General features: G+C 47.9%; 17 protein-coding genes, 3 non-coding genes and 1 pseudogene across 37 annotated transcripts; 15 read left to right on the top strand and 6 right to left on the bottom strand.

Moving 5' to 3' along the window:
• Window positions 1-11,416: 11,416 nt before the first annotated feature.
• On the top strand, window positions 11,417-39,178 carry CD4 (CD4 molecule). Its single transcript, XM_063111301.1, has 9 exons — window positions 11,417-11,465; window positions 11,599-11,763; window positions 34,616-34,774; window positions 35,149-35,382; window positions 36,472-36,807; window positions 37,539-37,739; window positions 38,324-38,448; window positions 38,763-38,830; window positions 39,148-39,178. Exons 1-9 carry the CDS (start codon window positions 11,417-11,419, stop codon window positions 39,176-39,178), a joined length of 1,368 nt encoding a protein of 455 aa, XP_062967371.1.
• On the top strand, window positions 22,524-22,597 carry TRNAV-GAC (transfer RNA valine (anticodon GAC)). The gene has a single exon. It is a non-coding gene; the product is annotated as a tRNA-Val (tRNA).
• Window positions 39,179-41,978: 2,800 nt separating the features above from the next.
• GPR162 (G protein-coupled receptor 162) lies at window positions 41,979-47,767 on the top strand. The gene is made up of 5 exons (XM_063108945.1): window positions 41,979-42,062; window positions 43,502-44,799; window positions 45,452-45,641; window positions 46,229-46,386; window positions 47,015-47,767. Exons 2-5 carry the CDS (start codon window positions 43,933-43,935, stop codon window positions 47,564-47,566), a joined length of 1,767 nt encoding a protein of 588 aa, XP_062965015.1. The 5' UTR covers window positions 41,979-42,062; window positions 43,502-43,932; the 3' UTR covers window positions 47,567-47,767.
• A 778-nt stretch (window positions 47,768-48,545) lies between these two features.
• P3H3 (prolyl 3-hydroxylase 3) lies at window positions 48,546-59,646 on the top strand. The gene is made up of 15 exons (XM_063105677.1): window positions 48,546-49,061; window positions 49,888-50,040; window positions 50,396-50,600; window positions 50,678-50,809; window positions 51,288-51,424; window positions 51,965-52,054; window positions 53,147-53,199; window positions 53,319-53,386; window positions 53,500-53,624; window positions 56,510-56,611; window positions 56,956-57,106; window positions 57,364-57,481; window positions 57,583-57,658; window positions 58,859-58,999; window positions 59,159-59,646. The coding sequence occupies exons 1-15, from the start codon at window positions 48,546-48,548 to the stop codon at window positions 59,321-59,323; spliced, it is 2,232 nt and encodes a 743-aa protein (XP_062961747.1). The 3' UTR covers window positions 59,324-59,646.
• Window positions 59,647-61,111: 1,465 nt separating this feature from the next.
• On the top strand, window positions 61,112-65,968 carry GNB3 (G protein subunit beta 3). Of its 2 annotated transcripts, none has more exons than XM_063103423.1 (9): window positions 61,112-61,168; window positions 61,411-61,449; window positions 62,599-62,705; window positions 62,784-62,847; window positions 62,980-63,142; window positions 63,249-63,312; window positions 63,411-63,612; window positions 64,639-64,855; window positions 65,776-65,968. In XM_063103423.1, the coding sequence occupies exons 1-9, from the start codon at window positions 61,112-61,114 to the stop codon at window positions 65,880-65,882; spliced, it is 1,020 nt and encodes a 339-aa protein (XP_062959493.1). In that variant the 3' UTR covers window positions 65,883-65,968. The 2 variants fall into 2 exon arrangements, with proteins under 2 accessions (XP_062959493.1, XP_062959489.1); XM_063103419.1 differs by having other exon boundaries at window positions 63,249-63,315.
• A 1,606-nt stretch (window positions 65,969-67,574) lies between these two features.
• Window positions 67,575-69,627, bottom strand: CDCA3 (cell division cycle associated 3). Its single transcript, XM_063103432.1, has 6 exons — window positions 69,472-69,627; window positions 69,082-69,258; window positions 68,719-68,848; window positions 68,205-68,498; window positions 67,969-68,072; window positions 67,575-67,834 (listed from the first exon to the last, which is right to left on the bottom strand). The coding sequence occupies exons 2-6, from the start codon at window positions 69,199-69,201 to the stop codon at window positions 67,691-67,693; spliced, it is 792 nt and encodes a 263-aa protein (XP_062959502.1). The 5' UTR covers window positions 69,202-69,258; window positions 69,472-69,627; the 3' UTR covers window positions 67,575-67,690.
• Window positions 69,628-70,340: 713 nt separating this feature from the next.
• On the top strand, window positions 70,341-83,482 carry USP5 (ubiquitin specific peptidase 5). 3 transcript variants are annotated; one of them, XM_063095291.1, is made up of 20 exons: window positions 70,341-70,515; window positions 73,375-73,500; window positions 73,722-73,788; window positions 73,981-74,114; window positions 74,269-74,414; window positions 74,671-74,855; window positions 75,281-75,375; window positions 76,089-76,282; window positions 77,040-77,111; window positions 77,422-77,509; window positions 77,635-77,760; window positions 78,406-78,559; window positions 78,889-79,063; window positions 79,648-79,736; window positions 80,323-80,445; window positions 80,963-81,106; window positions 81,181-81,326; window positions 81,547-81,700; window positions 82,128-82,212; window positions 82,826-83,482. In XM_063095291.1, exons 1-20 carry the CDS (start codon window positions 70,405-70,407, stop codon window positions 82,917-82,919), a joined length of 2,508 nt encoding a protein of 835 aa, XP_062951361.1. In that variant the 5' UTR covers window positions 70,341-70,404; the 3' UTR covers window positions 82,920-83,482. The 3 variants fall into 3 exon arrangements, with proteins under 3 accessions (XP_062951361.1, XP_062951350.1, XP_062951369.1); XM_063095280.1 differs by having other exon boundaries at window positions 80,323-80,514; XM_063095299.1 differs by lacking the exon at window positions 70,341-70,515 and adding an exon at window positions 70,991-71,050 and having other exon boundaries at window positions 80,323-80,514.
• Window positions 83,483-84,299: 817 nt separating this feature from the next.
• On the top strand, window positions 84,300-87,894 carry TPI1 (triosephosphate isomerase 1). Its single transcript, XM_063094775.1, has 7 exons — window positions 84,300-84,522; window positions 85,733-85,856; window positions 85,967-86,051; window positions 86,127-86,259; window positions 86,556-86,641; window positions 87,107-87,194; window positions 87,324-87,894. The coding sequence occupies exons 1-7, from the start codon at window positions 84,300-84,302 to the stop codon at window positions 87,440-87,442; spliced, it is 858 nt and encodes a 285-aa protein (XP_062950845.1). The 3' UTR covers window positions 87,443-87,894.
• A 114-nt stretch (window positions 87,895-88,008) lies between these two features.
• On the bottom strand, window positions 88,009-95,604 carry SPSB2 (splA/ryanodine receptor domain and SOCS box containing 2). Of its 4 annotated transcripts, XM_063094758.1 has the most exons (4): window positions 95,503-95,598; window positions 91,111-91,350; window positions 89,355-90,100; window positions 88,009-88,392 (listed from the first exon to the last, which is right to left on the bottom strand). In XM_063094758.1, exons 2-4 carry the CDS (start codon window positions 91,113-91,115, stop codon window positions 88,265-88,267), a joined length of 879 nt encoding a protein of 292 aa, XP_062950828.1. In that variant the 5' UTR covers window positions 91,116-91,350; window positions 95,503-95,598; the 3' UTR covers window positions 88,009-88,264. The 4 variants fall into 4 exon arrangements, with proteins under 4 accessions (XP_062950828.1, XP_062950837.1, XP_062950832.1 ...); XM_063094767.1 differs by lacking the exon at window positions 91,111-91,350 and having other exon boundaries at window positions 95,503-95,604; XM_063094762.1 differs by lacking the exons at window positions 91,111-91,350; window positions 95,503-95,598 and adding an exon at window positions 90,309-90,803.
• A 13,824-nt stretch (window positions 95,605-109,428) lies between these two features.
• LRRC23 (leucine rich repeat containing 23) lies at window positions 109,429-115,543 on the top strand. 6 transcript variants are annotated; one of them, XM_063097908.1, is made up of 8 exons: window positions 109,429-109,487; window positions 110,166-110,340; window positions 110,426-110,535; window positions 110,990-111,243; window positions 111,853-111,983; window positions 112,645-112,781; window positions 114,360-114,666; window positions 115,236-115,543. In XM_063097908.1, the coding sequence occupies exons 2-7, from the start codon at window positions 110,215-110,217 to the stop codon at window positions 114,634-114,636; spliced, it is 1,035 nt and encodes a 344-aa protein (XP_062953978.1). In that variant the 5' UTR covers window positions 109,429-109,487; window positions 110,166-110,214; the 3' UTR covers window positions 114,637-114,666; window positions 115,236-115,543. The 6 variants fall into 6 exon arrangements, with proteins under 6 accessions (XP_062953978.1, XP_062953971.1, XP_062953957.1 ...); XM_063097901.1 differs by having other exon boundaries at window positions 109,473-109,549; XM_063097887.1 differs by lacking the exon at window positions 109,429-109,487 and adding an exon at window positions 109,493-109,549 and having other exon boundaries at window positions 110,171-110,340.
• Window positions 115,544-115,850: 307 nt separating this feature from the next.
• On the top strand, window positions 115,851-123,111 carry ENO2 (enolase 2). 2 transcript variants are annotated; one of them, XM_063096618.1, is made up of 12 exons: window positions 115,851-115,978; window positions 116,953-117,052; window positions 117,533-117,628; window positions 117,784-117,842; window positions 118,127-118,196; window positions 118,669-118,802; window positions 119,020-119,242; window positions 120,093-120,290; window positions 121,070-121,271; window positions 121,535-121,643; window positions 121,776-121,834; window positions 122,144-123,111. In XM_063096618.1, exons 2-12 carry the CDS (start codon window positions 116,968-116,970, stop codon window positions 122,211-122,213), a joined length of 1,305 nt encoding a protein of 434 aa, XP_062952688.1. In that variant the 5' UTR covers window positions 115,851-115,978; window positions 116,953-116,967; the 3' UTR covers window positions 122,214-123,111. The 2 variants fall into 2 exon arrangements, with proteins under 2 accessions (XP_062952688.1, XP_062952698.1); XM_063096628.1 differs by lacking the exons at window positions 115,851-115,978; window positions 116,953-117,052; window positions 117,533-117,628; window positions 117,784-117,842 and adding an exon at window positions 117,862-118,041.
• A 3,938-nt stretch (window positions 123,112-127,049) lies between these two features.
• On the bottom strand, window positions 127,050-127,775 carry LOC134390382 (proline-rich protein 2-like). Its single transcript, XM_063113657.1, has one exon. The coding sequence runs from the start codon at window positions 127,773-127,775 to the stop codon at window positions 127,050-127,052; it is 726 nt and encodes a 241-aa protein (XP_062969727.1).
• On the top strand, window positions 127,414-139,084 carry ATN1 (atrophin 1). Of its 2 annotated transcripts, none has more exons than XM_063093989.1 (10): window positions 127,414-127,564; window positions 131,890-132,083; window positions 132,231-132,368; window positions 132,512-132,625; window positions 133,291-135,254; window positions 135,458-135,680; window positions 136,037-136,733; window positions 137,628-137,771; window positions 138,152-138,332; window positions 138,530-139,084. In XM_063093989.1, exons 2-10 carry the CDS (start codon window positions 132,057-132,059, stop codon window positions 138,561-138,563), a joined length of 3,522 nt encoding a protein of 1,173 aa, XP_062950059.1. In that variant the 5' UTR covers window positions 127,414-127,564; window positions 131,890-132,056; the 3' UTR covers window positions 138,564-139,084. The 2 variants fall into 2 exon arrangements, with proteins under 2 accessions (XP_062950059.1, XP_062950050.1); XM_063093980.1 differs by having other exon boundaries at window positions 133,288-135,254.
• An 846-nt stretch (window positions 139,085-139,930) lies between these two features.
• C1H12orf57 (chromosome 1 C12orf57 homolog) lies at window positions 139,931-141,791 on the top strand. Of its 3 annotated transcripts, none has more exons than XM_063111167.1 (3): window positions 139,931-139,950; window positions 140,637-140,813; window positions 141,561-141,791. In XM_063111167.1, coding segments are annotated over exons 1-3 (330 nt in total). In that variant the 5' UTR covers window positions 139,931-139,949; the 3' UTR covers window positions 141,713-141,791. The 3 variants fall into 3 exon arrangements, with proteins under 3 accessions (XP_062967237.1, XP_062967230.1, XP_062967245.1); XM_063111160.1 differs by lacking the exon at window positions 139,931-139,950 and adding an exon at window positions 139,972-140,339; XM_063111175.1 differs by lacking the exon at window positions 139,931-139,950 and adding an exon at window positions 139,973-140,149.
• On the top strand, window positions 139,956-140,017 carry LOC134365645 (U7 small nuclear RNA). Its single transcript, XR_010022136.1, has one exon. It is a non-coding gene; the product is annotated as a U7 small nuclear RNA (small nuclear RNA).
• A 699-nt stretch (window positions 141,792-142,490) lies between the features above and the next one.
• Window positions 142,491-156,469, top strand: PTPN6 (protein tyrosine phosphatase non-receptor type 6). The gene is made up of 16 exons (XM_063104655.1): window positions 142,491-142,504; window positions 147,141-147,263; window positions 147,501-147,695; window positions 150,263-150,452; window positions 150,572-150,688; window positions 150,792-150,905; window positions 151,004-151,100; window positions 151,458-151,537; window positions 151,714-151,863; window positions 152,978-153,109; window positions 153,243-153,397; window positions 155,131-155,198; window positions 155,291-155,442; window positions 155,540-155,631; window positions 156,025-156,166; window positions 156,349-156,469. Exons 1-15 carry the CDS (start codon window positions 142,491-142,493, stop codon window positions 156,137-156,139), a joined length of 1,794 nt encoding a protein of 597 aa, XP_062960725.1. The 3' UTR covers window positions 156,140-156,166; window positions 156,349-156,469.
• Window positions 156,470-161,880: 5,411 nt separating this feature from the next.
• Window positions 161,881-165,388, bottom strand: PHB2 (prohibitin 2). Its single transcript, XM_063101050.1, has 8 exons — window positions 165,104-165,388; window positions 164,848-164,932; window positions 164,457-164,536; window positions 163,761-163,945; window positions 163,071-163,200; window positions 162,854-162,957; window positions 162,368-162,445; window positions 161,881-161,990 (listed from the first exon to the last, which is right to left on the bottom strand). The coding sequence occupies exons 1-8, from the start codon at window positions 165,228-165,230 to the stop codon at window positions 161,910-161,912; spliced, it is 870 nt and encodes a 289-aa protein (XP_062957120.1). The 5' UTR covers window positions 165,231-165,388; the 3' UTR covers window positions 161,881-161,909.
• Window positions 162,514-162,783, bottom strand: LOC134366002 (small nucleolar RNA U89). The gene has a single exon (XR_010022227.1). It is a non-coding gene; the product is annotated as a small nucleolar RNA U89 (small nucleolar RNA).
• Window positions 165,389-165,549: 161 nt separating the features above from the next.
• On the top strand, window positions 165,550-171,300 carry EMG1 (EMG1 N1-specific pseudouridine methyltransferase). Of its 2 annotated transcripts, XM_063100265.1 has the most exons (6): window positions 165,550-165,787; window positions 169,700-169,801; window positions 169,908-170,049; window positions 170,426-170,484; window positions 170,564-170,713; window positions 171,013-171,300. In XM_063100265.1, exons 1-6 carry the CDS (start codon window positions 165,620-165,622, stop codon window positions 171,124-171,126), a joined length of 735 nt encoding a protein of 244 aa, XP_062956335.1. In that variant the 5' UTR covers window positions 165,550-165,619; the 3' UTR covers window positions 171,127-171,300. The 2 variants fall into 2 exon arrangements, with proteins under 2 accessions (XP_062956335.1, XP_062956344.1); XM_063100274.1 differs by lacking the exon at window positions 170,564-170,713 and having other exon boundaries at window positions 165,551-165,787.
• A 231-nt stretch (window positions 171,301-171,531) lies between these two features.
• On the bottom strand, window positions 171,532-202,732 carry LPCAT3 (lysophosphatidylcholine acyltransferase 3). 2 transcript variants are annotated; one of them, XM_063100252.1, is made up of 14 exons: window positions 202,252-202,333; window positions 198,196-198,277; window positions 177,477-177,584; window positions 176,843-176,949; window positions 176,161-176,254; window positions 175,953-175,990; window positions 175,359-175,537; window positions 174,450-174,558; window positions 173,584-173,670; window positions 173,317-173,480; window positions 172,629-172,776; window positions 172,398-172,556; window positions 172,163-172,293; window positions 171,532-171,938 (listed from the first exon to the last, which is right to left on the bottom strand). In XM_063100252.1, the coding sequence occupies exons 2-13, from the start codon at window positions 198,200-198,202 to the stop codon at window positions 172,177-172,179; spliced, it is 1,317 nt and encodes a 438-aa protein (XP_062956322.1). In that variant the 5' UTR covers window positions 198,203-198,277; window positions 202,252-202,333; the 3' UTR covers window positions 171,532-171,938; window positions 172,163-172,176. The 2 variants fall into 2 exon arrangements, with proteins under 2 accessions (XP_062956322.1, XP_062956313.1); XM_063100243.1 differs by lacking the exon at window positions 198,196-198,277 and having other exon boundaries at window positions 202,252-202,732.
• A 14,838-nt stretch (window positions 202,733-217,570) lies between these two features.
• LOC134364790 (5S ribosomal RNA) lies at window positions 217,571-217,689 on the top strand (annotated as a pseudogene).
• The last annotated feature ends 27,903 nt before the right edge of the window (window positions 217,690-245,592 follow it).

Raw genomic sequence — 245,592 nt, 5'->3', positions numbered from 1 at the left:
CCCTCCTGCAAAGGAGAAGAGCAGGGAGTTTAGGCGTCCCCACTCAGGCCCACCCCAAGAGGAGTTCTCCCTTTGAAGGTTGGGGTGGGGATGGGTTCTACCTGCTCCACTCTGTGGTTGACAGTTTCTCCAAGGGGCTGCAGGTGTCAGCTGGCCAAGCCCATGCTGGGCTCCAAAATGTGCCAGCTCAATGGGCTTCCCATGGGGTGGGGAAGCCCAGGAACCACCCCCTCAGAGTTACAGAAAGTGGTCGTGGAGCTAGAGAGAATGTGGATGGGGTGGAGGTGGGGTCAGCCCTCCTAGACCGCTTCCCAGAGCATAGCCCCGTGACCCCTCCCCACTGCCCACCTCCAAGCCCTGCCCCCAGTCCCCTTTACAGAGGGTGTCAGCGCAACTGCAGATGCTTCTGGTAAGGAGGCCACCACAGGGCTGCACCTGGGGCTTCCAGCTTCCCTTCTCCACGGGCTGCTCCACCCCTTCTCCAGGAACCTGGTCTGTAACTCTGCGAGTAGACTTCAAGGCTAGCTTCCCTCTTTTCCTCCGTCTCTTTTTGTCCCCCCCTGGCCTCCTCCTCCTCCTCCAGCCTGGAGACACAGAATATATGCAGCAAGAGGAGCTCCAGGAGACCTCTGGAAGTCCCCATGCTCCATGCTCACAGTCATGTGACTGGGGCAGATGGCTTCACTTCCGTCTCTTCCTCTGTAAAAGGAGGATAGCAATCCTTACCAGAAAGGCTTGGCATGTGCAAATGTATGTGAAAGTGCTGTGAAAGTGGAAAATCCTTCCATAGATATGAGGATTACGGTGAGGCTAAGCCTCAGAAGCCCCAGAGGAGACCCTCCCACTGCAGTGGGAGAATCCTGTTAGCCATCATTCTGACCTTTCTTAATGCAGAGGACGACAATGTGATGACAGGGACACCTAGGGATTGGGTCCAAGCAGGCAAGTGCAAATCCCATTTCCACCAGTTATGGTTACCAATTCTGTGACATTTAGCAATTTTTAAAAACTCATCTGTATGGCCTGAGAATAATGTCTATGCCTTATCATTTTTGTGAGGATTAAAGAAAACACACTTATAAAGCTCACAGCAATTTTGAATATTCCCTAAATTGTTCACTAAATGTTTGCTCTCTCTTCCTCTTTTCTTTTCCTGTTTGGAAATCCCATAGAGACAGCCAAGTTCTTGGGAATTGGTGACTCCCGAGAGCCTATCTCCACAGGCAGTCACAGGTCACAGATCCACAGAGCTGGATGGCCTGTGAACCATATGGTTCACAGGTGGCAAATTGGTGGGGCCGAAGCTAGAGCCAGCCCTTGGAATGCTTTATTTAACTTACCAAGTAATACAACAAAAGAAAAAATTCTTTGTCAGCATTAAAATTAGGTGATATTATGTAAATGTCTGGTTTTTCCACCTTCTCTTGAAATTTTGGGCAGAACTGGCAAGTCTGCGTCCACCTTCTGGCATGACCGGTACCATCACTTGGCCGGAGCTGTGCAGGCAGCCGCGCTCACTAGACGAGCCAGGCGCTCTCTGGTTGACCTCAATCCCCACCGCACCCTATTGTGCACAGCTAGTCTGCTTTTCTCATTTTCATTACCTAGCAGGCTCCTGTAGCCGTTTTAAGTTTGTGACTCTGGCCCCCTGCTCTAGCCCAATCCTCTTCATTCATTCATTTAAAAAGTGCTCAATAGCCAGAGGCTGGGGGAGGAGGGAATGGAAGTTACTAGTTCTGTGACTTTCAGTTGGTGGCAAAAGTTCCAGAGATGAATGGAAATGACAGTTGCACAACCATGTGAATGTACTTAATCTCACAGAGCTGCACATTTTAAAATGGTTAAAATGGTAAATTTTATGTTATGTATATTTTAGTACAATAAATTTAATACCAATAAAACCTAATATATAAAAAAAGTATTCAACAAGTATTAAGGGTCTACCAGGGCCAAGGGGCTCTGTTAGGATGCTAAGGATATTACACTAAGACAGACAGACATTGGCTGGCTGGTTAGCTCAGCTGGTTGGAGCACAGCCTGACAGCAACAAGGTCACAGGTTCAGATCCCTGTACCTGCCAGGGGCAAAAAGGGACAAAAAAAGAGAGAGAGAGACAGGCATGGTCACGGTTCCAGCCTTGTGAGATAGACATTACACAATGAATAATTTCATTACAATTGGACAAGTCTGTGAAGGGAGAAGCATAGGGTGCTGGAAGACCTATCATCAGGGAAAGCTGTTTCAACTGAGGAACTTGAGTAGCCTTCTCAGCCCATGGGGAGGAAGTCATGTGTGGGAAGATGGTACAGCAACGAGACACAAAGAGCCTGAATCCTGACACTGGGGGACCGAGTGACGCTCCCTCCCCTCTGAACCACCCTTCTCCAGCCTTCTTTCATATGAAATAAACGTAATAAACGTCAGTCTTGGAACCCAGTGCCTACTGATATACACTCCTCCCAGCTGAAATAAGACTCTCTTATGATAAGACCTCCCTGCTTCTCTCTTGAAGTGACTTGTTGTTTAGTGTCTTTGTCAAGAGCTAGAGAGGTGACATACCTGTCTCACTCAACATCGTATCCCCACAAGCAGGCAGAGTGATTTGGGCTGGTCGACACTTACTACTTGTTGACTATACAAATGAATGAATGAGGAGATTTGGACTATAGCAGGAGTCACGAATTGAAGAGCGTGCTTGTAACGTAGATCATGTAAACAATACAATAGGAACAAGAGAAGCAGGCTTGCTCATAAAAGCAAGCATGACAGGGGGTTGTTTGCCTTCTCGTACACGAGGAGGAGAAGGCTTGAGGAAGGAACCCAGATTGTTTCTGCAACATCATTGCAACGTCAACATGGTGGCAAAGGCAAATAACCTCCTGTTATTTTTATGAAAATAGCTTCACGGTGAAGAACCTCTGAAAGGGTCTTTAAGGAGCAAACTATACATAACATAAAATTTACCATTTTAACCACATTTAACACATTATTTTTTTTTTAAGATGACCATAAGGGGATCTTAACCCTTGACTTGGTGTTGTCAGCACCACGCTCTCCCAAGTGAGCTAACCGGCCATTCCTATATGGGATCCGAACCCGTGGCCTTGGTGTTATCAGCACCGCACCCTCCCGAGCGAGCCACGGGCCGGCCCTCACATTTAACACATTTTAACACACGTGCCCTTTAAGCAGCAACTCAGCGGTTGTACCCAGCACTTTCACGTAATCCATTAACCAAAATTGAATCACTTGGCCACATCCCACTGCAAGGGAGGCTGGGAAGTGTATCTTAAATCTGGGTAGCTATGAGCTTAGCTAAAAATTGAGGATTTATTACTAAGAAGAAGGAGAAAACAGATTTGGGGAACAACTAAAGAGATAGCTAAGATCTGAAGAGTGAATAAAGATGATCTAGTCAGTGCTTCTCAAAGTGCAAGTGTGGCTCGTGGACCCCTGGGAGTCCCTGAGACCCTTACAGGGGGTCTTCAAGGTCCAGCTATTTTCACAAAAATAACAGGATGTTATTTGCCTTTGTCACCATGTTGACATTCCTGTGATGTTGCAGAAACGATCTGGGTAAAACTGCTGTCTTAGCACAAATCAAGGCAGTGGCGTCAAACCATACCGTAGTCATTGTATTCTTCACTGCCAGGCACTTGCAGGAAAAAAAAAAAAAAAATTAAAGCCAGTTTCACTTAAGAACGTCCTTGATGAAACAGTAATATTCATTTTATTAAATCTCAACCCTGGAGCACAGTGTATTATGAAATGGGAAGTAGCATAAAGCGCTTCTGCTGCAAATTAAGTACAACAGCTGCCTCACGTAGAAGCGCTTGTATTATTTGTTGGAACTACAAGCTGAACTAGGCAGTTTTTTCAGCATAGGGGAACGGCGTGCTCACATGTGCATCTGTAAATGATCGCTTAGGCTGCCATGTGGAGGACGGCCTGGAGGAAGGCAGAATAGAGAGGCCAGGACACCAGCAAGGAGGCAGGAGCTGTGGTCCAGGCAAAGGATGCTGTTGGCATCTTGGATTGGAATAGTGTGAGTGCTAGCTTATAACAAAATACACAGAACTGAGTATTTCACAAAGAAAATGAAATTTATTGCTTACAGTTTCTGAGGCTGGGAAATCCAAAATCCATCTGGTGGTGGTGACAGTGACCCAAGGGTCTCACATTTGAAGATGGTGGAAGCAGAGAGGGCAGAGAGACAATTGCTCATGCACTGTCCTTTTAAAGCCTTCAGAGCCACACCCATGACCACCATTTGTAATCCATTCACTACCACATGGTTCTACAATTTAATCACCTCTTCAAGGTCCCACCTTTCAGTTACCATAATGGGATTTCCCACTCTCGACAGTTACCGTGGGGATTAAGCTTCAATGCGGTTGGGTGGGGGGCATCCAGTCTACAGCAGTGGTACAGAGTGACCTGGATAGATTTTGGAGCCATTTGGAAGGTAATATCCACAGGAACTGGTAAGTAAATACACGGGAGGGGTTGGGTGAAGAGGAAGTCCGAGATGACACCCAATTTATTTGGCTTGAGTAAGTAGGTGGACGGCAAAGCCCTCGCTGAATGAGAAACTTGGAAAAGTAGGTCTGGAGGGTAGTAGTGGGCAGATGGTAAGTTTAGTTTGGGATGTGCTGTTTGCTGTGTCTGGTGGACATATAATGCGCAGACGGATATCGACATTGGACCTCATGAGGGATATGTGCTAGAGAAAAACATTTGAGGCTTGGGCAGAGACTGAGGCCCGGAGGAACAGAATCTGGTCGGCAGTCACTCTGGGCGTTTCAGGTGTCCTCCTCTCAGCCCAGGCTCTCTCTGGCACAGTAGGCCATCTATAATGCCTCTGGAGCAGGTATCCCTGGAGGCACCCACTGAAAAAATGCCTCCAGGGCCCTGGAGCAAAGCAGCGCTTTGGGGCTTACCACAGCTGCTCTCATGTGCCCGCCCCCACTTCTTTATTCCCTGAAGCCCAGCCAGAGCTGGCAGTATCACTGATGCAAATTTTTTTCTTGCCACACGATAGCTGCAGTGATGCTCTGATCATTAGCCTGGTTCTGCTTAATTTTTTCCCTTGACTTTGGCATTTTCACTTTGACATCATCCCATCGAGCCAGGGGGTGGGGACCCCAGCCCCAGATGGTGACGTTGGGGGCTGGCCCAGACCTGGGGTGTGGAGGAACCTCACTACTGAGCTTCCTGTCTCTCTTCATATGAGCCCGTCTTTGCAGAAGTAACAAAGCCCTCTCCCAACTGGGCTCCTGGTGGCAGAGCTCCAAGCCCCACATAGACACACCTGTGCAAGAAGCAGAGCAGAAAAAAGACACAGGCCCAGAGGTAAGATAGACAGACTCTGCTTCATTCCTTTCCCTGGAGCTGGGAAGGGCAGAGGAAAATGGCGGCAGATGGGCTGGAAGGTGCTGGACTCTCAGTTCTTTGCGCACAGCTCTGGCCACTTTATATTTCTCTCGGAATTGGTCATGAGCAGCAATCTCCTAGTAGAACTGTGAGCTTCATTTGCACTGGGAACTGAAGGAAGTTCCTAGAACCTACACTATGAACTGAACTTCATAGGCCGGCGACAGTACCATGATACTCTCTGCATGTCCACCGTGCTCAGCTCAGTGCCCAGAGCAGTAGGTGCTCCTCAGAGGAGAATTGACTCAAACCGCAAGATCGGAGAGGGGATGGAGACTCGAGACTCCCCCAGGCTGAGAAAGGCAGGGGAAGGCAGCCAGTCATGGCGCAGTGGAGGGGACGAAGACTGGAAGAGGGGGAAAGGGGAGAGAAAGAGAGAAGGAAGGGAGGGGAAAAAAACTAGGAAGAATAAGTACTAAGGTGGGAGGAAAACTATTAAAAAAATGAGAAGAGGAAAAAATGGTGAAAGCAAGAAAAAGAGAAAGAGAAGTGGAATCCAGCCTACAGGCAATTCTCCCAAAATCAATTTTCCTAATGACGCAATTACCAAGAATTCACACCAAAAATCATGCCTGCATTTCATCAGCCACATGATCTATGTAGCCTCTTTTGTATTTATGTGCATTTTTATGTGCATTTTTAAATTTTTGTCTACTTTTGTGCATTTTTAGGATTTTTGAACAATATGTTTAAAGGCACTTCTACTTTAGTTAGTTTTAAAATGATTAACGAAATGGGAAAGCTAAAATTCTCAAGAAGTGTTGAAACTGAGCTCTCACACGTGAAATGCTCTAAAAGTGATAAGTACATATTTTTAGGTGAATATGTCATTAGAAAAATTGATTCTGAGAGAATTGGTTTTAGGTGTGTCAGGATCTGCAGACCCTGCCTGGGCTTGGTAGGGTGTGGGGTGTACACAGGACTCCATATCCCTCAACATCGGACGCTCGACGCGGCTCCGGCCTCCTCCCACCACACCCTCAGTCCTTTCCCATCTCCCAAGACCTCATGGCCTTGAAGCCATGCTGTCCCCGAGGTGTCTTCTGCCGTCCCTTCGTATACTTATTCCGGAATGAGGTCTTCTGGGGGTACTCTCTTGTCCCTCAAAAGAGAAAGGCCCTATTCTCGATAATTCGAAGATTTCACTCTGTGTGGGACAGCTCTTCCTGAATGTCTTGCTCTAGTGGGGCAAATTTTTAGGGGAGGAAGGCTGAGAGCAGAACTTGTGCTGTGTCAGATCCTGTAGGCTGACTCAAAATGGCCTCCCTCAACATCAGATGAAAGAGTTCCTGAGGGCAGGGTCAGAGATACTCTGGACATGGTTTTCCTCCTTCAGTTGGGAGCACTTATATAGAAGAGGTCTATCTCTAAATAAAAACCACTCCAACCCCCCACCAGTTCTAGGCAGAGCCTCGAAGCAGCCTTAGGCCCTGACCCAGGCTGCCACAGTGAGGTGGCGGTGAAGGGAGTTGGGTAGCTGGAGGGTCTTGCACATTTTGGACACTCAATAAATGTTTGCTGAATGAAATAACCTGGTGCTGGGAGGGGGCAGACGGGTGGGTCTGGGTTTGCAAGGCTGGAAGGTTGAGCTCCGCTGTGCACCTTTCGGGGGGTGGGGGAGAGGGAGGGCACAGCTTCCCCCCTCCGTGGGGGCGTTTGAGGCAAAGGAGAGGATGATGGAGGTTGCAGCCACCAAACCACAAGGGTCCCTCAGAGGGGTCATGGTCTCTAGGAAGTTTACACGAAGCCAGTCAGCAGGAGACAGGACGTGTGTGGGGCGCTGGGGGGCACATCCCGTGGCTGGGCTTGAGTGGGCTGACTGGGGGCTATGGGGAGAAGATAAAAGTGCCTGTGGGACCACAGACTGTCGCTGTGGTGGGGCCATGCCCTCTTCCTCTCCCCAGCTCGCTCTTTATCCCATCCCAGGGGGCCCGGGGCTCTGAGAGTGGTGCTGCCATCTCGGTCTCTCTTTGTGTCCCTTCTGGCCCACTGCTCTGTGCATGTGTCTTGCCTCTCAGAATTCCTTCATTTCTTTTCCTCCACCTGCACCTTTGCTGTCCTGCCCTGCGCATTGTGTGTGAGGCTGGACTGTGTGACGTGTGGCTGCTGCTTCAACAAGATGCTCTCGGTCTTTCCCTCCCTCCCTCTTTCTTTCCCTCCCATCCTCCCATCTCCCCTTGGGCCTCTGTGTATTTCCAGGGAAATCTGTCCATTTCTCTTTGTCCACCATGTCCCTCCCACCCTGCAGCCGTCTCTCTGCATCCACCCCCCAGCTCCGGGCCACAATCTGCAGGCTCCCTCCAGGTCAAAGCTTGTGGAAAGACTGCACTCCTGCCAGAGGCCAGGATGCCTGTTTACAGGCCAGAATGAACTGGGGCTTCGTGGCAGCTGGAGAGGGGAAAGATGAAAAAGGAGACAAGACAAGGGCACTTCGAGCGAGTCCGGGGAGAGCCAGAAGTGCCTCCTGGTGTATGAGGCACAGAGGGAGAGAGCCACGGGCTTACGTGTGGGGAAACGCAGATACGGAAATGCAGACAGAGAGGGAGGGAGACAGGCACCAGGACCTGGGGGACCAGGAAGCCCTCCCAGTCTCTCTCAGGGGTAAAGGTACACAGAGTGCTGCTGTTTCAGAGTAGAGCACTTCTGGGGACGCTGAGGATGTGGGAATCAAAGGCCAGATCTCTGGGTGGCGGCGGAAGCCCAGAGCACCGAAGCAAACAGCAGCTGGAAACCCACAGCTCCTCCACGAAGCTGAAGTGTGGGGTGCGATGGGTGTTGCAGGGAGCTGCAGGCAGGGAGGCGGCTCTCGGCACAGGCCCCACGACCACGGAGTGGGGGAGACGAAACGGCCACCATACTGGGGAGGGTCAAGAATGCCCCTCGCCTTCCTCAGGCCTCTTACGGGGTGAGCTGGATTTGGACCCCAGAGAAGGGATCTCCTACATGGGGACTTTGTCCCTCCTTCACCCTCTGCTCAGCATGGACAGTGTCAGTCTGGGACGGCGGACGGCGAGAACCAGTCTTAGTTGTAGGGCTGCCCCCACCCCACTGTCTTCTCACCCAGCCTTGCCCCATGCCGACTTGTAAACAACTTCACCGCCAGTCTCCCTCCTTCCTGTCCCAGAAACCTCCTCCCCCACCTCGTCTCTCTCTGGTTCCCTGGTTTCAACAACATCTATCTGTCTATCATCTCAGCACCTACCAACTGGTAGGCCCTGGGTAATTCTGCTTCCAGGCAGGTGGAGGAACTGGAGGGGGCTTTTCTTAACTTCTTCCAAACCTCATTGGGAGGACCAACCCCCCCCCCACTTCCTCTGACTGCTGCATCCCTGTCACAGATTGTGCATTTGTGCCAAACAGGAAACAGAGTCCACTTCCAGTGGTTCAAGAGACTGTAGAAAGGGGGTTATTCACAGAGGCATGGACAGGGTTAAGGGAGCCACCAAGCATGTGGAGGCTCACAGACCCTAGTAACAGCAGGGAGGGCCCCAAAGAGGCAAAAGAGGTGCTTCTGAAACCCAGTGAGGGGAGCTGAGGATAGGGGCCACCGACAGGAGGCAGAGCTGAGGATGGGGGCCACCGACAGGAGGCCGACCTGTGGATGGGGGCCACCGACAGGAGGCCGACCTGTGGATGGGGGCCACCGACAGGAGGCAGAGCTGAGGATAGGGGCCACCGACAGGAGGCCGAGCTGTGGATAGGGGCCACCGACAGGAGGCCGAGCTGTGGATGGGGCCACCGACAGGAGCTGTGGATAGGGGCCACCGACAGGAGGCCGAGCTGTGGATGGGGCCACCGACAGGAGCTGTGGATAGGGGCCACCGACCGAGCTGTGGATAGGGGCCACCGACAGGAGGCAGGGGAGGTGGGTAGACACGCAGCTAATGACAGAAAATACGCCCGGAGCAGGGAGAGAGTAGGGAATATCCCAGCCTCTCTCCTCAGCCCTCCCATTTCACCTCTTAGGGCAGTGGCCAGCCCCACTGGGCAGCTGGAGGGGAGGAAGCCTGGGGTGCAGTCTGCAGCAGTCAGCCCCGAGTGGGGAACAGGGCAGAGAGGGCGCGGAGGAGACGGCAGGCCCTGCAAGAGTAGGCAGCACTGATGGGGAAGACTTGGCTTCTCCCAGGCCAGGCTTGGGTGTGTGCAATGACCCATTAAATGATGCATTTTAGAAACAGAATTAATATGTTGGGTACAGAAAGAGGAAATCATGGATTCTCCCTCTTGTATTTAATTCAATTTGGTTTAAGTTACCAAACACATCCCAGGCGCCTTCTCTATGCTACAGCTGGTGCCAGGCAGACCTGCAGTGGCTGCACCACTGGACGGACCATCATCCCTGTCCTTGAGGACCTTAAGCGGGTGGGGGAGAGATGGGAACCCAAATCATTGCACTGTGCAGTAGAAGGTGGGATATGCCCAAGAGGGTGTCAACAGGGTGCTGTGGGAGTTCAGAGTGGGCATATGGCTGCAGAGCTGACAGCAAGGGTGCCTCTGGGGGAAAGAAAAACCACGCTTGGGAAGGACAACAGGAAGTCTAGACACAGGGACCAGGTCCACGCTGACCCCTCCACAGGCAGTCACCTCTCTAAGACCTACTTACAGCCTGGACCTGGACTTCAAAGACACTTGAGCCCTGCTCCCACATGCCTTTGAGGTGCTATCTGGGTGGCCTTCCCCTATTCTCTATTCCCTCTGCATCATCTGGTTTCCAGTTACCATATTGAGCTTCCTAAAGCTCATAGACCATGTCACATCTCTGCTCAAAAATCAGTAGTGGCTCCTAGTCACCTCAGGAGCAAAGCCCCAGCTCCCTGGCTTGTCTGCCAAGATTTACAGGTGGGCCACAATGGCCTTCCCCATGATGTCTCCTACGACTCCCCCCGTGAGTCCTCTGCTGCTCCCAACACTCCTGGCACATCCCCCCCACTTTTGCACACTACAGTGGGAGGCCCCCCTCCCTTTCCTTTCCACCTAACTTGAGCCTGATCAGTCCCTGGAGATTTGTGAAAACACAGATTGACTAGACCAACCCCCATTTTCTGATTCAGCAGGTCTGGGGTGGGGCCCGAGAATTTGCATTTCTAACAAGTTCCCGGTGCTGCAGCTGTTGCTGATCTGGGAATCACTTTGTGAATCACTCCTCTAACATAATGCTGTCCGTTCTTGATGGTCCACTCAGAACCTTTTTGCAGCCTCCCTTGTGTCCTCCAGCCTTGACTGTCTCCCAAGACCACAGAAATCACTCTCATCTGAACTCTGAAACAGCATCTTCTTGCCTGGCCTACTCAGAGGCCTCATAGGGCTGGTCTGCTACTAAGCAGGGACATGACCCTCTGCTTTCTCTCTCCCTGAACCCTCACACTGGATCAGGTCCCAAGTCCTGGGAACTGTACCTCAAAACTGTCCTTCAAATCTTTTCCCACATCTCACGGCCACTGTCTAAGTTCAGGCCTCAACTTCTCTCACCAGGATCATTGCAATCCTCCTCTGGTGCTTTGCCTTCTCCAGTTCTGCTTTCACATAGCAGCTGAAGGGACCTATTTTGCAAATCTAATCATCTTCTCTACATGACATGCTCTAGGGGCTCCCTAGTGCCCAGAATCAAGTCCCAGCATCTCAGCATGGCATTCAAGGAACTTCGTGTCCTGGCCTGGCTCTGTGGTCTTAGCCCCTACCAATTTGCCACCTTCTCTGGGAATCCTTTTTTGATCCCACTTGACAAAGAACCACTCCAGGCCTGGGCACAGCATTTTGTGGCAGGTACCACAGAGTGTCCACTGCAGGCCCCATTCCCTGGGCTGGCTGGTCCTGAGAGACAGACTGCACGTCATCCCCGTACCTATATATCATCCCCGCATATTATATATCAGGCCAAATAAACGCCTGCTGACTAATGATTATTATCTCCCTCAGGCCCTGCTACTTCTTCAGGCTTAGGTTCCTAAGGGCTGAGGCCCCTGCCTGTCTCAGCAAGGCCACGATGAACCAGGAAATCTCTTTTAGGCACCTGCTCCTGTTGCTGCAATTGGGTGAGTATTCAGATTTGGGGACCAGGTGCAGATAGCATGGGAAGATGAGTTGGTGGGGAAATGTAAAGGTGGGGGATGGAGCAGAGGGGGACAGAAGAAGCATTGAGGCCTGACCCCCTTCTTTTCCACCTAGTGCCGCTCCCAGCCATCACTCAGGGAAAGGAAGCAATACTGGGCAAAAAAGGGGACATGGTGGAGCTGCCCTGCAAAGCTTCCGAGAAGAGGTACCTACTCTTCAGCTGGAAACACTCTGACCAGATCAAGATTCTGGGAAATCAGGGCTCCTTCTGGATTACAGGTAGGGTCTTCATCCAGGGAGGAAAACACTATGGATCAAACACTGCTGGTATCAGAGACCTGCTCTGAGTAAACTCCGGGATGCCAGAGGGCTCAGGTTGACAGAAACTCAACAGCACTCTTGTCTGGAGTTTCCCTGTGCCAACTGCTGGTGGCCCAAGGAATGGCTTTTGGTGGCATTTTAATATTTTAATATTCATTGATTTATTTTAATGAGCTTTAGAAAAATAACTTTCACGTAAAAACCATGATTTCATGAATATTATTGCTCCAGATCCATGTAGATGATAATTCACTTACTTCCATTAAAAGCAACAGATTTTTTCCCTAGCTTTTAAAGTAAAATCTCCAGATTTAAGATCGCAATATTTCTTAGAAACAGCTTGCAATAAAGGAAAAATTTTTTTCACATAAGGTTTGCCCTCATGCTTTTCTTTAAATAATTCTTCTTTCTTCTGCGTAAGGCCTGTAATATTCAACACATTTTTGGATAGGAACTTCATATGAGTCACAAGTAGAAAAACCTCACCAACATGCATGCATCTCTGTAAATATGTTTTTAATTTTATAAGCTTATCAGATTATCATTGTTTTCATTTCATTGTTTTTTGTTTTGCTTTGTTTTGGTGGCTGGCCAGTAAGGAGATCCAAGCCCTTGACCTTGGTGTCTCATCGCTTTTTTAATATTTTAATTATGAAAAATTCAAATATATGCACAAGTAAAATAATTATACAAGGAACCCACATGTATCCCACCCAGCTTCAACAATGATCAATTTGTGGCCAATTTTGTTTCATCTACATTTTTTTTTTTTTTTTTTTTTTAAAGATGACCAGTAAGGGGATCTTAACCTTCTTGACTTGGCGTTGTCAGCACCACACTCACCCAGTGAGCCACGGGCCGGCCCCTGTTTCATCTACTTTTCTAACCCCTATCATCGTGGTATTTTGTAGCACATACCGGATATTTTATCATTTAATCTATAAATACTTTAATATGTATCTCTGAAATGTAATGAATCTTTTACAAAACATAGCTACAGCTTATCAATATCACCCTTTAAAAATTAAAAATAATTCCTTAAATATAATAAATATCCAGTCAGTTTTCAAATTTACCCACTTGTCTCATAATATTATTTTTATATTTGATTTATTTGAATCAGTATCCAAATGAAAATTCATTCATTGCATTTGGTTGATATGTCCCTTAAATCCCTTCGATTTTATACTTTTACTCTCCTTTTTTTTACCTCTTCCAACTGATTGGTTGAAGAAACTGGGCAATAGTCCTGTTAAGTTTGCATATTCTGAATGGGAGCCAGTTGTATCTCATCCTCGTGGTGTCATTGATGGAGTTTGGATGTGTTGTCCCCTCCAAAACTCATGTGGAAATCTGATCTCCAATGTGGCAGTGTTGGAAGCTGTCTGAGTCATGGGGGTGGATCCCTCATGAAGGGATTAATGCTCTCCCTGGGGGAGGAGGGAATAATGAGTGAGTTCTCGCTCTATTAGTTCCGTGAGAATTTGTTGTTTATAGACCCTGGCACCTCCCTCTCTCTCTCTCTTGCTTCCTCTCACCATGTGATCTGCTTGTACCCGCTGCCAGCTGCTTTTCCACAATGAGTAGAAGCAGCCTGAGGCCCACGCCAGATGCAGCTGTCCTAGAATCGTAAGCCAAATAAACCTCTCTCCTTTATAAATTACCCAGTCTCGGGTACTTCTGTTATAGCAACACAAAACGGACTAAAACAGTCATTTAACATGTTCCCCTGCCCTTTGAATCTCCTACACATTGGTGGTTAGATCTAGAGACCTGATTAAGTTCACGTTTAATTTTTTTGCAAGAATATGTCATAGATGGTGCTTTGTACTTCCAATTTCTTCACATCAGGAGCCATGTAATGTCTATCACGCTTTTTGTATTACTAAGATTAATTGATAGGTTCAAGTGTTCGTTTTAAGTGAAATGTTTTCGGGTTTTTTGTGTTTGTTTTACAGTTACCTTCCTTTTATGGCACATGATACTGGCTTCAGTTCATATTAGTGATATTAAGTTTCCTTTTAAAATAAACATATTTAATTTAAAAATTGAACCCATTTAGAAATGAAGGTTTAGGATGGTTTCAAGATGGCGGCGGCTGCGGCGGCTGGCGCGGAGTAGCTGAGGTGGAAAAGGTGGCCACTGGGCCTCAGGCAGCCGGGAAACTTGTGGACCTTCCTCTGGCCATCTCTTAAGGGAGGACTGCTGCTGCTGGCCGGTCGTGGGGGCTCAACGCCACTTTGCCCCCGGCAGGAGAGGCTGCCTCATTTACAGGCAACAGCTTTGAAGTGTGGAGCAGGAAAAGAACTGATTCTTAGCTGCAAAAGCGAGTCTTGAAACAGGGAACACGGCGCCAGGGCTGCTGTGGATGCAGCCAGGATCCCGGACGCTGGGGCCGCACTGAAGGCGGCCAGCTGCCCTATTCAGGATTCGAGGTTTCAGGCCGGCATTAAAGAAGATTCCTGGGAGCGCCCGAGCGGAGCGGCGCCGCGACTGAACAGCCCGAGGCGGCAGCGCCGAGAACACGGAAGGCAACAAACCAGAGACAGAGCGAGCGCCCGACCTGGCACAGCACTGTGAGTGATCCCTGGCACAGCTCTGTTCGGGGGGTGGATGCCCACGCGGCTCCCGCCTGCACCACCAGGCCACTCACTGCCCCGGTGCTGCCTCCATTTTCCCAGGTGCGGGCAGCTCCGCCCTGCTCGGCCATCACTGAGCCCATTTGCTTGGCCTGGCGCGGGGCTTTCCGGACCCTGCTGGCCGGCCTCCTCTCCCACTCCCTCCGCGGTTCTCTGGCGGGGCTGGGGGTGTGGGGCGTCCCGACCAGTGTTGGGAGGGCTAGGAAGTACGGGCGGGCCGACTGTCACTCCACCACACCCTGGACTCCGGCCCCGGTAAACTTCCTGTTACTGGGAGGCAGATACCATCTCTGCGACCACCAGTTTGGAAAAAAGCCTAACGCATTTCTGGTTGGGAATAGTGTGGTAGGAGAGTTCCCAGGTCCGCTTGAACCGGCCGTAGACCAGGCTGCAGGTGGGCACTAGACTCGGTTTATACCGGGGGGATACAAAGGTGAACAAGACCCGAGAAAGATCTACACAGTGCTACAAAGGCACCCAGAGAGACCGGTCGTCTGTGCCTAGCAGAAACCTGGTAGACTTCGTGGACGAGGCGGTGCTGAGCAGGGTCTTGAAGGCCCAGCTGATAGATGAGGGGTGCAGAAGACACGCCCCAGCCCAGCACAGTGTGCACAGAGGGGGGAGACGTGCGGCCAGGGAGGCGGAAACTCGACAGAAACCACACACCCGGTGGGGTGCCACTGCACGATCTGACAGCCTAGGCCAGAGCACACGGAACGGGGAGAAATCCTGTACAGAAAGTGAAAGCTCAACAGAGATCACACACCCTGTGGTACGTGATCCACCAGCCCAGCAGAGTACAAGCTGACCAGAAAGGTGGATCCCCGGAGAAGCCCAAGACCCGAGGCAACCACACACACAAGACACTAGAGGCCAACTGAGCAGTCACGGCGGGAGCCATACCAAATTGGCAACCACAGCAACATCCTAGTTAGTCATTAGTCTCAAACCGGTGGGCTGTGAAACCCCCTGCCACAATGAATAAACACCAAAAAAAAGACACCAGAAATACAAAAAATCAAGAAAGTACACCACCAAAAGTTAATAAATCTCATACTCTAGATCCTATAGAACAAGAAGCCCTTGAAATAACTGACAAGGAATTTCGAGTGATAATTCTAAGGAAACTGAATGAGATACAAGAAAACTCAGCTAGACATCATGATGAAATGAGGAAAAGTATACAGGATCTGAAAGAGGAAATATACAAGGAAATCAATGTCCTGAAAAAAAATGTAGCAGAACTTGCTGAACTGAAGAAGTTATTCAGCGAAATAAAAAACACAACGGAGAGTTTAACCAGCAGGCTTGTCGAAGTTGAAGAGAGAACTTCTGAACTTAAAGATGGGCTGTTTGAAATAACACAAGCGGACAAAAAGAAAGAAAAAAGAATCAAGGACATGGAAGAAAATCTGAGAGAGATATCAGACAACCTCAAGCGCTCAAATATCCGAGTCATGGGTATTCCAGAAGGGGAGGAAAAAGGAGATGGCATTGAAAACATATTCAACAAAATAGTGGCAGAAAACTTCCCAGGTATAGGAAAATCACAGATCTTCAGATCCAGGAAGCTCAACGATCTCCAAACGTATTCAACCCAAAAAGGCCTTCTCCAAGACATGTCATAGTCAAATTGGCAAAACTCAGAGACAAAGAGAGAATCTTAAAAGCTGCAAGAGAGAAGCGTCAAATCACCTATAAGGGAGCCCCAATCAGGTTAACATCAGACTTTTCATCACAAACCCTAAAAGCTAGAAAGGAATGGGATGATATTTTCAAAATACTAAAAGACAAAGATTGCCAGCCAAGAATACTCTACCCTGCAAGGCTATCCTTCCGAAATGAGGGGCAAATAGTATATTTCTCAGACAAACAAAAACTGCGGGAGTTCACTACCACAAGACCACCCTTACAAGAAATCCTCAAGGGAGTACTGGGTTTGGTTCCTGAAAAATAACTACCACTGCCATAAAAACCTAAGAAAAATCTAAACCCGCTAGTACAATAAAAATGGCATTCATGAAGAGAAAACAAGCTAACAAAAACACTATCTACAACCTAAGGAACCAACAAACAAAGAAACCAAACAGTAAATCAGAAAGCAAGGAACAAAAGACACCTAAGACAACCAAACAACCAATAAAATGCTAGGAATAAATCAACACCTTTCAATAACAACTCTTAATGTTAAAGGCTTAAATTCCCCAATTAAAAGACACAGACCGGCTGACTGGATCAAAAAGCAGGACCCAACTATATGCTGCCTACAAGAGACCCACCTCACCCATAAAGATTCACACAGACTAAGAGTGAAAGGATGGAAAAAGATTTACCATGCAAACAGAAAAGAAAAACGAGCTGGAGTGGCTATTCTTATATCTGACAAAATAGACTTTAAACTAAAAACCATAAAAAGAGACAATGAGGGACACTACTTAATGATAAAAGGACTGATCCATCAAGAAGACATAACAATCATAAATATGTACGCACCCAATGTTGGAGCAGCCAGATTTATAAAACAAACTCTATTAGACCTAAAGAAGGAAATAGACACTAATACCATAATAGCAGGGGACCTGAACACTCCACTGTCAATATTAGACAGATCATCTAGGCAAAGAATCAGTAGAGAAACACAAGATCTAAACAAGACTCTAGACCAATTGGAATTGGCAGATATCTACAGAACATTCCACCCAACAACCTCAGAATATTCATTCTTCTCATCAGCACATGGATCATTCTCCAGGATAGATCACATATTAGGTCACAAATCAAGTCTCAATAAATTCAAAAAAATTGGAATTATCCCATGTATCTTCTCAGACCACAATGGATTAAAACTAGAAATTAATAACAAACAAAACTCTGGAAACTATACAAACACATGGAAATTAAACAGCATTCTACTTAATGACATATGGGTCCAAGAAGAAATCAAGCAGGAAATCAAAAAGTTTATTGAAACTAATGAAAACAATGATACATCATACCAAAACCTGTGGGATACTGCAAAAGCAGTATTGAGGGGAAAATTTATTGCATTAAATGCTCACTTCAGAAGAATGGAAAGATGGCAAGTGAACAACCTAACACTTCACCTTAAAGAACTAGAAAAACAAGAACAATCCAATCCTAAAGTTAGCAGACGGAAAGAAATCATTAAGATCCGAGCAGAACTGAATGAAATTGAAAACCAAAAAACAATTCAAAAGATCAACGAATCAAAAAGTTGGTTTTTTGAAAAGATAAATAAAATTGACAAACCATTAGCATGGCTAACAAAAAAAAGAAGAGAGAAGACTCAAATAACAAAAATTAGAAATGAAAAAGGCGATATTACAACTGATTCATCTGAAATACAAGGAATCATTCGAGACTACTATAAACAACTATACGCAAACAAATTTGAAAATCTGGAGGAAATGGATAAATTTCTGGACACACACAAGCTCCCAAAACTGAACCGTGAAGACGTAGAAAATCTGAACAGACCAATAACAATAAAGGAGATTGAAGCTGTTATCAGAAGGCTCCCAACAAAGAAAAGCCCAGGACCAGATGGATTCACAGCAGAATTTTACCAAACATTCAAAGAGGAATTGACACCAATTCTTTACAAACTATTCCAAAAGATTGAAACGGACGCAAATCTCCCAAACTCATTCTATGAAGCAAACATCATCCTGATACCAAAACCAGGTAAAGATATAACCAAAAAAGAAAACTACAGGCCGATATCCTTGATGAATATAGATGCAAAAATCCTCACTAAAATACTAGCAAACAGAATACAGCAACACATACAAAAAATTATTCATCACGATCAAGTGGGATTCATCCCAGGGATGCAAGGTTGGTTCAACATACGCAAATCAATAAATGTGATACACCATATTAATAAACTCAAACACAAGGACCATATGATCATCTCTATAGATGCTGAAAAAGCATTTGATAAAGTTCAGCACTCATTCATGACAAAGACCCTCTATAAGTTAGGTATAGAGGGAAAGTATCTCAACATAATTAAAGCCATATATGCCAAACCCACTGCCAATATCATCCTGAATGGGGAAAAGCTGAAAGCTTTTCCTTTAAGAACAGGCACTAGACAAGGATGCCCACTCTCACCACTCCTATTCAACATAGTGTTGGAAGTACTAGCCAGAGCAATCAGAGAAGAGAAGGAAATAAAGGGCATCCAGATTGGAAAAGATGAAGTCAAACTGTCCCTGTTTGCAGATGACATGATCCTATATATCGAACAGCCTAAAACCTCTACAAAAAAACTGTTGGAATTGATAAATGATTTCAGCACAGTAGCAGGATACAAAATCAACACACAAAAATCAGTAGCATTTCTTTTCTCCAATAGTGAACATGCAGAAGGAGAAATCAAGAAAGCCTGCCCATTTACAATAGCCACCAAAAAAATAAAATACTTAGGAATTGAGTTAACCAAGGAGGTGAAAAATCTCTATAATGAGAACTACAAACCACTGCTGAGAGAAATTAGAGAGGATACAAGAAGATGGAAAGATATTCCATGCTCTTGGATTGGAAGAATCAACATAGTGAAAATGTCCATACTACCCAAAGTGATATACAAATTCAATGCAATCCCCATCAAAATTCCAAAGACATTTTTCTCAGAAATGGAAAAAACTATTCAGACATTTATATGGAACAATAAAAGACCACGAATAGCCAAAGCAATGCTCAGCAAAAAAAATAAAGCTGGAGGCATAACACTACCTGATTTTAAGGTATACTACAAAGCTATAATAACCAAAACAGTATGGTACTGGCATAAAAACAGACACACTGACCAATGGAATAGAATAGAGAATCCAGAAATCAACCCACACACTTACTGCCATCTGATCTTTGACAAAGGCACCAAGCCTATTCACTGGGGAAGGGACTGCCTCTTCAGCACGTGGTGCTGGGATAACTGGATATCGATATGCAGGAGAATGAAACTAGATCCATACCTCTCACCGTACACTAAAATCAACTCAAAATGGATTAAGGATTTAAATATACACCCTGAGTCAATAAAATTTCTTAAAGAAAACATAGGAGAAACACTTCAGGAAATAGGACTGGGCACAGACTTCATGAATACGACCCCAAAAGCACGGGCAACCAAAGGAAAAATAAACAAATGGGATTATATCAAACTAAAAAGCTTCTGCACAGCAAAAGAAACAATTAAAAGAGTTAAAGGACAACCAACAGAGTGGGAGAAAATATTTGCAAAATATACATCTGACAAAGGATTAATATCCAGAATATATAAGGAACTCAAACAACTTTACAAGAAGAAAACAAGCAACCCAATTAAAAAATGGGCAAAAGAGCTAAGTAGCCATTTCTCTAAGGAAGATATACAAATGGCCAACAGACATATGAAAAAATGCTCAACATCACTCAGCATCCAGGAAATGCAAATCAAAACCACATTGAGATACCATCTAACCCCAGTTAGGATGGCTAAAATCCAAAAGACTATGAACGATAAATGCTGGCGAGGCTGCGGAGAAAAAGGAACTCTCATACATTGTTGGTGGGACTGCAAAATGGTGCAGCCTCTATGGAAAATGGTATGGAGGTTCCTTAAACAATTGCAAATAGATCTACCATACGACTCAGCCATCCCACTGTTGGGAATATACCCAGAGGAATGGAAATCATCAAATCGAAGGTATACCTGTTCCCCAATGTTCATCGCAGCACTCTTTACAATAGCCAAGAGTTGGAACCAGCCCAAATGCCCATCATCAGATGAGTGGATACGGAAAATGTGGTACATCTACACAATGGAATACTACTCAGCTATAAAAACGAATGAAATACTGCCATTTGCAACAACATGGATGGACCTTGAGAGAATTATATTAAGTGAAACAAGTCAGGCACAGAAAGAGAAATACCACATGTTCTCACTTATTGGAGGGAGCTAAAAATTAATATATAAATTCACACACACACATACACACACACACACACAAACCGGGGGGGGGGGAAGAAGATATAACAACCACAATTATTTGAAGTTGATACAACAAGCAAACAGAAAGGACATTGTTGGGGGGGAGGGGGGGAGGGAGAAGGGAGGGAGGTTTTGGTGATGGGGAGCAATAATCAGCTACAATGTATATCGACAAAATAAAATTTAAAAAAAAAATAATAAAAAAAATAAAAAATAAAATAAAATAAAATAAAATAAAATAAAATAAAAATTGAACCCATTTAAAGATATTACATAAATAGGACAGGTAGATTTTGGCTAAAACCATGTATAAAGTCTGTGAATGGCTGAAGTCTGGGAAATATGGCTCCAGTCCAAGCCTTTGATTTTACTGGTGAGGAAACTGAGGCCCTGTCCAAAGCTTTTGTTCCCTCTTAGAGGGAGAGTTGGGGAAAGAGCTCTGGTCTTTTGACTTTCAGGTCTACCCTGTCCTGAGGAAAGTTGTTTTCAGTACAGTCAAATCTTGCTTACTTTTTTTTTTTTAATTAGATATTTTGAAGATTGTTCTATATACATATAAATATATACTTGAAAAAATATATTTTCTACCTCATTTTTTTCATTAACTGCACAGCTCCTTTCTATCATTATACCATGATTTATTTGAATGATCCCATATTGTTAGACGTTTAGGCTGTTTTCAGTATTTTGCTATCACACACAATTTTGCAGCAAATAACCTTGTGTCTTTGGACACATATGCGAATGTCTTTGTAGGATAAATTCCTAGAACTAAAACTGGTGGACTAGGTCACCTTGATCTTTAGATATCTTTTTGTTATACAGATTTTACTGAAATTGCATCTGCTATAATAAGATTTGACCTTATATTAATCTGCACTTCCCAATGTTATTTCCTTTATAAAAATTTTATTGAGGGTACTGTTTTCCTCCTGACTTAAAAAGTATTACATGCTCATTACAGAATATTTGGTAAATGCAGAAAAGAATAAGAAAGAAAATCAAATGCATGCATACTTCCACCACTCAGAGATATCTTCTGCTAACATTTTGATTTATTTCCTTCCAATCTTGTTCAGTGTGGAAAATATAATATGTATTATTTACATAGATGATATCATACGGTATATACCCTTTATCCTACTCCCCCATAACATTATGTCATGATGTGACTAGCAATTATTAGATTAATTTTTAAAAGTAATCTGGCAATGTTTAATAAATACAAGATTTGGGGCTGGCCCGTTAGCTCAGTTGGTAAGAGTGTGGTGTTGTAACATCAAAGTCAAGGGTTTGGATCCCCATACAGGATAGCTGCCAAAAAACCAAAACAAAATAAAATGAAATTGTTTGTAATATCAAAGATAGAATCAATCTGAATATCCACCAATGAGGGAAGGATTGAACTACAGTGTAACTGTGGGAAATTCAGGAAAATAGAGTAGAGATATGTATTAGTCTGCTTGGGATGCCATAACAAAATACCATAGACAGGGTGGCTTTAACAATAGAAATTTATTTCTCACAGTTCTGGGAGCTGGAAGTCTGATTTCAGGGTGCCAGTGTGGTCAGGTTCTGGTGAGGGCTCTCTTCTTGGCTTGCAGACAGCCACCTTCTTGTTGTGTCTTCACATGGCAGAGAGAGAAAACACACACTCTCTGGTGTCTCTTCTTATAAGGGCACTAATCCCATCATGAGGGCCCCATCCTCATGACCTCATCTAAACCTAATTACCTCCCAAAGGCTCCATCTCAAAGTACCATCACATTGGAGGTTAGGGCTTCAGCATATGAATTTGGAGGAGACAAAATTCAATCCATAGTATTCCACCACTGGCCCCCCAAATTCATGTCCTTCTCACATGCAAAATACATTCATTTCATCCCAACAGCCCCAAAAATCTTAACTCATGCCAGCATCAACTCTGAAGCCTAATGTTCAAAGTCTCATCTAAATATCATTTAAATCAGGTGTGGATGAGACTTGAGGTACAATTTGTCCTGAAGCAAAGTTACTCACCAGCTGTGAACCTCTGAAATCAGGCAAGTTATGAGCTTTCAAAATACAGTGGTGGGGCCGGCCGGTTAGCTCAGTTGGTTAGAGTGTGGTGCGGACAACACCAAGGCCCCAGGTTCAGTTCCTGTACCGGCCACCAAAAATAACAAAATACAATGGTAGACAGGCATGGGATAGATATTCCCATCCCACAAGAGAGAAATGAAAAAGAAGGGGTGATGGGTCCCAAGCAAGTCCAAGCGTTAGCAAGACAAATTCCATTAGATCTTAAGCCTCAAGAATAATTGTCTTTGGTTTGCTGTTCTGCCTTCCAGGCCCCCTGGGGTGGTAGCGTTACCCCCATGGCTGTAGGTAGGGGTCCTGCTCCCAAGGCTTCAGGCAGAGGCCATCTGGCCTGTGGAAACTGAGGCAGTGGCCCTGATATCTCTGAAATACCTTTGGGGTAAATTTTCTCTCCTCTTGAAGAATAGCTCACAGTCATGCCTGAATGGCTCTATAGTTCTCTGTCCTGTCCTGTCAAATCCAAGTAGTCCAACAGCCTTCATTCATTTCAACCGTTCTGCAAGCTCTTTTGTCCACATTAGCAGTGTCTCTGCTCGCATAATCCTGTAAACTCTTTATCGAGTGATAGTCTGGCCACACCTTTGGTGTTCTCTTCATAATATGCTTTCTCATTTTTGCAATATGGATTGGCTGAGAATTTTCCAAATCTTCAAGTTCTGGTTTCCTTTTGCTTATAAATCTTCCCAACTAAATATCTAATTTCATTGCTTACAAGTTCTACCTCCACAAAACACTGGAACATGAACACAATTCAGCCAAATTCTTTGACATTTTATAGTAAGGATCCAGTTTACAATAACATGTTCTGCATTTCCATCTGAACCTGGAAACATCAATGGGCACAGAAGAAAAATAAGCCTCAAAAAACCTAGCGCTCTCTAGCCAAAGCACTAGGAACTGAGCAACATAGCAAGACAAAAGCCTTTTAGATAACAACTGCTCTACTCCAGCCAACCATGAAAGAAGAAAACTGCGGTCCTACCCCCATCTGTGCCAGCAAAGGCTGAGCGGGTCACCTAAACTTCCACCTCCTGCGACCGTAATGAGGTGCCCCAACACCGCCACTGGGATGTTGTCAGAGAAGGCAAAGTAGAGAGCCAGGACGTTCATCCCCACCAGCCAGTAACAAGCCCTCCACCCCCTGCAATGTTAGTGGAGACCGCACGAAGAACCTGGGCTTCCATCCCCACCCTGTAGTAATGAGGCACCCCTCCCTGCAGGGGTGGTGTCCAAGGAGGCCTGGTGGAGAGTCAGGACTTTTACTATCATCCATCAATAACAAGGCCACCTCCACCACAGTGTCAGTGGAGACCACTTGGGTAGCTGGAACTGTCACCCTGCCCAACAGTAATGAGGGGCATCCCACTCAAGTGGCAGTAGAGGATGAGGGGGGAACCTAGATTTCTACCTCTACCTGGTAGTGATAAGGTGGCATTCCCCTTCCCTTGACAGAGCAGTGTCAAACAAAAGCCAGTTAAAACAGAAGGTTTAATAAGATCCACAATCTCATAACATAATACTCATATGTCCAAGTTTCAAGAAAAAATCACTCATTATACCAAGAACCAGGAAGATCTCAAACTGAGGCGGGGGAAGACAATTAATAGATGCCCACACTGAGATGAAAGAAATGTTATAATTATCTGACTGGGCTGGGGCCAGCCCATGGCTCACTCGGGAGAGCGTGGTGCTGACAACACCAAGTCAAGGGTAAGATCCCCTTACCAGTCATCTTTAAAAAAAAAAAAAAAAAAAAGAATTATCTGACTGGGGCTGGCTGGTTAGCTCAATTGGTTAGAGTGTGGTACTGCAAACACGAAGGTCCAGGGGTTCGATCCCTATACCTGAAGCCAGCCACCAAAAAAAAGGAAAAAAAAAAAAAAAGAAAAGAAATAAAATAAATAAAAAATAATGATCTGACAAAGATTTTAAAGCCACCATGTTATCAACAAGCAACAACAAATATGCTTGAAACAAATGAACACAGAGAACCTCAGCAAAGAGGTGAATCATATTAAAAGGAAACAAATGGAAATTTTAGAACTGAAAAATTCAATAATCAAAACACAAAGATTGGGGAATGGGCCCAAAAACAAAATGGAGAGAACAGAGGAAAGAATCAGTGAACTGCAAGATAGTATAAAAGAAATTACACAATCCAAACAACAGAGAGAAAACAGACTAGAAGTAAACCAAACAAAGCCATAGGGACCCATGGGGTTATCACAAAAGATCTAATATTTGTGTCAATGAAGTTCCAGAAGGAGAGGAAAGAGAAACTGGGGCTAAAAAAGTACTTGAATAAATAATCACTGAAAATTTTCCAAACTCAGTGAGAGACATTAACAAATTCAAGTAGCTGAGCAAACCTCAAGCAAGACAAAGTCAAAGAAATCAGTTTCAGGACACATTAAAATTAAACCCCTGAACACTAAAGACAAAGAGAAAATCTTGAAAACAACCAGAAAACAATGACACCTTACTTATAGGGGAAAAACAATCTGAATGACAGATTTCATATAGGAAACCATGTAGGACAGAAGGGAGCGACATGATATTATTCAAGTACCAAAAGAAAGAACTGTAAACCCAGAGTCCTGTGCCCAGAGAAAATATCTTTCAGGAATGAAGAAGAAATGAAGACATTTTTAGATGAAGGAAAACTAAGAATTTGTTGCCATCAGACCTGCCCTGGAAGAATGGCATGAGGAAGTTCTCTACACAGAAAGGGGATGACAAAGGAAGGAATCTTAAATATCAGGAAGGAAGAAAGAATAGAATAAATAAATATATGAATAAATACGAGGAAAATTTCATGAACAATAGAATTAAAAGATAATATGACTCTTTCCATAAACTTTTTGAAATACTCTCATACAATAGTCTTCAGTTTTCCTCTTGATTTTTCTAAATTATGTTTCACAGTTGAAGCAAAAATGATAACACTATCTGCATGGTTCTAAATTCACGACGGTATTTCAAAAAGTTTGTGGGAAAGCGGAATTAAAAGATAATACAAATCTTTCCATGAACTTTTAAAGTACCCTCATTGTAGAGGAAATATTTAAAACAATCATATCATAAATGGGGAGGGTAAAGGGACTTAAAGCAAGGTAAAGTAAAATGACACCAGTAAACTGATAAGCTATGTATATGTATAATGTAATACCTAGAGTGATTGCTAAAAAAAATACAAAGAGTTACACTCAAAAGCACTACAGGGCTGGCTGGTTAGCTCACTTGATTAGAGTGTGGTGCTGATAACATCAAGATCAAGGGTTCAGATCCCTCTACAGGCCAGCTGCCAGAAAAACAAAAAACACTATAGATAAATAGAAATGGATTCTAAAACACTCTTAAAAATGCTCATATCCCAAATACAAAATAAATATATGAGTTCATATTGATATAAATAACTGATTGGATAAATAAAGGAATGGGAAAGAAGAGACAAATCTCTTATGTAGAAGAATTCCAAATAAGTAGATTATCTGCCCTCAAGGAGGTGGAGTAAAATTCCTCACTCTTTAAGTGTGGGCTGTGAATAGTTACTTACTTCCAAAGAGTTCAGTATAGAAGCGGAGAGAGAGAAAGAGTAAGCTTACAGTGGAAAAACCTGAAAGACACTACCTCAGCCAGGTAATCAAGGTCAACATCAGCAGTCATAAGTTATGTTGATAGTATGTACCCTTGATATATAATGAAAATGGAAATTTACCTCTGCAATCTTTCTCCCAAAATCCATAACTTCAGTCTCATCAAGAGAAAAGCAACAGACAAATCTCAATAGAAGGACTTTCCACAAAATAAATTCAAAAATTTAAGATCATCAAAAACAAATAAAGTCAGGGCCGCCTCATGGCTCATTTGGGAGAGTGTGGTGCTGATAACACTAAGGCCATGGGTTCAGATCCCCATATATGGATGGCCGGTTAGCTCACTTGGGAGAGTGTGGTGCTGACAACATTAAGTCAAGGGTTAAGATCACCTTACCTGTCATCTTTAAAAAAAAAAAGTAAAGCTAGAGAAACCACAGTAAAGTCACAACCAAGAGAAGCCTAAGGATCTGTGACAATTAAAAGTAATTTGGTATCCTAGATAGTATCCTGGAACAGAAAAAAGACATTAGGTAAGAGCTAAGGAAATCTGAATAAAGTATGGACTTAATTAATAATAATAATGTAACAATATTGTTTATTTATTATAACAAGTATACCATAAAAATGTAAGCTGTCGATAATAGGGGAAACTGGGTATGGAGCATACAGGAACTCTGTACCATTTTCACAATTTTTCTATAAATTCAAAATTGTTCTAAAAAATTTTGTTACAAAAAAGATGTTCAAATAACCCCCAGGAATGCAGGAAAAAGGAAACAGAAAACAGAGAGATAAAGCAGAAAACAAAAATAAAACGGCAGACTTAAGCCCTAACATATCAATAATTACATTAAATGTAAACGGTCTAAATATACCTATTAAAAGACAAAAATTGATAGAGTGGATTAAAAAGCATAAAACAAGGACTGGCTGGTTAGCTCAGTTGGTTATAGTGCAGCCTTACAACACCAGGGTCATGGGTTTGGATCCCCATACCATCCAACTGCCAAAAAATAAATAAATAAAAGAATAAAGCATTGATATGTATAATCAATTATGTTTCAAAAAACAAATAAATAAAAGGAAAAAAGAAAAAGACATAAAACAATATGCAGTCTACAAGAAATTCACTCTAAATATAATGGTATAAGCAAGTTAAAAGTAAAAACATGGAGAAAAATATACCATGTAGACATTAATCAGAGGAAAGCAAGAGTGAACATATTAATATCAGATAAAGTCAACTTTAGGGCCAAGAAAACTACGAGAGACAGAGAAAGACATTATACAAGAGTACCTCAAAAAGTTCATGGAAAGATTCATATTATATTTTTAATTCTATTTTTCCATGAGCTTTTTGAAGTACCCTTATATAATGAAAAGGTCAATCCCCCACAAAGACACAGTAATCCTAAGTGTGTATGCACCAAACAACAGAGCTGCAAAATATATGATGGAAAAACAGACAGAACTAAAAGGAGAAATAGACATGTTAGGGCCGAGCCCATGGCGCACTCGGTAGGGTGCGGCGCTGGGAGTGCGGTGACACTCCCGCCACGGGTTCGGATCCTATATAGGAATGACCAGTGCACTCACTGGCTGGGTGCCGGTCTCGAAAATGACAAAAAAAAAAAAAAAAAAAGAAATAGACGTGTTAACACTGGTAGTTGGAGTCACCAACACCCCTCTCCCAACAGTTGATAGAACAACTACACAGAAAAGCAGCAGTGATATGGAAGAACTCACCATCAGCCAACAGGATCTAATTGACATTTATAGAACACTCCATAACAGCAAAATACAAATTCTTTTCAAATATCCACAGAACATATATCAAGGTAGTCCATATGTTGAGCCATAAAACAAACTCAGCAAATTTCAAAGAATTGAAATCATAGAGAGTGTGTTCTCTGATCACACAGAATCAAACAGAAATCAATAAGAAGAAAATCTCTAAATACTTGGAAACTTAGCAACAAAAATCCTGAGTAGGATTTGCACGCTAAAAACTACACAATGCTGATGAAAGAAGTCAAACAAGATCTGAATAAAGGGAGAGACATACTGTGCTCATGGATTGAAAGACTCAACATAGTAAAGACATCAATTCTCCCCAAATTGACATATAGGTTTAACTCAATTCCTATCAATATACTAGTATTCGGCCTCATGGCTGGCTTACAATCAGCACAGCTGTGTTAAGCAACTTTCTACACTCTTCCCCCTCCCCTTTTCCTTTTCTGCTTTGGCAAGTGGTCAGCAAAATTCCTCTCCTGGGAAGGGGTAAACATGACCGTTATCATCAAAGGATCATCTTGTGGGCTGTGGTAGCAGGCTTCGGGCTGGGCTGGGAGGAATGCTTTGTACTGATATAGTGGTGACACTAATCAGAAGCCTATGCCCTAACCAACCAGATGTTAGTGGACCACGAGGGCTGTGTCACCTTGCATACCACTGATTTCAAAATTGCCCATTACTCTGCCAGAACCCTCCCTCAAAGTAATATAAACCCCCTGCTTTCCTTTATTTGGGGGAGCTGATCTAACCTGGTCTCCCCTCCACACTGGTGGAATAAAGCTTCTTGGCTGAAATGGTGCCTGGCTCAGGTCTCTTTCTCTCCCTTTTCTCCCTCTTGCCGAGCCTAACAAGTAGCAAGATTTTTTGTAGATTTAGGCAAGATTATTCTAAAATTTATATGGAAAGCCAAAGGGACTAGAAGAGTTAAAGGAATTTGGAAAAAGAAGAATGAAATAGGAGAAATCAATTAATCTGCTTTCAAGACAATATATATCTAGAATAATCATGATGGTATAGTATTGACAGAGGAAAAGACAAATAGATCAATGGAACAAAATAGAGAATTCAGAAATAGATGCACATAAATATGCATAAATAGATGTACATAATATGTGATTTTTTTTTTACAAAGGTGCAAAAGTAATTCAATAGAGGAAAGACAGTGTTTTTCAATAAATGGTGGCTGGAGTAAATGGACATCCATAGTAAAAACAACAAGATCAATGAAAATAAACCTAAGTCTCATACCTTATTTAAAAATTAACTAAAAAAGCATCATGAACTTAAATGTAAAATGTAAAATTATAACACATAGGAGAAAATCCTCAGGATTTATGTAGGCAAATAATTCTTAGACTTGACGCCAAAAGCACAATCCATAAAAGGAAAACTTGACAAGTTGGCCTTCATCAAAATTAAAAACTTTTGCTCTACAAAGACCCTGTTAAGAAGAGAAAAACAATTTACAGAGTGTTAGAAAATATATTTATAAATCACTTATACAACAAAGGAGTACTATCTAGAATACATAAACAACTCTCAGAAATCAACACCCAAACAAACAATCCAACCAGAAAATGGGCAAAAGACATGAATGAACATATCACCAAAAAAGATATACAGATGGCAAATAAGCACATGAAAATGTGTTCAACATCATTAGTCATTAAAAAAATACAAATGAAAACCACAATGGATATCACTACACCTATCAGAATCGCTAAAATAAAAAATAGTCCCGCCAGCAAACACTGGTGAGGTAACAGAGAAACTGGATTTCTCCAGTTTAAGAGCTTACATTGCTGGTGGGAGTATGTAGAGCTAGGGCTATGGTCTGGAGCTCACAGACCCCTTGAGACCGTTCACAAACCCTTCACACGCAGGTCTATGAGTTAGGTAACTGGCAAAAAGGTCCTTGGAGCCTTGGTTGAAGTAGGAATAGTCTTTATTCAGCACACACACGTCTGAGAGCTAGGCAGTCCAAAGGAGAAACTCAGAAACTCAACTGCTACTGGCAAAGTCCACTGAAAAACTGAGCAGCTGCCAGCAGAGTAAACATGTTCTATTTTTAGACTCGAGCTCTGCTGGCCAGGGCTGCTTCACAAACTGAAGAACACACAAAAGCAATTAACTAAAAAGATATATTGGTGTCCATGTATCTAACTCCACCCACACACATCTTGTTTACAAAGAAATGTGCTGCACCACCCCCCAACCAGACCTAAGCCGAGGGAGCCTGACTAAATTATCCTCTCTTCCCCACAGAGTGTAAAATGGTGTAGCCACTCCAGAAAACAGCTTGGCAGTTTCTTAAAAAACTAAACATGAATGACCCAGCAATTGCACTCCTAAGCATTTATCCCAGAGCAGTGAAGACTGTTCACACAAAAATCTGTATGCAAATGTTTATAGCAGCTTTATTCATAATAGCCAACAACTAGAAATGACCTAGATGTCCTTCAACTGGTGAATAATTATATCCACACCATGGAATACTTTTCAGCAGTGATAAGGAATGAGTTATGGTACACACAACAATCTGCTTGAATCTGCAGAGAATATACTGAGTGAAAAGAAGCCAGTATCAAAATGTATACCGTATAAATCCATTTATATAACATTCTTGAAATGACAAAGTATAGAAATGAAGAACAGATTAGTGATTGCCAGGAGGAACGGGGGAGAGGGTGCCGCATGGAAGCGGGTGGCTATAAAAGGGCAACATCCTTAGGGTGCTGAAATGTTCTGTGTCCTGACTGAATCAGTGTCAATATCCTCATTGTGACATTGTACTATAGTTTTGCAAGATGATACAATTGGGGTAAACCAGGTAAAGGGTACACAGGATGTCTCTGTATTATTTCTTACCAGTGCATGTGAATCTACAATATCACAAAGTAAAAAGTTTAATTGAAACAATCAACAGAATAAAAAGATTAGCTTTCATAGTTTCAAAACAAAACAAACAAAAAGAATGAAGAAGTTCCACATATATATGCTTAGAAGGATGTCAAGGATACTCTAAGTGAAATAGTAAGCTGTATACATAATGTAATCCCAGTTTAACTTAAAAATTCAACGTGTGCTAATATATGTTTGCATGAGCAGAGAAATAAGCATGAAGGAATCCACACCAAACTTTATAGTAGTAGTAGAAGAGTGGTCAAGGGAAGAGGAAGGTGTTGAGTCTATTTAATTTCTGTAGTTCAAATGACTAACCTAAAAGTAAAAATTATCTTTAAACAACTTTTAAATGTATATTATGAATATTTTCCATTTCATGAAAAATTACTTGTAAATATCGTTTTTAGTGCCAACCTAATAGTCTATCAAATTAATGTACTCTAATGTACTATATTTTCATCTAACATTGTACTCTATCAACAAGACTATAATTATTATTTTTGTCCCTAAATTTTGTGGGGGTTTTTTTTGGTTTTTTCCCTGCGGCTGGCCAGTAGGGATCTGACCTTGACCTTGGTATTATCAACACCACACTCTAACCAACTGAGCTAACCAACCGGCCAGCCAGCACCTAAATTTTGGTTTGCATTTTTAAATTACTGTTTTACAGATAAAGTTTTAGAAATGAAATTAAGGATATGAACTTTTAAAAATAATGGATATATACTGCAAGATTGCTTGCAAAAAGATCCTGTCCATTTACACTAACTCTAGGTAATGTCACTGTGTGTCTCTCTCACATGTCTGCCCTTCGCAGCACTGAGTAGCATTATTTAAAAAAAAAATTTTTTTTTTTTGCAAATTTGATAGTTGAAAGATACATCATTGTTTTAATTTGCATTTCTTTGATTGCTTGTGAGAGTAAGATAATGTGCTAATTTCTAAGAATTCTTAAGTCTTTTGTGCTATGCTTTTGTTCTGTGTCTATGACCTGATATTCCTGCAGAACAGCTCCCCTTCGCAGCTTTCTTATCCTTAACAATGCCAGTATCACCCTCCTTTTTCCCCCAGTTTCTGAACCACAGAGTCAATTTTTTCTCTCTACTTCAATTCCTGGTTTCCCATCAGCCACCAACTGATGGGAAAGGCCATTCCTTCCTTTAAAAATGGTTTTTGGGGCCGGCCTGTGGCTCACTCGGGAGAGTGTGGTGTTGATAACACCAAGGCCACGGGTTCGGATCCTATATAGGGATGACCGGTTCACTCACTGGCTGAGCGTGGTGCTGACAACACCAAGTCAAGGGTTAAGATCCCCTTACCGGTCATCTTTTTTTAAAAAAAATGAAAATGTTTTTTGGTTTCATCTTCTTTGTTCCCTTGGGAATGCCACCATCACTAGCCAAGGCCCACATACCTCTCACCTGGATTACTGTAAACTTCCTGGTCATTTTCCCTGCTACTAGTCTTTTCCTCTTTTTTTTTTTTTTTTGGCAGCTGGCCAGTACAGGGATTGAACGCTGGACCTTAGTGTTACCAGTATCATGCTTTAACCAGCTGAGCTAACTGGCCAGCCTGGTCTCTCCTACTTTGATTTTTCTTCTTCCTGCTGCAGCCCTGACTGCACATGCCACTCCTGAGCCCTCTAGACTGAGCCTGGAAGCCTCTGCCAGACATTGACCCTCTCAGCACCTCTTCCCACAGCTTCCCGGCTGGAAACCTCCACACCCAGACAGTTTTCTACAGCTTGCCTCTGCTCTTTCCTGGAGCTCTGCCCCTTCCTTGAAGGTCCTTGCTGCTCCTCTTTCCTCTAATCCATTGCCTGTACTTCTTTTAAGGCTTGGTTCAATACTGGTCTCCCCTATGAATTTATCCCAGATTCACCCACCCTCCTAGACCTTTCACAGTATTTTGCAATCGCCTTTCCAAAGTATGGGACAGTGGCCATGGTTTTCTTCATAAGAGAAGGGAAGCAAGGAAGAAGGGTTATTTTAGGAGGAGGGTGATACATTTCATTTTGAACCACTTGAGTTTGGGGCAATTGCAGGATATTCTAATAGACTTTTCCCTTGGGCCATTGGAAATGTGGGCCCAGAATTGAGGAGCAAAGTTGGGGCTGGGAATATCAATTTGCAAGTCGTCTGAAGAACAGACAGGGGATATGGTGGAATGTAGATTGTCTATAGATATGGAGAAGAGGACCAAAGAGACTGGGGCGACAACTAAATCTATATGTCAGAACAAGAGTCCAAGGAGAGGAAAAATAAATGGTACTTAGACATGGAGGAGAGAATCAAAAGAGGTTGGAGGGGGGGGGCAGAACCAGATCAGCCTACTCTTTTGAGAAATTAGGTAAATTGTGAAAGGAATGTAGTAGGATTTCAGAAAAAACAGGGGAACTAAACCAGTGTGTAGCTCCAGGAGAAAGAGCAAGCAGGATGGGAACTACTGAGGGGACGAATAAAAGAGGCGATGGGGAAAGCTGAGGACAGGGGTGTGCCCAGGGCTACGAGGTTGTCTGGAATGGTCTCCTGGAGAGGATGAGCCTGAGCAGTGGGGAAGAGGACGATGAGGTGTGACAGAGGACAGAAGGCAAAAAGAGGGCCTGGGACTGCTCAGGCAGCCTGAGGCAGTGCTGGGGGGTGGGGGACGGGGGGCTTTAGTCTCTGCCGCCTTCGCCCCATTCCTCCAAATATGCATTCTAAGTAACAAACAAACAAAAGTCCTCTGTGTTTGCTATGTAAATTTAGCTTCTAAAGCCCTCCTCTACAGGAATTCTGGAGCTACCCCTGTACCCAGAAAATGGTTAGCTAAAGAGAAGAGCTCACTCTCAGTGGTGGTTGCTAGAAACTAAAGGAGAAGACTGGCGGAGACCACACATCCATGCCAGAGGAACTTTCCAGAGTCAGTATTGCATAGTGTACCCAACAGGCCTGAATTTTAATCTTAGGTCCACCACTTATTGGAACCAAAATTCAAAAGGTAGAAAAGGCATATAGTGAAAAACCTCCCTCCTACACCCATCTCATGGGTTTCCACTTCCTCTTTCCAGAAGCAACCATGGGTATTATTTCTTTAAGTTTACTTCCAGAAAAATTTTTTTCACATACCAGGTATATATACAGGTATATATATACATATATATATAATTTCTCCTCCCTTTTAAACAAATATTATCTTGTTTAATATCTTGCTTTATTCAGTTAATGATGTTTCTTAGATATTGTTCAATATCAGGATATAAAGATCTCTCTCATTCTTCTCTATGGCTGCTCAGCAATCCACTGAATGGGTAAACTATCATTTATTTAATTTATCTTTTTTGGTGGATGTTTAGTTTTGTATGTGCATTTATAATTCTGTTTGATATTACAAATTACCTTCCAAAGAAAGTGTGCTGGCTTATACTTCTACCGACAATGTATAAGAGTCTGGGCAATTACCTAATCTCTCTGAGTCTGTTTCCTTATCTGCAAAATAAGCAAAACAGTACCTATTTCTTGGAATTGTGAGGATTACTCGAGTTGATGCATGTAAAGTATTTGGCATGTAGGAGTTTGTGCTCTCCAAGTAAGGATATTATTTTATTTTGAATTAGTGAGATATATTGTTCCAGCCAAGTAAATGGATATGACGGGAATGGATATGCCAGTCTGGTGTTCTCTTATTAAGACAAGGGGCAGATTCTGCAGGGAATTAGCAGTTCAGATCAGAATGGTTGTAGGCACTACTCTTGTCAGGGGTGCCATGTCCCCAGGCCACTTCAACCTTCTCCATATGGCTTCTATTCCCAGGTTCCTCCAAGCTGAAACATCGCGTTGAATCAAAAAAAAACCTGTGGGACCAAGGATCCTTTCCCCTGGTCATCAAGAATCTTGAGGTGGAAGACTCAGGGACGTACATCTGTGAAGTGGAGAACAGGAAGATCGAGGTGGAACTGCTGGTGTTCGGCCGTGAGTGGGGTGGGCCTGGCATGGGATACACCCAGCCCCTCTCCCTTCCTCCCTACTCCCACCCCTGCTCCAGAAGCAGGGCCCGAGCTGGTAATACTTCAACGCACTGGCCGCTGAGTTTCCTCAGATCCTCCTCAGGCTTCCGGTGAGGCAGGCGAGGGAGGAAGAGGCCTAGAGAGAGGGAAAGAACAGGGAAGGAACCACAGGGGGGAGAACGGGGAGGAAGGGAGAGGAAAACTCTGTGTTGGGCTGGGTGTCGGGAGGAAAGGAGATGTTGAGATGGGGGTGATGGAGAGACACTCCTGGTTTCCTTCCTCTTCCCTTCTCCATGGGGATGGTGTATGTGTGACACAGGTGGCCTGTCTCTTCCACAGTGATTGCCAACTCAGACACCCGCCTGCTGCAGGGGCAGAGCCTGACCCTGACCTTGGAGAGTCCCCCTGATAGTAACCCCTCAGTGCAATGGAAGTCTCCAGGGAATAAACACATCAATGGGGTCAAGACCCTCTCAGTGTCCCAGCTGGGGTCCCAGGAAAGCGGCACCTGGACATGCACCGTCTCCAAGGACCAGAAGACACTGGCACTGAACATAAACATCCTGGTGCTGGGTAGGAGGAGCTCCTACCCTCCCCTGTAGTCTCCTGCCTGCCTCAGGCACCGACAGGCCCTCCCTCCGCTCTCACTGCTCTACTCCCGGGTCTGGTGCTGGGGGGCCAGGCAGGGGATGAGGCTTGGTCCAGCCTCCCAGAGCTGAGGTCTGTCCTGCAGGACACACTGGCTGCCCTCATTCTCTGGATCTGATTAACAGCCACCCCTCAGGGTGGTGAACAGGGAGGAAGGAAAGGATGGGAATAAAGTTGTGAGAAGCCTCCGAGACCCCTGGGGAGGTCCCAGAGGAAGCATGTCAAATGCATCTATTTTCTTTTTGCCTTTGCTGCCCACCCCACCAAGCTGACAAATGCACATACTCAGGGATGCTAACACCAGCAAGCCAGCCCTGATAAGATTCTATACTGTATCTCTGTAACCCTGTAATCTCCTCCCTGTGGGGAGACCAAGAGTCCAGAACGCAGGTCCTACCCCAGATCCCGTCCTCTGGGTGCTCATGTAACATATGGCAGTGTAGTGTGGTGGTAAAGTGCATGGACTCATTTAAATCCTAGCTTTGCCACAACTCTGTGACCTTGGGCAAGTTATTGACCCTCTCTGTGCCTTGGTTTCTGCCCCTGTAAAATGGGGATGATGCTGTGAGAGTACCTACCTTGCAGGGTCATGGTAAGAATTAATACATGTAACACATTTAGAACAGTGCCGGGCACCTAGTAAGCCCTATTTAAGTGTTTGCTCTTATTTGTGAAGGATGATAAATTATGCACATAAGGAGTGTAGGCCAAGTGGCTTCTCTGCTCCAGGGATCCTGAGGAAGGACAAGCCCCCCTGTACCGGGGCTGTTCTATCAAGGCTTCTAGGAGGAGGGAGGTGGGCTCCTGAGGGAACATGCTGGGGCGGAGAGATGGAGAGAGGATTGGAGAGGTAGGGAGGAGTCTGAGTACCTGAAATGACAAGCTAGGTGTTTGGACTTACCTGGCCCCCCTTCTGTCTCTTTGCTGCTCCTGCCACCACATGCCTACCCCATGCCATGTACCCTCCTCTTCCTGCCTCCTTCTCACCTGGGGTCTCTCCCTTCCCACCTCTAGCTTTCCAGAAGGCCTCAAACACACTGTACAAGAAAGAGGGGGAGAAGGCGGAGTTCTCCTTCCCACTTACCTTTGGAGATGAAAACCTGACTGGGGAGCTGAGGTGGCAGGCGGAGAGGGCTTCCTCCTCCCAGCTCTGGATCAAATTCTCCTTTGAGAACAAGAAAATGTCTGTAAAAGAGTCCAACCAGGACCCCAAGCTCCAGATGGCTGAGGCGCTCCCACTCAGATTCACCCTGCCCCAGGCCTTGCCTCGGTATGCCGGCTCTGGAACCCTGACCCTGATTCTTCAGGAGGGGCAGTTGCAACAGGAAGTGAACCTCGTGGTGATGAAAGGTGAGGGGCAGGCTGAGAAGGGCAGAGCAGGGGAAGGAGGTGGAGGGGTCTGGCCCAGGGCTCCCTCTGAGGCAAGCCAGGCCCCAAAAGGGTATGCCCAGGCCCTGGTTGCCTGGTTGGAGTGATCAAGGGCCCTCTGGGTTTGGGGCTGGTTTTGAACAGAGACTGGAATCCACACGTCCTTCCCCAACGTCCATGAGCCCAGGCTGGCTCCACTGAGAACCCCCAAAGAGACTGGGTTGTAGTTTTGCCTATGGCCAACCCACGATGGGCCTGCTTTCTCACCTGTCTAATGAAGATAACAAAATCTGCCCTTTGTGTGACAGCAGTGAAGATAATGGCAAGCCCTACATCGAGTTCTTCGCACCTTTACCCCCTTATCACCATGACAACCTCACAAATAATAATGACTAACACTTGATGCTTATTACATGCCAGTCCCCATTCAAACATTTTTCATGTATTCATGCATTTAATTACTGTCTGGGGCTCAAAGGGTTAAGTAACTTGCCCAGGGACACACAGCTAGTATGCAGTGGAGCTGGGATTCAAATTCAAGACCATCGGACCTCAAAAGCTGTATTCTCTCTCCTACAACTGCATGAACATATGCTGCGAGGCTGCCCGTGGAAAGTGTCATTATCACTGTTCTACTGAGTCTCCTCAGAGCTTGAAGGTACTGGGAACCCAGAATACCAGGCTCCCAGTCTCAGCCTCCGGTTCTTCTGCAGTGACTCAGCTGCAGAACAATCTGACCTGTGCGGTACTGGGGCCCACCTCCCCCAAGCTGATGCTGAGCTTGAAACTGGAGAACCAGGAGGCAAAGGTCTCAAAGCAGGAGAAAGCGGTGTGGGTGCTGGACCCTGAAGCAGGGATGTGGCAGTGTCTACTGAGCGATAAGGGCCAGGTCCTGCTGGAATCCAAGATTGAAGGTGAGGATCCAGGTTCCATGACCTAACCCCAAACCTCTGCCACCTCAGCGGTGGGACCTTCCTGGGCTTGACAGAGAGCACCCAGAGTCCCAGTGTCCCAATTTCTCTGAGATGGAGGAGTTATATGTACAGTGGCCTGCAGAGACAGAAGTGATAGGTGAGGAAACGCATGGTCCTGGGCTCTAGGTTCCCACTTGTAGTCCTACTAGTTCCTCGCTCCCTAAGGTCTACAGACTAGGAATGCAGCCCACCTGACAGCCCTCTCTCTCTGGTTCCCCTCCAAATCCAGACAGACAGACACAAACGTGCACACACACACACATACACTCACACAAGGACTCAGGATCTGGACTACTGCTTCCAGCTCTCCAGAGCGCCCTGCAGTCTCTAAAACATAAAATCCCTTACCCCTCTGCTCCCTCAAGCCCTGGTGGCTTCTGAGAGTCCTGTGCACCCTGTCCCTCTCTCCCAGCCCAGGATCAGAGCTGAGCCTGACTGGGCAGCAAGGCGGTCCCGTGCCCCATCAGCAGGCCCTGTGCCCCTGATGGAGGGCAGTGCACCAAGCATACCTCTCTCTCTTGCAGTTTCGCCCACACAGTTCCCCCAGGTCCGGCCTGTGCTCCTGGCTGTTGGGCTGGGGGGCACTGCAGGCTTTCTGCTTTTCACTGGGCTCTGCATCTTCTGCTGTATCAGGCGCCGGCTCCGACGGGTGAGTGAGCTTCCCTGGGCCCCCCCACCTGAGCCTGTACAACAGCATCCTGTACATGGGACCTGCTTCTGGTCCAGCTCTCTCTGTCCCCTCCACCCCGCCCCCACCCCTGAGTTCCCTGACTGCAGACCAGGCCATGTCCCAGATCCCATGTGAGGAAGAGACAAGAAAGAGTAGAGAGTTAATTCCAGGAAAGATGGCCTCAGTCACAGTAACTGCTTCTCCTCTCCCAGCTCCCCCCACTTCCCCATCCAAGGGCCCCTCCCTTCTGGAGGACTGGGACCCTTACAACTCCCCTCCTTGTCCCTGGACAGCGCCAGGCAGAGCGGATGTCTCAGATCAAGAGGCTCCTCAGTGAGAAGAAGACCTGCCAGTGCTCCCAGTAAGGATCTGGTAGACAGGGTAGGACAGGGGAGAAGGGAAGGGGACGGTTGGGACAGGGGAGGGTGGGGGAGGGCAGGAGGTGTGAAGGTGAGAAGATGGGGCTAGAGGGAGGTGTGCAGAGGAGGCAGAGGGGGAGAGGGAGGGGCAGGGTGGTGGGCCTGGGATCTGTGGAGGTGGCCCTGCAGGTGTGGCTCAGAGGCTATCACTGCACTGGAAGATAAAAGTGGGGTCTGGGAGCCATGGGGGTCCTAGAATGCAAAGGGGTGGGGGAGGGGGAGGGGAGAGACTTACTCTCCTTTTTCTTCATTCCTCCAGCCGATTCCAGAAGACATGTAGCCTGATATGAGGCGGGAGGCCAGGGGAGCTTCTCACTTGCAGCGTCACCAGCTGTCTGTCCTGTGCTGCCTGCAGGGCTGGGGCCTGTGGACCAGATGAATGTAGCAGATCCCAGGCCTCTGGCCTCCTGCTCTCCTCCTCCACAACTTGCCCTTGCTTCTCCTCTTCTGTTCCAGTGCCTGGGTTAGGCCCAACCCCATTGGCTGAGTCTTGCTCTCAACTTTCCAGAGGCTTAATCACACCATTTCCCCCATTTCCTCTCTGCTCAAGCCCTAGCCCTTCTCTCGGATTATTTCTTCTTAACCCTCTGCCCTACTGTCCACTTGGATCCCAGGGGGGTGTGCAGGACCAGCCCTGAATGACATGGAGGGCAAGGCTGGGTGTCTGGAAGCATGAAGCACAGGGCTGTCATTTTACAGGGGAGGACCCTGGGACCAAAGAGCAGGAACTTGCCCACGATCACACAGTCAGTCAAGGACAGATGCAGATCCAAAGGCTCCTGGCTGTCAGCCCCCACCACCCCCTCCTGCCTGCTTCTTATCCTGTGCTGGCAGGGCCATAGACTCCCACCCTGACCCCTGCACAAAAAGGCCCCCAGACACATGTCCATGTACACAGCCACACACTTGTCCACACACACATTAGGCCTCATGGCCAGCTTTAGGTTCGGCAAGACAGAGAAAAGGGAGAGACACCCAAGCCAGGCACTATTTCAGCCAAGAAGCTTTATTCCACCAGCGTGGAGGGGAGACTGAGTCAGATCAGTTCTCCCCGAACAAAGGAAAGCAGGGGATTTACAAGCCTTTGAGGGTTCTGGCAGAGTAATGGGCAATTTCAAAGTCAGTGCTATGCAAGGTGACACAGCCCTTGTGGTCCGATAACATCTGGTCAGTTAGGGCATAGGCTTCTGAAACATTCCTTCCAGCCCAGCCCAGTTGCCTTAAGCTGGCCATGAGGCCTAATAACACACTATTCCTTCTCACCTGAGCACACGTTTCACTTTATAAACCAATTTCACATCCACTGTCTATTCGAATTTATGGAAATCCTATAAGGCTGGCACTGACAGGACCAATATTATCATCGCCAGTTTATAGACCAGAAATGGAACTCAGAGAGGCTATATAATTACCCAAGGTCACACAGCTAGCAAGTGCTGGAATAAGGACTAACCCAGTACTCTTGAACCTAGTTCCACTGCTCCGTCTTGAACGTAGGGACAAATACCACACAGATCTCTGCAGTATCTAGTCAGAGCTACCCAGTGTGCACCTTTGGATTCACATAAACACACCACACACGGTGGGGGTGGGGGGTGCTGTCATAGAGTTCAGGAGCATGAGGAAGTCCTTCCTGCCTGAAGTCCCTCCCTCTTCACCGGCTGGTGGCACAATCCTGTTACCATAGGACAAAGCCTTCAGTTCTCATCAGAGCACAGGCCCTGAGCACAGGCCCTGTTGGGGAGAATGCCCAGAGACTGGACACTCACCCTGTGGAGAACTGTCTGGAAAATGAGCTTTGCTAGGGAGGGGCCAGGGACCTTGTCTGAGAGCGAACCCTTTGAGGGGTCACCCTGTGAAATGTGATAGCACTGGGCCTCAGTCCCCCTGCCCTGTGTCTTCCTTCATCCCTTCTCCAAACCATTCAGGACCCAGGGAAATGTGACAAGTTTTTTTCCTCTTCTTGATCCATTCCTCTCAGCACCCCCAGCCTTTGCCTCTCCCTTCCCTTCCTGCTACCTCACTCAGTCCCACCCCCTTTTCTCTTTTCCATTCTACCTTCTCTTTCCAGCTTGCCTCTTCCAGGAAGACCACCCAACTGCTGCCAGGGCTCCCATTGCTTACTTTGTATTCCTGCCCACTCCCTACTCCTGCTTCCCTGAGCTAACAAAAATACAGTGTACATACTATAAAGCAGACAATTTGTGTGCGTGTGTGTGTGTGTGTAAGAGAGAGGTGGACAGTTGTCTGGGAAACAGGAATCTTCTGGTCTTTCGGGTCAGACACAGAGGAGAGGTTGCCAGGCCTGCCCCAGGGAGGATATAAAGTTTCCCTAGGAGGGAAAAGATTCCCCGGAGGCTGACTGCCCACCTGCACACCCAAAGGGCTCTGTGTGCGCCTGCGTGCCTGTGAGGCTAAAACTCTGCAACTGCATATGTGGGCTACACGGAGGGGAGAGACGGCAGAAGTGTGTTCTCCCCGGTGTGTGCGTGTGTGTGCGCGTGTGCGTGCGTGTGTGCGTGTGTCTGTGTGCGTGTGTGTCTGTGTGCGTGTGTGCGCGTTTGCGCGTTTGCGCGTGTGTGGTGTGCGTGTATGTGGGCGCGCGTGCGTGTGTCTGTGTGCGTGTGTGCGCGCGCCTGCGTGGGCGTGGGCGTGTGCACGCGCGGGTGTAACCAGCCCTCAACCCACAAGAGCCCCAGCTTGCATCACACACATGCACACAGTAACACGCCGACACAGCTTCCTCCTCCCTGCACAGCTAGCTCCTCAGTCTCCAAAACACCAGCTGCCTCTTGGAGCCTGTGTTCGTGCTGGAGGACGGGACGGGCGGGGCAGGACGCGAAGCACTTCGCCAATGGAGCCGTTCCCCGCCATCCTCCTCGCCCCTCCCTCTCGGCGCCCTGCTTGCCCCTCCCCCGCCACCACCGTCCAGTTCCCCGCCCTGCACTCGCCGTCTCCCGTCCCCGTAACCCGGGCTCAGGCAGGATGACCCCGGGAGAGGGGCCTGGAGAGACCGAGAGGGGCCGAGGCTGAGCGAGCCGCGGGCTGGGCCCGAGAGGCCGGGGCTGAGGGGGAGGGGAGGAGGCCGGACGAGCCGGAGCCGGCGGGCGGCGGGCGCCCGAGCGAGCCGCGTCGGGAGCGCGGTCTCCATGGCAGTGCTGGGCGCAGCCGGAGGTAAGACGACCCCCGCCCCGTCCCCGCGCCGCCTGCCCTCTGCCCTCTGGCCGGCCCCTCCTCCCCAGCCACCTGCTGTTTCTGCCCTGGAGAACACGGCGGGTGACAGGAGGAGGAGCCGCCTGACCTTACCCCTTCACCCCAAAGGGCGAGGGGCGCGTGTGGGCCACGGAGCCCCCGGGTCCCCTCTCGCACCTGCTTCTGCCCGCTCTGCCCTTCACCCCCTTCCCTCTGCCCTTCACCGCCGTCCTGACGCCCCATCTCTCCCTTCCTGGGCCCACCAGCTGGGCCTGGGCGGAGGGGCGGGGGCCCGAGGCTGTGGGGGCGGGGGCGGCGGGGCGGGGACGCTCCTGACCCGCTCCGTCCGCCTCCCGCCGGCTGGCCATTGCCATGGCAACCAGGGCGTACTGGGCTCCGGAGAGAAGCAAAGGTGGGTGGACCAGGACTTGAGGAGGGCAAGGGTCTGAGGTTCTGCCACAGGAAACAGACCCTCTCACTGCTGTGCCCCATTTTTACCGCGTTGACCACAAAGCCACCAAGCCCATCCGAACAGCCTCCACTCTGTTCAGGGTCTCATCTGGTTTCCTCTTAGGCCCCTCGTAGGGAAACCGAGGCTCAGGGCCAGGGGAGAAGAGAATGGAGGTCTATGAGTGGGGCCTTTCTCCTCAGCCTCCCTGCTCCCTGCTCCCTCCCTCCATCCAACCTTCCTCCAAAGCCTCCTCTCTAGGGGATTCTGAGCTTTTCCTTCTATTTTCGGATACTACCACTTTGCCCCCTCTTTCTCTTCTGCTCAAACTCTCCTCCTTCTCCCTAGTTCCCCCTCTTTCCATTTCTGGATACTTCTGATGTCAGCAGTTTCCCCGCCTTCGGGTTCCCTAGCCTCCCCTTTGGTCCCTGCCTCCTTTCTCCCATTTCCCCAGCTCCCTGGGTAGCTGGAGGGTGATCATCCGGGCTTAGGGAAGCATGGCTGAGCACCAACACCACTGGACCCAGGAGACTGGAAGGCAGACGAGGGGGACTGTAATACCACATGCCAGTCTACTGTGAACCCTCAGGAAGAAACAAGTCATGTGTCTCCCGTCGGTAGCCCTGAAGAGAGATTTAGGGACTTAAGATACGGTGAAGTAGTACCGACAGGGTATATTATAAGAAGGAACCTGGGAGTTCCAAAGGAAAGAGAAAGGGCTGACAAAGGCCGGGAGATAGGGAGGTCGGAATACCTTCTTTCCTGGAGGTCTGGAAGAGCAGGAACTCTTATGTGTGTGGGCTGTTTGGGTGACCATTTGATTGAAGGCAGGGGAATGTTCTGAATGACCACCATGACCCCAGTAATCAGTCATTTCTATAGTTTCAAGAGAAAGGGGCACAAGAAACCAGGTGGAGACCAGCCTAGGCCCTAGCTCTGTCCTCCCCTCCCACATCTCATCTTTCCCTTGCAGCTTGTCCAGGTGGCTGAGCACCACTCCCAGACCCCTTGGGGCATCCAGAAGATCCCTGACTGGTCAAGTACCAGAGGAAAAAGAGAACTGGAAGTTCAGGCATGGGGATCAGAGCCGTCCAGCCAGCCTCATAGTGGGGAAAGCAGCCGTCTTGCATCCCCCATCAATTATAGGGGTACTTAAGGACGGGCCTCATCCAGTATGGAGGCTGAGGACCGCCTCTGCTGACCCCACATCTCCTCCCTGCCCTACACCCCTGACCTTAGCTGGGTCAGTCGTGCAATGCTGAGCAGTAGGGTGGGCCTGGGGGCAGCCCACCTCACTACAGGGCAAGGACTGTGGGCGCCATGGGGGCGTGTGTGAGTGGGACTCCTGGGTGAGACCTAGCCCCCGCCCCCAGGAGTTTGAGGGGGGTGGGGGTGGAGGAAAGGATGGCTCGGGGTGGGGCAGGGGCAGAGGAGGCCTCCCTGCGCTCAAACGCATTGTCCTGGCTGGCCTGTGGGCTCCTGGCACTGCTGGCCAATGCCTGGATCATCCTCAGCATCTCGGCCAAGCAGCAGAAGCACAAGCCGCTGGAGTTGTTGCTCTGCTTCCTGGCGGGCACGCACATACTCATGGCCGCTGTGCCCCTCACCACCTTCGCTGTGGTGCAGCTGCGGCGTCAGGCTTCCTCCGACTATGACTGGAACGAGAGCATCTGCAAGGTCTTTGTGTCCACCTACTACACACTGGCCCTGGCCACCTGCTTCACGGTCGCCTCGCTCTCCTACCATCGCATGTGGATGGTACGTTGGCCCGTCAACTACCGCCTCAGCAACGCCAAGAAGCAGGCGCTGCACGCCGTCATGGGCATCTGGATGGTCAGCTTCATCCTCTCCACCCTGCCCTCCATTGGCTGGCACAACAACGGCGAGCGCTACTATGCCCGTGGCTGCCAGTTCATAGTCTCCAAGATTGGCCTCGGCTTCGGTGTCTGCTTCAGCCTCTTGCTACTGGGGGGCATTGTCATGGGGCTGGTCTGTGTGGCCATCACCTTCTACCAGACACTGTGGGCCCGGCCCCGGAGGGCTCGGCAGGCCCGGAGAGCAGGGGGCAGTGTGGGGCCCAAGGGGAGTGGGCCCAGGGGCTTGGGTACCCGGCCAGCTTTTGAGGTGCCAGCCATCGTGGTGGAGGATGCCCGAGGGAAGCGGCGGTCCTCACTGGATGGCTCCGAGTCTGCCAAGACATCCCTGCAGGTCACCAACTTGGTCAGCGCCATCGTCTTTCTCTATGACTCACTCACAGGGGTGCCCATCTTGGTGAGATTGGGATCCCCCACCTGCTCTCCCCAGTATCCAGGCCCCAGCATCATCATCTGACCTCCAGCTCCATCCGCCACACGGCAGCCCCATCATCTCTCCTCTAGTTCCGTCATCCCTCTTCCTCTCCTGGACACATGCCCTGCTCCATTTGCGAGCCCCTGTCTCTGTCACCCATCTTCTGGTCCCCACTACCCCATCTCCCAGCGTCATCTGTTTTTCAGGCCCCACTCCTCAACTCCATCGCCGTCCTTTAGTTCCACTGCCTGTCCTCTGGCTCCATCATCTGTCCTACAGCTCCACCATTCAGTCCCCACACCTGTCATCCATCTGCGGCGCTCCATCCTCCATTCCCTAACGCCCTCTGGATACCACTGGTCTCTGGGCAGTCCTGGGCAGAAACCCCAGAGGACTCACCCCATCTAGTCCCTATTCCTGGACTTCTGTCTTCAAGTTTGCTGTACCTTCTCTGTTCCTGACCCTCCTCACCCCAGGGCTCTGTCTCTGGCATTCTCCCATGACTTTCCTCTGCTCACCCCATCCCCACCTCCAACTTCGCTCTGTCTGGCTTCTTGCCCACCGGGATATCAGGGTCAGGTGGGCCCGTCGGCTCCGGACCCTGACAGGGCGCCATTCCACATCCTCCCGCCAGGTGGTGAGCTTCTTCTCCCTTAAGTCGGACTCGGCTCCCCCGTGGATGGTGCTGGCTGTGCTGTGGTGCTCCATGGCACAGACGCTGCTGCTGCCCTCCTTCATCTGGTCCTGCGAGCGCTACCGCGCCGACGTGCGCACAGTGTGGGAGCAGTGCGTGGCTATCATGTCCGAGGAGGATGGCGATGACGGTCAGAGGAGGGACTGGGCTGTGGCTTTCCCGGACGTCTCTCTATTCCCTTTGTGCCCTTTTCTAGCGCCCTTCTCTGTGAGAGGACGGGCGGCCCTGGAGTGCCCCCTGCTGGACACAGCCCGCGCCACCCCTGAGCGCCCCTTTCCCTAATCAGCATCCTGCTGCCCACTCACTGCTTCCTTCTGCATGCACTGAGGGCTCCCTTCACGCCGCCTAGGCTACCGCCTAGAAGCCCCACTGCCCAGCTCTGGCCCCTGCCATCAGAGTGCCTGACAAACAGTCCAGAGTCCTAACACAACCACAAAAGCAAGTCTGCAGCAGTAAGGGGAAGCTGAGCCTCCTGAGAGAGACCCTCAGCTACAGGGACAGTTTTTGGGGGAGGGCAGGTAATTGTTTCAGTAAATACACCTATATGTATGAACCACTAGGGATTCAGCATTGACCGCCACAAATGCTAGCCGCTCTTGCTGTCCTCTTGCAGCTTATAGACTAATGAGAACTGAAGGGTTCTCTGCGTGCTTATAGAGGGGGTGGGAGGGGGTAGTATTCCCTGCCTGTAACCGTTCTGCCCCTTTTCTCTCCTAGATGGGGGCTGTGATGATTATGCTGATGGTCGAGTGTGCAAAGTTCGCTTTGATGCTAATGGAGCCACAGGACCTGGGGGTCGGGACCCTGCCCAGGTGAAGCTGCTGCCTGGAAGGCACATGCTCTTTCCTCCTCTTGAGAGAGTCCACTACTTACAGGTATGGGACTGGGAGACACACCTCCAACCTTTGGGGTTCCCTCATCACTTTTCTCGGGTTTTTTGTTGTTGTTGTTGTTTTTTGGTGGCTGTCCAGTATGGGGATCTGGTCCCTTGCCCTTAGTGTTACCAGTACCATGTTCTAACCAAGTGAGCTAACCAGCCAACCCTCCAGTCTCTGTTATCCACTCCAACCCCCTTTTCCCTAGCCCAGGCCTGCAGGGCACCATAAGGTATAGGTGAAAGAAAGGCATGGTAAGAGAGGCTTCCCTTCAGACCTCTCAGCCAGGTTTGTCCTCTGGAACAAATGTTTTTTGTTCTGTTTTGTTTTGTTTTGTTTATATCCTATATAAAGATGACCGGTAAAGGGATCTCAACCCTTGGCTTGGTGTCGTCAGCACCACGCTCAGCCAGTGAGCCAACCGGCCATCCCTATATAGGATCCGAACCTGTGGCCTTGGTGCTATCAGCACCGCACTCTCCCGAGTGAGCCACGGGCTGGCCCTGGAACAAATGTTTTGAAGAAGTTTAAGAGAGTGGAGCTTTCCTGCACAGTCCCCACTTTGGTTTCTGCTTCTGCCTCCTTTGTCCCTGTAGCAACTCCACATGTTACCTGCTCCTCTCCCCAGGTCCCTCTGTCCCGCCGGCTGTCCCATGATGAGACCAACATCTTCTCTACTCCTCGGGCACCAGGCTCCTTCCTGCACAAATGGTCCTCCTCTGATGACATCCGGGTCCTCCCAGCCCAGAGCAGGGCCCTTGGGGGCCCTCCTGAGTACCTGGGACAAAGACACAGGCTGGAGGATGAGGAGGATGAGGAGGAGGCTGAAGGTGGGGGCCTGGCCAGCCTTCGCCAATTCCTGGAGAGTGGGGTTCTGGGGTCAGCTGGGGAACCCCCACGGGGTCCTGGCTTCTTCCGGGAGGAGATCACCACCTTCATCGATGAGACACCTCTGCCTTCTCCAACAGCCTCACCGGGGGCCTCTCCTCGCAGGCCCAGGCCACTGAGCCTCTCACCTCGCCGACTCTCCCTTGGGTCCCCTGAAAGCAGAGCCGTTGGACTTCCTTTGGGGCTAAGTGCAGGGAGACGCAGCTCCCTGACAGGAGGCGAGGGGAGTGCAAGGGCTTGGGGAGGTTCCTGGGGCCCAGCCAACCCCATCTTCCCCCAGCTGACCCTGTGAGCCAAGTGGGCCTGCTGGACTCAGAGGAGGGGCCTGGTTGAAACACCTCATTCTGGCCCTGAGCCTAGGGCAGCTGCCTCCAGCCTCTGGGGAGATGGGCACTAAATCTGGGGCTCTGGAGCCCCTGGTCTCTCCCATCGAAGTGACCAGATGCCCTACTCACCTTCCATCATCCCTAGCAAAATGTATTAAAGTCTGAAGTGTTGCCATGGAAACCTCAGTGTCAAGTGTCCTGTGATGGCAAAGGGCATGATCAGAGGCTTGGGAGGTGGAGTGGCTCATAGAGGAACAAAACAGAACAGTGGCAATGGACAGAGGCCTAGAAAGACACGTGGAGAAGTGATCACACACACTGCAACGTGCAGAGACCACAGGCTGGGGTTGGGGCACAGGGAGACACTCGGAGTTTGTGGGTTTGGGGTGTGAAGCATCTTTATTCAGATTTGTGGAAGAGGTTTCAGAGCGTGGCTCTATCCCCTATGCCCCAACCCTCCTCCTCCCCCCAAATCCATCCAGGGGCTCACTTTTTAGGCAGTAAAGGGTAGGGCCTGACTTGGTGTCCCAGGCCTGCAGTTACCCTCCTCCACGCTGCATCTAAAGCTCTTTCTCCAAATGTGAGTGAGCGGAAAAGTGTGCGAGGGGCGCCCACACTCCTTTTCCTGGACCCGAGAGTGGAGGGGACACAGCCGCAGTAGTTGCCCGCGCCACGGCCTCGGGGCCTGGAGTCCCGGGTCCAAGCGGGCTCCTCAGCCGGTCCCCCACGGAGGCGCCAGGCCTGCTCCCGCTCCCTCTGACCTCTCTATCGCTCACGCCGGCCGCCCCACGGCTCGCTCTCCGCACAGCCGCCTTTGGCCTCGCTCATTCCTCCTCTCTTCCTCTCCCTCCGCCTCTCCATCTCTCCTTCCTTCCCCTCCCTCCCCCTTCTCCCTCCCTCCTTCCCGGCTCCCGCATTTCCCTTCGGCGGCCAGGCTCTGGCACCATGCTCCGGTTCCTCCGATTGCTGCTGCTCCTGCTGCTGCTGCCTCCCCTGCTGCCGCTGCCTCCCCCGGGGTCTCCTGAGCCCCCGGGCCTGACGCCGCTGTCCCCGGGGGGTGCCCCCCAGGCCCCCGACTTGCTCTACGCCGACGGGCTGCGCGCCTACGCGGCCGGGGCTTGGGCGCCGGCCGTGGCGCTGCTGCGGGAGGCGCTGCGCAGCCAGGCGGCGCTGGGCCGCACGCGGCGGGACTGCGGGGCCAGCTGTGCGGCCGAGCCGGGCGCCGCGCTGCCCGCCCTGCTTCCCGGCGTCCCGGGGCCCGACGCCGGGCCGGGCCGGGCGCAGGGGTCCTGGGAGCGCCTGCTCCTCCGCGCCGCGCTCCGCCGCGCCGAGTGCCTGACCCAGTGCGCGGCGCGGCGGCTGGGCCCCGGGGGCGCGGCGCGGCTGCGCGTGGGGAGCGCGCTGAGGGACGCCTTCCGCCGTCGGGAGCCCTACAACTACCTGCAGCGGGCCTACTACCAGGTGCGGGCGCGGGCCGCGCCGCTTCCAGGCTCCTACTCTACCCGAGCTGCTGTCCTGCTTCGAGCTGGCCGGGAGGGGCCGGAATACTAGCGCCCGGGCTCGGGGTGGGACTGGCCGCTGCACTTGAGTAGATCCGATCAGAGCCGCGGCGAGGACCTGCGGAGGCCGCGGACCGACAGCCCAGCGAGGCTGCGAGCAAACGGGGCCGGGGGCGGGGAGGGCCTCGGGCGGGCGGGAGGAGTTCGGAGGCGGAGGGAAGGGCCTGCACCTTCATTTCAGTAGGTCTCTTCCCAGGAGTGCCGCAGGGGGCTGGGGGCCGAAGGACGGGAAGTGGGGGGAGCGGGAGGGGTGCTTCACGAAGGCGAGAGGAGGAGGAAGGCCGGGAGCCCCTGGGGCCGCGGGCGCTGCGCAGCTACGGAGGCGGCAGCTCCTGCAGACGTGGCTGGGGGTGGGGGGAGGCCCTGGTTACACGCACCCCAGCTCAGGGTCCTAGAGACCTGCGGGTTTGGCGGGTCCCACCGGTCTCCCCTACTTCCCCACCTCGCTTAGCCGTCATTTTTATTTTGTCTCCCAAACTGAGGCCCTTTGTCCATGTCCCACCCACTCTGAAGTCTTCAGACCCCCTTCCCTTGGGTACCAGACTCCTGAGAGGCCCACCATTCTGGTTTCTAGGGGTCTGAAGGTTGAGAGGAGAGCAGACTGACTGACCGGTCCATAAGGCTCCCGGCAGTCCCAGAGTGTGTATCTGGGGTGGGCAGACTGGTGAGGGGCAGAGGTCTGACACCCCGCCTCGGGGCTTTGATTCGCTCATCCCTGCGCACCTCAGTTGAAGAAGGTGGACCTGGCAGCAGCCGCAGCGCACACCTTCTTTGTTGCAAACCCAACACACCTGCAGATGCGGGAGGACATGGCTAAGTACAGACGAATGCGTGGGGTTCGGCTCCAGAGCTTCCGGGACCTGGAGACGCCCCCACATTGGGTGAGACCCTCAGCACCATCCCTGTCTTGTCCCCAGCCTTTGACTGGCTGGATGCACAGACCTCACTGGACTGTGGCCCTGTGCAAGGCTGGGTATCAGGAGGTCTGGGTACTGGTCCTCAGTGATCCTGCATGGGGAGTCCTTCCCTAGGACTTAGTTTCCTTTCTAGACGGTCACTAAAGTCTAATGCTCTAACATCCTGATTCTGAGGCCCACCCCTATTCTTCCCCAAGGTCAAGTGGCACATGGAGTTTGTGCCCCAAATGAATGATACCAACACCCTTCTCTTTTCCACCCCCACCCCACCCCCGCTGCCCCAAGGGTCTCAGGTGACTCATTGTTCCCTCCTCAACAGGCAGCCTATGACACCAGCCTGGAGCTCCTGGGACGCCAGGAGGCAGGACTGGCACTGCCCAGGCTAGAGGAGGCCCTGCAGGGGAGCCTGGCCGAGATAGAGAGCTGCCGAGCTGGCTGCGAGGGGCCTGAGCAGCAGCAGGGGGCGGAAGAGGAGGAGGAGGAAGGCGCTGGACGCCAGGGGGGCCTCTATGAGGCCATTGCAGGTCAGGAGCTAGGAGAATGTGGGGCAGGGGGGGATTGGTGTCAGGGGAGCGTGCGCAATTGTGTACATCCTGCACAGAGCACTGGATTCGGGTCCTGCAATGCCGGCAGCGCTGTGTGAGTGACACTGCCACACGTCCTGGTCGCAGCTTCCCTGTCCCCGACTTCCTTCCCAGCCAGCTGAGGCGGCTGCACGAGGCCCATGCTCAGGGTCAGTTGGGGAAAGGTGGACCCTGGGAGTGACTGGGGTTGGAAATGGGGAGAGCAAAGATTTGTCTCTGATGGTATCCGGAGCCCCATCTCTCTATCCTTCCGCATGTCTCTGGATCTGTAGTTTCACTGTCAGGGTTCTGTGGGGACTGCCACTTCAGCAAGACTCTAACTTGCTGTCCTTCTTTGGTGCCGTTGTGAAGAGCCGAGGAGATGGGTCACAGCACTCCTCTGCCCTTGCTGCTTCTCACCTTCCTTTCTTCCCTCCTCTCCTCCGCTTCTTTGAGCTCTGCCAGCTCAGGTATGTGTGAGTACACTTTGGAAAGAAGCAGTAGATCTGCATGTCTGGCAGGAGGATGGGGGCTCTTGTGGTTGGTTGGCTGGCACTGGAGACCACCTTCTCCTGCTCTTCCTCTGTGCAAGGATTGCTGCTGTTCTCAGTCTCTGTCCCCAACCCCACCCTGTTACTCCATCTCCAGTGGGGAATCTGTCCCAGGCTATGGAAAATGTCCTGAGTGTTCTGCTCTTCTATCCGGAGGATGAGGCTGCCAAGAAGGCTCTGAACCAGTACCAGGCCCAGCTGGGAGAGCCGAGACCTGGCCTTGGGCCGAGAGAGGTAACCCCCTCCACACTTACCCCATATGGTAGCACTAAGTCAAACAAATATACCTGAGAAGTAACCTGGACCCCGCCTCCCATTCCAGCCTCTTACCCAGTTGCTCCAGTCACCAGAGGGAACCCCAAGCCCAACATCTGACTTCTGTCTAAACCCCTTGCTCCCCACATCAGACTGTACTTCCGAGTCCAACCCCCAGCCCCATCTCTCTTAACCCCACTCCTGCCCGCCCCCACCTTATGCTCATGTACACACACACACGCACATGCACACACACACACATGCACACACGCGCACGCGCACGCACACACACACACTCACACACACTCACACTCTCTCTCTCACTCACACATTCCCGCACAGACACGCTCCTCCCCCAGTATCAGCTCAGAGGACCATTGAACCGATGAACCAAGAGGCAAAGTGAAGAGCTTAAGGGGCACACAGACAGTCCCCTGGAACCCAGGCCACCCTGCTCCCTTCCTGTCCCACTCACTCCTTGTCTCACCTGCTTCTCCTGCACCCCTCCCCCACCACCAGGACATCCAGTGCTTCATCCTTCGGTCCCTGGGGGAGAAGAGGCAGCTCTACTATGCCCTGGAGCACCTGGGGACCAACTTCCAGGATCCTGTGAGTAACTCCACTCTTCTTCCCCCACTTGGCATGCCCAGGAGGGAGGCAATAGCAGTGCCCTACGTTTGTACGTCACATCAGTTCACCACAGGGTTTCCCATTTTTCCAAAATCTTGTGAGACTTGGAGAGGAGTCTATCATCCTAGTTCTACAGGGACAGAGGCAGTGTGCCTATACACTGACCTCACACAGACCTAAGTGTCAGTCCCATGTCTGTCACAAACAAGCTCTGGACCTCAGCTTGCCTCAGCCTTCCTTTCCTTACCTGTAGCTTGGAGTAATCACAGCTATCTCACAGGGCTGTTGGCAATATGTCATTAGATATAAAGTGCAGAGAGCTCTGTTGCTGCCCCTTTTACTACTCTTCTCGTAGTTATGAGAGGAGACAGAAGGGCGGAGGTGTCCACAGCTAGTATTGTAGCATAAAGCAGGCTTTCTCAGCCTCCTTGGCTCTATTGACATTTTGAACCTGATGCGGGGGAGGGAAAGGGGACTGTTCTATGTATTGTATGGTACTCAGCAGCTTCCTAGGCCTCTACCCAGTAGATGTCAATAGCACATTGACACCCATGACTTGTGACTGACTATCAGTAATGTTTCCAGACATTACCTAATGTTGCCTGAGTGGGGGGGAGAAGGGGGGGCGGACAAAATTGCCCTGATTGAGAACTACTGGTTAACTCAAGGACTCTGAAGCTAGTTTAAATCCTCTGTCACTTAGTAGCTGTGTGATCTTGAGCACGTCACTTTGCCTCTGTGTCTCAGGGCTCTCAGTTGCAAAATGAGCACAAGACTGTTGTGAACCTTAAATGATAAATTTCATTTCCATGTATAAAGCTCTTAGAACAGAACCTGGCAAATAGTAAGTGCTATGCAAATTCTTGTTGTTGTTGTTGTCGTTGTTGTTATTATTATTATTACAGAGGTTGGTCCAGTGCCCAGGTCTTCTGACACTGAGTCCAGGGCTTTTGCTGTCTTCACCTTCCCCTCTGCATACAGGAGGACCTTAGTGTGGTAGTTTAGAGTCTGACATCAGGAATTCCAGGGGCTGGACTTGGTGGGTGATGGCACTTTTCTTGACTGTCACAGGATCCCTGGACCCCAGTGGCCCTCATCCCTGAGGCACTTAGAGAAAAGCTCAGGTAGGAGATGCCCTGTGGCGGGAGGGACCTGGCCTGAACTGGAAGATTGGGGAAGGGGTTCTGGGGGCCTGGGTCTGGACTGTCCTGTACATCCACTGAGCATGTCTCTCACCCCTGAGAGAGGATCAAGAGAAGAGGCCTTGGGACCATGAGCTTCCGCAGCCAAAACCCTTAACCTACTGGAAGGGTGAGTTCCTGGGAGGGCAGGAGGCAGGAGCTGGAGGGTCTGGGTGCTGTCAGCTATTGCTGGGCCTCTCCTCAGGGGATCTTCACCACCTCTCCCTGTCCCTTCCCCTGTAGATGTGCTCCTCCTGGAGGGAGTGACCTTGACTCAGGATGCCAGGCAGCTGAATGGGTCGGAGCGAGCAGTGTTGGACGGGCTGCTCACCCCAGCTGAATGTGGGATTCTGCTACAGCTGGCCAAGGTAGGAGGACCTTGGAGCACAGTCACTAATGAGGGAACCTCAGGCATAGCTGCTTATTCTCTTGCTGTTGGTCTGTCCCCTCCCCTATTCTGCTGGTCATTGGAGAGTGGGAACCAGGCTTACCACTACCTCTCAGCCATGGACAAGTTCCTTTCCCTCTTAATTTAGCTGACATAGGGTGGTCATTCTTTACAAAGGAATTTTGCTAGAAATTGATGGGAAGAAGAAAACAAAAACACAAAAGCATAAAATGGGTGAATATGCAGATAAGGATCCTTGGTTAGCCGAGTTGAGTGACTGGCTTGGGTGAGGGCCCCGCAGGCCCACAGGTGTTGCTTTGCCTCTCACGGATTTGTCACCCCTTTTCCCTTGGGTGATGGAGCCACCAAAGATTACTCAAAGCCCATCTCTTTTGAGTAGTGAGAAGCCCCAGAAAGGGGTTAATATCCCAGGACCCTCAAGCGTGAGGCATCCTTCCATTTGGGAAATTAACCACGAATTGGGTTCTCTTCCTGCATTTATTCTCCAGACCAAAAAGTTATAGGAAGATACCTAAGTGGAGTTTTGTTAAGTACAGTTTAACAAGTTTAACAATAGAAGCTGGTAACATTCAATAAGTCAAGCAAGGTGACCTTCTGTAATGCAATTTGCAACAAAGGCTTGATTTTAGCAAGCATTCTCTTCTTACCACAATTTCCCAGGATCTTTACATATCAGTCAGTAACTTGTCTTTGAGCCAGCAGCCTTGCTGTGTTACAATTCTTATCTTGCAACAGAGACTTAATAGCCTGAGGAAAATTTCCTGTCCTTTGCAAGGTCAATATTTGAAACTGCAAGGCTTTGGAAAACCAGGCCCTGTGAAGCACAGTTGCTTTATGAATCCTCTACACACAGGCTTCCTTTCCCGTCAGTTGCATCCCCTCCTTGTTTCGGCCGAATGACTCACCAGGTTGAATCTACCATTTTATGAAGCTTCAGTCCTCATTCTAGGCAAGTGTTCATTCAACACACACTCACTGAGTACCTGCTGTGTCCTCAAAATGGCTAGGTTCTGGGGAGGGTAGATGACCACAGACTCTGCCCTTTGGGAGCTCATGCATAGAGGAGACAGACAAGGAGACACATAATTAGAGCAGGTATAAGTTTGGTAAACAAAGTATGTACTCATCTAAATAGAAGCACTGAAATGCAGAGTCATAGAAGGCTTTCCAGAGGGGGTGGCATTTGAGCTCAGTCGCAAGGATGAGTTAACCCGGCAGAGAAGGAGAGGAAAGTCAGTCTACGAGGGAGAACAGGTGCATTCTGGGAACTGCAGGGGCGCACAGGGGTTAAGAGTGTGGCCAGCTCCAACAGTTGTTACTTGTGTGACCTTGGGCAATTTATTTTAACATCTCTGAGCATAGCTTTCTCATCTATAAAGTGGGGCTAATAACAGTGTTTTTGTCATAGAGTTGTTGTGAGGATAAATGAGTTAGTACATGGTAAAGCTCTTACAAGAACATAGAAAGTGCTTGGTGTTGGCTGTCACTGTTATCTTCAAGAGGCAGCATAGGGAGAGCACCCAGAGGTGAAAACCCAGGACAGCAAGGACCTTCTGTACCCTACCAAGGAGTTTGGACTTTATTTGGAGATGGTAGACAGCTATTGAAGGATTTAAGGAGGGGTTGACTTTTGTGTTCCTGTACAGCCTCCAAGTGCAGGGTCTGGAGTCACCATCCTGTAGAACAGGGGGATCCCTCTGGTGGCAGTGTGTAGAATGCAATGGGAAAGAAGATGGGGGAAACTTCTGGAAGGGATTAAAGAGTACCACTGCCTTAGGTTAGATCTTCATTTCAAGGGAAACAGAGGAGAAATATTTAGAAATTTGAAGATAGAGAAGTTTAGGGCTAAATCTGTGTGGAAGATGATGAGAGAGAATGGAGTCAAGGGTAACCCCCAAATATTGGACCCTCTGTTTGCTCCTTGGTCACACTAAACTCACTCTGGCCTCAGGACCTTTGCACTTGCTGTGTTCTCTGCCCAGGATATTTCCCCCTCAGATAGACATGTTGTTCCTTTGCATCATTGGGTTCCATTGTAGATGTCACCTCTTCAACTGGCTGTCCCCTGATGCCTGTCTGGACACTCTCAAGGTTGTAACCCTGTTTAATTTTCTTCATAGCACTTTCTCCATCTGAATTTTTCTGATTATGTTTTTGTCTATTTATTTACTTGTTATCTCAAAATATAAATCCCATGACAGCAAGGACCTTTTCTTGTTCACATTTGTGTCCCTAATGCCTAGAATGGTGCCTGGCACACAGCAGGTACTCAGCACAAATTTGTCATAGATGGTTGGGTAATTGGGACTCGGTGTCAAGAGGCGGTGGAGCCATGGTGTGTAGACTGTCTGAGAGAACATGGCGTGTGGCAGAGGTCAGACAGTGATACCCCAGCTGATGCTGTCCCCTACCTCGAGTCAGCTTCCTGCCAGGACCTGGCCCAGCTGCTGAACTTCTTGTTAGGGTCCTGTTTCCACAGAGGCTCATCAGGGCTTAATGATCAAGCCCTTCCTGTCCAGTCCCCAGCTCTGCCCTACTACCCCAGCTGTCCTTCCCTTCTCGGAGGCTCCCTCCCCGCTGTCAGAAGCTCTCCACAGTTCTGTCCACAGTCCTCTCTGCAAATGAGATTCCAGACCTTTACCAGAGAATGACAGTCTAGACAACCCTGATAATGGTCATTTTCTCAGAAAAGGTGGCAGCTCAGGAAAAGGAGCCACAAGAGAACTAATGGAGCTTCTAGTCTCTTCCAGGGAGTGGGAGGACTGGAGGGAGGGTCCTATAGCCCTGTGGGCAGTGAGGTGGACCGGGCAGAGTGACTCCACAGTAAACTGCCTTCCTATTTAGGATGCAGCTGGGGCTGGAGCCAGGTCTGGCTACCGTGGTCGCCGCTCCCCTCACACCCCCCATGAACACTTTGAGGGGCTCACGGTGCTCAAGGCTGTGCAGGTGAGAGGAGGCACCATGACCCAGTCCGATACTCACAACCGAGAAGAGGGTATTCAGGAAGCTGGGCTCCAGGGCCTGGGCTTCTGTGGAGGAGCTGCCCTGGGACGGGGACAGCCTGAGCCCTGGGCCCAGGGTTGAGAAAGGAGGTGTTCTGAGACGCAGGGGCCTGGGTTGTTCTCATGGAGCTCATCGCAAGAGCAGTTTGGGCTGATGGATGGAGCTGGGTGCTGAGAGACTCCAGACCCATGGGTGGAGAGCAGTGGAGGTAGGGCGGGGTCTGGGCCGAGGCTGGGGCCACCCTTCCATGGTTCCTCTCTCTCTGCCCTTACTTTCATTGTCCGCAGCTGGCCCAGGCTGGGACTGTGGGCAGTCAGGGTGCTAAGCTGCTTCTGGAGGTGAGCGAGCGCGTGCGGACCCTGACACAGGCCTACTTCTCCCCGGAACGGCCCCTGCACCTTTCCTTCACCCACCTGGTGTGCCGTAGCGCCATAGAAGGTAACCACCAGGGACCCCAGCTGCTCCTCCCCGACCTCGGCCCCTGTTGGGCACTGTACACTCTTGGCACCCCCAACCTGTGTGTGTTTCAGTCTTCACTCCAGAAAGACTTTGACTCCCCTGCCCAGGTAGAGGCCTTGCTTCTCTGTCAAGCTGTGACCCCAGAGCTGCTGGGTGGATGAGGGTGACATGCGACCACGGGACAACAGATAGGCATGGGGGCACAGAGGCATGCAGCAGACCCCTTTGTGTCCTAGGAGAGCAAGAGCAGCGCATGGACCTGAGTCACCCAGTGCATGTGGACAACTGTGTCCTGGACCCCGACACCGGGGAGTGCTGGCGGGAGCCCCCAGCCTACACCTATCGAGACTACAGGTGGGCAGCCAGGCAGAGGTCAGGCAGGTGGGCAAAAGTCATCCCACAGCAGGCCTGGGCCTGGATTGGGTCTCACTGCCTCCTGTCTTCTCCCCCCCTAGTGGAGTCCTCTACCTCAATGATGACTTCCAGGGCGGGGACCTGTTCTTCACAGAGCCCAATGCCCTCACTGTCACGGTACGTGGGGTGAGGGTTGTGGGGTGTGACAACAAGCTGGGAAAGGGCCCAGCTGTGGGGTCAGGATTCAAAACAGAAGGTTCCCAGAGGCAAATGCAGGGAAATGGCTGAGGCCACCTTAACCCTTTCCCTTAACTGCCTCCCCAGCCTCCTTGCCACTGTCTGTGTTCAGGATCTCTAACAGTGGAGGCTGAGAAGGCTCCCCAGTGGATCTCTAGTGGATCTGCTAAAGGAGGGTGGGTGAAGCACAGCCTGCAGGGGAACCTCTAGGACCCCAGGTCCCTATTATAGGGAACTCGAAATAGTTGTTCCTCCCGCAGCGAGATAAGCAGCACAGATGCTGGGGCCACTGAGACTTGAGTTCAGGTTGTGGATGTTAACCTTTCTGAGCTTCCGTTTCCTCAGTGAGGGTGGTAATTATAGCACCTATTTTAAAGGATAATTATAAAAAGTCATTTATCCTGCTGCCCATAAAAAGGAAAAAATTTTAAAAAGCCATTTAGATGATGTATACTTAAAAGAATGAACCAGTGCCTGATAATAATTAACAATGAATGAATGTTAGGCAGGGGCTAGCCAGTTAGCTCAGTTGGTTAGAGTGTGGTGTTTTAACAAGGTCAAGAGTTCAGATGCCCGGCCAACCACCAAAAAAAAAAAATGTTAGGTGGTATTACCTACCATTCCTGGATCATGGAAATGTCTAAGTAGACACCAGGGGCTAGAATTGGGTAGGAAGAGAGAGGCAGTGATTTTTAATTCTTACCCAATCACTTCCTTCTCTACTTATCCACCTATAATCCAGGCCTTCCTCAGGGTGGAAAAATGTGTCCAAGATCCTTATCCCCTCCTACCCAGAGTCTGGTACCGTGCTCACATCCTGATGGCTTCACACCCTGGGTTCAAAGGGTTGAGCAGGAAAAATCAGGGCACCAAGGGGAGGGAACCAGCAGGAGACCCTTGGTGGAGGCCCCTTCTCCCTTTGGCTTCCAACTCCTTCCAGTGCCCCAGTCTGGCATTTTTGCTCCCCAAGTTGAGGCCGATTTCCCATTTGCCCCAAGCCAATTCCTGAATTAAGGAGCAGGAATTGATGGGCAAGAGAGCTGACCCTCCCTGTGCCTCCTGCCCACATCCTGCTCTCGGGAGTGAGGCCAGGTTCTCAGGGATGGCCGGTCCCTGCAGCTGACCCTGCCCTCCCCCCAGGCCCAGGTTCGCCCTCGCTGCGGACGCCTTGTGGCCTTCAGCTCTGGTGTGGAGAATCCTCATGGTGTATGGGCCGTGACACGGGGACGACGCTGCGCCCTAGCACTGTGGCACACATGGGCACCTGAGCACAGGGAGCAGGTGAGGAGTGGGGGTAGGAAGTGATGTGGCTCTCCTGGTGTGGAAAGGGTGGGCAGGCAGCCATTGAGTAGGCTCACGGGTGGGGGCAGGCGCTAAGATGGTCCAGGGAAGGTGGATGCAGGGGATGGATTGGGAAAGTCTCCTCCACACACCACCCAGGAGTGGACAGAAGCCAAACAGCTGCTGCAGGAGCCGGAGGGGGAGGAGGACGAGGAGGATGAAGAGATGCCCAGCAGAGACCCTTCCCCAGAACCCCCCAGCCGCAGGCTTCAGCGGGTCCAAGACAAGGCTGGAAAGCCACCTCGGGTCCGGGAGGAGCTGTGAGCAGCTGAGCCAGCTCATTGTGGATGTGGCCTCTTGACTTGTGAAACGTCACCTCCATGCCAGGACCCACAAGAAGTCCCCATGTGACATCAGGAGCAGAACAGCGAGCTGTCTGTCCCTGCCTCTCCACCATTTGGGGATCCACAAGGATTGCTCAGCCCTGAGCTCAGAGGACACTGCACAGACTAGCCCAGAGCTTGCCAGGCCTGGGGAGCCCAGCTTGGCCTCACTTGATGGACCTGTAGCCCTAAGACAGAGGACACTATGCATCCCTGAAAAGAGATGGCAGGGGCAGGAGGCTGACTGCTTTAAATGAGGATGAGAGGGCGCACTAACACTGCTCCCCTCCCAGCCTGTGTAATAAAGAATGTTAAGACCACTCAGCCAGGGGCCTGTTGGGTGTATCACGGTTTCTGTGGTGGCTGTGGCTGGCCTGGGAGAAGACAGGTGTTTTGGGGCCTCCCAGAAGTGAGGCCACTTGAGTCTATGATTTGTCAGGGAAATCTCAGCCACCTGCTCCCCTCATGCAAATAGACCCAAGCCCCTGACAGCTGCTCCTTGGGCCTCCAACTCTAAGCCCTGTCTTCCCTCTCGGAGCTCAACTGAGACTTAGGGCCGCCTGAGCCCTCTGGCTCTTGCTTTCACAGTCCCAGCAGGGCCCCAGAGTCATGGGATCATGGACAGGACCAGACCCCAGACTGGCAGCAGGGGATAGGGTTACCCTCCCTTTGTAATCCTTTCTCTGCCCCAAACGGGCAGGCCTGTCCATCCTTCCCCTGTACCTCTCTCCCCCACCCAGGATCAGACCCAGGGGCAGCTGGTTGGGGTTTTTGAGAAGAAGGATTATCCAGATCAGTCCCTTCTAATCTAGCTCCTGCCTGTACCCTCCATATTCAGCATAACCCTCTTCCCCCACTACCCTGAGCTAAGGAACACAATTTGGGGTATTGACATTGGGGCCATCCATCACCCTTATATCCTGGCTCCCGGACTGTGTACTAAGTGAGCCCTGGCTGCCGGCATCGTCCCCACGGGTGGGGGCCACTGGAGCTGTGCTTGCTACTGCTCCTTTGCACCCCTCCCAGACCCCAACCCTTAATCCTCACAGCTTTGTTCTAATCCTATGGGGCCTGATGCTCTTATCTCTGCCTGCAGACAGACTGACCAGGGGAGCACCCCTGCACCTCCTCCCTCTCAGGGCTTGTGGGGGCTGCTCCTCTGTACGGCCCCACACTCCCCGCCTCTCCTCCAGGTTGGGCCCAAGTCTCTCTGGAAGCCACGCACCTCCCTCCCTCTCTGTCCTCTCCCCGAACCCCTGCCAGCTGATTTCATTTGCCTGACGTCTTCGGCCCTACCCTTCCCTGTCCGTGTCCTGTCCCCACTCCCCTCAGTCGGGGCCGGGCCAGGCCAGCTCCTCTGGCAGCAGAGCCGGGGCAGGTGACGGTGACGGGCGGGCGTCGCAGCTGAGGGAGTGAGGTGGTGCCCGGGAACCGGAGCTGGAAACCTGGGAGAGGTCCAGCCAGAGCCCAGGTAAGAGGGAGCTGGCCGGGGCTCTGCTCTCTGGAGCTGGGGGTTGCAGGGAGGGCTCTGGCAGGGCTGGGGCTGGATGCCCAGGACTCCAAACTTGGAGGGCCTATCTGGGTAGGTAGCACAGGTACCCAGTCATGCCCCAATTCCTCAGGAGTCTGGTGTGGGGTGTGAAGGATGGAAAGATGGCCCGGTGGGGCTTCCCCAACACCTACCCCATGTTCTTGGCAGGAGCCAGAGCTACCCCTTGACCTGTCAGCCATGGGGGAGATGGAGCAGCTGCGGCAGGAAGCAGAGCAGCTCAAGAAGCAGATTGCAGTAACCCCAGAACCCTCCTCTGGGGACCCCAGAAAACAGGACTGGGGACATGAGGGAGTATAGCCTGGAGGGAAGGGGGCTGGGTTCACTCTTGAGTGACACCTTAGAGACCTCCGATCTAGAAGTGACCAAAGACTTTCTGAACTTGGATCTCATATCTGAGACTCCCCCCAAGCCCTGCTCCCCATGCTCCCCCGCAACATACCGCCCTGTCCCTCCCCTGATGTCTGTTTTCCCTGCAGGATGCCAGGAAAGCCTGTGCTGACATTACTCTGGCAGAGGTGAGACCTCCCAACCCCTTAGGGCAGAGCACGAGGAGAGGAAAGGAGAGCTCCCTGACCAGCAACAACCTGGTGTTTGTACAGCGTGTCCTTGAGTGAGGAACGGCATTAATTTATTCACTCAAAAAACATTAGTGAGACCTGCTCTGGGCCAGGCACCATATTGAATGCTAAAGACACAGACGCTTGTCCATAAAACAAGAGCGACCACACACCCCTCACAGGGCTGTGAAGACAAAGAGAGTAAAAGTAGTTTGTAAATCATAATGCCCTTACCGAGTCCAGTTGCTAGTTGTCTAATACTGTATTTCATCAATTCTAAGATGCACATTTCTTTACATTTTGACAACTCTGAAATCAAGATGCATCGAACAATGGATGCTGCCTTACTGTTATAATTGGCAGCATTTTTTCTCTCAGTGATACATAAAATAGTGGTGCTTCTTAGAGTTGACAACATCTTAGATTGGGTTAAATATGTGCATAATACAAGTAAACACTTACCATGAGCCAGACACTGGGCTAAGTTGCTTAAGTACATAACTTCATTTAATTTTCATGACAACCAGGTAAGGTAGGTGCTATGATAAGCCTCATTTCACACCTTGAGGAAACAGGCTCAGAGAGGTTAAGTAACTTGCCCGAGATAACAAAGCAAGTAATGGCAAATCAAATTTGTTGACTCCGGAGCTCCAGCCTAGACCACAAGGGGCCTAGGACCACAGTTTTTGAGAGGTGCAGTTCAGAATGGCGGTGACATCCTGAGCAGCCAGTTAAAGAGTTGGCCATGCTGCAGTGGTGTGTGAGAGCAGGCGCCACGGGCTCAGGAGAACCAACTCTGTGCTTCTCTTCTCAAGTCCATGTTCGGTGACCTCACACTGGCAGCTTGAAATTGGTCAAGGTGGGAGTATTTATATCATGGCACTGGAGAGGCGGTTGTTAAACACTTAGCAACACACCACTGGCCTTGCATGTATCTGTCTCCCACATCAGTCTAAGCTGCTCCAGGGCAGGGACTTTGTTCTCTAAGGCTTGGGGGCCTGCCCTAGAGCCTGGTTCAGAAGAGGAACTTGTACAGATCAGTCGCGGTGACAGACATCTGGGTATGTACCCTGCTCACCCCAATATCTAATGCCTCTTTCTCCGCAGCTGGTGTCTGGCCTAGAGGTGGCGGGACGAGTCCAGATGCGGACGCGGCGGACATTAAGGGGGCACCTGGCCAAAATCTATGCCATGCATTGGGCCACTGACTCCAAGTGAGGCTTGAGAAAGTCCCCGGGGGGTGGGGAGGCAGCAAGGAGAGGCTTGGATGACGTGGGGTGCCCTCTCCCCAGGTTGCTGGTCAGTGCCTCGCAAGACGGGAAACTCATCGTGTGGGACACCTATACCACCAACAAGGTACTAGCCCTGCCTCCCCAGCCCTCTGCCACTGCATCTTTCTTGGGGGTACTATGCCTACCCGTCTCGGCCCCTGCTCACCTGGGAGCTCAGCTCAGGTTCTGCCTCTGCCCAAACCCACCCTCCCTGCAGGTGCACGCCATCCCACTACGCTCCTCCTGGGTCATGACCTGTGCCTATGCCCCGTCAGGGAACTTTGTGGCATGCGGGGGGCTGGACAACATGTGTTCCATCTACAGCCTCAAATCCCGTGAGGGCAACGTCAAGGTCAGCCGGGAGCTCTCTGCTCACACAGGTGAGCAAAAGACCTTCCCTTCCTGTCCTAAGGGACCCAGGGAACCCCAGGTCCCTGGCCAGTCATGGCTCTGCAGCCAGGGCACTGTCCTTCTAATCACCTCCAGGTTATCTCTCCTGCTGCCGCTTCCTAGACGACAACAATATTGTCACGAGCTCAGGGGACACCACGTGGTGAGGGCTGAGAGCTGTGGGTACTGGGGCTTAGGAGGAAGCCCTGTCTTGGGTGCGTGGCCCTTCTCTGTGACCGATTTCCTTCCTCCCGGCAGCGCCTTGTGGGATATTGAGACTGGGCAACAGAAGACTGTGTTTGTGGGACACACGGGTGACTGCATGAGCCTGGCTGTATCTCCTGACTTCAAACTCTTCATTTCGGGAGCCTGTGATGCCAGTGCCAAGCTCTGGGATGTGCGGGAGGGGACCTGCCGTCAGACTTTCACTGGCCACGAGTCGGACATCAATGCCATCTGTGTGAGCACCCCGTCCTGACTCCCGGGACCCCCCAGTATACCCCCTCACCCTGCCTACGCTCCCCTAGCCCTTTCTTTAACTTTTAATTTTTCACTTTGAAATAATTTCACCTTACAGAAAAGTTTCAAGATTAACAAAAAGAACTCCCATATACCCTCCACCCAGATTCACACTGGCTTTGTCCTTCTCTGTCTGTAGAGAAATAGAGAGCCTGACACACACACTGAGATACACTTAGATATTTATTTTTTCCGGGTCTTTTGGGAGTAGGTTGGAGATGTCGTGCCTCTTTCTTTACCCTTTAAACAAGGCCTTTCTCTAACATAGCCACAGCTAGCCACAGCACAATTCTTAAAATCAGGGAATTTAATATTGACACAGTCCTTATTTAATACTCCACAGTCCTTATTCAAGTTTCACCAGCTATCTCAAAATTGTCCTTAATAGCAATTTTTTTTCTGTCCAGGATCCAATCCAGAAACATGTATTGCATTTCTTTGCCTTATCTTTTTAGTCTCCTTTAAGGTGGAACAGGTTTTCCACCTTTCTTTGTCTTTCACGACATTGACATTTTTGAAGATCACAGACAGGCCAGTTTTTGATGGACTTTCCCACTGTTTGAGTTGATCTGACATTTTCTCATGATGGGATTCAGGTTATGCATTAGTGCCTGGCCCTGTTCTTACACACCCTGCTGCAGCCCACTTGTGGGGTCTAAGAGTCTGGGACACTGGGCAAGCCTTGGCGCTCCACCTGCGACATGCAAGTGATGCCTGCCCGCAGCGCAGTAATGAGGAACCGTGAGGGGTGCAGGGGAAGCTACCGGCATGCAGCTGGTGCGTGACAAATGTCAGCAGCGAATAGCCATGCTGTGGCTCCTCCTCACCCCAGGCCAGGGAAGGGACAGGCCGGAGGCTGAGAAGCAGCTTGCCCTGGAGCCATCAGGCGGGAGCCAGGGCGCATGCAGGAGAGGTGGCGGGCTGCCTCAGGTCTGAGCCCTGATCCTCGTGCCGCCTGTGCCCTCAGTTCTTCCCCAATGGAGAGGCCATCTGCACGGGCTCAGACGATGCCTCCTGTCGCCTGTTTGACCTGCGGGCAGATCAGGAACTGACTGCCTACTCCCATGAGAGCATTATCTGCGGCATCACGTCCGTGGCCTTCTCCCTCAGCGGCCGCCTGCTCTTCGCAGGCTACGATGACTTCAACTGCAATGTCTGGGACTCCATGAAGAACGAGCGTGTGGGTAAGGACCAGCCCCACCTATGCCACCTCAGCTGGAAGGCCCCTCCCCAGTCCTCCCTCCCGGTTCTGTACACTCCTACTAGCTCCCCCTGGCTGGGACCCTCTTTCTGCTCTTCCCTAATTACTGGATAACTCTACCACTGGAATCCAGTACCCCTTGGTTCCCAACCTAGGACCATCTTCCTCAAAGAAAAGTTACCCTAAGCATCCCTTCTCCACTGCCCAATGCTGAGGCTGCTCCCTGCCCAAGGAGCTCCTTTTGGTCATCCCATACCTGTGGACCTCGAGTGGCCAGTCAGTTCTGAGTTCCTGAGGTTTTGGGGGCATCCACTGAAGGAAAGAGCAGCCTCAGGCAACTATGGAAATGAGCAGAATCATGGAGACCTGGAGTGAGCGGAGGGCCCTGACTCCACCTAGGGCCTTAGTTAGGATCAGCCTGGTCTAAACTGAACCAGACAGTGTGGCTTCTTCCCTTGGGAGAGGCCAGGTGCTGAACGAAAATAGCACTAGAGTCAGGATCCAAATCCTGATTCTGTTGCTTACTTTCTGAGTGCCCTTGCACAAGCCACTTCTCTCTGGCCTCAGTTTCTTCATCTGGAATCAAAGGAATGGACGACAGGATTGCCTTCTCTGTTCTCCAGTGCCCATCAAGGTGTCACTGGTTTTTCTTACAGCACACTGACACTTCCAACCTTTCCCTATCTGCCCCTTGCCCTTCCTCCAATCCAAGTTCTTCATAAATTGTCAAGAGAATCCCCTTCCCTTAGGGCTAATCCTCTTTCAGTCTCAGTCTCCTCCAGGGACTGAGACTTCAGCCTACCCTATCCTATCTAGGATTCCTGGGTACATGCACGCACCCACACATGCACTGCTTTCCAAATCAGCAGAGGAGACAGTCTAACTCCTTTCCCTCTTCCTCAGGCATCCTTTCTGGTCATGATAACAGGGTCAGCTGCCTGGGGGTCACAGCTGATGGGATGGCTGTGGCCACTGGTTCCTGGGACAGCTTCCTCAAAATCTGGAACTGAGGAGGCTGGAGGGAGCTGCAATGCCATGAAGACACTCAGCTGCCACCTTCCCCTTTCCAGTCGTTTTCAGGTTTTCTCTTCTGTATCCTAGGTGCCATTCCCACTAAGTTTTCTCCCTTGAGGGCAGAGAGGAATATGGGGAATATGCCTTTGGGAGGCAGCATCAGGGACACAGGGGCAAAGAACTGCCCCATCTCCTCCCATGGCCTCTCCTCCCCATAGTCCTAACAGCCTCTCCATTAATGAACGAGGACAACCAACCCCTCCCGAGCCCTTTGCTGGCCCAGCAGGCTTCCAGCCTGAAGACCCAGGCCCTAGGATTCCTCTCCCAGAGCCACTCCTTTGTCTAGACCTGGCTGTAGGGCATTTGGCTCCATGATTATGGCTTTGGCACCACCAGGGTCCTGGCACCCTTCTCCTTCTACCTTCTTTTTTTCCCTGCAATAAAGTGTAGTACCCTGGAGCTGGCAAGTTAGTTCAGTTGGCTAGAGTGCTGTTATAACACTGAAGTCAAGGGTTTGGATCTCCATACCAGCCAGCCACCAAAACAAACAAACAGATGCAAAAAAATGAAAACAAAAAAATAAAGTGTAGCACCCTTGTACATCTGTGATGTTTGGCTTCCACCCCACTTCTGTTCCAAAAAGATCCAGGTCCCACGTAAGGGCAATAAAGTATTGCAGGTGCTATGATAAAGGTTAGGTACTGGACAGCTTGTGGGCAGAAAGAAGGGTGAAGGCAGAAGCCAAAGCCTCACCCGGGGAGGCCTGAGATAGGTTAGGAGGAAAAGGCTTCACCAGGTGGCCGAGGCAGTGTGTGTGCAACACTTCACCACAGCCTGCCTATGGTGCATATGCATGTGTTTGTACAGGAGGATTATACTAAGAAGGAGTCAGATTATAAAAGGCCTTGAACGCCAGGGCAATGGGAACCGCTGAAGAGTTTCAAGCAGGGTAGTAACATGATCAGTTACTCTTCCCATAAAGGGCGCCCTAGCAGCAGTGTAGATGGAGGAAATGGAGGGAGGAAAGACTGGCACTAGGGAAACAAGATAGGAGGCAGGTGGCAAGAAATGTAAGAGTGACAGGACAGAGCAGCAAGGGAGAGGGATTGGGAAGAGATTAAAGACAAAGAGTCTCCAGGATTTAGTGACCAAGTGCTAGGATATGGAATATTGAAAGGGAAGGATTTGAGAAGATGGCCAAGGTTTAGGTCTGGGCAGCTGGGTAGATAATGCTGTTATTTACAAAAGTAGGGAATAAGAGGATGAGGAATAGCTTTTGGGAGAAGATAATAAATTCAATTTTAGACAAACTGACCTTGAAGTGCTTATAGGGCAGCTGGATAAAGGTCAGGGTTAGAGAGAGACCTAGAAGTTACCAGAATATAGGTAAGTGATAATCAAAGCCCTAGAAGTAAACACCAATGGAGAGGAAGGGGAGAGGGCCAAGGAAGAGCCTTGGGGAACACCACAATTTAAGGGAGGTACACAAAAGAGGCTCAGAAGTATCAGTGGGGGGACACTGAGGCCAGGGACACAGCTCTCCAGGCTGCCGTTCTACACTCTGAAGATTCAGTGCAAGGTTTAGGTATAACTTTTTAAAGCATTTAAAACCACTTCCTTTAATATACAAGAAACACATAAGACACAAAGAAAGTCCAATAAAGCTCTCAGTCCCAGAGTTGGCAGTTTAGGAGGAGTCAAAGAAAAAAAAATCTCTCCTAGTCTTCCTGGGAAAGAAGGGGTGAGAGGACACAGAATATATCACCAGGCGCTGGGTGAGTCCAGTGCTAGGGCCATGCAGGGTCTAGTTCTCTACCAAAGGAAAGTGCTGATTTTCCTTGTCCTGGTCCTGGCTTTGCTCCCATGCTCGTCCTCCAGTTTTCAGAAGTCGTCCAGTTCCTTCCTTTAGTTCCCTAACATTTTCACTTAGAGGAGAAGGCCGCTTACCCTGCAAAAGGCAGTATATGAGTTGGGGGGTGGCGAGCGGGGTTGTTGTTCAGGAGAGCGAAGATCTAGGTAAAAGGCCTTCCCACCTTCTATGTTGGATATCCTAGTAATAGCTTTTACCCTCTCTGCCTTTACCTGTCTTGGTGTCAGGGCCCCGGGTGAGTTGTCATCCTGCAGGATGGTGAGGGGGGATCTCCCTAGTACCTTGCCGTTTGGTTTCCATCTATTGCACGTAGAACCTAGAGCGGGTAAGGAGTTACAGCAAGAACCCAAAATTAGGGGCTTACAGTTTATCCCTCCCACACTCATCCACGGACATTCCCAGAACATTATTCCAGTTTCTCTTCCCTATATCTTGCTAGATTTTGTACCTGAAGATCGGGGACTCTCAGGGTCTCTCAAGGGCTTGTCTGAGCTCTGGCTGGCCACAGGGGTTTCTGTGAGCTGTCTTATTTCTTCCTTGGAAAACAGCTGTTTAGAGGGGAGCTCACTCTGGTTCCCAGGTATTGTCTGGTCCTCAACGGATAAATGGGTACCCAGAGGCAAATCCAATTCAGAAGATGAAGGTGCCCCCAGGGGTAGAACAGGCTCAGGGGTAAGATTCGATTTGGAGGCTGCAGTCTCAAACACTTCATTCAGCTGTTTCGCCAGTGGGCTAGGAGGATCTGGAGGAAAGAAGTGAGGTGAGCAGTGACTATCTGATAGAAATGATTCAGCAAGGAGGTAAAGTACAGGAGCCTTAGGACTCACGCCTAGGTGGGCGAGGGAGTGGAAAGAGGGAAATCAGGGTGAGATGGGTCCAAAGCAGGAGGACGGAGGTCCCTGTAAGGAGAAGCCCTGAGAGTAAGTGGCAGCCTCATTAGCATTCCTGGGCCCAACACTTACCTCCGCTGCTGGTCTTCATAGGTGTCCGTGCAATGCCAAGGGTAGGAGAGCGGGGATCTGAGTCCTGGGCCTGTTTAGGACCCTCTAGTTGTTCCCCTGCTGGTAGGCTTGGCTGTGGAGAGCTCTCCACCTGTCAGGACCATAGGCTAGAACGAGTCTGGGCCCTGACTCTTCTCTCCTCCCCATTTCCAGGCAGGAATTGCCAAGGCTCTCAGACATTCGGTCTACCCCACGCAGAATGAGAATGTGGAAAATAAGGAGGGAGGGAGGGGTAGGGGAGTAAAGACTCTCTCAGATTCAGGTTAGGTAGAAGCCCAAGAATTCAGACGGTTTCTCTGCCTCCTCCAGTTCGGCCTAGAGTACCTGGATGGGAGTGCGCAGGATGCCGGCACTAGGTGAACGGGGGTCCGCCACTCGAGCCAGATGCTTGTTGTACGGCGGAGGCCGCGCCGGGGTGACTGGGACGCTCTTGGCCGAACCCATGTCAACCAGGACGGGAGGGTGGGGGGCAGGGCCCGGCCCGGGGCGAGGAGGTGATGCCTGTGAGAAGAGACTCGGGTCTCAGCCCTTGCCGCGACCATGTCGGACCTCTGACACCAGACCACCCGATCTTCCCAGTATTCAGCCGAGGGACCTCCTGGCCCCTGGGCCAGAGGCCTCTGAAGGGTTAATGACGAGTGCGGCTGAGCGAGCAGCTTATTCTGGGCCTGCCGGGCCCTCTAACTCATCCATTGATTTATTCAAATCGCTTACCGGGCCCCGATTCCTTTGCGTGCACAGCAGCTCGAGGATCAACCTCCGAAGGTACGAGTTTCAAACCTCCCGCGACGCCCTCTGCCCTGACCCTATTGGCTGAGCAGACGTGGACTCCCATAGGCCCGCTGTATGAGACGCGCCTCCAGCGCAGGAAGCCATTGGTCCGGGAGGACGTCTATCACGCAGAGCGTGCGGCCCAGGGGTGACGCCTTCTTGGGATGGGGACTTGTTCAGAATCGGCCGGCGAGCTGTACGTCGTGAGCCTTTGAGGAGTGCCGGTCTTCGCTTTTGAGACTTCCACTTAAAAAAAAAAAATTTTTTTTTTATTAAACAAAATAGATTGGTGAATGATGACTCTATCGTGCACAAATCCAGCTAGAGACAAAGTTATGATGATGGTTTTCCTGATGCGAGATAGTAATCCCTATTGGTTGAGAGAGTTATCACTCGACACTACCCCTCTCACGCTCCGCCTCATTGGTTAGCCCCTTTTCAAATACCAAGAAGACTACTGCCCCTCTACTTTCCGATTGGACTAGCCCAGGAAGGTTTCTGGGATTGAGAAATTTAAACAACCGTCAGTTTCTGCTCTTCAATAAAGGTACGTGAAGGGACTGTAGGGGTCCCAGAGTCCGGGCAGCCCCAACTCCGGAGCCCACCTCGCTGCTCCACAGGCGCGCCTGTCCTGGGAGACTGGGATTGGTTCTTTCGACCGTCAATTTCATTAGAAGCGCTTTTCATTGGTGTTAGGTCAAGAGTAGGGCAGGGGGCGGAGCACTAGCCGGCAGGCGCCGTCCAACCGCCGTTCTCGCGCGTCTTCCCCTCAGCGCATGCACCTAATGAGCGGTGCTCATTGGCCGGGGACAGCAGCGGGTGGGGGACTGGGAACGGTGGGAGCCGCTGTGTGTGGACGAGCTGCTGCCGGGTGTCATGGCGGAGCTGAGCGAGGAGGCGCTGCTGTCAGTATTACCCACGATCCGGGTCCCTAAGGCTGGAGACCGGGTCCACAAAGACGAGTGCGCCTTCTCCTTCGACACGCCGGTAAGCCCATTCCCCGCGCCCGCAGCGAGCACGACTTCCTTCCATCGCCTGGTCATTCTGCCGGGGCCTGCAAAGCTTGGGCAACCGCCCCCTGCGATGCACCCTGGGACTCGTAGTCTCCCAGGCTCCTCCCTGCCGTTACTTTTCATGAGCTGGGGCTGTCGTGTGACTACCGCCCCCGGAAGCCGCCGCGCTCGCCTATCCCGCTCCCTGTCTCGCGGAGCACTGTGGGTATTGTAGTCGCTCACTGCCCTCAGTGCCGCTCTAAGCTAGGGGCGCAGTCCGACTTTGGGACTACATCCCCCAAGTGGACCCCTGCGAAAGCCTGAGAGTCGGCCTTGTCTGTCGCGCAGGGCTCTCCGGGTTTTGTAGTCTCGTGTGGGAGGTAAGTGGGCGACTCCCCACTGTTCTGAGCCGTGGTTGGGGCTGGGGTGGGTGGGATGGGACTGCAGTTCCTAGGCGGCCGCTAGCCTGGAAGTTGGCTGCGAAGAAGGTCACTTCTGAGAAAGGCCGAGTTAGAGAGCCTCCACCCACGGTTAATATGGACAGGGGCGGGGAGGTGGGTCATTGGTGGTGGGGAGGGGAGGAAAGAGGAGGAAAACTCTAGTCGTTTCTCCTTTGAAGTGAACTATGGCCATAGTCCCCTCTTTTTTCCTCGCCCATCACAGATAGCAGAGAGCACCTCTTTTAAAGTATTCCTAGAGAGATGGTTTCTTTCATGGAAGATGCTGAGGACCCTTTCTCGTTTCGCTCCCTTGACTAGTTAGACAAAGCCTCCACCTACACCATGCTTCACGTTTTGCAGGCTCCACCGGTACGTCCCTTCTTGAAGTTGTGCCTTCCTGTGTCACCCTAAGTGGAGGCAAGCTTCTGAGGCCTGAACTGAGGGCAGCAGCTTAGTAGGGATCCACCCCCCTCCCACCCCTCCCCTCAAGCGCTTGCTAGTCCCTGCCCAGGGTGTGCTGCCAGACCAGCTCACGTCCTGAAAACTGCAAGTCAGAGTGGAAAGGCTTCACTAATGCATCATCAGTGCTGAGTATAGCAGCATGGTCTGAGGCCCAGTTCGGGATCATCAGTGTTCTGTGGTTTGCTTGGTTTGCTAGGCTTCAGACAATGTGCTGCTTCTCTGAAGTCTGGCTTTGGCAGAGGTAAAAGTACTGCTCAGAGCAGAACTCTCTGGTTCCCAATCCTTGGTGAAAGTAGCATCTTTTATTTCCAATAGTGGAGTGTAATCACTTCAGAGCTGCCACATTCCTCCAAGGAGGGAAAGGTTTTTCTTAATTACCTGCAGATGGTAGAGGTCATGAGCCCCTCTTTACACATATATGCACTCCTGTCTCTCCTTTTAGTAACTGCTTTGAATACTCCAAAAGGGGTTTTTGTAATATTCTGACACTTCTCCCTCTTTCCACCCAAGTCAGGAGATCTCCAGCGTGGCCTAGTTGCTTTGCTAACCAATTTCTGGTATATTTGATTATCTTCAAATTCGGTTCATGGTAAAAAGAGAGCTTAGTTGACCTCCCTGGTGAGAAATGCTCTATTTGTTCATGAACATTGCGATTTACACTGTTCTAGGGAGCGGTACAGAGCAATCTAAGGGACCGAGAAACACCTTAGTGCCCTATTTTTAATATCACAGCAGAGAAATTTTCAAGGCCACTGAGGTTTTTATTCCAGGAAGAAGATGCCTGTTCTTGCTCAAAGCCTTGGATCTGAGGAAGACTGTTGTTGTATCCAATTTCCTTCTCCATCTTCTCCATCATTCTGTTTACAAAGGCACTGGCAGACTTGCTCAGCTTTGGGGGAAGCCCATCCTCCCTCCTCAGCTCTGGTCCAGGGACACTTGTCTTTCCCTGTTTTCTTCTTGGGTTATATGTATTCTAGCTATCCCAGTAAGTGTTGCTAGATTGTTCTAAGAAGGGGATGGTTTTGTGGTTGGAGGTTGATGGGACTTCATTGAGGATCTTACTTATTGGTCAGAGAAGAGGGGAAGGGGAGGGTGGTGGCTGGAGAATGCTGGATTTCATGTCCCTGTCAGACTGAGTCCAGGTTTAGCTGTGAGTCCCAAACAAGTCATTGTACCCCTGGAGCCAAGCTTCAGCAGCAGAAAAAGGAGAAGACTCATAGTGTGGACTAGGGTTCAGCTACCTAGTGTAGTAGAGTGTGGTAATGGAAAGGTCTGGACTTGCTGGCAAGCTGAGGGGTTAGTTGTACTGTTGAGGTGCTGGAATTTCTGCTCCTTCAGTCTGGAAGGTTTTTCTGAATCATGGAGGTAAGGTTTATGTTAGGTGTCCCTGATCTGGGTTCAATGTCTGACATAAAGGTCTTTCCTCCCCAAGGAAAGGACCTTGATTCCCTCTAAATGACATCTCTGGGACGAGATGATTACAGTGTTTGATCCCATTTACTTTCTGGGTCTCCCGGCCCCAGCAAAGAGGTGAATGGAGTCCTCTGTGATTGATTGGAAGGCTCCAAAGCCCAAAGAAGGAGCAAGTGGCACTTGGGAGAACGTGGTGCTGACAACACCAAGTCAAGGGTTAGGATCCCCTTACAGGTCATCCTTTAAAAAAAAAAAAAAAAAAAGAAGGAGCAAGTGGGAAGACGAATAGTGACCTTGTTGGTTGTTATCAAAGTCACAGGAGGAAATGGGGAAAATCTTAGCCATGTATCAGGTCTTGAAGGCTAAATAACTTGCCAAGGGTCACACAGTGTTACTTTCTTCTAGAAACCAGCAGTTTCCAGAAGAACAGCCTGGTGGAAAGATGAGGCCAGGCTGGGTGGGGAAACCAGGTCTTTAGTCTCCCTTCCAGGATGGGCTTCACCCTCCCTGTGTTCCCCCCGCTGCCTCCTGTCCTGCAGGAGTCTGAGGGTGGCCTCTACATCTGCATGAACACATTCCTGGGCTTCGGGAAACAGTATGTGGAGAGACATTTCAATAAGACAGGCCAGCGAGTCTACCTGCACCTCCGGCGGACCCGGCGCCCGGTAGGGATGGGCTGGGGCAAGGGTACCTGTTTGAATCCATCTGTTCCATTCTGACCTCCTATTGGTCTCATTTTCTCTCTTTCATCTCCTTTTGTTTGTGTCATTAAAACTTGGCATAGATTTTTTAACTTGGTTCTCTTCTGACGTTAACCACTCTGTCCTCCCCATTTGTCCCTTCCCTGGTACTCATTGCTGATCCTGCCCTTCCTGCTTCATTGCAGAAAGAGGAGGACGCTACTACAGGCACTGGAGACCCGCCCCGTAAGAAGCCCACCCGGCTGGCTATCGGTGAGCACTGCTGCAGTTCTCTTCTTCTGAGCTGGTCTTTCCTGCTTTCAGAGGTACTAGGAAAGTCCCAGAGAGTGGGCTTGATCAGTGGCCCTAGAGCTCTGGAGGGGGCAAAGTGAGGTGCTATATCAGAGGAAGGACATTGACCTTTGGTGATTGCTGTACTGTCTCTTTTCTTCCCTATCCCACCAGGTGTTGAAGGCGGGTTTGACCTTACCGAGGAGAAGTTTGAATACGATGAGGATGTGAAGATTGTTATTTTGCCAGATTACCTGGAGATTGCCCGGGATGGGTTGGGGGGGCTGCCCGACATTGTCAGAGATCGGGTATGAACACTTTTCACCCCACCAAAGATTCTAGGGCAACAGGGGCCGGAGTAGTGATGTCTTGGGCAACCACTGATAAGGCTGAAAACCAAGGGTGAGATAGACATGTGGGGCTGGGGGTTGGGTGCCATCTCTGACCTTCTGCTTGCTCCAGGTGACCAGTGCAGTGGAGGCTCTACTGTCAGCCGACTCAGCGTCCCGCAAGCAGGAGGTGCAGGCCTGGGATGGGGAAGTACGGCAGGTGTCTAAGCATGCCTTCAACCTCAAGCAGTTGGACAACCCTGCTCGAATCCCTCCCTGGTGAGGCCTGGCCCCTCCACTTTGGCACACAGCCCCCAGAGCAAAGGCAAAGAGGCCACCCTTCTGGGGGATCTGGTGGGAGAGAGGGTAGGGAGCAGGACAGGGAGGGAGACTTGGGGAGAGATGAACAACACATGGGGACGTCCAGAGGAGAAGAGAAGAGACAGATCTCAGACTAGCAGGGGGCCTGCAGAGCCCCCCGCCGACCATGTACCCCTGGACCACATTCCAGCTAATTTTCTTCTCCCTGGGTTAGTGGCTGGAAGTGCTCCAAGTGTGACATGAGAGAGAACCTGTGGCTCAACCTGACAGATGGCTCCATCCTCTGCGGCCGACGCTACTTCGATGGCAGTGGGGGCAACAACCACGCCGTGGAACACTTCAGGGAGACGGGCTACCCACTAGCTGTCAAGCTGGGCACCATCACACCTGATGGAGCTGGTACTCCCTCCACCTTCCTCCAGCCGCCCTCAAACCTGAATGTGTTTCAGTGGTTATTTATTTTATATGGAATGAGTAATACATGATGAAAACATTGCAGATGAGACTAAAGTTCCCCACCTGCCCATCCTAATCCCCTTCCTAGAGGTAACCATCACTATCTCTTTCGTGAGTGTCCTTCCAAACCTATCTTACTCTGGTATCTTATCCTGTAGGGGTAGAATCAGAATCACAATGAATCCTAACCCTCAGGCTGTTTCACCTGGTCTTCCCTGACAGCCAATCCTGGAGAGGCTTGTGACCTTGCTGATATTCAAGGGAGTTAAGAGTGTGAGCCTTACAGGCTCTCTTGTGCCACCAAGGGCCCTCTGGGCAGGGGGTGGGATTGGTGGCCAGGTCTGACATGTTCCTGCCTCCTGCTCTAGACGTGTACTCATATGATGAGGATGACATGGTCCTGGACCCCAACCTGGCTGAACACCTGTCGCACTTTGGCATCGACATGCTGAAGATGCAGAAGGTGAGACCCCTTCAGCTTCAGGTTCATCTAATTCCTGCCCCTAGTGAGGCCCTTTCTCCTTGACTGAGGCTGAAGTAGGGTTTTGGAGAAGCTCCCACCGTGAACCCAGTCTCTAAGATACGTGAGCTTTCTTTGAAAAACTTTCTAGAACCATTTATTCATTCAGTGACTACTATTGGGTACTCACTGTGTGCTAGTCACTGTGTGAATAAGACAGGTGTCCTTGCTTTCACGGCCTTATATTCTAGAAGAAAGGCAGGCATTAATCCCACACACACATAAGTGAGTGATTACAGACTATGGTGGGTGCTGTGAAAGAGAGATTAGAGGCACTGCAGTAGTTAACAGCAGGGGGACCTGGCCTAGTCTTGGGGATCAGGGATGTTTCCCTGAGGAAGTGATACCTGAGCGAGGATCTGAGGGTGAGTGTAGAAGTAACTTCTGAATGGGGCAGACATTTCGAGGAGAGGGAGTCTCACTCATTTCATTCCCTCACTTAAGGGGGGGGCCTGATAACTAACAGGCCTCCAGGACAATTACCTGTGGCTTTCCAAAGTGTGAACTAGATGATATTCAGCATTTGTCCCGTGTTTGAGTCCATAATTCCGCAAGTTCTAGGCTACATGTGGGTATCATCCTAGACTCTGTGAGAGATCAGTGTAAGAAACAGGGCTGAGTCTCTCACTCAGTCTGAGGTGTCCCTTCCCTCACAGACAGACAAGACAATGACTGAATTGGAGATAGATATGAACCAGCGGATTGGTGAATGGGAGCTGATCCAGGAGTCGGGTGTGCCACTTAAGCCCCTGTTCGGGCCTGGCTACACAGGCATCCAGAACCTGGGTAACAGCTGCTACCTCAACTCCGTGGTCCAGGTGCTCTTCAGCATCCCCGACTTCCAGAGGAAGTGAGTGGTGCCCTCTCCCCACCACTGGCCCCTTGGCTCTGCACCCCTAACATCCACAGCTCCTTTCCTGGTCCCAGCCTTGAGCACACCCCTCCTTGGTCTCAGTCGTAGAATGGTTCCTGTTACACTGTGGCTGGTGTGCTATGAGGGGACTAGTGAAACGCTGCATGTCCATCACCCCAGCACGAACGCACCCCACTGGTAGAGCAGAACACCAGATCGCAGGGCTCTCCGTGGCTTCTGACGGACTCAAGCATTAGCAGGTGGTCTTTATTTTAGGCCAGTGACATCAGATAAGCACCTAACATGGACATGTAGCACTTGGAGAGAGGGGAGGGCTTGGGACACTGAGACAGAAGAAAGGCAAATCCTTCAAAAAAAAAAAAAGAAGAAAGGTAAATTCTTAGCAGAAATGTGTTACTGTCTAATTGAGACACAATTAGAATGTGAAAGCCTAGGATATGTCAACAAGTTCTCTTCAATAGGACATGAGCTGTATTTATCCTAATCCCAGGCTACCTCCTCCTTTGCCCCAGCTCTGTCGTGAGTAGGAGGCCGGGACAGAACGTCTCTGAGCACACTGCATGCTGACATAGTTGAGAAGGGGAGAGTGGGCAGGTTGCTGGAGAGAAATGGACTTCAGGGTCTCCCCACTCTGGTTGCAGCCCGTTCACGGAGTTAGTAGCTAATTGCTCCCTTCCCTTTTCCTCGGAGTGCAGGCCACAGCCCCTCTAATTATCCTTCCCTTCACTCTTAGGTATGTGGATAAGCTGGAGAAGATCTTCCAGAACGCCCCGACAGACCCTACCCAGGACTTCAGCACCCAGGTGTACGTAGCCAGGTCCTATGTACGAAGGCTGTCGAGAGCCTCACAGCCTATATGCCTTCTTTCTCCTCCACGGCCACCTGGGGTGGGCAGCAGTTTAGCCCCTTGCCCATTATAAGCTTTCGGGTGACTGCCTTTCGGCCATTTTGTCTGTCTTGAGCTGGCTTCCTGTGGAACCTAAGGTTTACTGCATTTTAGAGAGTTGCCTAAGGAGGGCCATGAGCAGGGGGTTAGATTGAGAGGAAAAGATACAGATCGATGTGAGCATCACTAGCTGCTTGAAGCTCACGGGTTTTCTCGGATGTTAATGCAGGGCCAAGCTGGGCCATGGCCTTCTCTCAGGAGAGTATTCCAAGCCAGCACTGGAGTCAGGCGATGGGGAGCAGGTGACAGAACTCAAGGTGAGTCTGGGACTCTGTCCCTTTCAGTCTCTGGGATCATGGGGAAACAGGTCTGGGAGATGTCTGAAGAAGGCCACCTGATGGCCTTTGAGCCCCAGCTGAGTCCCTGCCCTGACACTGCCTAGGAAGTTCAAGATGGCATTGCCCCTCGGATGTTCAAGGCCCTCATCGGCAAGGGCCACCCTGAGTTCTCTACCAACCGGCAGCAAGATGCCCAGGAGTTCTTCCTTCATCTCATCAACATGGTGGAGGTGAGGGCTGGGGGGACGGCAAAGGGGCCACTCTTTGCACTCCTTCGTCTGCCTCAGTTCACCCTCTTGCCTCCTGCCCATTCCACCCCTGTAGCCCAACAGTCTCTGTGCCCCGAGCCTTCCATGTGAGTAGTGTTTGCAACCAAGGAGAATAGTCAAGACAAGCAAGCGATGGCACTTACCCTTGATGGGCTTGCAGCCTAATTGAGAATATGCCCAAAGAGAATGAGAGGAGAATACTCACTGCTTTTTTTTTTTTTATTTTTATTTTTTTTATTTTTTATTTTTTATTTATTTATTTATTTATTTTTTTTTATTTTTTTTATTTTTATTTTGTCGATATACATTGTAGCTGATTAATGCTCCCCATCACCAAAACCTCCCTCCCTTCTCCCTCCCCCCCTCCCCCCCAAATTACTCACTGCTTTTAAAGAAAAATACAAGCACATTCCAACACAGTCCCACTACACTGTGATGGGGCCAGAGCTGGGGAGGGGTATGGTTAATTAGGAAAGGCTTCCACTCTCCCTTTGCACCCCTGTGCCTCTGGGTGGTGGTCTCCCTTCCTGACTCCCCAGTGAAACTTTTAGGCCCCATTCCATTCCTTTGCTGTGCAGACCTTCCTACCCTGCCTCTTTCCTATAGAGGAATTGCCGGAGCTCTGAAAATCCTAACGAGGTGTTCCGCTTCTTGGTGGAAGAAAAGATCAAGTGCCTGGCCACAGAGAAGGTGAAGTACACCCAGCGAGTTGACTACATCATGCAGCTTCCTGTGCCCATGGATGCAGCCCTCAACAAAGGTGGGTTGCTCTGTCATCAAGGCCTTGGTGCACTTGCAGGCTGCAGTCTATGAGGAATATAGACCTGATAGGAGCAGAGCCCATGCTGTGCCCTGTGCCACCAACCAGAGGTCCGAAGCGGGCCACCGGGGGTAGGTAGGGTTAAGCTCGCCCACTGCTTGTTAGCAGAGCTGTGTCGAGGCAGAGGCAAGATACGTGTGGACATGTGTCAGGTGGACTTTGGGACAGGAGAGGAACTGAACTAGGGAGGGACACAGCCAGCAGGATGAGACTAAGGAGGGACAGAGGCAGCACCCACTGAAGGATCCCCCAATCAATTCTCTCACCAGAGGAGCTTCTAGAGTATGAGGAGAAGAAGCGGCAAGCTGAGGAGGAGAAGGTACCGCTGCCAGAACTGGTTCGGGCCCACGTGCCCTTCAGCTCCTGCCTGGAGGCCTATGGGGCCCCCGAGCAGGTGGATGACTTCTGGAGCACGGCCCTCCAAGCCAAATCGGTAGCTGTCAAGTAAGTCCTTTTGGTCTGGGCCTAAGGCTGTGGGCCTATGGCAGGGTAATCCTACAAGCTATATCTGCCTCTTTCCTATTCTTCCATCCCTCTGTGGTTGGAATCTCAGGGTTGAATCGGTTGGGGCTGGTAATCTGGCCCTGAGGGAACCAAGAAGCCCTAGCATGAGTAGACATAGGCGATCCTGACATCTGTTACTTTGTCTTGCCCTGACCACTCCCTCCCTCTATCATGGCAGTGCATAGGCACTTAGTATCAGCTATGGGTAGAATTTGTTTTTTCCAGCAAATGGCCTTACTTTCTGCCTTAGCCATTGGCACCTGGCAGGGGTGTGAGATCTGAAAGAGTCCTTTGGTCTCAGCGGATTCAGCCACCTGGCCCTGTGCTGCTCCTGCCAGTACAACAGCCCTGCTTCTGGCCTCTGCTGCTCTTTGTCGGCTGAGGCCCTGATTCCTGCCTAGGGAAGGAAAAGAACGTGGAGCATCTTCTGGGCTGTCAGGACGTCTACCTGTGAGAGGCTGAATGCCAGGGTGGGACTTTCGGGAGAGGATTCTCTGGGTAGCGGGACATTCTCTCTTCCCTAGGACCACACGATTTGCCTCGTTCCCTGACTACCTGGTCATCCAGATCAAGAAGTTCACCTTTGGCTTAGACTGGGTGCCCAAGAAACTGGGTATGGTGGCTGGGATGAGGGAAGTTAAGCAGAAAATGCTAGAAAAAGAAGGGGCCTGAAGTGTGTGAACTAGTATTTCTCAAATTTTCCTTTGAAGAGGGAAAAAATTACCTTAGATGTTTCAAAATGTGTCGTTTGAAAAGCACTGACTAAAAATATTAAAAGACTTTGATTTCATAGTCATGGTTTACAACCAATTTTCATATCTGATAAGATGTTTTCATTTTGATAATGCAGTTCTCATGAGTGTTAGAGGTCTCTGACTGTAATCTGAGAACTGCTGATATACCTTCATTTTAAAGGTAGGGAAGTTGTGACCCCCAGAAGTGTAAGATCACTCTGTCTCATGAGTCGGGGGCCCATGCCTTGTCCATAGCTCATTTGTGGTAAATGTAGGACTCGAATCTGGGTCTCCTGACTCCCAGGCTCACTATTAACTTTTATCTCATTGGCATTGCTCTTAGCAGCTGCTTGTTACAAAGCAGTTCCAAGATATGGGGCAGGGGCTTGAGGTTCCCAAAGTGCTTTTTCAGTTGGGCCCAGGGAGCTGCTGAGGTGACTCCTTTTCCTGCCATTCCAATCACAGACGTGTCCATTGAGATGCCAGAGGAGCTAGACATCTCCCAGTTGAGGGGTACAGGGCTGCAGCCTGGAGAGGAGGAGCTGCCTGATATTGCCCCACCCCTGGTCACTCCGGATGAGCCCAAAGGTAGCCTTGGTTTCTATGGCAACGAAGACGAAGACTCCTTCTGCTCCCCTCACTTCTCCTCTCCAACATGTTAGTGACTCTTCTTCCTGCCTGTCTCTCTCTGTGCCTTGCCCGCCCTGACCCTGTCCTTTGTGTTTCTCCGCCCTCCCTTTCAAATTTCCTCTGCCCTCTTTTGATGGAGGTGGGGACCATCTGGAACACTCCCAGCCACATTCTCAGTGTGGGTGGCAGTAGCACTGGCTAACTGCCTCTCTACCTTTGTTACTTCCCTGGTTTGGGGCGGGGGGGGGGCGGGTATCATGCTCCAGAAACAAGGCCCATTGTATGAGAATGGGAAGGGACTCTGTACCCTTTAGGGTACTGGACCACATTACATTATGTGGTCATGTCAGACCATGGAAGAAAAATGCATGGAACAGGTGATTGAAAGAAGGGTGGGGGGCTGGCCCGTGGAGAGGAGAGGAGCAAATAGTGGCCCAAGTAGTCAGGTCACTGTACCCACAATTCTCCACCACAGCACCCATGTTGGATGAATCAGTCATCATCCAGCTGGTAGAAATGGGCTTCCCTATGGATGCCTGCCGCAAAGCTGTCTACTACACTGGCAACAGTGGGGCCGAGGCTGCCATGAACTGGGTCATGTCACACATGGATGATCCAGGTAGGTGGGGCGGTAGCAGGGTGGGGCAGGGCCTCCATCCTCCCCCAAACACTTCAACCCCTTCCCATCCACAGATTTTGCGAACCCCCTCATCCTGCCTGGCTCTAGTGGGCCCGGCTCCACAAGTGCAGCAGCCGACCCCCCTCCAGAGGACTGTGTGGCCACCATTGTCTCCATGGGCTTCTCCCGGGACCAGGCCCTGAAAGCTCTGCGGGCCACGGTATGGGCTGCCCCAGCTGAGGGCTTGGGGCCCATGGGAAGAAGGGGGTGGGAGTGAGGTTCCCTCCCTTGTGAGCAAGGCCAAGGACAACAGATGTGGTATGTCCGAGGCCGGGGCACCACCTTTTGTGGCTGTGATGAAGGAGCCGAGGCTTGCTTTTGCTGCTGGTTTTCTTGCCCCAGATCTTGTTAGAAACAGTCACGCTTCCCTCCTCTCCAAGAACAATAGTTTAGAACGGGCTGTGGACTGGATCTTCAGCCACATTGACGACCTGGATGCCGAAGCTGCCATGGACATCTCAGAAGGCCGCTCGGCTGCCGACTCCATCTCTGAGTCTGTGCCCTTGGGACCTAAAGTCCGGGATGGTCCTGGAAGTAAGTGTCGCTGGGAAACAGGACAAGCCTGGTGAAATCTAGTCAATGGGCTACACCAGATCCCTCATTCCAAGGTAGCCCTGCTTTCCTCAGGGGTCAGAGGGGTCAGAAGCTTCTTTCTACGAACGTGACTTCTGAGGACAGGATTCTAGGAGGCCAAGATAGCCTTTGACCCAGTACATGCCCCCTATTACCTGCAACTCATGTTGCGAGTTTGAACTGTTAGATACCTGTGTGTCTTTGTTTTTCTTGTTTTTGTTTTTTGTGGCTTTTTGGTAGCTGGTCGGTAGGGGGATCTGAGCCCGTGACCTTGGTGTTACCAGCATCATGCTCTCCCAAGTGAGCTAACCCCCGATACCTATGTCTTTGGACTATCACTCAAGGATTCCTCTCCTCTGTTCTCTGCCCTCTCTTTCCCCTTTCCTAGAGTATCAGCTCTTTGCCTTCATTAGTCACATGGGCACCTCTACCATGTGTGGTCACTACGTCTGCCACATCAAGAAGGAAGGCAGGTGAGGGGCTGGCCATGTGCATTCTGAATAGGGAAGTGGTGTTGGGGATGAGGAGGGGCAGCCTGGAAGTCCTTAGAATATTTGTGGGAGAAGGCAAAGGACTGCCTGGAGGGGACGTAAATACACCAGAGTGAGAAAATGCCTTACAGCAGGGATGACAAACCACAGCCCAAGGGCTGAATCTGCCCACCTGCTTTTGTAAATAAAATTTTACTGGAACATAGTCACACTAATTTATGCATTGTCTGCGGCTGTTTTCACATTGCAGTAGGAAAGTTGAGCAGTTGTGTAAGAGATGGCCTGCAGAACCTAAAATATTTACTGTCTGGCACTTTCCAGAAGTTTGCTGACCCCTGCCTCAGGAGTGGTGGTGGTTGTGGGGGCAGGTTGTAAAGATACTGGAGGATCTGAAGACACCGAACAGGGAAAGTGATGCTTATTGGGATACTGTGAAGCCCCCTTCAGACTGGTAGCAGCTGGACTGCAGATTTGGGGGTCTAGGCCCCAGAATCACCTGGATCACCTCCACGGGCTCTGTGTGAGAGACTCAGTTGACACAACCTGGAGTGCCCAGTCTGCTCACCCTTCTCTGTCCCTTTCTCCACCTCCCCAGATGGGTGATCTACAACGACCAGAAAGTGTGTGCCTCTGAGAAGCCGCCCAAGGACCTGGGCTACATCTACTTCTACCAGAGAGTGACCAGCTAAGAGCCTGCTCTCACCCCTCTCCACTGAGCGCAGGGGACAGACCACCTGGCGTGAGGGATAGGGGCTGAGGGATGGACTTTAGCCCCCCTGTTCTGTACCCTTTTTCTTTCTGTCCCCAGCAGCAGAGAAGAAGCTGGAGGCCACAGAAGAAGGCCAAGCAAAGTGGAGGGGCACTCTGTAGACTTTGGGGATAGAGCAGGAAGGGGACAGGAGGGGGCTGACCGTCTGTCTGTAAGGAGACTGTCGCTTCTGCCCCTTGAATCCACAGTGCTCTGCTTCTCTGTGTAGTCCTGCCTGGCCCCCTGGTGTGTGTGTGGGGGGGTCTTATTTGTGTGTGTGAGTGGGTGTAGCTTCGTGCATCTTCTTCCAGGGGAGGGAGCATCTGTGCCTCCCCTCCCCCCTTGTGTTTGCCCCTGTGTGGTTGGGCAAGGAGGGAGATGAGGGACATGGGGACCTCCCCCTTGCCCTCCTGCCTCAGTCTTTTCCCCACCCTGTCTCTTCTCTTCCCTGTCCTTTGGAAAATGCCAAAATACATGATGCGAATAAAAGTACAATGGCTAAAATGTGTCCCTAGCTACTTTGGGAGAGACTTATCTTCCTTGTGTTAGCAAGAGGGTTCCTGGCTCTGTCCCCTTGCCCCTCCTCAGCTACTCCACGGCCAGTTCTCTACTTTTCACTACTTCTAGAGCTCTTGGAAAATTGGGTGTGAGATGGAGACGTGAAGGAGAACACAAAGCAAAGGGAAAGGTGGGGGTGAAAAGCGCTTCCTTCCTTCCAGCAGCCACACAGGAGGGGCCCCAAGTGAGTATTTCCCAGGTGTCCCTGGCGGCTATCCGGCCTTCAGTCTGAGTCTCAGTCCCTGCAGTTCTTTCAGGCCTTGGCCAGCTGGAGCCGAGTGGGTGTTCCTGGGGGGCGTCGCTGCAGACTTCTGAACCACTGTTATCTGCACACTTTATGGCAAATGTGGACTGTACCTCCCGCCCTGAACCCTGTATTTGTCCAGCAACTGTAGCGCTAGACCTCGCCTGGGAAGGTGAAGGGTGCCTGCTCAGCAATCAGGGATGTAGCTTCTCCCGTGGAGGAAGGGTGTTCTCTCTCCCAGAGTTGGAGAGAGGTCCTCAGCGCTCTGTCAGTCCCCGTGAGCAATGCGGTCTAAGGCCAAGTTGCGGCCGGCTAGCTCCTTCTAGAACAACAACGGGGGTCTGAAGTCGTGAAGTGCGGGTTCCCCGGAGCGCAGGGGCTCCCAGGTCTCGCCTCCCGACAGTCAGGCAATTGAGGTAGCAGCGACTGAGCCCCCGGGCGCCGGAAGAACGTTGCTACAAGAAAGGGGGGAACGTCAGGACGTTGCGACAGCGGCGGGAGGGGCGGGGCGGGGCCGAGATGGCGGAGGACGGCGGGGCGGGGCTTCGCTTTTCCGCGCTCTATATAAGCGGGCAGTGGCTGCGGCGGCGCCGTGAGCCTGACCTTCGTTGCCCGGCTAGCAGCGCCATGGCGCCCTCCAGGAAGTTCTTCGTGGGGGGTAACTGGAAGATGAACGGACGGAAGACGTCTCTTGGGGAACTCATCAGCACTCTGAACGCGGCCAAGGTGCCGGCCGACACCGGTACGTGCTCGCCGGGCAGCGGCCGGGCTGGGGGGCGGGCGTGGCATCGGCCTCTCCGAGCTCCCTGCGGCCGGGTGTCCGCGTGGACATGGATGCCGGGCTGGGGGACGAGGGCCTCTGGGTGTCCGGGCATTGGCGCCGCAACGCAGTGGTCCCGCAGCCGCGGGACCGGAGGTGTGTGGAGGGGGAAAGTCGGGGCATTGAATGGTGCCCCCGGACTGTGCGGCGGGTAGGGACTTGTCGGGTCGCCGGAGGAAGATGGCCCCGGAGCACGGACGGGGACGGCCCCAGCCCGGAGCCGGGGACAGGAGCGGAGCCTGGGCCTCGCGGCGGGCGGGAGAAGCTGGCTACGGCCCCCGGGTGTGGGGGAGGAGGCTGAGCTCGCGCCGCGTCCCGCTACCTGTCCCCGCGGCCGCCAGCGCTGTGCGCAGCCGCACGTAGCCCCAGGACTCCTCCCCGCGCTTTGCACGGCCGGCCGCGTCCGCCAGCCCAGCTGCCCTGGGCCCCTGAGCCACCCGCTCTGATCCCTTCCCTTCGGCAGCCTGGGCGACTCCTGCCTTCCACGGAAGGGACTGAGCAGGTGCCAAACAGGCTGAGTCGTCTGAGAATGAGGAGCGGTCTTACAGCTTTCACCAACGTGGAATTGGGAAGGCGCAAGGCCTCTAGGACTAGTCAACTCCCTGCCACACCGGTGAAGGGTGCTATCCTCCAGCCTTCCCCTCCCACCCACCTAAATCACAGAGCCACTGCCTGATCAAGAGTCATCCCCTTCTCGTCTATTTCCCAACGACCCCAATACAAACCTCAGAAGTTAGCCCCTTCTCTTTTTGCTAAAAATCCTTGCTTTGCTGGGGGAGGTGGAGATGGGCTGTTTCAGAAAGGAGGCAGGGTTGGCCCCCAGATAATGCTGAGTCTGGGAGGTTCCCATGCCCAAAATAGCCCGAGGAAATTGGATCTACAGCTTTTAAAAGAGCAAAGGGCAGAGTGAGGGCCGTGGCCTCTCAGGGGCACCTGGCAGGCTCTAGGAGTTGAGAGCAGGCCCAGCCTGGGCTGGAAAATGAACAGAGATCATCTTGCTGGGGTGAAAAAGGGGAGGAAAGCAGAACCAAGAAAGAGTGAAGGCTAGGGGGCTCCAGAGCGCCAGATAGGAAGATTGGAGAATGAAGATTTCCTTTGATCTTATCCCCCTGTGCCACCGTCTCATCCTCAGAGGTGGTCTGTGCACCTCCCACTGCCTACATTGACTTCGCCCGCCAGAAGCTAGATTCCAAGATTGCTGTGGCTGCCCAGAACTGCTACAAAGTCACTAATGGGGCCTTTACTGGGGAAATCAGGTGAGATGGAGATAGAAAGGGGTGTGTGGGGACCCTTCTCTCTTTCCTCATTGAGGGGAAAGCTGTAGAGTGGGCTGTCTGCTGAACTGTAACGTTGTCTCTTCCTTTAGCCCGGGCATGATCAAAGACTGTGGAGCCACATGGGTAGTCCTGGGACACTCAGAGAGAAGGCATGTCTTTGGGGAATCAGATGAGGTTAGTAACCAGGAGGGGGGGATAAGAGATGCCTTAGTCCAAGAGAGATGTCTCACCAAGTTTGTTCTTCAACAGCTGATTGGGCAGAAAGTGGCCCATGCCCTGGCAGAGGGACTTGGAGTAATCGCCTGCATTGGGGAGAAGCTAGATGAGAGAGAAGCTGGCATCACTGAGAAGGTTGTTTTTGAGCAAACCAAGGTCATCGCAGGTATCTGAAGAAAGGGACCTTGAGCGTAGCCAGAGACACGGAGACACAGAGGGTGGGGTCAGATGCTCTGCAGTGTGACCTGATCCCCCTGGTGATCCAGGAAAGGAAAGGGGAGGGTGAGAATCCTTGCATAGTCTCTATCACTTCTGCTCCTGCCCCTGAAGATGTAGATGCCACCTGGCGATCCTTCAACAGCCACCAGGGGCAATAGGCCACCATCATTCCTCATACCCTAGAGTGCTTGGCTGGATAGCTCCTTCCTGTTCACCCTTCACTCTGTGATCTCTGTCCTGCAGATAATGTGAAGGACTGGAACAAGGTTGTCCTGGCCTATGAGCCTGTGTGGGCCATTGGTACTGGCAAGACTGCAACACCTCAACAGGTAGCTGAGCCCAGGAGCCCTGCCCTCACCCTACCCTGCCTCAGTAGAACTGGAGGGCCACAGAACTTATCTGGGCCAACCCCCAAATAAATGAGTAAAAAGTAAACCCCCAAATAAATAAATGAATAAATATAATATTTTACAAAAATTTTTTGGCAGTTGGCTGGTACAGGGATTGAACCCCAGACCTTGGTGTTATCAGCACCATGCTCTAACCAACTGAGTAACCGGCCAGCCCTATCAACTCCTCATTTTAAAGACAAGGAGCCCCCAAGCCCAGAGAGACAGAGTGATTTGTCCAAGGGCACCCATTCCAGGGCCTGGCTGGGATTGGAGCCATGGTACTCTGACTCAGATTCCAGAGCTCATGCCTGGATACCATACTGACTCTCTCCCCTGGGGCCAGTGATTTTTTCCTTTTTGAGAGGCAGAAAGGGTCTTACTTAGTCTGGCTTCTTGTTCTAGGCCCAGGAAGTACATGAGAAGCTCCGGGGATGGCTTAAGTCCAATGTTTCTGATGCAGTAGCTCAGAGCACTCGCATCATTTATGGAGGTGAGTGGGTTTGCTCCAGCCTGAGGTCGGGTGGGCTGAGAACCAGACTGAGCCCTCCTTAGACATGGAGGTAGGGATGGAGTGTACTCCCCCATCCCTGACCAAGCCCTCTTTCTGCTCCCTTCCCAGGTTCTGTGACTGGGGCCACCTGCAAAGAGCTGGCGAGCCAGCCTGATGTGGACGGCTTCCTGGTGGGTGGCGCTTCCCTCAAGCCTGAATTCGTGGACATCATCAATGCCAAACAATAAACCCCGTCCATCTCGCCTACGCTTCCTGCTAAGCCAGGGAATAGGAAGCCCAGAAGCCCAAGAACTGACCCCCCCTGCACATGCTTCTGATAGTGTCATCTGCCCCCTCTTGTGGCCTAATCCAAACTGTACCTTCCTTTACCGTTTACACCTTTCCCCTGTAATGGCTGGGACCAGGCCAATTCCTTCTCCACTTACTATAATGGTTGGAACTAAACATGTCTCCAAGGTGGCTTCTCCTTGGCTGAGAGGTAGAAGGGGTGGAAATTGCTCATGGTTCCACTCAGGCCCCACTGAGGGCAGGAAAAAGAAACCATCCTCCTCTCCCTTCTCACACCATGAGGCCAAGATCCCCCCCTCAGAGGCTGGCACTACGCTGTCCCGTGGTGCTGAGGCCTGTGTGCTGTGTATGAGCCATTCCACATGTGAGGGAAATAAACACCTGGCACTGAGCCTTGTGGTTCGTCCTCCTTCACTGTACTGCCCATATAATCTCTCTTTTTCCTTTTTGAGGCAGCCATAGAACTTTATCCCTTGTGCGGGAAAACAAAACAAAACAGCATGAATGGGTTTCTGTAATGACACATCTCTTACACACGACTTTTACTTGGAAAAATGTCTTGCGTACCAGGCCTTGAATAGCAGCTCCCTCCCTTCCACCCCTCCGGGTGGCTCTGGGGCTGTTGTGCTCCCCAGGGCTTGGGTTGGGGTAGGGGCCCAGCCTCACTGGCTTCAAGTTGCTTGTCTAGGCCAGCAGTGCCTCCCTGCCTCCCCCAGTGCAGGGATGGTATCGAGGCCTAGCACAGTCTGTGCTATGACTGGTCACTGGTAGAGCAGGTAGCGCTTCATGGCAGGGGGCAAGGGCAGAGCAGATATCTGGCCAAGCCGCATGTCCCCCAGGGCGCGGCGCACACACAGGCGGCTCAGGTGCAGAAGGGAGTGTGGCTCCGCTGGGAGAGAGAAGGGGGGCAAGGTAAGTAGGGGTGCAGCCATCATCTAGACATCCTTGAACTGTAGGGTTCTGCCCAGGTGCCCTTCTACTTTCCTGTTCCATTCTGCCCCCACCTTGGCTGAGAGGAAGATTTAAGTCACCCAGAAGTTGGGCGGCAGTTAAGATTTCACAAATCCCTAGTCAGAGCTGGGATTCATGGAGCTCTAGCTAAGGCACTCTAAGCACCAGGCCAAGGTGGATCGGCAGTGGTGGAGCTGGCCAGGCTTTGATTCCAAAAGGCCTTGGAGCTGGGGCTGATGAGTGAAAGGAAAGATGGCCCTTGTCCACCACGCAGAGGCTCACCATGGGTGATAGGAGGACAGGCATTGCCTTCTGCTGAAGACTGCAACTGCAGAGAGCCAGCTCCAAGCCCTGGATCCAGTCAGTTCCCAAGGAAGCTCCTCCCCAAAGCCCCACCCCAAAGCCCAGCCTCCTTCACTGCTCTCCTTCCTGGTGCCCTCAGCCCAGGGGCTCCATCCTGGAGTCTGTCTGAGGAAGGAAGTAGGTATGTGTCATAGAGATTGTCAGAGCCCAGGGAATCTGGTACACACCCCGGGTGCCTGTTACTTTCAGTGCTCTTCCTGCTGGACCTGTACACCTAGCACAGTACCCATTTAACCTTTTGCACCTCTTGCTCTGAGGCTGGTATCTCCTGTAAAGCCCTAATTCCTGGAATGCCTCCCTCCACTTACTAGCCAAGAGAACTTTAGCAAGTTGCTTTCCCAAGCTTCAGTTTTACCTCCATTGCTGTGGGATTAGATAACAGCTATTAAGACCCTTAGCTGTTCCCAGCACTGAACAGGGTAGGAGGCAAGTCAGATGAAGGCCCACCCTCTCTGCTCTTGACTGAAGTTGAGTCTCCTTCCCAAACCACTGCCACGAGTGACAGAATACTCTCACCACACCTGCCCCAGGCCTCACCTCTCCTTTCGCCCAGGTAGCGGATGCGGACCTGGCACTGGCCCCAGACAGCGCTTACTGCCGGATAGAGGGTCCTGTCCTTCAGTCCACGGAAGGCTGGCCCCAGGTAGGAGCCCCCAATAGCGTAGCCCAGAGTTCCCTCCTCCATGTCCAGAACCACCAGCAGCCTCTCCGGCACCACCAGCTGCTCACCCTGAGGTCCGGCTGGATACTGGGGGGCCCCGGGCCCCTTGCTCTGATGGTACAGCTTCCCCCGCCCAATGTCCCAGCCCCACGACTCGCTGTTGCTGCCCAGCAGCGCCGCGTAGTGGTCGGCCTGCAGCGGGGCGAGGGCCGTGGCCACGCCCACCACGGCATGTGTGCCCCTCTGCGCAGGGGGCCAGCTGATCTCCCAGGCGTGCAGGCCCCTCGAGTAGCCCATCTTACCCCGGACCCCATCAGTGCTCTGGGCCACGGGACGCCGCTCAAAGCATAACCCCCCTTCCTTGACCTCGATGTTCTCTGAGCAGTCCTTGGGGTTCCAGCCGTGGCGCCGTTGGGCCCCCAGGTCAGGAGGAGGAGCAGAGAGCAGCTCTTCCAAGCCCTCGGGACAAGAGAGGTCAGGGTACAGGGCCTGTGTGGTGGGGGTGCTGCTGCTGCCCCCTGCCAGGGCCGTCTGGCCCATGGAGGTGAGGAGCTGGACGACTCCCTGAGGATCTTGCTGGGGCGTCTCTGTTCTGAAAGTCGAGCTCCAGTTTGGGACTGACCTGGAGGGATGTGGAAGAGAAGGGGGTGTGAAGCGCTGAATCCTGGCGGGGATCCTTATCGAAGCACCCCATCCTTTCACCCATGTTTGCCTACTGGCCCGCTCCTGCCTCTTCGCCCCCGCAAAGCCCCCAAGCCCATCACCCTGCCCTCACCCCATCCGTCCCGGGTCGCCCGAGACTCGCGAGTTCGCCCCGCTGCGGGCCTCACCGCCGGCCGTCGCGCTCTTGGCTTCCCAGCCCGGGAGGCGGCCGGACCTCAGGAGGAGCCCGGCCGAAATAAGCAGAAGCCGAGGCGCGCAGGGCGCAGACCACAGGCCGCGTTCGCCTCCAGCACCTCCCCTAGGCCCGCCCACCCGAGGCCCTGCCTCGAGGGGGGCCTTGGGGGGCAGTTAACCCTCTCGTCGCTGCTCCAGGAAGCGCCCTCCCCGAGGCCACGCCTCCTTGGGGGACCCCTCCCTTGCCATTAACCCTCTACTCGGGTGGCTGCCGCGGAGGGCACGCCCCGCCTCGGGACCCCGCCCCTCGCCGCCAAGGAGCCCGCACCGGGGCAGTCCCTGGTCAGAATGAACTGTTTGATGGCATCGTCGCCTTGGGCTCCACCGTCAAGACTTTTGAGCACCAGCTCCTGAGCCCGAGGTAAGAGGCATGGATGGGGTCACGGAGGGCTTCCCCTTGTGCTGGTGGTTTTCCTTTTCCCTGTGATCTTGGGTCATGCTTCTGGGCTGGTCTTTTTCTGCCCCAGGTTGTGAGTCATCTGTGTTACATCTGAGGTTCTGAACTCTGTGTTTCAGGCTCTGGGCTGTAGGTGTCATAGGTCTCCATGCTGTTGGAGTCTTCATACTGGATACCAATCCATTCCTGAATTGTTGGTGTCATTCGCTAGAGTTCAGTGGTTGAGACGCTGGTTCTGAGTGAAGCTATGCCACTAATTAGCTGTGTGATCTTGGAGAGGTTGCCAAACTTCTTTGAACTCTTTTTCTCTTATGTAAAATGGGAAAAATGATACTTACCTCATAGGGTTGTTGTGGAGTTGAAATAATCCAGGAAGCACTTAGCACAGAGCCCGGTGCATAGTATGAACTCACTATACATAGCTCTCACTTTTTACTTGACATTTACTGAGTGCTGATTCTGCAGAGAGGCAATACAATATAGCTTGAAAGAGGCCAGCTGTAAAGACAGTCAGCCCGGGCATGAATACCTGAAGGCCAGTATGCATGTGACCTTGGGCAAATTACTTGTTTCTTTCTCTGTAAAACAGAGATACCATTAATTAGTGTCTATTTCATAGGGTGTAGTGAGGATTCAATGAGGTATATATATGTAAAGCACATAGAGCAGTTTCTGATTTGAACTTAATGATTTGTGCTAAACACTGGAGATTAAGCAGTAATCCTCAAGGAGGTTACAAAGACATTTATAAAGAGTTTATCATATAAATGAAGTTGTGGAGATATAAAGAAAGTACTACAGGAGTAAAAAGGATAGAACTCCTAACCATGGACTGAAGGCTGAGAACGACCACGACATCAACCTGAAGGCACTGTGTAGTTCAAGACTGAGAGGCACACCCCGCTGAGCAAGCTGATGAAGGCCTACTAGGAGAGGCAGGGCTTGTCAATGAGACAGATTAGATTCAAGTTTGATGGGCAACCAATTAATTAATGAAATGGACACTCCAGCACACCTGGAGGTGGAGGACGAAGACACCATCAAAGTGTTCCAGCAGCAGACAGGAGGCCCGAAGGAGACCCACTGACTACTGGGGCATAGCAGGCCTCTAGAGGCACTGTCTCCACACTCGTATCACCCGTCCTTGCATTTGCTATTGAATAGGGAGCACGTGACCATGTAATCACAAAGTAGTCTTTGGAAACAGGAGGACATTCACCAAAATGATTTTCCCCTCTTTGATGTACTTCCAGTGCAACTCAAAACTATATCTGTAGGTGGGGCCAGCCCACTTGGGAGAGCGTGATGCTGACACCACCAAGTCAAGGGTAAGATCCCCTTACTGGGTCATCTTTAAAAAACAAACAAAAAACTATCTATAGGTATGAATCTACAGCTTAAATTGGGCCAATCAGAACTGTTATCTTTGTTCTCGTAAAATGAGTTGCGAGGGTTTTGGGGTTTATTTTTGCTTTTTCCTCTTCCTATAACATTTTTCCCCCAAACTTGTGGCCTGAATGTTCTTATTTAGCCTGTGGACAGGACCTTACTCCCTGGTGAAGCGATTGCTCCCCCACTGTTCATTCTGATGACACAGAGAACTGTGTTCATGCAGTGGGGGTGCATATGTTGGAGAAGTGTTGGGGGCATGGTGGAGATGGAAGACAGAATTTCCCTTGCTATTTGTTGTGGGTACAGGTTTTAAAAATGCTAAATATTGCAAATTTAAGCTTTGTCAGCATATGATAAAGTTGAAGGGAAAAATTGGAGTGCTTCTTAAAAGGTAAAAAAATTGGTTAGCTTTGCCTGTTCACTTCCATATAAATGAAATCATATAGTATGTGTTCTTTTGTGTCTGATTTATTCTTCCAAATATTATGTCCTTGAGTCATCCATGTTGTTGCAAGAAATAGTAACTCATCATTTTCATTGTTGTATGGTATTCCACCATCTGAATATACCACAATTTATCTCTTCTGTTGCTGAACATTTGAGTTTTTGCCAGTTTTTTTTTTTTTTTTTTTTTTTAGTTATTCCAGTATGAAGAAAGCTACTATATACGTTATTGTACAAATCTTTTGGTGGACCTAGGCATGCATTTTTGTTGGGTGCAGAATTGCTAGGTTATAAGGAATCACAATGCATAGATTTAATGTGATTTTTCAGATTTCTCTCCACAGAGAGATTTTATTATTTGTTTACTTATTTTTGAATGCTTCATGATCATAGATGGATTTTATTCAGAAATTAAATCATTCAGGTATTTTGCATCATGGAACACTCCAGCAAATTTATGAAGATTTGAATTGGTTTTTCCTTCCTGTTCATATCTTTGTCTTTTGAACATGATTTTTTTTTATCAGTTCCTCAAGCTTGTTATTAATGTTTCTCTGTGGCTCTGAAAAAATTCTTTAATTACTTCCTCAACGATGTCCATAAAGCCATCATGATCCACTTGCTAGGCCACTTAAAAAATCAGTTTCATTTCAGGGCCGGCCCGTGGCTCACCTGGGAGAGTGTGGTGCTGATAACACCAAGGCCACGGGTTCAAATCCTTATACAGGGATGGTCGGTTAGCTTGGTGCTGACAACACCAAGTCAAGGGTTAAGATCCCCTTCCGGTCATCTTTAAAAAAAAAAAAAATCAGTTTCATTTCTTTGTCAATAGAAACCCTTAAAATCCTAAACACATTCTTCCCAACAGGCTCTGACTGTCAGGCTTGATTGCTTCCACTGCTTGTTTAACATAAATAACGCAACTGGCCATACTAAAGGACTTCCAACTCATTGCCACATTAAGATTAAAATCAGCATCCATGGTTCTGGGATTCAAAGCCTCATGTAAGAGCAAATCATGCTTAGATCAGCAGAGTGAAGGATGGGGTGATGTTGGGGGAGGAAAACTTCATTTAATGCCTTTATGAGCACATTCATAAAGTCTGTTGCTACCTTAGGGTGGTATTGTTGTGACTAGCAACACTAAAGCCAAGGCTTTTCTCTTTGAGGTCTGTTGGGAAGATAGAATAGTTTGATCAGGCCCCCTTGCCTTAGGTCCAGCTGGGGATGGTGCGGAGCATTCTTTGTAAATAGGTTGTGTGTGGGTGGAGTTAGTGTGCATGGGCAGTGCCACCACCTTGGCTGGCGTTGACTGTCTTGGGCGTCCACCGGGCACAGCCATGCTCTCAAACCTATGGCTCCAAGGACCTTTTTGCTGGTTACCTAGCTCATAGACCTGTGTGTGAAGGGTTTGTGACCAGTCTGGACAATGGGCGGGAGGGGTCTGTGAGCTCCAGACCCAGCCCTAGCTCGACAAGGTCCTACTTGACTTCTAGAGTGAACAGCTTTGGAACTGAATCAGGGAAAGGTCTGAAGGCACCCAAGACTTTGCATTTGATTGCACAAGCAGATAATTTTTTTTTTTTGTAGGGCACAAAGATTTGTAGCCTGTAGAACTACATCGCCACCAAGCATAGGGAAGGGTTGGAGGGAGGATGGGGAGCAGAAGCATTCACAAAAAAGAGACCGGTAAGGGGATCTTAATCCTTGACTTGGTGTTGTCAGCACCACGCTCTCCCAAGTGAGCCACAGGCCGGCCCTAGGTCCTCATGTTTCTAGTTTGGAAATATAAACACAGCTAGGCACTCCCTCCACCCCCCACCGCCCCCATAACCAGACTCATTGCATTCTGGAAAATAGCCCTTCTGCTGATAATTCCTTCCAAGAGCCTGGGTGGGATTTGCTTTCTAATAGCTCTGGGTGGGTTCCTCCACAGACACGACCTCACCCACAGTTGGCATGTTTTTGAGGTTGAAGTGGTTTCTAAAACTGTTACACCATCTTTGGCTGGTTTTGAAATCCTTCCATCCAAAGGCTGCCTTCTCTGGCAGGAGAAGACACTGTGGCTTGAGAAGAGGAGCTTTTTTTTCCCTCCATTTTTTGCCATGTATTGCCATTGTTAGACACATATTTCTGGCTCCTGTCACCTTCTAGCAATTTTAGTGGCCTTTCAGTCTTCATTAAAGATTAATCACATGTACTTTGCTATCACTGTAGCAGTTATAGAACTTGATGACCTGGTTTCACAAATTTCTTGAATCTTGATTGCACATGCGGCTTTTTTTTTTTTTTTCTGCTGGCCGGTAAAGCAGAAAAAACCCTGGATGTTATCAGCACTACGTTCTAACCAACAGAGCTAATCGGCCAGCCCAACATGTGGATTTCTTGAGGCCATATTTATGTTTCATGTTGGAGACAGACATCACCCCTAGGTTAGTAAGCTAGATTTTCTCCCAGCATGAACAGTGGTTGCTTCTTTGGTTGAGTTCCAAACGAAGTGGTTGGACTGCCTTCAGCTGGGTCATGTTATATGGGAGAAGGAAGGTATCTTAAAACACTAGAATCTAGTTTAAAAAATAAAATGCTAAAATCGAGTCAGCCTCTCAAGATACACACGGAGAGGCCCAGAGCTGGGGCCAAGAGACACAGTCCCGTCCCCTATGTCACACTCGCGTGGAATGGGGCTGGCCGCCTTCTGTCCTACCGAACCTGAGCATTGCTGAGTTCCCGTAAAATGCGTCTATGATGAAACCACCTCTCCTTTAACGCTCACAACGAAGAGATCTCAAATGTACAGGTTCCTAAACCGAGGCTTTGAGAAGTTAAACACCTTGTCCTGAGCTACTCAATGGCAGTATCAAGACTCAAACCCCAAGCCTCACTCCCCCACTCACCGGCAGGGAGGAAATGGCGACCGAGATTGCGGCAAGCTGACAGGCCTGGGATTCTCCGCAGCCACCGCCCCGCGCCGCCGCGCCGGTTGCTAGGTTGCTAGGTTGCTGGTTACGTAACTGCGGCGAAGTTGGCCGCGGGGTGGGGCGGGGCGACGCCGACGCGCTCGGGCGGGCCACGTGGGCGGTCACGTGGGCGGGCGCAGGCCGGGCCGGGCCTCCTTCCAGCCCGCTTTTCAGGTCAGCCGCGACGGAGGCCGGAGCCCGCCGCCCACGGCCCTGGCCTGCAAGTGCAGCGCTCGGTTCCGCCAGTCTCCCTCCCGCCCCCGGCGCTGACGTGCGTCTGGAACAGAACAAAGGCCCCAGGGCGGAAGCCAGGCCGTGAGGCTGGAAGCCCCTCCTGGAGACGGCGGTCAGCCGGCCGCTGAGGGCCGCTGTAACCAGGCTCCGGAGGCACGTGGAAGGGACGGAGGGCTGCGGAAATCTAATGGAGGCCTACCCTATCCCCGCCTTTCTTTACGTTGTAAAGGGCTCCATTCCACCATTTCTCAGAAATTGTTTCCTCGCTTCCCCTCCTCTTCCCTTCCGCTCGTAGGGTAGTTATGTCGGGGGACCCTTCACGGGGAGAGAAGCACTTTGTTCGCCAGGAAGAGGGAGGCCAGAAGCAGGAGACGCCCAGATTATGGTAGAAACTGTGCAGGGTAAAACTCCAGGAACCACTCCCTCTTAAATTCTGCCAGCCTCACCTAGATTAGTCAGAGTTTTGCTTGCCAAATCAAACGTTTTGTTAGTCTTTGTCATTACTATTTTTATAAGAACGTATGTATGTTGCCCAGTCCGGAGCACAGTGGCTATTCACAGGCGGGATCCCACTGCTGAGCAGCACAGTTTTGACCCGCTCCTTTTCTGACCTGGGCGGGCTCACCTCTCCTTAGGCAACCTGGTGGTCCCCGGCTCTGGAGGTCACAGTGTTGATGCTGAACTTAGTGTGGACACCCTGATAGGCGTAGCACACTGCAGCCCACAACTCCTTATTAGGCCTCATGGCGAGCTGAAGGCAACTGGGCTGGGCTGGAAGGAATGCTTCAGAAGCCTATGCCCTAACCGACCAGATGCTAATGGACCACAAGGACAGTGTCACTGTGTGTACCACTGATTTCGAAATTGCCCATTACTCTGTCTGAACCCTCCCTAAAAGTCTCACAAACTTCCTGCTTTCCTTGGTGTGGGGGAACTGATCTGGTTCAGTCTCCCCGCCACATGAAGCTTTTGGCCGAAATAGCGCCTAGCTCAGGTCTCTTTCTCTTCTCTGTCTCGCCAAACCTAACACTCTTGGGCTCAAGCGAGCCTCCAGCCTCAGCCTCGCCAGTAGCTGGGACTATAGGTGTGACTACAATGCCTGGTTGCTATTTCTTTAAATACTGACTCAACTTTTTCTAGCTTTTTTTCTGCCTTTGTCATCTTTTTACTTCTAGTGAATCCTAACTAGGCATGTCTCCCAGGCTTGTCATTTGTTCACTCCTCATCAGCAATTCTCAAAAGGGAGGAGGTAAGGGTATTTTATTTATAAGGGCAGATCCAAATTGAGGAGAGAGTGTCTTTGACTACTGTTTTTTTTGATTACTTTTATTTTTTAAAAACAATGTAAAATATTGTTTTTATTTACTGAAAGAACAAAAATATTTTTGCTATTAACTTTTAGGTTTTTTAAATTTTTAAACAAGAACAAGGCTACTGAATATACTTCTGTAGTGGATTATGTGCCCCCCAAACTCATTGAAGCTTGAATCGTATCCCCCACGTTTTATTTTATTTATTTATTTTGTCTTTTTTTGTGACTGGCTGCACCGCGCTCAGCCAGTGAGTGCACCGGTCATCCCTATATAGGATCCGAACCCGCGGCGGGAGCTCTGCTGCGCTCCCAGCGCAGCGCTCTCCCGAGTGTGCCACGGGGTCGGCCCCCCCACGTTTTATATATTAGAAACTTAGCCTCCACTGTGACTGTTAAGAAAGTGGGAAATCCCGGCAACCCTGTGGCTCACTCGGGAGAGTGCGGCGCTGGGAGCGCCGAGGCCGCGGGTTCGGATCCTACATAGGGATGGCCAGTGTGCTCACTGGCTGAGCGTGGTGCGAGCGGCCCCAAGCCAAGGGTTACGATCCCCTTACCGTACACACACACACACACACACACACACACACACACACACACACACACACACACACACACACACACACACACACACACACACACACACACACACACACACACACACACACACACACACACACACACACACACACACACACACACACACACACACACACTGAAGAGGTGATTAGATTGTATTAAAAATGGTGGTCAGGGGTGTGGTTCTGAGGGCTTTAAAAGAAGAGGAGAATCTGTCTTGCCCTTTCTGCTTCCACAATGTGAGACTGGTGGGTCATTGTTGCCACCACCAGATGGACTTTGGACTTCTCAGCCCCAGAAACTGTAAGCTATAAATTTCATTTTTTTAATAAATTACCCAGTTCCAAGTATTTTGTTATAAGCAACAGGAATGGACTAATACAACTTTGTTATTTAATTTTTGGGGAGGGGTTCAGTACTTTGTCAAGTGGCAATATGAAGATATGATTCTAAGTTCAGGTTTTTTTGAAATTTTCTTTTATGGATTGTCACTGTGGAAAGATATATCTGATGGAAGCATAATATGAATGTAGTTCTAGTTAATAATGGGTGTAAATCTGCATTTTTTTTTTTGGCTTTTTCGTGACCGGCACTCAGCCAGTGAGTGCACCATATAGGATCTATAGGATCCGAACCCGCATTGGCAGCCAGTGAGTTCACCATATAGGATCCGAACCCGTGGTGGGAGCGTAGCTGTGCTCCCAGCGCCACACTCTCCCGAGTGTGCCTCGGGCTCGGCCCCTAAATCTGCATTTCAAATCTTGATAATCCAGAACTGTTGTTGGCTGACATCTTGACAGATCTGATCAGTTCTCATTGTTGTTACCTAGTCATGTGATTAACAGAAGATAGTAGCAATGAAAGGGTCAGCTGTGCTATTTTCTTGTTGTTCCCTGGTAGTTGCATTATTCCTATTACATTTGATGCATGGATTCTTTATTGGAATCTTTTAATGTCACTTGTTCAGTTTGAGAGGGTGTATTAGTTAGGGTACTCCAAAGAGACTGAACCAATAGGATGTATATATAAATGTATGAGAGGGGATTTATTAGAGGAATTGGCTAAGCCATTGTGAAGGTTGAGGAGGCCCACAATAGGCCATCTGCATACTGATGCTTGTATCATGGCTGGGTCCAAGTCCAAAGGCTGGAGAACCAGGGAAGCCAATGGTGCCCTTAGTGTAAGTCCTGGAATCCAAAGCCTGAAGAGTCTCAAGTTCTGATGTCCACTGACAGGAGAGCAGAGTGTATCCCAGCTTCAGTGGATAGAGAGCAGTTTCCTGATTATTTTTAAAAATCACACTTAATATTACTCAGCAAGTACTTATTGAACACTTACTATGTGCCAGTCACTGTGCCAGGCCGTAGGATGCAGACTGAACTCAAGATCTGTATGAGTTAGAAGAAGCCAACACAGCAGAACTTGATGACATCTAGAAGGGGACAAACTTGATGATCCACAGATTCGTATATGAAGACAAATTGTGTTTATTGTTATTAAGGAAAAGCAGGGAACTGTAAGAGGGGAACCTAATTCAGATCAGAGATCAGGAAAGGCCTCTCTGAGGAGATCCCATTTAAGCTGAGACATAGAGGGTGAGCAGGAGTTAATTAAGAGTTAGAAAAGTTCCACATGGAAGAAGAGGGTTGGGGGCTGGCCGGTTAGCTTAGTTGGTTAGAGCACACAGCCTTACAACACCAAGGCCACCAAAAAAAGGGGGAGGGTGGTAATAACTGAAAGCCTGAAGAAAGGAGGGAGCTTGGTGGTAGGAGGAACTGAAAAGAGAACTATGTGGCTCAGAACAACAGCAAAGGTCATAATAGACCTTCAGGTGCTGGGCTTTGCTTTTAGACCATGGTAATGAGTAAGCATTTTATCCTAAGAGCAATGGAAAAATTACGAGGGGACTTAAACAGGGGGTTCTCTTTACATTTGAAAATGCTTAATGGCTGCTCATGGAGGATGAATGAGAGAAGGAGTGGAATCAAGAGGACTACTTAGGAGTTTGCAGAGCGAGGGCTGGAGCTCACAGAGCCCTCGGGCCCGTGGTCCGGACTGGGTCACAAACCCTGCACACGCAGGTCTATAAGCCAGGTAATAGGAAAAGGTTCTGGGAGCCGTGGGTGAAGAAGTAATAGGCTTTAATCAGAGCTAGGATCAGTCGACCTAATATGGCTTCAGGGAGCATCCTCTAGAAGCTTCGTGCATCCGTGCCGTTAGTCCTTTTTACTCAAGTACATAATCAAAAAAAAGAAACCCGGATGCACATGTGCGATCACATTAGACAATAACAATGAACACCCGTGTGCACATGCATGACCACCTCAGATGCTGGGCAAGACTCCGAACATCCGAGGGGCCCTGCCTATTTTCCTTAAGTTTTCCCAACAATTTTCCAGGGAGTAATGATAGTAGATTGGGCCAGGGTAGTGTCACAGAAGATGGAAAGAAGTAGATGGACTCAAGATATATTTGGAGGTAGAACTGATCACACTTGATAGATTCAGTAGGGGACAGCGGGGGAATGGGTGTCAGTGAGAGAAACAATGACAAGGATGACCCAAAGGCTTTAAAGGAAAGGAGAGTTAAGGACTGGCTTGTTAGCTCAGCTGATTAGAGTGCAGCCTTATAATCCCAAGGTCGGGGGTTTGGATCCCCATACCAGCCAGCAAGGGAGGAAAAAAAAAGTGGGGGTAGAGGGGAAGAGAAAGAATTTGGTTTTAGACATGCTGAGTTTGAGATGTCTGAGTCATATAAATGGAGACATGAAGTAGAAAGATATATATATATATGAGCCTGGGGCTGAGAAAAGAGTTCTTAGCTGGTTATAGAAATGTGGGACTCATTGGAATTCGCACTCGTGTGCTGGAGCTGGCTTGTACAGGCTTCTGAGAGCCAATTGTTAATTTTTCGTGGACTCTATGAGTTGGTAAACACAGCCATTATTAGAAATACAATGGTAAAAACTTATAATTTAAGTAAAGTATATTAAAAACAAAGGTAAAAAGTATTCAAAACTCATCACTTTCTAATTATTTTACCATTTGTTTGCTAGGACTGCTATAACAAAATCCCACAGACTCGGTGGCTTAAACAACAGAACTTTATTTTCTCACAGTTGTGGAGGCAAGAAGTCCAAGAGCAAGATGTCAGCAGGTTTAGTTTCTGCTGAGGCCCCTCTCCTGAGCTAGTAGATGGCTGCCTTCTCACTGTGTCCTCATGTGATCTCTTTCTCGGTGAACTCACGCCCCTGGTTGTCTCTCTTTGTGTGCGTATTTCCTCTTATAAGGACACCAGTCTGACCGGATTAGAGCCCACCCTAATGCTGTTATTTTAACTTAATCACCTCTTTAAAGGTTCTATCTCCAAATATAGTAACATTCTGAGGTACTGGGGATAGGTGTTCAACATACAAATTTGGTGGGGACACAATTCAGCTCATAACAAAATTTTTTTTTTTAATCAGTACCACACTCTAACCAACTGAGCTTTAGCTCATAACAGTTTTACTATTATCTATGCTCTTGAGGTTATTTACCACTATTGTATCCATATGGTGGAAACACTATATTATGGTGTGTTGTTGGGTTTTTGTTTTGTTTTTATTTATTTATTTATTTATTTATTTTTCTTGTGGTGTTGATGGAGTTTGGATGTGCTGTCCCTCCCAAAACTCATGTGGAAATCTGATCCCCAGTGTGGCAGTGCTGGAAGCTGTTTGGGTCATGGGGGTGGATCCCTCATGAATGGATTAATGCTCTCTCTGGGGGAGTGGGGATTAATGAGTGAGTTCTCGCTCTATTAGTTCCCACGAGAGCTGGTTGTTTAATAGACCCAGGCACCTCCTCTTTCTCTCTTGCTTTCCTCTCACCATGTGATCTGCTCGTACCTGCTGGCTGCCTGCCATTTTCCGCCATGAGTAGAAGGAGCCTGAAGCCCGTGCCAGATGCAGCTGTTCCAGAATTGTAAGCCAAATAAACCTCCGTTCTTTATAAATTCCCAGTCTCAAATTTTCTTTCTTTCTTTCTTCATTTCTTTTTTTTAAAAAGATGACCAGTAAGCAGATCTTACTCCTTGGCTTGGTGTTGTCAGCACCACGCTTAATCATTGAGCTAACCGGCCATCCCTATATGGGATCTGAACCCGTGGCCTTGGTGTTTTCAGCACTGCACTCTCCTGAGTGAGCCACGGGCCAGCCCTCCAGTCTCAGATTTTCTGTTATAGCAACACAAAATGGTCTAATACAGGTGTGTTATTGCACATCTCTTCTCAGTTCCATGTTCAGTGAGTTGTAGCTTGAAATCAGCCATGGTGGGAGTATTTACACCAGAGAAATCAATAAATGCTTAAAATCAAGGCTTTTTGTTCTCCCTGGAGAGCCTGTTAAACATTTACCAGCACCTCACAGCTATAGATATCATTTAAAGTCTTGAAGGGCCACAAAAATGATTGCGTTTATAATGATGAATATACTAATTATTCTGATTTGAACATCCCATATATTGCACACAGGTATAGATGTTCAACACTGTACCTCACAGATATGTACAACCAGTTATGTTTCAATTAAAAAAAAAAGTCTTGAGAGTATAATTTGAGTGAAAAATGAGAGACACACATCTTTTTTTTTTTTTAGCAGCTGACCAGTCCAGGGATCCGAACCCTTGACTTTGGTGTTATCAGCACCACACTCTGAGTGAATGAGTGAGCTAACTGGACAGCCCACTTTTGTTTTGTTGAAGTGCTGCAAACTCTATGGCTGGTAGAGATACAAAGAACGTCTGACTATCTGTGATTTGCAAGGAGAGGTGTATCAAAATAGTTTCCATTGAGTCACAGAAACTCTGACCAAATGTATTAAAGGACATTTCATAAGGACATTTATTGTTGCACATAAAAATAAATCCAGGGCTGGCCAGTTAGCTCAGTTGATTAGAGCGCAGTGTTATAACACACCCCCCCAAACCCCCAAACCCAGGGATAGTGGAGATTTCTGTAAAAGTAGTTCCTTGCTCTTAAGAGAGAGCAGCAGGAAGGAACTCTCTCTGGCTGGATGGGAATGGTTCCACTTGGATGTCTGATTGCTACTAGCAGCAGTCACATGACAATGGGAAGATTCAGTCACAGGATAAGTGAGCACTGTGGACTGCAGTCCTGGAAGAAATGGTGGAGCTGAAGGATCAGCCAAACTTGAGATAGGTCTAGCTCCCTGTCTCCAGTGATCTAATGGGCATCTCTATGTGGATGTTCTACTACCACTGTAATCTCAGTAATTCCCAATGAAATTGATCATCTCCCACAGCTTCAAGTTCAAACCTCTCTATTCCTTTCAGTGCCAATGCTATTTTCCCAGGAACCCTAGACTGAGTCAAATCTTGGATATATTCCTCTTCTCCATATCCTATGTCCATTCAGTTGCTGAGTCCTGTTGAATCTTCCTCTCAATCCCTGTCCTTACTTTGGACCTTTATCATCCTCAGCTTCTTAATTTTTCTCCTTCAAGATTCTTCCACTGTCAATTAAACATACACTATATATATACACCATATATTGCTATCTATTAAAGAACTTAAAATAGCACCTTAGTGGGGCCGGCCCGTGGCTCACTCGGGAGAGCGTGGTGCTGATAACACCAAGGCCATGGGTTCAGATCCCTATATACGGATGGCCGGTTAGCTCACTTGGGAGAGCGTGGTGCTGACAACACCAAGTCAAGGGTTAAGATCCCCTTTACCCGTCATCTTAAAAAAAAAAATAGCATCTCAGAATTTATTGAATTCTTCCACTTCTTTCTATCAAATATGGAGGTAGACTATTCTGTACTAGAACTAATAAGGTGGTGGGATACATGATATATAAAGAAAAATTAATACTAAAATAAATGGTTAAAGGGCCGAGCCCGTGGCGCACTCAGGAGAGTGCGGCGCTGGGAACGCAGCGACGCTCCCGCTGCGGGTTTGGATCCTATATAGGAATGGCCGGTGCACTCACTGGCTGAGTGCCGGTCACGAAAAAGACAAAAAAAATGGTTATGACTGTGTTGCTAGAGCAGAAATAGATATATAGATTAATGAAAAATAAAGTCCAGAAATAAATATATATGATAAAGATGGCATTTCAAATCAGTAGGGAAGGATGGGTTTAATAAGTGATGTTGAGAAAATTCACTCCCCTTTTGGATTTATTTTTTTATTTTTATTTTTTTGGCAGCTGGCAGGTTATGGGGAGGCTCCCCTTTTGGCATAAATGTTAGCTCCCTGCCTCACACCATACACAAAAGTTATTCCAGATGAATTAAAGACTAAAAAATATTTAAATACCAGAAGAATATACAAGAGAATATTTTCATAAACTTAGGGGTGAGAAAGACATAAAATTCAGAAGACTTATGGAAGAAACTGATCATTTAGACTATGTACCAATGTCAAATTTCTGTGAAGTGACACTCTGTAAACAAAGTGAAAAAATAAACTAGGATGGGGCCAGCCCATGGCTCACTCAGGAGAGTGTGGTGCTGAAAACACCAAGGCCACGGGTTCGGATCCTATATAGGGATGGCCGGTTTGCTCACTGGGTGAGCGTGGTGCTGACAACACCAACTCAAGGGTTAAGATCCCCTTACCGGTCATCTTTAAAAAAAATAAATAAATAAAATAAAATAAACTAGGAAAATATTTTCAGCATGTATAAAAGATGAGAAGTTCATGTATCTGTGTGGTGGTTTAAAAGTATGCCCACAATTTCCCCTCAAGAGGTGAGCCTAATTCCCCTCTACGTGAGTGTGGGTCAGACTTAGTGACTGGCTTCTAAAGAATAGAATACAGTGGAAGTGATGGTGTGTGACTTTGGAGACTGATAGAGTTTGGATGTGTTGTCCCCCCAAAACTCATGCGGAAAACTGATTCCCAATATGACAGTGTTGGAAGCTGTTTGAGTTATGGGGGTGGATCTCTCATGAATGGATTAATGCTCTCCCTGGGGGAGGAGGGGTAGTGAGTGAGTTGCTCTGTTAGTTCCCATGAGAGCTGGTGGCTTAAAAGACCCTGGCACCTCCTCTCTCTTGCTTCCTCTTGCCATGTGATCTGTTTGTACCTGCTGGCTGCCTGCTGCTTTCCACCATGAGTAGAAGCAGCCTGAGGCCCATGCCAGATGCAGCTGTCCCAGAATTGTATGCCAAATAAACCTCTGTTCTTTATAAATTACTCAGTCTCAGGTATTTCTGTTATAGCAACACAAAACGGACTAATACAGAGACTGAGTTATAAAAGGCAGAGTGTCTTCCATCTTGGTTTCTTTCTTTCTTGTATCACTTGCTCTGGGGGAAGTCAGCTGCCATGTTTTGAGGACACTCAGGCCCTATGGAGAATCTCAGATGGCAAAGAACCGTCACACGACATAAGTGAGCCATCTCAGAAGCAAATCCTCCAGCCCCAGTCAAGCGTTCAGATAACTGCAGCCCCTGCTGACAGTTTGACTGCAACCCAGCTAAGCTGCTCTTGGATTCCTCACCCACAGAAGCTGAGTTAATAAATGTTTGTTGTTTTAAGCTACTAAGATTTGAGATAATTTGTTACATGGGAAGTTAAGAATTACATTTGGCTAGAACAGAGCCAAACCTAGTGGCTTAACCAATTTTTCTTTCTTACCTAAAATAAGTTTAGAGAGAGGGAGTTCACAATTGGTATGACATCCTCAAGTTATCATCAGTAACCCAGGGTGCTTTCCATTTTTTGTTCTGGCATCTTAGTGTGTGGCTTACATTCTCTGGGTCATCTCACAGTTCCAGGTGGTTGCTGCAATTCCAGCTGTCACATTTCTGGCTCAGACAGGAAGTAAGAGGAAGTGCAGGGGGCCTTTCTGGAAGTTTCACCCATTGACTTTCATTAATATGTCACGGACCTATGGAAGTTGAGAAATATTTTTTAGCTGGACACAATGCTGCCCCAGTAATATAAAAGTTCTGTTCGTCAGTTCAATAAAAGAAGACAACCCAAATTAAAAAAAAAATAAAGGGGCAAAGAGTGGTGGGAGCAGTGGAGAAATAAATAAATAAGTGATCCTTTGCATGCAGCCGTGCCTTCAGTTCACAAGTTGATGGATCAGCTGACAATTCAGCTGGGAATTTATCATTATGTATTGGACCTTGCAAATGCTTTTTTCTCTATTCCAATCTTGGCTGATAGGCAAGATCAGTTTGCCTTCACCTGGAAAGGGAGGCAGTGGACCTTTCAAGTATTGACCCAAAGTTATCTGCATAGCCCAACCATCTGTCATGGTTTAGTGGCTGGGGTCTTAGCCAAGTGGACTAGGCCCAGCACGGTTACAGTGTTTCACTACATTGATGATGTGTTACTAACCTCTAATTCTCTTGCAGATTTAACCCAGGCACCTCCAACGCTACTATGTCATTTGGAACAATGTGGGTGGGCCATGAACACAGCCAAAGTGCAAGGACCTGGGCTGTCAGTCAGATTCTTGGGAGTGGTCTGGTAGGGTCAGACACGAGTCATCCCAGAAGCTATTCAGATAATGTATGGTACCAATAACCCTTCTGTTTTTTCACCCATTGTGTTCTGGCTGCAAGCACCGCACCAGTTTCATGATCAATGTGTTGGCCTACTGAGTGTGCACTGAACTGCCCATCAGTATTACTACAGAATTCCCATGGAAAATCACACCAATGATGACTATTAACCAGACATGCGCGACTAATAGTTGAAAGGAGAGAACTACAGGACAAGCCTTAAGGCATATTGAACAGACAATAGGTTATATGACTGTAAGGGTCATTTATCCTCGCTTAGGGAACATCACAGAAGATTCTGAATGCGTAGATTGTATGGCGAGGGACCCTGAAGGGGTGGATTGTGAGGAAAATAGAGTAGTATAGTCAGGCCCCCTCGCCTCAGGTCCAGCTGGGTGTGATGCAGCACATCCTTTGTAAACAAGTTGTGTGGGAGTAGAGGTAGTGTGCATGTGTGCCTGTGTGTGTTTTTGCTTGTTGCTATTTTTGTGTGTTCTTCAGTGTGTGTGAGGCAGTGACTCTGAACTGCTGGTCAGCAGAGCTCACGTCTAAAATAAAGCCTATTATTTCTTCACCCAGGCTTCAAGGACCTTTTCCTGTTACCTAGCTCGTAGACCTGCATGTGAAGGGCTTGTGAATGGGCTCAAAGGGTCTGTGAGACCTAGCCCTAGCTCTACAGGTACCATTCCTGTTTTTTAAAAATCTATATCTTTATTAATAAATGAGAGTGGTACTAAGGGAGATCATGGACTTTTATGTTCTTCTCTATATACTTCTCTATTACTTGCATTTTAATTTTAGTTAAATATTACTTTTGTAATTGAAGAAGATTCTATCAAGGCCAGCCACTAGAGGAAGGATATCAAGGACATCATGGAGTATCTAGCTCTTTTTTTTTTTTTTTTTTTTTTGTCATTTTTTTCGTGACCGGCACACAGCCAGTAAGTGCACCGGTCATTCCTATATAGGTAATACCGAACCTGCAGCGGGAGCGTCGCCGCGCTCCCAGCGCAGCACTCTACCGAGTGCGCCACGGGCTCGGCCCGAGTATCTAGCTCTTCTAAACACAAAATAAAACTTTCAATGGCTCCCCACAGCTAGCAGGATAAAATCCAGATTCCTCAGTATGATCCAACTCTGGCTACTGCTCCAATCTCATCCCCCCCATCCCAACCCCCAGCACACCTACTGTTCTAGCCAGCAGAACCAGCTGCTTTCTTCAGACAGGCATGAAGCTGTTCTCCTCCAGGCCTCACCACAGGTGCTTCCTCTGTCTGGAACCTCTGCCCCGAACATATGATATTATGTATACACATATACTATGAAATTACCCTCTGGCACTTAGTAAAAGCTCCATAAGTGTTTGGTATCATTATTATAACATCTGTCTCATTATATTGAATTACTTGGCTACTTACCCCTGTCATTGGACTGTAAGCCCCTTGAAGATAAGGGACTATGCTTTACTGTCCCTGACTGCCTAGCACTTAGAGCCTGGCACAGAGTAAGTGCTTAACAAAAGTATGTTAAATGATATCTCCCTAATCCTTACATCATATCTTTTCCTCCCACCTAATGTGTCTTCCTCTTCTGGGACAAAGAAAATCACATTCTTTTCCCTTTGACTACATCAGACTACATGGATTTTTCCCTTCTCCACACTCCAAGTTTCACCTGCATAGCACTCCTAACACCTCAGAATGCTTTTCTATTTACCTGTCCCCCCCTTTTTTAGTGGGGATCTGAACCCTTGACCTTGGTCTTACCACCACCAGCTCTGACTGAGTGAGCTAACAGGCCAGCCACTATTTACTCTTTTTCTTCATAACCCCAGTACTGAGGAAACTGAGGCAAGGGGTGAGAAGGGGCAGGAAAATGTTTACTGAGGGTCAGCTAAATACAAGATAATTTACCTACATTATCTCTTTTAATTCTCTAACAATACTTTGAGGTAAAATTTTTTTTTTGAGGTGAACATTTTAATCCCCATTTCATAAATGTGTTAATTGGACCTCAGTAAAACTATATAACCTGCTGAAGAACACATAGCTATTAAGTGGTAAAGCTGGATTTTGAACCTGGCATCTCTGACTTTTTTTTTTTTTTCTTTAAGATGACCGGTAAGGGGATCTCAACCGGTGTTGTCAGCACCACGCTCTTCCAAGTGAGCCAACCAGCCATCACTATATAGGGATCCGAACCCATGGCCTTGGTGTTATCAGCCCCACACTCTCCCGAGTGAGCTACAGGCCGGCTCTGGCATCTCTGACTTTAAAGCCCCTGCTAGTTCCAGGAAACCAAGTGAAACAGATTTGTCTATTAACCACGTTTCTCTGAGCTGGACTGGGCAGGAGGTAGTATTTCCTGATTTCCAGCCCACCACATCTTCCATCCAACCACTAAGCATGTTATGTAAACTCTATAATGCACAATTCAACAGTTAATCACATGGTACCTTACCTTGTTACCTAATTGTTTTATTTACATTAGATTCCACAACAAGGTTGGTAATATCCTCCTTTCCTCAGGCCTGGTTGCCTGGGCTTGGCTGTATCAGTTCTTGTTGATTATCCTTTTTTTTTCTTTTTTTGGCGGCTGGTCAGTACAGGGATCAAACCTGGACCTTAGTGTTATCAGCACCACGCTCTGACCAACTGAGCTAACTGGCCAGACATTTGTTGATTCTTGATATGACAATGTTATTTATTTTTGTTATTTTATTTTATTTTTCTTGTTTTTTTGTTTGTTTTGTTTTAATATAACAATATTGGATGTATTTTAGTGGGCAAATGTTGGATTTTCTCACTTCCTGTCCTCCGAAAGGTTTGCATCAGACTAATCCAGTATGGCTCATCCTGGATCTCTGGCAATTATAGTTAAGCTTATTCTACAGCTGAGAAAGTAAGTGGAGTCTTAAATAAGTTGCTAGTAAAGTGCACGTAGTAAAGTGCCAAGACTCTAACCCACGTCTTAAGATACCCAGGCCTCGGCTCCTGTTCCACCAAGCCACCTTCCAAAGGTCTACCTGAAAATAACTAATGGGCGGGACCTATGGAGGGAACAAGACCCCTTAACCTTGGTATTTCTTCCTTAACCTCGCGCCCCTCCCCCGCCCCTTTTGCTTCTGGGGTTGAATTTCTACTGAATTCGCATCACTTTTGCATTGAGGATGTCCGGTCCCTTTAAGGTCTCGGGTGACGTAATGCTAGCCCCGCCTCCCTCCCCTCTTCCTGGTTCAGTTCTAAGCCGTCTCCGCTGTCTTCTGACCTCCGCCAAGTAACGCCCTGACGCCCTTTCCGCGCCTCATCCGGGCTCCTGGGGGTTGGGAAGTTGACCCGGTAACCTGTGCCCCGCCCCCGTTGCCATAACAGAAGTACACGATCCACCCTTCCCCCTTCTCCTCTTCCAAAACAATCCTGGCCTCTCAAGACCAAGACCCTCTCCCGAGCTGCTTCTAGCTGAGCAGAACCGGGGTCTGCGCCCCTTTGCGAAGGGGGATCGGGTGGGAGGGTTGGAGATGCGCGTCAGGCTGGCGTTCCGGAGGGTCCAGGGAAATAGCTCAGTGGAAAGGGCGAGTTAGAAGAAATGAATGGAGCAGGGGTTAGGGATGGGGAGGCGGGGTGGAGGAGGACTTGGTCGGGAAAATCGGAGGAGAACGTGGCTTAACGGGGAGGTGGGAAGAACTGGAAGAGGGAGGACTAGGAAGCAGGGGGACTGGGCTGCTGGAGGAGATTTGGAGCCACTGGGAAGGGCAGGAAAGGTCTGGGGAGGCGTCCTGAAGGGAGCGGGGTCTTTGGTAGAAAGTACGAAGTGGACGTTGGGAATCGAAAAGATGTTCACAGGGATGAGGAAAAACAGTTGGGAGGTCAGGGGCGATGGGGGTGATGGTAGGGGTGCCTGTCGGTGGAGGGGAGGGAGCCGAGGGTCGGCAGAAGCTGAGGAGACCTTTCTCAGGACAGAATTGAGCTTGATCTGACCCCAGAGCCTTCAGGCGGGAAGAAAGATGTCAGATGATGATGATCCAGACTACTCTGAGCTAGACCAGGATGATCTTGACAATGAAGATGATGAGAAGGAGACAGAGGAATGGGAAGACCACGAGAAAGAGGGAGAAGACCTCTCTGAGGAAGTGAGAGCCTGGAAAGGGCGGGGTCCTAGGGCTAAGGGAGAGGGCTGGGCTGCAAAGGGGCGCCTTACCCCACTTCCTCCTGCAGTGGATGCCCACGCCCCTCACGGAGGACATGATGAAGGAAGGGCTTTCTCTGCTGTGTAAGACAGGCAGTGGACTGGCTCATGCATATGTCAAGCTGGAGGTCAAAGACAGGTGTGTTTACAGGGGCTCAGATGAGGATTTTGAGATGGTGGGCCCCATTTCCTTTCCCACTTTCATGCCTGGGTGTTTTGGCTGAGAGTTTGGATGTTTCTCATACTGGCCTAGTGGGGAGGGAAAGACAGAATTTACTTTTCAGGAGTTCTGAGATTCTTGGATCCAAGCTGGCCTGGGGAATGGGGACTGAGAGTATGTGGGAGGGATTCCTGCTGGACTCCCCCACTTGTCCTTCAGAGTGTGTGTTCTCTGCCCTTCACAGACACAAGGCCTCTGCCCACTGTTAAGAACCCACCTACCTTCTCTTCCCCCTCTTCACTCCCGCATCTGTTATCCATTCTTCTTCCCATCATAAGCCATACCCATATTGCCCTCTGCTTTAGCACCTCTGCCAGTCCTTGCTGGTTTCTTGACCCTAACCCCGGTGCTTCCTTCTTCTGCCATCTCCTAGAGACCTGACAGACATCTACTTGCTGCGCTCCTACATCCATCTGCGCTATGTGGATGTTTCTGAGAACCACCTGACAGACCTGTCTCCACTCAATTACCTCACCCACCTGCTCTGGCTCAAGGCTGATAGCAATTGGCTGCGGAGTGCCCGGCTAAATGAACTGCCCTACCTGCAGATTGCCAGTTTTGCCTACAACCAGATCACTGACACTGAGGGCATCTCTCATCCTCGTCTGGAAAGCCTGGATCTCAAAGGTAGGTCCTTAGGATGGGCTACAAAAGATTCTTTCCTTCCCGGCCTGGGGCTGGCAGAAGTGGGTAGTGTGGTCCAGGGCTGTGTCACACAGCCATCTGCATTCATTCATTCATTAAGACACTCATTATGATTAATTGTCATATTCATAATGATAGTTCTACATTCTTGAACAAAACAAAATCCCTATTCTCATGTAGCTTACAGTCTGGTAATTAGAACAATTAACAATGAACACAAATAAGTAAATTTATATAGTATGTTAAAAGGAGATAAGTGCTATGGAAAAAATAGATCAGGTTAAGGGGAATGGGGGGGCATATGTGACTCCACAGGTTGGTTAGGACAAGTGTCACTGAGAAGATGACATACGAGCAAAGACTTGGAGGAGGAGAGGGTATTAGATATGTGGATTGCTTGGGTTCTCTGTATTCACTCCTTAAAGTCTTAGGTGGACATGTCCATCAGGTCTTTGGACTACCAGACAACTTGCCTCGGGGCCCCAGAGGTGTTAAGTCTGAAGCTGTCCCTCCTTACTATCCACCCTGGGAGATAGTATTCGAGGGATTCAGATTGGCCCTTTTAACTACTGACACCCATCTCCTCCCCAGGGAACCGCATCCACATGGTGACAGGTCTGGACCCCCAAAAGCTGAACAGCCTGCACACACTGGAGCTTCGGGGGAACCAGCTGGAAAGCACCCTGGGAATCAACCTTCCTAAGCTGAAGAACCTCTACCTGGTAGCTCACTGGGGCATAAGGGGGTACAAGGAAGAAGGCACTGTCCTGGGGGTCAGGATGCCTGGTTTCTAGTAGGCTCAGCTAATAACTTCATCATAATGATACTTGATATCATTTATCGAGCCCTTACTTGGTATCAGACGCTACCAAGATGTGGAGATGCAAAGTTAAAGCAGACAAGGTGCTTACCACATAGCATGGCTGTTAATACGTGATGCATGGATAATACAGAGATAATTTGCTTTGATACAGGTAGCAGCAAAATGTGCCATAACTGAGGTACAGGCTAAGGAGGCCACTTAAATGTTTAGTCTTTAGACTCTTGAACTTTTTCATTCCAGGATGGTGCTGAAGCCACTTCTCAGTGGAAGAGTGGGGGAGCTTGGGTCTGGGGTGTGGCTGAAGCATCTCCTCCTCCTCACTCAGAGGTGGCTTTGGTGGGGTGAGGCGTAGGGGAGGACTGCTGATCTTTTCCTGAGATGGCCACTTCTCCTGGACTTTTTGACTCTATATGGATCTCTCTACCAACCCCCACTCCCCTCCTCCACCCCTTCCTCTCTACCTTTTGGATTTCCTCTTTTGCTTCATCTCTTTCTGACTTCTCTTCCATCCCTGTTCCTGCTCCCCTCTCTCAATCAATCTACCGTGCCCTGGGGTCTAGGCCCAGAACATGCTGAAGAAGGTGGAAGGATTGGAGAACCTAAGCAATCTCACCACCTTGCATCTTCGAGACAACCAAATTGAAACTCTGAGTGGCTTCTCTGGGGAAATGAAATCATTGCAGTACCTCAATCTGAGGTATGCACCCCCTCCAAGTCCCACCCTGTCCCTGCCCCTACCTAGGAGCTGCTTTTGAGCCTGTGTTTCTCTCCGGCCCCAATCCCCCAATCCTAGCCCACAGCCAGATCCTCACCTCACCCTCTTTCCTCATCCTCACTCCTGATTTCATTACTGTCTTCTAAATTCAGTCCTAACTGCAACACTAAGACCTTAACACTAAGCCTGCAAGCCCTGAGTCCTTATTTATTCAATCCACAATTACTGAGAATGTGCTACGTGCCAGGTCTTGTGCCGTGTTTTAGGAACATCTCAAGGAATCAGAGGTGGTCATGGTGTGGCTCCAAGTCTCTTTTTCAGGCCCTATCCCACGTCAGTGTCCACTGCCCTTCCCATTTCCTGCCTCTCTTCTAAGCCCCACCTGTAAGTCCCTTTACTGATATAAAATATAAGACGTTCTCAGATTTGAGGATAGAAGAGTATTTGAAAGAAAATCTCCAGATAGGAAGGCACTGGGGTTCAGGGGGCACTTTCTTTCAGCCACTCTTATCTGATGGAGGACTTTATGTGTGTTTCCTTAAGCAAAGATGTAAGGAAACTTCCTCCTTCCTCAGTCAACAATACCAAATCCTCAACCTGGCAATGGAAAGAGAATCTCTAAGTAGGGAGAGGTGGTTACGCCCTGAAGCTCAGCCCTGCCCCTTATCCCTGGAGCAATCTCTTGTTAATGACCTCTGCCACATTGATCTGGTGGGGTGTGTGTGGTGGGTGTATGTGCTGTTTTCTTCGTAATGGTCTAGACAGAGGTAATGGACCCTTTTTCAATGGCTATCAACTGGGGATGTTTGGAAGTAAATGTATGTGTGTGTATGTATGTGTTATTTCAATGATTGGGAGGTGCCTCTGGGGCCAGAGATGTTAAACATCCTGTAATGCACAGAACAGTTTAGTACAAAATGCCTGTAGCGCTCCCAGTGAGAAACATTGCATGAGGCTCAGCACATCCATTGAGATCAGGCTGAAACATTTAAACATGATTTCATAAAGGCTTCACAAGAACATGAAAATAAATACAAAGTATCATACAATGAGGCACATAGGAGATGAAGCTTGTTCTTCAGGCTGGAAGTCCCCAACACATCCCCGGCCCTAGGTTCCTTCTTGTGGGGAGTACCAGCATAGCATCCACCAACCTGAACCTGTGTTTAGATCCTGGTTCCTTCTCCACTGACCGAGGTCCTACCTTCTGACCTCTGTTTAGGTGTGATTGACCCAGGAAGTCTGTCCCTGCAAGGGAGGTTTGCCCCCTCCTTTCCAGCTAGCTTTGGACAGTGTTGTGGCCTCGCTTTGCCACTCCAAAAGGGATAAAAACAACACACTGCAGATTAGAATATGACACGTAGGGAATCCCTGAAGGGCAGAAGCAAGACAGGAGTGGGATTGGATAGCACCTCTGCAGCAAATCTGGCAACACTTGGCAGGCCAGTCCTCATAGTGTTTCTAGGGAGACTGGAGTCTGGTGGGAGATTCCCCTGGAGGCCCCATTCCTAGCAGCTGGCAACCAAAACTCTGGTGATCTCCTCCTGACTGCACTGGCAGGGGCAACATGGTAACCAACCTGCAGGAGCTGGCCAAGCTTCGGGATCTGCCGAAGCTGCGAGCCTTGGTGCTGCTAGACAACCCATGCACAGATGAGACCGACTACCGCCAGGAGGCCCTGGTGCAGATGGCTCACCTCGAGCGCCTGGACAAGGACTTCTATGAAGATGAGGAGCGGACTGAGGCTGATGAGATTCGTCAGAGGCTGAAGGAGGATCAGGAGCAGAAGGCTGGGACTGATCATGACCTGGAACCAGACCAGCCACCATTGATCTAGCTGTAGTTCTTCTAGCCTCCAAGGATAGTAGTAAGGAAGCCGGCAGGGAGGTAGTAAGAGGAGGCCAAGGGCTGGGCAGATAGGGGAAGAGAAGCTGCTGCACAAGGACGTGGGTGAGGAAGTGATAAGGCAAGGACAACCCTCCGAGAGACCAGGGTTAGGAGTCAGGGGGAGTCTCAGCTAGAGGAGAAAGGACCAGAGGGGCCTGTGAGGAGCTGAGAAAAGGCTAAGGAGATACATCAGGAGGCCAGGAGAGTAAGTGGAAAGAATTGGGGTGGCAGGCTGAGGAGTTGGGGGTGGCAGGCAGCCGTACCTGATACAGGGTGAGGATCAGCTAGGAGAGGACAGGTCTGGGTGCATGATGGGGGTGCGGGCAGGGAGGTGGTTGGTAGGTATGAGGAATGCAGCTGGGCCCAAAGCAGGAGAGGAAGATCCCACGCTAAAAATCTGAAGCAAAAAAATAACAGGATACTACTGGTGGGGGGAAGAAAGGAGGGCGGGGTGAGGCATGAAGAGACCGAGGAGATGAGCCCAGGGACGTGTGGCAGCTGGGCACTTCAGATGGGGGACGAGGCTTTAATTCTGTCCTCTTCCTCCAGGAGATCAGAGACACCGGCCCCCAAGACCTGACAAGACTCGGTGGAAGGCCACCTGTTAATTCGTTTGTGCCCCTCATCGGGAAGATGCCTCCTCTTACCCCAGAGCCGGAAATTCATCACAGCCTGAGGCTCAGGCCCTGTGACAGTCACCTGGGCAGTGTGGGGGCCGGTGGGCCTGAGCTCTCCCTGGAGCCTAGGCCGGGGGCAGCTGTCTGCGGGTGTGGGCGGGAGCCACTGGGAGGCTTGTAGGTCGGCGGAGAGAAGAGCTGCGGGGCGGGCTGGGCTGTTAGGAGCAGCGCGTTTCCGAATAAAGAGACGTCCTGATACTCCAGTGTGACAGGGTCCGTGAGACACTGCGTGTGTCGTGGGCTTCACTGGCGGTGCTGGTGTGAGGCGGCGCCCGTCACTTCCCGGTGGGTCGGGGCGTGGGCGTGAGCGCGCGTGGGCGTGGGGCCAGGTTCTGGGTCGCAGCCAGCGCGTCCCCACCGCTGCCCCCGGGCCCCCACCCGCGCTCGTACGTGCGCCTCCGCCGGCAGCTCCTGACTCATCGGGGGCTCCGGGTCACATGCGCCCGCCTGGCCCTATAGGCGCCTCCCCCGCCCGCCAGCCGGAGCCGTAGCCGCCGCCGCTCCCGCTCCCGCTCTCTCTGCGCCGCCGCCGCCGCGGCTCCCGCTCTCTCTGCGCCGCCGCCGCCGCCACCGCCACCGCCACCGCCACCGCCACCGGCTGTCCGCAGTCCCGAGGTGAAGTCCCGGCCGGTCCCGGCGCCCCTCCAGCCCCCGCCCCTGGCCTTCGCGCATCTCCCGCCGCTGGCGCCCGCCCCTCATCCGGGTGCGGAACCGCTCGGCACCTGCCCCTCCACCGCCGCCCTTCCCCGCCGCGTCCGCCTCCTTCCCACGCCCGTCTGAGCCTGCGTCTCCGGGCTGTGCATTTTACCCCGGCGCGTCCCCTTTGCTCTGCATCTGGGGAAACGTCCTCTCGCGCACTCCTCCTCCAGGCTCCCCTGTCTCCCACTGCTTCCCCAGTCGCCCCCTCCTTTACAGTCCCTTCTGCAGCTGCAGCTGCGCGGGGAGGGATGGAGGACGGGGATTGTCTGGGCGGAGCGGGGAGGACGAGCCCAGCCTCAACTCTGCACCCTCCCTGCTGCACCCCTGCTGGAGGGCTTCCCCAGGACCCTCTTCCCAGGCCTCTCTACTGTGTGTCTGTCGGGAAGAGGGGGACCGATGTTTGGGAGAGACATTGGGATCTTGGAGTGGGGGCAGAGTCCCGGCACCTGGTGAGGGGCGGGGGCTCTGGAGGAGAGGACCCGGCTGTGCAGACAACCCATCCTCCCCCTGGCTTCAGGAGAAATGCCAGCCTGGCAGCGATTCCGCTCCGTGGAGATCTGGGGGAACCCCGCCGGCGGCTAAGCTGCTGAGGGGAGAGGGAACCACTGCAGGGCCCCCCCTCTACGCTTTGCGGTGTTGTCCCGTCTCCTCAGTGATCGTGCCCCGCCCCCCACTGCAGTGAACTCCCCTTCCTCACTGCATTGACTTTCTCCACTCCCCTTAGGGGGAGGAAGGAATCCCTTCTACAGCCGCTGACTGCAGCCAGCTCCTCCCCACCCCCACCCACTGCGGTAACCTCTTTCCCATTCCTCCCAGCCTCTGCCCCTCCCTTGATCTCAGGCTCCACCCCTCCAAGCCTCCTGTCTCTCTTTCTTTTCCTTCCACCCAAGGAGATCCCAGCCATCATGTCCATACAGAAGATCTGGGCTCGGGAGATCCTGGACTCCCGTGGGAATCCTACAGTAGAAGTGGATCTCTATACTGCCAGAGGTAATGGGTGGGGTCTGGGCCATCTCACAGTCCCCACTTCAACCCATGCTGGGCTTGGCCGGGTTGGGAGGCCTTCCTTGACCCTCAGTAGGAATGGAATGCTGGGATCGTGGGGCTGGATCCTCCTTGTGTAGGGGAGCCAGGATAGGCAGGTCTTAATTCTAGTGTCGTGTGAGACATGCCTGCCTCTGCATGTCTGCTGTGCACTTGTGTGTGTGTGTGCACGCACATAAATGTGTGCCGCCTGGCATAGCTTCGTGTCTGTGAGCTCCCACTTGTGTACGTGGGGCCTCAGATGGGTGGGTGAGAAGACCACTGCTTGTGCATCTGGCTCAGTGTGTGTGTGCATGTGTGTGTGTGTGCATGCATGCGTGTGCATGGTATTAGGGAGCAGTGTGGGGAGAGGGCTTGATGTGGCAGGCAGGGACTTGTGGCTGTAGTGTCCTGCTCCCTCCCTCCTCATTCCATATCCTCTCCCAGGTCTCTTCCGGGCTGCAGTGCCCAGTGGAGCCTCTACTGGCATCTATGAGGCCCTGGAGCTGAGAGATGGGGACAAACAGCGTTACTTAGGCAAAGGTGAGGCCCTTTCTTTCCAGGCTCTCCCACCCCTCAGCCTTATAAGCTACCTCACACCAGTCCCCAGCCCTCTTCCAGCATGCCATCCCCCTCCTCCCATTTTCCCTCTGGCCCCTCCTAACTAGATCCACTACAGCCTGACTTTCTCTCCCCAGGTGTCCTGAAGGCAGTGGACCACATCAACACCACCATTGCACCAGCCCTCATCAGCTCAGTGAGGCCCACTCTTTGCTGGGGATGGCAGGACCAGAATCCTGGGAGGAATCCTGGATCAGGGGAGGAAGAAGGGGAGGGAGAAAGGCTCACCTTTTAGAAACCACGGTTACAAGGGGAAGGGTGGGGAAAAGACTCCTTATTGTCCCCTAATCCAGGCAGGCTGCTGTCACAGGGACCTGGTTGGACCCTGACCATACGTGAGTCTGTGTGTGAATGGGGGGCTCCTCTGCCTTAGGGCCCAGCCCCCATCCTGGCCCTGGGTGATGGGGGTTCTGCCCACAGGGTCTCTCTGTGGTGGAGCAAGAGAAACTGGACAACCTGATGCTGGAGTTGGATGGAACTGAGAACAAATGTAAGCAGGGGCTGGGAGAAAGTGGGTAGCCGTGAGGGTGGGGACTGTGGAGCAGACAGAGAACTGAAGGGGCCAGTGCTGTGGGGCTTCCTCAGGAATGACCGTTGGAGGACTTCTGTCCTCCTCCCAAAGCCAGAGCAAGAGAAGAAGAGTTTAACCGCAGTGGGAGGAGTGACATTAGACGGAAGGAAGAACTTCTTTGTAGCATAAGGAGGAGGGGGTTGGCATGAGATAGTCTATGGTCCTGGGGCTGTTTAGAAAGGGATATGGCTCGCTGCACTTTCCAGTCACCTCTTCCCCACCTCCTCCGCCTTACCTGCTATTTGTGGGAAAGGATGGCTGAGATTTTGCTGGGGTGGGGAGGAAGGAGGGGGTCTCCTTTACTGGCTCCTTTTGGGGAGTGTAGGTGGAGGCAGGGGCTAGAAGAAGAAGGGGACATTTTTGCTCAGTGCCTTCCTCTATAATCTCCCAGCCAAATTTGGGGCCAACGCCATCCTGGGTGTGTCCCTGGCCGTGTGTAAGGCAGGAGCGGCTGAGCAGGAATTGCCTCTATATCGCCACATTGCTCAGCTGGCTGGGAACTCAGACCTCATCCTACCTGTGCCGGTGAGCACTGTGCCTCTCCCTGGGTGGGCGGAGGAGGGAGCATGAAGCCCTGTGAGGAGTGATGGGAGGAAAGTGGATTGGGCAGCTAAAGAGAAAGGTTGGGGACATGAGACTCTGAGTCTGGGGAGCAGGGGGACGTTTGGGATCTTGGGCTAACACTCCCGTGAGCGGGGACGACAGGGCTCTTTGACCCTTCTGTTTTTCTGTGGCTCCCCAGGCCTTCAATGTGATCAATGGTGGCTCTCATGCTGGGAACAAGCTGGCCATGCAGGAGTTCATGATCCTCCCTGTGGGCGCTGAGAGCTTTCGGGACGCCATGCGACTTGGGGCAGAGGTGTACCACACACTCAAGGGGGTAATCAAGGACAAGTATGGCAAGGATGCCACCAATGTAGGGGATGAAGGTGGCTTTGCCCCCAATATCCTGGAGAACAGTGAAGGTGAGGCCAGGAGCCCTGCTCACAGCTCTAAGTCTCACTCTATCCTGGGACATCAGAAAGGGCTGCACACTTCACCAAGTCCTGGGGAATATAGGTGGAGGGTCCTCGAACTCCTGCAAACTCCAGGAGGTACCAGTCCTTGGAGTGGGTTCCAGAGGGCGTGCCAAATTCACATGGGGACCTAGGAGGACAGTCTTTTACCTGCCCGGCCAGATCTGTTAGTATCTGTAAGTTCTCGCTGGAGCCCCTGGGAATACTGGGAGATGGTCCAGGCGACCAGTGGGATTCATCTCATCCATTGACTCCACAGGAGTCTCAGTTTGATGCGATATACCATACTCCAGGGAATCCATTCCAAATCGATCCTATCTCCACCTCAACCTCTAAGGCCTCCAGAATCCCCAGTCTTTCTGTGCCCTGGTAGAAACTGTATAGTAGATGGAAACAAAATAGCTAGTGGTCAAGAGTTAAGGTTCTGGGGCCAAGTTGCCTGGATTTATTTGAACCTTGATTTGAAGAGCTACTGGCTGGTGATCTTTCTTAACTTCTCTGTGCTTCATTTTCCTTATTTTTAAGATGGGAATAATAACAGTATTTACCTCATAGCATCATTGTGAGGATTAAGTGAGATCATATATGTAAAGTGCTTAGATGACATGATCCCAATAAAAAACATTGCTCTGTCTTCCTAGAAGATGGCCTCTCCTCCCAGACCTGGGGCTAACCCCACCAGCGACCTTAGCCACACTTCCCCTAGCGACACCCCTCCGCCTCTGCTGTGAATTTTTCTTTCTCTCTTCCCTCCTTGCCCACCTCCCCTGCTTATAATCTCACTGTTTTCCATCCCCAGCCTTGGAGCTGGTGAAGGAAGCCATTGACAAGGCTGGCTACACGGAAAAGATTGTCATTGGCATGGATGTCGCTGCCTCAGAGTTTTATCGTGATGGCAAATATGATTTGGACTTCAAGTCTCCAGCTGACCCTTCCCGATGTATTACTGGGGACCAGCTGGGGGCCCTCTACCAGGACTTTGTCAGGGACTATCCTGGTGAGAGCAAGGGGTGTGGGAGAGAGGGCAGGGGGTAGAGCAGGGGGCAGGCAGGGACGTGTTGGGACAACTTTGGACCTTATGTTGTACTGACTCAGGGGTCAGGTGGAGGTGTCCTAAGGAACCTGAAAACAGGGATAGGGTCAAGGAGTCTCCTGCAGACTGGATTTCTATGTAATGTAAATGTGCAGGTAGCTGTGATGAATCTGTTCCATCTGCTTCCTGTTTAAAGTCATGGGCTCTGGAGGGAACCAGGGAGGGTGAGAGGGTGACTGGACCTAGCAGGGAACTGGCACATTTAGTATCTTTGATTGATGAAATTGTGGATGCTAAAGGGAGCTGGGACTAATGTGTGGATAGAAAAGAAGGCTGAGGAGAAATTGAATTGCCCTCTCCAAATCTTCCAAAGGCTTTTACCCCAGGTGGAGGCAGCTGGTTTCCATTTTCCTGAGACACGGCAAGAGAAAATAGACACAAATTTGCAGAATGAGGGATTTAGATTATATTGAGGAAGGGCTCCCAGGCAGTGAGAACAGGAGAATGCAAAGCGAGGTTGGGAGGACAGTTCTGAACCCTCGTATTGGAAGATTTTATGGACTCAGGATCAGCATAAGAATCAGTGAAGGTGGGCTTATTTGGGAGGTGGGTTTAGGTGGAGCAAGGTTGAACAGGCTTAGTTAGCCAGGGGACTTATACATTTCAGAGAATGAAAGGGGGTGCTCCCGCCTAATGCAGAGACCCAGAGAGGATCAACAGCCCCCTCACTGCTTCCTCTGCAGTGGTCTCCATTGAGGACCCATTTGACCAGGATGATTGGACTGCTTGGTCCAAGTTCACAGCCAATGTAGGGATCCAGATTGTGGGTGATGATCTGACAGTGACCAATCCGAAGCGTATTGAGCAAGCAGTAGAAGAGAAGGCCTGCAACTGCCTGCTGCTCAAGGTCAACCAGATCGGCTCGGTCACTGAAGCCATCCAAGCGTGAGTGACTTCTGGACCCTGGGAATGCTCTCCTACTTGGCCCCGTTTCTATAGGATCTCTCTTGCAAGCACCCCCAGCCTAATCCTGCCCAGAGATGCTGAAGAGAGGAGGGAAGCTGGAGTCAGTTTCACGATTCTCTGTGCTCTGCTCCCCTCCCACACAGCTTCCCTCCAGATGTTTCTTGCTATAGACCCAGGTTGGGGCTGGGAAGAGAGTGCGTAGTGTGAGGGGCTGGGGGATCAGTGCTGGTGTATGGATGCAGGTGCAAGCTGGCCCAGGAGAATGGCTGGGGGGTCATGGTGAGCCATCGCTCAGGAGAAACTGAGGACACGTTCATTGCTGACCTGGTGGTGGGACTGTGCACAGGCCAGGTGAGTGGAGACAACCTGGGGAGTGAAGGGAGATCTTTGTGGCATTGTTATGAGAGTTTCAAAAGAGTAGAAGTTTCTTTTCAGGGCGGGGAGGGGCAGCCACTGAGTTGTACATATTTCGGAATGTTTCAGATCAAGACTGGTGCCCCTTGCCGTTCTGAGCGTCTGGCTAAGTACAACCAGCTCATGAGGTGAGGCTACCTGGGGAACGGGAGCCCATGGCCCAGAGGATTAAAAGCCCTGTTTGCCCACCATTCCGTCTCTAGTGCCTAGGGCCTGGATAAGAATAGATGTCCAGAAAATATTTGTTTTTGCTTGATGAGTTTACTGATGGCTTGATCCCTGAGGTCACATGGGAAAGCCAGGGAATGTTCACCCTTGGAGCAGGACACAAAAGAACAGGTGGTGTGAGGGCGGTTGGAGGCTGGGGGGACTCCTGGAGAGAGAGGCTGGATCTTCCTGCTTCTCTGACCATTTCCCTTCTGGCTCATTTCTCTCAGAATTGAAGAAGAGCTGGGGGATGAAGCTCGCTTCGCTGGACACAATTTCCGCAATCCCAGTGTGCTGTGATCCCTCTGCTTGCCTGGAGACTTGGAACCTCTGTCCCATCCTCCTGGAACCTCTTTCTTGCTGTCCTGATCTGTGATAGTTCACCCCTTGAGCTACCCTGAGCCCCAGGGTGCCCAAAACTTCCCTGATTAACCTGCTCTGGCTGCTCCTTGGCTTACCCAGCTCCTTGCTATCTCTGAGCCCTTCCTCTCTGGATCCCACTCTTTGAGGTTCCACACTCTCCACTTCTCTTTCCTTTTTATTCTCTCTTGCCTCAAAAACTGGAAATGAGACTGAGGAAGAATGATCAGCGTCTGTGATGGGAGCATCAGGGTTGGTGTGTGAGGGGGTTATGTGTCACATGTGCTTTGCTCTTGTTCCACATGTCTTCCATATTGCATACAGGCCATGGACTGTGCATAGTGCTGAAGTGTAGGGGAGTGCTGGGTGTGTTGCCATACCTGGCAAGACTTTACTGTATTTATTTATTTATTTGTTTATTTATTTATTTGTTTGTTTGTTCATTTGTTTATTCATTCATTCATTCATCCTGTTAATCATTTCCCCGTAATTCTAGGGCCTAAAACTGACCTAATTTGAGGGGATTATGTGCATTTCATGTGGCCGTAGATCCCAGGATGACCTTGCTTGTAGCAAGTCTTGCTACAATAGGAAGAATAACAGAAAAGGGCCTTGACATCAGTTCTTTCGTGTGTGCTACCTGAAGCCTGGGTCTGTCCAGAGTGGGAGCTGTGTGCCTGGGGGACTCTTCCCATAAATCTCTCCCCAGCCCTTAGGTTCCCTGTTCTTCCTCCAGCTGCACCAGAGCAATGGCTCACTCCCGTGCTATGTTCCACAATTGCCACCACCTCTGTGGCATTGAAATGAGCACCACCATTAAAGTCTGAATCACAGTGCATTATCATGTCTGAGGAGTCTTACTCTAGTTCACATGAGGGCATAGAAGATAGAGTACCTGGGAGTTGGCAAAACTAGACAGCAGAGCTGGGGAGGGCACAAAAAGAAGAAGATGAACTGAACAAATATGGCCAAGATGATGGCACACCAACCCAACCGTGGCTGGGTGGAGTCCACATTGCCCCTGTCTTCTCAAGTCTGGCCCCACTGCCCAGGTGAATAAGGGGTTCCTAACCTGGGGTTGTGGAGTCCCTAAAACTATCAAAAAGTTTGTGTGTGTGTGTGCATTTTGGGGGGAAAGGGGTCTAAACTGTTTTCAGATTCCCAGAGTCTTTTTTGAGGGGGTGATCTTAATCCTTGACTTGGTGGTGTCAGCACCACGCTCTCCCAAGTGAGATAACCAGCCACCCCTATAGGGATCCGAACCCGTGGCCTTGGTGTTATTAGCACCACACTCTCCCAAGTGAACCATGGGGCTGGGCCGGCCCAGGCTGGCACTAAATTCCCAGAGTCTTTGACCAAAGAAAGGATGAAGCTGTGGACCAGAGCAGCTCCCGTACTGGACTTCTCCTAACAAAATCCTGGTTGGTTCTGGAATGGAACAGGACTTCATGGCCATCACCCCCTGCAAGATGGGAATCCAGGGAGGAAAGAATGTTACTAGAGGGTATAGAGGAAGGCCAGGGGAAACAGTCCTCCAGTAAACAAGATTCAGGACCTGAAGTGCTCAATAGGTCCCCTGGCTCTGTCAGACTTTGAGTAGGGTGCCAGTATGTGGCTAGAGACCCCCTATAACTCTTCAGCTCTTGTGGAGACTCAGCACTGAGATGCTTAGCTTAGGGGCCACCTAGGGGCACAACCCTCCTCAAAGTGACTTGGATACAAGGGCTCATCCCAGTGGGTGGGTCTGCCCATGGGAAGCTATGGCCACTAGAGGGAGACAAGGTGCTGCAGGACACCACACTGGACACCAGCCTGGAGGTGGGGTGGGAGGAATTTCACCCTTGTACCCTCTGTGGGCTTCCCGTTCTGCTTCTCCTCTCCAAGTTTTGATCCTGGGCTCCCTCTGCCATCCTGCCCAGCTCCAGGGCTAAAAGGATTCCAGTTCTGTATGGGCAGGGTCCATTTCTCTCTGCCCTCCTTTCTAGGTCCCTGATATCTCAGCCATTTTCAGTTCAAAGAGCTTCTTGCCCTTCTCCTTCTCTGTGCCTCTTAATTTCACTGTGGGCATCTTGTCTTTCCTTTCTCTCCCGTCTCCTGGTGCCCTTTCTGTCTCCCTTGTGGCTCACCATACTTTTTTTTTTTTTTTTTTTTTGTCTTTTTCGTGACCGGCACTCAGCCAGTGAGTGCACCGGCCAGTCCGAACCCGGGGCGGGAGCGTCACTGGGCTCCCAGCGCTGCACTCTCCCAGTACGCCACGGGCTCGGCCCTCACCATACTTTTTTTGTGCCTCTCATTTTTTCTCTGGATACGTGAAACCCACCTTTCCTCATAACTTCCAGACTGACCAGGAGCAGTTTGAGTCACATTTCCTGACCCCTCTCCTTTCTTTCCTCCCTCCTCACTGGGTTGCCTTCTCTAATAGGCATTCCTCTCTGCCACCCCCAAGCCCAGGTAATGAGTTGGATTGGGTTACAGCTAGCTCTGCCTGGGCCTCCCAGGCCCCTCTCTCCACCTTTCCTTTGTGCCATCACCTGGAGACCAGTGGTTATGGGGGGCTGGGGCCAGACAGGGAGCTGGGGTGAAGGGTTGTGAGGGGTGAGTGGGTATGCGCTGATCCCTGCAGCTGAAGTGTGTGTGAGCCTGGCCCTCAGGTAGTGGAGGAATTGGAGGGGGTAGCCCTGGCTTCTCTTCTGACTCTCCCCATCCCCCTGTCCCTACCTATGCCTACATTTTTTTTTTAGGCTCACATAAGTCACCATTCTAGCCCATTCATTAGTGTTTAAAAAAGAAGGAGAAGAGCTCAGTCTGGAAGGGATCTGGAAAGGTCCTGGGCCACGGTCCAGTGGGAAGATTGAACTGAGAAGTGCAGAGAGCATAAATGCAATGGGAAGAGGGTGTGAAGGGAAGGAGGAGTTTTGGAATAAATAGAGGGCTGGGAGAAGGAGCAGTGGCTATCCAAGAGCACTGAGGAAGGGAGTCAGGGAGCATAGAGAGAGAAGGGGCTGGCCTGGTCTCTGGGAGGTCCTGGGAGTGGCAAGGAAGGTGGGCATTGGGTAGTAAAGTGAGTGCCAACCAATTCAAGGGACTTTAGTGATTCATTCCTAAGCCAAGGAATGGTTCTTGCTCCTGTCCCCTGTTCCCCACTGCTCTGTAAATTGTTTAGAGCTTTTGAGAACTCCTAGAACTTGGCTGAATCTGGTCCAAGGAATTGTGAGACAAAATCTGAGTTGCTACAGAGCCCACCTCCTTCCTTCCCAGAAGGCACGTGGGATCCTGCCAGCTTGGGGCCCACCCTTGACCTCCAGCTGGACTGGCCCCCAAAGTACCCTACTCCCACACCAAATCTGAAGAGCTACTGAAGGCTCCCAATCCAGACTCCAGCTCCAGCTTTTCCTGTTTCCCAGCCTGCCTCCCTTTCTCTGGCCTTCCCAATTTCAGCTGCCAAAAATCACCCTGTGTCCTTTGTCCTGGGAGATGTTTCTGCTTGGTGTGGGGCCAGGGAAGAAGCCCAGAAGAAGGCACTGGCAGTGGACTGGTGGGGGTGCTGGCTTCATGGTTGCAGACTGGGACTGGCTGGGGCTGCCTGGAGAGCCGTGGAAGGCAAATGAAGGGTCAGGAAGAGCCTGTGGGCTGTGGTGGGATCTTCTCCACATTAGAACGATTGGGATTGGGGCAAACAGGGCAGCACATCTGGGTCCACACTGAGCCTAATCCCCACCCAACCCCTTCTCTGTGGCCCAACGCACCATCAGCGATGACTTCAAACAGATAAGAGAAGGAAAAAGGAGAAACCACTAGATGGAGGGCCTGAGGATGGTGTCCCACGCCTATGAATTATATCCCTTACCTACCCTGGCACTTGCATCCCCCCGTCGCCCCCCAAGATCCCGTCATCCCGTGTCGTCCACCCTCCTTTCCTACCCAGAACCCCAGTCTCCCCTTAGCATATGCATCTGGCCCGACTCCCTCATCCCTTACTTCTTAAGGTTCCTCAAGCTTTCCCTTCTCTCTCCTCTGCACTTGTCTTTCTCGTTTTGCATCACCCCCAGATTCTTATATTCCCTACTCTTTCACCAGTGCCAATCACCCCCAGACTCTCTACTCGCTTCCAGAAACCCCATCTTCCTATGTCTCCACCTTTTTAATTTTTCCCCTCCTTACGTCCCCAAACTTTCATCACATTCTCTCTGATAATAGCCGCCCAAATCCCACCCGCTTCATCTCTGACACTACTGACCTCTCGCCCCAAGCTGCTTTCCCCTCCCTTTGCCACACAGCTCACAGCCCCCAAAGCCCCCGTGCAGCTCCATCTTTCCCATCGAACCCCATTATCCCAATCTCCACCCCAGATCCCCCAAGCCCCTCCCACCTCACCTCCGCCACAGACCCAGTCGCCCCAAACTTCTCCAGCCTCCCCCACGTGTGCCCTCGCAACCCGCGGCCCCTCCGACCTAGCCCTCTCCGGCGCCAGGCCCGCGGGCCCCCCACATCCCGCAGCCCGGCCCCCTCGGCCCCCTCGGCAGCTCGCACGGCGCCTCCCTCTCCGGGCGCCCCTCTCCCCCCTCGCAGCCCGCCTCGCGCTCCCTCCCTCGCGTCTCCCTGCCGGCCCCTCTCTCCTCCGTTCCTCCGCGCTCCCTCCTTCCCCCTCTTCCTCCCTTCTCCCATCCCCCTCTCCCGAGCTCCCTCCCTTCGCCGTCCGCTTTCCTGTGCGAGTCGCCGGACGCGCCGCCCAGCCCGCCCGCAGCCCCGCGCCGGGCCGGGGCCTCGGGCCGGGACTCATTTAGGGGGAACTGCTGGCCTGGAGGAGGGTCTAGGAGGGGGCGAGGGAGGCGACCGCCCGCAAAGGGGCGGGGGCCGCGGGCGAGGCCGCCTCGGGGCCGGGATCGCGCGAGTGCGGGCTGCGCGAGGCGGGCGCGGGTGGCGGCGGGTCAGAGCCGCGCGGAGGGCCGGTCGGGCCGCGGGGCGAGCGGCGCGGCGGGGGCGGGCGGCGCGGCCCGGGGCGTTCCGGGCGGCTCGGGGGTGGGGGGAGGCGGCGGGCCGGGGAGGGGGGAAGCGAGAGCGGGGATCGGGATTTGCTTCGGGGGCCGGCGGGCAATCGGGGCCGGGTGGGGGAAAAGGGGGGATGGGGGCCGCCCTTTGGGGGGGTCGGGGCCGCCGCCGCCGCCGTCGCGGCGGCGACTGAAGCCGGGAGGAGGAGAGGGGGGCGGGGGAGCGGCCGCCGCCCCCCAGAGGCGCCAGATCCCGGAATCCCGCTCGGAGCCAGCCAGCCAGCCGTCCCGAGCTACCACCAGGTAAGATCTGCTGCCGCCCGGGCTCGGAGACCCCCGGGGTTCCGGCCCGCCCGGGTTCCGGCCTGCGGCTCCCCACCCCCACTCCTCCCAGTTCCCCCTCCCGCCGCCGCCGCCTCCATTTGTTATTTTCCCAATCCGGTCCCCCCCACTGCGGGCTATGCCTGGGCTGAGGCTGGGGGCTCAGGAGGTGGCGCTGGCTCCGAGGAGGCATGGGGGCCAGGGTACCCGGAGGATCAGAAAGGTGGGGTGGGGGTCGGAGGGAGGGTCTCAGGAGGAGGGCTGATGGGGCAAGAGGGTAGCCGGGAACCGGGGACCAAAAGAGGAGGAATACCGAGGCGGAGGGATGGCGGGAGGAAAACGGGGGGTGCAGTGAGGGGCTTCGGAGCGAAGGCAGAATGGATTGGAGAGATGGCAGCGAGGTGGGGCATGAAGGCTCCAGAAAAAGCCCTGAAGGCCCAGAACCCGGGTTCTAGGTTGGGGATGTTAGGAATAGAAGGGAAGTGGGAAACGGGAAAGGGGTGTGGTAACTGGAAAGAGAGGGATTGCAGCTGATGAGGGAGGGGACTCAAACCTGGGGAAACAGAGGCAGAGGCCCCCGAGAGGCAAGGAGTGGTCCATCTTTGAGAAGAGCCAGAGATTTTCTGGGGTGGAAGTGGGAAGGCCATGTCTTTTTGACTCGGTTTTCTTTCCCCAAGCCCTGGTCACCTCTGACCTTGTTTTCCCAATCTCAGAAGTAGCTAGTTCTTGGAGAGGGGGCATTGGGGCCCCATAGCATGGATCCTCCTAAAACTAATGAGAAAGACAGGAACTGAAGGGACAGTTAGGGAGTAAGGTTTTCTGGGAGGATGTAAAAGAGAGAATTGGGCAGCCTTGTAGGCAGGCACTTCAAACAAGCGCTCACCTCCACCCTCAATTCCCTAGAGCATCCACTGCCCCTGTAGCTGTGGTCTCCATAGGGAAGACCTTCATTACTGCTTTGAGCTCAGAGATCTTGTGTACATGGGCTTGTTTCTACTGGGTAGGTACTCTTAAGCTCCCTTCCTTCCCTTAGGGTGATATAGGAGGGTAGGAGTAGCTTTGGCAGCTGGGGGGAGGGGGCTGGTGGCTGCCAGATGGACCCCTGGGGTGGTGTCTTCGCCATTTTGTTGCCATGGCAGTGACCCAGTGGGATGTCCAGTAGGTGGGGGTTCAGAGTATTGATTGGCCCTCAGCCCGTGGCTATGTCCTTGGTCCTTGAGACTCTTGGCTGGGTTCTGGAGGACGTTTCTGGTTGCTGCTGGTGGATAGGAGTTTCCCCTGGGGGTGCACCTCCTTCCATCTAGCAGTCTGTTGGAACAAGTGCAGGTCACAGGTGTTTTTCCAAGTCCCTCCACCTAGGCATAGTGGGAGGATGAAAATGCCCCTGTTCAAGTTGTACCATCTTTTAGCAGTTCGTTCTGGCCTCTACCTCATTATTTTTTGTACACAGTAGTCTTTTTTTTTTGCACTGATATTCTCCCATTATCTTAAAGTTGGATTCCTCTTTGAGTCTTCCTTTTCCTCTTTCCCAGACAATCTTTGCAGTGATTCTTTCTCCCAACTAACTTTTGACCTTCTACTTCCCTGACCTCGTAGGAATGGCTGAGTTCTCCATGCCCATCCCAGGTGAGAGTGGCCCAGGGGAGAGGACTGTGACACAGCCTAGAGCAGTGGAAATATTCTAGACTGGGAGCTAGGAGACCTGGGTCCAGTCCTGGCAGTGCCTCTTAACTGTGACCTTGGGCAAGTCACTTCTCTTTCTTTGAGCTTATCTTCATTGTAAGATGAAGGGGTTATAGACAAAATTATTTCTGAGGCCCCTCTGACAGACCTGGGTTTTAAGAAGGCTTTGGCCAGTCATTGTTTTCTGCTGGTCTGGGCTGCATTGTTATCTAGGAGTCACTTTGGACTGGTTTGTTAGTCAGGCGGGTCAGGAATGATGGTGGGGGTTGGGCCGATGATCCTGAAATTCACCTGCAAGCCTTTTCCAGAGGTTGCATTCCCTCTGATAATCCTTCTTATATTTCTCCTATAATTTCTTTTCCTGTTCTTACTTAGGAGCTCTTTTCCTATTTCTCACTTTTCCACTTCCCCAGTCTGGTCTTAATCATTTTCCTTTTGCAGTAAGGTAATGAAGATGAATGTGTTTAGTGTGTTGCAGATACGTAGTAGGTGCTCTATAAATATTAGTTATAATGACTGCCTGCCAAGGTAAGACTGAGTATAGCTCCCTCATTGGTGCTAAACATTTGTTTCTGACCCAGGTTCAGAAACATATGTACAACCCAATCCCAACCTTTTCCCGCCCTCTGCTACTCCCTATCCCCAGAATTATCTACCCCCCCTTTTTTTTTTTTTTTAGCTTTTCTCCTTCAAAGCTACTCATTGCTAATTTTATCAGATTTCAGCTGATTAAAAAAGTAAGAAGGGGATGCTATGATTACTCTGTTCTTCGTTCCTTTATTTCTCTGGCCTTTTGGATCCCCTAGCTTTAATTGACTTGGTGAGCACATCCTGTGATGGGGAGAAGAAATGGGCACCCTACTCTGGGAGGGCTGGCAAAGACACACCAGTCACAAATAGTCATCTTGGGCCGGCCCGTGGCTCACTCGGGAGAGTGTGGTGCTGAGACAAATAGTCATCTTGGTTGTGCTTTTGTTAAAATTGTTTTCCCCTTTTGTTATGTTGGGTTTTGTTCTTTGGGCTTTTTTTGGTTGACAGTATTTTAAAACCAATCTACACAAGAGCTCAAAAATGTGGTTTTTTGTTTTTTTGAGAAAAACCAGTAGACCAGAAAAATGACTAGTCTACTGGGCAGAGCATCAGCTGAAAGTTCAGGAGAACCGGGGGTCTGTCCCAGCTATTTTGTGACTCTAAGTAAACTGTTTCCTGGAAGGTTAGACTGACCCCTCACTGCCTGCCTCAGTACGGTTTTGTGGGGATGAGTGAGAAGTAAGTACTCTGTATTACTTGGTAAAAATATGCCATAGAATGTGGAAATGCCATTTACCTAGCAGGCCTTCTAACTCAGAGTAGGTGGGTAAGCTTAGTCTGTTCACAGTGAGGCTAGCAGCACTTAATTCAACAAGAAAGACCTCCTGAAGTTAGTGGGTTTAAAGGTCAATAACAAGAAAAGAAGACCCATATACACATGACCTCAGTGGAGGATACAGAAAGGAAGAAAAAATAGTAAGAAAATACTGTTTTTGCTCTCAAAAGATCTTATGGTCAGTAACAAGGAGACGCTTGACACTTAGCTAGAAATACAAACAAGTGCCAATGAAAATAGCTGGCTATAGAGATACAAATATATAAAGATACCTATTGAAAAGTAGGTAGATATAGATGGATACGCTGTGAGATGTACATTTCTGTCTATGCCAAGTGGAAGGATAGGCTTAAATATTTGTAAATGTGAATTGTGCACTCACAGATATTTTGTCTTTGGTTGTTAACATGAGAGCCCTGGCTTTTCCTCTAACCTTAGGGAACTCAAGTACTAGAGAAGGGGTCTTTAAGAGGCTCTCAAAAATGATGTTCCACAATTTGGGGGATACCTAGGTTTGGTCTTGGGATTGGTAGGACTGTACTCCTTTGTATTGTGGAATGGGACACTCTTCTGTCTACTCTGATGTGAAAAAAGATTCCTTTCATATCTCTGTGACTGATCTAGGCCGTCTGAGAATTCTCCCCACTAACTTCTGAGGAGAAAGCAAAGTACAGAAGAGTGTGGGCTTTGAAATCAGAGAGATGTGGGCGTGATTCTGGTTCTGTCACTGGTCTTCACTGTGTGAGGCTGGGCAAGTCACAATCACAATCTTTGAGCCTCAGTTCTCTCACCTATATAATGAGAATAATAATAAAAACACCTAGATTTTAGGGTTGGTTGTAAATATTAAATGAAATCATGTGTAAAGGGCTTGACATAAAGAAGGTACTCAATTAATATCAACATTAATACTTCAGCTTCATTTCTTTATGCTCCTTTGTGAGGCTCTGTGGAATTTGTGTGTTCATAAATATTCTTTAAGGATCATGAAGGGTAAAACAGCATGATCTCCTGGATTGGAGCTCATAGGTACATCTGAATTTTCTGCCTTTCCCAGTGATGAAAGAGATCATATTGTGAGCAGAATCTCCCCCACTTTTAGATAGCTGAGGCAGCCCATGGGACAAGCCAGCAATGTCTTGTGCTGTGAGTACAATTTGTCCCAAAGGCTTAGGACTGGCCTCTTACTCAGCACAAGCACAGTAGTGTCCCCTTCAGACTCTGTTCTCCAACTGAAGACTCTGATGGTCTCTAACAGGTTTCACGGAAAACAGATCCGGCAGGTTCCAGGTGCCTACACTGGAAACGTGGAGATCCTGCTTCCTGCTTCCCAGGCCACAGCTGTGGGGAACTTGGGGCGGAGCAGAGAAGTTTCTGTATTCAGCTGCCCAGGCAGAGGAGAATGGGGCCTCCACAGCTTGAAGAATGAAGACAAGACAGAATAAAGACTCAGTGAGTAATAGCTATGAGAGACATGAAAGATTAGGGGCAGGGAAGCTAGGAGGAAGGGCCTAGAGAGGCAGAATAGAAATAACGTGCATTGTCACGTTAGGTGCAGTGTAAAAAACAACATTACCTGTCTCTTTCCTCCTCCCTCAGATGTCAATGAGGAGTGGACGGAAGAAAGAGGCCCCTGGACCCCGGGAAGAACTGAGATCGAGGGGCCGGGCCTCCCCTGGAGGGGTCAGCACGTCCAGCAGTGATGGCAAAGCTGAGAAGTCCCGGCAGACAGCCAAGGTATTCTGTCCTCAGGTCCTCCCACAGGATGCCCGGGCACTGGGGTTGAGGGTTTGTGTTGTGGGGGGAACTTCCTGTCTGGCAGAGGGTAATAGTGGAGCTTGGGAGGTAGAAAACAGGCATTTTCTCTTTCTGTCTAACAGAAGGCCCGCGTAGAGGAAGCCTCCACCCCAAAGGTCAGCAAGCAGGGCCGGAGTGACGAGATCTCAGAGAGTGAAAGTGAGGAGACCAATGCACCAAAAAAGACCAAAACAGAGGTGGGAGACCCTTGCAGCCATCCTGACTCATTTTCTGACCATTCTTTTCCCAAACTTTCTTTTGCTCACTATCCCTACCTTGATCTCTCCTGGAATATAAGAAAAAAGCCACTGCCTAGTGCTTATTACAGTAGTCCTATCTATGTCAGACAAATCTCTAGGGCTTTGGCCAGATCACTAGATGACTAGGCAGGGCTAAAGGGATTGGAAGAGTTGGGGGATTCTAGCCTCTGGGTGAGAATTCTTGCTAAAAGGAACAAATAAATCATAAGGAAAATGCAGAAGTGAGCTTTTTGAGAATCAAGGGTTTGGGGGATGGTTAGTTAAAGGAGTAAATGAGATAAGAAGAGGGTGGATATGAGATGGTGGGAGACAGGGATTTGGAGTCAGCTGTGGATAGAGAGAAGGTGTGTGAGATGGACACTTAAGGAAGAAGTGGAGTCTACAAGGAGGGAACCTACACTGGCTGCTAGGGAGTAGCTCAGAATGTGGCGAGAGTGGGGTAATGCCCAGATGGCAAGAGGTGGGCTTGAGCAAGAGTACTCACACATCACAGTACAACGATTTGCTGTGAGGGGAAAATGATCTTATGCTACAGAGGCCCCGAAACTTGGGGAAATGGGAAAGGAAAAGAGGAAAAAATGGCCCTCCCTTTTCTGCAGCAGGAACTCCCTCGGCCACAGTCTCCCTCAGATCTGGATAGTTTGGATGGGCGGAGCCTCAATGATGACGGCAGCAGTGACCCTAGGGATATTGACCAGGACAACCGCAGCACGTCCCCCAGCATCTACAGTCCTGGAAGTGTGGAGAATGACTCCGACTCGTCTTCTGGCCTGTCCCAGGGCCCAGCCCGGCCCTACCACCCACCTCCACTCTTTCCTCCCTCCCCTCCACCACCAGATAGCACCCCTCGACAGCCAGAGCCTGGCTTTGAACCCCATCCTTCTGTGACACCCACTGGATATCATGCTCCCATGGAGCCTCCCACATCTCGAATGTTCCAGGCTCCTCCTGGGGCCCCACCCCCTCACCCACAGCTCTACCCTGGGGGAGCTGGTGGAGTTTTGTCCGGACCCCCAATGGGTCCCAAGGGGGGAGGGGCTGCCTCTTCAGTGGGGGCTCCTAGTGGGGGTAAGCAGCACCCCCCACCTACTACCCCCATTTCAATGTCAAGCTCTGGGGCTGGTGCTCCCCCAACAAAGCCGCCTAACACTCCAGTGGGTGGTGGGAACCTACCCTCTGCTCCACCACCAGCTACCTTCCCCCATGTGACACCAAACCTGCCTCCCCCACCTGCCCTGAGACCCCTCAACAATGCATCAACTTCTCCTCCTGGCCTGGGGGCCCAGCCACTACCTGGGCATCTGTCTTCTCCTCATGCCATGGGGCAGGGTATGGGTGGACTTCCTCCTGGCCCAGAGAAGGGCCCAACTCTGGCTCCCTCACCCCACCCTCTGCCCCCTGCTTCCTCTTCTGCCCCAGCCCCCCCAATGAGGTATCCTTATTCATCCTCTAGTAGTAGCTCTGCAGCAGCCTCCTCTTCCAGTTCTTCCTCTTCCTCTGTCTCCCAGTACCCAGCTTCCCAGGCATTACCCAGTTATCCTCACTCCTTCCCTCCCCCAACAAGCCTCTCTGTCTCCAATCAGCCACCCAAGTATACTCAGCCTTCGCTCCCATCCCAAGCCGTGTGGAGCCAGGGTCCCCCCGCACCTCCTCCATATGGCCGCCTCTTAGCCAACAGCAGTGCCCATCCAGGCCCCTTCCCTCCTACTGGGGGCCAGTCCACTGCCCACCCATCAGCTCCAACACATCACCATCACCACCAGCAGCAACAGCAGCAGCAGCAGCAGCATCATGGAAGCTCTGGGCCCCCTCCACCTGGAGCATATCCCCACCCCCTGGAGAGCAGTAGCTCCCACCATGCACACCCTTATGCCATGTCTCCCTCCCTGGGGTCTCTGAGGCCCTACCCACCAGGGCCAGCACACCTGCCTCCACCTCACAGCCAGGTGTCCTACAGCCAAGCAGGCCCCAATGGCCCCCAAGTCTCTTCTTCCAACTCTTCCTCCTCTCAAGGGTCCTACCCATGTTCACACCCCTCCCCCTCCCAGGGACCCCAAGGGGCGCCCTACCCCTTCCCACCGGTGCCTCCAGTCACCACCTCCTCGGCTACCCTTTCCACGGTCATTGCCACCGTCGCTTCCTCGCCAGCAGGCTACAAAACTGCCTCCCCACCTGGGCCCCCACCATATGGAAAGAGGGCCCCGTCCCCGGGTGCCTACAAGACAGCCACCCCACCCGGATACAAGCCGGGGTCGCCGCCCTCCTTCCGGACGGGTACACCACCGGGCTATCGAGGCGCCTCGCCACCTGCAGGTCCCGGAACCTTCAAGCCTGGCTCGCCCACCGTGGGTCCTGCACCTCTGCCACCTGCGGGGCCGACAGGCCTGTCATCTCTGCCTCCACCACCTGCGGCCCCTGCCTCAGGGCCGCCTCTGAGTGCCACTCAGATCAAACAGGAGCCAGCTGAGGAATATGAGACACCCGAGAGCCCGGTGCCCCCGGCCCGCAGCCCTTCGCCCCCTCCCAAGGTGGTAGACGTGCCCAGCCATGCCAGTCAGTCTGCCAGGTGAGCGGGCAGGGTGGGGTGCAGGTGGGCCTGAAAAGGGGGATGATGAAGAGGGGGAGTAGGCACGGGAGGGGCCTTGCGTTCGTGCTTTTTAAACGTACACCAGACGCCGTCCGCTGCCCTCGCCTCGCCCTTATGGCCCCGTGAGGTGGGCGGCAGCTCCCAGCCCGCGGGGGCTGAGCGCGCTGCCTTCGCGGCCGCAGGTTCAACAAACACCTGGACCGCGGCTTCAACTCGTGCGCGCGTAGCGACTTGTACTTCGTGCCGCTGGAGGGCTCCAAGCTGGCCAAGAAACGCGCCGACCTGGTGGAGAAGGTGCGACGCGAGGCCGAGCAGCGCGCGCGTGAAGAAAAAGAGCGCGAGCGCGAGCGGGAACGCGAAAAGGAGCGCGAACGCGAGAAGGAGCGCGAGCTGGAACGAAGCGTGGTAAGTGCGTCACGACGTGCGCCGCCGCCGCCGCCTCTCCCCCCTGTGGCGCGGCGCGGGGATCACTCCGCCACCTGTCGGGGCGGAGGAGCCACTGCAGCCCAGGAAATGCAGCCCGCAGGATTCCGGCGGGAGTGATCTTTGCATTCCTGGGTTGGGGGAGGGCTTGCTCAGGGCGGACTACCCGTGGATCGTCGGAAGGTAAGGGTGGCGGGAGCGGCGGCAGGAAAGTTTGGTAGAGTTCCAATGGGGTGAGGTATTTGGGCAGTCAGCTGCTGAGACGAACGGCCAGTTTGGAACCAGCCACCTCTTTTCATAAGTGCCCTTTTGACTCCACTTCTCCCTGTACCCCACAGAAGTTGGCTCAGGAGGGCCGTGCTCCAGTGGAGTGTCCATCTCTGGGCCCAGTGCCCCATCGCCCTCCATTTGAGCCGGGCAGTGCTGTGGCTACAGTGCCCCCCTACCTGGGTCCTGACACTCCAGCCCTGCGCACTCTCAGTGAATACGCCCGGCCTCATGTCATGTCTCCTGGCAATCGCAACCATCCGTTCTACGTGCCCCTGGGGGCAGTGGACCCAGGGCTCCTGGGTTACAATGTTCCAGCCCTATATAGCAGTGACCCAGCTGCCCGGGAGAGGGAGCGGGAAGCCCGTGAACGAGACCTCCGTGACCGCCTCAAGCCTGGCTTCGAGGTGAAGCCTAGTGAGCTGGAACCCCTACATGGGGTCCCTGGGCCAGGCCTGGATCCCTTTCCCAGACATGGGGGCTTGGCTCTGCAGCCTGGCCCACCTGGCCTGCACCCTTTCCCCTTTCATCCGAGTCTGGGGCCTCTGGATCGAGAACGTCTAGCGCTGGCAGCTGGGCCAGCTCTGCGGCCTGACATGTCCTATGCTGAGCGGCTGGCAGCTGAGAGGCAGCACGCAGAAAGGGTGGCGGCCCTGGGCAATGACCCGCTGGCACGGCTGCAGATGCTCAACGTGACCCCCCATCACCACCAGCACTCCCACATCCACTCTCACCTGCACCTGCACCAGCAGGATGCCATCCATGCAGGTAAGATCCCTACTCCTCACCTTGACCCTTTGGGGCCACCTTTCCCTCTGCCATGACTGGGTTCTTCTGTTGCTCCAGCCAAGACTTCCTCTTCTGGTTCCTAAGATTGCTGCCCCGATCTTTGCCTCCCTAACTTTCCCCCAGCCTTGTCTCTTGTCTCTTCAGGCCTTACCCTAGCTTCAGAGCCTGTATTCCCCGCACTCCAATCCTCTCTGCCGTCTAGCACTCCACCCCTAACAGAGGCCCAAGCTGGAGCCCTTTGAAGGAACACAACCTTGCCGTACTCACAGCCCGTTTCCCAAAGCCCTTCACATAACCGGTTGTCTTGTTCCAGAGTGGATTCAGTTCTTGTTTTTTGCCATTCTCTTCTTTTCTCCCAGCTGGAGGTCTTTTGTGTTCCTCCCCATCCCTTGATCTGTAACGTTCTAGAAAGTGCCCTGCGGCTTTAGTCTTGGGTGTTATGGGTGATGATACTTACCATCCTTTCATCATATTTCTTATTGTCCAGAGCCTTACCCAACCTAGCCTTACAATCCTGTTCATTCTAGGTTCCTTGCGCTTTCTCCTTCTTACTCTTCTCTCTTCCTGTTTCATTTCCTAAACTTCTTCTGTCATCTTCCATCTCGTCTAAGGAGTCTGCCTCTCTCTCTCTCTCAGACCCCGTTAGCAACTGCAATCTCTCGTCCTCTGTCGTCCATATGTCCCTATTCCAGTAGGGTCTCTTCCTGTCCACCCCTTAGGCCTCTAATTCTTCTGTTCTTCCTTCATTCCACTTTAGATCTCCTTGTGTTTGACTGTCCATCTCTCTTCCTTGGACTTGGACCCCTTCACCCAAATGCATGGTTTTCCCTAGACCTGCCTTCTGGTGACATCTTCATCTTCTCTGCCCTCCAGCCTCTGCCTCGGTGCACCCTCTCATTGACCCCCTGGCCTCAGGGTCTCACCTTACCCGGATCCCCTACCCGGCTGGGACCCTTCCTAACCCCCTTCTTCCTCACCCTCTGCACGAGAACGAAGTTCTTCGTCACCAGCTCTTTGGTAAGGATGGAGATTGGGAGTGGGGAAGCTCTTATGAGAGGAGGGCAGAAAGGGGGAATTTGGGTGGTGGTATGGGCCTAACTGGTTTTGGGGAGGGATGACGAGGTGCCTAGAAGAGCTGAGAATGGGAATAGGAGAGCTGAGGTGCTGCCCAAGAGAGGCACAGGTTTTAGTGCCAAGCTGAGAGGTTTGAATCCTAATTCCATTCTTGGCAACTTGCAGGACTGGCTGTTACTTAGCTTTTTAGTATCTTTGTTCTGCTGTGTTACTTAGCTTTTTAGTATCTTTGTTCTGCACGTAAAGGTGGCTGACAGTCGTCTGGCCCAGACTAGGTACTCACTATCCAACAGTCATGTCCCCCCCGGCCTTCCTGCTCACAGCTGCCCCGTACCGGGACCTGCCGGCCTCCCTCTCTGCCCCGATGTCAGCTGCTCATCAGCTGCAGGCCATGCACGCACAGTCCGCTGAGCTGCAGCGCTTGGCGCTGGAACAGCAGCAGTGGCTGCACGCCCATCACCCGCTACACAGCGTGCCGCTCCCCGCCCAGGAGGACTACTACAGGTACTACAGGGTGTCCTAGGCCAGGAGTAAGGGGACGTGGGCTCAGCTAGCCTGGGATGGGTGGTGGGCATGGTACAGCCAGGTGCTAGGCTCATGGGAGAGGGAACCTCTCCTCCCCCACGCCCATCTATGAGAGGGGCACGGTCAGGGTCGATCTCAGTCTCTTATCTCTCTGCTATGCACCGCCCCTTCCCTAGTCACCTGAAGAAGGAAAGCGACAAGCCACTGTAGAACCCGCGATCAAGAGAACACCCATGGCTCCTGCGTCTGGACCTTGGAGGCCCCCCTTCCGGCCCGCCACCCAGGGCCTGCCACCCAGAACCCAAGGAGAGGGTGCTGCTCAGTTGCAGGGTCTCCACAGCTGGGCAGAGGAGGGAGGAAGGGACAGACAGGCCAGGGCCCTTGTGGTGTGCGAGAGTGGGGACAAAATGCACACAGTATCTTGGACCAGGGCCCTCTTCCTTGTCCCCGTGCTTTCCTCTTCCTCCTCCATGCCCAACCCTGGTGGCCGCCGCCCGTCCCCCACCCCGTTGGTGTGCTTATTTCATCTGTTAGATGTGGCTGTTTTTGCGTAGCATCGTGTGCCGCCCCTGCCCCTCCCCAATCCCTGTGTGCGCGCCCCCTCTGCGATGTATGCCCTTTGCCCCTGCCCCACATTAATAATTTATATATATAAATATCTATATGACGCTCTTTAAAAAACATCCCAACCAAAACCATCCAAACAAAAACATCCTCACAACTCCCCGGAACATGGCTGTGACTGGTTCTTTGTGGGGTATGGGGGCTGGGGGTGGGATCTCAGTACAGCGGTGCCTTGATCTCTAGAGACTGGCAGGGAAGCAGGAAGGGACGGGGCCTTCTTAAGGAACTGGATGCAGGACCCTAGAGTTGGAGAGGGGATCTGGGGCGGGTCAGGAACCTTGGCCCTGCTGGAGGGGGTAGCACGGTGCTAGTTTCCTCCCGCCCCGCAAAGCTGGGAAGTCAAGAAACTGGAGGCTGGAGACAGGACCGCCTCTGACATGGCCTGGACTAGGAAACTACTCAGACCTTGGAGTTTCTGCTACTGGTCCCACTGCTGGGAGCCGCCAGAGGCCTCCGGAACGAGGGCTACGGAGTCCTGGATGCTTTCCGTGGAGCAGTCCGAAAAGCGGGGTGGGACGGGTGTGATTTCAATAGGTCGTGTGGTCAGCACCCGGCAGCCCTGACTCCCCTACAGTGTGAGGAGGGGGTGGGTGACAACTTCAAACGCCTGGAAGGGAAATAGGACATCCCGCGGCATCGCCCATCTCTCGACAAGGCCATTTTAGGAGAGCGTGAGTGCGGCCGTCGCTCCAGGCTTTTATTGCTGCCAATCGCTGTCCTCGTTCTTGGCAACGAAAGGGCTGTGACTGGCTACGTCCTCAGCCAATCGGCACCGGGCTCATTTGCATAAGCTGTAATAAAGCGTTCACAAACTCTAGAAATTAATGTAAGTTCCTAGAACACTCTTTTTCCTACTGAAAGCTACAGTGTCTCTCGTTGCATACGCATTAGAAGGAGCTAGAAGACTTCAGTCTCAGCTCACCCTCACCGATACCGGAGTTCATGCATCCCCCACGTCATCTCCAGGACAGCAGTGCGCAGTGTTACAGCTCTTTTTGAATTTGTCTAGAAGGTTTTCCGGTGTCTTCCGGAAAGCCCTCCTACTTGTTGCTTGTTCTGAATAGTAGAAGTTTTCAGTGGTTGGTCGGGCGGCTGTGGCTTCTTTCTCTTGCGTACGCTAGAGTTCCGCCTTACGTGCTTTCCGCCTGAGCTCGCGGGCTTGCGGAGCACACGTACGCCGGGGAGCTTCCGGCTGCCGCCGGTGCTGCTTCCCCTATCTCCCCTAGCGGCCTTGGAAGCCGTTCTGGGAGGTGGCTGGTTTCTCGTGCCCTTTGCGTTATCTCCGCTGCGTGTGCAGCATTGGTTTCCTTATGGCGGCCTCCTCGGCCCAACCTGCGGCCCTCAGCGCCGAGCAGGCCAAGGGTGAGAAGCGTCCTAGTCACGGCATAGGCTGCGCGCCTGCCGGGGGAAGATGCGGCCGGAGGAGACGGGGCGAGAGACGTGGCACCCTACACTCGCTGGGAAGCAGGGGCGCGGGGCGCCGGGTACCATCCCTCGTTCTCTTTTAAGTGGGCTCCTCGCCCCCAAGAACGAGGGATTCGGGGCTACGGCCTCCGTCCACTAATTCTCTGTCCTCTTCCCTGCGCTCTCCGCTGGGCCCGCCGGCCGTGCTCCGGCGCCTACCCCGGGACGCCTCCCTGGGATGCCTGTGGCGCGCAGTGGTCTTGGCGGAGGTGATCCAGGCATTCTCGGCTCCAGAGAACGCCGTGCGCATGGACGAGGCTCGGGACAATGCGTGCAACGACATGGGCAAGATGCTGCAATTCGTGCTGCCCGTGGCCACGCAGATCCAGCAGGAGGTTATCAAAGCCTATGGCTTCAGCTGCGACGGGGAAGGTGGGTCGGACGCAGGACACTGGTGGAGTGGACTGGCGAGTGGGTGCTGGATCGATGGGCCCCTAAGATGTCATCCCCCTCATCGCCACACGGCGGCAGCCACAACGTGATTTCCAGTGTTGGCTCTTGGAGCCCACGGTCTACACTGAACTTTGTGCATTTTGCGAGTACCTGTAATCTCACTATTCATTACTTCATTTCGTGATGAAGGAACAAACTCTAGAAGTAAAGTAAGTGCCCGGGGTCACAGCAGAACTGGACTTTGAACCCTGTTCTGTTAACTTTTAGAGAGATGTCTGCGCGATTCTGCAGGCCCTCCGAGGTGTTTAGGTAACCTCTGGAAGTTGGAGCTTATATTTCCGTGGTGAGGTCGCGGTCTTCCCCTAGGGGTTTACTGATTCAGGCCAGCTGCCCCCTAGCCCTCGTGTGTTCAGGTTATAGCCCCGGGATCTCGTGGGTGTTCATACTTGGGGTTCTGTGACTAAACTGCTAAACCGATTCACCTGAGAGTAAGAAGCACACTACTTTAGGATGTTTTCATTCACTGCATCCCATCCGGTTGTGCCCAGTGTAGACCAGGAAGTGGTTGATCCCAAACACACAGGACAGAGTCCTGCATGTGTCTTGTTTTGCAGAGAGCTACCTGGTCAGAGGAGGAGCAGCCAGTAACTCTTGCCCAAAGCCTCCAGCCATCTTGGGCATTCTGGTCCCCAGTAGTATGGATGGACTCTCCACTTCCTTTTGCAGGTGTCCTTAAGTTTGCCCGTTTGGTCAAGTCCTACGAAGCCCAGGATCCTGAGATCGCCAGCCTGTCAGGCAAGCTGAAGGCTCTGTTCCTGCCGCCCATGACACTGCCGCCGCACGGGCCAGCTTCTGGTGGCAGTGTGGCCGCCTCCTGAGTTGGCCCTCCTCTGTGCCACTGCTGGGGAAGGGAAGACCTTGGTGTTCCAGAAGATAATAAACGTGACTGTGACTTGGCCTCGGTTGTCAGTCTTCTGTAATCCTGACAGCCTCCATCTCTTGCCCGCAGATTGCCTCTGCCATTCCAGGCTGCCTCATCCCTCTGTCCAAATCCTTCCGGTACTCACTGCTGCCCCCCACCCTGCTCCAGTCGGGGCCTAAGGTGCCTGCCCTTCCCCAGGGCAGGGTGAGAGGCTGGACCAGCCCCTCGACACCCTGGGTGGGTGGGCCTGCACAGGCAGCGCCTCCTTGTTGGAGGAGCTGGGCTTCCGGGGCCTTTCCTTAGGCCCCTTTGTTTTTGTGGACCCATAGGGCCCTCCACTGGTGGGTGTTCCCTTGGCCAGGGCTACTTCCTGGTCTCTGCCCCTACCCGCCCTCCTGCCGCTGTCAGCTCCAGCTCCAGGTGGAGCTCCAGGTGGCTCCTCCCCTCCCAAGGGAAGGAGGCCGTGGGCCGACAGGCTGTCGCCCTGCTGGAGTGGGCTGCCGAGTGCGGCTGCAGGAAGCAGGCTCCTGTGGATGGTCTTGGGCCAGTTTCTCCCCACCTGTCCTTTTCCCAGAGACCATTATTCCGGGGACTCGTCCTAGCAGTGCCAGTGGCCAGGTGGGCTGGATCGAGGAGGAAGTGGCTGAGTTCTGAGTGTTCTTCCTCACCTGGCCTGGGCCACTGCCCCACCCCCTGTGGCCCTCTTCCTGTGACTCCCCCAGCCCTTCAGGGAGATGCTGTCCCATGGGTAAGTCCCCTGCAACACCTGGGTCCCACAGTCTCCTGTTAGCTTGGGAGGGAGGAGCGTTGTTCATGCTCAGTCCCAACAGGCGTGTGACCGTGAGTGCGACCTGCCCCTGTCCCCCACCTGGGCCTGCTTCTCTTACTACTACTTTCTCCTCCCCCCAAAGTGTGAGGATCCCCAGGCGCATTCATGCCCCTGTGCCCCCTTTTTTATCACTTCTTCCCTGACAGATGTGTATCTGTTCCCACCCTTGCATTTCTACCTCCGGCCTCTGGTTCTCTGCTTCTGCCTCCTGCCTGGGACCTGTCCCCTGGGTGGCTCACATCATCTCCAAGCCTCTGGAAGGCACCTCTGAGAAAGCACTCCCATTCCCAGTCTGTCCGGTTTTCCTTCACTTCCCCTCTCTTGCTTCATTCACTCAACAACTACATGTTGAGCATCTGTGATGTACCCAGTACTGTTTAAGATGCTGGTGATCCTGGAGTAAAGGAGAAAGATATGGTCCCCGCTCCCGTGGAGCTTATATTCCAGTGGGAGGTGACAGACTGAACAAATAATCCAAGAAATTTCTGATGCTCAGAAGTGCAATGCAGAAAATGAAACAGCTTCATGTGCTAGCAAGTGACTAGGTATGCTGGTGACATTGCTAGCCAGAGGGGTCAAGGAGGGCCTCCTGAGGAGGTGACATTTGGAAGACGAGGAGCCAGCCATGTGGTGAGTCAAGCAGTCCTGGGCAGAGGAAACAGCGAGTACAAAGCCCTGATGTGGGAGCAAACACAAAAAGGATGGTGTGTCTGCAGCAGAGACAACCAGCGGAGAGGAGGCAGGGCCAGGGCAGGTTAGACCTTGTTGGAATTTGGACATTATAAGTGAAAACCTGCTAGGAGAGTGTTGGTGAGTTTGCAGGTTGTTTGGCCCCAAGTCCTGCTGGTTCCTGCTTCTCATACTCTCAGCTGCCCCTTCCCCCTTGCATACCTCATCACTGTCAGCCCGCTGGCAGGGCCTTCACTGAGGTGTTTGGTCCCTGATCCTTTTTATATTCCTGCCATGGTCATTTTCCTACCAGGTGGCTTGGCAAGTCCTCCCCTGGAGCAGAATCCTTCCTTAGTTCCTCAGTCTGGCCTTGTAAGACCCTCTGCAACCCCCAGCCTGTCAGAACAGCTCTGCTCCAGCCACAGTGCTCTGCCCACACCCTGGCACTTCTCAAGTGGACTCTGTGCATGCCACCTCTGTGCTCCTGGGGGAATGCCTGCTCCCTCCACCTTCCATCAGGGGCTGTGCCAGGGCCCACCCCCCTGTGCCCCATGAAGCCTCTATAGCAGTGTGGTTGGGGTGGTGGAAGGGACAAAAGGTTCTGGCATCAGATAGCCCTGGTTTGCCCACCTTCCTATTCACTGTTGCTTATCTGAGCCAATTTTTATTTCTAAAGTTGGGCTAATACCTACTAAATGGGGTTGGCATGAGGATTAATAATATAATGTAAAAGCTGTTGGCACTGAAACCCTTCCACTGAGCTTTTTACATCAATTTTTGGGAAATACTCTTAAGCCCATTTATCAGGTGGGGATACTGAGGCTCAGAGAAGTTCCATAATTTCTAGAGGTTATTTCACCTTGTCTGCCCTTCCAGACTGCTTGCCTTCCTGTGTAACCATTGCTCTTGATCTCTACTTTCATCTCCCTGATTCCCAGGGGAATATTTTTCTCTTCTGAACTATCAGGCACTTACTGAGAGTTATTCTCAGCCACCTAGAACCAGTTTCCTCCCTAAAAAAAACAAGAGGAGAGGAATCCCTGCATCACAGGGCTGTCTGAGGCCCAGATGGGATTGTGTACGTGCACGCACTCCGCAAGCTCCAGAGTGGGATGCCAAGGGAAGGGCGGTTATCACTGTTTAACTTTTTGCCCAGTAATAGCCAGGCTATGCATCTCGTCTGAGTTCTGTCTTCTAGCTTGACACACTTCAGAGAAATTTCTGACTCTTCTGTTGGTTAGGAGTTTCTGGGGCCCCAGTTAGTTCCTTCCCACCAAATGGATTTAAGCCCTGGAAGGAGTGTCTTGGGGCCAGGGTGCAGTGGGTGTTCGATGCCGAGCATAGACCTGGAACTTCATGTGGGGTCAGGATCGTGTGTCATGTGGGGATTTGCACTGAACCAGGCATGTGGGTATGTGTGTAGATGGACATGGATAATGAGGTGCACGTGGTGGGACTGTGTGTGCACAGTGGTTTGCTTGTGAGTGTGTGTGTGTGTACACTCATCTGTACAGGACCAGGAAGCTGTGCTTGTGACTGTGTACGTGCGTGTGTGTTGTGAGTTTGTTTACTGGACACCTACTCTGTGCCAGGCATCACGGCTTGGCTCTGAATGTTCAAAGTTGGACCAGGCAATAAACCAACCAAGCAAATTTCCCAGGGCACAGTAAGAGGAGAAAATTAAAAAAAAAAAAAAAAAAAGAGAGAGAGAGAGAGAGAAACCTTTTTTTAGGGAAAACAATTTGATTTTCAATGTTTCCAAAAATGATAAAGTAGTTGTCATGGGAAAAATTACCCTTTTGTTGGGCTTTAATACTTTATTTTTTGTACCAGCCAACCGCAAAAAAACCACACGAACCAAAAACCTCCCAAATACCTTGTTTTTCCTTACTTTTTATTGAGGTCTAACATGCATAACATGCATAAATATTAAGCATACAGCCTGGTTAACTTCACATTTATCCATACCCATGGAAATACCACCTCGATGGAGACACAGAGCATTCCCAGCACTTCAGAAGTTTCAAAGAAATTGCCTTCTGCCAGCCAATATGTTTATTTTTAGAAAGGTAAGGCATGGCCATCATATAACACTCAGCAAGGTGTAAGGGAGAAACAAGTGTACGTCCCCGCCCTGTCCTCCAGCCACCCCATTTTCCTGCCCAGGGAGACACCAGTATGAGTTTCTTGTGCACCCTCTGTCGACCTTCTTTCCTCATGTTTCGGCTCGGCCGTGTTTGAGTTTGTGATTAGAATTACATGCAGGGGGCCGAGCCCCTGGCGCACTCAGTAGAGTGCGGCGCTGGGAGCGCGGCTACGCTCCCGCCGCGGGTTCGGATCCTATATAGGAACGACTGGTGCACTCCCTGGCTGAGTGCCCGTCACAAAAACGACAAAAAAAAAAAAAAAAAAAAAAAGAATTGCATGCAGGGAGCACTGTAAACTTGTAGTGCTTAGGGCCCCTGAAGGTCAAACAGCCCTGAGAGTATCAGCCATGCCAGGGGTTTTGGCCCGCAGCTCCCAGCTCCCAGCCCCCAGAAACAGGCCCCTTGGCTGGAGTCCTAAGTCCTAAGGTAGCGTAAAGGCCTATGGACAGGAAGTAAAAACGGCCCAAGTTTGACAGGGCTGCATACGGGTCATTTTGTCCATCCCTCTGCCACAGTGGCGTCTCTTCAGATGTGCATGTTGGGGGAGGGGAGGGCACCCTTTCCTCTTGTGAGCATCTGCAAGGTCTTGGCTGTTAGGGAGTCTCCTCCTTCCATGGCAGCCCCTTTGGACAAGGAGTCCCTCATCCTCTGTTCTTTGAAGGCCTGAGGGCTGGTACACAGTAGTTAAAATCATTGGCTTTGGGGCCGACCCGTGGCTCACTAGGGAGAGTGCGGTGCTGATAACACCAAGGCCACGGGTTTGGATCCTATATAGGGATGGCCGGTTTGCTCACTGGCTGAGCGCGGTGCTGATGACACCAAGCCAAGGGTTAAGATCCCCTTACTGGTCATCTTTAAAAAAAAAAAAAAAAAAATCATTGGCTTTGGAACCAGACTGTTTGGATTTGGACCCGGTACTACCACTCACTAACTGGATGACCTCAGGCAATTCCTTAAACTCCCCGAGCCTCAGGTTCCTTGTCTGTAAAATGGGGTTAAAGGTAGTACCTGTTTCTTAGGGCTGTTGTGAGGAATCCATCAGATCAGGCATGTCAATGACATTACAGCACAGCACCCGGCGTGCAGCAAGACTGCATTCGGTCACAGTTGTCACCATCATCGTTATCATTAGCTTGGGTCAGGGGAGGCTGTGCAGAGGCTGGTGGAGGAGCAAGCGAGAGATGGCTTGTGACCGTGCGGGTTCACACGCGTGAAGCTTGTTATTGGCCTGGAGGGTGCAAGGCACACACGCATCCTTATTTCACGTGTTGTCACATATGTGCAGTGCCATGCTCCTGAGCCTTTGATTGCCGACGTGTGGGAAGTAGGCCCCATCCCCACCCCCATTGCCGCCCTGCTCTGCTTTTCTTCCCTTGCTCTGCTCTAAAAAACGAGAAGTACAAGTACCAAGTACGAGTGAGTTCCCCCAAGGGGTCGGCCGCGCCCCTTCCTGTCCCCGCCCTCCTGGCTGCCCTGGGCCAGTGGAGTGGCAGCCCCAGAGCCAGGACAGCCAGGGGTGCTGAGGCGGCCTGGGCTCCGAGAGCGTGTTTGCGTCTGAGGCTGAGCCCCCGAGTCTTCAGCCTGCCCAGACTAGGCTGCACGGCCTCCTGCCCTGTGCCCTTCCTCTCCGGGAGCACCCAGGATGGTGAGGTAAGGGCCTGGCACCCACGGTAGGCAGGAGGCAAGAGTGCCCTGGGGCCCGTGGGACTTCTCCTCACTGCCCTGCCTGGGTCTTACAGGTGGTTTCATCGAGACCTCGGTGGGCTGGACGCAGAGACCCTGCTCAAAAGCCGAGGCGTCCATGGGAGCTTCCTTGCTCGGCCTAGTCGCAAGAACCAGGGCGACTTCTCCCTCTCCGTCAGGTAGGTGGCTCTCCCAGCACAGGCCTGAGCCACTCATGTCTGGTCACCCCACAGCAGTGCTGTCCCCCAGCCTCCATGCCTCATCTGTGTCCTTGTCCCCAACCCCAGCGTGTTCCCCATCCCTGTCTCTGTCCTCCCAGTGCCTGTGTGCCCCATACTCAGGACCCTTGGCCTATCCCCCGCCCTGTCCCGCCTCTGCTCCTGCATCCGCTGGCCTCACTGCCTGGTGCCCTGCAGGGTGGGGGATCAGGTGACCCATATTCGGATCCAGAACTCAGGGGATTTCTACGACCTGTATGGAGGGGAGAAGTTTGCGACACTGACGGAGCTGGTGGAGTACTACACGCAGCAGCAGGGCGTCCTGCAGGACCGTGATGGCACCGTCATCCACCTCAAGTACCCACTTAACTGCTCTGACCCTACCAATGAGAGGTGAGGGGCAGGCTCACACCCCTGACTGCCAGGGACAGGAGGTGCCCAGCTCCAGCTCCAGCAGGGTCCACTCTCAGTGCCTCCCAACCCTGATCCATCTCAGAGCTCTGAGACTTTCCTCCACGGTACCCTGTGTCCTGGTGACTTAGGACTAACCTGGCAGCCCTTTCCATCTAATACCTGAGGAAGCAAGAGAAGGCCACCTGGCCTTTCTCCAGGGTCCCTGTCAGCTGGCAACCCAGGTGCTCCTAGTGCCAGGAAGGCCACTCTTCATGGCCTGTGTTTTCTAGCAGGTCAGCTCAGTTGTTAGAAAGCTCTTCCTTCTATGGACCGAATCTGCCTTCCTGTAACTACCCCACCCCCCAAGTCTAGGTTAATACAGTGAGAAGTTGGTGCTCTGGATGGTGGTAGGGATTCACACTTGTTAGGACACTTCATACCTTCTCTCAGCAACCGGGTGAGCATGGGCCCAGACTTTGGGGCTGCATAGAGCTTGACCAGTCTCTTGGCCCAAACATAGATAAAACAGGGTGTAACATGGCCACACATGCAAAGGGCCTAGTACTGCCCCAGGCACAGCATAATGCTCAAGGTGTTTCCCTCCTCTGCCCTTGGCTGCAAACATGTGGTCCCCAGGACTGGGCTGGCTACTCCCCACGTGGTCTTCCCAGAGCCTGGGTGGGGGTGGGGGGACCCGAGTGTTCCTCACGACACTGGCTCATTTTGGCAGCTGCCTCTCAATGACAGATCCTGTTAAGGTCAAGGGCAGCTAAGCAACCCTAGGTTTTCTTTCACTGGGCTCCTGGGGCCAAGCCAACTTGCCCCTGCCCTGTGTTTGCGTATCGATCGTTGAAATGATTCTGAACCTTGATTCTGTCCGTTCTCAGTCTTTCTGAGATTCATGGCTCCAGCCTGCATCAATGTTTTTGTTCGAGTCACTAATTAAAACTTAGAACTGGATGAGGCTGAGGTAAAAGCCCTGTGGCCCACCCTGGAGACCTCTTTCCAGTCATGAAGCCATTGACCCACTTCGTGTGAAGGCGTCCTCTCTGGTAGCGGAGCCTCGGGTTGGGTGACCCTGCTCCTGGCCGCCTTCTCAGAACCTCCTGCCCTTTCCCTCCTCCCCACTCGCAGCACCCACAGGGCTTTGCCACCCAGACCCCCTTTGACACCTCAGGCCCGCTGTTTCTCCTCGTCCCCAGCCAGGGCCTGCCCTGCGGGGGAGAACAGGCTGACCAAGACCCTTGCGAGCAGCCGGTTGTGGGTGGTGTTGCGGGGGAGCCGAGGCGCCCCTGGAGAGGAGGCCGGGGCCTGGGTGCAAAGGGCTGGGAGATGCAGGAGAGAGGAGGCAGGGCCGAGTCGTGGCGGGCGGAGGCGACGCCGGGGATTAGCACCAGGGAAGCAGACTGCAGAGGCCCTTTAGCTACCCAGGCCAGGAAGCCTTTCTCACCCTTGACCCTGGAGTGTGTGCAGGAGGCTCCTTCTCTCAGCTTCTGTTGGTGCCTCTGCCTCCCCCGCCCCCCGGCCCAGGGACATTGCATTGTCCCCTCAATGGCTAGCTCTGGCCTGTGGTCAGCCCGATATTTGCATGGAGACTTCCTCATCCTGGGGCCTGAGGGAAGGGGCTCAGTCCCCTCCCCATTGCCTGGGGCCCTAGCCTGTCGCTGGGTGGTGGGATGGGGTGGCCCAGGGGGCTCACGGGTGGGCGGGAGAGTCTGGAGGCCTCTGAGCTGGAGGCTCCTCTGGGCAGGGGTGAGATGGGTCAGGACGGGCTGGCCCCTACCCCCTTCCCCCATCCCTGCGGTTGGAAAATGCCCCCCTTCCCCTGGTCCCTGGGCTGAGGAAACCTCACAACCTCACTTCTCACTCTCTCCCCAGAAGGAGTTTTGTGTTTTTTCCATCACGTGGTTTCCTGTGGGGCTGGGCATCGTGGGGCTACAGTTTCCTCCTGGGAAGGGGCTGTGCTTTGGGGAAAGGTCTTAGTTCTGCTTTCTGCCCCGACAGCCCCTTTGAGCCCCTTTGAGCCCCTTTGATCCCCGGCCTCCCCTTCGGTGCCGTCATCCTGGGCACCCTCGAGCCCCCAAAGCACGCCTTCCCCTGTGGGGTCGTCTTCCCCCCTCCGGGGCTCTCCCCATCCTGCCTTCCTTGAGACTTCCGTCTCCCCTCCCATCTCTCTCTGTGGTTTGGGCTCTGTCTGCATTTCTCTTGGTGTCTGACTCCTTCCCCAGCCCAGCCTGTCTTTCCTGGAGATTGTTCCTTGGTTGTCCCCTGCAAATATTCTGGACATTGCCTGCCTTCTGTCTGTCTTAAACTTTCAGAGGCAGCTCTGGGCTCAAGGCCTGGTTAGAACTCCAGAGGCTTGCCTCTTCTCAGTCAAGGGCCTGGGGCTGCTGAGCAATTGCTCAGCCTCAGTTTCCTTATCTGTACAATGGGGACATACCTATGTCTCAGCATTTTTGTGAGAGTGTGGTGGACCTAAACACTGTGGTAGATTTGCAAGTGCCTGGCACACAGTTGTCACTGTCCCCTGTGGCTCAGATCTTGCCTCCCTAATGCTGCTTCTGCAGGTGGTACCATGGCCACATGTCTGGAGGGCAGGCAGAGATACTGCTGCAGGCCAAGGGCGAGCCCTGGACGTTTCTTGTGCGTGAGAGTCTCAGCCAGCCTGGAGATTTTGTGCTGTCCGTTCTCAGTGACCAGCCCAAGGCTGGCCCAGGCTCCCCACTTAGGGTTACCCACATCAAGGTCATGTGTGAGGTAAGGCAGCTGGTGGGTGGGGGCACCTGGTTGGGGCTGTTGTCTGTGCCCGCAGCATGGACAGTGGGTCCAGGAGGAACGCGTAGTCCCCGTGGAGTGACCTCCCTCGGCATCCTCAGGGTGAGCGCTACACAGTGGGCGGTTCGGAGACCTTTGACAGCCTCACGGACCTGGTGGAGCATTTCAAGAAGACGGGGATTGAGGAGGCTTCAGGTGCCTTCGTGTACCTGCGACAGGTGAGGGGTGGGCACGGCCGCTGCCTCCCTGCTCCCGGGCCGCGCGCTACATGTGAGCTTCTGAGGCCTCTGTGACATGGCCTGTCGTTGTCCCCAACCCCAGCCGTACTACGCCACGCGGGTGAATGCAGCTGACATCGAGAACCGGGTCTTGGAGCTGAACAAGAAGCAGGAGTCAGAAGACACGGCCAAGGCTGGCTTCTGGGAGGAATTTGAGGTGCACGATGGGGACCACGGGGCTGGGATGGCGCGGCGGTGTCGAGCAGCCATGGACGCCCCTCACGGGGCCAGTGCTCATTTCGCTCCCCGGCTCAGAGTCTGCAGAAGCAGGAGGTGAAGAACCTGCACCAGCGGCTGGAAGGGCAGCGGCCGGAGAACAAGAGCAAGAACCGTTACAAGAACATTCTCCCCTGTGAGCACCCAGGCGGCCTCCGTTCCCCCAGGGACCGCCCCTCCCCCAGCCACCCTCCCCCCCACAGGCCGCCCTCCACCCAGAGGGACCCCCACCCCTTCAACAGGGACCCCCTTCCTCCGAAAAGCCTCTGCTCCTCCCAGCGGAGCCTCCCACAGCTGACAGGTGGACTGTCCCCTGCCCCTTAGTCTCCTTACAAAACCTCCACCCCTACCCACCCCTGCCTGGCCACCATCCTCTGGGAGCCTCAGGCTTTTGGGACAAGAATGGCCTGTTAGCTCAGGAAGGCTCTGACTCAGGGGGTGGTGATGCCCTGGCTGACCTGGGCCCTCTAGTGTTCTCTTTATCCACTCGCAGTTGACCACAGCCGAGTGATTCTGCAGGGCCGTGACAGTAACAGCCCCGGGTCCGACTACATCAACGCCAACTACGTAAAGGTCGGTCGTGTGGGGCGTGCAGGAGGAGTCCGGGTCCTGGGAATTCCCTGTCTCACAGGGGACCTGGATCCGGAGATGCCTGGGCAAAGCAAAGCTGATGTCTTGGCGGATGCCGGGGGTGGTGGAGCAGGCCGAGGGGCTCAGCCTGGGGGTGCTCTCTCTGCACTTGCATCCAGAACCAGCTGCTAGGCCCTGATGAGAACGCTAAGACCTACATTGCCAGCCAGGGCTGCCTGGAGGCCACGGTCAACGATTTCTGGCAGATGGTGTGGCAGGAGAACACCCGCATCATCGTCATGACCACCCGAGAGGTGGAGAAAGGCCGGGTAGGGCAGAGCCCCGTGTCGATCCCTGCGACCCTCCCCAAAACTTGTTCACCACCATTAAACCAAAGAAATGTCAGAGGCCAGGGCAGAAAGGGACCTCAGAGGGCAAGGGGACCCTTGTCAGGAAACAGGCCTAGAGATAAAGTCTCGACTATGTACTCACTCCCAGATCCCTGCTTCCAACCTCGGGCTCTCCCGAGCTCCAGACCCAGGTTTTAAACTGTCCTTCCTTAATGTGTCCCAAAGCAAACATTCCTTCTGCCCTTCCCCACCTGCCCCCACCCAGGCTCCCTCCTGTCCTTTCTGCCTCATAAATCTCTCTGGAGTCTGCCCCTTCTATGGTCTCCCCTTCTGCAGGCTCCCCTTCTGCAGCACCTCTGTATTGTAGTCAAAATGATCCTGTCCAAAGCACAAACTGGACCAAGTTGCTCCCTCTCTGAAAACCCCTCCATGGCTTTCCCTTACTTTTGGGACAAAGCCCCACTCTAAGCCCTGGCATTCCAGGCCGGGTGGCTTCTCTCTGACGCCCAGGCTTCCCTGTAACACTCGCTGCCTCCGATGGCCAGACTCCTTCAGGTTCCTGTGCTTTGCACAAGCTCATTTTCTGCTAGGAAATGACTTTCTCTCTTCACACTGTCTCTGCCTGGCAGACTCCTTGTTTTGAAGACTTGGTCAAACACTGCCTCCTCTGTGAAGCCATCTCTGATTTACTCCATAACCTAGAAGGAGAATTAGCCTCTTCCTCAGCTGTGCTCCTGAGCATGTTCTGTTTTTCCTGTTCGCCTGTGTCTGTGAGCTTCTAGAGGCACAGGGGCACAGACTGTGTCCTTGTGCTTGTAAGTCTGGCCTGGTTTGCACAGCTCAGGTGTGGTGCGTGCCCCAGCTGATGTCTATTGAGTGAATTGTACGATTAAGTAGCTGGGTAGGTCCCACAACCTGTTGGTGGCTGATCTGAGACCAGATTCCAGGTCTCCTGACTCTCAGCCAGCTCATCCATCCATCCATCCAACAAATGTTTGGGCAGCACCGGGGACTCAGGACCTAGAGCAGGGCCTAGGACAGGCCCCAGCCCTGCTTCTGGGCCTCATTCCCCACCTCCACTCTCCCTTTGCAGAACAAATGTGTCCCATACTGGCCAGAGGTGGGCACTCAGCGTGTTTATGGACTCTACTCTGTGACCAACTGTGGGGAGCACGACACAGCTGAGCACAAACTCCGCACCCTACAGGTCTCGCCGCTGGATAACGTGAGTGTCCCCTGCACCCTGCCCCACTCCCGCAGCCCCTCTGTGGGCTTGCTCTCCTCTCTGCTTGGGTGGGATGAGGCAGGACGGGGTGTGGCTTGGGGCCAGGGACACTGACCCTCTGTCCTTGGTCCAGGGGGACCTGGTTCGGGAGATCTGGCACTACCAGTACCTAAGCTGGCCTGACCATGGGGTCCCCAGCGATCCTGGGGGTGTCCTCAGCTTCCTGGACCAGATCAACCAGCGGCAGGAAAGTCTGCCTCATGCAGGGCCCATCATCGTGCATTGCAGGTGAGAACAGTAGCCGTGACGGCAGCAATAATAATAACAATAATAGCCCAGGTGTCAGCGCTGCCGTGAGCTCCCTACTTACGCACTTGATGCCGTCCCTTACTGTTGGCCCCGCCCCAGTGTGCCTTCCTCAGAGACTTCCCTGGGTGAACCATCAGGTCCAGCTCTGCCAAGTACAGATAACGACACTGAGACCCAGCAACTCGCCGGGTCACAGCTAGTCAGTGGGAGGCGCTGGACCCGCAGTAGACCCAGGTCCTGGCTGCCCGTGGCTCGGCGCAGCGCCCCATGCCTCCTCTCTCCCACCTGCAGCCCTGGGGCTGAGGCTTCTTCGCTCTTCCTCCCTCTGTCCCCCCTTCCCCAGCCAACGCCCCCATCTTGGCCCCCAGCGTGTGTGGGAATGGGCGATGTCTTTGGGAGGGGCACATGCCCCACTGATTACTCTGGAGACCCTCATGTTCCTGCTGAGGTGGGGAGGTGGGGTGTCAGCAAGGGGGGGCACCGTCCCCCTAAGAGCCCACCTGGCTGGCCTGGCCCGGGTGGACGGGGACAGTGGGTGCAGGGCCCTGGACACAGGCCTCCTGTTTGAATTCCGGCTCCTGCACTGACCCGCTGTGTGATCCTGGACAAATCACTTAACTTCTGTCACCCTCCCTGTAAAATAAGGATCTCATAGGGTTCTCGTGAGGATTGAATGAGACCCTGTCACTGTGTCCAGAATAGTCTAGACCCTCAGAAACTAGGAGGTGCTCATGGTTTAGTAGCTCACGTCCGGCCGGGACTGGGGGAGTGGGGACCCGGCTTGTCCTCCACCCGTCCCGCTCCCTCCCTGTGACCCCAGGCCTCTGGGGGCCTCCGATTTCCTCCTTCTTCCTGCCAGCAGCTGTGTCCCAGGGCAGCGCTGGGTGGGCTGAACCTGGGGGTGCCCCCACCTGCTGTTTTGGGGACCCACCTGTGCCCTCTGCCCTCCTAAGCACAGGCCCATCCCCAGGAGCTACCCTCCTGCTCCCCCCACACTCACACACTTCTTGAAATCCCCATGGTCTTTATTTAGACATTGCAGGAAGGAAGTGGGTGCGGGGGGGTTATTTTTGACAATCTGGGTTAGAAATTAGACCATGCAACTCAGAGCAGCAGTCTGACAGACCCAGCGAGGGTGGGACTGGGGTCTCCATGGGCTCTGTCTGCCCAAGGGTGTTGGCAGAGGGTGGGGAGGAAGAGAGACTTCCCACTGCACCCTCCTCCAGTCCTCCTGAGCCCGGTACCCTGCACTGGCCGCCGTCGCGGGGACTGCCCTGTCCCTGCTGTCGGGGTTTAAAGAAAAAGGGAAATGAAGCCACAGAAGCAGCTCCAAATGTGACTCTTGAAGCAGGCACAGGGGGAGGCCCAGCGTGCCTGGGGAGCTGGCAGGACAGTGTTGGGATTTGGGGGTCCTAGATCTTTTTGGGGGTGGTGCCGCCATAGCCAGGACTGAGGCGTTGGAGCGGGCAGCAGGGGAAACGGTGGAGGCGTCGGGAGCACCCAGTGTTGGCACCTCCCCTCGGCTGAAGTGGAGGCCCTGTGGCAGAGCTGGGCAGACTTCTGCCTTCGCTTGTCCAGTGAGGCGCGTCGTCCCCTGTCGCTGGAGCCTCAGGCCCTTTATGTCCCACCCAGTGCTGGAGCTGAGCCCCAGGGCTCCCTCTTCCTGGCGAGGGGCTGGCTGGGCCTCTCATGGCACCCCGTTCTCTCCCCAGCGCGGGCATCGGCCGCACAGGCACCATCATCGTCATAGACATGCTCATGGAGAACATCTCCACTAAGGGTGAGGGGTACCTGGGGGGGCACAGGGAGGTGGGCAGCCCCTCGGTGGCCGCCTCTGCCTGGGCCTCAGGTCCAACTGCCATTCCTGCCCAGGGCTGGACTGTGACATCGACATCCAGAAGACGATCCAGATGGTGCGGGCACAGCGCTCGGGCATGGTGCAGACAGAGGCGCAGTACAAGTTCATCTACGTGGCCATTGCCCAGTTCATCGAAACCACCAAGAAGAAGCTGGAGGTTATGCAGGTGCGTGCAGAGCATGGCCTGTGGGGGCTACAGAGGGGTGTGGGCATCACCTGGTCTTGCTGGGACCCCCACCCTCCCACCACACCTCTGTCCACAGTCCCAGAAGGGCCAGGAGTCGGAGTATGGGAATATCAACTACCCACCAGCCATGAAGAATGCCCATGCCAAGGCCGCCCGCACCTCCTCCAAGTGAGTGACCCCTGCCTGCACCCCCAGCATCTAACAATTTCTCCTGCTCAGCCCGAGCCTCCCTTTCAGGAGAGGACAAGTGTTGCTGATAGGGAGACCTGGGTTCAAGGTCAAGCTTGGTTCTCGCTACCTCAGTTCATAAGTATTTCCTGAGTGCCGACCACGTGTGGCCTGTTCTAGGTGCCCTCAGTGTACTAATATGTGAGATGCAGCCTCTGTCCTCAAGGAGCTTTGGGTCTAGTGTAGGGACAGTGACCAGGTTGCCTCCCTTTCCTGAACTCAGTTTGCTCACCTGTGAGATGGGGTGGCCCACACAGGGCTGCCAGTGCTGGGTGACCCTGCACCATCCCCTGACCTGCACCAACCGCCCACACTTGCCCGCTGCCCCTGCAGACACAAGGAGGACGTGTACGAGAACCTGCAGAGTAAGAACAGGAAGGAGGAGAAAGTGAGGAAGCAGCGCTCAGCAGACAAGGAGAAGAGCAAGGGATCCCTCAAGAGGAAGTGAGCTGGGTACCGTCCGGAGGAGGCCATGGTACGGCTCTTCTGTGGGGTCTCCTCCTGCCCTGCCCCAGGGACCCCAGCTTCAGTGCTTTGCCTGGGTGGGTGGGGTGGCTGCAGCCTTACCCTGCACGTCCCGGCTGCTCCTGAACCTGCTGCTTGTTCCCCAACCCAGGTTGCAGCCACCTTTAGTCCTTCACTCCCTTCTCTTTGCAGCCTCAGCCCTGACCCTTGCAGAGACCTCCAGCGGACCTGAACCCAGGAGCCGCCCATTCTGTTGTAATTTAAATGGCCACGTCCCCACCTCTCTCTCTGACCCTGTATATAGCCCAGCAAGGCCCCACGCAGAGCCAAGCCCTTCTACTTTTGTAAATAAAGTCCCTGGACCATGGCGTGTCGCCTCTGAACTCTGTGTGCCTGGCTCGCCCAGTGACTCTGGGTGGGAGGTGGGCAGGAGAGTGGTATTTGTGTCATGTAAAAGCTGGGCCTTCACAGTCAAGAAGACCTGGTTCTGGACTCTGCTTCACACGTGGGCGTGTGGCAGTGGGCAAGGCTCAGGTCTCTTCTTTAAAATGGAGGCTGGGCTGGGCGGTTAGCTCAGTTGGTTAGAGTGCAGCCTCATCAAGGTCACGGGTTCAGATCCCAGAGCCGGCCAGCCACAAAGTAAATAGATAAATAAAATAAAAAGAAAAGAAAAGGAAAAATGGAGGCTGAGCATAAGAGCCTGGCTGTGAAGATCACTGAGGCAGTGGGTGATAACAGCGGCAGCAAGAATTCATTACACACGTGCCAGGTGCCTGGCTCCGTTCAAGAGATGACACGTGTCAATTCAGTCTAGGTTACTTTGTCATTCCCACATTATGGCGGAGAAAACTGAGGCACAGAGGGATTAAGTAACCTGCTCAAGGTCACAGGGCTCTTGAGCAGTGAAGCTAAGACTTGAACCCAGGCTGTCTGGCCCCCGATTCCACACTTCTTAGGGGACACGACCACACACCCCTGATGCTGACTTCCACATCCAAGAACTAAGCAGATTAACAGGGGACAGGCAGGACAGACCCAAGGCCAGCCCCCTGTCTCCCCCATCTGGGCGCGGATGGGCACGTGGCTCCTGCGTGACCGGGTGCCCCCCCGTTGGGCCGGCTGGGCAGAGCTTGTAGAGCCGGAGACCCAAATATTGTTTTATTTTTTTGTCCCCTCTTCCTTCCCCTGTGTCCAGCATGTGGCTCCTGCAGGGGGAGTCGAGCTGGTGTGAGTCCAATTTCAGGGAGAACCGGCTCCCACCGCTGCAGAGGCTTGGGAGAGGGGAGCGGCCTGGAGCCCACAGGCTGGGTCTTCATGTATTCAGCAAATGCTGTGTCCACAGTGTCACTGGACTAGTGCTGGGGGCAATGGTGACCAGACAGTCCCTGTCCTCATGGAACTCAGGACTGGTCAGGGACGCAGATCCAGAATTAGTCGGCAAACACACGATAACTACAGACAGGTATTAAAAAGGATGCAAACAAAGGGAGCGAAAGACCGGCTCGGACTGAGCAACACCACAGCTCCCGCAGCTGCAGCCTCCAGGGGCCGGGGGTGGGGCAGTTACCTCAGGGCCCCTCTCCCAGCAACGCCCTTTCCATCCCAGCCCAGGCAGCACAAAAGAAAGTGCGTTCCACCCCCTCTAACCGCCCTGGGCCAAATGCCCGCGGGATGGAACTTGGACCCAAGGAGGATTGTGCTTCGGAGGGGGTCGGGCAGCTCTGCCCTGGAGAGCTCCAGACGTGCCTTCCTGCAGGACGGACAAGGGGGCTGATGCTCTTGGCCAGCTGGGGCCTCTCAGCAGGGCAGGCACCCTTGGCACACTAGGGTCAGGCCTGGGAGGCACCCTGCTGGGACCGGCCTGTCCTCCACCCTGCTGGGAGGACTGGCGGGGCCTCCTTCCCCCCTTCCCCTCACAGGATGCCCAGCGCAGAGCAGGCCCTGGGCAGGGGCGCAGCCCAACTCCTGCTGAGCGACCCCTCGCTGACCTTGGGGATCTCTGGCCCTCCAGCTCTGGCTGTGGTCAGGGTCTGAGTCCTCAGAGGAAGGGGCTAGGCCTGGGGTCAGGGCCACTGAGAGGATGGGGCCCAAGGACAACCCCACCCTTTGTTTCTTTGAATGGGTAGGTGGGAGTAAAGAGGCCACCAGGAAAGGGTGAGAGGCCTAGTGGGGTGGCCAGGCCTCAGAGGAGGTGCCCATGGCTGGCGCTGGGAGGGAAGGGGTTAAGCTGGTGGGGGGGGCAGCCTATGGCAGGAGGACACACCTGTGCGCAGGGCGGCAGGCGGGGCCCAGGTGAGGAGCCTGCACTGCCGGGCAGGCGGAGAAGGAAGGAGGAAAAGCGAAGGCCAGAGCGGGCTCTAGGCCGTTGAATCTGGGGCCTTGATGCCCCTTCCTCTCCTCGGCACCCACTGTCTGGGGGGCAGGCGGCCCGGTGACAGGTAAAGGCCACCGGGCGATGGGTCCTGGGGCTGAATTAGGGACTGCAGAGGGTGGATGAGGGCCAGCGAATTGGTGTGTTTGGGGCAGGGACAGGTTGTGGGGGTGGCGGGGAAGGGGCTCAGAGGTGGAGAGCAGGAGGGCGAGGGTCTGCTGAAGCCCTGCTCAGGTCTCAGCAGATCAGCGACTCAGGGTGGGGCTGGTGGCGGGCAGCAGGGCTCACCCGGAAGTGTCCCCAGGGACGCAGGTGTTGGGGGGATGGGAACCAGGGATCTGCGGCTTGTCTGCAGGGAGCCTGGGGCTGGGCCTGTCTGACCTGGAGGTGGGCAGACTGGGTGGGGGCCCTCGTCTTACCCTGCAGTGTTTGGGTGCTGGTTGGGACTCTAATACTGCCGGGTAATGATGGAGGCCCCCATCCCCGCGTCAGCGACATCCATCACCTCAGGCCCTTAGTTCCCAGCTGGCTGCAAGCCTCTCCAACCTCCCCCACACCCTGGAAGCCCCTGGTCTTGAGCTGAAGGTGCTGCAGCGGAGGTGGCTCTCGGCTGGCTGCCCACTGAAGGAACACAATGGCCCCGAGCTCCTCCTCCAACCCAGTGCGATTTGTCATCTGGTGGATCCAGAACCCACAGCCGACCTTGAGTTTGGGATTGGCTCAGCTTGTACACTCTCAAGAGATCTCATCTGGCCTGCGGCCAGGGTCCTGTAGCAACCGGTCAGCTCTAGCCTGGAGTCCCATGTTGGCTGGCTCTGGGTCCATCTTCCAGTACAGTGTTGGATGGTCTAATTGCAAAGCTCCTAACACTGTCTGGTAAAGATGGCCCCCGGGTCGGTTCCCTCAGCAATGACCTTCAGCGAGCCTTGAAGACCATGGAGGCCTCCTGACCAACAACCTCTGAACTTTATCCTCCGGATGGGGGGGTGAATCACTAGGAAAAGGGGAACAATGGAAAGGAGACAAAATGGCTGCCTCTAAGCCACAGCAAGACTTGGAAATGTTTGTTCCCCAGGCGCCTCCATTGTCTTCCCAGCTTGGGAACAAGAAAGAAATAAAGTGTGAATAGGAACGCGTGTTAGGTTGCTCCAGGTCACTGGACCTGTCTTTTACTTGACCTCATCTCAGGCTCCCAGCAGCCCAGGACTGGGGCTGCCACATGTGTCTCCCTCCCTCTCCCTTTCATGATATTTAATCTGCAGAACAGGGAAAAATGAATCTACTTTCTTGAAAATCCAAGATTAACCCAGTCCCTCTAAGCTGTTACGATTCACTTCCTCCCTCCCGGTGTTTTGTAATTCCTGTACATCCTTTTGCCCCCAGTGTTTTGTCTGGGTTCCACACGTTCCTTGCCTCCCCATGAGGACAAGGGATGGGACACGTGGGCTGGAGTGGGATCAGGTGAAAGCAGTTGTTTCATTCTTCTGGTGCCTGAGGTTCAGAGAGGGCTATCTTGGGAAGGATATGAGGTGGCTTATCTACTGACTGAAAACAGGCACCTGTTCCGTGGAGCCCCAGCGCTGTGGGAGTGAAAAGCTCACCTCCATAGGGAGAGCCCTTTTATGCAAATAGCTCCTCACACTTGGTGACTAAGAAATTGAAAGTATGGGTAGCCCACAGCAGGCAACGCAACCCACTGGGCTTCTGAACACTAAAGTCCCTCAACAAGCACACATGGTTTCCCCCACAGCTACATGGAACCCTGTCACCAAGGAAGCAACTCCCGTTGGGGTCATCAGATTTTTAGTCTGGCTCAGCAAAGCCACAGCTGCTCCAACCTTAAAAAGGAGATGTTGTAAACAGGGTGATGTGGTAGAAACGGAGGGTGGGGTAAAGAGTGCAGCTGGGCTTCTGGACCCCAGCTTAGGTCCTGTTTTGGAACCACCTCTGCTGGGCTTTGAGGGTGAGAGCAGCACGGTCCAGGCCCTGCTCTCCCTCAACTGCCCTCGCCGGAACCCTCGCGCCCTCTGCTGGCAGATACGCAGACCGACCACTGGGGCGTATGTGACCGTGCGCATGCGTGCTTCCTGTACCCAAGCTCGGACACATGAAGCCTGGACTTCAGCTTAAGTAATAAAAATTTATTAATTCCTGGGATGGTGGTTATCCCCCCCAACCTTGCGGGAGGGAACCACACAGTAGGAAATCACTGAGAAATCACACTGTTCCAACACCCCTTGCCACTACAGGAGGAGGAAAGTCCTTCCCCTGAAAAAGGTCTGGTCTTCAGTCTTCCTTAATCCAGGGGGTGGAGGCTGGGTACAGAGGGGACCATCATATGACACTGGGGGCGGGATGGGGTATGGTGGACCCCTGGCTGGCTCCTCAAAAAGTGGAGAAGAAACAGATCCACATCTTCTCTGGGGGTGGAGTTCTGGTTGCCAGGCTCATTTCTTACCCTTGATGAGGCTGTCACTATGGAAAAAAGGGACAGATAGATGACATCAGGAGACATAAATGTGAGACGCAGAGCACCCCAGGCCATTCCATCCTCAACTACCCTCCTCCCCTGATTGGAGGTTTGTCTTTGGGAGGTGAGAAAGGTGACGTAGTGGGGGAGGAGATGGGTACTGGGAGAAGATGGGCTGTAGGACCCCATAGAAATAAGATGAATCCAACTTACCTTCCCCTGTGGATGCCAGACAACCCGGTAAACAGGAAGCAGAAAGAGAAGAGAAATTCACATGTGATTTGATGGCTCCAGACCCCACCCAGCTCTAAACCCTCCTTTGCTCCCAAGAGAAAAAGACAAATGGGTTGGAAGCCAGGAACATCAGGCTCACGAAAGGAGACTCGTTCTCCTGGCCACTGCTATTTCTCACCTCTCCTTTCCTTACATTCTTCCATGCACCACAGCGGCAGTTTTAGGGCCCTCCAGTAAGAATACTGAATCATCAGGGCCGGCCCGTGGCTCACTCGGGAGAGTGCGGTGCTGATAACACCAAGGCCCCCAGTTCGTATTGTATATAGGGATGGCCGGTTAGCTCAATGGTTGAGCATGGTGCTGACAACACCAAGTCAAGGGTTAAGATCCCTTTACCAGTCATCTTTATGAAAAAAAAAATACTGAATCATCTTTCATTACTTTTCAGTTAGACACAAACTTTACAAATTGCTTTTTACATGAATAAACCTACTTGATTTCATAAGACCAATCCTATGACATACAAGATAGGAATTGTCAACCACCCCCTTTTCTAACTTTGGTTTAGAGAAAAACTCTTTAAAGGGTTACATGACTAGCTGTAACAGGCTCCAGAGCCTAAGTGACCAGACTCAAATCCCACGTCCTTTGTGACACCCAACTGTGCTGTCACATCTCTCACCGGGTGAAACTTTCATCCTGTAGGTTCAGCACAAGGTTGTCAGCAGTGAGAAAGATACGATTCTGTGATGTGGCAATCTACAGGGCAGGAAACAAGACAGACGCCTGCATTAAGCAGAGACCTCAATTCCTACCCTTGTAATTCAACAGCCTTAGTGAACACATGTGGATAAGGACCGGGGATATGGTGATAAATAGGACATGGTCTCCGCCTCAGTCAAGGATCCGGAGCAGTGAGCAATGACTATAGTGTGCCAGTACCAAAACAGTCGCATGGACAAAAGGTCAGGGGGGCCCAGAGGATGCACTCTCAACGGAGGGAGAGTGTTAGTGAAGCCAGTGTCAGTAGAAACCCAAACAACCAAGATTCGAGCCCCTCACTTTTATGTGGATTAACTGAAAACACTTTCACTCTTGAGGCAGCCCTGTGAGAGGTGCGAGGCTCTCACACCCACCGTCTTGGAGATGTTCTGGGCTGCCCGGATCTTACGAAGTTTGATGTAGCCAGGGTTCTTGCTCAGTGCTTCTCCAAGGTGAGCAGGGGAGGGTTAAGGGTTCACACAAGGCCAGGCTTCAGTCCCTGCCCCATCTTCCTCTGGGCTGTCAGATCCAAGGTTGTGCTCAGAAGGCTCATGCCCAGCCCTACTTTGGTCTCCACTTGTGGGCCTCCCTGAAGGCTGCTGCCAACAACTGGGGCAACAGCAGAAATGAAGGCAAGGCCCGCAGTCCTATTGATCTGGCCTTACAGTGGGGAGCCAGGCCTCAGGTACTCCCACTAAGATTTCAGATCCCACCTGTAGCCCCCTCCCTCTGCCAAGGAGCCAAGGGTCAGAGAGCACAGAGTCGCATTCGCCTTAGTCTCATCAGCCAGCCCATGAGGGAGAAGGGGGAAAGCAGGGTGCTCCAGGGGCTGGGCTGAGATCTCTCCAGCAGAAGGATATCATTTTGGCGGCCTCAGCCTCTCCCTCGGCCTGCACGATCTTCTGCCGCTGTTCTTGCTTTGCTTTTTCCACCAAGAACTGGGCCCGCTGGGCCTCCTGCTGGGCTATGGTGGGAGAGAGTCAGGGGGTCACAGATGTGAGGTGTTAGGAACCTCACCCATGGAGTGTTTCCTCCTGCCTTCTCAGCAGCCCTCACCCTACTCCTCTTGTGACTCACCCACTTGTTTGGCTTCTACAGCAGCTGTGTACTCTCGGCTAAAGCTTAGCTCGGTGATGGCTACATCATCCAGGATAAGGCTGAAGTCCTTGGCCCTCTCTGTCAGCTCCCGTCGGATCAACAGGGATACCTGGGGGCAGGGGTGAGGAGAGGAAGGGAGGGGCAGTTTGAAGGGAATGGAGAACTGAAAGGAAGGTTGTGTTGCTGTGACTAACTGAATACCTGATCTCCTGTGAATGGGAAAAGCTCATTAATCCTTTCTCAGAGCCTCACTACAACATCTGAATTGGAAAGAACTTGGTTCAATCTTTCCATCTGATAGATGATAGATGAGACAGCCTCAGAGAAATGATATAACTGTCCCAGATCATACTGACGCCTAACCCTCTACTCTCTCCAATACGATCTTAGCTTCCTGTCAGGCAAACCTGTAACATAAGCCTCTTCGCTGAAAGAGGTACAGAAAAAGTCTAGACTTTGTTATTTTTTTCTCTTGCTTCCTAACACTGATTGCTATCAAGTTCTAGTGCTGGCTCTCCTTATTTCCCAAAGTGGCAACTAGTACAGCTTTTACGTGGAAATGGAACTAGGATCACAACCCTTTTCTAATAAGCTGACTTTCCTAATACCCTGTACCCTGGGCCTAGGAGGGAAATGCTGACACTGTGCAGATGGTGATGGCAGTCAGACCTGGGCACGCTGGGTGATCAGCTGTGAGGCATTGAACTTGGCCACCACACTCTTGAGCACTTCGTTGACAATGGACGGCAACACTCGCTCCTCGTAGTCTAGCCCTAGGCGCTGGTACATGCTGGGAAGCTCCTGGGCATTGGGTCGAGACAGCACTCGCAGGGAGATGTTCACCATCTGCAGGTCTGAGAGTGAGGTCAGCACTGGTGGCTGGTCAAGGCCAAACACCACTTTGTGTGTGGGTAGGGATGAGGAAGGGGTCTCGGGAATATCAAAGGCATGGCTTCTAAGTATGGTCTAGGAGGGCACAGGTGCACTAGTAAAGAGTAGGGACAAACTTCTCCAGGACAGGGTGTACTGGAGGATGTAATTAATGTCAAGCAATTAAAAGGAAATAGGCGTTAAAACAAGGCTTTGATCTAGACAGTGAATAAAACAAACAAAGGATAAACAATGCTCTCCTAGGGTTCACATTAGTGGGTGGAGATGGTTAATAAAATCATGCAAACACGTGTGTATAGAATGTACTGCATTCACCCCAGGAGGAAGGTACTTTTGTTATAGTTTTTTTGCAGATGCGGAACCCAAGGCCTAAGAAACCTGACACTACCATCTTTCTCTAGGGTCTCTAGTCGGGCTCCCTTGTTTATTTCACCTATCGCATCTGCCACGTGACTCCCAAGTGCCTAGACCTACCTTTGGAGCCTGTGGGGGAGGAGATTTTTCGGGGTCTGGCCCGAATGTCATAGATAATGGGGTACTGGAACCAGGGGATCCTGGAGGAGAGAGGACAGGGATAGGCATCAGCAGACTTCAGTTTCACTAGCTTTGCCCGGTCTTCCCTCCTCACCACGCGTGTTTTGGCCTGAGTCTCCCCACGATGACCACGCACAAGGAGAGACTCTCCTCCCTTTGAAGAGCAACAGTTTACGTGCTGCTGTAATTCTGGGCAACACCCACTGTCCTGGGAGCCGGGGCGAGGAGGGGAAAGAGCAGCGCTGAATCCTGTTGCAAGTCCGACTATAGCCATCGTTGGGTCGGCATCAAGGGTGAAGGGTCAGGGTCGGTCTGCTCTGCCCGCCATTACCTGAAGTGAAGGCCCTCGGCCAGGATGGTGTCCTGCTGCACGCCACCGATCCGATTAAAGAAGATGGCTCTGTGCCCGCCTTCCACTGTGGAGAGAGGGGTGGGATCAGGCCAGGCCACCGCTCAGAGTACGTGCTAGGCTCTGGTGCGGCGGGGTGGGGGACTAGGTGAGCGCGGGGAGCTGGGGAAACAGTGCAGGGGGTCTGGGGTCTGAGGAGGGACGGGAGGGGTGCGGCGAGCGGGCGGAGGTTGCTCACCGGTGAACACGGATTCGCGGACGCCGTAGGCCACGGCGCCCGCCCCCAGGAGCAGTTTCAGCGCCGTGCCCATGCCCCGGGGCCCGGCGGGCAGCCGTCCCGCTAAGTCCTTCAAGTTCTGGGCCATGGCTGATCCTGAGGCCGGCCGCACCAGAGGGCAGGACGGGGTGCCGGCCCGCCTCTACACCACTCCAGTTTAGGGATCTCACTCTTCACACGAGGGTTCGGCCGTGCAGCTCGCGGGAGAAAGGGCACCGGAAGTGCGCTCCCTTCTAAAGCCTCCCTCTTGCCCAAGCGGACCCGAACTTCGCGCACAGGAACACGCACCCGGAAGTCCCGCCCCTTTCTGGAACCCTGCCCTCCCGGGGAGCCTTCGGGAGCACGAGACAGCAAGACAACGCCAAGTCCAAGCGCCCACTTTCAAAATGGCAGCCGGAAGGAAGTGTTGCGATTAGGAGGTGAGCGAGGTTCCAATTTAAGGGCGTTAGAGCAATTTCCGGTCGGTTCGCTTGCAAGATGGCGGCGCCCAGTGATGGATCCCAGCCTCGTGAGCGGCGCGGTGCGGAGCAGGAACAAGACTGGGATGCTTCAGCGAACAAGCGGCCCCGACTTGGGGCAGGAAGCAAGATTGGAGGCCGTAGGCTCATTGTGGTGCTGGAAGGGGCCAGTCTGGAAACAGTCAAGGTACTTCGGAACAGGAAGTGGAGAACTGTTAGGTCGATACGACGGGACTCCGTGGGATGAGGGTGAGGGGCTCAGTGCGGATGGAGAAAGCAAAGAGAGGTGAAACATGCCTTTGGAGGAAGGGTGCCCTAGTTGGGTGTCTCTTGGTTTGATATCCTGGGTTGGCAGTACTCATCTTCTTTTCCTCTTCTTAAATCCCATTTCAGCCCCCATCTCTTTACTTCCAATTCTGTGATATAGTCATCTAAGTGGAGGGGAGTTTCGTCCACCGCCTCGTCTCACATACCAAGACAGGTTACTGTAGTCTAGTTCACCCACCCTTTTATTCATAAGGACTTCATGTTTCAGTTCGTTAAAGAGTGTCCTTTGTCACCCCTATGTTACTGTCCGCCTCGAAACACTGGACCGGATTATCATTTAATACTTTTACATCTTTATTTTTACCTATCATTCATCTCTTTCCACGAATGCCATAACCCCAGCAGTTTCCTATCTTAAAACTTTGGGCAGTGTTCTCATTTCCTCGTCTTTCCTGTTTCTCTTACCTTTTAGAGCTAAACTTGTTAAATGAGTAGGCCCAGAAGAAATAGCATTGCTTTAGAAGTCAGACCTGGATTTTAATCTTAGTTCTTAAACTTAATTTTAAGAGTGTGATTTTGAGAAAATAGGTTCGTCCTCAGTTTGTAAAACGAGGGTAATACCTGTGAACCACACAGGGACGCTGTAAAGAAAATCCTTTAAATGTAGAACGTTTTCACAATGATGTGAGGTGAGATTCTTTTCCATTTGTTTTCCCTCCACTGTGGCACGTTATTTTTTATTTTATTTTTTATTTAAAAGATGACCGGTAAGGGGATCTTAACCCTTGACTTCGTGTTGTCAGCACCGCACTCAGCCAGTGAGCAAACCGGCCATCCCTATGTGGGATCCGAACCCATGGCCTTGGTGTTATCAGCACCACACTCTCCCGAGTGAGCCACGGGTCGGCCCCACTGTGGCACTTTATTAAGCTTGCAGTCTAGAAAAGCTGTTTTTAAAATGATCATCTCCCCAAAGAGAAGGTTTCCTCTTAATTTTCTTCTGTAATTGGTATTTCTTTCTTTTATTTTTTTTTCCTTTTTAAAGATGACCGGTAAGGGGATCTTAACCCTTGACTTGGTGTTGTCAGCACCACGCTCTCCCAAAGTGAGCTAACCGGCCATCCCTGTGTGGGATCCGAACCCATGGCCTTGGTGTTATCAGCACCACACTCTCCCCAGTGAGCCACGGCCGGCCCTGTGATTGGTATTTCTAATCTAATTATAGGTGCTTATATTCATCCCTCAGTAATTGCCAGCTATCTTTCCAGTTATTAACTCTGAATGTTAACTTTTTTTTTTTTGATGGCAGGCTGCTATGGGAATCTGGATGCTTGACCTTGGTGTTATCAACACTGCACTCTAATTAGCTGACCAAATAGGCCAGCCTAAACGTTAATTTTGACATTTGTCATGTTAGCTATCCCATAAAATTGTGTAATTTGCAAATGTGAAAAGCATGTCTGTGTCAGAGCAGAGTGGTTGAGAATGTAGACTCACACTAGAGTGTCTGGGTTCATATCCCTTCTACCTAGTAGTTGTGTGACCTTAAGCAAATCACTTAACCACTTAGTTTCTTCGTATATTCCATGGGGATAATAATAGTACCTATCTTGGTTGTTGAAAGGATTAAAGGAGTTAATATGTATAAAGTGTTTAGAATAATGTCTGGCACTTGGAGTTAGTTATTATTACTTATTCCAGGTTATTTATTAAGAAGTTGAAAGGGTCGTGGCCAGATTAAAATTCCTAGAGCGTGCTCTGGAAGAATTTAGGCCAAGTTGTCATCAGTGGTACTTCGAGGGTGATAGAGAATTCAGAGCTGGTTGAAATCTTCATTAGACTGTACTGTTATCTTTTGTCTTCCTTGTATAGGTACTTCTTGCTTCTGCCAGCCTTATCTGCACCTGCTCTCTCCCATTTATTCCTAATAATCCAGTCTCTATGGCCTTCTCTAAGTTTTTTGAAAGCACTAAGTTCTCTTATACCTTAAGGCCATTGCATATATTGTTCACTAACTGCAAGCTCCCCTTTCTCAGCTCTTTGCCCCACTAATTCCTGCTTGTGTGTTCATTCATTTAACAATTATTGAGTTTTTATTATGCTACTTATTCTTCAATTATTAGGTTAAATATTACTTCCTCAGAAGAATGACTCCCTAGTATAAATCAGGTCCTCCTGTTACAATCCTTATGAACCACTTACTTTTACCTCATAATGTTTATCACAATTTGAATTAAGTATTCATGTGATTGTTTATTGTTTGCCTCTGTGAGGGCAGAGAATAAGATTTTAAAAATTCTTTCCTACATCTCCAATACCTTTCAGTCATGACACATGGTATTCATTCTCTCATTATTCCAGTTAATGGTTTTCAAGCTTATTAACTACAACCCACAATAAAAATTACATTGTGAGCCAGTATACACATTCAACAATATGAAACCAAAACTTTCATTAACCATTACTATATGTGAAGCACTCTGTTTTCTATTTTATTAAAAGAACAAAACCCTGGTTATATTCTACTAATGGGTTGAAACTGGATTATTCTATTTAAGAGGTTCTTTTTTTTCTATAACTACGGGTGTCCAATGTTCTTAGACCTTTGTTCTTTCTTTGTACTTACCCTGTGACATTCTTGTCCCCCCCCCAACATTATTGTTATTTTAACTATTCAATTAATTTCAGAATCTACATCCCTCTCCCCCCAAACTTTTTGGAGCCATATATCTCAAGGTGTTGCTAGAGATATACAAATGTTCTAGTGATACATAAAAACTTAGCCTTTCAAAACCTGTATTTGTACTTACCATTATGTTTGTAGACATTTTACTGACTACCCTGAGGGTCCTTGAGACTCCAAATTGCAATTTGCGGTTAATTCTTTTAGCAGCTACAGATACAGTTCAGCTCTTTATTATCAAAGTTCTAGCTGGTGTCTTTTCCAATATGTATAGTATTGCCAGGATAACATTTCTCAGTCATTCCCATCATGCTCCTCTTCCTCCAGAATTATTTCTGGCTTTGTGCTGGACACGTGAGGGTTCTGCAGTTTATAAAGCAGTTTCATATATAGTCACTGTCCTTCATTCTTCCAGTTCCCGTTTTCCAAAAATTTTTTTCATGTTTCTGCTTTTTCTTGATTCTATATGTACGTTTGCTCATGCCAGTCTTAAAACTGGGAGGAAGCCCTCTTTTTTGTTTTAATTCCAAGAGAAGTATCCCTTGATTAAACCACCTCCCGCATCATTAGAATTTTCACTTTTTTTTTTTTTCTTACTGGTAAGGGGAGCTCAACCCTTGGCACGGTGTGGTCTGCACCACACTCAGCCAGTGAGCGCACTGGCCATCCCCATATAGGATCCGAACCCGCAGCCTTGGCGCTAACCAGCGCTGCACTCTCCGAGTGAGCCATGGGGTCGGCCCCTTTCACTCTTCTTTCTGTTCAGATGTGCAGCTGTTCACTTCGTGCATGTTTGTTTTTTGTAAGCAAACTGAAGGCAGTGACTGTATTTTGAATGGTACACACATATTGCTCCTGTGATAAACATAGACATTCAGCCTTGCTCACTGATCTAACTCTGGCCTGGTTCCAGAAACTCTCACTGGCCTTTCCTAATAGCCACCGGTTTTAAAATTAAGTCCAGTGTAGATCATATGACGTCACCCCGTTTCTGATTTAGTAGGTCTAGAGTGGGCCTGAGAATTTGCCCAACAAATTTCCCACTGTTGTTGCTGCTGCTGGTGGTGGTGCAGGGACAACCCTTTGAGAACCACCCTACTAGGAAATAGAAGCTTATGTTGCTCTCTCATCATGTTCCCTATTCTTCAGGTAGGGAAGACATACGAGTTACTCAACTGTGACAAGCACAAGTCTATGTTGTTGAAGAATGGACGGGACCCTGGGGAAGTGAGACCAGATATAGCCCACCAGGTAACTCTAGTGACAGGGCTCACAACCCTTTGAGCCTTTGCATGGAAGGTAAGGCAGCTGAATTCTTCATTAGCCTTAACTGTGCTTTGCTTTCTGCCTTCCTCAGAGTTTGCTGATGCTGATGGACAGTCCCCTGAACCGAGCTGGCTTGCTTCAGGTTTATATCCACACACAGAAGAATGTGCTGATTGAAGTGAACCCCCAGACTCGAATTCCCAGAACCTTTGACCGCTTTTGTGGCCTCATGGGTGAGAAGCCTTAGGACTTCAGAATGAACTTGGCAGTAGTGAAGAAGGGAAGAGGGAAAGAGAGGATTAAATGTGGAATTTTTAAGTGGGGGTGGGGGAACAACATGATTGATACCAGGACAGGGACTCTTCTCCATTATTTTCTATGTGTATGCAGATACTCTCCTGTTCTTGCAGTAGGTTCCTGGCTGGGTGAAAAAGGGAGTGTCTGAACCCATCACTGTACTACTGGTCATGTGCTTGTCAACTGTGTTCGTACCATTTTAGGAGTACAGTCTGGATGTAAAGGACACATGGAACCCATCTTACCTATGGATTTTTCTGGTTAGAAGGAGTGGGGTTTTCACCTAGCTCTGACTCTTTCTTCCCCTCCTAGTTCAGCTTTTACACAAACTCAGTGTTCGAGCAGCTGATGGCCCCCAGAAGCTCTTGAAGGTAAGGTATTGAATCCTACTGGTTGGAGGTGGGGTTCTGGGAATGTTTCTGGGGGCTGATTTTTTTCTTTTTTCTTTAGGTAATTAAGAATCCAGTGTCAGATCACTTCCCAGTTGGCTGTATGAAGATTGGTACTTCTTTTTCCATCTCAGTCATCAGCGACGTGCGAGCATTGGTGCCCAGCAGTGACCCTGTTGTTTTTGTGGTGGGGGCCTTTGCCCACGGCAGGGTAAGGTCTGGGCTGAACCATTAGATTTTTCAGAATTCCAAGAGCATTTTGGCAGTCCTTGTCCTTACAGGTTGAGAATGGAGGATAGGAACAGTTCATATCCTGCCATAGGGTGCATCCTTGACTACTGCTGGCATGTTTGTAATGGTCAAAGCTAGGACCTTCTTCATCCTTTGTAGAAATGTGGTAGTAAACAGCACTGTTGACATGTTAGCTCAGCCATATTTTTCCTGCCCTAAAGAAGGGCTAAACCTGCTCCACAGTGACTGAGTCTGCTGACAAACCTGTTCCCTCCTTAGGTCAATGTGGAGTATACAGAGAAGATGGTGTCCATCAGCAACTACCCACTTTCTGCTGCCCTGACCTGTGCAAAACTTACCACAGCCTTTGAAGAAGTGTGGGGGGTCATCTGACAGCAAGAGCCTTGTTCTGAGACAAGGGACTGTTGCCGCCGCACCCCTTTACCCTGCTCTCAACTGACTGCTGCTGGAAGATGACCTTCCTGCACCAAGACTGTGGAATTTGGGGAAGCCAAGGCTGTGCATTTGCTGTTTGTTTACCATATAAATACTGTTTTTGTAAACTTAGTTGTTTTGGGGTTTCCTAAACTTAGCAGTAACTAGTGGTGCAAATTGCCCCCTCAGACTCCAGGGACAGATGTCAGTTAGAGTTCGCAGTTTATTTCCTGGCTTTGAAGGCAGGCTTTAGCTCCAGATTCCTAGATTCCTGTGCTCTAAAGGAGAGAACCCTGATTATTTCAGCCCCATGGCAACCGTGGAGAACTTTCTCTGAAAGAAAGCAATCAGGAATGCTAGCAGTGAAAAACTGAACAAACAGAAGTGATTTTATCTGGTATAGTTCCAAGGTAGAAAAAGTGGAGCAGGCGGGGCCTCATACCCCTCTCCTCCCCCCCATGGGGGGGGTAGTGGTAGCGGCACATATACAATCATAGTAAATTGGCAGAAGAACATAACAGATTCCTGGCTAGAGGGGAGAGATAAGGCAACGTGCATGGGGGAGTCCAGAGGGGAGACGTGGGCCCCTCTGCTCCTCCCACAAGAGTTTCCCCTTTGGCCCCATATGAAGACTTGGCTGGCAGCAGAGGCACAGCTGGGAGTGCCATGTCTTTCAATTCCCTGGCTTTTCTGTTCTCTGTGCTCTGGGGCGAGGGAGTGCTGTGAAAAGGGAGACAAGTAGTCTTTGCACCAGTCCTGCTCTAGGCCACCTGCAAGACAAGAAATTTGATTGGAAGGCTGGTCAGAGTTACTCCTCCTGGCTTCTTCCTAGAATGCCTCAGTAAGTTAGAGTAATCAGTGCTCCATACTGTGTTCCCCAGGAGCGAGGCTACCTTAAAATTCACCCCAAATTTCCAGTACTATCTTGTTTTCCAGTCTATTGCTCTGTTCTGTAGCCTGGTAGTTTTAGCTTAGCTGTAGGATGTTTACTTACCAGGGAAAAACAGATTATTCCATTTTCTTTAACTTCTCTTTCCTTGGCACCATTGCTTTGTGAATATAAGGCAATATAAATAGTAGGCTCAAGAAGAAGACGTGACCAAGAAAATAGACGGATTTGTACACCTGTGGAGAGACAGGCCGTGGAGGTGGACATAAGGGATGGAGCATCCCTGGCTGCTCGAGGTTTCATGATTCCCTCCCAGCCTCGCCAGCAGGCCGTCACTCACCTTAAGCCATTTGTCCCATGTGAAGAGGCAGAAAGCAGTCATCGAGTAGCCCATGAAGAGCCAGTGGATGGTCTGTTGCACCAAGTAGTAGAAGGGTTGTAGGACAGTAATAGAGGCCAATTTGCTCAGGGCTGGGCTCTCTTGAATTAGTCTGGCAGCCTGGGGAGCACGGAGAGAGGTCATCAATGTCCTGTCCCTTTCACAGTCCCACCTGCCACCCTGGAGGCCTACCTGTCTCTCCACAATAACAATGAGGAATTCCATCTGGAAGCAGACAAGGTATCCTGAGTGTAGGCCGTGCCAGAGGGCCAAGAATAGCAATGAGAGTCCCTGCGATAGTTCTTTATTTCCAAGGAACTTGAGCCGTTTGAAGAAGTAACTAGAGAAGAGGGCAGGTAAGAATGAGCCTCAGATTGACTAGTCCTAGCATTCCCAGCATCTGCCTCTGGGTTCTTGCTGCTGAGGAGTGGTGTGGTAGCTGCTCCCAGCTGTGGCTGCTGGGGGTGCAGGAGGCAGTGCTACCTGATGAACTTCAGAGATGGAAGGCGGTGGTGGAGTAGACAGAAAACAGCCCCAAGCCTAGCTGGATTGCCGTGGGCAAGCCACTTGGCTCAGCAGGTAATGACTGAGTGCCTGACGCCGACGTGAGAGTGGTGAGCAACATAAGATCAGTGGCAGAACTGGGATTAAAGGCCAGGACTCAAGCCACTTATATATCCGGCTTTTGTTTTTCCAATATGACAGGAATGGTTTTCTGGGGCATAGTGGTGGGGATAAACCTAAGTGTATGTGGAGTATCTGGAGGTTCTATCCCAAGTGGGAAAGATGGAGAGAGGTGGCACAATACATCCCTGCCCTCAAGTCTGGGGAAGCAGCGGGAGGAAGGAGCCAGGTCCAGACCTCCCCTCCAGCTGCTCACCGGGACACCCAGGCGTTGGTGTTGATGTTGAAAGAGGCGATGGTGCCCGTGAAGCGGGGGGTGGTTTCAAAGAGCCACACCTTCATGTTGGCACAGGCGTTCCACTTTGCCTTTCCCTCTTCAAAGTCATTGAATCCCAGCCCTGTCAGGATGCACACGCCTTCCTGAGGGAAGGAGCAGCGCAGTCAGGGTTCCTGCCCCTCACCTCCCCACCGCCCCAAAGCCCGTCTAACTATGACCCTGACCCTGTTCATCTTTTCTACTTACTGTGACCAGCCAACAGGTGACGTATTTGTACAGCACAAACTTGCCCCAGACCAGCATGTACATGCAGCGGAACCAAAAAGGGCGGTTCTTGAGAGAAGAAAGGACATGTGCATTAGGGACGCTGGGCAGGCAAGACAACTTTCCCTAACATCCTTCCTCTTCAAACTTGTGTCTGGCTACTTCGTATCTGTCAAAATTCTGCTGCCAGATGTCCCCCTGACAGTCTGGCCTCATTGCCTTTATAACGGGCTAAGGAATAAGCAGGGGAGCCCAGCAAACATCCATTCACCTCCTTTTCCTTGGAGAGTCCCAAGGCTCACTGTCCGTAACTCTCCTGTTGTTTGCCTGCCTTTGCGGAGTACTGAGCACATGGGACAGTAACTACAGAGGGACTTTACATAGCTCTGTTTGATGTTAACTTAAGGAGAGAAACTCACCCAGCACGGATATGAAACGGTTGCAAACCTTTCAGCTGGGCAGGAGCAAAAGCCAGCACTCCCCCCTCCCTTGGCTTGTGAATTCCCTGGAAGCCCCCTAATCTACCAGTCAAGAGAAGAAAACAGACTGGAGAGTCAAGCTGCTGTGCTCCAAGGAGTCACTTGGACGTAATAAAGCAAGTTACGAGCTGCCTCTAGGGAAGGTAAGGGCTGCTAAGAGAGCATCTGGCACAGCTCTGTGCCCGTTCAGTGCTGGCTGATGAACATGGCCTGGCCTGGCTGGCACTGACCCCAACTCTCGCAGATCTAGAGCAAAACCAACATGCATTTGTAGATGGTATTACCTACTTTGCTATCTACAGGGACCCCTGCCTGTCCATTTGCTACCTCTGGTGCAGTCAAACTGCTGCTGCTTTAGTAACCACTCACTTCATAGTCTTCAGTGACGAGATAGTCTTCTGTGATGTGGGGGCTGAGCAGAGTGTAGCCCACCAGGTAGACAAGGCCCAGACTGAGGCGCTTGAGAGCAGGTATGGTGCTGGAAAAGAACAAACAGGGTCACAGAGGGCAGAGTCCATGCCCTTCACCCTCTGACCTTCAGTTATGGAGAGGAGTGTTTCAGGGTGTGGCTATCCACCTGGAATGGGATGAGGAGCTCTGCTGCCCAGAGTCTGTACTGTTTCAGGGAAGGACATCTCCTCTATGTGGTCGGCTGGAGGAATGGTGACTGCAGACCTCTAAGAGCTACAGGAAAGGCAGGGCAGCAGAGGAGCAGTGTGCATGAGTCTTGTGATGTTTACCCCTCTGGGATGCTACTGGTCTCAAGGTCTCGCCAGGGACTGAAAACCCGACGTAAATAAGATGATAATAACCAGTTTTGAATCTGCTCCTTCCTGTGTTGGTTGAGTTGATGCTGAAGCACAGGCTGGAGTTCTCAGCAAAGGAATTCTCCTGGTAACTCTTTAATTTTCTACTGACATATTTATATTCATTTTTATATATTTAAAAATCTTTATTTAAATGACAAAATGGGCTTTAAAGGCAGGGTCATGAAAGGTTCAGGTAAAATCTTGTGGCATAAGGGACTGGGTACTATGTTTGTACTACAGGTCAGAACAGACAGCTGGAAGTAACCTAAGCTGACATGGGCCCACTCCTGGCAGGGAGCAGGTACAGTGTGCCTGTTATAACAGCCCAGGGCCTGTATGACACAGGTCTGTGTACCAGGGCCATGCTGGAGAATTCAGCTGGGGCTGGCCTTCAGGAAAGGCACTGTAGAAGTGACTTTGGATTGGGTGAAACATCTACACAGAGGTCTTGACCAAGAGGGACAATTACCTGTTTGGTATCTTCCCTGGTATGTCAGTCAGCTGTCCCTGCACCAGCTTCATGTAGTGGTTCATTGAGAACTGGGGCCCTACCAAGAAGGCCCCATAGAAGTAGGAGAAACCAGCAACTTCCAGCAGGGAAGGGACACCCCGTATGGCATATTTCTGTTGCTCAGAGGACAAGGAGTTCTATGCCGAGAAGAGAACGCATGGTTCAGGATAGCCTTGAATCTCCCCCCAAAAGCCAGTCTGAGTGTTCCCCACCCTTGTGCCCCAGTGACAGGGATTCTTCAAATAGCCTTCTCTTTGGGGAGATGAAACATAGTTGCTTCGTGTGGAAATGACAGTGTGGGGGCAGCTTAGCGACAGTGGCTGTTGCTGCTGGCACTGATCTCTGGACTGTGTGTAGTGTGTAGGAGCTGGATCCTGGGAAAACTAGATTTGTTGATCCTTGCTCAGTGCTTTCTGAAATGGAGATCACACAGGCTGGGGATGAGGGAGAGGCTCTGCCCCTGGTATTTGGGTCCAGTCTTTTGGTAACAACAGCCTTTCTCCTTCCCTGTCGTTAAATCCCTAAACTCTCTGCAGAGGAGTGGGTACTTACCTGATCTTTCCCTCCATCAAAGTAGTCAACAGCCAAACCTGAGCAGAGAGAGAAGGACTGGGTAGAGTAAGGGGAGAGGACACTGTGACGCTGTGGCCTGTGGACTGAGTGTAGCCAGGAGTGTGAAGGGGGACAGTACCGAGCAAGTTTTTGCCAGGTGGGGGAGGGGCCTAGAAGTGAAGGGGAAAGGCAGTGACCCAGCACTCACCAATCAGCTTCAGTGTCAGAACACAGTGTGGCATTGTCCACTTGATGTCGTAGTTGCCAGTGGCTGTGTAATAATATCCAGCAAGAAGGTAGGCCTAGGAGAGGGGGAAGTATTTATTCTACCATCACTCCTATCGGTCTTTACTTTCTCCCTGCTCTGAAATCCAATGTAGTCTTTCATTTTTTCCTTTCTCCTGGTGCCATCATTAAAAGTTTAAGAAATTCCTACAAATGGAGATACTGAACCTGTAGCAGGAAGAGACTTGCTCAAGGTTTCTCAGCAAAATGAGGGCTAAACTGAGATGAGAATTTAGATGCTTGGATTCTTCAGCTCATTCTAAGTTGATCTTCTTCCTTGCCTTTAAGTGACTCCCCTCCTGGACTAATTTAGCTGGGCTAATCCTGGTGAAACTCAAAGAACCTTGACGACAGAGGCCTATGCAGAAGCTTAGCTGGCACCCCTTCCTTGAGGCAGGTAAAAAGTTACCATTATAATCTGCAGATGAAACTCCTGGGGCCTGTGATAAGTGGCCTACCCCAAGTCATATCGTGAAGTGTTGGAAGAAGGGGTTAGAAATTAGGTCTCCTAGTTCACTGCCTTTTCTGTACCACATTCCCCCACCTGCTCTCACCCCCTCAACTGCTGTCAGCTGTGATCTGAGCTGCTAAGGAGAGACGTTTACCATCTGTAAGCAAAAGGTGGTGAGGACAGCAGTGACAGTGCGGCCCATTAGTCGAAGGATGAGGAACTGAAGCACAATACATAGCAGGGAATGGTACAGCTGGTTTCCTGGATGCAGAGAAAAGAGTAGAAGTTAGATTGTGTTTTTATGCTTTCACCCTTCCTGAGACTTCTAACTACAAAAAGAATACATAAAGCAAAAACTGGTATTAGGATCTTTTTTCAGGATAATTGCGTGTTTTGGAGGAAGACATGGAAATTAATTGTATAAATATGAGGGGTTATCAGGGTGTTACTGTATTTCTGAATGTTTGAGCTAAGGAATGATCCTGAGTGGGGTCTGCTTGGATCTGTCATTCAGTTACAGCACAGCAGAGAGAAGCTGGTGCTTCTCTGTTAATGGGGTCTGGCAAGGGTAGCCACCCTCAAAATGTTTTTATCTGTCAGAGGAAAATGTACATAAAAGGAAAAAAGGAAAAGCTAAGCTGTCTTCCTGTCCCTACAACCTTCTCTTTGCAAGTGGAGCATTATAACTTCCCTATCCATCAAATTCTCTCAAGGAAATTTTGTTCAAGTCTGTTCCTTCCTAGGTTCCCTCTAATCACAGTTTTTCACTGCTACCTTGGTTCACTCACCAAAGTTAAAATAAGCAATTGAGAGGCCTGTAAAGGTGTGGAAGAGGTGGATGAGGTAGCTGTCTTTGTAGAAAAGGTAATGCCGATAAAACAACGCAAAGGGATAACCTAGAAGGGGAGAAAGATAGAAAGGGGTTACTGGTGCCTGTTGCATCCCTGTTTTGTTTTAGAAGTTTATCTGGAATCAAACAGATCAGAGAAAAATGTATACATTATATGCATCAACAGAGAAGACAACAACAGTACCCCCAAGAGTCAAGTCTTTTTGTAAATACAAACTTAGAACGGAAGATATTAATTTTTCATTGAGGCAATACAAAACTGGGTCCTAAAACTAGGTTTCATATATAGCCTATTAATCATTGCTAAGACTTTTCTCAATTAAAATTTTTAAAAAATGATACAAGGAATTGAGGGTACCTAGCTATGCCCCAGAAGTACTATTTTATACTTTGTAATCTGTCTTGTTAGCATAATATTATCAGATTATTAAAAGGATAAATATAAATTAACAGGGCTACATACTGCGATTGCTGACTGCATATATATAGCAGTTATAAGGTACGTGTAGATACACCTCACATTCTGAGATCTGGGCATCAACCAAATTATAAGATCCATTTAGGTATAATGGAAAAATGTCTCCTAAGGCTGTTATTTGGAGTGCAGCCTAAGGGCCGTGAGTGAACAACAGGTGATCTACTGATGGGTCATGAACTGGTTATACACGGTCAAGTGTTGTTTACCAAATTAAAAAGGTATTCCTAACATTTAATATTCCTAAACTAAAATGAACACATCCCCTGGTTTTCCTGCAGACTCACATTCAGAGTTCCATCAAGAAGTCTGGCCAACTTGCCTGGCAGCAATCCTACTGCACTAACGCATGTGCAAAGAATTAGAATCTCCCTACTGTTTTTGGAAGGACACCTTACCAGTCCTATCACTGCATAATTAGTGTTCTTTAGTTGGTCATGGCTTATAATTGCTGCAATTCTTGCTTTTAAATTATAAATTGCAGTTAGTGTATCATTGGCAATATAGTTTGTGAGTCTGCTGAATTCTGTAATGCTTAGAACAGTGTCATACAGAAAGTACTCAATTATTTGTTAAATGAATAAGCAAATGGATAATCATGTTATATGTTGGTTTATGTCCTTCTAGTCTTTTCTCCCCCCTCCCCCTTTTAAAAAAAACTTATGATCACAGCCTGTGTACTTACATGTACTAGTTCTTCACATATCAGTATATCAACCATTTGATCTTTCTGGTGCCAGGATTTACTGGTGTTCTTCGAATGCTGTTCCCATAATGGACTAGGCTCTTTATCAGATTTACAGCATCATGCAAGTACTTAATTCTATAGCTATCCTGTGGATTACTGGCTCATTCATTCACTTGACAAATGTTTATTTTATTTATTTTTTATTTCTTATTTTTTTTACTTAAAAGATGACCTGTAAGGGGATCTTAACCCTTGACTTGGTGTTGTCAGCACCACGCTCTCTGAAGTGAGCCAACCGGCCACCCCTACATAGGGATCCGAACCCGCGCGGCCTTGGTGTTATCAGCACCATACTCTCCCGAGTGAGCCATGGGCCGGCCCTGACAAATGTTTATTAAATGCCTACTATATGCCAGGTATTGTTTATGGAGCATATAATGGGGGAGGAGGTAGCATGCTGTGGTTTATTTTCTAGCTGGCTGAGATGACATGATATAGGATTACCAGCTCAAGGGAGAGGGAGACATCTATGACCCTTTCACAGTTACATGAGTGAGCAAAGAAATAGGGTGAAGTCTTATACATTTCACATGGGCAGAAATTTGGCAGGGACAGAACACCAGTTTAGCAGCAAGTATTGCTAAGAACCAGAACCAAGTACTAGAAAGTACATAGAATAAGACCCAGCCTTAAATCCTTTGCTTTTTATTTTTTTTAGGAATAGGGGTATAAATGAATAAAAACAATGTAATAGTGTAGATTGTAATTATCTATAGAACTCATAAGTTCTGGACAGCTAAGAGTTTATCTCTTTAAGCATTAAAACCCTTAACCATTTGGAATGCTCAAAATTAGAAAACACAACACACATTGCTCTGCCTCCTTAAGCTGAATATAATTTAACATTTCCTTGGTGATCTGGGCCATGCTATTCCAAGGTAAAGTCATGATGGCTTTATGACCTACTGAGGTGTGTGAAACTATTTGATCTGACCCTAAAAGGGCCCACACTATCCTGAATTCTAAGTTCCTGTATTCATTTCTTACAGTTTTTCTGCCCTTTCCTTGCTATCTTGGGACCAATACTCACTTTTGTGAGCTTTCAGTATACCTGCCAAGAATAGTTGCATTCCCTACTTCTACTTTACTGCAGGCCTTAGAAACCATAATTTTGTTTAGTCCCCCACGCCCCAAACTTTGTTTTAAAGGTGTAAAAAAAAGATGTAAGAGAAAAGGTCTTGGGTGCTTTCTTAATAGACTTAGTGCATAGGCTTGGTGACATCTGTTCTGCCCACTCAAAGGCCCTTTATGTGATCTCCTGTTTTCAGGTGTATTTTGGGGGAGTGGAGGTTGTTGAGTTTCACCCAGGTGAAGTATTACTGCACACGAGCAAACACATGATAAGAAGATGGAGGGACTGGGAGAAAAATAAAAGAATGCAGCAGGCCAGCTTACCAAAAACATTAAGACCATAACGGAGAAAGGCAAGACCTGGAAGGAAGCTGCCAAGGGGACGGAACTGTGCTGGGTGAGTTGCTGTGACAACCCAGGGCTGATTTGAGTAGTATGTAAACACCAAACCTTGCTGTTGGCTGCTGCTCAGCTCAGCAGGCTTTGGAGCCTGGCTGCTTCGTCAACCCTTCAGGTATGTGCTGTTTTTAGGGAGAATGTTGTCCTACAAACTGTTTTTGGTTCTTAATGTTTTGTGGGCGCCAGTGCTTAACACAGTGGCTTCAGTCACCTAAAGAATCTATAAAAAGCAACCAAAGCACCTCTCTACTCAACCACCCACCCATCAGAGTCTGATTTAGTAGGTCTGAGTGGGAAAGAACCTGTACTTTAAAAAAGGGCACAAGTGATTGTGATGCACAGCCAGGGTTAAGGAGCACCGCCTTACAAAATCCTAATGTAAGGCAGCACTACTTACTTGGTCCTGAGAACAAAACTCTCAGCTTGATGATTGGGGGTTGCTGTCTTTCCTTTAACAGCACCAAATGGGTTTTATAAACTGGTCCAGCAGTTTTTAAGAACTTGGTTGGCAGTACTGTAACTGTTTCTTCTTTTTGATTGTTTGTTTAAAGGAGGGCTTTCAGAAACTTGTTAGCAGATGAAGGATGAATGCCTAAAGTACACCCTAAACCTGGGGACCTCCTACTAGAATGGGAGCTCTCCAGGAGCAAAATCTAGGACGTTCAGAATGCTGTGATCTTTAAAGCAGATTGCTGGGATACATTTAGTATGGTCCTCTTCAGGAGCTGTAGTCAAGCACATGGAGTTTAACAGCTGTCACTGGATGTTTACATTGTTCCAAGTACTGTTTTTGTCAGGATCTATGACAACCTGCATTGCTAGTGGGAACTCCTTATTTCCTAAACAACAGTTGTAAAATGACTTATTGACCCTAAAGTTGTGAGTTTCATTTGAAGAAATAGAAATGGGCTGTTTTCATTAAAGTCTGGTACATTTCCTTTGTCTTTCATCCTGTGTAGCTATTTCTGGGCTCTATAGGAATATGACTTGGCCCCATTTGATCAGTCAGTGGTTTGGATGACCGTGGTTAAAAAAAAAAAATAGAGCATGTTTTGGCAAGTGAGAGGGAGAAGATGGAATTAGACAAAACTGCCATGTGTTGGCTTAGCTAGATGTTGATACCGATTCTATAGAAAGAAGATGACCTCGACAAACAGCAAACGAAGGGTTGATGCAACACCCACAGCACCAGCAACAGTTTTCTCAGGACTACTCCACACTCTTAAAAATTTCTAAGGACCTCAACCAACTTTTGTTAGTGTGGATACAATATCTACTGTATTAGAAAATAAAACTAGGGCCGGCCCATGACTCACTCAGGAGAGTGCGGTGCTCATGACTCCAAGGTCACGGGTTCAGATCCCATATAGGGATGGCCGGTTTGCTCACTGGCTGAGCGTGGTGCTGACAATACCAAGCCAGGGTTAAGTTCACCTTACTGGTCATCTTTAAAAAACAAAAAAACACTAAAAAATTAAAAATATTTAATTTTTTAAATTATTATTTATTATTGTTAAAATTCTAAAATATAACAGCATATATAATAAATAAACCAGAAAATTTTTTTTTTTTTTCAAAAGATGACCGGTAAGGGGATCTTAACCCTTGACTTGGTGTTGTCAGCCCCACGCTCACCCAGTGAGCTAACCAGCCATCCCTATATGGGATCCGAACCCGTGGCCTTGGTGTTATCAGCACCACACTCTCCCGAGTGAGCCACGGGCCGGCCCCAATAAACCAGAAAATTTAAAAAATACCAAAAAACCCCACAAAAACTAAAAAACTGCTTGTTTTGCCCAAACATGTCTTACATCTTTTCTCTCTACACCTTAGCTCATGCCAATCCCTTTGCATGGACTATCTTCTCCAACCCCGCCTCTACCAGGTGAAATCCTACCCATTCTTCAAAACATTCAAGGGTCTTCTCTTCTCTAAGGCTACCTCAGACCACATGGCCCTGTGCATTACGGACTCATGACTTCTGTGCATGGCACGTAGGACTGAAATTCTTCTTTGGCAAATCATTATATACTACTATATGCCATTCCTTACATTTTTGTTTTGTATTAAAATTTTCATTTGTTCGCAATCTCTTTTCCTAGAGGCCTCCTATGTCTTTGGATCCCCATGGCATATTATCCTATATACTTTATTTTTCAATTGATTGACCAACAATTATAGACACTTAATAGCTGTTTGATCTTGAACATTAGTTTCCTCATGTAAAATGGGGATAGTAACATTATCTGCCTCAGTGAATTGTTTTATGACTAAAGGAGATAATGCATATGAAGTAGTTAGCCTGTGACTAAGGGATTTCCCCTCTATTTGCATTTCTGTTTCCTTTTTTTTTTGGCAGCTGGCTGGTACAGGGGTCCGAATCCTTGACCTTGGTGTTATAACACCAGGCACTAACCAACCGAGCCACACCAGCCAGCCCCACCTGCATTTCAGAGAAGCGTCATAGCACATTTATTTTATAAGGGTAATGATTATGGCTTGTCAAGAGCACCATCTCTAAATTGCAATATACTATTAAATTAAGATCCCTTCTCAGCCTTTTGGCTAAGATCAAGTGTAAATTAAGGCACTGGATGGTTTGAAGAACATGGACTTTGGAGTTAAGACAGATCTTATCTGAAATCCTACTTCTGCTACTTACTAGCTGTCACCTCAGGTTGGCTGACTATTCAACAGCTTTAATCCCCAGTTTCACCAGTAAAACGAATATCTACCTTAGGGTTTGGTACATAATAGATGTTCAATAAATTTGACAGTGCCTTCATCTCTGCATGAAAAGTGAAGTGCCCAGCAATCTCATCCAGTTACATGGTTTTAAACACTATCCATATGCTGATTTTTCTTTTTCTTGTGGCAGCTGGCTGGTAAGAGGATCCAAACCCTTGACTTTGGTGTTAAAACACTGTGCTCTAACCAACTGAGTTAACCAGCCAGACCTGCCTCCCAAATTTTCATCCCTAGCCTAGACCTCTCCCCGATTCCACACTTGTAGAGCCTACTTGATACCTTGAGTAGGTGCATACCCAATGGATATCTCAAACTTAACAGGTCCTAAACTAACTGCTGACATACTTCCCTTGCTAAACCTGCGCCTCTCCTCACCTTCCCCATTTCAGCAAACAGCAGCTTCCCTCTGTGTAGCCAGCACTGAAGCTGTCATTCCTGACCTCCCTCCCCTCTACCCTGATCGAATCAATCAGCAAATCCTGTTGATTCTATGTTCAAAATAAAGCCAGAACCTGACCACTTCTCTCCACCTCTACCGCCTTCCCTGGTCCAAGTCACCACTATCTCTGGTCTGCATTATTACAGACACCTCCTGACTGATTGCCCTGTTTGTGCTCTTGTCTCCTCCTTCAGTCTATCCTTAAGGCAGCATTCAGAGGGATTCTATTATATAACACAAGTCAGATCAGTTCACTCCTCTGCTCAAAACCCTCTAAAAGCCTCCAGCCTCACTCAGAGCAAAAGCCAGAGTCCAACTAGAACCTACAGGTTTCGTTCACCTGTCCCCCTGCCCCAGCCTTCTCCCTCTCCTCTCTTACAGGCCTCTACCATCCTGCCCTGGCCACGAAACTTTCCCTTTCTGGAATGTCAGACAGGTCCAACCTTACAGCCTTCAAATTAACGGGTTCTTTGCCTGGAATGCTTTTTCCACAGATAAGTTCAAGTCTCTCTTACACTTAAGACCTTTAGTAAAATGTCACCTTGTCAGCGAGGACTACTCTGACCATCTTATCTAAATGGCACACAGCATTACCTTGGCCCCACCTATGTAACCCTCCCCCGCTACACATTTCCTGTTCTTTCCTGCTTTATTTTTCTAGTTTTCTTCTCAGCACTTATTACTCTTTCACATACTGTTAAATAAAAATTATAGGAGGCCATTGTTTTGGACTAATTTCCTGCACTAGGCCCCAAAAGACCAGACTAAAAATAAATACAGAGTCACCCCTGCCAAGTTCCATGTCACCAAATCGAAACTAAGTTGTGGTCTTTCTGAGAAATAAGGAGAGAGAGAGATAACAGCCAGTTTCCCAAACACCTAAGTTTAATTCTTTAATAGGTATAATAATGAAGTTCCCTCTGCTTTAATCCTCACACTAAAAGGACAGCCTGAAGTAACCTGATGTTAAATAATCAGTTGTTTTTCTATTGTTCTGTCTTCCTGTCCCCACCTTACAAGGAAAGTAACTTCGAAATGACCAATCTGTTTTTTGTTCTTTGTTTCTGTTTTCTTCAGCCTTTTCAGTCTATAAAACCCACCTCCTCTGCTGGGCTTATTGGAACACTTATTTATTTTATGGAGTGATGTGTTGCTCGATTCTAGAATCGCAATGAAGCCAATTAAGATCTTTAAACTTGCTGTAATTTTGCCCTTCGACAATACTGTATATTTCACTTATGTATCAGTCGTTGCAAGCACGGCTTGTTGTCTGTATTGTTCCCTAGTATATCCCAGTGCCTGGTACAGTTCTGGCACACAAAAGGTCTCAAAAATATTCGTTGTATATTCATAAGGTTATACCAAATTTTCTTGTTGTTGCATGGAGGAAAGAATGAGTGAACGAACGCTCTGTACGCTAGGTAGTCATAAAATATTTATTAAGACCCATTCTGTGGTTAGCATTGCACTAGGCATTAAAGGGGATATGTTAGAATTGTAAGAGGTGCTTTTTACTCTTAAGGAGCTTGCTTTTTAGATAGAGATAAAAGAAATATCAAATGATGATGTTCTGTGGTAAGTGCTGATTGTATGGAATAGCCAGTGTTGCAGAGGTTACAGCAGAGAGAAATCAATTGTGAGCAGAGTAGTCAGGATGAGTAGGATTTGAATAAAGAAGAGAAAAGGGCATCCTGAGGGACGATATTAATGTAGTAAAGACACAGAGGTAGGGTATAGCATGGAATATTCACTTCTGGGCTAATTACAAGAAAGGAAAAATAGTGTAACAAAAATGGACAGGAAGGTTTGGAAAACCAGGCAGAGTTTGAAATTGACATAACGGGAAAGAACCAACAGGATTGACTGGATGTGGGGGAAGAAGGAAAAGGACAAATCAAAGCCACTAACGTAACAGTCTTCAAACCCATTTGCTAGTATAGCTCCTGAGAGAATTTAAACAACTTAATCCTCTTCTCACACTCTAAAGTTGCCATCTAAAATTTGTAAGTTTAAACAACAGCGAATGATGTGTGTGTTTTTAAACGTCTGTTGAAGACATACTTTAAGAACATAGGGCAAATGTCTGCCATGCAATCCAGATGACAAACTAATCAGCCTGACAGACTTACTTCTGTCAAAAAAAGTCTAATTCATTTTTTAATTCAAATGAACATGTTAATACTTCCCCTCAGGACAGTCATCTTATTTCGGAATTCTACTTTTAAGGTAGACAGATAAGGCCAAGGGTTCCCATGTGTTTGTTGCCTCAATAAAATAAGGTGCTGCTCCTCTTTGCTTTACTTTTGTGCTATCTTGTGAAATTTCTATACCCTGGGGTACACCATCATGCTTCTTTTTTGGGGGGGGTTGGGGGGAGGAGACTGGCTGGTAGAGGGATCCAACCCCAGACCTTGGTGTTATCAGCACCATGCTCTAACCAACGAAACTCAACAGCCAGCCTCCTTTTTTTCAAGGCTGGTGAAGGGTGACTGTAAAAGGATTGGGAAAGGAGAACCCTCAGAGCATAGACATAGTCTTCAGCACATCCATTTTAGAAAAAAGTACATACGGAAGTTGAAAATCTGGAATTGATTTCCTTAGGGCTGGCCAGTTAGCTCAGTAGGTTTTCGCCCATGGTTCCTGGCTCCAAACTCCTACAGCCCTTGTTATTTCCTAAGTGACTACTCTCTGACCAGCTCCTGCCCTCTTTTTACCCGCTCCTTCCCCCCAGCAAGGCAAGTCATTGAAACTAAAATCATACTCTAACCTTTTCTAGCCTTCCTTTCTCTAACCTACCTTGAATGATTGTAAGTCATAAGACCCTCATTCCAGAGGGGTCCTGCCCCATACCTGGCAGGAAAGAATGCTGCACAGAGGCCAAGAAGAATCTGAACAGACAGGCCTTGCTGGGTTTCCTCATCCAGTCTAACAGTATTAGATCACACCCTTTTTGTCCAATCACATTTCTACACGGTCGTCCATGCACTTCAGTCATGCCTACGTAATGAAGCTTCTATAAAAAGCCGCAAGGACAGGGTTCAGACAGCTTCTGGATTCCTAAAGGGTGGTGTGCATGGGGAGGACATGGAAGCTCTTCCTCGTGCCTTGCCCTATGCATCTCTTCACCTGCATCCTTTCTAATATCCTTTATAATAAACTGGTAAACGTAAGTAAGTGTTTCCCTGAGTTCTGTGAGCTGCTCTAGCAAATTAACTGAACCCAAAAAGGGGGTTGTGGGAACCCCAACTTGAAGCTCATTGATTAGAAGTTCCAGAGGCCTGGACTTTCGACTGGTGTCTGAAGCGGGGGCAGTCTTGGGGGACTGAGCCCTCAACCTGTGTGATGTCCAGGCAGATGGTGTTGGAACTGACCTGAATTAGAGGACACCCAACTGGAGTCCGCGGCAGAACTGATTGCTTGCTGGTGGAGATAAATCCCCACATATCTGATGTCGGAGCGTGTTGTGAGAGTATCATGAAAGAAACTGTTTGTGTTTTTCCACTCAGGTTTACTTTAGGAAGAGGGAAAACCCCGGCTCTTCCCCTGAGACTGGAGAGAAAGGAAGGAGACTGGTGTAAAGTCATGGAAGGCGGATGAAGAAGTTCACGAAAAGGACCTTAATCTTCTCAGTGCAACAGGTAATATGGGCCATCTGTTGACAGTGGAGAAGCAGAATGAGACTGGGGGTTTAAAGAAAACACAGCCCATCCCCAGGGGATCAATCATCCAGAGACAATCTCTCTCTTCGGAAAGGTTATTGAGAACAGAGTGGGCCAAGCCCTCAGCTATGGAACATTCATTCTTCTTTCTTTAAAAGTTGGCATTATATGGGAAATGACAGAGAACTCTGACTTCTGATTTTAAACACCACTACCAACTATGCCTATCAGTCTAAACATGAGCTGCTTAAAACCAGGGCAACTGACAGAGGCTGCAGGACAAATATGGCACATCTATTTTACTAGAAGTCTTGCAGAAAAAATGCCCAAAGAATCTAACTGGTAAGTAACTTAACTATTAAAACAAACCAATTACACAGAGTGGAATGCAAAGTTCCCCTGCATTTTAAAGATACAATATGAGACTTCAACAATATTTCTGTCTTTAAACAGTAGCTCTATGCTAAGCACCCTCTAACCCAAGAAGAGTCTTCCACCATAGCCTTTAGGGCTGCTGGTAGGAAAATTTAGATGCTCTGCTTGAAATTCATACTTTTATCCTTTTCTCCAGATTCAGAGGAAGATGTCTCTCCCTTTTCTTTATACATTTCCTCCTTCCCTTTGGTCCCAATCCTCCGAATTCTACCAGTACCAGTTTTATTTGAGAACTTCCTTTATGATTTTTCTTGCTAGTTTCCTTATTGTTTTCTTCTCAATAGTGACAATAATTATTATTATCATCAATACCAGCAACTAACTTTATAGAGCACTTACTGTGTGTCATACATTGAATTAAACACTAACACACAATATCCCACCTACTACTCCTAACAACCATGAGGTAAATAGTAATACTGTCTTCACTTTATGAATAAGGTAACAAATCAAAGCAGTTATCTAACCTGTTTGTGCCGATTAGCTTGTAAGTGATGAAGCTGGATTCTAGCCCATGGGTCTCACCTGTAAGAGTCCATGCCTTAACCACTTAGTACATTATCTCCTCTGCCTTCAACCTGCACAGGCTCTCAGTTTCAGTCCTCTAGCTCTCTCCACCCACCCTCATCCTTTGCGTTTGCTTCTAGCTACTGTGCAATTTTATTTAGTCCCTTCTCAATCATCTCCTAGAGCTGTGGCCTAACTCACTGCATCTACTTCTTTTGTACCATTGCTTTTTGCCTTCAGCAATCTGGTAATCATACCCACAACCCAGGCCACCTCTTTGAACCTTGCCCTCACCTCTAGCTAGGAAGATACATACAGTTTAGATGGTCAGTGGGTTCCTTAAAGGGATTGAAACTCATCTAAATCTCAAAATTCATGCTTATAGTTGGAGACAAAGGGATGGGGGACAGATAATGTCAAAAAGGGCTATGTCTGTTACTACTCTTAGGGATTGTTTACTGACAAGATTATAAGCACATAATCTTGTGCTTATAACCGGCTGGCCAGTTACCTCAGTTGGTTAGAGCATGGTGCTGATAACACCAAGGTCCAGGGTTTGATCCCTGTACAAAAAAAACATACAAAAAACAAGATTATAAGCACAGGATTATAGCTATTCTTTGGAATTTCTAGTTAAAAGAGATGGTTGGAAAAACCTCATTTTCATCCTTATCTCATCTAGACTTTGTAATTTTTCTAGACTATGGAATGTTAATAGATAATAGGTAATGTTAATAGGTAATTTGTTTTGGACAATATTGGACAGGCATATTCAGAGTCTATCAAATAGTTGCCTGCTCTTGTAGTCAAATTTAAGATAGATTTTTTTTCAAGAATCACAGACTAAAGTATAAACTAGGACTGCTTTTGAATATGGATTTTGTAATTTATGTTTTGTCAAGTATACATGATAATTTTATCATTATTATTTCTACTTTGAAGATGTTGTCAGTTTTTTTTTCTACTCTTTCACCAGCATGGAAATGCCTTGTGCTGGAGAACTGTACAGAGAAAAGGAAGACAAATAGGAACAGGGAGAGTTATGCTCAGCCTGACACTGTTTAAGTGACAGGTAACTGATCAGGCATTCAATGCTGAGAACCTTATTACTGATCCACTGTCAGCCGGAAGAGCACTTGTGGATTATGGACATTTGGGTGGGGATATAGCTCACCTTTGGAATTTGCTCAGAACTGGTCCTATCTGTTCACAGATTAAGCCTTGTTGATAGTATGGTCAGGGTGCCAACACACCTTTCTCACTCCAACAGTCCTGTATACCTCAGGCTGAGTCATGAATATACAGACACTTAGAAATGACCTACTCCAAACCCTTCATTAGATAGATAACTGGCATGCCCAAGGTTAACAGAGCAGAGCTCAAATTAGAATCCACATCACCTGACTTTCATTCCACCATTATTGCCACATGCCTTGGCACTTGGCAGTGACCTGGGGGTGAATCACTAATAATCAGCGGTGTGTTCTTTTAAAGTTACAGCTGTATTATTCTCTGATTTCTAGATATCAATCTATACTCTAGCACCTGTTTATAGATACACGCACACCCATTTTTATGTTTGTTTATATTCCTATCTAAAAACATTTAAAAACTTCGTGTTTTTTTTTTTGTTTTTTTTTTTTGTCGTTTTTTCGTGACCGGCACTCAGCCAGTGAGTGCACTGGTCAGTCCCATATAGGATCCGAACCCGCGGTGGGAGCGTCGCCGCGCTGCCAGCGCAGCACTCTACCAAGTGCGCCACGGGCTCGGCCCTAAAAACTTCGTTTTAATGCTAAATTTAGGTGCTCTCCTGTACTTACTTTGTTAATCTAATTATGGGGACTCTGCCCCTCTTCCCACCATGTGTTAAGAATATAGCACTTCATTTCTGAGTTACCTCCAGCTGAATATCTCAAGCATTTTGACAACTGTGACAAAGGATTCATGGAGACTGGGACAAGTGATCAAAAATGTCCTGGGGATGAAGAATAGAGGGGACATTTTAAAGGTCAACTAGTGGACGGTTGTTCTGAGAAAGAAAAAGGGTTGTTATGATGGTTAAGAAATATTAGTTTTTTAGTCACTCAACCCAACCAAACAACCTAAATCTGAACTGCCCCAGAGCACTACCAAAAGTAATTATTTAATTTCTCCAGATAAGCCAAGTGCTCTTAGTAATAAGCAAGGCTTTTCAAATTTAGTGCTAGTGAGTGATGTTATACACACATATTGGCTGACTGGTAAAAGCTGCTGAAAAATTATGATACACACACAGGAATCGGGCACTCAGAGTTTCTCGCTAGCTTCTTAGCCCAGGAAAAAGTCATCCATTAGTGGAAAGATTTGTATTATCTTTTAATTCTATTTTTTTTAATTCTATTTTTCCATAAACTTTTTGAAGTGCCCTCGTATATTTCAAGTCTGATCAGATGGCAAAAGGGCTGTCAAAAACATTATCCTTATGTTTGAACATCTGGATTATAGTATTTTTGTATACTAGTTTGTCCAAATGGTCACATAGTTATTTTGTTATTTTACTTTTTTTCCCTAAAAATTAACCTGTAAAAATTTATAGACTAAAATAATGTTAAAGCTAAAAGAGGCTGTTGACTGTCATTTCTTTATTTTAGTGGAACAGGAATAACAGATATTCAGCTGACTTTGAGGTGTTTTAAGACACATAAATGCCTTCACTAACAAAGATAAAATGACACCCAATTGCCTGTATTCAGGGCATTTAACACATTTTAATTCTTTGTAAATTAGTAAATTTCTTTGTTAATTAGCATTACTGAGCTAACCAGCCAGCCCTCAGAGCTGCGATTTAAACCCAGACCGCCTGGCTACAGTCTGTTCTTATAAGTGCTCTGCTGTATTACCCCTCTGGTGTTCAGTATTCACATTAGTTCCCCAGACTACCCCAGATGACCACATATTCCATATGTATGAGGGATCTTCAAAAAGTTCATAGAAAGATTAGTATTGTCTTTTCATTCTATTTTTCCATGAACTTTTGGAAGCATCCTCTTATGTGTATACACACACATACCCTTGAAGATCTGAAACCTTGGCTGTTAAATCTATGACTTTATAGAGTCTTCTACCTTTCCTTCTAGCTGTCAGTCTCTCTCCTTCCTATTTCACCGGTTAAACTTCCTACAGCACTGCTTTGAACATACCACCCCCTGCTCAAAATACTCCAGTGGCTTCCTTCTATCCACAGGATGAAAATTAATTTCTTTAGCTTGGCACTCAAGGCCCTTTACAACATTCTCCATCTTATTGTTCATTCTATCCCCATGTGAAACCGAAGAGTTTCTTTTTTCTGTGATCACACACGGTCCCTCTTGTTTTTTCAAGTGTGCAATATAATGGATTTTAGTATATTCACTATCTTATACAACCTTCCCTACTATCTAATGCCAGAACATTTCCATTACCCCAACAAGAAACCCTATACCTTGTAGCAGTCACTCCCAGTTCACCCTTCCTTTTATCCCATCAACTAAAAATCTATTTGTCTGTATGGATTGCTTATTCTAGGAATTTCATATAAATGGAATCATACAATATATGCCATTTGTGTCCGGCTTCTTTCACTTAGCATAATGCTTTCAAAGTTCATCTGTGTTATAGCATATATTAGTGCTTCATTTCTTTTTATGGCTGAATAATATTTCATTGTATGGAAATAACATTTTGTTCATCCATCAGCTGGTGGACAATTGGGTTGTTTCCACTTTTTTGGCTATTATAATAATTCTATGAATATTCCTGTACAAGTTTTTGTGTGGACATGTGCTTTCAGTTCTCTTAAGTATATCCCTAGGAGTGGAACTGCTAGGTCATATGGTAACTCTGTATAACTTTTTGAGAAACTGCCAAACTGTTTTCCACAGTGGCTGTGCCACTTTACATGCCACTAGCAGTTCATGAGGGCTCCAGTTCTCCATCCCTTTTTTTTTTTTTTTTGGCAGTTGGCCAGTAAGGGGATCCAAACACTTGACCTTGGTGTTATCAATACCAGCTCTAATTAACCGAGCTAACCAGCCAGCCCTGTATATATTCTTTAGAGAACTGTCTATTCATATCATTTGCCCATTTTTAAATTAGGTTACCTTTTTATTGTTGAGTATTAAGAGTTCTTTATATATCTGGATATTAGACCTTTATCAGATACATGATTTACAATATTTTCTCTGTCCTGTACCAGTCAGCTGCCAAAACAAACAAACAAATATTTTCTACATTCTGGTATGGGGATCTGAATCCGTTATCTTGCTGTTATCAACACTGGCTCCAACCAATTGAGCTAACCAGCCAGCCCATCTTTTCACTTTCTTGATAGTGTCCTTTGAGGCACAAAAGTTTTTAATTTTGAAGAAGTCTAGTTTATCACTGACCATCCAGCTGGAAATAACCTACTTCTTTCTACATCAGCATCTCAATATTATTTGAAGATCTGGGGAGAATTTTTGAAAATAGTAAAAAATTACATATTTTAGAATATAAAAAAAAATACAAGGGGTACTTCAAAAAGTTTATAGAAAGATTCATATTATCCTTTAATTCTATTTTTCCATGAACTTTTTTTTTTTTTTTTTTGTCTTTTTCGTGACCGGCACTCAGCCAGTGAGCGCACCAGCCATTCCTATATAGGATCCGAACCTGCGGTGGGAGCGTCGCTGCGCTCCCAGCGCTGCACTCTCCCGAGTGCGCCACGGGCTCGGCCCTTTCCATGAACTTTTGAAGTACACTTTTATATGTAAAATTTTGGTATAAAACAAGAGAGCAAGACTCAAAGAAATCTTGAGTTTCTGGTGCCATGACCTGGGTCCCCATCTGTTAGGCTCTTAGTGTACTTAGTGGGAAGTACTTAGTGTACTTAGTGGGAAGTACTTAGTGGAAAGGTTGAACAGCACTGGCCTACAGCACTTCTGTGGTAACACTGAACCTAAACTGACACTGGGCTCACTTAGGAGGTTAGCTGTATATGTTTTAAAAATAAATGTGTGCTCTCTAGGAGTTCCCATGTTTTGCTTTTATTTCCTTTTCTTTCAGACAACCAATGATCAATGAAGAATTCAAAAATGGTCAGATTATCCTTTAGCTAAAGAACAACGAATTCTAGTAGTTCTTAGGGATTGATATTTTTAGTCAGGGCCCCAGCATGTCTGTTCCAGCTTTAATCCAATTATTTCCACTTTTCTCTGAGGTATATGCCTTAAAGGGCACTATTCCAGTTGGCCTCTGTTTGTTGGCTTATAAACAGTAGTTTTATATTTATGGACGGTAATCCAGATGTCCAAGTCCATCTGAGTTTAGAATTGCTATCACAGCAAAAACTGGAAACCTGAAGAGCTACATGCCATTTACCACATCTACATAGATTCCACTTCTCATTACAGCACATACAAAGATCAGAGCTTATCCTTCTGGAACCTAATATCCTCCAAAGATCTGCATATAATATATGCACATGAATCCTCTATTTTTTATAGTGAATTCTTAATTGCCTGCAAAATTACTATCTCATCATACATCATTTTATGTAGCAGATATGACCATGTACAGTCTTCTTATGAAAATGCCATAGCAACATGAATTCTTGGTACTAAAAACATCTTCAGTTGACAAAAGCTTTCCGTTTTTAATTTAAACTTAGCCTATGGTTAGAGTGAGGCATTTAAATAGTCTACTTGATTATTTCAAGTGAGCCAAGAACAAAACTTGGGTCTGATAATTTTTGGCCTAATCTTCTACACACTCTCTAACAAACTGTCCCTAGAGTTATAATGCAATGACATTTCTATCAGAAGCCTCTACTATCAACAATTGTACGTGTGGTTCTTTTACAGAATCCTTCATTCAAGGTGTCCAAAGCTTCATGTATCTCACTTATTTTCAAAGCTAGTGCTTGAACTGGGAGGAATTTAGATTAAAAAACCAGTACATTTTAAGCCAAAAGGAAATTCTTATTGAGAAATTATTTATCCTTTTTTTTCAGTGTCTTACTCTCCACATTCCCTTCTTGTTTTGAAAGGAGGGAGAAATAAAGATGTACACAACAGCTTTTGGGCTATACAAATCAGACAAGATTTGAAAGTCTCTAGATAGCTATTATTTTCACCAAGAGAACTTCCAGCGGGTCCTAAGCCTCCTGGTCTTTGACTTCAACAACTACTGGAAAAATGTTGACACACGCACCCACACATACACCCACCCGCACCCACCCCCCTACCTTTAAAACTCTGTATGCTTGAGAAATATAGTTTGCTTTCATATTAGAACAGCTTTCCCTAGCAGCTGCAACTAGGGCATCTAATTTTTCTTAAAGGTACAAGTCACAATTTATTATTTGTATTAAGAAATGTAAGGAGATCAATCAGGAATGCTATATTGCTCAACACAGAAAAGATGAAGCTATTAGTACAACAACCTTATGAAAAAAATTCCTCTGTAACTAACCTCATCAAAAATGTGAAGCATAGGGGCTGGCTGGTTAGCTCAGTTGGTTAGAATGTGATGCTGATAACATGAAGGTCCAGGGTTCGATCCCTGTACCAGACAGCCACCAAAAAAAAGTGTGAAGCAGATGGTGCATGTAATGATGATGATGGTTATGATAATAATGATGATAATGATATTAACAATATGATTCAATAATAATAATAATATTTGAAGAATAGCAAGAGATGTTAGCAAGTGGGGAAAACTAAGCCATAACGAGTCTCAGAGAGTTTTGTTTATTCCAAAGATCATAGGATAGGATTCAATGACATTTCAATAAGTTTAAGGTACTATAGGGACATCAAGAATTACAAAACATGGGCTGGCCCTTGGCTCACTCGGGAGAGTGTGGTGCTGATAACACCAAGGCCATGGGTTCGGATCCCATATAGGGATGGCCAGTTCGCTCACTTCAGAGAGTGTGGTGCTGACAACACCAAGTCAAGGGTTAATATTCCCTTATTGGTTATCTTTTAAGAAAAAAAAAAAAAAAAGAATTACAAAACAGGTACATGAAGAAATACGCTAAACCAGTCATCTTCAAACTCTAGGGTTATAACTATAACCTGCAGGGCTTGTTAAAATACAGATTACTGGGTCCCATTGTTTTTCTTTCAGTAGGTCTGGAGTAGACCCAAGAATTTGCATTTCTAACAAATTTCCAAGAGATGCAGATACTATTGTTCCCAAGACCACACTTTCAGTCTCCTTGCAAAGGGAGATGAACATTTATTGGGAGGTAAGAGAAAGAACAATTATTCAAAACTATCTTGGGTCAGGCTTGGCCAAGTGTTTATCTCATTAGTTCTAACAGCATCCCAATGAGCAGTGGTTCTCAAACTTCTCCAGAGCAGAGAAGAATGAACACATCACACAAAGAGTATGCCTAAGCAGTCCTCTAGAAATATGGAATTTCTTTGATGAGTATATTTTAAAAGAATTCATACAAATTTTGCATTGTGTTTCAAGATATCACTGCTTGTCATAAATTAAATTCTAAAAGTTGTTTATCAGATAAATTACTTAATTCTTAACCTCAATATTCTTTAGTAAAACTTGGCCTTTGGGAACATTGTGGATATGGATGGCTGAAGTTTAGTAATTAGCCTTTGGTGAAACAGCAAGTACATATGTGATCCATAATTTGAACCTAGGCCTGCAGGTCTCTAAAGACAATGCACATATTACTACCTTACTCTGCCACCCCACCCCCGCCTACCTGAAAGGTCTATTAGGTTTTTCTTAACTACTCCTTGATGCATCCTCTATTGTTCTAGCCAAAGTGGACTGGGCCGAGCCCGTGGCGCACTTGGTAGAGTGCTGTGCTGGCAGCGCAACGACGCTCCCGCCGCGGGTTCGGATCCTATATAGGACTGACCGGTGCACTCACGGGCTGAATGCCGGTCACGAAAAAACGACAAAAAAAACCAAAAACAAAACAAAACAAAAACAAAGTGGACTACTTGCTGTTTCTCAGGTTTATCTCACTTTTCCTATCTCCACATATGTGCTCATTATTCTTTGCAGCTGGAAATCTCCCCTTTCATCTCTCCCTAACTAGAATCTGACCATCCCCTTTAAGGTCCAGCTGAAATATGATTTTCTTTCTGAAGACCAAATACCATTTTTTTAAAAGGCTGCTGGACTGAATACCTCAAATGAGTTCCTATGGCTGCCCAGACATGATTTAATGTCACTGGGCATGTAATTTTTCTGCAAATTAGCTTGTGCAAATAATCTCAGGCCCTAATTTTCACATGACTCTGCAAAGAAATGATTCCGTCTGACAATAAAGTTATCCTGGAATTCAAACCATTAAGTTTTGTGCAATTTAAGATATTGGCATATAGATAAAAAGTAGTTGGTCAAGGGTTTGGATCCCGATACTGGCCGAAAAAAAAAAAAAAGTCGGAAAAATATATTTAAAAGAAATTCCCAAATGGGAAGCTTTAGATTATGATGGAATTTGTGGCTATGAATAAAGTCTAAAAATGTAGAGGTAATGTTCCTAGACTTTTAGAATTGGAAGGGGACTTGAAAGTCATTTAGGACAATTTTATTTTACAGTAATAGAATTTTTGGACCCTGCTTTGTATTATTGTCAGAAGTCTCATTTGTTTAGTTAATGCTGTTTAATTTCCATCCAGCTTAGCTTTGGCCTTTTTATACTGTGATTTCAATGCTACCTGAAGAAAGCTGTTGCACTGAATAATGAATTTTTTCTAATGGGGCAGACCAGACTTTGGTCCAAAGAGAACTAAACTGCAGGACTTCCTTTGATTTTAAAGGTTGCTAACTTTAGTCATGCTAATTATGAACCCTGAGGAATGAATTCTTACCCCCAATTGCAATTTTTGATCAGTCTAAGAGCCAGCCAGAGTCATGGTCAAGACTAGAGAACATGCGTACTAAATGGGCGACCATCTGCTCCATTTGGACAGCTCTAGCTCTGGATGTTGAGTGGTATCTCATATGCTGATTACTGATTATATCTTGGTTTAACCACAGAGAGTGATAAGAGAAAAAGACACGAGGGCATTTATCTTTTCCACCCCTACATGCTCCTCCCAATCCCAATATGGTAAAGAGCAGGGATGCTAGAGTTTGGTAGAACTGGGTGTGACCTTAGGTAAGTTACTTAACTTTTTGTAGGCCCTATTTTCCTATCTGTACAAAGCAAATTATAACAGTACTGTAATTATCTCATGAGTAATTTGAAGATTTAAGTGGGGAAATGCCTGTTGAGTATTTAGGACACTGGTATACAGCAAATCCTTAGTAAATGCCAGCTATTATTATTATCAACAAGGGGTAGTAATGTTAACAGGATCAATCAACATGACTTAGATTCTCTTCTCTGTATAAGTGTTTCCATGGCATTTAACTCCCTCCCTGATTCACTTATGATACCAATATTGACAAATATTGACTTTTTTTTGGCAGCTGGCTGGAGCAATATTGACTCTTAAAACTCTGTCTTTACCCTAACTTCTTTCCTGAGCTCAAGACTAGGCTTCACAATACCTGAGATACCTGGAAGTGCTCTTGGAACCTGAAGTAAATCCCAAGCTAGATCATTACCTGGCACTGAACAATATCTGACACTCCTGTAGACCTCTGTGTGTTTGAGAAAGATACCATTATCTTTCTAGCTACCCAGGCAGAAGGATGGAGTCATTTTTTTTTACTTTATCCTCCAGTTAACCAGTTGCCAAGTCATCCATTCACACATTCACTTATTCAACAAACATATGTTGGCCCTTTTCTATAAGCTAGGTAGTGTGTTAAAATCTGGGTACACTGTGTTGAACCAAACGTAAGTGGTTTCTACCCTCATCTACAAATATATGATTACAAATTATAATACCTGCTTGGAGAGAAATTTCACTCAGTATGAGAATGTCTAACAGGGGATATAATTTAAAATGAGAGTCAGGAAAGAACTCTCAGAGAAAGTGACAATTTGAACTAAGACCTGAAAGATGGAAAGGAGTCTGTGTGGAGAAAGAAGGGGCGATGAGTCCTCTAGGCAGAGGGGGCAGCAGGTGCAAAGGCTCTGAGGTGGGAAGGGCTTCATGCCTTTTCTGAGGAACTGAAACGCAGCCATTTGGCCAGAAGGTTGTGAACTGGTTTGAGAAGGGGCTGGAGCAGCAGGCAGGGGCTTACCAGCCATGTATGGAAGCCCCTGAAGGCTTCTGAGCAGGAGAGGCACAGGATCGGATTGTTCTGTCTGCTTTTGGAGAGTGGACTGGAGGGGGCAAGAACAGAATTAGAGACCAGTCAGGAGGCTACTTGGGTGGTTCTGATGACAGATGGTTGGTGGCTGCAGTGATGGGGAAAAGGACATGGACTTGAGACACAATTTGGAGGTTGTACTGATAGCACTGTGACTGGGATGTGGGGAGTGAGTGTAAGGGAGGTGACAAGGCTGATTCTTAGGTTTCTGTCATGAGCAGCTGTGCAGATGAAAGTGCTTACAGAATCTACCTTTCAAAACATTCTGAATCCTAAAATATCTTGTATGCAGTCCCTACTTTCCCTTCTCAGTGCAACCACCTTGCCTTCAAGTCATTATAACTTATCTAAGCCATGATTCCTTCTCATTACTTTCCCTACCTCTTGTCTATGCCAACTTCAAATCACGCTACCCTGTATTAATCTTCCAAAATATAGCTCCAGTTATATTATTCCCTCATTCAAAAATCTCCAATAGTTCCTTATCACCTACTTAAATACAAACTTCTTACCTTGGCTTTCAAGGTTCCACAACCTATAGTCCCAGCCTTATTTTCCACTACTTCTCTACTTAAGTCCTGTTGCAGTCGAACTGTACCACTTACTGTTCCTTGCCCGTGTCACCACACATGCCTAACTTAGTGCCTTTGCTCATGCTATTCCTTAAGTCTCACCACCTCGGTCTACTGAAAACTTCCTCAACTTTCAGCGTTCATCAACTATGGAATGTCCCATCTTTAAATCTCATAAAGCTTTGTACCTCTCTTACAGCACTTAGGTTTCTGCCCATTAGTGGGTTAGTAGTGTACTTATCTCATGCCCATTTCCCCCTCACTGCCCATAATACTCTTGACTGCATGGGTCTATTACTCACACTGCTCCCATTGCCCTTGCAGGGTCCAGAATACTGCTTCTCCCACAGTAGGTATGTTTTATTGAATTTATTTGGAACAAATCATGTTATTAATTATGTTAAGAAGGGATGAGACCCAAGTTGAAGGGGAGATGGTTTTCTGCTAGCATTTTTTTTGTGTGTGGCAGCTGGCTGGTACGGGGAACTGAACACTTGACCTTGGTGTTACAAGGCTGCCCTCTAACCAACTGAGCTAACTGGCCAGCCCCTTAGTAGCATTTGCCAGCACCAGAACTCATAGCAAATTCAACTTTAGCACCCTTCCACAAAACTCCTTACAATCATACATAACACAAACATATACACACACCTTTAATAAGAGTTTTCTGACTGTTCAAAATACTCCAATACAGCAGTCCATATAAGCTTACTCTTTCCTTGAAGTATTGAATAGTAAAAATTACAGCCTCTAACCCAGGATTTTTCAAACTGCTTGTTGTAACTCATTAATGAGTCATGAAATCAATTTAGTGGGTCATAAACAATACTAAAAAATAAAATAATAAGGGCAAGTATGCTTCACAAAACTTGTTTCAAATACATACATAAACATATACATGTGTGTGTGTTCTGGGTCACATTATAAAACATATTTCTTACTATGGGTCCCAGTCGAAAAGGTTTGAAAGCTACTACTTTAATACTCTGTGCCACCCCAAGATCAGCACACAGAACTCAAATGAAGAAAGTAAGATGTTAAGAAAATAGTAGTGATACTGTCTGATTAATAGTTATCTACACTTTAATTCCCCTGGGGTATTTGCATTTAGAGAGAGGTACTTTTAACCCAAATTAATCTCTAATCAGTAGAAAATAAATCAGAAATCATCTTGGACTAAAGGCCTTCTTGGTACCTCTAGCAAAGATTTCCTCCAGTAGCCCAGTTCCCTGAGAGAGCTGGGTTCAAGAACCAGGAAATCCATTGCTGAAAGGTTACTGGTTTCTCGGTTACAATACACAGAAGTACTAATATTTTTGTAAGGAAAACATATTTACAACCAAAATGCACTCCTTATTCCAAGTACTTGTCAAGCCTATCAATTTATATTTGCATGTATGTCTTTAAACTATGCCTAGAAATACAATCCTACATATCCACATGAAAGAGCTATATCTGATACAAGGCAACATGAAGCCCCAAGTTGATCTAAAAATGAGAAATACTATGAGTTACTGAAGGCAATAGTATATGTGAGCTAGGAAGGGGGAGATGGGAAATGGTAGGAAGAGCAAGAGGGCTTGGAAGCATGGTAGATGTATTGCGCCAAGTGTTTACTACTTTGATGACTGGTGGTAATGAGAGAAAATGAGAAAAGAGGAGTAGGATATGGAGAAAATTTCCTAGCTGTATGCCCCATGAGAGTACACATTAGTAGCCCACCAGGAGTGTACAGGTGGTATTTGATATGTCAGCACACAAAAGACAAATTTGAAGTCCTAATTCCAGCCCTAGCTCCATTTAACAGGTTGCCCTTATAATTTATTACTACTTGTGTGACATTCTCAATTTATAGTTCAGAAATGAACAATTGGCTTCCTAACTAATGAATGTTAGTTAATTGTCAATTACAATCCCAGCAAATAACTGGGTCAGGAACAAGGTTGCAAGAGTAGGAAGTTCAAAGCAGGTGTGGTGCAAAGAACCCTAGATTGGGATGCTGATAAATTTGGGTTATGATTGGGTGACGCTTAGCAAGTTGAACAACCTAAGGTACTGGAAGAAAGGAAGAGCATCTGGGTTTGATATGTAATAGGCAAATAACAATGATATTAACCCAGGTTGTTTAAATATGGATTAATGCCTCGCCCGTTATCTAGACTGAGTTAACACCCTTTGGTGATATTATATATCAGTGTCTCTACTGACTACTGGATAAATTCCAAATTTCTCTCTGGCATTTAAAGCTTTCCACATATGCCCAGCAATTTCAGAACGCTAACCCTCTGCTCTTGCCCCTGTCCTGTTTCCTTATCATCACTTTAGTTTTAGCTTAATTCTTCCCCACTCCCACCCTCCTAGCTAAAGTTCTATAACCTTCATAAAACCTTCCAACTACACTCTCTCTTTTTTTTTAAACCTTCCAACTATTCAACCTTGACTTTTAAATTCCTACAGGACTTTACAGCAATCCTATGTGGTAGACATTGTGGTCTTCATTTCATATATGAGAAAATTAGGCCCAGAGAGCTTCAGCGGCTTGCCTAGGATCCCACAGTTTGCAAGCAGCAGCAAGGCTGGGTCTGACTGGTTTGCTTTCAAAGCCCACACTTTTTCACTGTACCATACTGCCTTCATGTATTAAAAAACCATGGAGTAAGGATGCGGTAAGGAAGCCCATAAACCAGTTATAATACAGCTTGTTGTGACATAAATTTAGATACACCACATCCTTTGAACCATACGGGCAATAAAAGCTTGGAATAGCATGTATAGTTTTAAAGGGGGTTGTTAGTCAGGTTTCCCAAGTCCAGTGTTAAAATGATATTCCAGAGTAAGTGACCGGTGGATGGCTAAGGACAAAAAAAAGGCAATATGATATTAGAAGAAAATATTAGAAATGAAACAGAAAAGAGAAGAATGTAATATAAGCCGGCAATGCACAAAATAGAGACTCAGAATATGGAAGTATAGAATACGGGGCAGAGCAGGCCCACAGGGCTAACATGCCTAGGTTAGGAGGCCTATGCCGACCCGTAAGATAAGCGCGTGTGGGTTGTTATCAATAAGACACAGGGACAGAGTGGAACTCACGAGAGCGACAAATACAGACAGGTCGTCGGGGCAAGGGTAGAACACAGCATGAGGAGAGAACGGGTGGGGACGCCGAAGAAGAGGCCAGAGGGCACAGCATGGGTCGGAGAGAAAGGTGAAGAGGTTGAGAGGGCACAGCGCCCCCCGACTCGAGACAGGACTTGTCTCCCCTCAGTGGCTGGCTGGTGTGCCTTCGGCTTCACACCCGCACCCCACAAAGCCCGCTGGGTGGCTCCGGGAAGACAGGGAGGTCCTGTCCCCATTCCTCCTCTATTCCCCGGGGACTCCGCGAGGGGGTCGAGGGAGGCAGGGGGGTCCTTACCCAGGAAGATGGAGATGATGAGCCGCAGCGCCTGTTCTGACGCGCCCAGAGACGTCGCCAACTTGTTAAGGCTCAGCTCCTCGACACCGGACCGCAGCACCCTCACCAGCCCCGCCACCGTCCCCACGTCCCCCTCCGCTGAGGACGCCATCTTAACTCCGTGCGCCCCCCGGGGACCCCCAGCTTCGCGCGCCCCGAATGTGGGTAAAGCGCCCAGGCTTCACCCCCAATTCCGGCCCGGGGTCCGCCCACGGCGCGCGCATTGGCTGCGGGCCCGCCCCGGGCTCCAGGCTCACCCCATTATTGGTCGACCCGAGCACGGGGCGGGGCCTAGAGCGGCAAGGTAGGAAGAGGGCGGGTCTGAACGTGTGGAAGGCAGAGGTGACTTCTGCCCAGAAAGCGAGCCGGCCCGCGGGCGGCGGGCGGGGCCTGAGCCGGGACCGGAGCTGCCACTGGCAGAGACTGAGCCCGCGGCGTGGCGACGGCACCGCTCGGTTCTGACTGCTCGGGGGCGGAGTCCGCCCGGCTCGGTCGCTGCCTTCCCATTGGCGGAGAGCGGAGCAGGCGACAGTCGCGGCGGGGGGGCCGTCACCCGACCGCGAGGTTACTCTCGGTCGCCGGCGCGCTGGGGTTACTGGGGCATGTAACGGAGAGGCGGGAATTCCTGCTGCAGCTTCGCGAGCGCCTCCTAACGGCACCTCGCGGCCGTTCTTAGATTCTGAAGATGTCAGAAGCGCCGCCCAGTGTCCCAGGAACACTATCCGCTGCTTTCATTTCGTGGATCCCGTTTCCACGAAGTTTATGATCTTCCCTTGGGAGGTGATGACAAGAGATATGCCTCTTTAACACGTATTATTTTAATTAGGAATTCAACTAGTTTGTCACTATTTAAGTAGTGCATGTTCATGATAAAAGTTCAAACAGTACAGAAACAGAAAAGAAGAGTCTTTTTTTCCAGCCCTGCAACATAATCAGGAACTCAAAGCCATGGAGCGGGTAAGACGTGCAGTTAATAGCATCAGTGAATGTGTATTCGCAAATGGGTAGGACCAAATTCTACGAGCGTGTGTAACAAAGGAACGCTAAGAGTTTCTTATAATAACTGGAATTTGCGGAGCATTCTTGGACGATTACAGCTACTTCTACTCGTGTAACACTTTGAACTTTGTAGAGCACTTTTATCCATATTCTTTCACTTAATTTGGCTGTGCAACAGGATATTTAGTATGATGTCCTCTTACAGAGACAGAGGCTTGAAGAAATTAAGGAACTTGCTAAATTCCTTTCTCAGTAAATGGCAGAGAGAAATTAAACCTCGGTCTGTCAAATTCCGCTCTCCCCCCGCCTTTTTGGGCAACAGTTAAAAAAATATGAAATATTTCATTCATGCAGGAAAGTAGAGAATAATATTGCTTCTCCAAGTTAAGAAACAAACATCAGGGATACAGTTGAAGAGCCTGGTCTATCCCTTCCTGATTGCCTCTCCCTCCTTCCCTTCTCAGAGGTCACCACTTTGCTGACTTTGGTGTTTATCAATCCCACGCCTATTTTTACTTTACATAATACTGTGCATATACAGAAACAATATAGAGTATAGTTTTGCATGACTTTAAACTTTGTATTAAGACCAGCCAACCACACACACGAAAAAATAGGTAAATTTCATATTAATGGTATTACAATGAATGTATCATTTGAAACTTGTTTTTATGATAAACATCTTTACTGAGATGTATTCATGGTGCTATGTGTACCCTTAATCCATTCATTCTATGATGCAGCATTCAGTTATATGATTATATCACAATTAAATTTTCATGGTCCTATTGAGAAATACTTGGATCATCTTCTATTTATTGATGTATATTTATTTATCTCCTTTTACAAACATTGCTTCAGAGGACATTCTCCTTTAAGCAACAGTGAGCGTTTCTAGGGCTGTGACTTACAAACTTTTTAAAATTTGAATTAACTGGGATCTATTGTAAGAAACATTTTGCTACCCAGTACACACACATATTCATACACTACACAACAAATACATATTCTACTCACACACATATATACTCTACACACTACTATACTATGTGTGTGTTCTCTGATAATTTCAATGTCTTTTTTTGGTGGCTGTCCTGTATGGGGATCCAAACCCTTGACCTTGGTGTTTTTATCACCTTGCTCTACCCAAGTGACATAATCGCCTCTCTGATAATTTCTATTCTGTTCTAATTCATTTTATTTATTTATTTATTTATTTATTTATTTATTTATTTATTTATTTATTTATTTATTTGTCTTTTTCGTGACCGGTACTCAGCCAGTGAGTGCACCGGCCATTCCTATATAGGATCCGAACCCATGGCGGGAGCGTCGCTGCGCTCCCAGCGCCCCACTCTCCCGAGTGTGCCACGGGCTCGGCCCCTAATTCATTTTAAAAATTCTGACCAGGACCCACTGCAGTTGATTGAACGGTCCTCTAGAGTTATTGAAGTTTAATCCCCACTGTAACTGTTTAGGATGGGAAATCTTATTATGGTAATTGAAAGGTGAGACCTTGAAGAGGTGATTAGATTGTGAGGACCATGTACAAGTGAATGGATTAATAATGGTGGTCATAAGCATGGTTCTGAGGGTTTTGAAAGGAGAGCATGTGACAGTCTCTCTCTCTCTCTGCTCCACCATTCAGCCATGTGAGACCCCTGTGTTACTGTTACCCCCAAGGTCTTCACCAGATGTATTCTCTGGACTTTGAACTTCCCAGCCCCTGAAACTGTAAGCAATAGATTTCATTTTCTTTTTTTTTTTTCGTGACCGGCGCTCAGCCAGTGAGTGCACCGGTCATTCTTATATAGGATTCGAACCCGCGGCGGGAGCGTCGCCGCGCTGCTAGCAGCAGCACGCTACCGAGTGCGCCACGGGCTCAGCCCTAGATTTCATTTTCTTACAAAGTACCCAGTTCCAAGTATTTTGCTGTAAGCAACAGAAAGGGACTAACACACCCACTAACTTAATTGCAATACTTACTAGTAGTTTATGATCCTTAGTTTAGGAAACAACCCTCTGGGGTTTGTAACGAGGAGGAGAATTATAGGTTGTAGGGTATGCACACCTACATTTCGCCTAATTGAAGGGTTTGACTAGATGTTATTTAAGACTCCTAAAATCTCAGATTTGCTGAGATACCTAAAATATATTTGTTTAAGCATCTAGTGAGCAAGAAGTCAGTTTCTCTTTGTGTTATATGATTAAAGGATGTGTTTGCTGCTTCTTGCACCTCTGGGGTTCTGAGAGAAGGGTGGGCATGGGACAGAGGCTGTGCCTGTGTTGACAGGTGCCTGTTTGTCCTTCTCCTGAGGTGTTTGGTCAGCTGCATTTTCTTCATTCTTCCTACTGTCCCAGCGCAGCACCTCTGTCTCCAGTTGTACTAGTGGTGAGTGGCAGAAGAGAATATTATGTGACCTCTTACTTTATAATTAAACACATCATTGAGGGCTTGCTAAGTGAGGTTCTATGCTGGATCCTCAGAAAACAAAGATGAATAAAGGACAGCCCCTGCCCTCAGGAAGCTCTGTGTCCAGTGAGAAGAGAGACATGAAGAGATAATTATGAAACATAATGGAAATGTTTGTACAGAAATAAGCAAAAGGTATTAATGAATTCTCTCTTCTCTTATTGATTCATTTCCCTGCCCTTTGTTTCCTTCTTCAGCAATCTCAGGATCTTTCTTCTCCCTTCCTCCTTCCTGTCTTACTGCATTTGGCTGCTGTAACAAAATACCTGAGACTAATTAATTTATAAACAACAGAAATTTATCTCTCCCATTGGCTGGAATTCCAAGATCAAGGCACTGGCTGGTTGGTGTCTGGGGAGGGCCCAGTCTCTGCTTCTAAGATGATGCCTTGGACACTGCTTCCTCTGGAGGGGACTATCACTGTGTCCTCATGTGGCAGAACGGATAGGAGGGGGATGAACCCAACTCCCTGAGGCCCTTTTATAAGGGCCCTTATCCTATCCGTGAGGGCTTTGCCTGCATGACTTATCACCTCCTGAAGGCCCCACCTCAGTGATTAAGTTTTAACATATGAATATTGGGGACACATTCAGACAGTAGCACTTCCTTTCCACTGGCTCTGTGATCTCGGTCTATTATCATCTGCAGGGCTTTACATCCTCGAGAATCTTCCCTTCCTCTCAAGTTACCGCCCTTTTCTTCTTTTCCCTTCATACCATACTTTTGGAAAAACAATCCACTTTCTCATAATGGCAGAGATGGTCTGCTCACTGAATGTCATGCACGCCCCTGCAACTTCTCAACTCTGTAGAAGTAAGGTTAGGACTATGTAACTGGTTCTGACCAGTGGACTGGAGTGGAAATGAAGTATGTCGGTTCCTGGCCACAGTGTTGGAGAGCCAGTGTGATTCCCCAGTTTCTCTCTTCCTTTCCTGCAGAGACCTATGAAGACCATGTGTTATGGCATAGCTGTAAGATAGAAGAAGCTGCCCAACCTGCAGCAGACTTAGTTGAGCTAGAAATAAACCTTTGTGGTATTAAACACTAAGATTTCAAGGTTACTGCTTTAACTTACCCTGATTAATACACTAACTCACCCCTCTTTATCCCCATTAGAATTCGGTATTAATTTTCATCATTTATGAAACTACTCACATGAAGGCCCCAACTGTTCCTTAGTAGTTATATTCACTCTCTCTTCTGTCTCATATTTTTAGTTTCCAGGAATGCTGTATGCTGGGAGAGCTTATTTTTTTTCATAGCTTTCTTGTTTTATGGATGCAATGTGCTATCCTAGCCTTCTTAGAACATTAATTGGGGACTTGGAGGGAAATTTTCTTCTTTTTTTTTTATTACTCATTTATTATTCCCTGTATTTTCCCTTTTTCTTCTGTATTTTTACTTACTTTTTATTTCTTTTGTCACTTTTATGGTGGTGACTGTTCCTTCATATGCATGAAGGACATTTAAAAGTTGATTGGGTGTACGGAGTGTGGGCAGGGCTTGTGACTGGTGAGTTTCACTGCAGGTGATTGGCCTGCGAGTTCCCCTTCTGGTTGAGAAACTTCCAAATGTCAGTATGAGGAAGCTTTATTCTTTAGGATTATTCAGTTTCTTCAGAGAGAAATCTGCCAGCCTCCTACCAGGAATGTATATGCCCATTTTAAACTCCACATCTCTCCCTCGTTCCCTGCTGTACCTTGTGTCCTCGAGTCCAGGGTTTCTCATGTCTGTGTTCTCCAGAGAACATAGCATCCATTATCTGCCTGGTGGTGGAGGTTGGGTGTTTATGTGGTTGTGTTAGGTGAGGGAAGGGACTTGAGGGTCCCAACTTTTTCAGTCTAGGCTTTCAGGCCAGTCCCCCCATTTCGGCTCCGCACTCAACCCCCCCTGCTCTATCACCACTACGCCCCCATCTCTTTTCTGTTTTCCTAAAGTATGTTTAAATGTTTCATCTGCTGGCATCTCTTCTTCAATTCACTTTGTGCCCTACCCTTTAGTACTATTTAAATGGGGTCTTGGGTAGAAGAAGTAAGTCAATCTACCATTTTTATTAGAAGTTTCCATCTTCATTTGAAAAATATTTGGGGGCTGGCTGGTTAGCTCTGTTGGTCAGAGCATAGTACTAAGAACACCAAGGTCAGGGGTTTGATCCCTGTACCTGCCAGCTGCCAAAAAAAAAAAAAAAAAAAATCTATATATCTATGTATATAAATGGTCTGTTTTAAAAAAGTACTTTCAAGTAATTAATTCTTCTAATAGTTTTATATCTTTAAGTAACATGCTTAAGCGTCTGTGTTAGTCTGGGCTCTCTAGTGAAACAGAACCAATAAGTTATCTGTGTGGATGTGGACATGTGGAGCTGTATCTGTATATCCATATGTCTATATATCTATAGCTATGTCTGTCTGTCTATCCATCTATTCATTTATCTATCCCAGACTCCAGTCTGAGACTGAAGGCTTTAGAACAAAGAAAGCTAATGGCATAAATTCCAGCCCAGGTCTGAGACTAAAGGCAGGGAGGACTAATGTCCCAGCATGAAGATAGGCAGAGAGAGTAAATTCTCCCTTACTCAGATTTTTATTCTATTAAGAACTTCAGCATATGGGATGAGGCCCACACACAGTGGGGAGAGCAATCTGCTTTATTCAGTCTACCAATTTAAGTGTTAATCTCACTTAGAAACACCTTCACAGATACACCCAGAATAATGTTTGACCACGTATCTGGGCACCCCATGGCCCAGTCAAGTTGCAAATAAAATTAACCATCACGAGTTCACCCCTTGTCAACTTGGCACTCACGTGCATCTCCTTAAACCATACTTATTCTCCAAATAGGTTTAGATCCCTGCAGCAGCTAGTGAGCAACAACAATGATAACAACAAAGTTTGTGTCCTCTAGAGCACAGTCTTATGTCACCAAGGGCCTAGCCTTGGATCCCTATACCAGCCAGCCACCAAAAAAGCAAAACAAACAAACAGGAGACAACGGCAAGGTCATAGTTCCACCTAACACGATACAACCATTCTGTGTGCAATGCAGAATGCACTAACCTCTTCCCCAGAAGAGGAGGTAAAGTCCTTGGATGTTTGACCTTCTCCTTGATATCTTATACTTAACTACTCTGATGTAAAATTAAAGGGGCTGGCCAGTTTGCTCAATTGGCTAGAGCATGGTGCTGATAACACCAAGGTCCAGAGTTCGATCCCTGTACTGGCCAGCTGCCAAAAAAAAGAGGGGAAATACACATACACACACACACACACACACACACACACACACACACACACACACACACACACACACACACACTATGATACAGAATTAATAGATCTTATGTCACATGAAGGAGAATAAGAGAGGGAAGAAAACAAAGATTATAACTTATGGTAATTATAGTCCTCATTTCTGCAATTGGTCATGTGGTTATATCTGGTACTTATAACTACCTTCATCCACTGCCCATTCTGTATTTCTTTTGCCTTCAGCAAGCACCTCACTCAGCTGGTCATGCAGTGGAGTGACCCAAACTTTCATTCCTGAAGGAATGAATTTAGTAGTCCTGCCTGGACTGGGTTGTTATAATTTTCCATTGACCTTAATCACAGGCATGGTAAAACTAAGAGATGCTCTAAGCTGTCTCCTGTATTCTAGAAATACTCTTGCTTACCTCCATTGTGGAGTAGCAGCCCAGCTTTCCCATGGTAGTCATGATCACTCACCAGCCAGCAGAGTAACTCCCTTCTTTGCCTGTTGACTCAGAGGCATTGGGAGTCCAAAGTGGCCGAGTAGCAGTCTTAACGTCCAGTTCAGTGGAGTCATTGTTGTGTCTCCTGGTATCAGCCTTTCTCTCTCTGGAACTAAGACCTCTAGGCCAGCAGAGCATAAGGTCACAGGATCAAGAAGCAAACATTTTGCTAGTGGATAACTAGGGGTAATAGTGAGTGGTGCCACTTCCATTTCCACTCCTTGATTCCTGGACCTGTGAATCTTGGCTATGGGAGAAACAGGACCATATCTTGGGTGCTGATTCAGTGTGTAAACAGCCCCCTGGAGAACACTGCCCAGCCCTGAAAATATTGCTGTCTAGTTGGTGCTGTGACTGTGTCTTCAAACCATACTGTGAAGCCAGCTGCTTCAGGACAGTGGGCAAAATGGTAAGACCAGTGAATTCCATCAGCATGGGCTCACTGCCATGCTTTTGCTGTGAAGTGAGTTCTTTGATCAGAAGCAAAGCTATGTGGAATACCATGACAATGGATAAGGCATTTTGTAAGTCCACGGATGGTAATTTTGGCAGACACACTGTGTGCAAAGAAGGCAAATCTTTATTCAGAATAAGTGTCTATTTCAATAAGATAAAAACACTTCCCCTTCTATGATGGAAGTGGTCGGTCCAGTGTAATCAACCTGCCATCAAGTAGCTGACTGATCACCCTGGGGAATGGTGCCATACTGGGGGCTCAGTGTTGGTCTCTGCTGCTGGCAGATTGGCACTCAGTAGTGGCTTTAGCCAGATCAGCTTTGGTGAGTGCAAGTCCGTGTTGCTGAGCCCATGCATAGTCTCCATCCCTGCTGCCATGGCCATTTGGTTCGTGAGCCCATTGTGCAATGAGGAGTGGCTGAGGAAAGAGGCTGACTGATATCGATGGAACAGGTCATCCTGTCCACTTAATTATTAAAATCATCCTCTGCTGAGGTCACCCTTTAGTGAGCATTCACATGGGACACAAATATCTTGACTTTTTTGCCATTCAGAAGGTCTATCCTCATATCTCTTCCTCAAATTTCCTTGTCACCTATTTTCCAATTATGTTTCTTCTAAGTCCCTGACCATCCAGCCACATTGGCCAGAGCCCCATGAATCAGTATATAATCACACATCTGGCATTTCTCTTTCCAAGCAAAGTGAAAAACCAGTTGCACAGCTTAAAGTTCTGCCCACTGGGAGTATTATCCTTTGCCGCTGTTCTTCAGAGATGTCACGGACAGTGGGTGCAGTGCTGCAGCTGTCCACTCTGAGGTGGTCCCTGAATTCATGTAGAATGAGGTCAAGTCTTCTCTTCCGTCAACTGATCATAAGGAACTCCTTGTGAGGCTGTTGGTGCAGCCGAGAGAGAGAAGGCAGTGTAGCAGGAGTGGGGGCCATGGGCATCTGGGCCACTTCTTCACGTGACGTACTTGTGCATGAACTGGATCATGTATATGAATTTGGCTTGATCCAACTTGACGTTCCCTCCACCGTTATCCCACATCCTCAATATCCATTCACACACGTTTCCAAGATTTCTGTCTGTAAAAATTAGGAAACTCACTCAGTTCTTTTGGAGTGTAGTTCATCTAGTCATGGGCCACACTTTGTATCTCACCTTTAAGGGCATGCTGGAGCTTGAGTCTAGCTGTAGGTCTAGAAGCAAAGGGAGTGGCAGGGTGGGTCCTGAGGAATATCAGCGTTGTCCTGCAGGGCAGCTGCCTCAGGGAGCCCATTGCAGTTTCGTCTGGCAGTGCAGGGTTAATCTCCTCAGATGGGGATGGGAGGATGAAGGTGGGGAAGATGCTTCCATCGAGAATGAGAAGGCCTCTTCCACTGGCAAAGAAGATTCATGGAAATAGGGGCAACGTCCCCAGCTTCATCACGGTCTTCTCACATGCCCCCATTCCAAACAACAGGATCCCAGTCTTTCCCAATTAATGCCACTGCTTTAACAGCAGACACCCTGTGAGGCTGGGAGTTAAAATTGTGTCACAATTCAGCCAATCACAGGATGAGATGCTGAGTTTAAAGTTTAGTCTCAGCACTAAAACTACAGGAGATAAGCATCTCCTTTAGGACACACATAGAAGTTTTCAGGTAATTTATGTAGCTCTTGAGCTGAGAATTTGAATTCCTGAGCTAAAGCATGGCCGGTTAGCTCAGTTGGTTAGAACGTAGTCTAATAACACCAAGGTCATGGGTTTGGACGTGGTAATGGCCAGCTGCCAAACAGACTAAATGCCTGAGCTCGTTCTTTTTTTTTTTCATCACTTTGTCCAGTGACAACTGGAGCAACCAGCCAACCTCATTATATTTACTAGTTTTCCAAGAATGCTTGAAAGTATCATATACATAGTCACCCAGCTCCCTGCTTTTTATAAGTGGTTGGTTAGGAGTACCCAACGCAAGTGTTTTGCATATCTCTATTGCCAGATCACACCATGAACTATCAGTGCTCTCTTTGCTATGGTAAATACAGTTGGTAGGTCTTTAAATTTGATCAGATTGAATATACAGTTTCAGAAGCCTCTGAACAGTTCAGAAAATTCATCCTCAAAATTTTCTTCCTCTGAAACTGTTGTGAGGCTGCCACATGGAAAAGGAAGCAGAACACCCAATTGAGAATTTAAAAGGGGGTTTGTATTGGCTGGCCAGCGACTGTTCCTCCAAGAAAGACTTGGAAGGAAGCAGCCCTGAGTTTAAGTTTAAGAGGTCTTTTAAAGGCACATCATCACACAGGCAAAAAATCACGTAGTCACATACTTACAGTTATCATATAGTTACATACATACTGTTTTAGTCCGTTTTGTGTTGCTATAACAGAATACCTGAGACTGGGTAATTTATAAGGAAAAGAGGTTTATTTGGCTTATGATTCTGGGACAGCGGCGTCTGGCATGGGCCTCAGGCTGCTTCTACTCATGGGGGAAAAGTGGCAGGCAGCCAGCGGGTACAAGCACATCACCTGGTGAGAGGAAGCAAGAGAGACAGAGGAGGTGCCAGGGTCCTTTAAACAACAAGCTCTCATGGGAACTAATAGAGCGAGAACTCACTCATTAATCCCCCCCACCCAGGGAGAGCATTAATCCATTCATGAGGGATCCGCCCCCATGACTCAATCAGTTTCCAACACTGCCACATTGGGGATCAAGTTTCCACATGAGTTTTGGAGGGGACGACACATCCAAACGCCATCACATACATACATACATACTCTCCTGATGTGAGGAGCGGGTTTTGGGAGGCCTAGCACAAGCTGATAACAGAAGCTGAAAGAAGCCAGTTAATCACTTAGGGACAGCAAAAACTTTCTCAGGGCGGTTTTCTCCTTAGGTTGTCTAGATACATCTGGATACACCTCTTGGTGTTATCAGTCAGGGACAGCATAGGCGGGAAACAGCAAAGGCAGGCAGAACTTAAAATTTTTCTAAGAACAGGACAATTTTTAAACTTCAATTTTCACCACAGGTGTTGGGGGCTTTCAAACAAGAACACTTTTCAAACAGTAAAAATGGCATAAGCTAAATCAATCTACTTCATCACATTACCTCTCTTGGTACCAAAAATCTGTATTAGTCTGGGTTTTCTAGGAAACAGAACCAATGGGATATATATAGAGAGAATCAGCTCACATGATTGTAGGATTATGGAGGCTGAGAAGTTCCAAGATCTGCGGTCAGAAAACTGGAAGAAGCAGGAGAACTGGTGGTCTATGTTCCAGTCCAAGTCCGAGTCCAAAGGCAGGAGATATTTATATTCCAGCACAGAGACAGTCTGGAAGAGAGAATAAATTCTCTTACTCATCCTTTTGTTCTATTCAGGGTATCAGTGGATTGAATGAGGCTCACCCACACTGGGGAGGGCAATCAGCACAGTTTGGTCCCCATTACTTCATCCCTAATCTTCACCCACCCCGACCCCTCCTAGACTCTGGTAACCATTATTCTACTCTCTACTTTTTTTTTAACACACAAAGATTAACATCCTTATTGCAAAAAGAACTCTTAAAAATGAGTTAGAAAAATCTAAGCAGATATTTGGTGAAGGACATGAGCAGATGAATCACACACCCCAAAGAATAAGTGCATTCTGGGATCTGGTTGTGGGCATGGGCTGGCCCTGCACAAACATGGATCAGAGCTAAAATATCAATTATAATATTGCCAGTTACCTAGAATTTTCTTTAAATGTATGCTTTTTGAAAAATAAAGATGGGTATTAGCTTCTATGTAGAATAATTAGGAAATAACTTGTAGGGCCGAGCCCCTGGCGCACTTGGGAGAGTGCGGCGCTGGGAGTGTGGTGACGCTCCCACCGCGGGTTCTGATCCTATATAGGAATGGCCGGTGCACTCACTGGCTGAGTGCCGGTCACAAAAAAAAAAGGCAAAAAAAAAAAAAAAAAAAAAAAAGAAATAACTTGCAAATTATCAAATTGATCCTTAGCTATGTGAAAGTGAAGCAGTCTATGTGTTGCCGTACAAAACAATGCCAAGCCATGAGCAATGTATTTTTTTCTGACTCAGCCTATTGGATTTTTATTTTTAAAATTTTTTTGGAAATAGTGACCCCCTGCTGGTAGAATCAGGTTGAGACTTGAGAACAGATTATACGAAATGACTAGCCGTGAAAGACTAACTTGGAGATTGGCATATGTGAACTCTGAGGGAAAAAAAGGACTTCTGATGTTATAAACCACTGGTGAGAATTTCAGTTTCTCAGATCAAAAGAGTTGTTTTTAAATTAACTATGACAGATGGTGGGACAAATGGCAGGAAATAAACACAATTACTTCCAAGGACTAAAGAAGAACAGGAAAAATAATGGGCACTACTCAGTGTTTTAGGAGAAAACAGAAAATAAGGAAGTTTGGCTTTACCAGAAGTTATTGAAATAAGGAGAACATCAGCAGAGTTTGAAATGTTTAGATGTAAATGCTAATCAAATATCCTTATATTATGTCACCTTAAAAAAGGGACAAACCGATTGATAATTATCAGTTACAAATGTATTTCCAAGGAGAAAAGTTAATATTCCTTTATACCATGATTTGTAGGTTTTAGTTGTACTTTTTGCATGTGTGTGCAATTTACTTACTTTTAAAAATTCATTGTTGGGCTGGCCCGTGGCTCACTCGGGAGAGTGTGGTGCTGATAACACCAAGGCCCCGGGTTCGGATCCCATATAGGGATGGCCGGTTGCTCACTGGCTGAGTGCGGTGCTGACAACACCAAGTCAAGGGTTAAGATCCCCTTACCGGTCATCTTTAAAAAAAATAAATAAATAAAAATAAATAAATAAATAAATAAAATAAAATAAAAAATTCATTGTTACTTTATTCAGTAAGTGTTTTGCAAAAGTTCCCATGTGAAAGCATGGATGATTCTTATAGATAGGTAAAATACCTCCTCAGGGATTTCATGTGATCTTAGGAAGGCACGCAAGGAATAAAGAAATAAAGAGTGTCATGGTAAAACCTACACATATGCATAAGTCTACAAGTATCAAAGAGGTGTGTGTTTTTTTCACTCTTATATTAGCAGTGCTCTTCACATTGGAGATTCTCAAGCTATAGTAGGCTTTCCTATTAATTTCCAGTGAATATTGAGTGAAATAATGGATGGATGTAAAGGGGAAATGGGAAGAATTGTTGCTTTAATCTAGATTAAAAAAACGGGTCAGAAATAATGGACTAATAAAGAGATATAAACACAAAACAGTATATTTGCTCCCACCGGTTACACTGTGCATTGCATTTTCAGATCTAGTCAGTACGATAAGGTAAGATTTAAAAAAGTAAATGGTATAATAATGAAAAGGAAGAAGCATAAGTCCTATTTGAAGATGAAATGGTTGCTCATGTAGACAATCTTAAGTAATTTATTTATTTAAAAAAAAACCCTACTAGAGTTATTAAGTGAGTTTCTCAAGTGGGTAGAATAAAAATTCAACATACTGAAATCAACTGTAAATCGGAAAATGACATTTGAAAAGTACTTTTTACAATAGCTTTATAAAATTTTTAGAGATAAATTCAAGGAAAAATGTGCAAACTTCAATACTGAAAACTTTAAAACAATAGAGAGATTTAAAAAAAAATACAAAAATACATGTGGATTTGAATATCCCCTTCATTGATCTATACTTATAAAGTGAATCTAATTAAAATCTCAGAAAACAAGATGATTTTAAAATTTACATAGAAAAGCAAGTGACTTAGAATAACCAAGGTAATATTTAGAAAAGAAAATACTGAGAGCTGGCCACCAAGTCAAGAGTTAAGATCCACTTACCAGTCATCTTTAAAAAAAAAGAAAAGAAAGGAAAAGAAAATATTGAAAGGATTTACATTACTTGACTTCAAGACTATAAAGTGACTAAAATTACGACAGCATGATATTGGTGTAAAGATATATATAATCAGTGAACCAGAATGGAAAATTCAGAAGTAGATCCACACTTATATGGTTTATAAAGTTTCAACAAGGTCAGCAAAATTTATTTAATTTGGACAAAACTATCAAGAAATAGAACAACTGGATATTTGAGTGAAAAAATAATTAATCCCAGCCTTTATTTCATACTATACAAAAACATTTTTTAGGTAAATTATTGGCCTAAAGGTGAAAGCTAAATTAATACCAACTTTAGAAAAAAACACAGGAGAATATCTTCTTAATCTTGGTGTAGTCAAGGGCTTCTTAAATACACAGAAAATACTGACAAAAATGGCAAATTCAAATTCATCAAAATTAAAAATTTTTGCTATTCGAAAGATACCATTAAGTAAATGAAAAGGCAAGCTGAGAAAAATTTATATATACACACACATATATAAGAAAGAGGATTTGTATCCAGAATATATAAAGAACTCCTATATTCAACAATTAAAAGATTTTTAAAAGTTTAAAATGTGCAAATAACTTGGACAGAAACTTCACGAAACATGTTACACAAATGACTAATAAGCACATAAAATAATGCCTAATATTGGTCATCATGGGAGTGCAAATAAAATCACAACAAAATGTCACTTCATATTAGAAAAATATCTTTTAAGAAAAGAAACAACACAAAGTGATTATGATGGTGTGATTTCTGGTGAGAAAGGAAAATGGTAAAAACCAGTTTGAGAACAGTTTGGTAATTTCTCATAAAGTTAAACATAAACATACACTAAGATACAGTAATTTCCCTCTTCGGTATTTACTCAAGAGAAGGGCAGACATATGCTTACAAAATACTTGCACGAGAATGTTTATAGCAACTTTTCTTTTAATAGACTCAAGCTAAAGAAGCAAGCTATTAAAGCTCTTAAAGCTGAAGATTCAGAAAGAAATGAAACATACCCCACAAATATGCAGAAAAAGTATTTTAGAACTGGTGTGGAATTGTGCAAGACTTAACAGGGAATAACTACAGTGGGTCTGAGGGCTGAACAGAGAGAGGCATGAGAGGTGGTGCTGAGACACTTGAATTTCTTTCCCGTTCAAAGTGGAGAATCTTCATTCAAACTTCAGCTTTTTCATTTAAAATCTAAATCACAGAAGGACAACATATTAACAGTAAGGATTACATTCTGGTGTACTTAAAGAAAAATGGCCTCGACTTTTCTGAACTTAATGAAAACTTGATATGTATATGCAAAAAGCTTAATGGATACACAAGATAAATACAAAAATATTTACACCTAGCCAATCATAGTAGCATTGCTGAGAATCAAAGGTAAATAAAAACTCTTCACATTAGTCTTTGAAAAAATATACATAAGGATACTTCAAAAAGCTTTATGCAAAAGTGGAATTAAAAGATATGCAAATTCTTTCATTAATTTTGTGAAGGCTTCTCATACATTACATAGAGAAAAACTGATTTCTCATCAGAAATAAGGGAGACCCAAAGACAATGAAAAACATTTTAAAGCGATAAAAGAAAAGACAAAACAAACCTGTCTCCCTAAAATTCCAGAATGAACAAAATAAATACATTTTTTGATAAACTAAAAGCTGAGAAAATTTCCAAAATGGTTGATTAGAAGACCCTACTGTTGTCTACAGTCATACTACCCTGAACATGTCCAATCTCATCTGATCGTGAAAGCTAAGCAGGGTTGGGACTGGTCAGTACTTGGATGGGAGACTGCCTGGGAATACTGGGTGTTGCAGGCTTAAAAAGAGAAAAGAAGACTCTACTGTTTGTCTCTCCCACAAAGAAAGACAAAACAACAAATAAACAACTACATTTGGATGAAGATAACTAAAGGAGAGTGCTGGAGCACATCAAATGAGTAACAGAAACGCTAGTTAGCACAGAAACTTAGGATAGCCACGTAAAGAATAGAAGGAAACACCAGGCCTCCACCACCTCATCCCCAGCCAGAAGCAATAGGGAGCCAGGAGGAACTTTTCCCTGTGGGAAAAAGGTAAGCAAGAGGACCCTGGCTGCCCTCATCAACATCTTGGAAACCTACCACCCTCACCACTGGTGACCCCAGCAGTCCTCACAGGCACTAAGCTCAGATGAGGAAGTTGCTTAGAATTCACACAGTTTTGCTTCCCCAGAGAAGTCGACACTGTGCCCTACCAGTTCACACTAAGCCATTTTGGAACTAGAACTGCGGCCGGAGGGTGTCTTCCCTCTGGGGTGAGTGATACCTTTTCATCCCAGAAGTTAAGCCAACATTGAACCACCTTCTCCAATCCAAGCTGAGAACAGCTGTTTCACCCTACCCTAAGAGTCTAAGCAGTGGTGGAGCTGCTCCACCCACCTTACTAGTTGCATCTGTGCCTCTCCCCCTCAGAGAGGAGCTGAAGATGCATGCAAAGCTGCATAGTTATTCTGTGGGTATAACTACCCCTCCCAGTCATGGCTGTGCTTCACCCACTGGTACTGAGCTGAAGAAGCATGTCACTCCCTAGGGAATTTTTGACTTCACCAAGAAGCTGCTTGGCCATAAATCTGCTTGGCTTAGAAACTGCTCAGCTGAGAAAGCAGCTGTACATCCCAGGGCTGAGCAGAATTCCCACATCCCAAAGAAACAGAACAGTGCCTGAATTTAAAACCCTGCCCAAAGACTGAACAACTCTTGTACCCTACTTCCCCGGAGTTGAACTATTCCCCTAGAGACTGAATTTCAGAGACACCCCTTTCCCCTGGGAGTAAAGTCCATATTGTGCAGCTTCCTGCCTCACAAATGATGGCCATGTCTCACCATGCTGGGTCCTTGCTGCTGCTGCATCTGGCTTCACAGAGAATGAAATATTGCCAAGTTCCACGATGACAGGAGTTAGAGTCACCACTATAGAATGCCTTATTTGCTAGGTTCCAAATGACAACTGAGCCCCATTTGCTCTGATTCCCAAATTGAAGCTATTTTATGCTCCCTAGCCCTAAACCTTCAGAGCACCCCTCATCCTTCAGAATTGGACCAGTGCTGTGCTCTGCCTCCAAGGTCAGAGTCACAGCTATAACCTGGACCATTCCCCCAAGCTGCCAAGAGGTCCCTCAGTCACAAATCTTGACAATGTGGGCAATCTACATCTCACCCTGCCATGGAGAGTAAACCTACATCGCAAGACCTAGGTGCCACAATAGGTATGTGAAATACTGAGCCCAGGAATTCGACTTTACAGCTGCTCTGAGTATCTGTACCTGGAATACAGCACCACTGTAGCTGCTGATATATCATGTCAGACCCAACACAAAGGATAATTCCCTTGGCAAAGTTGTCCCATTGTGGGGAAAATGAGAATAGGAGGAACCTAAAAGACTTTGCCACCAAAGACCCTAACAATCTATGATGCTGCCACTACTGCCACAAACTTCTGCAGCTCAGAGCACTGAGGCACCCACAGTTATTGGTGACACTAATCACAGCTGAAGTACCTGCCTGGAGACTAAATCTATGCAGAACCAGAATTACCACACCCTTCCCAACCAGCACACTAAGACCCAAAGGAAGGTAAAAGACTCTGTGAAAGGCATTGTGTAAGATCTGAAAGAGGCAATCACTCCACCAGATGGACAGACATCAATGCAGAGACACAAGAAACATAAAAAAGCAAGAAAATATGACACCATCAAAGGAACACAATAACTTGACAGTGACAGACCACAAAGAAAAAGAAACTGATGAACTTCCAGAAAAGGATTTCCATATTATAACCATAAGAAAAGTCAATGAGATACAACAAAATACAGACAATTCAGTAAAATCAGGAAAACAATTCATGATATGAATGAAAAATTTAACAAAGAGATAGATATCCTTTTAAAAGAAACAGAAATCCTGTAGCTGAAGAATAATAAATGAAATTAAAAAAACATGAGAGCTTCTAGACAGCCAACTAGAGTAAACAGGAAAAAAAATCTGAATTCAAAGACAGATTAATTAAAATTAGTCAGAGGGAAAAAAAGAAATAAGTATAAAAAAGAGTAAGGAAAGCCTACAGGAATTACGAAACACCATTAAGAAAACACATGTTTGAATTATGGGCTTTCTTGAAGGAGAAGAGAAGGAAATATACTTCAAAAACCTGTGTAATAAAATAATAGCCGAAAACTTCCCATGTCTTGGGAGAAATGGACATACACATTGAGAAAGTTCAAAGTTCTCCAAAAAAGATTCAACCGCAAATGATCCACAAAAAAAGATTCAACCACAAAAGATCCACAAAAAGATCCACAAATTCACAAATGATCCAAGAAAAAGAACCACAGAAAAAGGTTCAACCACAAAAGATCCACTCCAAGGCACATTAAAGTAAATATGTCAAAATTCAAAAACAAAGACTGAATTCTAAAAACTGCAAGAGAAAAGCATCAGGTCACATCTGATTAATAGTTGATTTCTCAGTAGAAATGTTACGGACTAGGAGACAATGGGATGATCTTTTCAAGGTGCTAAAAGAAAAAGATGTCAACCCCAAAATACTATATATCAAGTAAAGCCATCCTACAGGAATGCAGAAAATAAAGTCTTTCACAGACAAGCAAAGACTGAGGGAATTCATTACCACCAGACTGGGCTTACAAGAAATGTTCAAGGGAGTTCTACATATAGAAACAAAAGGAAGATAAACTGTTTTCAAGAAAACATGCAAAATAATAAAACTCACTAGTAAAGTACGTACACAAATGGGAAAAAGAAAGGAATCAAAACTTATCACCATGGAAAACCACCAAACTGCAATGATAAAAAATAAGAGAGGAGGAAAGGAACAAAAGATATACAAAACATCCAAAAACCTGTCAGCAAAATAATAGGAGTAAGTACTCAAGTAACAATAATAACCTTGAATATAAATGGATTAAATTCTCCAATTAAAAGATATAGACTCACTAAATGAGTTAAAAAAACAAGACCCAATTATATGCTGCTTTCAAGAAACTCACTCCATCAGTAAAGATACTCATAGACTGAAAGTGAAGGGATAGAAAAAACATATTTCATGCAAATGGAAACCAAAAGCAAGCAGAAGTAGCTTTACCTATATCTAATAAAACAGACATTAAGTCAAAAACTGTAAAAACAGATGAAGAAGGTCATTATATAATGTTAAAGGTGTCAACTCAGCAAGAGGATATATAACAATTATAAACATATATGTACCCAACATTGGACAACTGAGCCATATAAAACAAATACTATTAAATCAAAAGGGAGAGATAGACTTTAACACAATAACAGTTGTGGACTTCAACAATCCACTCTCAGCATCGGACAGATCATCTAGACTGAAAATCGGTAAAGAAACATTGGATTTAGATATAAACCAAAAGAAGAAACAGGCAAAAGAGTACACCCAGAGTCCTAGGCAAGGAGCCAAGGGCAGCCACCTCCACCCTGAAGCAGACGAAAGAGCACACCCAATGTCCTAGGCAGGAGCCTGGGGCAGCCCCCTCTGTCTGGAAACAGGCTAGAAAACACACTGAAAACACCATGTTCACATGGGTGGCCCACCACAGCCACCTCAACAGCCACAACTACCAAAGAGGCTCAACACCACAGCAGTAGCCACAGCCACCATGCAGGCTGCCTGCCAGACACTTGACTGCATTGACGCAGGAAATTCACCAGCGGAGACTGGAAAAAGAAGTGGATGTCTCTCTCCTCAAAGTGCTCTCCAGAATAATAGAAGGAGCAACTGTTCTACCTGATGACCAGACATCAATGTAGAGATACTAGAAATAAGAAAACCCCCCAAAATATGTCACTGCCATAAGAATACAGTAATTTTCAAATACCATACCCTATAGGGCAAGAAACTTTTGAAATGACTGAAAAGGAATTCCAAGCAACAGTCTTAAGGAAACTCACTGAGATACGAGAAGACTCACACCACATATTGGCAAAGTAGAATTCAAGTGAGAAATTATTTCCAAAGAAAAAGTGGGGTAACTTTGTAAAATAAAAAGGTCAGTTCATCAGAAGCACGTAATAATCTAGGTGTATCTACAATTAATAATAAAACTTCAAAATTATGAAGAGAAAATTGAAATAAAGACAAAAACAGACACAACCACAATCATTGTTGTAGATTTTAACATTCTTTCAGTATTTGATAAAAATGGACTAAAAAAATCATTAAGAATATAGAAGATGAGCAATTTTACCAACCACCTTGACCTATTAGACATGTATAAAATACTACAATGACTAACTAAAGAATAAACATCAGCAACTGGCTGGTTAGGTCAGTTGGTTAGAGTGTGGTGCTATAACACCAAGGTCAAGGATTCAGATCCCCATACCAGTCAGCTGCCTCCCTGCCAAAAAAATCCAGAATAAACATCTTTTAAACTGCACAAGAAATGTTTACCAAGATGAACCATATTTGGGGGCATAAAATATTTCAATAAATTTTAAGAGATCAAATTCTGATGGAATGCCTTCACTGACAATGGAATTATGAGAATCATGAGGGTTCTTCCAAAAGTTTGTGGAAAAATCAAGTTAAAAGATAATATTAATCTTTCCATAAAATTTTGAAGACCCTTCATATATAGAGAAACTATCTTTTATAATCTTTTAATTCCAAAGAAGACAATTGCTGTTTAAATAATTCTGATTATGTAACCCAGTAATACACTTAAACTGTATGTTATAGAAAAATGTTCCTGGATGCCTTGGATTGGGAGTCCCCCCAGACTTGACACCCATTGTGAAAGTGTTAAAAGGGTGGGAAATCCTATTATGGTAATTGAAAGGTGAGGCCTTGAGAGGTAATTAGACTGTAGGACCATGCTGTAGCAAATTGATTAAAAGTGGTGGTCATGGGCATGGTTCTGAGGGTTTTAAAAACAGAATGAAGGAGGAGGTTAGTCTCTCTCCTGCTTGCTCTGCTCTGCCATTTCACAATGTGATACCCTCCCATCACTGTTGCCACCACCAAGACCTTCACCAGCTGTGTTCTCTGGACTTTGGACTTCCACCCTCAGAAACTGTAAACAATAAATTTTATTTTTAAAAATAAATTACCTAGTTCTGTGTATTTTGTTATAAGCAACAGATATGGACTAATACAGAAGACTGGTACCAGGGAGGTAGGGTGTTGCTTATAAATGTGGCAGCAGCTTTGGAACTGGGTGTTAGGCAAAGGTTAAAGGAATTTGGAGGAACAGGCTAGAAAAAGCCTAGATGCTGGTAAAGGTATAGAAGACAAGAAAACCAGAGAAACTTTTAGAGGATAGTTAAATGGTAGTGACAAGAATGCTTATGGAAATATGGACTGTAAAGACCATTTGAAGGAGGTCTCAGGTAGAAATAAAGAATTCATTGGAAACTGGGGCAAAGATCACCCTTGCTGTGAACTGGCAAAGAACTTGGCTTCATTCTGTCCATGCCCTAGGACTTTGTGAAAATTGGAATGTAACAGTTGCGAACCAGAGTACTTGGTGGAAGAAATTTCTAAGCAGTGAAGCGCTAATGGAGCTGCATGGCTACTTGTAACAGTCTATGCCAAGATATGGCAGCAAAGACATGACATAAAACCAGAATTTATAGTTAAAAGGAAAGCAGATTGTAAAGATGTGGAAAATTTGCAGCCTGGCCATGTGGTAGAGAAGAGAGCATTTTCATGACGAAAAAACAATGGTGTTGAGAAGATTATTACAAAAGAAAGATTATCAAGAGAAGGCAGAAAAGGCCCTGAAGGCATTGGAGAAGCCTCTGGGTGTGGTGGGTTAGAAATCTTGATTCTCCTTTGATCTTAGAATAGGATTTTTAGGTAATGCACGAATGAGCCAAATTTTTTAGGTAATGCACGAATGAGACAACAGTCCACAGATAAGGTTGGCAAAAGCCATCTAATCAATTCTAATCACTGTTTAGGGATCGGATTGTGTACTTTGACTGTTTTAGGTTGCTGGCTTGATTCTGGCTTGAATGACTATTGACTATTTAACGTATTGATTGTTCTTTAGATATGTTAAGAAAACCGCTTGAATGCTGTTTAAATATGCTAAAGAAATCGCTGTAGGAAGTATGTAGAAAGGAAAATGTTTACTAAGGACAAGCTGTTTGTTGGTGAATTGACCTAAGCTTTTTACAAATTACATTCTGGAATGTCACATTGTTAATTTACTGCTGTTACTAGTTTTACACTGCTTGTTTTTATGTCCTTCTTTGATGATTGGATCAACTGATTTTTCTTGTGAAACTTCCTTGTCTTGTCAATAAAAAGAAAGGTTGATTTTGGATCAGGGCTGCTGCTCCCCGAAGGGTGGCAGTCCTTCCAGGCCTCATTGATGGTACTTTGAATAAATTCTTTCTTTCTCTTTTTTCTATCTCGGTTACACAGATGTAAGTATAACATCTGGGTCCAACCCTTCCATTTCAGGGCCAAAGGCCTAGGGAGAGAGAATGGTCTTGGGGAACAGTCCCGAGGTGCCCTGGCTTGCTGCTCAGGGCCACCTCGGAAAGCTGCTTCCAGCACCAGCACCCCAGCTACTTTGGCTGCTTCATCCATGGCTAAACTGGTCCCAGGTGTGGCCAGACCTGCAGCTTTGGAAAATACAAGCCAGATTCCTTGGTGACATCCATGTGTTAGGTTTGCAGGCTCACAGTATGCCAGAGCTGTGGATGCTTAGGAGCCTCCACCCTAACTTCAAAGAACGTATGGAAAAGCCTGGAGACCCAGGAAGAGATCTGTCACACGGGCAGAGTCACTGCATAGAGCTTACACTAGAGAAATGCCAAGTGGAAATGTGGGGTCAGAGCTGTAGCAGATAAACCCCATCAGCACCATGTCTAGTGGAGCCATGGGAGCGGAACCTCCACGGAGACCCCAGAATTGTGCAGCTACCAGTGTGCAGTGCCAGCCTGAGAGAGCTGAAGCATGGCCTCTGACCAATAAAGCCATAGGAGCAGAGCTGCCCAAGGACTTGGGGACCCAACATCCACACCAGTGTGCACAGGACATCAAACGTGGAGTCAAGGTACATGATTTGCCAGTTTTAAGATTTAATGCCTGCCCTATTGGATTTTGGACTTGTTTGAGACCTTTTACCCCTTTCTTTTGGACCATTTCACCCTTTTTGAATGGGAATATGTACTCTCTGTTTGTCCCACCATTGTATCTTGGAAATATGTAACTTGTATTGATTTCACAGATGGGATGTTGAACTTTAGACTTTTGAGTTGAAACAAGTTAGGACTTTGATGATGGAATAAATGTATTTGTATGTGAAAAGGACATGAGTTTTGGCGGGTCTTGACCCCCATTGTGATAGTGTTAAGATGGTGGGAAATCCTAATATGGTAGTTGAAAGGTGGGGCCTTGAGAGGTGATTAGATTATAGGACGGTGCCATAGTGAATGGATTAAAAATGGCGGTCACAGGCACGATTCTGACGGCTTTAAAAACAGTGAACGAGGAGGTTAGTCTCTCTCTCACTCTCTCTGCTCTGCCATTTATCAGTGTGATACCTGCCATCACTGAAGTCCCACCAAAGAAAGCCTTCATCACATGTGTTCCCTGGACTTTGGACTTCCAGCCTCTGAAACTGTAAGCAATAAATTTTGTTTTCTTATAACTAACCCAATTCCAAGTATTTTATTATAGGCAACAGAAATAGACAAATGCACTGGATTTTTGGCCTAAGTTTGTCTTGTACATCATTTTTTTTTTTTTACCAACTATGTTAACACTGTAATCATAAGTATTGCCTTAACAATACTAAATTAATGCCTAAAACTAGAAGACTCATTATATTCATAAAAAGTAAAAAATTTTAAAAATGTATTAAAATGAAGGATATTTTCATTGTTTTATTTTTTCCTATATATCAAAAGCATATATGATGTTCTTTCTTCAATATGACTTGTGTAACTAGTATAATTTGTCTGAATTTAGCAACACAAGTATTCACTTTTAAATTTTATTCATATTTGTGTCACTTTATTGCCCATTAAATTTATAATCTCATTTTGAATTATCTATGCTATGTAGTGATCATGTGTTTTTAAGTTTTTATTAACTAATTGTTTCACAGTTTTCTTACATACTTGGCCATTCTAGAATCAAATTTGAAATCAATTCTTCTTAGTTTAGAAATTTTCTATAAATGTTTACAAAATTTTTATTAAAATTCTATAAATTATTTTCTACAAATTTATGTTTTTAATGCCATGAGAAATGTTATTATTACTGACTAAATACTAAACAAAATGTTATTCTTTCATGAACAGCATGTCATTTTCTATAGCAGAACTAACTTGTATTTACTGAGTTATGGGTTGTTTGCTATTTATATAGTATTTTTCTTCTCCATTTTTAGTAACTGTGTGTGTTTGTGTGTATGTGTAAATTTAGCCACTTTGTTGTTCTCTAGTTTTCAAAAATATAAGTGATGATAACCTCTTGGATGGTTTTTTTTTTTTTTAAATTTTAAGTTTTGTTCTTCTGAGTTTTATTTTTATATTTACTATTTTTTTTCTCTGAACTAAGTGCATCTGCTGTTGAGATACTTCTCACACTATAAAACAGTGTCTGTCTCTGAAGTAACAGAACAATCTACAAAATTACAGGACATTCTATTGAAGACACCTTTTATTTTGAAGATATGGAGTCAGAGATATGGAGAAGTGGTTCTCTGATGCTTGAACTGTACTACCAAGAACAGCTGTTTGGGCCACAGTTTGCTCTAAGTATGGTCAGATTCTAAGTAGCAAGGGCTCCCAGATATATCTTAACACAGTATGTGTGCCTGTATGTGTATATGTGTATATAATATTTGGGAGCCATTTGAAGTAGAGGACTGTGGGAGGGTCCCTTATTGCCCAGGATTTAGTGTGATACTGTTTTTGGATAGAGCCATTTGGTGATAATCTGCATTTTGTTCACTTTAAAATATTCTTAGTCTCCTATTTATGATAGGGATATTGTTAGACTTCTCAGTTGGGAAATTCAGTATTCATAAAATGATTATAACAATTAGACACTTAGAGAGGTTAGTTATGATACTAATTGGTATCTTTTTCATGAAGATATTGGGATTTCTGGCGTACTTCTGGTATATTCTTAAAGCAAATAAATTGATCCTAAATATCTCAAAAGTCCAATGTCTTACAAGAAGTAAGATCACTGTAGGGGATCCTGAGGTCAAACAAATGAAGCAATTGCGTATTTTTGTCCCTCTCAGTAACCCCACAGTGTATCATGAATTTGGACAGTTAAAATTACTGAAAAGAAAGATTAAAAAAAATTAGAGCTAATATTGCTTTTACTAGTATTGTTTTTATTAAGCCATTTTATTTTCTTTCAAATTTAAAGATGGAAGTGAAAACATGCAGCCCTATAACTGACAATATGATCAAACGAAGGTAGAAAGAGAACAGTGCTTGTGCATAGAGTAACAGCAATCTTTTTTCTTACTGGCAGGGTCACAATGCATAATTAAAAAAATATATATTAAGGAGTAATTCTGTGTGTATATAAGCAGTTCATCTTGTATCATTTTGATTCCAGGAACACCAAAACAGATTTGACACTTTTAAATAATATGTCGTAGCAGAGATGAAGGGGCTTTCAAATATGCCCCAGTGTATAAGCTTCCTGCTAGAGAATGAGTCAAAAGAAGCTTCAACAAGTGAATCAATGTGAGTTCTCTGTGTTCCAGTTAGAAATGCCATTCAGAATTGATGACAGGATTTCTGACCAAGACTTATTTGGGGCTAGCTTTGTTATAATCTTCTCTGACTTTACATGCAATGGCTCCTTGACCTCTGTGACAGACATCTGAAATTAGAGATGAAATGTTTTTTTTTTTTTTTTTCTTTTAAAAGATGACCGGTAAGGGGATCTTAACCCTTGACTTGGTGTTGTCAGCACCACGCTCAGCCAGTGAGCGAACCGGCCATCCGTATATGGGATCCGAACCCGGGGCCTTGGCGCTATCAGCACCGCACTCTACCGAGTGAGCCACGGGCCGGCCCAGAGATGAAATGTTAATCACAGAGCTACACCCATAGGCTGTCTCTTCACTCAGTGGCAGTGAACCTAGAGGTAACTCTAGGAAAAATACAGGTGTCTCTTTGAAAAGCAACACTGAAGAACATAACCTCAGTGGGCAAAATCCACCATTAAACTATGGCTTATCTAGTCCTCTGCATCCTACAGTTCCTAATGATAATCAGAAAGATATTTAGTCACAGGAAACTGGTGAATGAGATCAGCTCACATGGTTTGAAAAAGTGACTCCCTGGCTTTAACATTTTTCTCCAACGTACTCATAAGGGAGTATGCAATTAACATTCATTATCTAGTTTTAATTAGAAAAAGGCTTTCTTTGGAATGCTTTCATCTTTTATTATTCCAGTAAGGAAAAATATGGGTATTTTAAAATGTCTTTAAAAAGTATTATTATTGCTGCATTGGGGTCAATTTTTGCACAAATACTCACATGGTATCAATGCTAATATATATGATCACATGGAAGGCAGAGGAAACATTATTAAATAACTTATCTAACTGTTACTGGAAGAGAGGGTCTTGGGAGGCCTGACGGCTGGCCTCAGCCTACCCTGTCCTCTAGCAGGTTCTTGACTCTGCCACAGGAAGGAATTCAAGAACAGAGTCCCAGTAGAAAGTGAAAACAGAATTAATGTAGCAAAGTAAGGAACACAGACTTTTCAGAGAAAAGTGTGGCCTAGCTCTAGAGACTGAGCAGGGCCTGCACTAAGTTTAATACAAAAGTAAGAAACATGCACTTAGAATTTAGTACAAAGTATGGGCTGGCTCAAGAGAGTGAGCAGCTGCCTGCTGAAATAGGTTTAACACAAAAGTAAAGTATACAAACCTTGCCAACAAAGTGCTGGTCGGCCCCAGGAAAAGTGGACAACAACCTCGCCTTCTGCCAGGATTCCACTTTTGTAGTTTTGCTGTCTAATACATAGTCATGCTATCTAACAAACATTCAGCTTTGGGGGTGGTTCCCTATTACAGTAACATAGTCTTGCACATGCTCAGTTGGTCTTCTTTTAGAGCTTGTTTGTCAGTCAAATTCCATCACATGCACTGAACACATTCAAGAATATTCTGTGCTCTTTAGCACCTCTAGTGGACAGTCATTGAAAGGATAAATTCCACTTAAATTAGCATGCTCAGCTGCTAGGGTTGTGTAACCCCTTTCTACTGAGCCTGCCCAGCCTCCAGATTTGCATAAGTCTGCCTCCTAAGATCTCAATTTCCCCCTGTTGGTGCCAAAAATAGGTCCAATAATCAGCAGTAACTCTCCTCTAGGGGTGGGCCTTGAAACCCAGAGGTGTGTCTGACAACCCAAGCCTATGGAAACTGAGCACTTCCTATCTCATAACTATCAGAGCAATTTTTATTTCATGATTGACCCATATACTCAAATACAGCAAAAAATAGGTCAACATGCTCTCACTCAGTGAGAATGCCCTCATCTGTTTTTAGTCCTGTTTTCGTTAAGCACTTTGGTATTAATCTCCTCAGGTAAGATTAGGGTTCAAATAGGAATGGGTAAGAATTATTTTTTTTAAATTTTAGATCATCTTCATAATAGTCTGGCCACAAATGGAGAACAGTTTTGGCATTATTAGACTTTAGTGTCATGACCCTTCCTTTACTTGTCTTTGCTGTATCTTCTGACATTTTTTTACCATGATCCCCTGTTCTTCTTTGGGTCTTCTGTAACCAAAAGAACTTTCTTGGTTCTCCTTCTTACTTAGGCTTTGACTCAGTTTCTTTCAAGACCTTTAAAATTTAGTTCATTGACATTTGCGTGTTTTCCAGAGCTTTATTCTCTCTTCTTATGTACTATATGTATCACAATGTATGCTCCCTGGTCAATTTCACCCCTTCTGTTATTTAACTTCCTTTATATTCTTTTGAGTCAAATACAAAATTGCAACATCCTAGCAGGTGTTCAGAAACAATGTTTCTCCAGTATACTCTTGATTGGTTAATACCAGCAACCATATAGTTTCTCAATCTATAAATATATATCTATTTGTTATTTCTTTTCACTGAATTTCTACATTTAATCAATTGGTAATTAATTAGGAAAAAGATCTGCTCAATATTGTGAGAGAATTATTTTATAATATCATAATTAGAATCCCAATTCATAAGAAAATACTGAAACTATTTCACTGTGGGTATTTAAAACAATGTTAGTTTGAAGACTAATCCATTATTTTGTTATGGAAAGATGACTGAAGATAAGACAACAAATATATGGAAATATGGTAATTTGTCACAAATGAATTGAATTAAATTTTGCAAGTACTCTTGTCTGTGAGGAATAGGTCCAAGATCCCCATTGGATACCTGAAACCATGCATAGTACTGAACCCTATATGTACTACGTTTTTTTTCTACTTATACATACTTATAATAAAGATTAATTTATAAATTAGGCACAATAAGAGATTAACAACTAATAATAAAATAGAACAATTATAACAATATGCCAGCATCACTATTATTGCACTTTGGGACCATTATTAAGTATAAGAAGGGTTACTTGAACACAGGCACTGCAACACCACAATGGCTGATCTGATAATCTGATGGCTACTAAGTGACTGAGGGTGGGAGCTTGCACGTGTGGATATGCTGCAGAGAGGGATGATTCACATCATGGGCTGGTCGAACAGAGCAGGATGGGGCAAGATTTCATCATGCTACTCAGAAGGGTGCACAATTTAAAACTTATAAGTTATTTGTTTTTGGAATTAACCATTTAAAATATTTGGACTGCAGTTGACAACAGATAACTGAAATCAGAAAAAGAGAAACTGTGGATAAGGGAGGACAACTGTACTTGCAAATAGCAATGGGGAGGAATCGTCTTTAAATTACCTTTTAATCACACATGTAAAAACCATTGATTGTTAATACTCAGCTAGTTGAGAATTCTTTATTACCAGAGGATATTGGAATCAATTGTTTAATTTGCTCCGTGATTCTGCAGCTTAGATGCACGATGAGGTCAAACACATGCAGTGGTTGAGTGCCTTTAGACAATTATGTCTAAATGATAGGGGATATGGGCCGAGCCCGTGGTGCACTTGGGAGAGTGCGGCACTTGGGAGAGTGCGGCGCTGGGAGCGCGGTGATGCTCCCGCCGCGGGTTCGGATCCTATATAGGAATGGCGAAAAAGACAAAAAAAAAAAAAAAAAAAAAAAAGATAGGGGATATACCTTGTTCAGTCCCTTTGTTCTGAGACTGCTCTCTGGGGCCATTGATATAATTTCTTGTTATACCTCCCACCCTAAGTGTATTCTTCCCATAAGACACAAGAAGCCCTTTGCAATGTAGGAGTTTGCTTGCCCCCATCTTCCACTACACCCAGACTATTTTCTTAATAATCTTAGCGAAAACCTTCTTGTGACTATTTACAATCTACAGTAAGTATGTTAGTATTCCACAGGGTAGGATGACTATGAACAAATTATTCAAGAATAATTAGAAAGATAAATGGACATTGACCAAGTGTTAACAGAAGCCCATTTCTTTCCTTTTTATTTGTCTTGACCAAATCTTAGTCAGGATTATTTTCTTCTTGCTACAGGACACTGAATTCTGCTTACCCCCAAGTCTGAGCAAACACTATAAAGCAGAATGTATCCCCTTATCAGCTTGTCCTGAGAATTGGTTAACCACAGCAACACACTATTCTCTCAGGTCCTTCTGGCTATTTTCCTTGCTTGCCCAACTTGCCCATAAAAGTTTATGCTGAACCACTGCCTACCCTTCCCTGCCTATGAAAGAAAAGCCTTTTCTGTCTAATTTTGAGATACTTGCAGATTTCCATTACTAGAATGTTCTCCCTATTGCAAGAGTCTTACTTTTAAATAAAGCCTTTTCTTTTCTAAGTTTAGATTTGCTTTATTTAACAACATGAAATAAAAAAAATAGAGTCGAACAGAAGCACAAATATATTTAAAGTCTAAGCAATTTTAGAAAACCATGTTTGGGACTTCTGCTACAAATAATGGGAACTTAGATAATCCAGATGGATCCTCTTGCTGAAAACATTTACAGAAGCTTAAGAAGATTTAAAAAATCTACTAAACGGCTGGCCCGTGGCTCACTCGGGAGAGTGTGGTGCTGATAACACCAAGGCCATGGGTTCGGGTCCTATATACGGATGGCCGGTGCGCTCACTGGCTGAGCGTGGTGCTGACAACACCAAGCCAAGGGTTGAAATCCCCTTACATGTCATCTTAAAAAAAAAAAAAATCTACTAAACACCTCAAATTTCCAAAGGGATAGTAAGAATCTTTTCAAGTTAAGAAGAGAGAGATATCCCTCTTTATTATTTGAGAAATGTTAATTTTTCCCAAATTCCTAAAGATCCCAAGAGGGTGTGTGTGTGTTTATCCTAATAAGTTGATTCTAAAATTTATATTGAAATGTAACAGGCTAAGAACACCCAAGACAATCATCAAAATGAAAAAAGTGGGATAATTTTCTTTATTGGCTATTAAAGCTTAGCATAAAATTACAATTATTAAGACATATTAGTAATGTGTTGGTCCAAGTTTGATAAATTGATCAATAGAACAGAGAATATCAATGGAACAGAAACAGACCCACACATATATGACACCCAATTTATCACAAAAGTTGGAATTGCATAGATGTGAGAAGAGGCTGTGAATGTAGGGAATGTTTTTTTCATGTGCAAAATATCATGACAGTATCTCTAACCATATAAAATTATTTTTGTATGAATTACTGTTCACTGTCCTACTGTGAAACAGAATAGTTTCTAGACAAAGACATACGGGAATGTCTTCATGAGCAGAGGGTAACATATATGTCTTCAGACAGATCACAAAATGCACCAATCACAAAGGAAAACAATAAATATGAATATACTGAAATTAGAACTTTCATTCAACTAAAGATATGATTAGAGGTTCAGCCTTCTGAATTGGCAAATGTATTTGGAATACATAAAACTAACAGAATTTACCTCCAGAATATATAAAAAAGTCTACAAATAATTTTTTTTATTTGTAAAATAAAAAAATCCTAAAAGAAATATGTGCAAAAGACTTGAGCAATGTTTTCACAAAGGAGCAAAAGTGGATATCCAGATAGTCAGTAAACATATGAAAAGTTATTCAACTTCATTAGTGAATAGAAAAATATAAATTAAAACTGCAATGTAATACCTCTATGAATTAACCAGAATGAAAAATTTAAAAAGAAAGGAAAGAAAAAAAAAAAAAATGAAAGTGGAAAAAAAAAAAAGTAACACATTTTGGTATATGAAGAAACTCATGAACAGATTGTGGGTGGATGATTTGATTAACTACTTTCAATTCCAATTTGATATCATTTACTAAATCTGAAGATACGTTATATATTTAAGAACTGTTTTGGTCTTTGTTCTGAGTTCTTGGCATATACCTTCTGAAATCCTTGAACTTTTCCAAGTTACAGGAGTGTATTTATTACTCATGAGCCCCTTGGATTAGAACTGAGTTTATGCTGACCAGACAGTTTAGGATAAGGGCTGGTTACCAGAAAGACCAACCATGTCATTAGAGGATCAGCGCTTTGAGCCAGCCAAACCTCCAGGAAGAGGAGGGGGGCTGGAGATTGAGTCTGATTACACGGCCAATGATTTAATCATGCCTATGCAGTAAAACCCCAGGTAAACTCTCTAGACACTGAAATTTGGTGTGCTTCCTGGTTGTGAACAAATTGGTTTGCTGGGAAGTTTGTGCATCTTGCTTCCAAAGGGAGAGGGCACAGAAATTCTACATTTGGCAACCTCTCAAACCTTGCCCTATATGTCTGTTCATTTGATTGATCCTGATTTGTATCAGAATAAATAAAGCTGTCATTGTAAGTATGGAACTTTCCTGAGTTCTGTGAATTGTTCTAGTGCATTTTCAAAGCAGAGCGGGGTCACAGGAATCCCCCTGGATTTGTAGCCAGTTGGTCAGAAATATGGGAGGCTTGGAGACCCCTGAACTTGTGGATGGCATCTGAAGTGGTAGCACTCTTATTGAGGGTCATGCCCTTAACTTGTGGGGTTTTCACAAACTCCGGGTGGTTGGTTAGAATCAAAATGGTATTGCAGTAAAATGGGCATATGCTATGGTCCAAAAATTACACTTCTTGGCATATTCCCTAGTGAAGTGTGTACCGGAAGACATGGACAAGATGTGTTGTTAGCAGCATTGTTCATAAGCCAAAACCAGCATAAGCCATAAACCCAAATGTCTATTAGCAGTACAAGGGATAGCATGCTTTACATTCATAAAAGGAATACGAGGAAATGAAAATCAATGAATTCCAACTACATGCAAAAATATGGCTGAGTCTTAAAAACATAATTTTGAATGACAGTAACTTATCACAAAACAATGTAGTATTGTAATTCTGTTTATGTATAATACAAATATAAGCAAATCTAAACCAGATTGTTTATGAAAGCTTATGTCGGTGGTTAAAATATTCAGAAAAAAAGAAATGTACAGAAATACAAGGAAGTGGTACCATAAAATTCAGAATAGTGATTATCTTTAGAAGGGAGAGAGAATGTTATTAATTGGATGGGGCAATTAGAGAATCTAAGATGCTGACAAATATTCCATTTGTTGTCTCAGGTGGTAGTTATGTGAGTGCTTGTTTTGTAAAATAATTTTGCTAAATGTTTGTTCTACGCACATTTCTCTATGTAGGTTATAATTCACTATAACCAAAACAAAACAAAATAAAACAAGCAAACAAAAAAAAAAAACAAAACAAAAAAACCCAAATAACAAAATCATTTCATAATAATGAAAAATGGAAAAATATCTTGCTAACTTGCTTTGATCAATATTGATAATAATTCCATCATGTTTTTCACATATAAGTTTGCTTTAAAATGATTGAAGTCAGTTATTACCTAAGAAGGGATTTACTTCACAATTATTTTCATGATTTATTTGATAAGGACATTATAATTCATTAGCAAAGTTGAATTAGGCTTCAGCTACGTTCTTTACAAAATGTAAACAAAACATTAGAGAGAAGAGTCCAAATAAATAAGATTTTAGAAATGTAAAATTTTCTTTTGTCATAAGAGAGTGTGGCCTTGTTTTCACTTAAACAAGGGTCTGGATTATTAACTGATATGGTAGAAATCAAAATTTAAACTACCACATAAGCACATAAGGTAAAAATCTGTGAAATTTGAAGTTAGAGCAAATCAATGTTTTGCTAAATAAAATGTAGTAATTAAAAAAAATAATCTAAATATTTTTGAGTCAGTGCTGAAAGGTAGAGATAAATGAATGGAAATTCTTCCAAACAATTTCTGATGTCTTACCACTCATTCCGCAATAGTGACTAATTTTTTAACAAAATATTTAAAACATTTTAGTTAATAATCAGTTGTGAGCTTCATTTGATTTCATTGCTCCCCCCAAGCATTCCCAGCACTTAGATTAAAATAAACTCTTTTCTCAAAATATGACAATAATATGAATATCATGGTAAAAACATTTCTCCTTATTTTCATTCATTTGGTATTTTTATTCTTAAAATGGATGTAAAATGAATGCATTACCATGACTTTTCTGTGTTCTTAAAAAGGGCAATAATCCACAGCCTAGAGCAGCATTTCCGAAGCATGTTGCGCACCGTAACTCATAGTAGTTGCAAATTCTGTTTCAGTAGCTTTGGGGTGTGGTCCAAGTCTCTGCGTTTTTAAAAAGCTCTGTGAAAAAACTTGAAGTGCAATGTAGTCTGAGAGTGAAGGTACCCCATAGAAATTACTACGTATTGCCATCTTTCCCTTCTTTCAGAAGTGTTAATAACTATCTTCAGTATGGAATAGTCCAATTCGCATGACGTATGATTGCTCCCATTTCTTCCTTAATTTTTTTATGTTTTGTTTTTGTTTTTTTAATTCATTTTTTGAGTTGAAACATAATTGATTACACATATTTGTGGGGTACAGAGCTGACTATCAGGATTTGTGTACAGTATGTATGACCAAATCAATGGTATTAGCATGTTCATCATTACAGTCTGCAATTATTCTTTGTGCCTTGCCCGGTCACTCCCTAAGCCCCGCCGCCTCCCTTTCCCACCTCTAGTAACTACAAGTCTGTTCTCTACTTCTGTAAGCTCAGTGTATTGTTGTGGTCTGTCTGCCTTCCTTCCTTCCTTTTTTCCTTCCTTTCTTAGTTCCCACTTATGAATGAGGACATGTGATACTTCTCTTTCTGTGACTGGCTTATTTAATTATTGTAATTTCTTGTAGAATACAGAAACTGGGCTATTGTGGTTTCTCTTTGATTCAAAGATAATAATTAATATAAAGGATTTCTTACATTTCCCACACTGTTTACTTGCATGGGACCAATTGAAAATTATGGCTGGCCTTCCTTATTAATAGGAAGGCTTATTTAAACAAAGTCTTAAGATAGTTCTACATTTTTATTAAAACACAAATTACTGTTTGAACATATGTATCCCTAGTAAATTTTCAAGTCTTGATCCTCTGACCTGTTTAAACCAACAATGCCTCCCATCATACAAAGCAAAGAGGATACAAATGTTACATTTACTAACCTTGGTTTCAGTACCATCATCTGAAGAGGGGTGGGACTCTCTAGAAAAGGCTTCAGAGAATGAAATATTTTGGGACATAACATGCCTAATCCAGCATACCAGGCTGCCTGGCAATACATCCAGCCGATTCATCCCTCCACCTATTTCTACGGTGTTGGAATAGCAGAGTCTTTTGTAATCAGGTACAGACAGCCTTAGAAGTGATGAAAAGCACAGAACTCCCAGTCAGGCCCACATTCAAATTTACAAGGACACTTGACTTATCTGAGCCTTATTTTTCTCCTCATTAATAGGAATAATTGGGCTTTTCGGATGGAAAGTGTTGATCACAGGAAGACTGTATTATATAAGAATAAGGTTAAAGCATAAAAGGTAGGTAGAAGAAACAGATCACATTAACATAACAAATTCAGGAGAAACTGAAAGGTCAGCAAGATTATGGGGAAAGAAAGACTGATTTTGAGGAGAGAATATCTTTAAAAAAACCCCAGGAAGAATCATAAAGTGATTTTCATTTCATTAACCATAATAACGAGGGGAGCCAAGATCACAGCAGGAAAATTCTAAGAACCAGGTAAATTCTAAGAACCAGGTAAATGCTAAGAACATTCTCAAAACTGCCCTCCAAATTCCTAACTTCAGGTGCCAGGTACATTTGCCTTTTGATGAGAACATTGTATGTTAGAGAAAAACATTTAAATAGCATAAATAAATTTTAGAGGAAGGGGTAACAAATGTTTACCCAGCTTCATCCTGGGGAATCATTTGGGGAGGACTTTGGCTAATGTCTGGACCACAAGGAGTACCCTCTGTATTGTAATATCTGATAGTCACTGAACACTTATTCTATGGCAGGTACAGCTCTAAATTAGGTACATGTGCAGGCTCCTTTAATTCTCATAATAATCCTATAAGAATAATTATAATCCACTTTTTGCAGATGAGAAATCTGAGACAAAGAGAGATTAGAGGGATTAAGTAAATTGTTCAAGGTCTCACAACCTGTGTGCAGATTCTTACTATTTGACAATAGTAATATTGATGATTACAAATATAAAAGACAACTTTTCTGCATTATAAGTTTTTCTATAATGGCCCAAATCATTTTCTTTGGGTTCCCTTAGAAAAAAATAAAATCACTAAAGATGATCTGTATGTGAAATTGGAGCTTTTACAAAAAAAAAAAAAAAAAAAAAAAAAAAATCTCTGATTATTAAATTGTTTATAATTACATTATAAAGATGAAACCTTCATGTACTGACAGACAATAGGGCTTTAAATCCACTAAATAAAAATGACATAAATTGGTAGAAACATTTGATTCTTTAAAACTAATACTCAACATCATTTTACCATATAAATAAACTCAATCTTTGCAATTGATTTTTTCTCAGGTAGAAAACATTTTGAACTTTTTGACCCTGACTACTTTAAAGTATCTGGGGTTTTTTTTGTTGTTTTTTTCTTCCTAACTTCCCATACTAATCTAGGATAGTAAACATAACATGGTAAACATGTTCATATTGCTATTAAGACCATAAACTGTCAGGTGAATAGACACTCTCTTTTACCAATTAGCTGAGATTTTAAAGATTTTCAACTAGTCAGAATGTGTGACAGGGAAACTAATTTACAGAGTGTTCTGTTTATAGTTTTTACATATCAGCACATTATAGAACATCACTACACAGACACAGACATCCTGCAGATGGGGTTCCATCTGTTCAGCTTGGTTTTGCTATATGCTTATGAACAAAGCCCAGGCATCAACCTTTTGAACTGCTGCTGCCTTAAAAACTCACTGTGTTTTGATATTATAGACGATCCTTGCCTTGAATATTGTTTTCTTTTCCTTGCAAAATAATTGTTTGCTGGAAGATTTGCCTCCATATACAATGGATTACTTTGGACAGGTATTGCCAGTTACATATTTTATATAAATTCTAACTGTAAATTTATTCATTAAAATTCCTCATTTGCACTAAAATTCCAAGAACAATGTTTTATTTTAATTAATTAATTAATTAATTTTTTTGGGGGGGAAAGGGTTTATTACTTACAAGTAAGGAGAATATTGGAGATCACTCCCAAAGCAGTGTCCCCCCCGAAAAGAGAAAGGGGCCATCTTATATAGCCAAAGTTCCCACCTAACTTCCCACCAAGTTCTCACTGAGGTCCTCTCATGTAAATGAGGGGCACAAGCTTGTTCAATTTGGATTGATTGACTATAGGACATAGTTCACTGGTCAGTTCTGAAGGCAAATTTGCATTTGGAGCCAGGAAGTTGTTTTTAAAATTAATTAGTTTTTTTGGTGGCTGGCTGGTACAGATATCCGAATCCTTGACTTTGGTGTTCCTTTGTGTCTTTGCTCCCCAAAATGTAGACTCTTGAGAGTAAAGTAGTGGGTATTTGAGATGTGAGACAGCTTGGCCTTTCACCTGCTATTTCTTTTTTTTTTTTTAAATTTTATTTTGTCGTTATACAATGTGGTTGATTATTGTGTCCCATGACCGAAACCCCCCTCCCTCCTCCCTCTCCTCCCTCCCACCCAACAATGTCCTTTCTGTTTGCTTGTCGTATCAACTTCAAGGAATTGTAGTTGTTATATCTTCTTCCCCCACCGGTTTTTTTGTGTGTGTGTGTGAATTTATTTATTTATTTTTAGCTCCCACCAATAAGTGAGAACATGTGATATTTCTCTTTCTGTGCCTGACTTGTTTCACTTAATATAATTCTCTCAAGGTCCATCCATGTTGTTGCAAACGGCAGTATTTCATTCGTTTTTATAGCTGAGTAGTATTCCATTATGTAGATGTACCACATTTTCCGTATCCACTCATCTGATGATGGACATTTGGGCTGGTTCCAGCTCTTAGCTATTGTAAAGAGTGCTGCGATGAACATTGGGGAACAGGTATACCTTCGACTTGATGATTTCCATTCCTCTGGGTATATTCCCAGCAGTGGGATAGCTGGGTCATATGGTAGATCTATCTGCAATTGTTTGAGGAACCTCCATACCATTTTCCATAGAGGCTGCACCATTTTGCAGTCCCACCAACAATGTATGAGAGTTCCTTTTTCTCCTCAACCTCGCCAGCATTTATCATTCTCAGTCTTTTGGATGTTAGCTCATTTGCACTAAAATTCCAAGAACAATGTTTTAAATGAACATAATCAATGCATAAATGTTGTCTTACTAATACTTTTTTTACTTTAATTAAAACTATCTTTTTAACTAATGACCTTTTAATACTAAGTGGACACAACATTGCATTAAAAATACCATGGCAAAAAGATAGCTTAAGTTTCCAGAACACATCAGCACAAATGTATGCAAGCAAGGCACACTTTGTCATGCCCTCAGAAACAGACTCAAAAGTCAGGATGGATGATTTCTGGGCTCCATCTGCAATCTCTTCCACCTTCTTTTTAAAGTGGGTTAGAACAAGAAACAAAACAAAGCAAAAATGACAAAGAGATGAAATTAAGAAAATCCATCAATTTTGCCTTTACTGGAGGACTCCAGTTTTTTTGGGGAAACTCATGATTCAGAAATGAAGCCTTTGTATCACCTGTATCCCTGATGAATGGTGACTCTATAGCAACACACCAGTTGTTTGCAGTGCCAGAAAATAGACGACTTATGTATGGGAGAAGGGTGGGGATAAAGGCGAACATCATATGGGAAGAGAATGGCTTTTACATGGAATAAACAGTACTTGACTTTTCCAGCTCAGATATTTCCTGCTTTATGGTTAATAATTCTGCAGACCCACTTCCTCCATCTGAGAATAGTGTTTTAAAGTCTCTATCTGAATGGATGAGAATTGTGATCTTGTTCAACATTTTTTTCCATCTTTCTGCCTCAGTCTCTCTTAATCCACACTATTTCTGTTGGTAGTTCATACAGAGATTCCTTTGAGCCCTTTTGCACTGCAAATGAAGAAACAGTTACTTGATATTCCTGACTGTGTAAAGAATATCACCTCCACCCCCCGTCTCTCTCTCTCTCTCTCTCACTCTCTCTCTCTGTCTCTCTATCTCTCCTCTCTGTCTGTCTGTCTCTCTCTTTCTCACACACACACATGCATGTGCTCTATTTTTCAGCTTTTTGAGCTACCACCTGAAAGGAATTTCAGTGTGATTGAATTCTCTCCCTTTTTCTCCTGATAGGTGTACTCAAAGGTCCGAGCTTAAGGGCTTTAGTCAAGGGAGATTTGATTTTGAGTGAGGCACTTGAAGCTCTGTGGAGAGAAGGAGCCGCCTGCCAATAAGCTGTAATGAACCAGCACTGCAGGAGGTGACCTTCCTACCTGGCACTTCCAGCTGGACTTGGTCACTGTCCTAACAGGCACACATCTCTCTAAAAATGTTCCACCCCACACTTTCAGTCAAACAGTATAGAGAAATAGAAACAAAATGAAGTTTGGAATCACAGAATCCTGTTTTGAATCCTGGGGTCGCCAAGTACTTGCTTTGCTTTCTTGACCTTCTTACACATGTAAGCCCCATTTTTGCCCACATATAAATTGGATTCCCTTACTTTCTGCAATACCCTTCCTGTTGTTCTTGCACCTTTATTTCAAGCCCCTTAATTATTATTCCCACTGTATGAGTGAGTTGTATAATTTTAGGATATGCACAAATGCATGGGATTTTAAACGACAAAATTAAGCTTATGTCAATTTAGTAGATTTTTTACAGTGTTTTCTCTCCCCTTTTTTCCTTTTTCTTCCATGCTTGGGCTCCAGTTTTTTGTTTTTTTATTTGCTTTCCACCAGTATATTAATTAAACACTTTCCATTTTCTTAAATAATTAAACTTTATTATATACGTTTACTAATTTTGATATATGATGATGCTAGTTCTAAATTCTCTATTATGTTCTGCTTATATATACATTTCCTTTATCAATAATAATCTGGTACATTTAGCTACACCTCATAGTTTAATGAGAACAAATAAAATAGGACATTTTATTCAATTTCACATTGAAATAATTATTTTAAAATATAAGTATATGTATTGTTATTACACATATTAAATAAAATATATGGAGACAATTACTGATACAAATTAAGGAGAATGAGAGAAATTATTTTGTAAAATGAACATGTTTTTAAGGTCTTTGATAGACCAAATAGACATATATAAATCAGGATGCTAATAGTTTGAATGTGATAAGTTGCAAAATAATGTTTCTCCACCCTAACAAGAGGAACAAGGTAGATAACCCAGAAAATATTAGTTTTACTTAAATTTCTAAAAGCTCTAAGAATGTAAACAAATTTAAACAAATTAAAATCCAGCAAATGATCCCTTTCTAGCAGAGAAGAGGCCCACTGCCGCTTTTTCCTTCACAGAACAGTGAAAAAGGAGGAAGCTGACATTATAAGGGGTGAGAAGAAATCAGCTGAATATTCCCTACAAGTTTTTTTTTTTTCGTGACCGGCACTCAGCCAGTGAGTGCACCGGTCAGTCCTATATAGGATCCGAACCCACGGCGGGAGCGTTGCCGCGCTGCCAGCGCAGCACTCTACCAAGTGCGCCACGGGCTCGGCCCTTCCCTACAAGCTTTTAAGGCTGAGTGTGGACTAGCACGAGTGTTTAGATTTTAAAGGAGTTAGAGACACAGAAGGTGTTTGCTTCCACTCCTCACCAATTTCCCACAGTCCCTCATTAGGTGCTCATATCAAAAATAAGAAGAGTTCAGCAGAACAGGCAAGAAAAATCCATCTGAGTACTCCAGGTGCTGGAGAAGTAGGAAGAAGCCACTAGGCCTTGGAGAAAAATTCATTTATATAATTTATATAAATATAAACAAATGGAGAGTGTTTGTGTATGGGTAGAAAACGAGAAAGAATTGTTTCTAATCACAAGCAACCCAATTGTAAACAGCAAAATCCTAAGGGATCTACAAAAAGTATTTTAATTCTAGTAGCATTAATTAGTAATAGTAGTATTCTAGTTGTACAGTTAATAAGAGAATTAAGTGAAGTGGCTAGACACAAAGTCAATACCAAAAATCAGGTGTCTTTCTATATTCTGGTAACAAAAAAAATGGGGAATAAAATTTTTAAAATACATATAACAAGTAACATAAGTAAATAAATTGTATTTATGCACACATACAAACACGCATATATAATTTGAACACAAAAATGTGCAAATCTTCTCCTTTGAAGACTACCATACGTTGCTGAAAGAAATTTTAAAATATCTTTTTTTAATCTTAAAAGACATGTTCACAAAACAGAAAACTCACTATTGTTAAATGGGTAGATACCCCAAATTTATATATTAATTTCACATCATCTTAATCAAAACAGAAGCAGGCTTTCTTGAAGAAAAAAAATCCTAAAAAATATATAGGTATATTCATGCCTGAGAAAACTCAAATTCTGAAAAAGAAAAATAAAGTTTTAAAGCAGGAAGAGTTTTTAAAAATATGACATTGTAACACTAGTTCAACAAGATAGTTCACAAAAAAGTATGGTTTAGTAGTCAAACCACTGTGGGAAGGGTAGCGTTCCGTACCCCCCTTTTTAGAAAAAAATTCGCACTGCACGCTAACATTGTCTTGAAGACTGAAGCAGTAAAAGAGCACACAGGATTTAGTCAATTTTTCTCAAACTTACTCAATTATAGAACCTCTTTTATGTTCATTTAGCTCCTTAACATCCTTCCAAAGTAGAGGTTAATAGAACATTCTTTGAGGATCACTGCAGTGTATCTCTGTAGCTGGGAAAAAAGATACCTGCAGGGAGAATATGCATATTAAATTGTTTTGTAATGCTGAAATAAACCACCAAAGTCTATAATGTGGTTTTCTTCAAAGCCATAATTGTGCTGTTTTGACTCATGTGCGAGCAACATTTCATTACATGTGATGAAGTGATGACTGGCTAAAAATCTACTTTTGTTTTCCTGGGCACTCAGCTAGACTGATAATATGGTTGTTACACTGATCTTCAAGAATTATCTTCAGAAAAGAGATAGTTCTGAAATTTCTTCATCTCAGGAAAGAAATAGATTTTAAAAACTATAATCAGTATGTTTCTTGCTGTCCATTGAGTGAGCTTAATACCAGAGCAGTAGTCTTTATTTTTCATATAAAGGCCACTGTGATAGTTAATTTTGCTTACCAAGCTAGCTAGGCCATGTTACTCAGATATGTGGTCAAAGACATCTGGATGTTACTGTGAAGGTATTTTTAAGGTGGGATTAATGTTTAAATCAGTACACTGAATAAAGCAGCTTACAATCCATAGTGTGTATGGCCTTTTCCGATCAGTTGAAAGCCTTAATAGAAAAGTAAAAAGACTGACTTTCCCAGAAGTCAGAATTCTTCCAGCAGACCTCCTCTGGACTTAAAACTCTTGTCTGGGTCTGCAGCCTGCTGGCCTACCCTGCACATATCGGAATTGCAGGCCTCCATAGTCATGTGCGTCAGTTCCTCAAAATCTCTATACACACACTCAGACACGCACACACAGACATGCACGCACACTCACACGCACACACACGTGCACACAGACATGCACGCACACTCACACGCACACACACGTGCACACGCACGCACACAGACATGCACACACGCACACACACACACTCGCACGCACACACGTGCACAGGCACGCACGTGCACGCACACACACACTCAGACACACGCACACACAGACATGCACACACATGCCCCCCCACACTCCGACACACACACATGCACACACAGACACGCACACACACACGCAGACACGCACAGACATGCACACGCGTGCACGCACACACACACGCACGCACACACAGACACGCACGCACAATCACGCACACACATGCACACGCACGCACACAGGCACGCATGCGCACACACACACGCACACACAGACACGCACACGTGTGCACACGCACGCACACACACACATGCACACACAGACATGCACGCACGCGCACGCACACACACGCACACAGACACGCACATACACACATACACGCAGACACACACACATACACACACGCACACACCCACCCACACACCCCTATGTACATCCTATTGGTTCTGTTTCTCTAGAGAACCCTGTTTACTGCAGCACATATTCCGACTCTTATTTCACAAATCCATCCTTCCCTTTATTAAATCTATAAGATGTAAAATACCTTTGACTGTATTATATAAAGAAATGCTATTCATCATTCCACTGAAGCCACTTCATGCATCTGCTCTGAAGCTCAAGACAAAGTATGTTTTAGGTACTAATGAAAAAATAGGAGGCATGTATTAAATAATGTTTCTAAATGTGGCCGTACATAAAGGCTTGTTATACTGATACTACACAATGGATATTTCAGCAAGCAATCGCATTTTGAAATTCATCTGACTTAGACCACAATTTATCTCTCACCATGAAAGAGAATAGCAGCACATTTTAAAGCGTTTTACTCAAAGTGGCTCTGTAGCTTTTGAGTAAATGTCTTTGAGGAATGAGCTCCAGGTATGGTCAATTCCTCTGTGATGCAGTTTGACTCGTTACAGTCGGTCACAAACCTAACCTTTGTAACCACTCATTTGGCTAATTGTACTGACTAACATGGTAAACTTTAGAAGAAGAAAGAATGACCACATACTTTGAATTTCAAGTCCATTTTTTCCCCCTGAGGAAATGATGAGTTCTTTTTAGCAAAGTTTAAAAATCTGTCCAGTAACTTAATTTTGTGGCCAAAATAGTGAGTCTTGAATTATATACCCATAGGGGAAGAATCCCTCATTTCCTTACATCCTCAAAGTCTTTCTTATGTGTAGTAATTCAGAAGAAAAGCTAGGGTACTATTTAAGAATAAAAGTAGAAAAGTAAAAGTGTCTGAAGATAAGAGAATGCATAATTTTTAAAAGTAATTTACATTTAGTTTGTTTTTATTTTTTCATTTTTAAATTTTACTTCTCAAAATACATTGTAGTTGATTTTCATGCCCCTTTACCTGTTCCTCTCCACTCCCTCCCTCTCCCCCCGACATC

The sequence above is a fragment of the Cynocephalus volans genome, chromosome 1 (assembly GCF_027409185.1).
Source record: "Cynocephalus volans isolate mCynVol1 chromosome 1, mCynVol1.pri, whole genome shotgun sequence".
In the NCBI taxonomy this organism is placed as follows: domain Eukaryota; kingdom Metazoa; phylum Chordata; class Mammalia; order Dermoptera; family Cynocephalidae; genus Cynocephalus; species Cynocephalus volans.
This window is presented reverse-complemented; position numbering and strand designations above follow the sequence as displayed.

Bases quoted from the DNA above. Each gene is read 5' to 3' on its own strand.
- CD4 (XM_063111301.1), top strand. From the start codon at position 11,417: ATGAACCAGGAAATCTCTTTTAGGCACCTGCTCCTGTTGCTGCAATTG. The intron at 34,775-35,148 runs GTGAGTGGGGTG...TCTCTTCCACAG, and splicing joins GGAACTGCTGGTGTTCGGCC to TGATTGCCAACTCAGACACC. The intron at 35,383-36,471 runs GTAGGAGGAGCT...TCCCACCTCTAG, and splicing joins CATAAACATCCTGGTGCTGG to CTTTCCAGAAGGCCTCAAAC.
- GPR162 (XM_063108945.1), top strand. From the start codon at position 43,933: ATGGCTCGGGGTGGGGCAGGGGCAGAGGAGGCCTCCCTGCGCTCAAAC. The intron at 44,800-45,451 runs GTGAGATTGGGA...TCCTCCCGCCAG, and splicing joins TCACAGGGGTGCCCATCTTG to GTGGTGAGCTTCTTCTCCCT. The intron at 46,387-47,014 runs GTATGGGACTGG...TCCTCTCCCCAG, and splicing joins AGAGAGTCCACTACTTACAG to GTCCCTCTGTCCCGCCGGCT.
- P3H3 (XM_063105677.1), top strand. From the start codon at position 48,546: ATGCTCCGGTTCCTCCGATTGCTGCTGCTCCTGCTGCTGCTGCCTCCC. The intron at 51,425-51,964 runs GTAACCCCCTCC...CCCCACCACCAG, and splicing joins CTGGCCTTGGGCCGAGAGAG to GACATCCAGTGCTTCATCCT. The intron at 53,625-56,509 runs GTAGGAGGACCT...CTTCCTATTTAG, and splicing joins TTCTGCTACAGCTGGCCAAG to GATGCAGCTGGGGCTGGAGC.
- GNB3 (XM_063103419.1), top strand. From the start codon at position 61,112: ATGGGGGAGATGGAGCAGCTGCGGCAGGAAGCAGAGCAGCTCAAGAAG. The intron at 62,706-62,783 runs GTGAGGCTTGAG...CCCTCTCCCCAG, and splicing joins CATTGGGCCACTGACTCCAA to GTTGCTGGTCAGTGCCTCGC. The intron at 63,143-63,248 runs GTGAGCAAAAGA...AATCACCTCCAG, and splicing joins GGAGCTCTCTGCTCACACAG to GTTATCTCTCCTGCTGCCGC.
- CDCA3 (XM_063103432.1), bottom strand. From the start codon at position 69,201: ATGGGTTCGGCCAAGAGCGTCCCAGTCACCCCGGCGCGGCCTCCGCCG. The intron at 68,499-68,718 runs GTAAGTGTTGGG...TCTTTCCTCCAG, and splicing joins TATGAAGACCAGCAGCGGAG to ATCCTCCTAGCCCACTGGCG. The intron at 68,073-68,204 runs GTACAAAATCTA...TACCCGCTCTAG, and splicing joins TGAGAGTCCCCGATCTTCAG to GTTCTACGTGCAATAGATGG.
- USP5 (XM_063095280.1), top strand. From the start codon at position 70,405: ATGGCGGAGCTGAGCGAGGAGGCGCTGCTGTCAGTATTACCCACGATC. The intron at 77,761-78,405 runs GTGAGGGCTGGG...TCTTTCCTATAG, and splicing joins ATCTCATCAACATGGTGGAG to AGGAATTGCCGGAGCTCTGA. The intron at 82,213-82,825 runs GTGAGGGGCTGG...CCACCTCCCCAG, and splicing joins CACATCAAGAAGGAAGGCAG to ATGGGTGATCTACAACGACC.
- TPI1 (XM_063094775.1), top strand. From the start codon at position 84,300: ATGGCGGAGGACGGCGGGGCGGGGCTTCGCTTTTCCGCGCTCTATATA. The intron at 84,523-85,732 runs GTACGTGCTCGC...TCTCATCCTCAG, and splicing joins CAAGGTGCCGGCCGACACCG to AGGTGGTCTGTGCACCTCCC. The intron at 87,195-87,323 runs GTGAGTGGGTTT...CTCCCTTCCCAG, and splicing joins CACTCGCATCATTTATGGAG to GTTCTGTGACTGGGGCCACC.
- SPSB2 (XM_063094758.1), bottom strand. The intron at 88,393-89,354 runs GTGAGGCCTGGG...TCTCTCTCCCAG, and splicing joins CTACCTGGGCGAAAGGAGAG to CGGAGCCACACTCCCTTCTG.
- LRRC23 (XM_063097908.1), top strand. From the start codon at position 110,215: ATGTCAGATGATGATGATCCAGACTACTCTGAGCTAGACCAGGATGAT. The intron at 111,244-111,852 runs GTAGGTCCTTAG...TCTCCTCCCCAG, and splicing joins GGAAAGCCTGGATCTCAAAG to GGAACCGCATCCACATGGTG. The intron at 111,984-112,644 runs GTAGCTCACTGG...CCTGGGGTCTAG, and splicing joins AGCTGAAGAACCTCTACCTG to GCCCAGAACATGCTGAAGAA.
- ENO2 (XM_063096618.1), top strand. From the start codon at position 116,968: ATGTCCATACAGAAGATCTGGGCTCGGGAGATCCTGGACTCCCGTGGG. The intron at 117,843-118,126 runs GTGAGGCCCACT...TTCTGCCCACAG, and splicing joins CACCAGCCCTCATCAGCTCA to GGTCTCTCTGTGGTGGAGCA. The intron at 121,835-122,143 runs GTGAGGCTACCT...CATTTCTCTCAG, and splicing joins AAGTACAACCAGCTCATGAG to AATTGAAGAAGAGCTGGGGG.
- LOC134390382 (XM_063113657.1), bottom strand. From the start codon at position 127,775: ATGCCTCCTCGGAGCCAGCGCCACCTCCTGAGCCCCCAGCCTCAGCCC.
- ATN1 (XM_063093980.1), top strand. From the start codon at position 132,057: ATGAAGACAAGACAGAATAAAGACTCA. The intron at 132,626-133,287 runs GTGGGAGACCCT...CCTTTTCTGCAG, and splicing joins CAAAAAAGACCAAAACAGAG to CAGGAACTCCCTCGGCCACA. The intron at 137,772-138,151 runs GTAAGGATGGAG...TCCTGCTCACAG, and splicing joins TCTTCGTCACCAGCTCTTTG to CTGCCCCGTACCGGGACCTG.
- C1H12orf57 (XM_063111160.1), top strand. From the start codon at position 140,288: ATGGCGGCCTCCTCGGCCCAACCTGCGGCCCTCAGCGCCGAGCAGGCC. The intron at 140,340-140,636 runs GTGAGAAGCGTC...TGTGGCGCGCAG, and splicing joins CAGCGCCGAGCAGGCCAAGG to TGGTCTTGGCGGAGGTGATC. The intron at 140,814-141,560 runs GTGGGTCGGACG...TTCCTTTTGCAG, and splicing joins CTTCAGCTGCGACGGGGAAG to GTGTCCTTAAGTTTGCCCGT.
- PTPN6 (XM_063104655.1), top strand. The intron at 150,689-150,791 runs GTGAGGGGTGGG...CCCCAACCCCAG, and splicing joins CCTTCGTGTACCTGCGACAG to CCGTACTACGCCACGCGGGT. The intron at 153,110-153,242 runs GTGAGTGTCCCC...TCCTTGGTCCAG, and splicing joins AGGTCTCGCCGCTGGATAAC to GGGGACCTGGTTCGGGAGAT.
- PHB2 (XM_063101050.1), bottom strand. From the start codon at position 165,230: ATGGCCCAGAACTTGAAGGACTTAGCGGGACGGCTGCCCGCCGGGCCC. The intron at 163,201-163,760 runs GTCTGACTGCCA...CCCTGCCCCCAG, and splicing joins TGATCACCCAGCGTGCCCAG to GTATCCCTGTTGATCCGACG. The intron at 162,446-162,853 runs ATATCCTTCTGC...TCCCCTGCTCAC, and splicing joins AGGCTGAGGCCGCCAAAATG to CTTGGAGAAGCACTGAGCAA.
- EMG1 (XM_063100265.1), top strand. From the start codon at position 165,620: ATGGCGGCGCCCAGTGATGGATCCCAGCCTCGTGAGCGGCGCGGTGCG. The intron at 170,050-170,425 runs GTGAGAAGCCTT...TTCCCCTCCTAG, and splicing joins CCGCTTTTGTGGCCTCATGG to TTCAGCTTTTACACAAACTC. The intron at 170,485-170,563 runs GTAAGGTATTGA...TTTTTTCTTTAG, and splicing joins GCCCCCAGAAGCTCTTGAAG to GTAATTAAGAATCCAGTGTC.
- LPCAT3 (XM_063100243.1), bottom strand. From the start codon at position 202,402: ATGGCGTCCTCAGCGGAGGGGGACGTGGGGACGGTGGCGGGGCTGGTG. The intron at 177,585-202,251 runs GTAAGGACCCCC...CTCCCCTTCTAG, and splicing joins CATCATCTCCATCTTCCTGG to GTTATCCCTTTGCGTTGTTT. The intron at 175,538-175,952 runs GTAAGTACCCAC...TTCTCGGCATAG, and splicing joins TTGATGGAGGGAAAGATCAG to AACTCCTTGTCCTCTGAGCA.